General features: G+C 41.7%; 3 protein-coding genes and 1 long non-coding RNA gene across 11 annotated transcripts in view; 1 reads left to right on the top strand and 3 right to left on the bottom strand.

Moving 5' to 3' along the window:
- Positions 1 to 5338: 5338 nt before the first annotated feature.
- Positions 5339 to 108022, bottom strand: LOC140727243 (uncharacterized). The gene is made up of 14 exons (XM_073044507.1): positions 107867 to 108022; positions 101498 to 101683; positions 84875 to 84991; positions 79129 to 79242; positions 74418 to 74606; positions 65999 to 66193; positions 53676 to 53795; positions 53036 to 53272; positions 45206 to 45328; positions 30234 to 30359; positions 21294 to 21494; positions 16514 to 16597; positions 15383 to 15508; positions 5339 to 5431 (listed from the first exon to the last, which is right to left on the bottom strand). The coding sequence occupies exons 1-14, from the start codon at positions 108020 to 108022 to the stop codon at positions 5339 to 5341; spliced, it is 2067 nt and encodes a 688-aa protein (XP_072900608.1).
- A 3172-nt stretch (positions 108023 to 111194) lies between these two features.
- On the bottom strand, positions 111195 to 120569 carry LOC140727379 (uncharacterized). Its single transcript, XR_012098837.1, has 3 exons — positions 120468 to 120569; positions 118698 to 118838; positions 111195 to 111259 (listed from the first exon to the last, which is right to left on the bottom strand). It is a non-coding gene; the product is annotated as an uncharacterized lncRNA (long non-coding RNA).
- A 94415-nt stretch (positions 120570 to 214984) lies between these two features.
- LOC140727380 (alpha-aspartyl dipeptidase) lies at positions 214985 to 242818 on the top strand. Of its 6 annotated transcripts, none has more exons than XM_073044656.1 (9): positions 214985 to 215093; positions 218671 to 218801; positions 219531 to 219619; positions 225265 to 225339; positions 226591 to 226670; positions 234831 to 235004; positions 237898 to 237957; positions 240233 to 240315; positions 242448 to 242818. In XM_073044656.1, the coding sequence occupies exons 2-9, from the start codon at positions 218707 to 218709 to the stop codon at positions 242515 to 242517; spliced, it is 726 nt and encodes a 241-aa protein (XP_072900757.1). In that variant the 5' UTR covers positions 214985 to 215093; positions 218671 to 218706; the 3' UTR covers positions 242518 to 242818. The 6 variants fall into 6 exon arrangements, with proteins under 6 accessions (XP_072900757.1, XP_072900762.1, XP_072900761.1 ...); XM_073044661.1 differs by having other exon boundaries at positions 215012 to 215098; XM_073044660.1 differs by lacking the exon at positions 214985 to 215093 and adding an exon at positions 216305 to 216382.
- An 8231-nt stretch (positions 242819 to 251049) lies between these two features.
- nbeal1 (neurobeachin-like 1) overlaps positions 251050 to 288358 on the bottom strand; it is a 275988-nt gene continuing 238679 nt past the window's right edge. For all 3 annotated transcript variants that reach the window (XM_073046591.1, XM_073046590.1, XM_073046589.1), the window contains 7 exons: positions 287467 to 287639; positions 286209 to 286303; positions 281862 to 281978; positions 270040 to 270201; positions 258814 to 258962; positions 255522 to 255657; positions 251050 to 254521 (listed from right to left, as the gene is read on the bottom strand). In XM_073046591.1, coding sequence (XP_072902692.1) covers positions 254417 to 254521; positions 255522 to 255657; positions 258814 to 258962; positions 270040 to 270201; positions 281862 to 281978; positions 286209 to 286303; positions 287467 to 287639 — 937 coding nt within the window. In that variant the 3' untranslated portion in view covers positions 251050 to 254416. The remainder of the gene's footprint in view (positions 254522 to 255521; positions 255658 to 258813; positions 258963 to 270039; positions 270202 to 281861; positions 281979 to 286208; positions 286304 to 287466; positions 287640 to 288358) is intronic.

Consider the following 288358-nt stretch of genomic DNA (forward strand, 5'->3'; position numbering starts at 1 on the left):
ATGGTGCAAGACAATTCCCTCACTTCATACCTGTCACCCAAAAAAAACATGCGCAATGATACAAGTACTTAAATTTACCTTCGAACCGTAAAGGTATAGATGAGAGTGAAAAATCATGCACCAGTGCCTTAGGAATTTATTTAATATTGATGCTGAACGTTGAAAGTAAAATGAGTGGAATGATCAGCATTTCAGAAGCTGCATATTTCCCTTTTGTTGAAAGTATTTTAGTAGAATTTTAGCTATTTCAAAACTGCTAACTGAAAGAAACATCGTTGTCCAGCACAAGAACATCTTCATTTTCCTGTGGTAGGGAAGGATAAACATTTGTGAGATTTGAGATTTTGAACTTTGCTATAAATCACTTTTTGTATAAATGTATTCCTGTAAACACAATGTATAATTTCTTGTACAAAACAATAAAATAAAATTGTGGCATGTTTCTAAACCCCTGTGAAGCTGTGATTAATTATATATGTGAGAAGTATGATGTGATGCAGTCTATGTTGTAGAATGCTGAAAATCTTTCAGGGAACATCTTTCAATACCACCTACCAGTAATTTGTAGCTTAGTCACTCTTGACATCCACCTTTCATCATGCATGCACAGAAGTTTGAGAGGAACTGGAGGTCAGATATCAGTGTTATCTGTCTGTTTCACTGCTGGCTGTTGATTTCCTCCAATGAAGTCGCGGCATGAAGAGATGACGTGCAATTCACATACAACCCTCAGCTTTATGCCAGAGAAGGTTGGTGTATGCAAGTTCTTTTAAAACTGATTTTGGTGTCAGATATATTTAGAAGTCCTTGATACCCTTCAAGTTGCGGAAGAGTGTTGGGGTATTTTGGCACGGGATCTCAGGACATCATATTTACTTGCTTTGTTCCAGGATACCTTTAAGCTTCAGAAGGTCATTGTGTGTGGTGGACAGTGGACCGAGTTCAGGCCAACGTGGCACCTTTTTCTGTTTGGGATAAAATGGGGAGTCTAATTTTGTCACTTCTTTAATCTAAATGTTATGAAGAATAGGACAGATAAAGAGAATGATTTAAATGGAATATGTTTCTAAGATAACATCAATTTTACTATACTCAATATTGAATATGTTTATGGTTTGGATTGCATTGATCAAAAATATTTCTTGTTCTTTTTATCAGATCTAAAAAAACATGGCAGAGTTCCAGTGTAGATTCGGTTACTGTGCTGTGGTGAAAGTCTGTTTCAAAACTGCTAAGCTGAAAGAAACATTGTTATCCAGCACAAGAACATTAACTTTGGTGTTTATTAACTTTCATGACCTTGGGTTGTCCCAAAACACATCACTACCTTAGCAGCACCTTGAGAAGTCTCACTATTTGGACACAGCAAATAATCTGTACACTACCGATCAGTTCAACCACTTAAATGATAGGTATTGCCAAAAACAGATTATTTGGTAAAGATGTAATAACTATATGCCTTGTTCTTTTGTGATCTTTGCAGTGTTAAATAATCTATTCTGCCCACAAGGGGGCAGACTTGATCTAAACTTGTATTTGGATGACACCTTGTGTTTCTTACATTGTCAATGACTGGTGTGAGGTTTAACCCCTAAGAATGAGAAGAAAGCCAAGGATGACACATTTTGGCACCTGCAAACGTATGAGAGATGACCCAGGAAGCTGCCTTATATGGGTTGGTATTTTGGTCATTCTGCAGATAGCTATTAATAATAGCTGCGTGCTTTTCACAGCTGAGAAAAAAAATCACTCAGCTCATCTTTTTTACAGGAGCCCACAGTCTCCTTGTGTATCTCAGACAGCAAACAAAAGTAAACGTGTCAGGGCTCAGGGACGTTAAAGGAACGGATACGGAACTGGTTCATAATCATCAGCATTGTGGAACACTGAAGTAATCATTATGATAGTAGACATGAGGAGAGGAAGTTGAAATCTCTAACAACTGGCTAAGGTTACATTTTATTTCGGGTAACCAAAGCAGGCTGGAATGTGAGTGAACATAACCAACATGTATACTAATCAATTAATAGTTGAAATAATCTGTCAGATAAGCAAGTGTTGAAATCAAGAGATATCTAAATGGAATTTTATTTTTAAATCCATCTTGCATTCAAGATTCTAACTACAATGGCCTCTGAATTTGTTGCATTTATTTAGGACAAATAAGAAGCATTACATCATCAAAGCCCTGGTTATGTCAAGATATTAAATGTGCTTCAACCCCGTCCTTCAATCTAAAGCTGATCACTCTGGTTTAAATGGGCAACTATATTGAGTCAACTTGGGTTATTAGCTTTCCGATGATCGCCTATGAGGCTCTTCCTTGGGGAGTACTACTTCTACTTCGTCACTCTGCTGAACATTTTCATTGTTAGGTGCCGTGGAAGTCATTTGTTGTGGATCGGCATTCTGTGTGATTAAACTCGTCTCCCTCGACTCCTGTTGCTTCCGCGAATCCACATTCTTTCGAACATACTTGCATGTAGAATGTGACTTTGCAGATCCTGACTTTGATTTGTATTGTTTTGCAGCAACTGTTCTGTCTTGTTCTAACACATATTTGTGCATTTTGAAGCCTAGGATGCCTTTCTCTTGGTCTGCCACTACTACCTCTGGAAATAAAATAGCTTTTTTGCATCTTTCAGGGGGTTTTGGATGATGCTTCTGTATTTCAAAAAAAACAATACAACTTTATTTTTGTCTGTCTTTGGATGTTGCATCTCTGTATGATTACTACTTTCCCGCCTTTACTAATTTGAGGTGGTTTTTAAAAATTGTTGAGCTCTGAAATGTTATCAACAAATATGTTTAAAAATTACTACTCTACATCTATAAACACAACCGATTCTACAGATGCTAGAGATCTTGAGAAACACATACAAACTGCCATGAGCCAAACTCACGTTGGAGAAGCAACACCTCATATTCCATCTGGATAGCTTCCAACCTAATGCATGAACATCGATTTCTGTAACTTCCAGTAATTTCTCTCCCCTCCCTTGTCTATTCCATTTCTCTTACCCCTTCTCTACCCACACCTGTCCATCACCTCTTCTGGTTCCCTACCTCCTACCATTGTGCACTGTCCTCTCCTACTAGATTCCTTCTTTAGCTCTTTACTTCTTTCACCTAATTCCATGGGTCAGTGTTGGAACCACTTCTTTTCACATTATACTGTATGTCAAAGAGCTGAATGACAGAATTGATTACCTTGTGGCCAAGTTTTGCGGACAATATAAAGATAGATGGTGGGGAAGGTAATGTGGGAGCAGGAATCAGCAGAAGGACAGATTAGCAGAATGGACAAAGAAGAAGCAGATGGAATATGGTGTAGGGAAGTGTATGGTCATGCACTTTGGTAGAAGGAATAGAGGCATAGGCTATTTTCTAAATAGGGAGAAAATTCAAAAATCAAAGGTGCTAAGGAACTTGGGAGTCCTTGTGCAGGATTCCCTAACGATTAACTTCCAGGTTGAGTCAGTGGTAGGGAAGGCAAATGCAAAATTAGCATTCATTTTGAGAGGACTAGAATATAAAAGCAGGAATGTAATGCTGAGGCATTGGTCAGACCTCACGAAGCATTGTGAGCAACTTTGGGCCACTTATCTAAGAAAGGATATGTTGGCATTGGAGAAGAACTAGATGAGATTTCTAGAATGAAAGGGATAACGTATGAGGAGCGTTTGATAGCTCTGAGCCTGTATTTCCTGGAGTTTATAAGAATGAGTTTCTCATTAAAACTATTAAGTATTGAAAGGTGTAGATAGAGTGCTTATGAAGAGGACGTGTCCTATAGTGGGGGATCAGAGGGCACAGCCTCAGAATTTGAAAGACGTCACTTTAGAACACAGGTGCGGAGGAATTTCTTTAGCCAGAGAGTAGTGAATCTGGAATTCATTTCTACAAAAGGCTGTTGAGACCTAGTCATTGGGTATATTTAAAGAGGAGGTTGATAAAATGTTGATCAGTAAAGGTGTCAAAGGTTACAGGAAGAAGGCAGGAAAATGGGGTTGAGGGGTATAATAAATCAACCATGATGGAATGGCAGAGCAGAGGCAACATCCTAGTTCTGCTCCTATGTCATAAGGTCAAAATTCCTATCACCCGCAAACTTACCGATCAAGCCTTGTGCTTTTGCATCCAAACCATTTATGTAAATCATGAACACCAAGGGTCCCAACACTGATCCCTGCAGCACACCGTTAGGTACTGGTGTCCATTCTAAGAAACAAACTTCAGCCACTAACCTTTGCTTCCCTCCTCCCAGCCAATTTTAAATTGACCTAACTAGCTCTCCCGGGATTCCATGGCACCTGATCTACCAGATCTTCTTACTTGTAATGAATATGTCTTACATCCCCCTCACCTGCGCTTCTGCAGATCTTTGTTCCATTTCCACTTCTTTTATTGCTGATGCAATCATATTTGCCAAACTATCTTCCTTCTGGAGAGCCAGATCAGAAGTCTCAATTTGATTGCTGCTGGGCTGTGGTGGTTTCCAGGATCCTTGAGCCTCTGATGGACGTACACGTGTATATGATACTTTATTTCCTAGCTGAAAGTCAAGCATCAGGTATCAAATACAGCAGTTAAGATAGTGGTCAATTGTCAGACACTTGAACAAGAGCAATGAACAGGATTGTCAAGTCCAGTCTTCAATTACATAAATAGACAATAAAGCAACTGGAGACAAAACCTCAGGAATGATGAACAGGTAACCGCTTGGCCCAACAGTCAATTACATCATTCTTGATTGCCATGCAGAATAAGATCAGTAGATCTGTCCAAAGTTGGGCATCAAACCAGAGATTTTTATAGTCTCTATGCTTCATCCACTAACCCTTAATGACGTCCAAGGTGTTCAATTGTCTGCTATAAAGTACAGATGCACTTTTGTTAAGAAGGAGCTTGTTCCTGTACCATATGACACTTCTTCATTTTACAAAGGGCATGTAATAAATTATTTTCAACAATTATCTTAATTGTTACAGTGTCACAACCCAGATAAATTCAATTCAATCGTAAACACTGGATCAAGTAAAAGATGGGAGTTTCTTGGTAGAAAGGGTGGAAAAAGGTCATGAACGGCATGTCAAAGAACAGTAGTCTCAGTTTCTCCTTATTACATAGAATGTGGCTGTTCAGCTGTTCATGTCTACGTGGGTATCAGAACAAACCATCAGCCTAATTCCCCCACTTATTTCCCAGGAACATAGCCTTTCTCACACGCTGACTACTGCTTGCTGGTGGCTAACCTGGTGAACAAACTTTCCAGTTTGGGACAATTCTACAAGTTCCTGATCAGCCATTACTGAAGGATAAATTTGAGCAATTAAATTTATTTTACCTCAGCTATTGAACTTGAAGACAGTTCAGATGAAGACTTTTCTTCTCCCACTTCCAGACTGGAATAATTTTCTGTTAGAACTTCCTGTATTGATACAGAAATGTTTCAGCAATCAGGCCAGTGCAGTTAACGAGAGATCTTTATGCTAAATCAAAAATCATCATCCAAGTGATGGTTGGAGCAAATGTTGTACACCCCAGATTCTGAAAGAGGTAGCTGAAGAGACTGTAGAAGCACTAGTAATGATCTTTCAAGAATGGTTTCGAAGGAATATCACTCAACTCTTCAAGAAAGGAGGGAGGCAGAAGGAGGCAAATTATAGGCCAGTTAGTCTGACCCCAGTGGCTGGGAAGATGTTGGAGTTGATTATTAACAATGTGGTTTCAGGGCACTTGGAGGCTCGTGATAAAATTTCCCTCAAAGGAAATCCTTGCCTGACAAATCCACTGGAATTCTTAGAAGAAATAACAAGCAGGACAGACAAAGGAGAATTGGTTGATGTTGTGCACTTGGATTTTCAGAAGGCCTTTGACAAGGTGTCACAAATGAGGCTGCTTGACAAGTTAAGAGCCCATGATATTACAGGAAAGATACTAACATGAATAAAGCAGTGGCTGATTGGCAAGAAGCAAAGAATGGGAACAAAGGGAGCCTTTTCTGGTGTTCCACACTGGTCTGTGATGGGTCCAGTTCTTTTTACCTTTTGTGTCAATGACTTGGATGATGGAATTGATGGTGTTATTGTGAAGTTTGTGGACGATATGAAGATTGGTGGAGGAGAAATTAGTTTTGAGGAAGCCGAGAGGTTACAGAAGGACTCACACAGATTAGGAGAATGGGGAAAGAAGTGGCAGACGGAATACAGTTTTGGGAAGTGCATGGTCATGCACTTTAGAAGAAATAAAGGGTAGACTATTTCCTAAATGGAGAGAAAATTCAAAAATCAGAGACACAAAGGGACTTGGAAGTCCTTCTGCAGGATTCCCTAAAGGTTAATTTGCAGGATGAGTTGGTGGAAAGAAAGGCAAATGCGATGTTAGCATTCATTTCATGAGGACTAGAATATAAAAACAAGGATGTAATGTTAAGGCTTTATAAAGCACTGGTGAGGCCTCACTTGGAGTATTGTGAGCAGTTTTGAGCCCCTTATCTTAGAAAGGATGTGCTGATACTGCAGAGTGATCAAGGGAGGTCCACGAAAATGATTCCAGGATTGAATGATTGGTCATATGAAGAGCGTTTGATGGCTTTGGGCCTGTATTCACTGGAATTCAGAAGAATGTGGTGAGATCTAATTGAAACCCATCGAATGGTGAAAAGCCTTGATAAAACAGATGTGGAGAGGATGTTTCTTATGGCAGGAGCGTCTAGGACAAGAGGGCACAGCCTCAGAATAGAGGAGCATCCTTTTAGAATGGAGATGAGGAGGAATTTCTTTAGGGAATGGTGTATCTATGGAATTCTTGCCACAGACAGTTATGGAGGCATATATTTAAGCAGAGATTGATAGATTCTGGATTGGTCAGGACATGAAGTGATACTGGAAGAAGGCAGGAGAGGAAAAATGGATCCGTCATGGTGAAACCGTGGAGTATTGGAGAATAAAGTTGCAACGTTTGCTGTGTGGCCAGAACTATGTGACAGCCTTGTGTTTGCTATTTACTATGTGTCCAATTTATCAGCCAGAATGTAACCTCTGTATTGTCTCTGTACTATTGAACGCATCAGTGTCTTGAGAATGTAGCTAACAGTGAAAGTAAGCATGTAGAGACTAGATGAGGTGGCTCAGGGGTATCTACCCTGTTATCACGGATTGGCGGCGCTGTACTATGCGTATGAAAAGGCATCATCTGTAACACACCGCTCAGTAGCAGAATTGCTGGAAGAGGGAAATTTGTGCTGATGCCAGCCAGGATAGCAGCGTATCAGATGCTATTGACATTTCCAGACATAACCATACAGAGATGCACTACCAGTAATATAGCCGATTTTGTCCCTTTGGGCTATGAAGGAGATCCCCATGATTATGTAGGGAAGACGATGGCATTTGCCAAATTAAGAGCAGATTTACGGTCAGAACCACTAGAGGATGCAGATAAAAAGGTTCTGTTTGTAGATGGCTCTTGATATAGGGATTATGATGGAAATCATGCAGGGTTCTCAGTAGTGCAGCAGGATCAGTCGAGCTTTAAGATTATTAGGATGGAGTCCTGCCCCCAACCATGTTCCGCCTAACTAGCAGAAATCAAAGCCCTGACAGCTGCGTGTGAAATGATGGAAGGTGAGAAAGTAGACATCTATACTGATTCGGCATATGCTCATGGAGTATGCCATTTGTTTGGGGCAGTGTGGAAACAGAGAGGTTTTTAAAAAAGCAGTGGAGATCCCATACAACATTGTCAGCAAATTCTCGACTTAATAAAAGCCATAATGAAACCTAAAGCATTGGCTATAGTAAAATGCCAGGCACATAAAAAGGGAAATGATGTAATAACAAAGGGAAATCAAGCTGCGGACGAGGCAGCCAGAAAAGCATCTGGATGTACATCAGCTGTCATTGCCCCCCAGGTAAGCCTTGCTCCAGAACCTGTGGCAGAGGACCTAATTGAAATACAAAGTAAGGCAACTTTGGCAGAACAGACAATGTGGAGACGAAGGGGGGCCAAACAGAACCCGGAAGGCTTGTGGAGCATGGAAGACGATTTGCTGGTAGTGCCCACCCCTCTACTGACGATTCTGATTTCAGAAGCGCATGGAATTGACCATTGTGCAAGGGGGGAAGTGATAAAGAAAGTAAAAAAAAAAGGATGGTTTTTGGTCGCCTTATTTACAGGCTTCAGTGGACTTTGTCTTGTCACAGTGCAAGGTATGTGCACAGAATAATGTTCGGAAGGGAATTACAACCCCAATAGGTCACATTCCCAAACCTGAAGGACCATTTAAACATCCAGTGATCGATTACATAGACATGATAAATACAGTGAGAGGGAAAAGATACATGCTGGTAGTAATTGATCGATTTAGCAGATGGGTGGAGGCGGTACCTTCGAAAGATCAAGGGGCAAAGACAGTGGTAAAATTTCTGACAAGTGAAGTGATCCTAAGGTTTGGAATACCTACAGAAGTTAGCTCAGACAATGGTTCAGGTTTTATCCAGAAAGTGGTCAAATTGGTACTACAAGCGCTGAGGATAAAGCAAAGATTTGGATGTGTATACCACCCTCAGTCGCAGGGCATGGTAGAGAGAATTAATGGAACCCTGAAAGCCAAACTGAACAAAATTTGTGCAGACACTAAATTTAATTGGGTCGATGCTTTACCGTTAGCATTGATGAGTTACCGCATGCAAACTAATCGAATGACATGCCTGACACCGCATGAGATGCTAACTGGGAGGACCATGCCAGTGCCCCAGTGGAGAGGGCCATATAAGGGACCTAGTTTGGAACAATTGGAAATAGAATTGAAACAATACATGCAGCAGCTAACTATGATACATAGGTCTATTTATGCCCAGGAAAAACAGAAAGAGCCGAAGACCGTACAAGGGGAAGGACCAATCAAACCAGGAGACCAGGTTTACGTGCGAGTTTTTCGGAGAAAGTGGAACGAGCCGAGAAGGGAAGGACCCTTTACGGTGACCAAGGCATCACCCACCGCAGTTCAGGTAGAAGGACGCTCCACCGGGTACCATCTGAACCACTGCACGAGGGCAGTCCCGCAAGGACAATCAGGTGAAGTGTCCGAGGTAAGTGATGCAGAAGAGCAGTTAGCGGGAGGCAGACAGGAGGAACAAGAAGCTGACACAGGAGTTTGATCAATTAGTAAGGGAAATTTTTGGCCCTGAGGACGGGCCTGAAGACCCTCAGGATGTGGTGGTGGATAGTAGTGCTTTTTCAGATAATGGGGATGAGCTGGGAATGAGCAGTCGTGTCCCTGGGACAAAGCACCCACATACTCCAGTGCAGACTTGGAAACCATTAGTGTGGCAGATATGGAATGGGACAGTTCAGTCCCCACAGAACCTACAGAAAAGAAGTAAGTGGAGCACAACACTTACCTCCTCGCCATGGTTACAGACACGTACTAATCAGTGGTATCAATGGGCAACTTACACGGCAGGAATGATGAAGAGACAGAATTGTTACCTGTGCTCAAGGGAAAGCCCCACTCAGCATGTAGTTCCCATGCCTTATAACTCCTCCACTTGCACGCGGTGGCAAAGAGAGTATAGGGAGCAATGTGAATGACAGTGTCCAGGTTCGATTAAGGCTTGTTTCCTGAAGCTTTGTGTTATAACAGATCCCTGCTATCAAAGCTGTATGAGAAACGCACCAATGTGCCCATATTGGTGTATGTTATATCAGGCTTCCCCGCAGTTTGATCAACGCAAGCTTGCCTCTGACTGCAACTACAGCAGACCATGGGCTATAAACAAAAGAAGCCAGACACCTACACAGGAAAAGCTTATAATGCAATATCAGTTGAGCTATGAATGTTTTACGAGGCAAGGTGCTCGTCCAGTGGGTCATTTCAGAGGTAGCTGCACTCAGATGTGGGATGTAACCCCAGGCGAAAGACACATAGTAGGTTCCCATCCACCCAAAGGTGCATTGGACACCCAGACCATCTCCTTAAAAGACACCTGGTGGCTGTGTAGTGAGGAAGGAGGTCTGAGAGCCACACTTCCTCTCAATTGGGCAGGTACGTGTACACGTGTTATGCTACTTCAAGAAGTTATAGTATCCCCTGAAGTACACTTCAACATTGATATCTCTGAACAGCAGATACTATTGCGGAAAAGGAGAAAATATGAACCTGACTCAATGACTTGGATAGATAGTATAGGACAGCCGAGAGGTATACCTAACGAATTTAAGGCGAGGAATGAGATTGTTGCGGGCTTCGAAGCATTTCTACTCTTGATAGGAACTATTAAGAATGTTGAATGGATAAATTATATATATATATATATATATATATATATATTACAATCAGCAAAGATTCATCAACTACACTGATGATGCATTGGAGGCCTTGGGACAACAGTTAGATGCAACTAGCAAAATGGCGTGGCAGAATAGAAAAGCATTGGACTGGCTGTTGGCAGAACAAGGAGGAATTTGTGTGATGTTTGGAGAGCAGTGCTGTACTTTTATACCAAATAACACTAGTCCAGAAGGATCATTTACTAAGACAATGTATAAGTTGAAAAGTCTCAGAAAGGAAGTTAAACAGAATGCAGCATTCGGACATCAGTTATTTGACTGGTTAGAAAGTAGACTCGGAGGATGGGGAGTATGGCTGACTAAGATGGCAATGACTGTCAGTATTGTATTGCTGAGCTGTGCGCTTGTTCTGTGCTGTTTTCTTCCTTGTCTCAAGTCTCTTGTAGTGTGTGCTGCAACCAAACAATTTCCGATGCTCGTGGCGATTACTGAACCAAGCTTAGCGGAGAAAGAAGCACCGAAGAAGTATCGTTACAGCCTACAACACCTGCAGGATGAACAAGAGCAAAACAACAGTGTGGGAGTAGATTGTAAGGGCTTCTGAGTCTTTTTCCCTGTCTCAGATACAAAGGGACAGGTTTTTGACTCAGCGGCCTAGGGTAACAGGGAGAGAATACTTTGAGGTCTTGGTGCAGAAAATTATAGTTTAACCCGAGATTTGGGAATAAGTGCTGGACTTTATTGGGGCTTTTGTGCACGGACTCTTAGCCTTCTTTCTCTGTGTGAGACCCTGTGGGTCTCAAAGGGGGGATTATATTGGAGAATAAAGTTGCAATGTTTGCTGTGTGGCCAGAACTATGTGACCAGCCTTGTGTTTGCTGTTTACTATGTATCCAATTTATTAGCCAGAATGTAATCTCTGTATTGTCTCTGTACTATTGAACGCATCAGTGTCTTGAGAATGTAGCTAACAGTGAAAGTAAGCATGTAGAGGTAACAGTGGTAGACAGGATCATGTGATGGTGTGAGAACCAGTCAAGGCACTAGAACAAGTATATGCTAATGAAACTAAGATAAGAAATTACTATAAAGAATACTGTGAACTAGGCTCGGCAGGCAATTAGTGATACGCTCATTAATTGTCTCAGCTTTTGTTTGCAAATAAGGGCTTAAATTTCACGAAGAATCTTCTGCGTCTCCTGATTATTTCAAGAAACCACGACAGGAGCAGTCTTGATGGGCCCAAGGCCTACTTCTGCTCCTGTATCTTAAGTGATAGAAGCTGCCATCTATGGCGTACCAGAGACAAATCCAATGTAAAGTACATTTACTTATTATCAAAATACATATATGCCAACATATACTACCCTGAGATTCATTTTCTTGTGGGCATTCACAGTAGATACAAAGAAACACAAATAGAATCCATGAAAAACTATTCACGAAGATGGACAAACAACCAAAAGAATACAAACTGTACAAATACAATAGATAGATAGATACATCCATAATACTGAGAACATGAGTTGTAGAGTCCTTGAAAGTGAGTACATCCAGATCAGTTCAATGAATATTAACAGATGGAAACTCACAACCAAATGGAAGTTTTGTGAGTCTTTTATACACCTGATTTCTCTGTACGTTTTTCATTCTATTAATGGGACAAATTTTGAAGGACAGATCAATTAACATTGTTAGGTTGTAACTAGAAAAATATAGAGAGGGGAACCCACAGATTTGGGCTTACAGAAAGACTCCAATCAGATGCCACAGAAGACATCTGCAAATAAAGTTAGAGCAAATAAGACTGGGGATAATAAGCTTGTGTGGTTTGTGACCAGGTTAGAAGACATAGAGAAGGAATAAATGTGGCATTTTTGGGCTGTAGTAAATGGCCAGTGAGGTACCACAAGGATCAATCCTGGGCACTAGCTGATCACCATCTGTACTAATGATTTGGATGAGTGGACCGAACGTAATATATCCATATTTGCTGATGATACAAAGCTGAACGGCAGTTTTGGCTGTGAAGAGGATGTAGGAGCTACAAATAGACTGTGTGACTAGTGAAGGATGGAGGCACTGAGAAAGAATTCGGAAAATTGAGGTAAGGTGATAAAACATTTGAAGGCAACTTATTTTTTTAATATTGAGGGACTGAAAGCCTTCAGTGTTTGGATGGACCTGGAATGCTTGCATGCAAATCACAAAGTTTGTGTGAAGCAATTTGTAAGGCAAAAAACCTTTACTGCAAGAGGCTTGAACACAAGAGCACAGACTTCTTATTGCAATTACATCATAGGCATACCTTTGGGAATGAGCAAGAACTGCCTGTGGTTCTTGTAGGCTCTGAGGCATCCGATGTGGCCAATGTTAGAATGCAGACTCTTCCACTGATAGGACAGATGGACTCAGCATCTGGGTAGTTTTTAAGGTGGTGGGCACCTTCTACTGCTTATGTAAATTGCCATGTACTCACAAGGCATCTCCTCAAGGTTCTACATACTGCCCTGAGTGCTTCTCCTCCACTTTGAGCAGTCATAGGTCAGTAGTCAGTGGGGACATTGCATTTCCTCTTGGAGACTCTGAACACAACCTTCTCCTCTGCCCATCTTGTACTCTCTACCTATTCAAGAACTTAGAAAAGGGTATCTGTTTCAGAAGTCTGGTGTTGGGGTGTGTGAATGGTGTGGTTTTCCTGACATCACCTGCCAAGTGCAGCGAGAACACTGAGAATGGTTTGCTTATCCTTGCAGTGAATCTGGAAGACCTTACAGATCTTGCGGTGATGTCTTTGGTGGGTTTTTTTTCAGCGCCTTGAGATAATGATTGTATAAAGTACTCCAACTCTGAGCTCTGCAATTCCTTAATGAGACCCTATCCCAATAACATGAATAGGTTTAGACTCCATACTGAAGAAAGAAAGCATTTACAACAGAGGAACTACAAGCAATGTTCTCCAGACAAAATGTTCTTGGATTAAATTAGATGTGCTGTCAGATGAAATTAGGCAGATTGGGCCTATAGTCACTCAGGTTTAGAAAAATGAGGATGGTCTCACTGAAACATTAAGCTTTTTTTGCAAGGCTTGACATATTTTGCTTGCCTTAAGTGCCAGGAACCAGATGTCATGATTTCAGAACAAGGATCTAGCTGGTCAAGACAGCAATAAGAGAGAAAAAAACAATTCCTTGAGTGTGGTGAATGTTTGAATTCTCCACCCATGTATGTAGTGGAAGCTCAGTCAGTGATCAATTTTTGGATATTCAGGAAGTCACAAGTTGTAGGGGTTAGGGCCAGAATGTGCCACTGAGATAAAAGATTATTCATTATTTTACTCAATAGCAGAGCAGGTACATTTTACTTATATTTATTATGTTTGTCCATTCCCACTGTGAATCTAACATCAGGGGTAAAACCTTTGACTGTGTGCTAATAAACGCATTTAAGGGGAAAAAAATGATGTCATGCAGGTGTAAAATTAATTCTGAAAAGAACTGAACAAACCTGCCTTGTGTCTATCGTACAAAACATACATACTTAGTCTTGATGTCTAAGGAGTGACATACCAATGAATTTTTTATATTTAAAATTTTTATAGGTATAATTCTGCAATTAAAAAGGCATTGAAAACATAGGCTTGCAGTAAGGAGAATGAAATAGCTAGCTGTTAACTCGTTCATCAAGATGAGTTGCTGGAGAACAAATACAAGAATCCACTGAAAATGCGACCACTTTACTAACAAAAGAAAAGTCAGATATTTTGGAGTTCCAAAGATAGCTGAACAAGACAAATCTCAAAAAACAAAGAATCTTAACAATTAGGGAACACAAATATAGTGGGGTGCCTGAGTCAATTAAAATTGCTGTTCTCTGTGGGCGCCACAATTCCCCTGGGCACCGCCACATGTTCAATTAACTGTCTCTTTCTTCAGTGACACCAGCACTGATTGGGCAAAAGACAATGGATTGAGCCGGTTGCCATTGAATAGCATTCAGTGAAGGTGGAAATGCTGAACTCACACCCTGGAAACAAATTACCGTAGATGTCGGATTATAAGCCGCTACTTTTTTCCCACATTTTGAACAGCTTTGAACACTGCGGCCTTTACTACGGTGCAGCTAATGCATGATTTTTTTTCATGCCGCCAAAAACATTTTGCCTCGTAACAGTAGACCAATAAAATTGATGAGTAGTTCACAGAGGTCCAATGAAATTGTACGATAAATCAAGCGCACTTTCACAATTAAATTATTGTAAATCAGTCATTTGTACTCACCCTCATCAACATGGAAAACACTCGAAGAAAAGCATTGTGCTGCCTTTATGGCAGTTATTTAGTTTATAATATTTTCGCTTAGTAATTCATTTGTTAGTTAAAGTTAGAAGTGTTTTAACTATATTTGTTTTCTGTACTACATCCCGGGATGCTATGACGTCACACCCGGTTTCGCTGCGTCTTGTGGGAAATATACCGGTTTGCGATAAACGGGAAGGCGGGGGGCGAGCGGCGGAGCGGCGGAGCCAAAACGCTGCTTTTAAGTTAAAAGCGATCAATAACTTTTCCTGGTAGGCTGCAGTATATATATTTTTTACCAGTCGTTAGGAGATATTGGAATGTTGTTCAGTAAAAAAGTATACGCAACGTATATTTAAAAGTAGCCGTGTTACAGGCACGGTTCGAAAAAAAGCATTTGCAATATGTATTTGTTTATGTTACCATACGGATTTAATTAAAAGTTAAAAAATCCTCACGTGTAATATCTTTCTGTGTAAATATCTCATATTACAACGTGGGACACCTGCGGCCGAAAATCCGGTGCGGCCGAAAATCCGGTGCGGCCTAAAATCCGGTGCGGCTTGTACAAGTACAAAATTGATTTTATTTCTAAAATTAGAGCCAGCGGCTTTTAATCAGGTGCGCTCTGTAGTGCGAAATCTACGGTAACTCCATTCTCCAGTATCACTACATCTATCCCGGCGCTTCAGTTGATCTTGGAGCCCTGACTACTTCCTGATGGCTAATATCTTCAAGGATGGCTTCATTTGATATTATTCCAGTTTGGGATGTTTCTGTTAAAGTACCTGATCACCCAGAGATGACACAGAGGTTCCTGTATCTACGTCAAGTTGAACATCACTCAAAGTCTGATCCCCAGGACGATGCTCTTGTTCCACATCCTGCCTGGATTCTGCTCCTGTTGGAACTTCCTGTATTTTTAAACAGAAAGATCTCATCAACTATCAAGCAACAGCAGCAATTGTAGGGTAATGATATTCATCAAGAACGTGACAATTCAAGTGATACGTTGGATTACACCGATTACAAAGCATACAGTCGTGAGTGTACAGGGAGTAGAGTAGTGGGCTGAGGACACCATCTTGTAGAGCACCAATGCTGAGGATAATCGTGGCAGTGGTGTTGCTGCCTATCCTAACTGATTGGTCAGGAAGTCAAGGAGCCAGTTGCAAAGGGAGGTGTTGACTCCCAGGTCTAGAAGTTTGGAGATGAGTTTGCTTTTATAGTATTGAAGGTGGGGCTGTAGTTAATAAACTATGTTCTAGCAGCTCCAGAGATGAATATAGGGCCTGGTAGATGGGGTCTGCCATAGACCCATTTCAGTGGCTGGTGAATTGCAGTGGGTAAAGGTTAACTGGGGGGGGGGGGCGGGGGCTGGATAACTTAACACCCATGAACTGACTGGTTGCATCATGGTCTGATCCCCAGTGTGCAGAAACACAAGAGGCTGCAGAGACTTGTGGACTTGGCTAGTTCCATCATGTACTCCCTACCATCAATGACGTTTACAAGAGGTGATGTTTCAGGAAGGAGACATCCATCATTGGAGATCCTCACCATCCAGGCCATGTCCTGTTCTTGCTGCTGCCATCAGGCAGGAGGCATAGAAAGCTGAAAACCCACAGCTCAAGGATCAACAACAGCTTTTCCCCATGGCTATCAGGATTTTGAATGGACCTGACAAACCATAGCACCACTTCCAACTATATTTCTTTTCCTCTCACTCTCTCGACAATGCACTAGTGTTGTTATATTTACTTTGTTGTTTGCTTTTTTGTAAGTTATGTTAACTTATGTTTCTCATGTTAATAATATACTGTGCTGCCGTTGCAAACAACTAATTTGCATGCCACTTATACACGCCACAACAATAAACTTGAATGGAGCAGAAACTTTTGTAGTTAAATCAAGTGCACCTCACTCCGTGATCCTGAAGGTTGTCCTCCTGGGTGATTCTCTCCTTCCACATCCTGACTGGAACCAGTTTCTGCTGGGAGTCTCTGTATTTATAAGCAAAAGGATTTCATCAATAGGACTAGGCCAGAGCAGCAGCTACAGGTCTGTAATGTCCACTAGTAGTGGTTAAGAAGGCATATGGTGCATTGGCCTTCATCAATCATGGGAATGAGTTTAAGAGCTGAGAGGTAATGTTGCAGCTATATAGGACCCTGGTCAGACCCCACTTGGAGTACTGTGCTCAATTCTGGTCGCCTCACTACAGGAAGGATGTGGAAACCATAGAAAGGGTGCAGAGGAGATTTACAAGGATGTTGCCTGGATTGGGGAGCATGCCTTATGAGAACAGGTTGAGTTAACTCGACCTTTTCTCCTCGGAGAGATGGAGGATGAGAGGTGACCTGATAGAGGTGTACAAGATAATGAGAGGCACTGATCGTGTGGATAGTCAGAGGCTTTTTCCCAAGGCTGAAATGGCTAGCATGAGAGAGCATAGTTTTAAGCTGCTTGGAAGTAGGTACAGAGGAGATGTCAGGGGTAAGTTTTTTATGCAGAGAGTGGTGAGTGTGTGGAATGGGCTGCCGGCGGCTGTGGTGGAGGAGGAAACGATAGGGTCTATTAAGAAACTCCTGGATGGCTACATGGAGCTTAGAAAAATAGATGGCTATGGGTAGAGCCTAGGTAGTTCTAAGGTAGGGACATGTTCAGCACAGCTTTGTGGGCCGAAGGCCTGTATTGTGCCGTAGGTTTTCTATGTTTCCATGTTTCTATGTTTCTAGAACTGGGGTAGTTCCAGTTTCATGTTGAAAGAAGTGACATCTAGGGAGAGGGCAATTGGCACAACTTCTCACTGACAACATTTTTACTTTACAAAACCATCTTTTCAGACCTCTTCATCAGAGCCTTGCACATCTTTCACTCGGTCAGATTCAGATTTATGTAAAGCCGATCTCTCAGTGACACCCTGTGGCAGTTAGCTTCACGTTCTCTAGACAGAGAGACTGTTCTGAGAATCTAAAGTGTGGTGTCAGCGACAGCTGCTGAAAGAAAGCATTTCTGGCAAAAATAAATAGGAAGCTGGAAATAGTCAGAATGACTGGAATATGGCCAGACCCATCCTTCACGATGCCTGCACCATATCACCCGTAACTTCAGCACACTATGATGCTTGGTGTTCAGATACCCAGAATAGAATACAGAACAACACAGGAACAGGCCCTTTGGCCCAGAATATCTACAGCAAACACAATGCCAATTTGAACCACTACTGCTTGTACATGATTTGTGAACCATATCCTTCCATTGCCTGCATAAGCACGTAACTATCTAAAAGCCTCTTAACTATTACTGTCTTCCATTGTTTCCATCACTACCCCTGCAGTCTGTTCCAGACACCCACCACTCTCTGTGTAAAAAAACTTGTCCTGCACATCTGCTTTAAACTTGCCCCCTCTCACCTTAAATTCACATCGTCTAGCACAGGACATTTCTACCTGGGGGAAAGATTATGACTGTTCATCTCTGACGGCTCTCTCCCCTTTCTCGATCTCTTTATGTTCATTTCTGGAGACAGACTGTCTACTGATATTTGATCAGTATACTATATACGGATCATTTATAAACCCACAGACACTCTCAGCTATCTTGCCTATACTTCTTCCCATCATGTCACTTGTAAAAATGCCATTCTCTTTTCTTAGGTCTTTGGTCATTGCTGCACCTGTTCTCAGAATGAGGCTTTCCTTTCCAGAACATCTGAGATGTCCTCCTTCTTCAAAGAATAGGGTTTCTCTTCCCCTACCATCTCACATTATGTCCTTCATTTCCTCAACAAGTGTTGTTACCCAATCTTCTCCTCACCATAACAGGGGTAGAACTTCCCTTGTTCTTACAAATCACCCACGAGCCTCAACATCCAACACATCATTTTCCCTAACTTCTATTGTCATCAATGGGATCCTACCAGGAAAAACACCTTTCCCTCCCCCGCAGGGATTGGTTTCTCTGTGATACCCTCATCCATGCATCTCTGCCCATTAATCTCTCTCTTGGCACTTACCCCTACAAGTAAGACAAATGCTACACATGCCCCTTCACCTCCTCCCTCACCATTATTCAGGGCTCCAAACAGTCCTTCCAGGTGAGGCAACACTTCACCTGCAAGTCTATGGAGAAAGCTACTGTATCCAATGATCCTGGTGTGACCTCCTCAACATTGGCGAGACCTGCTGTAGATTGGGGAACTGTTTTGTCCAGCACCTTCACTCCATCTGTACAATTGGCATGATTTTCCTGGTGGCCACCCATTTTAATTCTACTTCCCATTTCCATTCAGATTCATCAGTCTATGGTCTCCTCTACTGCCACGATGAGGTCAAACTCAGATCAGAGGATTAACACCTCATATTCTGTCTGGATAGCCTCCAACTTGACAGCATGAACATTAATTTCTCTAACTTCTGGTATTTTGTCTCCCTACCCATTCTTTCTTTTACTCATTCCTGACTGTAACTCAATTGTGTCTTTGGCCGTAGTTTCCATTGCAACAGCAATATCAACTGTTATCTTAAATGTAAGTTATACTTCAGTTAGGAGCCATTTTTGAATGCTTTTGTATAATATTCCACACAGTAAATAATCTCTCAGTGCATCATTAAGCCTATCATTGAATTGACAATGCTCAGATACCTTCTTCACTTCAGCCATACACTGAAATGGACTCCCCTTATGAAACCTACAGCATTCTGAACTAAACAATATTTTTGGTTCTAACTGATCCTGTATTACTTTCATGATATCAGCATACTTTGGCTGGTTTGGTGGGAGTAAACTGCACGCCTTTAACCCAATTCACTCAGCAAAACTGACACTTGCTTCTCATTGGCTATTTCATTTGCTTCAAAATGTAGCTCAATTTGCTCAGTATGCATACTCCAGTTATGCGTCTATGCATCTATCTTTCCAACGTAGCCAGTCATTTCTGATTTTTTCAGATTTATGATTATTATCACCTGGTACTCACTGTTTATGGACCTGTGAATTTGTCTATTTTTCACCTTTTTAAAAAATTCAGCCATGTTCTCCACCTCCCTTCTGAAGAGATAGGTGCTGCACTGCTTTTTTAAAAACTCAAATGACTCATTGCGCTTCAACAAGTTGTTTTGGGTTGATTTTCAAACTTACTCATCACTACTGTTAGGTTTTCTAACTCCAAAACATAAAAACTAATGGAAAGAAACACAAGAGAGTCTGGAATGCGAGTCTAACTTTGTTTTTACTTTAAGTGATGTGTGCACATATGACATGGTGGTGTGATGACATATACCATGCACGTACTTTTACATATGACCTGCGGCACATCATGTAAATAACAAAGAATGCTTAATCAAACAATATATTACTGAAATATTAAATACACAACACTTCTCTCTGCTCTCATTAGCTCAGTGACTGGATGACAACATCAATGAATTATATCAATGACTTAACCCCAAGACAAACCTGACACAGGGTCAATTCTCTTAGGGGCCTACAGCCAAAATATTAACTGTTTATTTCACCATAGATATTACTTAACTGCTTAGTTGAGTGTTTCTACCATTTTGTTTTTTTTAAACTTTAGACTTCCAGTACAAACAGTTTTTTGATATCTCACAATTAGTTCTTATTGAGTGGTGCCCATCAATGAATATTGTAATTGTAATAACAGTTGGGAATACATAATTACATGGTGACTGAACTAATTAAAAGCAGCACACATAAGATGTGCCATCACCTCTCTGTCCAGAGCTTTCCCAGCTATTGTCTACCTTCAGTTGAGACCGACTGAATTCTCGATGACGAGTAATAGAACAGTGGGTTAAGCAAGCTTGCAGATGACACAAAGTTTGGTGGAGCTGGGGAGAGTGTAGAAGGTTATCATAACTTACAAAGGGACACTGACAGGATGCAAAGCTGGGCTGAGAAGTGGCAGACGGGATTTATCCCGGAGATGTGTGAACTGATACCATTTGGAAGGTTGAACTTAAAGGTAGAGTACAAGGTGAATGGCAGGATTGTTAGCAGTGTGGAGGAAATTGGGATTTTAGGGTTTATGCCCATGGGTTGCTGTGCAAGTTGATAAAGTGATTATGAAAGCATATTGTGTGTTGTCTTCATTAATTGGGGGATTGAGATCAAAAGCCACAATGTAATGTTGCAGCTCTATAAAACCCTGGTTAGGCCACACATGGAGTATTATGTTCAGCCCTGGTTGCTTCATTAAAGGAAGGATATAGAAGCTTTACTGAGGGTGCAGAGGAGATTTACCAGGATGTTGCCTGGATTACAGAGCGTGTCTTATGAGGATAGATTGAGCGAGCTAACATTTTTTTTTGGGCAGAAATGGATAATGCCGGGGGCATGATTTTAAGGTGATTGGAGGAAAATATAGAGGGCATTTTAGAGTTAAGTTTTTGTTTTACAGAGAGTGGTGAGTGCATGGAACACCCTGCCAGAGGTGTTGATAGAGGCAGTTACGTTAGGGGTATTTAAGAAACTCATAAATGATAGAAAAATGGAAGGTTTACCTTGGAAGGGTTAGATTGATATTAAAGTAGATTAAAAGATCAGCACAACATTGTGGGATTTAGGGCCTCTACTATGTAAAAACCTGAACTCACACTCTGGAGACAAATTAACTCCATTCTCAAAATCACTACATCCTTGTCTCTGCTCTTCTATTGATCATGAAGGACTGACCGTTTCCTGCTGGAGGTTATCTCCAAGGTTGACTTCATCTGGTGTGGTTCGAGTTTGGGTAGCTTCTGTTTGTGTCTGAACACCGACAGATGGCATGAAAGTTTCTGTAGCTACGTTAAGTTGCACATCACTCAAAAGCTGATTCCCCAGGTGATTCTCTCCTTCTGCATCCCGTCTGGAATCTGCTCTTGCTAGAACTCCCTGCATTTATAAGCAGAAACGTCTGATTGATGATGAGGAAACAGCAACAGTTGCAGGATTATTATGTTAATATTGACACAGCCAATTTACTTGGTCGGAAGAAATTATACTGTACTGTATATCGCCCATCCGAATTCCTTTCATTAGCTGAAGACAACTGTCAAGGCACCAGCTTGCCTTAATTTCCCAGAGATCCGTCCCATCATTTGTGGCAGACAAAATCTCACCAACCGGCTGGAGATTACATGAGATTCTGCAAATGCTGGAAACCTTGAGCAATGTGCCCACAATTCTGGAGGAACTCAGCAAGTAAGGCAGCATCTATGGAGGGGCTTCTCTGCACCAATTCTGAAGGCTTTACCTCCTTTCCATTATATGGAGGATAAACCTGCTTTCTACATTTCTTTCTCCACAGGCATTGTCTTTCCTGCTGAGTATCCTCAGAATTTTCAGCTTTGATTTCATATTTCCACTAGCTACAGCCTTTATTTACCCACCACTGTGTTCTGGGTACAGTTTAACCAGTTTCAAAGGGACCACATAAATTCCACGCAGACAGTCTGAAAAGCAGGATCAATCCTGAGTCCATGCACCTCTGAGGTAGCAGCAGCATCTGCTGTGCCATTGTCTCAGCCTGTAACTGTACAAGTTTTACATAACATCTCCATTTTCCTATTGCATTCCTTTACAAATTAGACTAGTTTGCTTTTAGAAACTGAATTATAGTGTACCCATCCACTATGTATTCCTAGTAAAAAATCTGATTTGCTATTTTGTGTAATCCAAACCCTTCTTTTCCCCAATGAACCCTACATTATAAACAGAGATACGTTGCTACAGAAAGTTGTTTTCTCATAAATTTGCAGATGACACTGTCACAGGCAAGAGAACCCTGGCCTTATTGTAGGCAGAAGAGAAGGGGCCGTTATTTTAATTAATTAGAAATAGATTGATAATTATCAGTGAAACAAATGGCCTTGTCGGTTTCCAAAGCAAATCTCTTAAGTGGCTAATCATAAACTCGAGAGATTCTCCAAATGCTGGAAAACTTGACTAACACAAACGAGAAACTCAACAGGTCAGACAGCACTGATGGATTGAAATGAACTGTCGATGCTTCGGGCTGAGACCCTTCATCGGGATTGGATGTGAAGGAGTAAGAGACCAGGATTTGAAAAAAAATTGTGGTGGGGCAAGGAGTACAAGATAGAAGGTGATAGATGAAATCGGGTGAGAGGATAGGTGGGAAGGTAAGAGGTGGAAGAGGTGAGGGGCTGAAGAAGGAATCTGATAAGAGAGGACAGTAGACCATTGAAGAAAGGGAAGGAGGGGTGACATTTGCACAGGATTTGAGATGAAAATCCTTGTATTTAAACCGAGACCACCATGAACCATATGGTGTGATATACCAGCACAAAGATGTAGGACTGAATGGCCTTTAATGTTGCAAATTTCTTATTATATTACTGTAATAAATAGGCACAGAAATCAAAGTAACTCAAAATATGACATATATAAACTTAGCCCTTTCTTGGCATTTATTAATGAATTAATTTACTTCTGGACTCCTGTTTTTGAGTTCTCTCTAGGCTACACGTATAAACATATTCAAAACATCTACAAGCACAGTCTCAATTTTGCATAATTCTCCAAATACCTTATCAGACACCGTAGTCTTCAACCTTGGTTTTTTTTCTGATTCGCTCTCCGACCTTTGAACCACTGATAATGATTGCACCCTTAAGGCTGAAGTCAAACCCTGGTGTTTCGACTGATACTTCTACATTTATTAACAGGAAGATACAACTGTCTGAGCAATGTTGTATGTAGTGTTCTATTCTTTGTACTTCTACAGACAGCAGAAACAATTATATACAGTCATAGTTACACAGAACGGATGCAGGTCCTCTGCCCAACTTGTCCATGCCATTAGTGCAGTCAACAGCCCGAAGTACCTCATATGATCATTATCAAATGGAGCTTGACACCAAACTACACACAGAAGTTTAAAAATGAATTAACAAAAGGCAGATTTTACAAAGAGTATTGAAGAGCTTTGTTGGGTGTGGGAACTCAAGGCCCGTGTGGTGTGGCAACAGGCCCGAATTGGTGTAGATCTTCGTGGTTGCCTAGACTAGCTGCTAGCTGCTGCTTGAAGTCAAGGAAGTATTATTACAAATGGCAGCATTTCAGAACCAGGCAGCAATGTAGGCCAATAGACACAGAGATCTTGTTAAATTAGATAGTGCAACTTACAATATGCAACAAAAATATTTAAAAGTTCATTCCTTGTTCTTTTCTGATTCAGCAGAAAGAGGTATTTGTAAACAAAGGAGGCACTGTACATGCCATAAAGTCATAGAGCAATACAGCATGAAAAGCAGGCCCTTTGGCCCATCTAATCCATGACAGTGTATTATTCTTCCTAGCCACCTCGATCTGCACCTGGACCACAGCCCCTCCATACCCCGCCCACCCACACCTTTATCCAAACTCTCCTTAAATGTTGAACTGGAACCTCCACGCACCATTTCCGCTGGCAGCTCATTCCACATTCTCTCTATCCTATGTGTGGCTAATGGTAGGTGTGTTGGGCATGTCCACCTGGTCAGGCTGTATGACTGCAGAGGGAAAAGCTGAGCTAATGCCACAAGATGACAGGAGGACAGCTCTGATATGACAGAGAGAAAGAGCAAGTTACCCCCAATGTTAGGGAATTCAATAGATTGTAGTCATCTGCCACATTCCCAGAGAGAAGATGGTGTTGCTACACACCATCCACTGGGCTTCTTTGGAGCAATCCAGGAGGCCACAGACAGATAAACAGTAGGATGGAGAATTACAGTGGCAACAATAGATTTCTGGATATAAGGAAATCAAGAGATCGTATTAGAAAGTGGGATAGGGTAGACAATTCTTACTGACTTGTGGGGATCCCTGGTGTGTGTGGATCAAAATGGAAGACACCCGTAGGACAGGCAGTCCCATTCCACGGACATACTGAGCCATACTTGCATCTGTACTTTACAATCGAAGGATCTTTACTGAAATCCCTTCATGATAAAGGCCCTTCATATCACTTCAGCAACACACACAAAACACTGGAGGAACGCAGCAGGTCAGGCAGCAACTATCGAGAGGAATAAACAGTTGATGTCCCTTCATCAGACAGCCCAATCCTGCTTGTGTTTCTGCTATTGATATTCATTAGTAATAGAATAAATTAATCTTCATCAAAAGAGGAAAAACTACATGCTTAAACCCAGAGTGCAAATAAACTCCAGTGTACTTCACAGGCTTATTCGACTTTTCAACTTTTAATGTGTCTAATAAGTAATCCCTTCCTTCTGTCACTCTCTTCAGAGTTAGCTGCATCAGAGTTTCCCCCAACTTGAGTGGCTTCGTATTAATTACCGGAAAAGCTTCGATCACTTTGATCAGAATTGTTATCGCTCTCTGATCCATTCAGTGCGTTTCTTTCCAAGGAGACTGAAGAGAGGTGGACTACCCTCATCAATACTCACAACCTTCTACAGATGTGCAGTGGGGTCATCCTAACGTGCTATATTACTGCATGGTATGGAAACTGGATGACAGCAGACCTACCCACCAGCAAGGACATATCAAAGGTACAATTTAATGTCAGAGAAATGTATACAATAATCATCCTGAAATACTGTTTCTTTGCAACCATCCATGAAAACCGAAGAATGCCCCAAAGAATGAATGAGAGTTAAATGTTAGAACCCCAAAGCACCCCCCCAGCTCCCCCTCCCATGCAGATGGCAGAAAAAGGCCAGCAATATCACGAAGGATCCCATCCACCCTGCTCATAGACTGTTTGTCCCACTCCCATCAGGGAGGAAGCTATTTAGCATCCACATCAGGACCAAACAGTTACCTTCCCCAAGCAGTAAAGCTGGTCAACACCTCCACCCATTAACCCATCCCATCACCACTACTTCCTGTCAGAGTCACCTTACATACAGACAGCCCTGTAGCTAGTGTCAGTTTATATATGTACAATCAATACATATACTTACCTGTAAGTTGCCTTATGTATTTATTGTGTTATTTTAATGATTGTGTACTTTTTCTTATTGTGTTTTTTGTGCTGCATTGGATCCAGAGTAACAACTACTTTGTTCTCATTTACATTTGTGTACTGTATAGGACAGTAAACAAACTATTGTTGTGCAACAAATTGGATGAAGGCTTCTACGTTTAAAAGAAGAAAGACACCATTATTTTAAAGCACTGCTACGTGTATTTTTCTACTGTTTTGCTGCACTGTATACAGCAGGTTGTTGAGATTAAGGGGAATGTACAAATTGCGGGTTAGGATGGCAATATTGTTACTGATTCATGTGATCCATTCAGGCGCCTCAAGGAGTGGTTCATCATTTAGTGGGCAGGAGTTACTAATTGAACCTACCTTTCATTTGGTTGCTTAACTTCTAGATCAGTAAGGGTGTCAAAAGTTATAGGGAGAAGGCAGGAGAGTGGGGTTGAGGAAGAAAATAAATCAGCCAAGCTCGAGTGGTAGAGCAGACTCTATGGGCTAAATGGCTTAATTCTCTTCCTATGTCCTGTGGTCTTAAGAGGGCACTTGTCCAGTGTCTGGAATGATATGCCATTTTTGACTCTTCATGTTATGGAAGATTTGATTCTTGGGCTGAACTAATTGAATAAGTAGGGAAATTTGTATCTACATTTCTCAAGTTTCCCTCCACTCCGACCATTTGTCACACGGAACACCAAGGATCAAGTAATGACAAAAAGATCAGGTAGAGATGGCACCTGGTGGATTCTAGGGCATAGACCCACCAGCGACTTCAACCCTCTCTGTAAGGGAGGTCTTACATTCCTCTAACTTCTCTGAGTCCTGGATATATAGTGTCATAGAGACATAGAACAATACAGCACAGACACAGGCCGTTTGGCCTATCTAGTCCATGCTGAACTATTTAAACTGACCAGTTGCTTTGACCTTCACTCGGACCATAGCCCTCCCATTCATGTACTTATCCAATTACTCTTAAACATTGAAATCAAAATCACATCCACTACTTGCGCTGGCAGCTCGTTCTACACTCTCACAACCCTCTAGGTAAAGAAGTTCCCCTCATAATGACCTTTCACCCTTAACCCATGACCTCTTTCATAGTCCCACCCAACCTCAGTGGAAAAAGCCTGCTTGCATTTACCCTATCTACACCATTCACAAATTTTGTACTCCTCTATCAAATTTCTCCTCAACCTTCTACATTCCAGGGAATAAAGCCCTAACCTATTCAATCTTTCCTTCTAATTCAGGTCCTTCTGTCCCAGCAACATTCTTGTAAATTTTCTCTGTACTCTTTCAACCTTATTTGCATATTCCATCTGCCATTTTTCAGCCCATCTTTTCAGCTGATCCAGATTCCACTGCAAGCTTTGATAGTCTTCCTCGCTGTCCACTACACCCTCAATCTTGAGGTCATCTGCAATTTTGCTGATCCAGCTAACCACATTATCATCTAGATCATTGATATAGATGACAATCAACAACTGATCCCTGCAACACTCCGCTGGTCACAGACCTCCAGTCAGAGAGGTAACCATCTACTCCAACTCTAGGGCTTCTGCTACAAAGCCAATGTCTAACCCAACTTGCTAACTTATCTTAAATGCTGAGCGACTGAACCTTCTTGACCAACTTCCCATGCGGGACATAGTTCATGTAGACAATATCCACTGCCTTGTCTTCATCAGCTTTCTTGGTAATTTCCTTGAAATACTCTATAAAATTGGTTAGACATGACCTATCACACTCAGAGCCAGAGGTCCCTAATCAGACCCTGTCTACCTAAATACTCATATATCTGATCGCTTAGAATACCTTCCAATATCTTCCTCCTCCTTTGGTTATCCATCGGAATCTGATGAAGCCATCTACTCCTTTAACGGTGAGATCTTTGATGACTATACAGTCCTAGTCCAAAACTTCCACACCACTGATATCAGGCTCACCAGCCTATAATTTCCTGATTTATTCCTACAGCCTTTCTTAAACAGCAGAAAGCATTAGCTATCCTCCAATCGTTGGGACCTCACCTGTTGCTAAGGACAATTTAATTTTCTCTGCTAGGGTCCATGCAGTTTCTGCACTTGTCTCCCACAGGGTCTGAGGGAACACCTTGTCAGGCCCTGCAAGATCTTACTATTTCTAGCCACACTAGCATGTGCCATGGGTAGCAATCCTGAGATCACGACCATGGAGGTCCTATCCTTTAACTTAGTACCTAACACACTGAGCTCCCTCTTCATCCCTCTTCCTACCTATGTCATTGATACTTATATGGACCATGAACTCTAGCTGCTCACCTTCCCACTTAAGAATGCTGAGGACTTGGACCGAGACGTCCTGGACCCAGGCACCTGTGAAGCAACATACCATCCAGGAATCTCATTCTCATCCGGAGCACCTCCTTCCTGATCCCCTAACTAAAAACCTGGGGGCACTACCTTTAGAACATACAGAGCAAGGCCCCACCTTCAAAATTATCTGAAATTTCCAGTTGCTCCAAGGTCACTGTGGCTGATACTGATGAGGTCTGGCCCACAGGACTCCTTGATAAACCTGCTGGCTATTGATGACCACTTTAAACAAGCCGGCAGCATAGCAGTTATTGTAGCGCTTTACAGCACCAGCTTACACTGATTGGGGTTCAATTCCTGCTGCTGCCTGTAAGGAGTTTGTACGTTCTTCTCATGACCACATGGGTTTCCCCCAGTTCCTCTGGTTTATTCCCACCTTCCAAAGACATACGGTTGTAGGGCTCTCAGTACCGTAAACTGTGGTGTTAACTGTTCAGGCTAACAAAATGGCTTCTCTGTATTGTTATAATGAAATGGCTTCTCTGTAATGTTACTTAATGCTGTAATGTGTTTCTGTAGCTGGAATGTTTGGGTTATGACTGCAGATAAGGGGGGAACTAACTAATGGAGAATTGTTATGCTATCTTGCATGTGTGAGCTGAGCGGGAGTTCGTGATCTTTTTTGGGAGGTGAGTGAGGAGGATGGACGTGTGAGGAGCAGACAGCGGTTCCAGGGCAGCAGATACTGGACATCGGCGGTTTGGACGGTGGCCGAAAGCTCGGAAGGTCGTTGTGGATGGAACCAGAGGCGTGAGCTCCAACGTATTAAAATATTATGTGCACAAACTGATAAACTTACTGATTTGGCACCTTTAAGTTATCTGTTTTTACTAACCCATCACTAAGAAATAACTATAAAGTTGCAATTATTTACTCGCTTTTGGTGTATTGTCTGACATTTGTGTTACAAACGTGTACTGGGGGGGGGCATTACATTGTACTTACACCAAAGCATTGCACTATTGGTGGGGTGATGGCGGTTCACCCTAGGCGAATGGGGGTAAATTGGGGGCATGGATGCTACACAGTTAAGGTCAGTAAGTTGTGGGCATGCTGTGTTGGCACCAGAAATGTGGAAACACTCGTGGGCTGTCCAGCATATCCTTGCCGATTTGAATTGATGCAAACAACTGATTTTGCTGTACGCTTCAATGTACATGAGACAAATAAAGCTAATTTCTTTCATCTCTGGTGCTGGGTTTGATCCTTCATTTCTAACAGGCTCAGTCTACACTGCAAACCTGTAACACTGAGGGGGCAGCAACAGCATCCCCGATGATGAGTGAAAGCACCTTGACTGACTACGTGACCTTCACCCATGTGCACAGAAACCCTCAGCACACACCAAGTCCATAATCAGTACTTCACACCATACAGGACATAGTACCTTGCACACTCACAGTAGCACTCGCTCACTTCACCACCAATGCAGAGTAGCAACAGTTTGCACCAATCACTCACCAAGACTCCCTGAGCACAACCTTCCAAATCCACCACCTCTGCCAGCTAAAAGACAAGGGCAGCAAAAGCATGGGACCACCGAGAAGTTGCCAAGGAACATGCTGAATAGGAAATAAATCACCATTCCTCACCATCAGTGGGTCAAAATCCTGGGACTCCCTCCCTAACCTCTCTACCCTCAACCTCAATAACTTCAGCAGCTCACCACCATCTTTGCACAGATAATTGCATTCTGGCTCAGCTTACGAAGCTCATATCCCTTGAACAAATTTTTTTAAAAAATGCTCCAACTTTAAATTTTGCTCCTCAGGTTCATTGTGTTATGGAAAAAGAAAACAATATCCAGTCTATTGTTATAACATTGTTTAAACATCCCTTTTGTGCGACTATGCTTGACTCTAGGTAGTACCATCCATGATCAAAGTCCAGTCTCACTTCAAGGCATGCAGCCAATGAGTAAACCAGTAGCATTGGTTGACTGCAACATGTGGGATAATGATCAGTATAGGATGAACGTCAGTCCTAATAGGTGAGTATAAAATGGACTCAACCCTTCTTTGCCAGTTCTCGAAACAATTAAGACATCTAGGCATTTCAGTCAGGGACTCCAATTATAGATCACTACTCACCATTATTTCTGAGACTGCAGATCTGGATAAACACAGAAAATCAACGCTTATGAAATAGGGAAAAACTCCAAAAATCACACCAGAGTAGAATAAAATCCACTCTCTGAATATCTAAAACAAAACTCTGAACATCTTCGTGTGCTAAATTGCACTGATTCCTGACCCTTTTCAGTCTTCACAATGAACTTCACCATGGGGGTATCCCAGTGCTGGTCGGTTGGTTAATTACCTTTTGACTTTTGCTTGACTGGTTTAATTTGGAGCCTCTTTCAGATTTATGTTGCTTTTTAACATTTGTTGGAACCTTAAGCAATGCTGCACGTACAACTTTCTGGTCATGTTTTGATGACTGTGCCTGTATTAGAAAAAGGAAAAATATGATTATTTTCAACAATCGAGTACATATTCTTCCATCATTCTGCCCCTTTCTTAAGCTTCTGGTGTGCATCCTTATTGAAGCAGGGTTGCTTCCTGGGCTTGACAGTCACAGAGGATGGACATGCTGGCCAATAGTTTATAGATTGTGGCGATATACTGTACATTTACACCACCGTTGTCTGCCTTACTAACTTCTCCACACACCATCCTGGGTGCTCAAATCTAACTTGTTCTGCTCTTCAGTGGTTCTGGCGAAGTGTCTTCAACCCGAATTGTTCACACAAACACTGTCTGGATGTTTCCAGCACTTTCTGTATCTGCTTTGGTTTTAAATACTTCCCTATTTTCTTAAAAGAGAATTCCAAATGACTGAAACCGCTATTAGGCTGGGATTGGAATTCTAGCCTCTAAAGTGTTGGCCCTGGCATCTTAATGTAATCAAAGCACCATTACCATACATGCTCTGAATGGCATAAAAGACCTCGGAGATAAACAATCTATTTCAATTTCTGCCTTTGCAAAGAGCCACAGAGAAATACAGCCTGGAAACAGCCAACCCAGGAGTCATTTACCAATGGTGCATGCAATAGGCACTCTATCCATTTTGAAGTTCAATCCTCTTAATATGCTTTCCTTAATTGGTGATGACAGCGTTAAGATTGCCCGACAATCCATACAGTAAATTGACAGATCCAGAGTATACAGTGTTGGTTGTCACTAATGGAACCAAGGCTTCAAAATTAAGCTCAGGATACAGGTTACCTCCATCATGCTGTGTGAGGCAAACGCTGGTAACTCCTGCACCAACTCTTCAGTATCCAATACAGTGTCCTCTTCCAGCTGGTTGCTTGCTTGGCTATTAACTTCTTCAGGCACGTCCTCAGTTGTGGGGAGTTCACTGACACCCCGAGGAGCTGAGAGTGCTCAGAGAATTCTATAGTTTTACTTTGCTTTGCAAAATTGCCTTAATCCCAAAGTGTTAATAATGAAACCTTGTTTCTTCGCAAATTCAAAGAGTGATACCTTGCTAACTGTATCTCGAAAAAAATGTTAGCAATGTGTTTTTTAATATATATTGCATTGCTCCACCACCTACATTGCAAATTTCAAACCACGGCATACAGGCAAGTTTCTACATTGCAAATTTCTTTTTCTTTTTAAATCTTTTTATTAATTTTTAAGCAAACATAAATGAAACATGAATACAGAGAGTTTGAGAGTACATAGTTAATAGTTTAAGTAGACATTCAAATATATGATAATCAATATATAATAACCTCCCAAACTCATAGTATTTATGAACAAAAGAAATTTTAAAAAACCAAAAAAAAGAGAGAAAAACATGGGCCATTGCATAATGTCAAATATATACAGCAGTGCCAATAACTCCGAACCTCCATCCAAATAATTAAGGATAATAAAAGTGAGGTTTAGGAAAAGACAATTTAACTCATATGAAAATGTTGAATAAATGGTCTCCAAGTTTTTTCAAATTTAACTGAAGGATCAAAGACAACACTTCTAATTTTTTCTAAGCTCAAACAAGAGATAGTTTGAGAAAACCACTGAAATATAGTTGGAGGATTAATTTCTTTCCAATTCAATAAAATAGATCTTCTAGCCATTAATGTAACAAATGCAATCATTCGTCGAGATGAGGAGGATAAACGACTATTATCCGCCATTGGTAAACCGAAAATTGCAGTAATAGGATGCGGTTGGAAATTGATATTCAGAACTATTGAAATAATACTGAAAATATCTTTCCAATAATTTTGCAAACAAGGGCAAGACCAAAACATGTGGGTCAATGAAGCAACATTAGAATGACATCTGTCACAGGTTGGATTAATATAAGAATAAAATCGAGCAAGTTTATCCTTAGACATATGAGCTCTATATACAACCTTAAATTGTATTAGGGCATGTTTAGCACAAATAGAAGAAGAATTGATTAATAGTAAAATTTTCTCCCACTGCTCAGCGGGTATAAGACAATGAAGCTCTTTTTCCCATTCCTTCTTAATTTTTTCTGATATTTCTGGCTGTATTTTCATGATCATATTATAAATGACAGTTACTAAACCCTTTTGACAAGGATTCAGAGCTAAAATTCTTTCCGTAATGTCTGATGGACATAGTTTCGGAAAAGACTGTAACTCATTATGCAAAAAATTTCTAACTTGCAAATATCTAAAAAAATGAGTTTTAGGTAAATTATATTTATTAGATAGCTGTTCAAAGGACATAAAGCTATCATCCAAAAATAGATCATGAAAACATGTTATATCTTTTGTTTTCCATAAAACAAAAGCTTGATCCATAAAAGAGGGCCGAAAAAGAAAGTTAGATATTATAGGGCTTGATAAGATGAACTTATTCAAACCAAAAAATTTACGAAATTGAAACCAAATTCGCAATGTATTTTTGACTATAGGATTAGTTATTTGTTTATTCAATTTAGATAAAGAAAAAGGAAGTGAAAATCCTAAAATTGAAAACAATGAAAAGTCTTGTACAGATTTACATTCCAAATTTACCCATTGTGGGCAAGCTGCTATAGTCAATTCTTGTGTCCAAAATATTAAATATCGTATATTAACTGCTGTTACGCCTGTGGCCCCCTCCTTTTTGAGAATCGCAGGATCGCTATTGATTCGGGTCAGGAGACCCAGGAAATGAGAGAGAGTGACACGCAGATTCCTCAATGTTTGGAATGTGTCCTGGGCCTCCGAGAGACAAAGCCACGGATAACGGCCATTATCTCTCGGAGACGGAATTGTGTATTGAGTACTGTACGATTCATTGAAGCCCCCAGGCAATGAACCGAGGGGGGTTGGTGGAGGGCTGGCATCATTCCACCCTGATTGACATCTGAGACCCTGTGAGTCAGGATAAAAGAGGGTCTGTGGGAACAGCCCCTCAGACGCACCAGAAGAAACGCTAGAACTCCTGTAACAGCGTAATAGCGAAAGCCGGTGGAAAAGCCCACGTGCATCCTTTTCCATTTGCCTCGGAATTGGTGGGTCTTGCCACGGAAGAACGGCTTTAGCTAACCACAAAGGAGAAATCAGCCCCCAACGACTCTCGAAGGATTGACATCATAAAAGGAATGGGCAAGTTTTAATCTGTCTCTCTCTCCAACCAAAAGCTGCAGCTTGAATGAACTTGAGTGACTTTTATATTTCCATCGGACCATACATTATCCCCTAGACAACGATAGAGTTATTTCTTATTGATTACTATTATACCCGCGCTTTTAGATTTAGTATTGACGACGTATATTATCTGTATGGTTGCATTGATATTATTTTTGTGTATTTTTATCAATAAATACTGTTAAAAATAGTACCATCAGACTTTAATGGACCTCTCTATCTTTGCTGGTAAGTGACCCAGTTACGGGGTATGTAACACTGCCCAATAGTAAAATCTCAAGTTTGCCAAAGCCAAACCGCCCTCCTTCTTAGGCTTCTGTAAATATTTTTTGCTTAGTCTAGGATTTTTATTCGGCCACAGATAGGAAGATATTTTGGAGTCAATAATATCAAAAAAACATTTAGGAATAAAAATTGGTAATGCTTGAAATAAATATAAGAATTTGGGTAATACCATTATCTTAATAGCATTAATTCGACCAACCAATGACAAAGATAATGGAGACCACCTGGTAGCAAGTTGCTTAATTTGGTCAATTAATGGTAAGAAATTAACTTTAAATAAATCTTTATGTTTTTTGGTAATTTTAATACCCAAATAAGTAAAATAATCTGTGACAACTTTAAATGGTAAATGTTTATAAATTGGAACTTGCATATTTAATGGAAATAATTCACTCTTATTAAAATTCAATTTATAACCAGAAAAGTTACTAAACTGAGCAAGCAAGGACGAAATAGCAGGAATAGATCTCTCAGGGTCGGATATGTATAGTAACAAATCATCAGCATATAATGATAACTTATACGTCCCTTCCCCACGAGTAATACCCAAAATATTAGGTGATTCACGAATGGCTATAGCCAAAGGTTCCAAAACAATGTCAAATAGTAAAGGACTTAAAGGACAGCCTTGCCTTGTACCATGGAATAACTGAAAAAAAGATCTTTGATTATTGGTAAAGACCGAAGTCAAGGGTTTATAGTATATTAATTTAATCTATGATATAAATTTTGAACTAAAATTAAAATGCTGCAATGTATTAAATAAATATGGCCATTCAACTCTATCAAATGCTTTTTCAGCATCTAAGGAAATGACACATTCTGGTATTTTGGGTGAAGGAGTATAAATAATATTAATTAATTTTCTAATGTTAAAAGATGAATAGCGGTTTTTAATAAATCCAGTCTGATCTTCAGAAATAATTTGAGGTAATATATTTTCTAATCTAGTAGCCAAAATTTTACTAAAAATCTTAAAATCCGTATTCAGCAAAGATATAGGCCGATAGGATGCACATTCAATAGGGTCTTTATCTTTTTTAAGAATTAAAGAAATAGAGGCTTCATAAAAAGATTGTGGCAATTTGCCTATAATTAACGCATCTTTAAAAAATTTACAAAGCCAAGGAGAAAGTATAGAGGAAAAGGATTTTAAAAATTCTACAGTATAACCATCCAGACCAGGAGCTTTACCGGAATTCATTGAAAAAATAGCCTTTTTTATTTCTGTTTCCGTAATAGGTGTTTCTAGGAATACACTATCCTCTACTGTTAATTTTGGAATATTCAATTTTCTTAAAAATTCATCTATTATAGAAGAATCCTCAACAAATTCTGATTGATATAAGGAATTATAAAAATCTTGAAAGGCTTTATTTATCTCTTTATGGTGGATCGTCAGAGTGCCATCTTGTTTACGAATCCTAGTAATCTGTCGTTTAACCGAAGCAGTTTTCAATTGATTAGCCAATAATTTGCCAGACTTATCTCCATGTACATAAAACTGGGTTCTAGATTTAATTAACTGATTTTCAATCGAAGAGGATAATAACAAACTATGCTCCATTTGAAGTTCCACTCTTTCTTTATAAAGTTCTTTGCTGGGGGTCACTGAATAAATCTTATCAATTGCTTTGATTTTATCAACTAATGTTAATATTTTAGAATTAGTTCGCTTCCTAACTCCAGCAGAGTATGAAATAATCTGTCCACGAATAAATGCTTTAAAAGTGTCCCATAAAATTCCACTAGAGATCTCTGCTGTAGAATTTGTTGAGAAAAACAAATCAATTTGTTGTTTAATAAAATTAACAAAGTCTAAGTCCTGCAATAAAATACAGTTGAACCTCCAAGATTTAGCATTAGTAGATGAGTCCGTTGTCTTAATAGATAGCTTCAAAGGTGCATGGTCAGAAATGGTAATAGAGTCATATTTACAATCGATAACATCTGTAAGTAAATGGTGATCAATGAAAAAGTAATCAATTCTTGAATAATTATGATAAACATGAGAAAAGTATGAAAACTCTGTCATTGGGGTGTAAAAAACGCCAAATTTTGGAAATCGCAGTATCAGTCATAAAGGAATTAATAAGAGAGGCCGATTTATTCGGAAGAGCTTGGGTGGGCTTAGATCTATCAGCAAATTTCAAACCAGGGCATACAGGCAAGTTTCTGCACTGCACATTACAAACTGGGGCATACAGGCAAGTTTCTGCACTGCAAATTACAAAAAGGGTATACACACAGGTTTCTGCATTGCAATTTACAAACCAGGGCATACAGTCAAGTCTTTGCACTGCAAATTGCAAACAAATACAACTTTAATTTTATGACTGCCACTCAGTCAATTTACCATTTACAGAGCAAGAAACATCAGCTATAAGGAAGTGAATCTTTCATGCTTACTTCCATTGACAAAGTTGATAAGAGTTTGTCTCGAGTGATCCATCATTGAAAATGGCCTTTTTCCACCATGTTCACCATTTGTTACTGGTGAATTGGAATAGGATACTGTTGTCATTTGGGAGGGTCTGTGCCTCCCTGACTCAGTGGTTATGCAGAATGAGCCAGCATACTGCTGGTCATAACAAACTCCACCATTCAGTGGCTACAAAACAATCAATGCTCAGATTGTCTGGCTGTGCGGCAAAGGTCCCTCGTTGTGATTTTAAAAGGATCCAACTGAAAGTTTGAACTGAGATGGGTGGAACAAAAATTACCCAGAAAAATCTCTTCTCAGTAACAATCTACAAATGCAAAATACTGCGGACAAAGGGAAGCTGAAAGAAGAGGAGAGAATCAGGCAGCAACTCTAGAGGGAGAAACTGATTCAATGCTTCAAATCAATACTGGGAAAAAGTCAATTTTAAATTGCAATGAAGGGAAGGTGCCTGATTGTCTGGAAGGCAGGAATGATGAAACATCAATAGAGGTGTCGGATCCTCGTAGTTTTGTAATCCAGAGGTTCTTTGGAAGTCAAGAATGGAATATGAAACTTGTTCCTTACGGTCATTTTATTAAGTGTTACAAGAACAAAGAATGAACGAAGAAAGACAAGCCAAAGGAACAAAGAAAAGACAAAGGAAAAAGCAGTCATGGTCGTCTCATACTCAGACTAAAGATAACAAAGTTCCAGCGTTAACCATTAGTTCAAGTTCAAGTTTAATAGTCATTCAACCATACTCCTGTATACAGCTAAATGAAACATTGTTGCTTTAGGGCGAAGGTTCACAATAGTATATACAGCCACACACAGTGCATGTAAATAGCTACAACAGCACGTGCAGTCACAAAATAAAATAATACTAGCACAATACAAACCCATAAAATGGCCAAAATCAAGTGGTGTGACACCCTGCCACTGGAAACTATGAAGCTCCTAAAAAAATACAGAAGCTACTGTACCATATTTGCTGGAAAAATTCATGTATAAAGGTGATTATTTCAAAAAACAAGTAAACATAGGAAAGTTAAACTGCAAGAAAAATACAAGATAAATAACAATTTACACCCTAATCCAACAGAGGGCAGGAATAGTATATGGAAAGAAGTCGTTTTATTACCTTTATTTAAGTACATATTCATTAGTTTAAATTAAAGGCACCTCTCTAATGTCATAAGATGTCAAATTTTTAAAAAAGAAACAAAATCCTGCTGTTTGTGCTTGGGGGTCTGTCAGCATTTATTCAATCACATTTCTGCACTATAATAACCTCCTCCAGTTTCCCAGCTCGTGCCATTGCTAGACCTAACTGGTTTGCATCTACTTGACAGAATAGGATCTGTGCTCCATGCAAAGACTGGAGGTAATGGAACTTGATTCTCAGTGATCTTGTGCAGAGACTCACTGTCCACGACCTCAGTGCACTGATCACTTCCTCCGTTGGCACCCTCAGCCCCTCAGCCACAGAGGTGGCAAACTGGTACAGTTCATAGAGATGCTGCCTGACAGCACCAGAGGCCAGGTTCAATCCTGCCTTCGGACGCTGCCGGTGCGGAGTGTGCACGCTCTCCCTTTGACTGTGAGATTATTCTGGATGTTCCGGTTTCCTCCCATATTAAAAGGTGCAGTTAATGGGCTAATTCGTTTCTGTAGATCTCCCTTGGTATGTGGAATATGGGGCAGTTGAAGAAAATATGTCTACATTGGTGGGTTGGCTTTAAATTTCTAGGTATTGACATATCGATGAACAGTACAGAGGTTGTAGCTACTTACTCAGGCTTTCAGCGGGAGAGAAGCCACGGTGGTGTAGTGATTAGCGCAACGCTATTACAGCGCTGGCTGAGTTCGATCACAGTGTCCTTTGTAAGCAGTTTGTACATCTTCCCCATGAAATACATGGGCCTCCCACAGTTCAAAGGCATACCAGTGCGTAGTTTAATTGGTCATTGTAAATTGTCCTGTGGTTCGGCAAGGGTTAATTCAGGAGTTGCTGGCAGCAGCGCAGCTTGAATGGCTGGAAGGGCCATTGTTATACTTCTAAATCTTATGACATTAGAGTGATGCCTTTAACTTAAGCTGATTAATATGTACTTAAATAAATAAACAAATAAATAAATGAGCTGACAGTTTAATTATCATTCAACCACACATGAATATAGCCAAACGAAACTGTGTTCCTCTGGGGCCAAAGTGCAAAACACATTACCAACAGCACATAGCATATTGCCCATAACACATAGCACAGGCAGCAATGTGGCTACAATTTCAGAAACACGTAGAGTCACAAAGAGAAGAAAAAAAAATAATAATAATAATAATATATCTCAAGTTGTCTTAGTTCAGCTTGACCTTCCACTGAGCGAACACCGGAAGCTGCTTTAACATTTAACAATTTGAAATGATTGTCACAGAATCTGGGTCTGGAGTTGACAACAAAAAAAAGGTAATGCAAAATGGATGTGAAAATGGTGAAGAGCTGCAGAGTTATCAATGAGTGGATTCAGAAGTCTTTAACAATAGGATAAAATCATTAAAATGCAAATACTGTGCAGAGGTTGATTTCTGAAGAACTGCTTTCACAGCACAGGAAGTGCAGCAAACCTTGGGTCCTTCCAGAAACACTGGTTGGGCTGCATTAAAATGCACTAGTAGCTCTATCCAGGTGCCCGAGCACATCTACAGTAAGTCTACAGTCTGGTCAGTCATGCAGTTAGCCAGGGGTGGGGGGAGTTCAGTGGTTCGGCTCCTGTTGAGTGTCATACTCAAGTCTGAAACAGCTATCCTTTGTTGCCTGAGGGGTCACTGATAGACAAACGGAGGGCTTATGTAAGAGGGAAGGGGTGGATTGATCTTGATTCGATTAAAAGATCGTCACAACATTGTAGGCTGAAGGTCCTGTATTCTACTGTGTAATGTTCCACATTTATGTCTTCAGTTGCTAACCACTGCCTTTTCCAGTAATGTCATCTTACATTAATTTCACTTGCCTTCAATACATTATCTCTGTCTAAATTAGTATCTGTCTTAATTCCTGCCAACCATGACCATCTGATCCTATCATCTCCTCTGGCAGAACTTAGTCCAAGGATTACCTTTAAAACTCCTCCCTTCACCTAACTTATGCCCATATGAAAAAAATAGACTTTGACTCGTTATCCTATCTACTGTAACCTTCAGTGAAATTTCCAGTTTTTACACGAAAGTTGCATTTGTAGTTTCCTAGATACTTTCTTGTTTTCAGTAGCAGGTATCACACCACTTGAATCTCACTATTTTATAGATTAACTGTCATTGCTGAAATTTTTGTAATTTTTGTATGGGACAAACATGACTACCTTTTTCTTTTGTCCTTTTCTTTGCTCTCTCAGCTCTTTTTCTTGTTTGTCCTTTGTTCTTGTAAAGCTTAATAAAATTGCTACTGGTAAGTTTTATGCATTATTCTTGACTGCAAAGAACGTCAGGATCACAAAAGCATCAGAATCCAAAACAAAACAGGCAGCAGAGTACAGGCACCTATTATGAATGTGAAGCAACTCTGAGGGGCCGAAGGGTACAAAGTCGCCCCCTCCTTTTTGAGAATCGCAAGATCGCTATTATTTCGGGTCTGAGACCCAGGAAATGAGAGAGAGATGTCCAGAATACACAAGGTTTGGAATGTGTCCTGACCTCAGCGAAACGGAACCACTGATAACGGCTATTGTCTCTTGGAGTCCGAATTGTGTATTGAGTACTGTACTATTCATTGAAACCCCTCAGGGGACAACCAGAGTGGTCTGGTTGAGGGATTGCATCATCCCAACCTGATTGACATCTGAGACCCCGTGAGTGAGGATAAAAGAGGGGTCTGGGGAACAATCCCTTTAGACGCACCAGGAGAAACGCTAGAAATCCCATGATAGCGTTTTATAGTGACCGCCAGTGAGAGCTCGTGTGCTTCCTCCCTTGCCGGGGTGGCGGGCTCATCACGGAAGAACGGCTTAGCTAAAGGAGAGGCCACAAGTGAACGGCCACACCAACAAGACTCCTGACAGATCGAAATCATAAAAGGAAAGTCGGCAAGTTTTTCTCCAAATCTCTCTCTCTCTCCAACCATTGCAACACAGCGGTCCCCAACGACTGCAGACTGCATGAACTGAGTGAACTTTATATTTCCATCGGACAATACATTATCCCCTAGACAACGATAGAGCTTATTTCTTATTATTATACCCGCACTTTCAGATTTAGTATTGATGACGTATATTACCTGTATATTTGCATTGATATTTTTTTGTGTATTTTTACTAATAAATACTGTTAAAAATAGTATCATCAGACTTCAACGGACGTCTCCATCTTTGCTGGTAAGTGACCCAGTTACGGGGTTCGTAACAATGTGGGGCCTCGTCTCGAGATTTGATACCAAATTGGAGGGCCAGTGAATCGGGCTTTTAAGTCCAAACTTGGATCTGTTTGCGCGGGTAACCAGACAGGAAACCAGCAAAGATGGACATAGACGAATTCATAGAAAACCCGACTCTGGAGGCGCTAGAGGTGGCCACAAAGTCGGACTTGATAAATATTGCGAAAGGACTAAATCTCGCAGAGGTGAGGTTGTCAATGAAAAAGCGGGAGGTGCAGAGGGCCATAACTCAGTATTATATTGTGAAGAACATGTTTTCGGCTGAGGTATTGGAAAATATCCCTGAAAAGGTTCCAGCAGTTAGAGTTGGAGAAATTAAGGTTGGAACATGAAATTAAGTTAAAACAGCTGGAAGCAGCCGAAAAGGAAAAAGAAAGAGCTGAAAAGGAGCAGGAAAGAGCTGAGATGCAAAGGGAGCATGAAATTAAGTTAAAACAGCTGGAAGCAGCTGAAAAAGAGAAGGAGAGAGCCAAAAAGGAGAGGGAGTATGAGGAGAAGGAGAAACAGAGGCAATATGAGATGGACCTGGAGAAGTTAAGGCAAGAGCAAAGAGCTCAAGGGTCAGACCGAGAGGAGAGATTTAATGTTAGTAGGGAGTTTAGGTTAGTACCTCCGTTCAAGGAGACGGATGTTGATAGTTATTTCTTGCATTTTGAAAAGGTGGTAGTGAGTCAGAGTGGTCCAGAGATCAGTGGGTGACGTTGTTACAAAGTGTATTAAAAGGGAAGGCACAACGGGCTTATGCGGCGTTGTCCATGGAGGAGGAGTCTGAGAATTATGAGAAAGTAAAGGAGGCCATTCTTTGGACCTATGAATTGGTACCTGAGGCCTATAGGCAAAAGTTCAGTAATTTAAAGAAAGGGTGGAATCAGACGTATGCAGAGTTTGCCTATGAAAAGGGTGTGCTCTTGGATCGCTGGTGTGCAGCAGAAATGGTGGAAGAAGATTTTTGGTGTCTCAGGGAGTTAATTCTGATTGAGGAATTTAAAGGTTGTGTTTCGGATGATATCTGGATGTATTTGAACGAGAAGCCGAATAAGTCCATATCCAAAGTTTTCCTCGAATAAGAGTTACCAGAAAGACCGTGGGAACGGTAGAGAAAGCCTACCGGCTGAGGCAGAGATCCAGCCGGGAGCTAGTGGTAAAAATAAGGAGGCGGAAAGGCAAGACGGCAGGAGGGTTCCTGGCTTGACCTGTTTTAAATGTGGAAAGGTGGGACATATTGCATCTAAGTGCCTTGCTCCGAGGAAGGAGACAGGAAAAGAGAAAGCAGCAGTCCCTACAGGATGTATTGTGGTGATCAGTAAATCGACGAGAAAGCCCCAGGTAGACAGAATACGAGAGGGGCCTGAGAAATTTATTTCAGAAGGAACCGTGTCTGTGAAAGAGGGAGACACACCAGTTCCAGTGCGGATCTGGAGAGACACTGGAGCTGAGCTGTCATTAATTCGCAGTACGGTACTAGATTTTGGTCCCGAGACTGGAGAGGTAGCTTTGAGAGGCATAGGAAAAGGGACAGAAGCTGTGCCTTTGCATAGGATCATTATGAATTGTGAGCTGGTATCTGGACCAGTTGAAATAGGGGTGCGATCAGAATTCCCGAGAACTGACGTAGACATCCTTCTGGGTAACGATTTAGCTGGTGGTAAGGTTTGGTCGGCCATGGAGCTGACGAGCCAGCCTGTAAGTGTTGAGGACCTGCCCCTAGATTCCAAGATCTCTCCCGCATGCACGACCACTCGCAGCATGTCGAGAAAGGCAGCTGAGAAAGAGGCCAGTATCGATTTGGCTGAGACGTTTTTACCGACCCTGTACCAAGAGGGGTTAGAGGGTGGTAAAACGGAGAATAGGGAAGTGAAAGAGAGTAAGGGAGAGGAGGTAGACCTTCCCTTAGCCAGGAGGAAAATTATAGAGGCACGGAGTAAAAATGAGAAACAGATGTGGCTGTTAGAAGGTCCAGGGTTGGACATGGATGATCTGTCTGGCTTGACAGAACTGTTTGAAGAAGTTGAAAATTTTAAAGGTGTTCCCGATAATGAAATGAGGGCAGTCCTAGATGAGAAGGATGCCATTACCTTGAAGAAGTCTGCTGGGTTGGCAGATGAGGTTGTTTCAGCCCGCAGGGTTGAGTTTACTCTGGAAGGGAGTTACCCAGAGAGTAACTGGGAGGATCAAGGGAACTTAGAATTTGAAAAGGGTGCGGGTATTGAAAGCCTGGAAGAGGCAGATTTCCCATTTGAGTGTGTTCAAGATGTGGATGCACGTGGTACTGAACCTAGTAATGGAACTCAGAAAAAGTCTGAGGTATTTGATTCAGTTGAAAAGGAATGCAGTCCTTGTGGGTCAGATGGACTTGGTTCAGTGAAGAAAGGGTACTAGTGGGAAGTGAGAATTCCCAGTTGTTTGTGTTCAAAGGTGTGTTAAAAGTTAGTGAGGAGATAAAAGGTGGTGATGTGAATCTTATTATTGAAGGAGAAGGGAAAAGTGTAGTTCCTAAATTGAATGAAGAAAATTTAAAGTCTGGATTGATGTCAGAAGCAGTAACCAGGCTGAAGGGACAATGGCTTGTTAACACGGTGCCTGCGAATCAATTACAGGTTGATTTGGAATGTAAAGGTGCCCCACACGCTATTGTTATTCAAGAGTGTGCTGTGAAGAGGCAGAATTTGAAATGCTGTTTGGACAAAGAGGGATCGCTTGCAGATTTTAAACTGAAAACCAATAGAATGAAGGGTCCTGAAGATAAAACTAACGACTTGCTTAAAAATAAAGAATTGTGTGGAAATTCAGCAAATGGGCTACGTTTGGAAAACATTGTTGATAAAATAACTCCTATGAAAGGAGCATGCAAAAGCCTATTCCACACTGGTGCACAAGCTAACCACGTGGGAGTTAACTGGAAAAGGGGTGAGGGTTGACGGGATGTCACTTTAAATAACAGGATCCGTTTTTAAGGGATTTTGACAAAGCATGTAACTAATAAAGATAACCCCATGGAAGATTGACTGTTAGGTTTGAAAGTAAAATAAAGATTAGTATTTGCATGAATTTTTGTAATATACACGTAAGGTAAGATCACAACTCTTTAGTTTTTGTTTGCTGAAGAAAAGGAATAAAAATAGGTGGTTATTAAATTGGAGTCTGATGCTACAAGAATTTATTAAGGTACAAGATGTTAAGATATTAAAGGAAGTGACAATGTAACCGCTAACTGTTTAGATGCTGAATTGAATGTATAACTGTATTACACTGTAGTGAAAAAAAACTCTTTTGTATTGTGTTAGATTCTGAAATCCTGTAAGACTCTGTACTAATTAATTTTTACCAGTGGCAAAAATCTTAGAAGGAAGGGGGTGTTACGAATGTGCCACAACGCTGAGGGGCCGAAGGGTACAAAGTCGCCCCCTCCTTTTTGAGAATCGCAAGATCGCTATTATTTCGGGTCTGAGACCCAGGAAATGAGAGAGAGACGTCCAGAATACACAAGATTTGGAATGTGTCCTGACCTCAGCGGAACGGAACCACTGATAACGGCTATTGTCTCTTGGAGACAGAATTGTGTATTGAGTACTGTACTATTCATTGAAACCCCTCAGGGGACAACCAGAGTGGTCTGGTTGAGGGATTGCATCATCCCAACCTGATTGACATCTGAGACCCCGTGAGTAAGGATAAAAGAGGGGTCTGGGGAACGACCCCTTTAGACGCACCAGGAGAAACACTAGAAATCCCGTGATAGCGTTTTATAGCGAACGCCGGTGAGAGCTCGTGTGTGTCCTCCCTTGCCGGGGTGGTGGGCTCATCACGGAAGAACGGTTTAGCTAAAGGAGAGGCCACAAGTGAAAGGCCACGACAACGAGACTCCTGACGGATCGAAATCATAAAAGGAAAGTTGGCAAGTTTTTCTCCCAAAACTCTCTCTCTCTCCAACCATTGCAACACAACGGTCCCCAATGGCTGCAGCCTGCATGAACTGAGTGAACTTTATATTTCCATAGGACAATACATTATCCCCTAGACAATGATAGAGCTTATTTCTTATTGATTATTATTATACCCGCACTTTTAGATTTAGTATTGATGACGTATATTACCTGTATATTTGCATTGATATTATTTTTGTGTATTTTTACTAATAAATACTGTTAAAAATAGTATCATCAGACTTCAACGGACGTCTCCATCTTTGCTGGTAAGTGACCCAGTTACGGGGTTCGTAACACACCAACCAAACTCTGTAAAAATCACACCCCACACATCTCCATTGAACTTGCTCTCTCTCACTTTATATGCATGGTTTCTAGTACAGTATCAGGCATTTCAACCCTAGGAAAAGAAGATATCAGCTGCCTCCTCTGTCTTGCCTCTCATAACCTTGTAAGCTTCCATAAGGTCTCCACTCTGTCTCTGCTGCTCCAGAGAAAACAACCCGTTTGTCCAGGCTGCAACACATCACTGATTATTTTCTACAGGCTGATCATTTCCCAGTGGATCTAATTCAGTAGGTCACCGTTTAGTACTGCTGCACTTACCCCACTACTTGAAGCAGGTTTGGCGATCTCTACAAGTGAATGGTATCGTGGAGAGGTATCATTTGCTTCCACCAAATAAGGAAGCCTTGGCAAGCTCACACTCACGTTTCCTCTTGTATACTCCTACAATGAGATGTAGACAAAGAGGATTATTTCAAACAACGCTACACAGGATGTTTTTTTACTCTGCCAAACTATACAGGGCTCAGTAGTGAGATCCAGGTCCTACTTACGCACTGTGGAAGCAGAAGCCACGATAGTATAAAGCTATTTCATTTTCACAACTTCCAGGATAAATAAGGAATGCTAGCTGTGAACGAGATGGTGCCAAGCCACAATCTTCATGAGGTTATGTCTCAGACTTAGTTACATTTTTAAGTTCATAGAAATAGTTCTAGGGACAGAGGGAGGAGTTAGGGGTTAAGTTGGGTATAGGGACAGGGATGTGAGGGAGTTAGATTTCAAATTAGGGTTTGGGGACAGCGATGCAGAGGAGTTAGAGGAGTGGCCAGAGTCTAGGCCTCCATCCCACATTCCAAGGCCTGGGGCATGGATGGGTGATGAAGGACATCCATGAAAGTCGGGCTGTCACGGATCACTAGGAAGCAGTGGAGGCTACCTCAGTAAATATATTTAAGACAAGGTTGGATAGATTTTTGCATAGTAAGGGAATTAGGGGTTATGGGGAAAAAGCAGTTAGGTGGAGATGAGTCCATGGGCAGATCAGCCATGATCATATTGAATGGCGGAGCAGGCTCGATGGGTCAGATGGCCAACTCCTGCTCTTAATTCTTATGTTCTTATGTCCAGGGATCAGATGTCCATGCGAGCAGGAAGCATGAGGGCCAGTGAATCTGTGAGCCTGAAGATTGGGCTCCTGTCGTTGGTTAGTCCGGGAATCAATCCCAATGATCAAAATTTGAAGCTCAATTGGAAGTCTGGAAGCTAAGGCCATTGGCCAAAGCCTGGAGACCTGAGGCCCAGACGACTGCTCTGGGGTTGGAGGATTGTCCAGGTGTGTGAGTGGGTGGGAGGGGAGAAAGGGGCCTATTCTACAGTTGTTGTTTTGTTACTTATTGTGTTCTGTGTTGTTCTGCCCAGTGTTGTGGGCTTGCTCTGTTGGCGCCAGTATGTGGCCATGTGCTGTTGACACATCCTCAGGCTGTGTTGGTTGTTAAATTAAGTTTTTCCGTAGGTTTCAATGTATATGTGATGAACAAATGAATTTGAATCTGAAAGTTGTCACTCGATTTCTTAAGAAAGGCAAAAAAGTTTTTGTTTTATGCAGAGCTGGATGTTACTATCCAACCCCAAACTTTATGTCTTTTTCCTCAAGTTTTGTGGGTTACTTGCTCCACATTTATAAGTGTGGTCGCATATTAATTTCAATGTAAGTTAAGAATATTTGTTTTGGTAGGAGGTTACAGGTGCTTAGAAAATATTTAAATGTGACAGAGAAAGAGAAGGATCCTGGATAACAGGCAGTACAGGAGGGAGCATAAAAATGCAATGGGCACACTGAGATTTATTTCTAAAGAAGAAATAAAAAACTAGAGAGCTTTGTTCAAGTTACATTGATGCCTTTCGAAGGCATGATCTTGACTCATATTACAAACAGAGAACAAAAAGGAGAAAAATAATGCCAGAAACAAACGGTCAGGGAAGTCTGGGATCTGTTTACATGCCGGAGAGGGAAGGCTGTTGCAACCTGAACGGGCGACACGGCAGCATGCTGGATAGTGTAACACAATTGCAGGCTGAATTCTGCTGCTGCCTGACCATGTGGCTCTCCTTTGGGTGCTCCGGTTTCCTCCCATAATCCAAAGGTGTATGGGCTAGTTGGTTAATTGGTCACAAGGGTGTAGTTAGGCCGCGTGGGCACACTGACCTGAAGGGCCGGTTACCGTGCTGCATCTCTAAATAATAAACAATAAAGAATGACCTTGGGGATCACGTCTCCATCTGTGGAAAATAATAATATTAGAGCCATTATCCAGTCAGCAACTCAGGAGAAATTTATTTACCCCAGGAATGGTTAGAAATTACAACTTGTTTGATGCAGATACTGGAAAATTTTTGAGGTGGCAGGAACTGAGTCTCTGCACTGAACTTCATCTCACTTCTCCGCGAGGTTTACTCATCTCTGCACTGACGCTGTGGTCCGCAAATGTTGGATTTCTGAACTAACTGAAAGTGGAACTTCAGTTCTGAATGCTATTTGCTTATTTAATTGTTTGCACGATTTGTTTTATTTCTCTCTGCACATTGGGTGTTCAATGGCCTTCTTTGGTCTTACTGGGTTCTATTGGGCTTCTTTGTTTTGTGCTGCCTGCAAGGAGACAAATCTCAAGTTCATATGAAGTGTACATTCTTTGATAAGAAATGTACTTTGAACTTTGAATTGAGCCGCTTGTCAGAGGATACTCGCCCAGTAGCCCGCTCTTGTAACCATAGGATTATTTAGTCAGACCAACTGACCAGCCCAGTCAGTTGTCACAGTGTGATGTCTTGCTGATTCTATCTGTAATACCACTGAATGTCAAAGTAGGTGGATGGACTCCCAAATACAACTCAGGGTACAATAATCACTGCTAACTCTAAAACGTAAAAACTAATTGGAAGAAAAACAAGTAATTCGAGTCTAACTTTGTTCTTACTTTAAGTGAGGCATATATGTATGATGAGGCAGCGTAATGATATATGCATTTACGCACTTTTATGTACAACCTGCAATGCATTATGTAAAAACAAAGAATGCTTAATTAAACAATATATTTACAATATTATTCAAATATTCATGAAATATTGAATACACAACACTCCTCTCAGCTTCTTCTTCGGTTGTCCATCAAAATCCAATGACGATGTCCACTCCTTTAATGGTGAGATCTCTGATGACTATACAGTCCTATCAGGGACCCACAAGTTCTATTGCAGTCTCCGTGGTCAGAGGTGGAGACCTGCGCAAGGAAGATATTAAAGTGCCACGGGGGTGCGTCACCCCCAGAGGCACGATCTTCACCATGATGAGGTAAATCCCGGTGGCAAGGGTGGACCCAGGACAACTGGTCACACATCTTGGCTTCAGGAGGCTGCCGGGTCCTTGGTCTGTTAAGGCCCACCAATTGCACGCTGCCAGCGCATTGCTTTTCTGTCAGTGTGTGCTCCCTTAGCCTCGTCTCAACAGACTTACCACAAGGCAGTGGGGCTATTTATCCATAGCTGGGACAGTGGTTGATGGGCGCCAGGGCGTATCCACACAGTGGTGGGCCCGCACGCCACGTCTCTGGGGCCCACTGCTGCTCCGAGATCCCCTGTCATTTAGCCTGGGACCATAAGATACCCAGTTTCTCCATGTGGCCTCGAGGAGGCACTGCAGGAGTCTTGGTGGTGGAGAGGCTCTGTACTGGCAGGAGGAGGCTTACACACTCAGCTCCTCTTTCACCCTCTGTTGAGAAGGCTAGCCAACGGCAATAGCTGTAAGCAGAGAGCACTATGCGGCATGCACTAACTACAAGCACCACTACACTACTTCACCACCCACACACAAAGAGTATACTATATAATACAACTACTATACAGACATCCACAGCAGAGTAAATTTTAACTTGCCCCATTCAGGCCTAAAGATTTAATTGCTGTGGATGCTATTTACTCTCATGGGATAATGTCTTTCCTGACCGGGGGTGGGGGGGGGGGGGGGTCACTTTGCTTGGCAGGTGAGGTTTATGTCTGTGAAACAATCTCAGGTTCTGGCTCCACCTCCGTGGTGGGTGTAGGAGTTGACACTGAGACTGCAGGAAGAGGCACTGACAGCTCGGGACACCTTTCTCCTCCTTTCTCTAAAATGCTCCATCAGCATTTCCTTGATTAGTTGATCTTGTAATTGTGTCCTCCGAGAAACAGAGCTCATCTCTGTATTCGTGCTTCTGCTGTTAGTGGAACATCCTTCTGAGGGTTGAAAATGGACACTGGTGGTTGATGATCAGTAATGAGGGTAAACTCTCTCCCATACAAATACTTGTTGGAGTACTTTACACTCTAAACTAGATTTAAGGCCTGTCTCTCAACCTGTGTATAACTTTTCTCTTAAGTGGTAAAAGAATGTGATGTAAAGGAAATGGGGTGTTCACTTCCATCACGTGACATGACTGCACCAATACCATAAGCCGAGGTGTCATAGACAAGCTTCACTGGATAATATGGATCATAATGTGTGACTACAGTGTCTGATGTCACCATTTCCTCTACATTTTTGAAAGGCATCTCACACTGCTTTGTCCATTGCCAGTTCTTCCTGATCTTTAGTAATGAATTCGAGGGGTGGAGCACAGTAGCCAGGTTTAGCCGGAACCTGTTATAGTAATTGACAAATCCTACAAGGGACACATCCTTTGGCCTTGGGACATCCACCACTGCTTGAGTTTTCTCAGTACACTTGCGTAATTCTTGTGCTTCAATTGTGTGACCACAGTAAGTGATGCTTGGTTTAAATAATTCACACTTGTTGCGTTGTGCTCTGAGTCTATAACCTTCCAATCTTTTTAACACAGTCTTGAGATTTTGGAGCTGTTCCTTGTTATCCTTACCCATAACAATGATGTCATCCAGGTAACACTGAGTGTTTGGGCAGCCTTGTCGTACCTGGTCCCTAGCTTTCTGCCAGAGAACAGATTCAGATGCTACTCCAAAAATAAGCCAATTGTAGCGATAAAACCCTTTGTGAGTGTCTATCATGAGAAACCATTTGGACTCTGCTTCCATCTCCATCTGTAGGTAGGCCTCAGCTAAGTGCATTTTGCTGGTGTTTTCCTCCAGAAAGGTTTGCAAAGAGATCCTCTATCTTAGGCAGAGGGTATTGATCAGCTTACAGTACTGGATTGATGGTGACCTTAAAATGATCACAGATCCTGACAGACTAAATCTTCTTGGCTACTGGGAACACTGGTGTTTCCCATGGTCTCCAACCAACATAGGAATTAATTCCTTCAGCCTCCATGTGATCTAGCTCACTGGCTACTTCTTTCACAGATGGTATAAGGAAACAGATGGGCTTTGTAAAATTTGGATGTGGCATTTTCAGTCAACAGTTGATATGTTTGAGTTTTCCAATGCCATCCTTGAATACTGCTGTGGCCTCATCCACTACCTTTCTTAATTTGCTTTCAGCTGACTCTATTGCAGGGGATGTGGCATGCAAATGGTGGATGGATCTCCAACTAAGTTGTAGTTGTCTCAGCAAATCATGTCTCCACAATGTTGGCCCTCCTGTTTTTACCATATACAAGCCGAACGTTGCTTGTTGGTTGTTGTATTTCACTGTTACAAATGGCATTCGCACAGGAGTTATCTTTCTTCCAGTATACATTCTCGGTTGAATATCTTTGAAATTCCATTCAAACTCATTTTTCTGAATGACTAAAAAAGTGGAGCCAGCGTCCAATTCCATTTTCATTAGTTTACCATTCACTTCTGGTGTAAGCCATATTGCTTGTCTCTTGTTAGTTTTCACATTTAAATCTCAAGACTACGCAGTCCTGAGTCACTCTTATCATTATCAGTTTCTCATCAACAGCATTCAGATTGAAATTGCAAATTGACTTTTTTTTTCTCTCTTCCATGTGCAATCCATTTATTTTTGACTGCCTGACATGCACTTTGTGTGTGTCCTACTGTTACGAACCCCGTAACTGGGTCACTTACCAGCAAAGATAGAGAGGTCCGTTGAAGTCTGATGGTACTAGTTTTAACAGTATTTATTGATAAAAATACACAAAAATAATATCAATGCAAACATACAGATAATATACGTCGTCAATACTAAATCTAAAGCGCGGGTATAATAATAATCAATAAGAAATAGCTCTATCGTTGTCTAGGGGATAATGTATTGTCCGATGGAAATATAAAAGTCACTTCAGTTCATTCAGGCTGCAGCTTTTGGTTGGAGAGAGAGAGACGGATTTTTAGAACTTGCCCGTTTTTCCTTTTTATGATGTCGATCCTTCGAAATGTCGTTGGTGGTGATCTCTTCTTTAGCTAAGCCGTCTTCCGTGGTAAGGCCCCAATCCCGGGCAACGGGAAAGGACACATGTGGGCCCTCCACCAGCTGCCGCTATTAAATGCTGTCACAGGATTTCTAGCGTTTCTCCTGGTGCGTCTGAAGGGGTTGTTCCCCAGACCCTCTTTTATCCTTACTCACGGGGTCTCAGATGTCAATCAGGTTGGGATGAGGCCATCCCTCCACCAGCCCCCTCAGAGTTGTTCCCTGAGGGCTTCACTGAATAGCACAGTACTCAATACACAAGTCCGTCTCCAAGAGACAATGGCCGTTATCCGTGGCTTTGTCTTGCTGAGGGCAGGACACACATTCCAAGCCCATGAGGATTCTCTCTCATTTCCTGGGTCTCCTGACCTGACTTAATATCGATCTTGCGATTCTCACAAAGGAGGGGGCTACTTTGTACCCTTCGGCCCCTCAGAGTTGGGGGGCACAGGCGTAACACTACTTTGTTCAATTTTCTGCAAATTTCACCTTTAAACGTGCATTGGTCTGGTGAATGTGAGCCCCTGTCACAATGGTAACACATCTTTTTTTCAGCCAGACAGGTTTATGTTTAAAAGTTGCAATTTTGTTCGCGCTCACATTCATTCCTGACTGCAACTCAATTGTGTCTCTGACTGCTGTTTCCATTGAAACAGCGGATTCACCTGCTCTTTTAAATGTGAGTTGTGCTTCAGTTAGGAGCCATCTTTGAATGCTTTCTTGTATGATTCCACAAATTAAACATCAGTAAGCCCACCACTGAACTGACAATTTCTTCAATTCAGCCACATAAGCTGAAATGGACTCCCCTTCCTGTTGATTCAACTTGTGAATCCTAAAGTGTTCTACAATCAACACTGGTTTTGGTTCTATTATGGTTTAGTTTCATTACTTTCAAGATATCAGTAAAGCAAATCTCGGCTGGTTTGATTGGAGCAGTCAAACTGTATATCTTTAAACCCAATGCACTCAGCAATCAGCACTCTATTTCACTGGCTGTTTCATTTGCTTCATAATTGTGGTGAGCTACATATACCTGTCTGGACACGCCCCTGATGACTGCTCCTGTGGCTCCTCCCACAGACCCCTGTATAAAGGTGATGGAGGTCTGAGCCCGGCCTCTCAGTCTCCAGGATGTAGTATGGTGGTCACTCACTGCTCGTTCCTTCTTCCAGTCAATAAAAGCCGATATCTCGCTTTTACGTCTCAGAGTGAGTTATTGATGGTGCATCAATAATACTGCTCAATTTGTCCCCTATACACATTCAAGATATATCTTATCCAATTGAATGTTGAAATCTTTCAAATGTAGCCAGCCATTTCTGCTCTTTTTTTGCTTATGATTATTATCAACCAGTACTCACTGTTTATGACCTGTGAATTTGTCCATTTTCTGGGTTTTTTTTTAAACTGTAAAGTCTTGCTGCTCTTTATTTTAAAACTCAAAAGTTTCACTGGACTTTAACAGGTAGATAGTCGTCCTGGGTCCTTTCAAAACTTACTCGTCACCACTGTTATATTATTAACTCCAAAACATAAAAATGAGTTGGAAGGAAAAAAGAGGGAGTGTGGAATGCAAGTCTAAATTTGTTTTTACTTTAAGCAAGGTGTGCACATATGACATGGCAGTGTAATGACATATGCCATTTATCCCACAATGCATTATGTAAACAACAAAGAATCCTTAATCAAACAATATATTTACAACATTACTCAAATATTAGTGAAATATTAAATATATAACAGGCACCACCGTGTTGTGCATCATTGTTAACAATACTGACCTGCCCTGACTCTTCAATATTCAATGCAGGGTCTTCTTCCTGCTGGCTGCTTGCTTGTCCAATGACTTCTTCAGAAGTGGCCTCTGTTTTGGTAAGCTCAGTGGTTTCTCGATCTGAGACTGATAAGGAGTTTTGTGTGCTTTCACCTTGGGCTGCAGAAGTGGCTTGATTACCAAGAGATAACAATGAAGGCTTGTGTTCTGTCAAATTCACAGTGTGACGTCCTGCTGATTCTATCTGCAAAACACAGAAAGCTTTCAATTTTAGTAAATATAATTTTTATTGTACTGTTCCATTTTCTACATGAAGACCACGGCATTTCTACATTGCAAATTGGAAATCAAAATAACTATTCAGCCATATCATTTTATGAGAACTACAAGTGGTTCACCATTTACTGTGCAAGGCACATTAATTATGAACATTTAGGACCAATCCTCTGATGCGAACAACACCAGGGAATTTAAAATTACCAATCCGCTCCACCTTGATTCCCTGAAGAGGACTGGTTCATGGACCTCTAGCTTCTTCCACCTCTAGTCAATGTACAGCTCTTTGGTTTTGCTGATCATGAGGGTTGCTGATCCCTGGTAAGTGGGCTTTATTAAATCTGGCCGCAGTTTAATACAGTTGTACCTACCAGACCACCAGAAGGAGATTTGGATATTTCTGTAATTGTTGAGTGCTGTGAAGACACGTTTGATTCTATGGAAGAACCAGACATTGATGGATCCACCATCAAATGCCTTCTTGTGTAATTCTGCAATAAAAATAGAAAAATATAATTATGTTAAGCACTACAACATATGTTTTGTGTTAATAACACAAGAGATTCTGCAGATGCTGGAAATTCAGAGCAACAATCCGGTGGAACTCAGCAGGTCAGGCAGCATCTATGAAGAGGAATAAACTCAACATCTTGGGCTGAGACCCTTCATCAGGACCCGTCCCTTTGTTTGTGACTTTCCCACTAAGCACTATCTCAACACCTACCCTGTCAAATCCCACTAGGGTGCTGTATGCTTGAATGAGGTCATCCTGCATTCGTTGAAACTCCAAGGAATACAAATGTCCTTCTACTGATAGGTCAAACCACTTCTACAAAATTGACAGGGAATAGCTTGAGAGCAATGACAAGTATTCAGGGATTAGATTATCAGACGGTAATATACAAAATATTCAATGTACTATAGCAACCAGAGTGATGTCAAGTATCCCATCATGCTTTTGGAGGAGACTCTGCTGCCAAGGAAGTTATGTAGAAACCACAGAAAGGGCACCATAAAGGAAGTTCACATCACTGACAACTGGTCAGTCTCAAGTAAGAGCATTACTGACTGCGGACTGCAGACTGTCCCAGGTAAACATCCCCCTGTGAGCTATCTGGAAGAGAAGAAAGTGGATAGAAATGTTGAAGACCTGACATCTTGTGGAAAAATTCTTGATGATTGATTACAAATGTCAATTAAATGCTCCTGTAATATAAGAATTGGGTTTAATATCACTGACTTATATAATGTGAAGTTTGTTGGTTTGCAGCAGTTGTACAGTGCAAAGACATAGAATTACTATAAATTGCAAAAAAAAAAAATAGTACAAAAAAGGAATAATGGGGTAGTGTTCATGGATTGTCAGAAATCTGATGCCAGAGAGAATAAACTGTTTCTGTTTCATTTAGTGTTGGTTTTAAGGCACCTGTGTCTTCTTCGTAATGGTAACAACAAGAAGAGGGCGTGAACCAGGGGTGAGGGTCTGTAGTGTTGGATGCCATTGCATTGAGTCACTAGCTCTTGCAAACGTCCTCGATGGTAGGAAGGGTTGCACCCGTGATGGAGATGGCTGAGGAATTAAATGATTAAAATAATTGGTCTCACACCAGCAGGTTCAGGAATGATGGGTTGAATTTATTCAAGCACACTACAGCCTAATAGGGCTTGACAGGGCATGTGTTGAGATACTGCTACTAGTGGGAGGGTCACAGACAAGGGGGACACCGATACAAAATAAGAGGCCAGTCATTTAAATTTGAGAGGTGCAGAAATGTTTTCTTTTAGAGGGCGGTGAATCTCTGGAATTCCATGCCCCTGAGGCCAGGTCATTAGTTACATTTAAGGTGAAGTTAGATAAGCATTTGAATGTTCGAGGAATTGAGGCTTAGGGGAACTGGCACAGAAGAGGAGTTGAAGCTGGCATTGATCAGCTGTGATCGCATTGAATGGTGGGGCAGCCTTGAAGCGCTGAGCAGCTTCATCCTGCTCTTACTTTCCCGTGTGTTCTATTGACCAGAACACGTGTTCCAAGTGCAGTTGCACCGATAAAGTGCATGGATCATCTCCCTGTTTCAACTCAAAGTAGTTTTTTAAATACCTCTCATCTTCTGATTGTTGTTATGCCAAAACTAAATGATCTCATTAGAGTGTAACTTTTCAACTAGCATGAATCAAGCTCTGCCTTTGTACCCAGAGTTGGCATCTGCTTCACCGGCTTTCTCCAACATGCTTTCAGCAATGGTCAGTCTGCAGTTGTTACTGAAGAAAGGATGGATGATGTGGCTTGATGAGTCTCAGGGGAAGAGTCACTGCCCCCTCTTTGCATTAGTGCTGAAATCCTTTCTAGTTCACTTCATTAACCACAGTTAAGGATCGGCTAATCACTGAAGCTTGCAAAAGATTTACCAGCAGCGTCAACATTACAAAGAAAAGGCTGGCCAAGAGCACTGGACAGCACTTCATCCAAACACCTACATAAACAAAGGCACATCATCAAAATTTCAGTGCTGACTGCTTCCAACTTTGCTTTTACGGGGCGATTCATAGTGTATGGGTCCAACTTATGTTAGCTACATACAAATCCAAGGAAGCTGAAGTCCCACATCATCAGTTTCAAGAACAGCGATTTCTCTTCAGCCAGTTGACACTTGAACAACCATAATCGCGACCTTAGTGTAGCAACACTATGACCACTTCATGTTGGTTTTTTTTGTTCTACCTGTGTTGTGTTTGGTAAAATTGTATATCATTGAATTTTTGAAGTTTCAGCAGTGAATGTTGTATCAGATGTTATGTGCCTGTGATGCTGCAGTAATAAGCTTTTCATACACATATAACAATGAATTTCAGTTTGACCCTGAAGACTTCCCTCACCTCAACTCTGAGCAGATTCCACAACCTATGATCCTACTTTCAAGGACTCTACAAATCATGTTTTCATTATTAGTGTTTGTTTTTGGTTTCCATTGATTCTATTGCATTTCTTTGTTCTCCTGTGAATACCTGCAAGAAAATGAATCTCAGGGTCTTCTACATAATTTGATAATAAATTTACTTTGAAGTTTTGACCCCTGATGGACTCCAGCTTCCCTGATCAGTGTCTCAATGTGGCACAATCCAGGTGAACCCTGTGCTAAGCAAACGCACATTTCTTCACCATCTGGAGAGACTCCCACCCCTGTTATCAGCCGCAAAGAACTTGCCCATGTGTACCTGATCTGGCGACGAATAATCAAGACTGGAACACTCACTGCTAGGATCCAGCTGGCAACGCAAGGTAATAACATGTAGGTAAGTCAGGTTGCTTTGCACCCCCTCTCATGATTAAAATGGACATAAATTCACTGTGGGAAGTGCCACTGCTCTCCGACCACCCTTTCCTCATACACTCAGCCTGCTCTTGTGGTTTGATGATTTTAATAGTAAGGAATTAGCAAAGTCATATGAGGCCAAAGGCATGCATCAAGTCAGCATGAACAGATGGCTTCCGTGGTTAAAACAGTAAATTACTGGAAGCACTAACAGAGGAGAGAAATCTGTATGATAGAAATGACAATATTTTACACTGGATCTTGGTGTGCAGATACATAGTTCATTTAAAATGAATTGACCTCAGTGGAAGTGAAGAACCAGAATATTTCATTAAGGGTAAAGATGAAGAATTAGCTTTACTTGTGACAGGTACGTTGAAACATACAGTGAAATGCATCAATTGAAATCAGTGAGGATTGTGCTGGGGGTGGTCCACATGCGTCACTGCACTTGCGGCACCAACACAGCAAGCACACAACTCACGAATGCTAACCGTACATCTTTGGAATGTGGCAGGAAACCGGTGCACCCAGAGGAAAGCCACGGGGTCACGCGGAGAACATACAAACCCCTGACAGACAGCGGCAGGGATCGAATCACAATCTTACCGATGGCTGCTGTAAAGCGTTGTGCTAAATGTTACTCTACCACAGCACAGCAGTTCATTGGCAACACTACACGATGAAAGACAGAATCTTGAACCTGTACACCGCTGTTTATCATAATTAGTTTATTGCACACCTGCTTACAAATGCATTGGGAAACACCCTGGGATTGTAATGCAGGACACATTTTTATTACAAAAAAAGAAAAAAAAAACCCTGCTAAAGGAAAAGAAAGTGAGAAAAAAATCCTGGAGCCATGCGTTATACAAAAAGCTTCTAAAAAAAAGATAAACAGCAAACCACCGGCAAAAAATATACAAAAATTTACAATTAGATCGTGAAGGAAATCTATCAATGAACTCAAATGATAACAGCAAGCAAATGAACCCCATCTTTTCTCAAAATCAAAAATAGGTTCAAAGTTTTGACTTCTAATTTTCTCCAAACTAAGACATAGCATCACTTGAGAGAACCACTGTGACAAAGTGGGAGCCGACACATCTTCTACTTCAACAGAATGGCCCTCCTAGCTATCAATGTGACAAATGCAACAACGTGTTGGTTAGACAAAGGGATACCGCGGATATTTTGAGGAATTATTCCAAAAAGCACAGTTAATTTGTTAAGTTGTAAATTGATTTTAAGTGCTTTAGAAATGAAAAAACTGACTTCCAGAACTGTTCCGATATAGAACAAGACCAAAACATGTGTGTCAGTGTAGCTGTCTCAGTTTTACATCTATCACAATAACTATCAACATTAGGAAATATTTTAGACAATCTCTCCTTCGTCAAATAGTAATGGTGTACAATTTTGAATTGAATCAGTGAATGACTAGCACAGATCGAAGAAGAGTTAACCAACTTCAGAATCTGTGTCCAGTCCTCTGCCACAAAAATCAAATTAAGTTCCTTTCCCCAATCTTGTTTTATTTTAAGTAAAGGGCGCTTATCCCATTGTAATAGTAAATTATAAATTCTTCCAATGGAACCCTTCATCAAAGGGTTCATACTCGTAATAATATCTAACAGGTCGGCATCCGATATGTAAGGAAAATTACTTAAATATTTTTGTAAGAAATGTCTAACTTGAAGGTATTGTAAAAAGTGTGAGTATGAAAGAGAATATTTATCAACTAATTGCTCAAAAGACATCTGTCTATTTTCTTTAAATAAATCCAAAAAAGAATTAATGCCTTTATTCTTCCAAAGTAAAAAAAATTAGATCACTCAATGAAGGTTTAAAAAAGAAATTTTGATAAATTAAACTAAATATTACCCAAATTTTTATATTTATTCCAAGCATTACCAATTTTTATTCCTAAATCTTTTTTTGATATCATTGACTCCAAAATAACCTCATATGTCTGGCAGAATAAAAATCCTAGATTAAGTAAAAAATATTTACAGAAGCCTAAGAAGGAGGGTGGTTTGGCTTTGCCAAACCTGCGATTTTACTATTGGGCAGTTAATATTCGATATTTAATATTTTGGACACAAGAATCGATTATAGCATCTTGCCCACAATGGGTAAATTTGGAATGTAAACCTGTACAAGACTTTTCATTGTTTTCTATTTTAGGATCTTCGCTTCCTTTTGCTTTATCTAAATTGAATAAACAAATAACTAATCCTATAGTTAAACATACATTACAAATATGGTTTCAATTTTGTAAATTCTTTGGCTTGAATAAGTTTATCTTATCAAGCCCTATTATATTTAACTTTTTATTTCGGCCCTCTTTTATGGATCAAGCCTTTGTGTTATGGAAAACAAAAGGTATAACATGTTTTCATGATCTATTTTTAGACAACAGTCTTATGTCCTTTGAACAGCTATCTAATAAATATAATTTGCCTAAAACTCATTTTTTTAGATACTTGCAAGTTAGAAATTTCTTGAATAATATGTTACAGTTTTTTCCGAAATTATGTCCAATGGACATTACGGAAAAATTTTTTGCTCTGAATCCTTGCCAGAAGGATTTAGTAGCCATCATTTATAATATGATCATGAAAATACAGCCAGAAGTATCAGAAAAAATTAAGAAGGAATGGGAAAAAGAACTTCATTGTCTTATACCCACGGAGCAGTGGGAGAAAATTTTACAATTAGTCAATTCTTCTTCTATTTGTGCTAAACATGCCTTAATACAATTTAAGGTTGTACATAGGGCTCATATGTCTAAGGACAAACTTGCTCAATTTTATTCTTATGTTAATCCAACCTGTGATATATGTCATTCTGAAGTTGCTTCACTGACCCGCATGTTTTGATCTTGCCCTTGCTTGCAAAATTATTGGAAAGATATTTTCGGTATTATTTCAACAGTTCTGAATATCAAATTGCAACTGCATCCTATTACTTCAATTTTCGGTTTACCACTGGTGGATAATAGTTGTTTATCCCCCTCAGCTCAGAAGATGATTGCATTTGTTACATTAATGGCTAGAAGATCTATCCTATTGAATTGGAAAGAAATTAATCCTCCAACTATATTTCTGTGGTTTTCTCAAACTATTTCTTGTTTGAGTTTAGAAAAAAATTAGAAGTGTTGTCTTTGACCCTTCAGTTAAATTTGAAGAAACTTGGAGACCATTTATTCACCATTTTCATATGAACTAAACTGACTTTTCCTAAACCTTACTTTTATTATCCTTAATTATTTGGATGGAGGTACAGAGTTATTGACGCTACTGTGTATATTTGACATAATGCAATGGCCCATGTTGGTTAGGTTTTTTTTTCTTTTTTTGGTTTTTTTTAAATATTTACTCCATTTTTCATAATTACTATGAATTTGGGAGGTTATTATATATGGATTATCATTTATTTGTATTTATACTTTAAACTATTAATTATGTACTCTCAAACTCTCTGTATTCATGGTTCATTCATGTTTGTTTAAAATTAATAAAAAGATTTTTTTTTAAATTAAACCAAAAAGTTTAAATTTTTTAAGGTTAAAAAAATTACGAAACTGGAGCCAAATTTGTACAGAATGCTTAATCACAGGATATAAATTTAAATTAGCAATTTTAGCTAATTGTACAGGTAAGGCAGCTCCCAAAAACAAAGTTAAATAAAACTATTTCACAGCTTTCAGCTCCAAGTCTACACAAATTGACCGATCGTTTTTATCAACCCAGTGTAAACAAAGGGACATATATCGCACATTAACAGCCCAGTAATACATTCTTAAATTAGGCAAAGCAAGACCTCCATCCTTTTTTAATTTTTGTAAGTGATATTTACTAATTCTTGGTCTTTTATTATTCCGAATAAAAGATGAAATAATAGAATCAAAAAACTTCTTAGTCAAAAAAACAGGGATATTCTGAAATAAATATAAAAATTTTGGTTATAACATCATTTTGACCGCATTGATGTGACCAGCGAGTGAAAATGTAAGTGGATTCCATCTACTAATTAAATACTTCATAGAATCTACCAAGGGAACAAAATCAGCTTTATAAAGATCTTTATATTTTTTAGTAATTGTAACACCTAAATATCTAAAGGAATCCGTGACTCTGAAAGGAATATTATCATATATAGAAACAGATTCATTTAAAGGGAACAGTTCACTTTTGTGAAAATTTAATTTGTATCCCAAAAAATCTCCAAATTCATTAAATAATTTTAGCAAGGCAGGGATAGATTCCTCAGGATTAGAAATATAGACCAGTAAGTCGTCAGCGTACAGAGAAATCTTATGAATGGTCTCATTCACAAGAATCCCATGAATATCTTTAGCTTCATGGAGAGCGATAGCAAGGGGTTCTAGTACTAAGTTAAATAACAAAGGGCTCAACGTGAAAGCTGAAAGAAAGGGTATCAACAGTCATTGGTAATAACAGTAGCGATAGGAGTTTTATATATCATTCTAGTCCAATTATTAAAATTAACAGCAAAACCAAATTTCTCTAAAACATTAAGTAAATATTTCCATTCGACCCAATCAAAAGCTTTTTCAGCATCCAAAGAAAGAACGCATTGTGGAGTTTTAAAAGAAGACGAGTATATAACATTAAATAAAATGGACACATTTTATCCAAGGCAAATTTCTGTGAGGGTAACTAGGTCCAACTAATGCAGCTCTTCCAACTTGAATACGTGCCCCACGTATTTCTGAGGAGAAACTCACTGGGAGTGACTATCTGCTGCAGAAAATTACAAACGTTTGTAACTACACTGGCTGATCCAGAGTTAAGTGTAGTTCAGACTAGGCAAGAGCTTTCTTCCCAGAATGATGCTAGTGAAGCAGATGATGGTTCATCTCTCTGCTCATTGCCTCTAATGCCTCTCTTCATGCTTTTATAACAGTAAGGAATTAACTAAGTTTGAATCTATTTAACTAAATTTAACTAAGTTTTAGTTATTTTTGTGATGCTGCTGATAGCTAAATTCTAACTAAATTTAAATCAATTGGAATTTAGGTCTCTAGATTGTGAGTGTGGGTTGCTTGGTTACTGACCTGGTAAGTTACCAGAACATGAGCCAAAATAGCCTATTCTGTTCCCTGTGTTCTGATGTGTCCTTTACTAATGATTGTGCTATACGCATCGCACTCTTTTTGAATTTCGTTAGAAATCCAGACCTCACAATAACTGTTTGAATCTTTGAAGACAATACCAACATACAAGCCTAGTTGTGGATGGAGAGATCCAGAATAAATAAATAATCAGTTATAATGGAAGAGTTCCAAATTATTATTCAGGAGAAAAAGAAGATCCATCATGTTGTGTATGGCTAAAGCCACCATGTACCTGCATTAATTTGCTGTCTTTCAATGTAATGTTCCCTTTCTGATTATTGTTTTCTTGATCTTGGTCTTCATCAGGCCTGGGTCTTAGTTTTGGAGAGCTTTCTGATTTCTTCATGATCCGAGGCTAGTTTGGAGATTGTGACCACATGGGTTCCTTCCTGAGATGAGTGGCTGTTAGGTTAGTTGGCTGCTGTGTAAGTGAGTGGTAGTATCTGGGGAGGAGTCAATGAGAATGTAGGGAGAAGGAAAATTGGATTAGTGCAGCATTAGGTTTGTGAATTGTGTGGACTGGGTGGGCTGAAGGGTTTGTTTCCATGCAGTAGGAATGTGTGATCTCAGGACCATGTACTACCACACAGGAAATGCTAACTGTGAGTTCTTAAGCCTTTAATGAATTCATTCATTGGAATATTTATCAAAGGAGAAAGGATTTTGCTTCATCGACAAAGTTATTCATATTGGGTCCTCAGAATTTGGAGTGTTTCTTGAGCAGTGAAGGTGTTTGAGTTAATGTGGGAGACTTCCATCTTTACCACTTTGTTCACTACCAGCAGGATCACTGAAATAACTATCAAGCAGTTTGTCACACAAAACTGGGGGCAAGGTCAGGTCACTACAACATGGTCAGTCCAGAGAAGATCTGGCATCTGCTGGTGGTGAAGGTCATGTGTGGTTTCAGAAAAATGGCATTAACAGAGATGAAGAGGGTCCGTCATCTGGAAACGGATGCCACAACAGTCACAAAAAAACCTGTTGCAAGTAACATCCTACAGCCGAAAAGGACTGTGGACAAAGGATGCAAAATTAAAAGAAGAAACTATAAGAAATACTTCACAGGTCAGGCAGCACCATTGGGGAGAGAATCGTAATTAATGTTTTGGGTCAATGGCCTTTTTTCAGAATTAGGAAAAGTTAACGGCAAGTAGGTTTTGAGAAACAGAGCAGGGTGGGATGCTGAGATCACAGTCCTTTTGTGATCCAAATGTTCTTTGGAAGTCAAGAATGAGATATTAAACTTTTTGCTAAGCAATTTTATTAAGAATTACAATGACAAAGAAAAAGACAAAGAAAAAGCCGTGAGAACAAAGGGAGGAAACATTCAGAGTTCAAAGTATGTTTATTATCAAAGTACATACATATCACCTTATATAATCCCAAGATTCATTTTCTTGTGAGCATACTCAAAAAATCCATAATAGAATAATAACCATTATAGAATCAACACAAGACTGCACCAACTTTGATGTTCAACCAGTGTTCAAAAGACAACAAATTGTGCAAATACAAAAAGAAAGAAATAATAATAATAATGATAAAAATAATAACAAATAAGCAATAAATATCAAGAACACGAGATGTAGAGTCCTTGAAAGTGAATCCATTGGTTGTAGGAACATTTCACTGATGGGGAAAGTGAAGTTGAATGAGGTTGTCCACCTTGGTTCAAGAGCCTGATGGTTGAGGGGTAATGACTCTTTCTGCACCTGGTGGTGAGAGTCCTGAGGCTCTTGTACTTTCTTCCTGATGGCACCAGTGCGAAGAGAGCATGTCCTAGGTAATGGGGGTCACTGCTGATGGACACTGCTTTCCAGCAACAGCGTTTCATGTAGATGTGCTCAATGATTGGGAGGACTTTATTCTTGATGGACTGGGGCATATCCACTACTTTGTGTGGGATTTTCCATTCAGGAGCATTGATATTTCTATATCAGGTTGTAATGCAGATAATCAATATACTCTTCACCACACATCTTTAGAAGTTTGTCAAAGTTTTAGATTTCATGCTGCATCTCTGCAAACTCTTAAGGAAGCAGAGTTGCTACTGTGGTTGCTAGGTAAAAACACTTAAGTGCTGGGCTCAGGACAGATCATCTGAAATGATAACACCAAGGAGTTTAAAGTTGCTGACCCTTTCCCCTGCTGAATCCCTGAAAAGGACTTGCCCATGGACCACTGGTTTCTTTCTCCTCAAGTCCTTGGTCTTGCTGACATTGAGTAAGAGGTTGTTGTTATGGCACCGCTCAGCCAGATTTTCAATCTCACTCCTATATACTGATTCATCACCACTTTTGATTTGGCCTATAACAGTGGTGCTGTCAGCAAATTTGAATATGGTACTGGAGCTGTGCTTAGCCACGCAGTCATAGGTGAAAAGCAAGCAGAGCAGGGGCAAAGCACACGGCCCTGTGGTAGACCTGCAATAATGGAGTTCGTGGAGGAGATGATGTTGCCAATCTGAACTGACTGGGGTCTGCAAGTGGAAAAAATAGAGGATCCAATTGCACAAGGAGGTATTGAGGCCAAGGTCTTGGAGCTTATTGACTAGTTTTGAGGTGATGAAGGTATTGAATGCCGAGCTGTAGACATAAAGAGCATCCTGATGTTCTATGTATCTTTGCTGTCCAGATGTTCCAGGGTTGAGTGAAGAGCCAATGAGGTAGCATCTACTGTGGACCTGTTGCTCCAGAACAGATCCAAGTCACATCTCAGGCAAGAATTGATATGTTTCATCACCAACCTCTCAAAACACTTCATCTCTGTGGATGTTAGTGCTGCTGGACAATAGTCATTGAGGCAGGTTACCATGCTCTTCTTGGGCACCGGTATAATTGAAGCCTACTTGAAGCAGGTGGGTATCTCAGACTGCTGAACTGAGAGGTTAAAGATTTCAGTGAACACTGCAGCCTGTTGATCAGCACAGGTCTTTAGCAGTTGACCAGGGACCACCTCTGGGCCGGATGCTTTTTGTGGTTCTCCTACATCTGTCTCGGAGACGAAATCACAGGATCATCGGGGCTGTGGGACCTTGTGATAGCTCCTTCTTGTGACAGTCAAAGCGGGCATAGAAGCATTGAGCTCATCTGGAAGCAAAACCCTGTTGTCATCTTTGTCACTTGATCTAACTTTATAAGAGGTGATAATATTCAAGCCTTGGCACAACTGTCCATCATCCTCGTTGATTTCAGTTTGGTCTGGAATTGCCACTTTGCCTGTTAGATGGTTTTCCAGAGATCGTATTTGGACCTCTTGCAACTTTCTTGGTCAGCATCATGGTTGTCTCAGACCAGAGATAACAAAAATTCTAGTGATAGCAATTAACTCATAAAATAGCTAATAGAAAACTAAGAAGCTTTAAGGAAAATATAAAAATAACCGCACCATAATTGCTGGGAAAACTCACTAAGCAATTACATGTACTTAGGTGATTATATTGAGATATAAACAAGTAATGTGAAACTACAAGAAAAATAGCAATTCTACACCCTAATCCAGCAGAGTGGAAGGAAGATCCGTGCTTTTCTAGAACTGATGAAATGTCAGTGGTGTCAGATTAGAGGGCAGTAATGCCACGAACAGGGCAACAGTTTTACTTGCTATGCTTGAAGTATCTACTCATTAATTTAATTTGTTACAGGTGAATTCCTAATATTATGGGTTGTAATCATGCTTTAAAAAGAGGGTATCTTAGTAGGTTTCACTGCTGCAATCCTGGGTATGTTTGCATTTCCTCAATCACATTCTTTTACTGTAATGACTTTATCTATTTTCCCTGGTACTGGGGGTATCTAGTCAGTGTCTATTTGACAGAATGGGCTCTACACTCTATGTAAAGCCTCGAATCATTGGAGCTAAACTCTTCAATATCTTGTGACTCTTGGGCAAGAGCTTGCTGGCTGGGTGCCCAGTGCACAAAGTGTTTCCGCGGAGTATTCGAGCAGCCTCCTTTAGTAAGCTCACCTCTCAAAAATTCAACACCAAACTCCCTCATGGGGGAGTGCAGGTTATCTCCACCTTCAGCAGAGCCTACCTGCAGTTTCAAGTTAAGCAGCATCATATGCTACATTAACAATGTTGGTCGGGCAGGTTTGGACAATAAATCGTTCACAGAATGTGATATGGTGTGCCATAGTGGGTAGCCAAAGTAATGCACTTTATTGCTGTTGGCTGGGAAAATAAAGGAGTCCTTGCCTAAGGAGGGAAACACTCAAAACCTTATTCAATCACTAACCTCTCCCTGTGGGTGACTTTGCATCTGGTTGGTTTCGTCAGATATGGTCTCAATTCTGGGAATATCAAGGGGAAACGCGTCAGCCACACGCAGTGTCCATGCAGTCCCGTCTACTCTGGCTTCCTTGCCTGAAGAAGTAGATGGACCTTTTTGCTGTTCTTCTGTTTCAGAGTCCCTCCTGGAACTGGCTTCTGCCTGTTATATTTGTAATTGAGAACAGAAAGGATTTATTAGTGATTAAAAAAAAACACTTTTGGGAGAGTTCACAAGAGATTTGAGTGCAAGAGGTCAAGAGATTAACCATTGGATCTTGGTAAAGGCTTGGAGGGGCAGAGGCAGGTTGTGGAATGGGGTGCAAATGAACAATTGTAAAGCAGCATTGAAAACATTTGGATAACGTATGTACTGTATGTAGGAATCTTATGATTCTGAGCATGTACTTGCTGGAGGTAGGAGATGTGTGTGGGGGGGGGGGAATCTCATTGAAACCTATTGAATTTTGAAAGGCCTAGATAAAGAGGGCACGAGAGGATATTTCCTATAGTGGGTGAGTCTAGGACCAGAGGGCGCAGTTTCAGAACACAAGGAGTCCCTTTAGAACACAAAGAGATCCCTTTACGATAGCTTATATGGAGGAATTTCTTTAGCCAGATGGTGGTAAATCTGTGGGTTTTATTGCCACAGATGACTGTGGAGGCCAAGTTATTGGGCATACTCAAAGTGGAGGTTGCTAGGGCGTCAAAAGTATGGGGAGAAGGATAATAAATGGCAGAGTAAACGCAATGAGCTAAGTGGCCTAATTCAGCTCCTGTTCCTCATAGTCTTAACTGTTGGTGAAGGATTGATTACAATTTCAGTTCAGCTTCTGGAAGGATGTCAAATGAACCCTATGAGATGAAGAATAGGAAATCAGCTCTTAACATGTCCTCCTGGTGATGATCGGGCAGCAAGAGGATTACACACAGCTTGCCTCACTTACGAGTGTTGAGCACACTGTGCCTCCAGCTCCCATAGATGCAAATCAGACTTTCCATCTGCTACCTCAAATGAATAGTGTTGATGCCAATACTTTGATGGTGCAAATAGTTGTGTCTGGAGAGGTATGGAAATTCTGTGGTTAAGTATCCAGGAGGCTGGCCCAATAACACAGTGACAAGACCAAATCCCCACCAGAACAGCTGGTGAACTAAAATTCAAGTAATTAAATAAATTTGTAAAAAGATGGTGTCTGCAAAGCCAACTATAAAACTACCGGACCGTCATTTACGTGAAAACAATCTGGTCTTCAATACTGTCCTTCATGAACCCATTATCTTTGACCCATGTGTGATTTCAGACCCTTCTCACCCCAGTGAGTAAGCAGGGGTGTGTAACATATACCAGTATTGCTAGCAATGATTACATCTCACAAAGTAATAAATAGAAAACAGCAAATGAATCTGCTCTTGATACTACAGCCTTCTTAATTAGTCAGATGGTTGAGTCATTCGAAAGTCTCCTTTCTGCATTTATCAGATTTGCTACACCATATAACCATATAACAATTACAGCACGGAAACAGGCCATCTCGGCCCTTCTAGTCCGTGCCGAATGCTTACCCTCACCTAGTCCCACTGACCTGCACTCAGCCCATAACCCTCCATTCCTTTCCTGTCCATATACCTATCCAATTTTACTTTACATGACAATACTGAACCTGCCTCTACCACTTCTATTGGAAGCTTGTTCCACACAGCTACCACTCTCTGAGTAAAGAAATTCCCTCTCGTGTTATCCTTAAACTTTTGCCCCCTAACTCTTAACTCATGTCCTCTTGTTTGAATCTCCCCTACTCTCAATGGAAAAAGCCTATCCACGTCAACTCTATCTATCCCCCTCATAATTAAATACCTCTATCAAGTCCCCCTTCAACCTTCTACGCTCCAAAGAATAAAGACCTAACTTGTTCAATCTTTCCCTGTAATTTAGGTGCTAAAACCCAGGTAACATTCTAGTAAATCTTCTCAGTACTCTCTCTATTTTGTTGACATCTTTCCTATAATTCGGTGACCAGAACTGTACACAATACTCCAAATTCGGCCTTACCAATGCCTTGTACAATTTTAACATTACATCCCAACTCCTATACTCAATGCTCTGATTTATAAAGGCCAGCATACCAAAAGCTTTCTTCACCACCCCATCTACATGAGATTCCATCTTCAGGGAACTATGCACCATTATTCCTAGATCACTCTGTTCTACTGAATTCCTCAATGCCCTACCATTTACCATGTATGTCCTATATGGATTATTCCTACCAAAATGTAGCACCTCACACTTATCAGCATTAAACACCATCTGCCATCGTTCAGCCCACTCTTCTAACTGGCCTAAATCTCTCTGCAAACTTTGAAAACCTACTTCATTATCCACAATGCCACCTACCTTAGTATCATCTGCATACTTACTAATCCAATTTACCACCCCATCATCCAGATCATTAATGTATATGACAAACAAATGTAATGACAGGGAGCAGGATTCCAGTTTGCACACACACAAATCAGGGGTCAAGAGATAATTAAAGAAACAGCTTTGAGAGCATTTTAAGATACTCAAAGAAAATGATGTCATGGTGGAGAAGAACTGGAAAGCCCTGAATCCGAAGTAAAAACAGAAAGCAGCTACTGCCTTTTGTGTTAGATGATTGGGAAGAAAAGCAGGAAAATGAAAAATAATAAACCCCAATAATTAAATATTTTAAGAATTTAAATTTTCATGATAAAATTAGACAAACTGAACAAATCAACCTATTATGTTAGTTTTACAAGTACATGTTAACAAGCTAGACAGAAAGAAAATATAAAATTTATCAATGAACAAAAGATAGAAGAATGATGGAGAAGTCAGCAAGTACCTGTCCACCCCCCACTCGCACCCTGATTGGATGTAATCCTGATGTTACAATCTTCTCTATTTTCTTTACCCATTTCTTTGGTACTTTCTCACCCTCTATAATTTTGCCTCATGAAGCCTTTAGTTCAGCAGTCACCTATTAGGAACACTTTCCTCTATCTTGACAATTATGTTTTTCATATTTCCTTTCAATCTGGAGGGAGACAGCTTACCCAATTAAGTCCATGCTGTCTCTCAAGGCAATCAGGTCAACCTGACTTATTTCTTTGTAACCTATTTTCTCACATGCTCATCAATTCCCCTCTAATTCTCCAAGGGGTATTTTCAAAGTTCAAAGTAAATTTTATTATCTAAGTACATCTATGTCATTTTCTTGTGGACGTACTCAACAAATCTATACAATAACAACTATAATAGAATCAATGAAAGTCTGCCCAACTAGGACGTTTAACCAGAGTGCAGAAGACAACAAACTATGCAAATACAAAAAGAAAAATAATAATAATCTATAAGCAATAAATATCGAGAACATGAGATGAAGAGTCCTTGAAAGTGAGTCTATAGGTTGTGGGAACATTTCAATGATGGGGCAAGTAAAGTTGAATGAAATTGTACCCTTTGGTTCAAGAGCCTGTGTGAGGAGTTCTGAAGCTCTGGTACCTTCTTCCTGATGGCAGCAGCAAGAAGAGAGCATGTCCAGTGTGGTGGGGGTCCCTGATGATAGATGCTGCTTTCCTACAACAGAGTTTCAAGTGGATACACTCAATGGTTGGGAGGGCTTTACCTGTGATGTACTGGGACAAATCCACTAGGATTTGTAGGATTTGTAGGATTTGTAGGATTTTCCATTCAAAGGCATTGCTGTTTCTATACCAGACTGTGATACAGCCAGTCAATATACTCTCCACCACACATCTATAGAGTTTGTCAAAGTTTTAGTGTCATGCTGAATCTTCGCAGATTCCTAAGGAAGTAGAGGTCCTCCGAAATAGTAATACCTAGGAATTTAAAGGTGCTGCCACTCTCCATCTGTGATCCCCTGATGAAGATTGGCTCATGAATTTCTGGTTCCCTTCTTAAAAGTCAAGGAGTATCAGCTCCTTGGTCTTGCTGATATAGAGTGAAGCATTGTTGTTATGACATCTCTCAGCCAGATTTTCAATCCCCCTCCTATATGATTATTCATCACCACCTTTAATTTGGCCAATGACAGTTACATCATCAGTAAACTTAAAGATGGCATTGGAGCTGTGCTTAGCTGCACAGTCATAAGTGTAAAGTGAGCAAAACGAGGCTAAGCACACAGTCTTGTCGTGCACCTGTGCTGATGGAGGTTCTGGAGGAGATATTGTTGCCAATTCAAGCTGACTGGAGTCTGCAAGTGAGGAAATCCAGGATCCAATTGCACAAGGAGGTATTGAGGCCAAGGTCTTGGAGCTTACTGATTAGATGGTAGTATTGAATGCTGAGCTATAGTTGATAAAGAACATCCTGATGTATGCATCTTTGCAGTCAAGCTGCAGTTTCATAAAAAGCACTAATCTGCATGCTATTGATGAAAAATCTGATCATGATGAGAGTGATACAGGACTGAGTAGTCTTGAGATTTATAATGTGAAAACTAAAAGGAGACAAACAATATGGCTTCTACCAGAAGTGAATGGCAAATTAATTAAAATGGAATTGGACAGTGGCTTAGCTGTTACAGTCATTCCACAAAATGAGTTTGAACGGCATCTCGAAGATACTCAGCTGAAGCCTGCAGATATCCAACTAAGAGCTTATATGAGAGAAAGATAACATTTGTGGAATGATATTTGTAACAGTGAAATACAATAGCCAACAAGCCACACTGGGTTTGTATGTGGTAAAAAAGGCGGGCCATCATTGTGAAGCCATAATTGGCTGTGACAACTACAACTTGATTAGAGATCCATCCACCACTTGCGTGCCACATCCCCTGCAATAGAGTCAACTGAAAGTGAATTAAGAAAGGTACTGGATGATACCACAGCAGTGTTCACAATGGAAAAGTCAAACATATCAAGGGTAAAATAGTATTAAATGAAAATGCCATACCCAAGTTTTTCAAAGCCCATCTGGTTCCTTATACCATCTGTCATAAACTAGTCAGTGAACTAGATGGCATGGAGGCTGAAGGAATTTGTTCCAAGGTTGAGTGAAGCCTATAGGCAACACCAGTGGTCCCAGCAGACAAGAAGGATAGGTCTGACAGGATCTGTGGTGATTTTAAGGTCACCATCAATCCAGTACTGAAAGTAGATCAATACCCTCTCCCCAGGACGAGGTATCTTTTGCAAACCTTTCTGGAGGGAAATACTTCAACAAGGTAGACTTAGCTGACACCTACCTACAGATGGAGATGGAAGAAGCCCAGATACAGCAAGGCTGCTCAGGTGCTCTGTGTTACCTGGATGACACCATTTTTACTAGTAAGGATCTCTAAAATCTTAAGCCAGTTGCAACCACCTGGCACGCCTCAGGCTCGCTCAGCTTGCTTCCATCTGGGGGAGCAGCCTTCGGCCCCGCCAAACTGGATAATCAGCCTGTGTAGATGCTGTGTGATGTCCCCATCCCGCCAAATAACAGACAGTACACCATATGCGATTAAATGATTACACTTTATAGATCTTACTGGAACTAAGTAATTAATAACGATACAGTAATAATGAAGGAAAAGGAAATAAAGAAAAGGCACCAAACTTATCAAAGTCAAAAACCACTTCATGCACAACCGTTGGAGCTCAATTACCGAAGTCTTCTGGCCACCATTCGATCCCCTCAGACCTCCTCGACTTGTAGCTCGGGACCACCCGAAGTGATCAACCAAGCACCCCTGGCACGTCCATCTTCATCTCCTCTCCTCACCGAAAATCCTGGCCTCGGACCCCTGCTCGGGGTCTGTTTCATCGCCTAGTTTACAGCATTTCATCCTCTCTCTCTCTCACCCCCTCGCGCTGACTCCCCAAATGCCCGCCAATAATAGCTTACAGACCCAGAAGAGAGAATAACATTAATCCCAATTGGTTAACAAATGAATACAATCCCCGTTATCAGCAACTCTAAACCCAAACAAACTGCGAGAGAAAGCACTTATCATAACAAAGAAGCATTCCTACTTTTAACAAAACAAAGAAGCCATTTTGATTAACATATGCAGTAACAAAGAAAAAGAAGAAACCCCCTTACACCAATAAAAAAAACCCTTACACAGTGTTAAAAATATTAAAAGATTATGGGCTCAGGGCATGACGCAATAAGTGTGAATTCTTTAAATGAAGTATCACTTACTGTGGTCACACCATTGACACACAAGCATGACACAAGTGTGCTGAGAAATTTCAAGCAGTGGTGGATGCCCCAGGGCCAAAGGTCATGTCACAGTTATGGTCCTTTTTAGGATTTGTCAATAACTAGAACAAGCTGCTGCCAAACCTGGCTACTATGTTCCAGCCTTTGAATTTATTACTACAGATCAGGAAGAAATGGCAATGGACAAAGCAGTGTGAGGTGGCTTTCCAAAAGGTAAAGGGAATGGTTGCATTAGACACTGGACTCACATGTTATGATCTACATTGTCCGCTGAAGCTTGTCTGTGACGCCTCGCGTTATGGTATAGGTGCAGTCATGTCACGTGTTATGAGTGATGCAAGTGAATGCCCCATAGCCTTTGCATCATGTTCCCCTACCATTGCTCACAGATTGACAGAGATGCCTTGAGTGTGGTTTTGCGTGAAAAGAGTTTCAGCCAGCACTTGTATGGGAGAGAGTTTACCCTCATTACTGATCATCAACCACTAGCATCCATTTTCAATCCACAGGCAGGTGTTCCTTTAACAGCAGCACGAATACAGAGATAGGTTTTGTTTCTCTGAGGGCACAATTACAAAATTTAATTCAAGAGGATGACTAATCATGGAAATGCTGATGGATTGTCCTGTTTACCCTTGGAAAAGGAAATAACTGAAGAATTTATAAAAAAGGACACTCCACTTGACATATTCTCCCAAATGCAAATTGGAAGTCTCCCTTTTATGGCAGAGCTGATCCAAAGGGAAACTAGAAAAGACCCCACACTGTCTCAAGTCTACATAGCCATTCAAAGTGGCTGGAACGTGCAGCAGAAATTCTAGTTCCTCTGTTTTCTCCAGCGCCGGGATGAACTTGCTCTTGATGGGGGTTGCCTTATATGGGGATTGAGAGTTGTACCGTCCAAGCTGAGAGCTAAAGTGTCATCTAGGTCATCTAGGCATGGTCAAAATGGAAGTGTTGGGTCAAAGCTTTGTCTGGTGGCCTGTAATAGATCACTAGCCATAGCTGCTTGCCATTCACTGCTCGGGATGCCAAAACATCCAGAAGAAAGGTGCCAGAGCTGTCAGAACAACTTACTGCAGTCCTAGAGTCAACTCCTACAGCCACCACAGAGGTGGCCCCAGAACCTGAGATTGTTTCACAGCCACAAGTCTCACTCGCCACTGGAAATGGGCACCCAGGTGATGAGTTATCCAGGCCTTTCAATCTACCACTCTTTATAGTTGGAGTCCCAGAGGAACGTAGTGGACTATAAGGTCAGCAGGAGAAGTTATTGGCTGCAGTCTACCATTTCTGCAGAACTTGTATGTGTCCGGGATAAAGAAGTAGGCAAGAAAAATCACTGCAGATACTGCCCATCCTACAAACTCCCTTCTGGGAAGCACTATAGGGCTACTAAAATAAAAACTTCTCGCCATCTTAAAAGTTTCTTATGCCAGGCAGTTTATCTGATCAACCATTTTAATTAGCAACCTCCGTCTATTTATTATTTCAGTCATTGCACTGTAAGCACTTTAAACCACTTTTTATGATACTGTTTACATTGTAAATACATGCTATGTATTATGCACATTTTATTCCATATCCGTACTTCAACCTCCATCTTATTTTTGTGTGTTTTTGTTCTTTGTAATTATTGAACGTTGTTTTTTGTTACAAGTCATGCCAACACACCACAGCAAACTCCTGATACATTTAAATGTAAATGGTGAATAAAGTTGCTCCTTGAGTAAAGTTTACACAGATTAGAGTTTGGGTCATTGGCACATTGACTCGAAGCTAATTGTTGACCACTCATTTATTTACATGAGTCATATATCAGTCTCACTTATTCTTTCACAATCTCAATATCCCCCACATTCTACCACTCATTTACCATATGTACCAGAAGTCATTTACAGTGACCTATTAGTGAAGGAAGAATGCAGAGCATTCCAGGGAAATCCACCGTCACAGGGAGAACGTGCAAACTCTATACAGCCAGAGGGTGGGATTGAGACAGCAGCTCTACTATTTGTGATACCGTGCTGTCATCATGGAGAAATTAATATTGCTTAAGGACCCAAGGCATAGATTATGAAGCTGACTTTCATCCAATCAGAAGTAAGCAGTAAGAGTTATTGTTTAAGCTCAGATCATCAAACATTTAGCATGAAGAATCAAGTTTTTATCCATCCTTATCTCTTACCCACTGGTAACTGTCTCGATGACCGACTTCAGGAGGTTTGGTTTTAACTTTGGTGTCATCTCCGAGAAGAATCTGATCCACAAATACTGTTGAGATTATTGTGTCTTTTCCTGTTGCACTGAATGAAGCCTTTACTTGTCCTGCTTGGAGATCTTCCTTTGGTATATCAAGTCTGGGATCGGTTTTCTCCTGAAACATTTATAAATGTGAACAGAATTATTTCAGTAAAATGTCACAGATTGACAGAAAATGGCCCTCAAGCCCAACTAGTCCACGTGAACAAGATGCCTTCTGAGTTAATCCCATTTTCCTGTACTTGGCCCATATCTCTCACAACTTTTCCTTTCTATGAACCTGCCAAACGGCTTTAAAATGTTATAATGGTACTCTCCTCTACCAATTCCTTTGGCAACTTTTTCCACATACCCACCAGCTTCTGTGTGAAAAATTTGCTCTGGAGGTTCCCTTTAAATCTTTTCTCCCTCACTGTAAACCCTTGCTCCGTAACCTTTGGCTCCTCTACTTTGGGTAAAACACTGATAAACAATCTTAACGAATGCCCTTAAGGATTTTCTTTATCTCTATAAGGTCACTCGTCTGCCTCCTTTGCACGATGGAAACCAGTCCCAGTCTATCCAGTCTCTCCTTATGAATCAGGACCACAATCAGTGCCTGAGCTCTGAAACCCATAGGTGCAGACAAGTGTATCTGCCATTGTTCACCATCAGTCAATCTCCCCCACCCTCTTCCCATCCCTTCTTTTCCCTTTCCCCTCTCTCTTCCTACTGACGCTACGCAGCTATTACCAATCTCTCCAAAACCCCATACCCTCCTGGCAAACACTGGATCATAGTTCCCAGCAACTTCCATCTGCCCACACAACAGGTGGGTGGCTCTGGAGATTACTGGGGCCATGGGGCACCACAGTAACATAGTAGTTTGTGTGATTGCTCCTTTGCGTCAGTGGTCACTGATCACTGACCGAGGTTTAATTCCTGCTGTTCTCTGTAAAGTGTTTGTACATTCTCCCCCAGGTGGGCTTCCTTCAGGAGCTCTGGTTTCTTCCCACATTCCAAAGTCATACGGGTTAGGGTTACTGAGTTGTGGGCACGCTTTGTTAGTACCAGAAGTGTGGTGGCACTTGGAAGCTGCCCCCAGCACAAGCCTCAAACTTGTGTTGTGTTGGTTGTCGACACAAAATGATGCTGTAGTAATCCAATCACACACAAGAGAAAATCTGCAGATGCTGGAAATCAGAGCAACACACACAAAACGCAAGGGAAACTCAGCAGGCCAGGCAGCATCTATGGAAAAGAGTACAGTCGACATTTTGGGCTGAAACCCTTCGGCAGGGCTGGAGAAAAAAAAAAGCTGAGGAGTAGATTTTAAAAGTGGGGGGAGGGGAGAGAGAAACACGAGGTGATGGGTGAAACCTGAAGGGGGAGAGTTGAAATAAAGAGCTGGGAAGTTGATTGGTGAAAGCGAAAGAAGATCATGGAAGAAAGAAAAGGGGGGAGGAGCAGCAGAGGGAAATGATGGGTGGGCAAGGAGACAAGGTGAGAGGGAGAAAAGGGGAAGGGGAATGGTGAAAGAGGGGGTCATTACCGGAAGTTCAAGAATTCAATGTTCATGCCATCAGGTTGGAGGCCACCCAAAAAGAATATAAGGTGCTGTTCCTCCAACCTGAGTGTGGCTTCATCACGACAGTGGAGGAGGCCATGGATAGACATATTGGAATGGGAATGGGAAGTGGAATTAAAATAAGTGGCCACTGGGAGATCCCGCTTTCTCTGACAGATGGAGCATAGGTGCTTGGCGAAGTGGACTCTCAATCTATGTTGGGTCTCTCCGATATACAGGAAACCTCACCAGGAGCACCGGATACAGTACAAGACTCCAACAGACACACAGGTGAAGTATCACCTCACCTGGGGGGACTGTTTGGGGTCCTGAATGGTGGTGAGGGAGGAGGTGTAGGGGCAGGTGTAGCACTTGTTCTGCTTGCAAGGATAAGTATCAGGAAGGAGATCAGCGGGGAGGGACAAATGAACAAGGGAGTCGCGTAGGAAACAATTCCTGTGGAAAGCAGAAAGTAGGGGGGAAAGATATGCTTGGTGGTGGGATCCTGTTGGAGATGACCGAAGTTTTGGAGAATTATATACTGGACGCGAAGCCTGGTGGGGTGGCAGGTGAGGACAAAAGGAACCCTATCCCTGGTACTGTGGCGGGAGGATGGGGTAAGAGCAGACATGGGGGAAATGGAAGAGATGCGGTTGAGGGCAGCATTGATGGTGGAGGAAAGGAAGCCCCTTTCTTTGAAAAAGCAGGACATCTCCTTCATTCTATAATGAAAAGCCTCATCCTGAGAAATATAGACTGAGAAGCTCATGGTCAAATGTGCTGAGCTTCCTTTTGGGGAGACGGAGCTGCCGGCTAGAGAAGGCGAGTGGCTGCCACACATCTCCAGCCAACTGTTCGTGTACAGTGGCCACAGCGGAGTCTGAAGTGTCAGCAGTAATGACTATAGGTGGCATTGGGGAGTGGGGTCAAGTTGGAAAGGGCTTGTTTGGCATCATCAAATTCCCTGGTCATATCCACTGACCAGTCAAGCATGTGATAAGGGGTATTGCCTTTAAATGCACCATATAGGGGAAGCATAAATTCAGCAGCTTGTGTAAGGAAGTGGAGATAGAAATTTACCATACATAAAATCTCTTGCAGTTTTTTAGTAGTGCAGGGTGGTGGGAAATCCATAATAACAGCTAGTTTTGATGGGAAGGGGTTCGCATGGAGATGAGGTGGCTGAGAAAGTTAATGGCTGACAACCCAAACTGGAATTTAACAGGGTTAATAATCAGCTCGAAAAATGTGCAGAGATGAAAGACATGCTCGGATTTGAATGCACTGGAAGATGATGTGTCATCATCTTCCTTCAGCTGTGCCTTTGAGGTCCTATACATCACATGTACATCAAAACCTACAGTGACACGAGTGGCTTGAGTTAATAACCAACACAACCCAAGGATGAGCTGGGTGCTGTCCACAAGTGTCACCACTCATTGCGGCGCCAACATAGCCTTCCTACAACGCACAGAAGAACAACGCAGAACACAAGCAACAAAACAACAACAGCAAAACAAGCCCCTACCCTCCCTCCTACCCGCCCACACACCCAGACAGTCCTCCAACTCCAGGACAGGCCTCTGGACTTCCAGCCTCCAGTGGAGTTACACAGAACAGGCCTCAGCTTTTCCCAGTGAATGGGCAGACTCGTAAATCTCGGGCATCAGCCACTGGGCTTCAACTTCCGATCCAGCGTCAGTCCTCGATCTTCAGTATCGGAGGTAAGATAAGTTTATGATGTGCCCTCGAGCTCTAGGCCTCGAATGTCAGACTCTCCGATGACAGGACCTCAAACGTCTTGAATGAATGATTTATCAATACAGAGATTAAGATGATATTTTCAACTAAACTGCACATTTTTCTTTGCTTTGCAACCAGTGCTAATAAGACATAGGGAAAAATCTGGGTGGTAAGAAGCCATAGTGAAAGCAAATTTCAGTGAAGTGTGGCTCAAAGAAGAAAAACAACTGGGAACTTCTGATGTAGTGGCATGCACAGCATACTGATTTTTCTATCTTTCTCTGGCCCATTACTTTTTACAATGGTTACAGCAGACAACAGAGTGGGCAAGACTTGCTAAACATAACTGAGGAAATTTTAATCCTCAAAGACAATATATTTGCCAGGTGCAAATGAGATACCAAGATAGCGCCAGCCAAGCAGTTCCATTAAATATTTCAATGACGCTACATGCTTCGGAGACTACCTCACTCCTCACTTTGAGGCTGGTAGGGATTTCTGCTGGAAGGGTTAAGGAGCCGTGAGAAAGTCCTTATGGGTCAGAAGGCTACAGTAATGATCGGGCTAACCTGCTTCTCTTGCCACAAGCAGATATCTATGGTCCCACCGGGAATGACTAGCCCTCCACATTGTCACTGTTGACACCCCCCTGGACTGTAACCACCATTTTCTCATTTCCACAGTAAGTGCTTAGCTCCATCATGGACGTTGACCTCCAGCATCACTGTACGAGGCAGGAAACGTCAAAAGCTCCTTCCCCCCCCCCCCAAACGCAAATGCTGCTCAACCAACTGAATTCCAGATTGCAGCACCTGCTGTCTCTTGTGTCTCCATTCCTGTACTCATCCACAGGACATTAATATAGTGGCCCATGCCCCATCAGTAGTCAGTGGACAGCCCCACAGTCAGGCTGCTGAATCAGCCCAACACTGATCACCAATTCCATCAACATATTTATGATTCCGTATCTTCTCCAACTCCCTCTGAAAAACAAACCCCCTCTACAGCAGCATCGCGGTAATGCAGCAGGTAGTACTGTTGTCTCACAATCCCTGTGTTCAAGCCTGGCCTTGGGTGCTGCCTCTGTGGAGTTTGCATGTTCTTTCCATGACCATGTGGGTCTCCCTGGGAAGGATTCCAGCCTCCTCCTACATTGTAGAGGAGGATAACTGGCCACAGTAAATTACCCTTTACTGTAGGTTAAAGGCGAAGAAAACATCAAGGGGGGTGGATTTGCACATCCAAAAATCACTGCATAACAATCCCAGCCCATCAATATTGATTAACATTGCTCATCGATGCTCAACATTGATTAACTCTTCACTTTCAGCAGCGGATTTGCTTTTACCTGATCGTTTGGAGATGCCGCAGGATAAGGAATGTCTTCATCTTGGTCAAGGTCGCTTCCTTCTGATGATTCAAAGGTTTTAATGGAGGAGGAAGATTTCCTTCCATCTATCTGCTTTGAAAAGAGAGGAATGATTTTTAATAATCCAGTATCTTTTCCCATATATCATTTGCCATCTCCCATTAAACAGTCTGCCATTAGGCAGTATCACGACCAGTGTGAGCAGAAACGGGGATAATGTTGACTCAGCAAGCTCACGAGACGCTGCTTGAATTCTCTCCCAACTCCCACACTGCCTGACAGTTTCTAAGAGTGATCAGCCTCCAGATCTCTCAGTTTGCTGTCTCTAATTACGACTGGCAGTGTTTGACGATCTGATTGCTCAACATAGCCACCGGTACAGATGCGGCAAAGTCACACCAGCAACCAACCCAGATCACTTTGCAAAATCCTCCCCCGGATATCTGGGCACTGGTTACTAAGCTGGGAGAGCTATCCCATAGTCTAGTAAAGCAGTAGTTTATACTCACAGACTTATACCTTACAGACAATATGCCTTTCAGCCTCTCTCTCTCTCTCTCGCTCTCTTTCTCTCTCTCCTTCTGATATCTATTTTTAAAATCCTCACAGTTCACAATGCTTGCATGTTTCGTCTCATCTACACATTTGGAAACTGTGCCCTATTCCTTCAAGTCAAAGTTATCAAGAAATATTAAGTAAACTAGTGACTCCTAGCATTGACCTCTTGGGAGTACATTACCTGTTTATATTCTGAAAAACACCCAATCCCATATTGTCACTTCAACTATTCTATACTGTTTCTATCCATTTTAACCCATGAGCTTCATTCTTGATGAAAAACCTGTCACACATCGTATTATCATACACTTTTTGAAACTCCATGTACATCACTGACCCTCATCAAAGTAAAATTCATCGATTTATCAAATCTCTGGTGACTTTCCTTATTCTGTCCATACTTGTCCAAGCAGCTGCCCAATTCCTAATGATTGTTTCTGGAAGTTTCCTGCTGTAACTGTGTAATTCTCTTTACCAGTAGGTAAGTGCCACAGCTGGTAGAGCTGCTGGCTCAACACTGCAGAGACCTGGGTTCGATCTGGGCCATTGATTCTCTCCGTGTGGAATCTGCACATTCCCCCTGTCACCACTTGGCATTCCTCCACATGATCTGGTTCCCTCCCCACCCCACCACACCTCTCACGTCCCAAAGATGTGTGGGTTGGGAGGTAAATTGCCTGCAGCAATTGCTTCTTGTGTGTAGGTGAGTGGTAGAATCTGGGGGGAAATTGGGAGAACAATAAAAAACTGTATTAACATAGCATTAGTGCAAAACCGTGTTAGGTGCAGACTCAATGCGTCCATAAGACCATAAGACATAGGAGCAGAATTAGGCCATTTGGCCCATCGAGTCTGTTCCGTCATTGAATCATGGCTGATCTGTTTTATCTTCTCCTCAACCCCATTTCCCGGCATTCTCCCCGTAACCTTTGATGCCATGTCCAATTAAGAACCAATCAAACTCCACTCTAAATACACCCAACAACCTGGCCTCCACAGCTGCACATAGCAACAAATTCACACCCTCCAGATAAAGGAATTTCTCCACATCTGTTTTGAATGGATGCCCCTCTATCCTGAGGCTGTGCCCTCTTGTCCTAGACTCCCCCATCATGGGAATCATCCTTTCCACTTCTACTCTGTTTAGTCCTCTCAACATTCAAAAGGTTTCAATGAGAAACCTCATCATTCTAAATTCCAGCGAGTACAGACCCAGAGCTATCAAGCGTTCCCCATATGATAGCCCTTTCATTCCTGGAATCAACCTTGTGAATCTCCTCTCAGCTCCCCTCCAATGCCAACATGTCTCTTCTAAGATGAGTAGTCCAAAATTGTTCACAATACTCAAGCTGAGGCCTCGTTAGTGTTCTTGTATTCTAGATTTGTTGAAATGAATGCTAACATTGCATTTGCCTTCCTCACCACCGACTCAATCTGCAAGTTAACCTTTAGGGTGTTCTGCACAAGGACTCCCAAGTCCCTTTGCATCTCAGATGTTTGGATTTTCTTTCCCTTTAGAAAATAATTCTCACATTTATTTCTATTACCAAAGTGCATGAGCATGCATTTTCCAACATTATATTTCATTTGCCACTTTCTTGCCCATTCTCCTAATCTAAGTTCTTCTGCATCCTACCTGTTTCTTCAACACTACCTGCCCCTCCGCCAATCTTCATATCCTCTGTAAACTTGGCAACAAAGCCATCTATTTCATCATCTAAATCATTTATATACAGCATTAAAAAAATGGTCCCAACACCGACCCCTGCGAACACCACTAGTCACTGGCAGCCAACCAAACAAGAATCCTTTTATTCCCACTCACTGCCTTTTTTCAATCAGCCAATGCTCCAACCATCTTAGTAAATTTCCTGTAGTACCACGGGCTCTTAATTTGGTAAGCAGCCTCATGAGTGGCACCTTGTCAAAGGCCTTCTGAAAGTCCAAATATACAACATCCACTGCATTTCCTTTATCTATCCTACTTGTAATCTCCTCAAAGAGATTAAGGAAACCATGCTGACTTTGTCCTATCTTGTCCTGTGTCACCAAGTACTCCATCACTTCATCCTTAACAATTGTCTCTAACATCTTCCCAACCACTGAGGTCAGGCTAACCGGTCTATAATTTCCTTTCTGCTGCCTTCCTCCTTTCTTAAGAGTGGAGTGACATTTGCAATTTTCCAGTCCTCTGGCACCATGCCAGAGTCCAATGATTTTTGAAAGATCATTTCTAATGCCACCACAATCTCTAACATTACCTCTTTCAGAATCCTGGAGTGCAGTTCCTCTGGTCCGGGTGACTTATGCACCTTTAGGTATTTCAACTTTTTGAGCATCTTCTCTCTTGTAATGGTAACTGCACCCACTCCTCTTCCTTCACACACTACAACATCAGACACACTGCTAGTGTCCTCCACAGTGAAGGCTGATGCAAAATACTCATTTAGTTCATCTGCCATCTCCTTGTCCCCCATTATTATTTCTCCTGCCTCGTTTTCTAACAGTCCTATATCTACTCTCATCTCTCTTTTATTTTTTTACATACTTGAAAAAGCTTTTACTTTGATATTATTTGCTAGCTTGCTTTCATATTTCATCTTTTTTCTTCTAATGATTCTTCTGGTTGCTCTCTGTAGGTTTTTAAAAACTTCCCAATCCTCTATCTGCCCACTAATTTTTGCATTGTTGTATGTCTTCTCTTTTGCTTTTACATTAGCTTTGCCTTCCCTTGTCAGCCATAGTTGTATACTATTTTGCCATTTGAGTGTTTCTTCACTTTTAGAATACACATGTCCTGCACCTTCCTCATTTTTCCCAGCAGCTCCTTCCAATTTACTTTGGCCAACTCCTCTCTCATACCACTGTAATTTCCCTTACTCCACTGAAATACTGCTGCATCAGACTTTACTTTCGCCCTATCAAAGGGTCAAAGGGCCTGTTTTTGTGCACTCTCTCTTTCAAACTGTTGCTCCAATTTTAATTGCTTTAGTGCCCTAACAGCTGGAAAGCATAAGGGAGTTTTTTGGTCTCTGAATTACTGCTGATTGTGAAGTGTGGCAAAATAAACTGTAGATTTGTGTACTCTGCTATCGATTTCTGTGTTAGTAAACCATCTGCAAACATTCTCTGATGTGAATAATTTTCTAACTGTCCTACCTAAACCAATCATAAAACTGTACTCTTGGAAATAACTAGAACACCATCTGTCATACAGAACTTCAAAAATAAAGGCCTGCAAAATTATTACATTTGGGATTAATTGGATTTTGTTGTCACTGAACTCAAAGACAGGAAAGTACAATTTTATACAAATCAAACTGAGTAATTTAAAATTTTAAAAAAACTAAGGATGTTGGGAATTTATAATAAAAATGAAAGCTAGAGCTGGATATACACAGTAGATCTTGTTACAATCGCTCATTGCATATGAGGGGGACGGATAGGGTAAATGCAAGCAGGCTTTCTCCCCTGAGGTTGTGTGAGACTAGTACTAGAGGTCATAGGTTCAGGGTGAAAGATGAAATATTTAGGAGGAATCCGAGGGGGAGCTTCCTCGCTCAGAGGGTGGAGAGAGTGTGGAATGAGCTGGTGGTGGAAGTGGTGGATGTGGGTTTGATTTTAACACTTGAGAGAAGTTTGGATAGATATGTAGATGGGTGGGAGATGTAGGACAGTGGTCCAAGTGCAGATTGATGAGACTAGGCACAATAATAGCTCGGCATAGACTAGATGGGCTGAAGGACCTGTTTCTGTGCTATATTGCTCTGTGACTCTATGAAACATTGTTCCACCGTGTATTATTCTTATTTGTTTAGCTCATTCATGCCTCCACCACCCCCATATCCTAGGTAGGTTATTTGGCTGCTGTAAATTTCTGCCCCTACTTATTTAGAAAATGTCAACAAACTAATTAGGCTAAAGCTAGTAAGTCACGTGGACCTGATGGCATGTATTCTGGGATCTTAAAGCGAGTGGCCACAGAGATAAGTGGCTGTTTTGATTGTGATCTAACAAAATTACTCAGGAACTGGTGGGATTCCAGGGGATTGGAAAACTGAAAATGTATTATTACAGGGAGAGAAAGAAAGAAAGAAATTCATCATGAGAAAATGATGGAATCCATTTTTGAGGTTATACCAGGATGTCTGGGAAATTATAATATTGGAACAATATCAAGGAAGGTCAATGTGCTTTATAAAAAACCAACCTCCTTGATTTATTTCAAGATCTATGAAGAATGGATAATGAAAACCAGTAGATTAAGATTACTTGGATTCAGTAGCCATTCCATATGGTGCCATATTCATCGACATGTAGTTGAAGTTAACTACACAAGTGGATATTGGCTGGCGATAATTTATTGACATGCATAGAGGATTAGCTAACTAAAGTTAGAGAGTTAGGATAAATAGATCCTTTGGGACGGACAATCAGTAATTATTGGATCTCTGCAGTGGCCTCAGCTACTTACAGTCAATATTAATGACTTCGATGAAGGGACCGAATATACTTTGTTCCAGTTTGACAGGTGGGTTAATAAGTTTGAGGAGGATATAAAGGGCAGCAAAAGACTAAGCGAGTAAGAGGTTGGCATGTGGAATGCTGGTGGGAAAATCTGAGCTTATCCACTTTGGAATGAAGAACGAGACAGTAAATTGTTATTTATTATAGACTGGTGTTACAGTACAAAGGGATTTGGGGATGTGACAATGTGAACCATGAGGGGTGAAATGTTGGTATAGCAGATGATTAGGCAACTAAAAGAATGTGCCCTTTACTGCAATCCATATAAAATATGTATTTTATACTAGACCCTGGAAAGCATGGAGCATCTTCCACACCTCGAAGACCACTTTTCATGTAAGGCAGATGTTCGTGGCAAAACTCATCATTAGCTTCAGTGAACCTGTGCAGGCTTTGGCTGTCAGTGGACAAGAACTTTTCAAAATCAAGAAAAAAAACCATAATGTAAAAAGAAGGGAGTTTTGCTACATCTTTATTTGGAATTCATAACCCTCCTTGCTCCTTATAGTTTTTTTCCCAAGCTACTCACGGATAATGGGTGTCTCCATCAATTACCAAACTGCTTTTTGCTCCCATTTTCCCAGAGACCTGCTCCTTTACACTCTCTCAATATTTACGACAAATAACTTTACATAATTACCTGAACAGATGAGGAGCTTCTGGGACTTAAACTGGATTTATCTAGTTCTGCGATAATGTCTGAAGATTCATGTTTTGGTGAGTGAACAGCATGTTGTCCTCCAGTAAACTGCTGTGCCTAAAAATCAAAATTGTAAGATCATTTCTCTTTCAGAATGCTGTATTCTATTTTTGATCTCTAACTTCTAAAACTGTACAAGGTGATTCAGTTAAATGCTTAATTTTTTTATTATTAATGAATTTGTTTGTGGCAAACATGAGCCACATAATTGTCACAAAGTGATGTTGCTAATGGTTCAACCTTCACAAGACATGGTATGTTCATCTTCGACAGATATGCCCTTTACAAAAACCTGTCTTTGGCCAATTCCAGATTTAGTTTTGTGAATTGGACCAAGGAAGATTGAAAGATGTTTGTGAGAGCACATATTTTGTGGTTATTATAAATCAGACAAATTTAGCACAGTTATTGAATCATAGAATTGTGCAATGCAGAAACATGCCCTTCTGCCCAACATTCCCGTGCTGACCATTTACATGAAACACATTTTCTTGGGGAACAGGACAAAGATATCACTTTTGCCACTTTCAAAATTGGGGACAAGACCAATTTCATGGACTAATATGTGACTTGAGTAGTGGTGTCTGCTGACAATGACCTGAAGATCAATCAGTCACAGAGAAATGACAGACATCCAAGCATTAGATTTAACGGGTTGAGGGTAAGCATGCTACAGCAAAGACAAAGGGTAGGACTACTACATCTATAGTCACCTGAGTAATGAAGTGCACCGAGGCTAAGATTAGAAGAAAAAAAAGGATTAATGGATCCATTTCAGGACTCTGGCAGGGGAACAAAATGGCCTCCTCTAAATGGTGCTATTGCTGCTGAACATTGAAGAGATGCTGATGTTAGTTCATTTACACTATCTGTCCACTTGTTGGGTTTTGCAGAGATGACATTCGAGTCTTTGCCTTGAGGTGTGCGCTGTAGGTCATCCGCTGTTCTGAAGCATAGAGAAGGCTGAAATCACAACTGACACTGGGGTATCAGATTAGTGCCCAGTTTGAGGTCTTGATTTTGAAAAGTTCTTGTCCACTGACGGCCAAAGCCTGCACAGGTTCACTGAAGCGAATGAGTTTTGCCACGAACAGCTGTCTTCCATGAAAAGTGGTCTTTGAGGTGTGGAAGATGCTCCATGCTTTCCAGGGTCTAGTATGATTCACCAGACACTATGATGCTGAAATGTAGCTGATTGAGCTGCCACTTCACAGCTCCAGGAACTCGGCTTCTTTCCTGACATTTGGTGCTTTCCAAGTGGTTGCACGTTTTCTCTCTAATCACAAGGATTCCCCGAGTGCTCCAGTTTCCTCCCACACAGCCCATTTGGCCCTTCGAATCTGTTCCACCATTCCAAAATGGCTAATTTATTATCCCTCTCAACACTATTCTCCTGCCTCCTCCCCATTATGTTTGACGCCCTCACTAATTAGGAACCTATCAAATTCCTCTTTAAGTATACCCACTGGCCTCCATAGCCATCTGTGGCAATGAATTCCATAGAATGACCATGTGGCTAAAGAAATTCTTCCTTATTTCTGTCCTAAAGGGACATACTTCTATTCTCAGACTGTCCCGTCTGGTCCTAGACTCTTCCTCTGCTGGAAACATCCTCTGTTTATCTAACTCCTATCAGGGCCTTTCAATATTCAAAAGGTTTTAATGAGATCCTCCCCTCATTTTTCTAAACGCTAGCAGTGCAGACCCAGAGCCACCAGGTGCCCCTCATACATTAACCCTTTCATTCCATACCTGACGACGTGTGGATAATAGAATAAGTGGCTGCAGTAAATTGCCGCTGGTGTGTAGGTGAGTGGTAGAATCCAGGAGAAGACAATGGGAACTGGGGAGAACGGGTGCTCAATTAGCTCTTGTCCAGCAGAAAATCAGCTGGATGTGATGTGTAAGACAGAGACAATTGTTGAGACAGGATTAAATGGCTTGTCAGATGAAAAGCATTTGATGGCTCTGGGCCTGTATTCACTAGAATTCAGATAATGAGGGGTGACCTCATTGAAACCTATCGAACGGTGAAAGGCCTTGACAGAGTGGATGTGGAAAGAATGTTTCCTATGGTGGGAATAGAGGGGCACCCTGTAAGAACGGAGATGAGGAGGAATTTCTTTAGTCAGGGAGTGGTGAATCTGTGGAACTCGTTGCCACAGGCGGCTGTGGAGGCCAAGTCTTTATGTATAGTAAGCCGGAGGTTGATAGATTCTTGATTGGTCAGGGCCTGAAGTGAGACTGGAGCTGAGAGGAAGAATTGATCAGCCATGATGAAATGTTAGAGCAGACTTGATGGGGCAAATGGCCTAATTCTGCTCCTATATCTTATGGTCTTAACAGAGCCTTGCTCAACATCAGACTATGCTGAGAATTGGCCCATTGTGCACCCACCCGTTAAAAACAGAGTTTGCATGTCATCACAGATGTTAGCCAGAATTGCATACTTTAGAGTGGCCAAACATAAAGATATTCTGCCACCCCCCTCCCCTTCAATGTTAAAGTTGTTTGTAAGGTCATAAAGAATACAATACAGCAGCTGAAACTGGTCTTGTTGTTGCTATGACATAGAAAATGTCCACTCTCTCTATCAATGAACAGAATTCACACCCTGATGAGGGAAGTCATACTTCATCTACTTAATCAACCCTGTGGAAATCCGCAGGAACACCATCAGTAGATACCGCAATTAGATGCATCTTTTTCCTTGAAGATTGTCACATATTATGAAGCCTTTAGTGTCCCCTGGTACTTCTTGCTCCTGTGCGATATGTGGCTGTGCATGAGTGGCTTAACTTCCACACTGCTGGGACTCAGGGCATTAATAAGGATACCTTCAGTTGCTGAAGATCATCAGATGTGTTGTTTCTAACAACTCACTTGTCTGTGGTGTGTTTGGATCAGGTAGGGCATGATGGAGGCCAGACAGAGTCACCATTGGGGACTTTTTGAAATGCTCTTCTCTGGTCCTGAGGAAAGATCTCAGCCCGAAACATTGACTGTTTATGCTTCTCCGTAGATGAAGCCTGACCTGTTGAGTTCCTCCGGCATTTTGTGTGTGCAATAAACATTCTCCTATTTTAGGCCTTCAGAAGTGTTGGCCCATGACTTGTGAACTGATGGCTCTGACATGCTAAAGAATCTGCACAGCTTGATTGCCACATAGTTGCTGGTGCTCCTATGCTCTTTCGAAACTCCAACTACCCTTTGGTGAGAGGTTCTCCATTAGACCTGATGGTCAGGAACCTGTAGAGCCACTTCCTTTCCCTTTGAGATATAGTAGATCTTTCTGTTTGAGAACGCTCTGTTTTAGCTTCTAGACCTTTTCATCAAACCAGTCTTGGTGTTTTTTGGCAAAGAAGGCAAGTCTCTTCACTCTCTAATTATGGTAGATGCTTGGGCAGCTCTGTCCAGACATTGTGGATAATACACTGGTTGAGGACCATCAGTTGTCTATGCAGCACCATCTGAGATTACTTTCCTTTGCAAGATCCCCGAGAACCTCTGCAGTGCTCTTCCTGGGGGAATATTTCTGTGACCAGCTACCCTCCAAAGCTGATGACATAACAGAGCAGATTGTGCAGTGGTTAATCGAATGGCCATTGGTACTGGTCAGGGTACAGGTGATGCGGACATGTGTATTGTCATTTCCCATGGACAATGATGTAATCTACCAGCTGCCAGTCCCTGGACTGGGGGCATTACTTGGTCTCTCTGATGAAACAGGGTGTTGTCAATGTAGATACCGTGTTCCAAGCACTGTCAAGAGGTGAACTCCATTGGAGTAAGTCTTCCCTGCTCCTTGCTTACTGATCACACCTTTCCATTTCTCTCCCTGGCAATGAAGTCACCTGGAAGGTCAAACTCCCTCTGGAGAGAGCCCAGGATTTTTCCAAGGTCAAAGGAGATAATCCTTGAGGAAGCATGTTTCCTTTCTCCTCTAACCACTCCTGTTGTAAATACCAGCCAATTCTCACTGAGTGAGCAAAAGAACCAGGTACAGGAGCGAGTCACATGCCTCCTCAAACTTGCTCTATCATTCCATATCATGCTGATCTAATCTCAGCCCCAACTCTACTTTCTTGCCTGATCCTCTTCACTGTCTTGAAATCCCCATCTAGGCCTTGAATAAGTTCAAAGACTCCACTTCCACATCTCTCTGAGAGAGCAAATTCTGATGATTCATGAGCCACAGAGAAGAAATTCTTCCTCAACTCAGTCTTAAATGGGTGATCCATTAGATTGAAACCAGGACTCACCACCCATCCATTTTAAAGTAAAATTACCACTCATTCATCTAAATATTAGAGAGTTTGGCTCATGAATTACTGCTCAAAAGACAAACTTCTCAAGTGAAAATCATGCTAAGGGCACCTTGGAACTACCCCCAGCGTAGTTCCTAGGAATGCCCCTAAACTAAGGAATGCAAAACCTGGCAATATTCCTAGTAACACAAGAGGCTGCAGATGTTGCAATTTGCAGCAAATAAACAAACCGCTCGAGCGGCTCAACAGGTCAGGCAGCAAGGTTCTGAGCACCTGTGACATGACCTCCCAAATTTTATGAACTGTATCTTTAAATACCTGCTTGTCTGTAAATAGCCAAACATTTTGAACCTCGGACATCACTGAGTGCCAAACACTAACTTCCTGCTTTAAATCTTTAACAATAAATACCATATTATCACAATGCCAAGTTACTCTTATTCAAGAGCAATCCAAAGGCCTCACAATAAAGATCAGTATCCATTTGCCTTCCTAATTGCTTGCTCTATCGACATGTAAACTTTAGATGTCTCCTAAACAAGGACACCAAAGTATCACTGCACAGCAGTGCTTGGTAGCGTTTCTCCTTTTCAACAAGACATGGCGTAGTGGCATAGCGGTTAGTGTAACACTGTTACAGCGCCAGAAGACCCAGGTTCAATCTCGCCGCTGTCTAGAAGGAGTTTGCACGTTCTTCCCCCATCACCGCATGGGTTTCCTCCCACAATCCAAAGGCGGCGGATTAGTTAATTGGTCACATGGGTGTAATTGGGCATGCAGGTTCACTAGTACGCAAGGGTGTATTACCGTGCTATATCTCTGAATAAAAAAACTAAACAAATACACCTATCACCCACGATCCAATTGTTTAGAAAAACTGATGGTTTGGCACCTGGTTCCCTGCACACCGACTTCCAGAATCCAACCTGGAGAATCTTATGCTATTGTGTAGAACTTAAGAGTATATTAAAAGTGTGTTGTGGTATTAACAGAAGAATGGTTCAACAGTCCCAAAAATTGGCCAGCTCAGGACTATCAAAGTCCTGAACATGCAGGATTATCTGAGTTTTGTTCTATTCTGTTCAGAGATTCATAGGAAAATGCAGCATGGAACCCTTGAGCCTACCACTCCCATGCTGATCTACACTAATCCCAGTGGCAGTGGCAGTGTGGTGTAGTAGTGTTGTTCTATATGTGCATGAAAGGCATTGAACTCATCTGGCAGTGAAGCATCATAGCCAATTATGCCGTTAGGTATCGCTCGATAGGAAGTAATGGCATGCAAACCCTGCCACAGCTGTCGTGTCTTGAAATTCAGATGAAGTAGGCTTTTCACGCTCATGATGGCCTTCCATAGATTGTACCTAGTCTCCTCATGGGGCTCCAGATCATCAGTCTTGAATCTCACAGATATAGCCCTCATCAGACTGAATTGCCGGCCAGGCATTTTGGTTTGGGAAATTCGGTATGTTCTCAAAGACACATACCCTTCCATGCAGTCTTTGATGAAGTCAGTGATGGCTGTGGCGTATTCATTCAGATCCGAAGATGAATCCCTGAATATGGTCCAGTCAACTGATTCAAAGCAGTCTTGTAAATGGTCCTTCACTTCTCTTGACCGTACCTCCAAGGTTCCTAGCACAGGTGCTGAGGTCTTCAGTCTCTGTCTACATACTGGGAGTATGAGTACAGCCAAGTGATCATACTTGCCGAAGTGCAGGCACGGCTTGACAGTAAGCATTCTTGATGGAGACATAACAGTGATTGAATGTGTTGATTCCTCTGGTTTCACAAGTAACATGCTGATGGTAGTTTGTCAGAGACTTCTTCAAACTGGGCCTGTTGAAGATCTCACATTGATTGGAAAGCATCAGGGCATGCTGTCTTGTGACTGTGGATCACAGTGATACCAGCTTGATTATTTGCCCAGGGGTGGATGTACATGGCAAGCAGGATGATGGCAGAGAGCTCCTTTGGCAGACAGAATGGATGGACTTGACCACCAGATGCCCCTGGTCGGAAGAACTGAGACAGAACCACCATATTTGTGCACCATGATGAATTAATCATGAAGCAAATGCCCCTGTCTCTGCCTTTACTGATGCTGCCATCCAGATCACAGTGAAGGAAAAAGCGATGAACTCAACGCCTTCTAAGCACACTTTGAAAGGGAGAACACAACTACAGCTGTGAAGATAAGAAGGCGTACAGGAGTGAGATATGCCAACTAGTGGAGTGGTGCCGCAGTAACAACCTGGCACTCAATGTCAGCAAGATGAAGGAACACATACCAATCCTCATAGAGGGATCAGAAGTGGAGAGAGTGAGCAGTTTCAAGTTCCTGGGTGTCAAGATCTCTGAGGATCTAACCTGGTCCCAACATATCGATGTAGTTATAAAGAAGGCAAGACAGCAGCTATACTTTATTAGGAGTTTGAGGTGATTTGGAATGTCAACAAATATACTCAAAAACTTCTGTAGTTGTACCGTGGAGAGCATTCTGACAGGCTGCATCACTGTCTGATATGGAGGGGCCACTGCACAGGACCGAAAGAAGCTGCAGAATGTTGTAAATCTAGTCAGCTCCATCTTGGGTACTAACCTACAAAGTACCCAGGACATCTTCAGGGAGTAGTGTCTCAGAAAGGCAGCACCCATTATTAAGGACCTCCAGCACCCAGGGCATACCCTTTCCTCACTGTTACCATCAGGTAGGAGATACAGAAGCCTGAAGGCACACACACAGTGATTCAGGAACAGCTTCTTCCCCTCTGCCATCCGATTCCTAAATGGACTTTGAAGCTTTGGACTACCTCACTTTTTTTTAATATACAGTATTTCTGTTTTTGCACATTTTTAAATAATCTATTCAATATACATAATTTATTTACTTATTTATTATTACGTTTTTTTAAAATTGTTTTTTCTCTCTCTCTCTGCTAGATTACGTATTGCATTGAACTGCTGCTGCTAAGTTAACAAATTTCATGTCACATGCCGGTGATAATAAACCTGATTCTGATTCTGGTAGAGTGCTGTCTCCAGAGTACTAGAGGGTGAGTACGTAACAGTCCCTGATGACCCTCTGGTACTGCAGCCTTGTTCTCAGGTCTTCAGTTTTAGTTTTCTGAGATTGTACAATAGCCAGGAGGGTGGTGGTGAGTGAAGATCTCAGGGCCCTGCGTTCCAGTTTTCACTCGCAGTCCTCCCCAGCAGCCCTGTTTCCTGGGGCAACGAGAGGTTCCCTGACCTTCCAGCTGCTGCATTCATTCACCTGCATGGACGGGGCTCCTGCGTCTGCCGGTTCAGAAGATCACCAGTTCTTTTTAGGGGGTTGTTTACTGCAGTGTCTGTAGCTGCAGTAGTTGTAAAGGGATTATTTAATGATTCCAATGAGAGCTGTACACAAAATATACCCATGACATTGAGCATTTTAATTTTACTTCCTACTACTATTCTGACATGTTGGTCCGTGGCCTCTTCTGATACCACACATGGAAGTGAGCTCTTCGGCTTTACCACTCCCATGCTGATCTACACTAATCCCAGTGGCAGTGAGAGTGTGGTACGGTAATGTTGTTCTAAATGTGCATGAAAGGCATTGAGCTCATCTGGGAGTGAAGCATCATGGCCAATTATGCCATTAGATATTGCTCTATAGGAAGTAATGGCCATTTGTGTCTTGTAATTCAGATGGAAAGATCCTTTAGGTTGGAGGAGCAACACATATTCTGTTTGGGTAGCATAATATCTATTTTTCCAACTTACAGTCATTTATCCCCCTTCTCCATTTCTGTTTTTCCATTCCCCACTCTGGCTTCCCTCTTACACCTTCTCTTCTCCTCACCTACCCTTCACTTCCCTTTGGGCCCTCCTCCCTCCCTTTCTTCCATGGTCCACTCTCCTCTTACATCAGGTTCCATCTTCTTCAGCTCTTCCACCTGTCACCTGCCAGCTTCCCACATCATCCCCTTGTTCCCACCTCCCCACTCACCTGATCTCACATATCACCTGCCAGCTTCCCACATCATCCCCTTGTTCCCACCTCCCCACTCACCTGATCTCACATATCACCTGCCAGCTTCCCACATCATCCCCTTATCCCCACCTCCCCACTCACCTGATCTCACATATCACCTGAAAGCATTTCACATCATCCCCTTGTTCCCACCTCCCCACTCACCTGATCTCACATATCACCTGAAAGCATTTCACATCATCCCCTTGTTCCCACCTCCCCACTCACCTGATCTCACATATCACCTACCAGCTTCCCACATCATCCCTTTATCTCCACCTCCCCACTCACCTGATCTCACATATCACCTGAAAGCATTTCACATCATCCCCTTGTTCCCACCTCCCCACTCACCTGATCTCACATATCACCTGCCAGCTTCCCACATCATCCCCTTGTTCCCACCTCCCCACTCACCTGATCTCACATATCACCTGCCAGCTTCCCACATCATCCCCTTATCCCCACCTCCCCACTCACCTGATCTCACATATCACCTGCCAGCTTCCCACATCATCCCCTTATCCCCACCTCCCCACTCACCTGATCTCACATATCACCTGAAAGCATTTCACATCATCCCCTTGTTCCCACCTCCCCACTCACCTGATCTCACATATCACCTGCCAGCTTCCCACATCATCCCTTTATCTCCACCTCCCCACTCACCTGATCTCACATATCACCTGAAAGCATTTCACATCATCCCCTTGTTCCCACCTCCCCACTCACCTGATCTCACATATCACCTGCCAGCTTCCCACATCATCCCCTTGTTCCCACCTCCCCACTCACCTGATCTCACATATCACCTGCCAGCTTCCCACATCATCCCCTTATCCCCACCTCCCCACTCACCTGATCTCACATATCACCTGCCAGCTTCCCACATCATCCCTTTATCTCCACCTCCCCACTCACCTGATCTCACATATCACCTGAAAGCATTTCACATCATCCCCTTGTTCCCACCTCCCCACTCACCTGATCTCACATATCACCTGCCAGCTTCCCACATCATCCCCTTGTTCCCACCTCCCCACTCACCTGATCTCACATATCACCTGCCAGCTTCCCACATCATCCCCTTATCCCCACCTCCCCACTCACCTGATCTCACATATCACCTGCCAGCTTCCCACATCATCCCCTTATCCCCACCTCCCCACTCACCTGATCTCACATATCACCTGAAAGCATTTCACATCATCCCCTTGTTCCCACCTCCCCACTCACCTGATCTCACATATCACCTGAAAGCATTTCACATCATCCCCTTGTTCCCACCTCCCCACTCACCTGATCTCACATATCACCTGCCAGCTTCCCACATCATCCCCTTATCCCCACCTCCCCACTCACCTGATCTCACATATCACCTGCTAGCATTTCATATCATCCCCTTGTTCCCACCTCCCCACTCATCTGATCTCACATATCACCTGCCAGCTTCCCACATCATCCCCTCGCCCTCACCTCCCCACCCACCTGGTCTCACCTATCACCTGTCGACTTGTACTCCTTCCCTTCCCCCCCCCCCCCACCTTATTCTGGCTTCTTCTCCCCTTCCTTTCCAGTCCTGATGAATGGTCTCATCCTGAAACATTTACTGCTTTTTCTCCTCCATTTGGTTCCTTAGTTCCTTCACCATTTTGTGCCTGTTGCTCCAGATTTCCAGCATCTGCAGAATCTCATGTGTTTATAAACATAATTAGATCATAATTGAATTGCATATTATTTAGACAAGCCAAGTAACTGACAGGGTGGAGATATGTCTATACCAAAGGAGGTGTAAGGTGCTCCTTCCCTCTGCTAACCAGTAGATCACCCTTGGACAAGATGTAACATCTGGTATTCCCCCCAGTCACAGTCACGCAAGGCCATGGGAGCAGGTAATGGATGGCTATATGAGCAACTGATGCATATAACAAGTCCTGGCTATGTGAGCACTGATGCCAGGTAGACAATCTCTGAAGAGTATTGATAATGGCTGGGGTCACCCGTCTTGTAAAGATACTGCCCAGAAGGCGGCAGTGGCAAACCAGTTCTTTAGAAAAATTTAACAAGAACAATCATGGTCAAAGACAGTAATCGCATGCATCAAACAACATGGCACATGATGACGATGACAAGGCCTTTCAATCATGTAGAGTCCCTCAAAAGAATGAAAGCTTTGAATCACACCCAGACCTTCATTGTCCAAAATGACTACACAGCATCCTAACCCTTTAGAGTGTAGATCACCAAACCCTCTCTGAATGATTCATCTCAGTTAAATTCATCGTGTGCGGTTCCACCTTTGGCTGACTCCGTAATTACCTTGTTAGTGTAGAATCCAGAAGTTTTGGATTGATCCACCTCAATGTCCCTAGGTGAAAACTTATAAAGGGTATTTATTGAGGCATCTTTGCTGGGAGCTGTTACTGTATACTGCTATAGAGAAAAAATATATAGAAAGATAAGCCTTAGCAATATCATATATAATTCACATTAATCATTGCCATCTTTGATATTGGTTATGCATTCAACATTCTAGGGATATTGTAATGGGGAAACAGATTTGCAGATTTGGTAAGTGGGACAGGAGGTACTGATTACAAGTAAGCACATTAACCAGTTATTAATGAACAGTGAAACACTCCACCAGGGATCTCAGTCAAACAAGTACTCATCTAAACCACCCTAAGTTTCAAAAACTATGACACTAAACATTCAGCAACACTACGAACTCAACAGGAACTTTGTTAAGTCTCCCCAAGTTACATAACTACAAAACTAAACATTCAATGAACAGGTACTTAGCAAAGTGTGCGCACGGGCCCTCCTATCTGCAGCACACTTTCCCAACGGTTCTTCAGCGACATTAGTCTGAAGTGAGCCCCTTGTGAAAGAGGCAGAGTATTTTGTACGTGTTATTCTTATAGCTCTGAGGTATCCAGAGCTGCAAGCTGGTACCATGGCACGGAAGCCCAGCGATGGGAAAGAGCTGCTACATCCCTTGATGGGCCAATCAACAACTGGCATGGCAGAGCAACTCTGCACCGTAAGAGATCGTTGGCTTGAAATTCCTCCTCGGCTAACATACTGTGTTGAACCCGCTCTGCATGAATTACCTGTACTGATTCATGGCAGTGTACTGGGATATCGCATTCAATGACAGCCATAGTTCAAGTGCGCACATACCCTTTGTACACTGGCTGGCATCAGACACCTATCTGCAAAGTTAGCCGTGATCGCTCTGTGCTAATGTTTGTCCAGGAGATGGACACCCTTGTCTGCACATTCACACCCCTTACCCCATAGTCACATAGCTGTGCAGCACAGAAACAGGCCTTTTGGCCCATCCCATTCACGCTTATCTATACCTGCACATTGCCTACACACACACCCGTGATCAAGATGGAGGAGTGGTACTCTCGTACAAGGGAGCCAAGGGAAGTCTCAGAGAGAAAGTGGTGGTCAGGCTCAGATGGCAATGAGTCGGCAAGGAGATGGGAAGAGTGCATCGGTAATTCCAGTTTCTCAAGGCTTGCTGTTCTGACCTTGCTAAATCCTGCTGACATGCAGCCTTGCGACAGTCACAAACTGCTGTCAGACCTGAGGGCAATCACAGGGACACTGGCACGCAGACCTACTATGCCCGGTACAAACAGACTACACTCCTGGCACGGAGGCCATGTCATCAGTGCCTTCACAACTCACAACACACTCGGCAAACAATATAGCAAACGCAATCATTTACTGCGCTTGCATTGGACTTTCCCCTTTGCCTTGTAGGATATGTTACCCAATGGCAGGCACTGCCCTTAGACAGTATCTTCCAGCTTCGGAGGCTTGACCCAGGGGAGGAGGAAGAAGGGGATACCAAAACTTTGTGAGGGGCAGGCCGTGCCTCACGAGCCTGATTGAATTGTTTGTGGATATGACAAGGCACATCGATGAAGGCAAAGCAATGGATGTGGTATATGTGGACTTTAGTAAGAAGTTTGATAAGACAGGCTCTTTCAGAAAGTCAAGAGGCATGAGACCCCATTCTTTACATAGAAAGTGGTAGGTGCGTGGAACAGTGGTGATAGAGGTAGATACCTTAGGGGTTATTTAAGAAACTCTTAGGTAGACACATAGATGATAGAAAATTGGAGAGTTATGCAGGAGGGAAGAATTTTTTTTTAAAACTTTTTTTATTGTTTTTAAATAGTTACAGAATAAATGTGTAAGAAAAAAGAAGTGTTACCCAGCCCCCCTCCCCTTAACCCCTCCCCCCTAACATCCCTATTAAAAAAATAAGAAAGAAAAAAAAAGGGAATGCCTGGATGTTGGAAGATCCACACATGCCCCACGGAGTTCTCATTTTTTTAATATATGTTAAAATTCTTTTTCTTTTTACTGGCCCATTAAGCCCATTAACATTAAAACTTAAAAAATTTAGTAGATTAGTCATTATTTTTTTATTATATTACTCCAATCTATAATAATACCTAATCTTTCCACTTTCGTGGTATCCTGGGAAATCTTTATAAAAATCTCCGTGTTGCTATGTGTGTCCCCACCAATCATCCAGGCAAAAAGATAGAAAAAAAATTAAAATATAAAGAAAAAAAACAAAATACCCCCCTACTAATGTTGTAGAAAAAAAACACAACATTACCCCCCTCTGCTGTACGGGTCATGGCAACCACCATGATTACACACGTGAATCCCGCAGTAACCGATCCACAGCCTCCCAGCTCCCCCGCAACATAAAAAAGTATATGTATAAGAAGAGAAAAAAAAATACTGTTCTCATTTAGTATTTCTAAAATTTTGCTTTTCTCTTCTATAATATCCATAAATGTCCATCACTTCTGTTCCTTGGGTCTATCTTCATCTTTAATCCATTACGTTTGGAAGCCTCTATGTGTAATTAGCGAATAGATGGAAGTTCTTGTACAAACTCCTCCGCTTTTCGATAATCGGAAAAAAAAAAATTTCCCTCCTCCAAAAAAATTATCAGTGTTGCTGGATGACGCATTGTAAATTTATAACCCTTTTCCCATAAGGCTTTTTTCACTGGGTTAAATTCCTTCTTTCTCTTCAACAGGTTGTAACTTATATCCGGATAAAAAAGAACTGGTTTCCCTGCTATCATCAATGGCCCGTTTCTATTTTTGGCACTTTGGGCAGCGGCCTTCAGGATCTTTTCTTTGTCTTGGTATCGTGAGCATTTTATCAAAATTGATCGTGGGTTTTGATCAGCTCGAGGTCTTGACCTTAAAGATCTATGCGCCCTTTCAATCTCAATTGGAGTTTCTCTTTCCATTTTCAATTTTTCAGGGATCCATTTTTGAAAAAAATTTATTGGATCTTCTCCTTCTATATCTTCTTTGAGTCCAACAATTTTAATATTATTTCGTCTACTGAGATTTTCAAGCTTATCAATTTTTTCCATAAATTGTTTTCTTTCTGATGTCCACATCATATTTTCCTTTTCCATTTTGTCCATTCTTTCAACCATATCTTCCATTGTAGTTTCCAAGTCCGTAATTCTTTTTTCCATTTTTTCCTGTCTCTTTGCCATTTTATCAAGCATAGTCTCCATATTGGTCATTTTTTTTCGAGTATTTTTTGATTATTTTTAATTACTTTTAATGTGTCTAATTTATGCATTATTTGCCTCAAAGTCTTTTCTATATTTCTAGAAGGACTTTTGCCTCCTTCTTCAGCTGATCCTTCCGAGAGATTTGACTCTCCCTCCGATTCGCTATCACTTTCAGTTGCAGTGGTAGCTGGGCTTTGTAGTTAGGAGGGAAGAATTTGATTGATTTTGGAGTAGGTTAAAAGGTTAGCACAACATCATGGGCTGTTATATTCTATGTTCTAAGGTTATCACACCTGTTGGATCACAGAATATCACAGATCTGGAAGACTTGGTTCTAACCAGCTCCTTTTATGTCTTCTTCCTTTGAGTTTATGTTTATCTGCAAGCTGACTGGATATTCCTCCCAAGAAAAATGTGTTCCACTTATCTTCATCACTGCCAGAAATGAGGCTCCCGGTACCCCTCATCCATTCAGGAGCTGGGAGTCGGATTTCAGGAGTTGCTGCGTATTGGAGGTTCCATGCCAGGCCACTGTCACAGTGCTTTGCACTGTACATCAGTAGAAGTTTGTTATAGTCTACTACATATTAAATTAATAAACTAGTACACTTGTTTATTATTGTCACATGTACTGAAGTACAGTGAAAAACATCTTGCGTATTCTTGATTACAATGGTGCATTGACCTAGTACAAGGTAAAACAGTAACCCTGCAGAATAGAGTGTCACAGTATAGAGAGAGTGCAGTGCAGGTGGACAGTAAGGTGCAAGGTCACAATAAGGTAGATTGTTGGGTCAGAAGTTTATCTTATCACACCAGGGAAACATTCAATATAAAACACCAGGATAGAAGCTGTCCTGTACAGTGGCACGGTCTTTCGGGCTTTTGTATCTTTGGCCCAATGGAAGGGGGAAGAAGAGAGAACGTCCAGGGTTGGTGGGGTCTTTGATGATGCTGGCTGCTTTCCTGAGGCAGCAGGAAGAGTCCGTGGAGGGGAGGCTTGTTTCCATGATGTGCTGACCTGTGTCTACTCTCCCTGCAGTTTCTTGTGGTCATGGGCAGAGCCGATGTCATACAAACTGTGATATATCTAGATAGAATGCTTTCTATGGTGCCTCAAATAAAAATTGGGCAATTCAAAGGGAACATGCCAAATTTCTTTAGCCTACTAAGGAACTAGAGGCGCTGGTGTGCTTTCTTGGCTGAAGATGGACCAGGACAGGCTATTGGTGATGTTCATTCCTAGGAATTGAAGCTCTCAGCCCTCTTAATGTCAGCACTATTGATGTGAGTATGAACATTGCTCCCCTTGCTGAAGTCAATCACCAGCTCTTTTATTTTGCTGGCTTTGAGGGGAAGGTTGTTGTCATAAAACCAAAAGAAATAGGAGCAGAATTAGACCATCTGGCCCATCGAGTCTGCTCCACCATTTCATCATGACTGATCCATTTTGCTCTCAGCCCCAATCTCCTGCTTCCTCCCTGTATTCCTTCATGACCTGACCAATCAAGAATCTATCACAACTCAAGAAGATTGTCATGACACTCTTCTTCCTGTATTCCTACTCATCATTATTTGAGACACAGTGGTTGTAGATGAAGTTAGAGCAGAATTTGACCATGTAGAAGGAGTAGAGACACAGCCTTGAGGTGTGGAGATGTTGCTGCCTATCCTTAGTGATTGCAGTCTGTTGGTCAGGAAGTCAAGGATCTAATTGCAAAGAGGGGTGTTGACTTCCAGATCTAGGACTTTGAGATGTGTTTGCTTAGTATTATAGTATTGAATGTGGAGCAGTAATCAAGAAACATTTGTCTAACACAGAAGGCTTTACTGTCCAGATGCTCCAGAGATGAGTGTAGAGCTAGAGCGGTGGCATCCACTGTAGATCTATATCATTAGTGGGTGAATTCCAGTCAAGGTGCAAGATTCAAGTTTACTTCTCACATGTACATTGAAACACACCGTGAAATATGTCATTTATGTTAACCACCAAACACACCCAAAGTTGTACTAGGGGGCAGCCCACAAGTGTTGCCATGCTTCTGATGTCAACATCGCATGCCTACAATGCTCACTGGTCACCTGGGAGGCTAGACTTAATGCATGCCATGACCAGCATTTCAATGAAAGGCCACTTCATGATAGTGGATAGCAGAGCCACCGGGCAGTAGTCATTAAGGTACGTAATCTTATTTTTACTAAATGTCTAATGTTACCTTGTTTTGTTTAGGGTGATAGTGGTCTTCACTAAGCAGGTGGGAACCTTAGACTGAAGCAGGAAGTGGTTAAAAGTGCTTTCAAATATCCTCAGCCAGCTGATACACACAGGACCCGTTCGGGCCTGATGCTTTCCACAGAGAACTTGAGTACTGATTCAGTAAGATCAAAGAGGTCCCGATTGTAACCACTTGAAGTAGTCAATCACACACTGCAGTGGCAACAGGACATCCAAACAGCAAAGATTATTTGACACTAACCCATCACCCATGTTGAGTGCACAAGGAAATGTGTAAGCCCAGATGTTTTGCCGTGACGGCTGGATAGCCTTCCGCTGGCCCCTATAAAAACTCACTATGTACATCAGCCACAAGAGGAGAGGAATTAGAGTGTGATTCGGCCCCACAAGCTTTCTGTTGTGTCTTCTATTCGAGGAGGAGGGGAGGTGATAAAAAGACTTGGACCCGGCTAAATTCTCTTACCTTGTTATTACGTGAACTGCTCTGTTCCCTGAAAGCCACCTCCGACTCTGCTGCTAAATCTTTCCATGTTTCTGGGATTAGGGTGTCTATCAGGTATATCTGATGCTTTTTTGGCGGATCAACTAAAATATTGGTGCTCGATGGGATGAGGTTGTTAGGTGAATCCTGCTTTTTTTTGGAATATTTCTGTAATTTAAAAAAAGTGTTTAGCATCCGTAGTATTCTTTTGTTAAGATCACTGTTCTGATTCAACACTAAATAGTCATTTGCAGTGAATCAAGCAGATAGGTGAGTTCTGGAGGGCAGTGCATGCCACACATTACAACCATACAATCCTAAGGTGCTGAAGGAAGCCAAAGTAAATGAAGTCAAAGTAATTTTATTATCAAAGTATGCATCACTGGTATGTTTTGAACTTCAAAATAGTAAATTAATTCAAGGGAAGACATGGGAGTCTGAAATGGGAGCCTAACTTCGGGTTTACTTGAAGTGAGGCACACTTGTATCACGTTGTAGCGTGATGATGTATGTAACTAATGTATTTATGCATATAACCTGTAATAAATTACCACAATGACAAAGAATGCCTAATCAAGCATTATATATACAAGATTACTCAAATATTGAAATATTAAATACACAACAATCACCATATACAATAGCAGCTTCAAATTCTTTTCCTTGCAGGCATTGTCAGAAAAATTAAGAAATACAATAGAATTTATGAAAAACTAGACATAAGCAAAGACTGGCAAATAACCAATGTGCAAAAGAAGACAAATAGTGCAAATAAAAATAAATAATACTGAGAATATGAGCTGTAGAGTCCTTGAAGGGTGAGTCTGTAGATTGTGGAGTAAGTTCAGAGTTGGAGGGAGTGAAATTATCCACACCAGTTCAGATGCCTTCATCATCTGAATGGTGAGAGGAAAACATGGACTGGAGAAATCTGGAGAATACCAATGTTGTCCCTTTGTTCAGGAAGGGTAACAGCAAAAAACATGGAATTATAGGCCGGGAGGCCTTATAACAATGGCAGGGAATTTATATTCCAAGGCATAGCATTTTCATATATTTGGAAAAGCATGGACTTAGTGAGAGTCAGCAAGGCCTTACACAAGTGATGTACTATCTCGCAAATTTGATGGAAGTCTTTTTGAGGGAGCAATGAAGATAATTGAGAGAGGTAAGGTAGTGGAATAACTGACACGAAAGAAAGGGCAGGAATAGACAGGTTGTTTTTGGGTTGGGAGACTATGTGGGGAAGGGAGGGTCAGGGATTGGGCAAGGGGACCCAACAAGAGAAGAGTACAGTATTTTTTTACATGTTGTGAGACTGGAAATTGTTGCTGTTCAGAAGAACTTGGCAAACCCATGGATACAATTTGCTGAATGTTGGTGTCCAGGTGCAGTGGGCCATTTGGTAGGTAAACTGTAGGTTGGAATTTTTTTGCAAAGAGATTGAAAGGAGTAAAAGAGAAAAGACATCTTATTGTAATTATGCAGGGTCCTGGTGAGATCTCAGCTTGAAAATTATGGGAATCTCCTTATCTAAAAACAATGAAATAATGATAGAAATGCTGCAAAACATCACAGATCCAAGGGTCCCACTGATTAAATGGTAGGAAATGAAAGGATTGTCCAATGAGAAGAGATTAAATAGATTGAACATTTACTCACTAGACTTTAGGAGAATGTGTGTTGGCCTCATTAAAATATTATTGGGCTTGACAGGGTAGATACAGCAAAGATATTTCACTGGCTGGAATGTCTAGAACTAATTTTTTCACCAGAAAGGCCACGTATACGAGTTAGAGACTGACAAATTTCAAAATATTAAGAAAATCAAGAGAAGTGGGTCAGGGAAAGGAAGTAGTGATAATTCAAAAGGTCACCATGATAATAAATGGCAGAACAGGCATGAAGGACAATAAGGCCTACTCCTCCTCCTGTTCCTCATGGTCTGTTCTTATTGTTCCTTACTGAAATCAATGCTGCTTTTGCTTCAGGTTTTGTTTGGTGCGAGTTCGCTGGGCAGATTTCACAGCACATGTGTAAAGGAATTGCAGGGAGTTCACACTCCTGGCGGTGTGAAGCACTGAACACGAGTCAGCAAAGCTCCCATGAAAACGTTTTTCAGAAGGTGTAGGAATTCTGTGTTCGCACATGATTACACAAGGTGCTCACACGGAAATTCTGCAGCAGTTGTGAAGACAAATACAAAACATTTGAATATTTTTTTGGGATAAATTATTAAAATAAATCCTACCAGTCAAAGAGTCAAGGATAGAAGAGTAATCAGAATTGTTAGCAAAGTTGGGCATGGAGTACTGGGATATCGAGGACTTACACAATTGCCAATATTCCTGATGCACCATCAATAACTCTAGGAGACTGGAAGTGAACGATAGGCTTTTATTAACAGCGAGAAAGGGACCACGACCATGTCGAGACTGAGGGAGGAGCAGTGCCCCCATCGGAGCCACAGGAGCAGTCAGCAGAGGGGGGGGCGTGTCCAGACAGGTATAGATAGTTTACCACATTCACCCCTCCTTTGTTTTAAAAGAGAGTCCCCACGGGGCGAAGTTTTTGACAAGTATATTTACCGAAGTTTCTGACAAGTATTTTCACAGGTCGAGTCTATCAGGCGGTCGAGTCCATCGCTGTGATCTACGTAGCACCGGTGACGGTGGTTGTGCTGGTCCCGGCCCGACTGGAGGTGCCAGCCCGTTAGGCATCAGTAACCCCTCATGTGTGTGCATGGCGCCCAGCATGGGAGTGTCCGGAGGAGTCGGTGCAGGGCTGGGCATGCGCGGTGTCTCATGGGTAGGTGTCTCATGGGCATATACATCGGTGGGTACGGGGTCTATAGTCACCATGGAGCGTTCAGGGTAGGGGTCTGGTGCTCCTGCGGGTGCCAGGTTGCGGATGGAGACAGTGTCCTCCCACCCATCAGGTAAGATCACGTAGGCATACTGGGGGTTGGCATGAAGTAGGTGAACCCTCTCGACCATTGGGGAGTATTTATTGCTCCTCACATGTTTCCGGAGCAGCACTGGCCCTGGGGACGTCAGCCAAGCTGGTAGGGTGGTCCCAGTGGCAGATTTCCTGGGAAAAGAAAAGAGTCGCTCATGAGGGGTGGTATTGGTGGACGTGCATAACAGGGAGCGGATGGAGTGGAGTTCCTCGGGGAGGACCTCCTGCCAGCGAGAGACCGGCAATCCCTTTGACCGAAGGGCTAAGAGTGGCCTTCCACACAGTGGCATTCTCCCTCTCCACCTGTCCATTCCCCCGGGGATTATAGCTCGTGGTCCTACTAGTAGCAATGCCCCTAGCTAGCAGGAACTGGCGCAGCTCGTCACTCATAAACAAGGACCCTCTATCACTGTGGATATAGCACGGGTACCCAAACAGAGTGAAGAGCTGGTGCAGGGCTTTTATGATATCGGGGCAGGGGATGGCAAAGGGGAACCGTGAGTACTCGTCGATTATGTTAGGAAAGTACACATTGCGGTCGGTGGAGGGAAGGGGGCCCTTAAAGTCGACACTCGGTCACTCAAAGGGGCGGGTGGCCTTGATAAGTTATGCCTTTGCTGGACGGTAGAAGTGCAGTTTGGACTCAGCGCAGGCTTGGCAGTCCCTGGTCATCATCCTGATGTCCTCGAGGGAGTAAGGCAGGTTCCGGGCTTTCATGAAATGGAAAAGCCGGGTGACCCCCGGGTGACAAAGATCTGCATGGAGGGCGTATAGCCGGTCGATCTACACGCTGGCACACGTTCCCCGGGATAGGGCATCGGAGGCTCATTGAGCCTTCCAGGCCGGTACAGGATGTCATAGTTGTAGGTGGAGAGTTCGATTCTCCACCTCAAAATCTTATCATTTTTGATTTTGCCCTGCTGTTGGTTGCTAAACATGAACGCAACTGAGCGCTGGTTGGTCAGCAAGGTAAACTTTTTGTCAGCGAGATAGTGCCTCCAGTGCCTAATAGCTTCCACTATGGCCTGGGCTTCTTTTTCCACCGCGGAGTGCCGAATTTCAGGGCCTTGAAGGGTACGAGAAAAGAAGGCTACCGGCCTTCCTGCCTGATCGAGGGTAGCAGTCAGCGCGAAGTCGGAGGCGTCACTCTCTACCTGGAAGGGAATGGTCTCGTCCACTGCATGCATCGTTGCTTTGGCAATGTCCCCTTTAATGCGGCTGAAGGCCGCGCGGGCCTCGGCAGAGAGGGGAAATGTGGTGGACTTGATCGGGGGCGGGCCTTGTCTGCGTAGTGAGGGACCCATTGGGCGTAATAGGAAAAGAAGCCCAGGCACCGTCTGAGGGCTCTGAGGGTGTTGGGAAGAGGGAGTTCCAACTGGGGGCGTATATGGTCGGGATCAGGGCCAATGACCCCGTTCTCCACGACATACCCAAGGATAGCAAGTCGGGTGGTTCCGAACACACACTTGTCCCTGTCATAGGTAAGGTTAAAAGCTTTGGCCGCTTGAAAAAATTGTTGGAGGTTGGTGTCGTGATCCTGCCGGTCGTGACCGCAGATGGTGATGTTATCCAGGTATGGGAACGTGGCCTTCAGTTGGCACTGGTCCACCATCCGGTCCATTTCCCGCTGGAAGACAGAGACACCATTCGTGACACCGAAGGGGACGCGCAGGAAGTGATAAAGCCTGCCGCCCGCCTCGAAGTCGGTGTAGGGGCGGTCCTCTGGGCGGATGGGGAGCTGATGGTAAGCGGATTTCAGATCTATGGTCGAGTACACCTTGTACTGAGCTATCTGGTTGACCATATCCACGATGCGGGGTAGGGGGTACGCGTCAAGCTGCGTGAACCTATTGATGGTCTGGCTATAGTCCATGACCATCCTATTTTTCTATCCTTTCCGAACAACAACCACCTGGGCCCTCCAAGGGCTTGTGCTTGGCTCAACGATCCCCTCCCTGAGCAGCCGCTGCACCTCCGACTGAATGAAGGCCCTGTCCCCTGCGCTGTACCTCCTGCTTTTAGTTGCCACAGGTTTACAGTCGGGGGTCAGGTTGGCGAATAGCAGTGGGGGAGGGATCTTGAGGGTGGAGAGGCTGCAAGTGGTGTCAGTAGCGCAGCTGTCGGCATGGTGCTGGGTGGGATGTGTGGGTTGGTGTGTGTGTGTGGTCGGTAGTGGGGTAAGTGACGAATTCCCACAGAACTGGAGATTTCTGACAGTGATTGGTGGGAGGGGCCCGTCATATTCCATTGTCACACTTTTCAGGTGGCTCTGGAAGTCGAGCCCCAATAGCACGGGGGCACACAGTTGAGGCATGACCAGTAATGTAAAGTCCCAATATTCTGTGCCCTGCACCACCAGTGTCACTACACAACCCCCCCAGATATCTGTGGAATGCGATCCAGAAGCCATGGTGACCTTCTGGCTTACCGGCTGTGTCAGCGTTGCACCGTGTCCGGGTCAATAAAACTCTCAGTGCTGCCCATGTCAAACAGGCAGCTAGTCCTGTGCCCCTCCACCAGGATGTCCATCATTGACCTTGCGAGCTGGTGGGGAGCGCTTTGGTCGAGGGTCACGGAGGCCAGAGTTGCATCGCCATCTTGGTGCCCGGTAAGCACCCATGGGTCGGAGGCAGGGCGAGGTGGCGCTGGCCAAGATGGCCGCCCCCATGCCTCGCACGCGGCGGGCAGGCAAGATGGCAGCGACCAAGATGGCGACCCCCATGCCTCGCATGCGGCACTGCTCAGCCCCGCTCACGGTTTGGACTTACAGGCCTTGGCGAAGTGGCCCTTCTTTCCGCAGCTGGAGCAGGTCGCTTCTCGGGCCGGGCAGCGTTTTTGGGGGTGCTTTTCGAGTCCGCAGAAGCAACACTGCGCAGACTTGCGACTAGCAGCAACCGAGGTCGATTCGCCGGCGGGTTGCGGGAACTTCACGGACTCGCGACTGGCAGTAGTCGAGGTCAATTCGCTGGAGGGTTGTGGGGTCTGCGGCGTCCACGGGGCCGGCGGGAGATCGCGCGCCTGGACAGTGCCAGCGTTGTGCAGAGCGGCCTCCAGCGTGTCGGCCAGCTCGATCGCCAAATGTAAGGTAAGATCAGCGTGTTCCAGCAACCGCTGGCACACGTACACTGACCTGATCCCCGTAACGAAGGCGTCTCTTACTAGCAGCTCCGCATGCTGTTCCGCCGTCAGCCCCCTGCAGTCGCAGGCCCGCACGAGTGTCTGTAGGGCCCGGACAAACTCAGCGCTCGACTCTCCGGCCCGCTGCCGCCGCGTCGCTAAGCAATGTCTTGCGTAGACGGTGTTCACTGGCCGCAGGTATTGTCTTTTGAGGGCGTCCAGTGCCCCTTGGTAGGTCGGCAGGTCCCTGATCAGGAAGTAGACCCGCGGACTGACCCTGGAGAGGAGAACTCTGTGCATTGTGGCAGCCGCGGTCACTCGAATCTTCTCCAAGTACGATTTGAAGTATGCAAGCCAGAGTTCAAAAGCGATGCCGGCTTCGGGAGATTGAGGGTCAATATCCAATCTGTCGGGTCGTAAAATTCGTTCCATGTTTTAAATTCGCTGTTAATAAAATTGATGCACCATCAATAACTCTAGGAGACTGGAAGTGAATGATAGGCTTTTATTAACAGCGAAAAAGGGAACACGACCATGTCGAGACTGAGGGAGGAGCAGTGCCCCCAAATCGCCTTTATACAGGGGTTTGTGGGAGGAGCCACAGGAGCAGAGGGGTGGGGGGGGGGGGGGCATGTCCAGACAGGTATACATAGTTTACCACAATTCCAAAGCCCTAAAGAACATAATGCAACTCCAAATAGTATTGGTTAGACATTCAAAACCTCCAGGTGAATCCATGACACTGGAAAAGCCAGTTAAAAATTATAGAAGAAATATAAATCACACGTTAGTGTGTGGAAAATTAAAGATGCTGGTAGTTTTCCACCATTCTTCCTTCCATATCTTCAAGCATTCTCCAGTTCCCTCACCACCTGCTTTTGTGTACTCTGAAAGAAATTGTCAGAAAAGCACCCTTTCGGGATTGCAGAGCCAAACCCCACTAAAAACAGAGTCCCAAGACACACAAGATCACTGAGAGGCAGAGCACCTAGGTGAATATTGTTTCACATCATTTTAGCTCAATATGATCTCAGGACACAAATCAAAATGCCTGTGAGTTAACTTACTGAACCAACTTGTTCTCTCCATTAACCAAAACGCTAAATGCTGGAAGAGTCGCTGAGCTCCTCCAGCATTTTGTGTTATGATCTAGAGCAGAAGTTTGGTCTGTAGAACTCATTGCCACATTTGGCAGTGGAGGCACAGCCTTGAATAGTAGGATATCCCTTTTAGAACAGAGATGAGGAGGAATTTCTTTAGCCAGAGCATAGTGAATCTGAGGAATTCATTGCCATATTTGGCTGTGAAGGCCAAGTCATTTGGTATATTTATAGCAGAGGTTGATAAGTTTTTGATTAGTACAGGAACAAGGCAGGAGAATGGGGATGAGAGGGAAAATAAATCAGCCGTGATTTAATGGCACAGAAGACTCAATGGGGTGAATGACTTACTTCAACTCCTATGTCTTATGGTGTTATTTCTAGCTTCTGCAGTCTCTCCATATTAATCATTTCCTTCACTGGGTTTAATTTCTTGGAAATCTGACAATAAAATAAACTGTCTGCCTAGTTATAATAAAAACATGAAAGCATCACTCTTTAGATCCATTGTTTCCAATTTCATTTGAGGGTAGTTGAATTGTGTCTGACTATTATTTATTGCACTGGTTTTATTGTGATAGATGCGTGAGTCCAACTATGTTACAGGAAAACGAATAAATCTTTATTGTGGAAGGGATTAAATGTATTAAATTCTTCATCAGATAGGAGTAGGGTAGAATTGCCTGGACAATAACAACACCTATTCTCCTATGACACAAAAGGTAGCCCACACCTCTTGGGATATCGACAACTTTGTCCTTGCCTATTATCACCACTGTCACTACTTTAACATTATCATCCCCTCAAAATTCATCAGTAAGCTCCAAGACTTGGATCTTGGTACTTCATTGTGCAACTGGATCTTTTATTTCCTCACCTGCAGACCCCAGTCAGTTCGGATTGGAAACAACATCTCCTCCTCAATCACCATCAGCACAGGTGCACCACAAGGCTGTGTGCTCAGCCCCCTGCTCTACTCGCCTTGTACCTCTGATTGTGTTGGTAGGTACAGTTCTAATGCTGTATTTAAGTTTGCTGATGACACTACCGCTGTATTCCAAATCAAAGGCTGTGACACATCGGCATAAAGGAAGAAGATTGAAAATTGGGTTGAGAGGTGATACAACAACTTTTCACTCCATGATAACATAACCAAAGAGCTGATTATTGACTACAGAAGGAAGCAACTATAGGTCCATGAGCCAGAGGTGGAGAGGGTCACCAATTTAAAATTCCTTGGCATTATTCTATCAGAGGATCTGTCCTGGGACCAACATGTACAATAAATACCATCAGAAAGAAGCACAAACAGTGCCTTTACTTTCTTAGAAGTTTGCGTAGATTTGTCATGTCACCTAAAACTTTGACAGACTTCCACAGTGAAGAGTATTCTAACTGGTTGCATCATGGCCTGGTATGGAAACACCAATGCCTAGGAATGGAAAAGCCTACAGAAAGAGGTGGATACAGCCCAGCCCATCACAAAAAAAGCCCTCCCTACCACTGAGTACATTTACATGGAGTGCTGCCACAAGAAAGCAGTATCTATTATCAAGGGTCCCCCATCATCCAAGCCATGTTCTCGCTGCTACTATCTGACAGGAGTATAGGAGCCTTAGGTCACACATCTCCAGCTTCAGGAACAATTATTACCCTACACCCATCAAGTTCCTGAACCAGCATGGTGTGGTGAACTACATATACCTGTCTGGACACGCCCCCCCCCCCCCCGGCTGACTGCTCCTGTGGCTCCTCCCACTGACTGTGGCTCCTCCCACAGACCCCGGTATAAAGGCGATTGGGGCCTGAGCCCTGCCTCTCAGTCTCCAGGATGTAGCATGGTGGTCAATTGCTGCTTGTTCTTTCTTCCAGTCAATAAAAGCCGATATCTCGCCTCACGTCTCAGAGAGTTATTGATGGTGCATCACATGGATAACTTCACTCACCACAACTCTCAACTGATTCCACAACCTGCTGACTCACCATCAGCGTCATCTATATTTTATTTGCACAATTTGTCTTTTGCATCTTGGCTGCTTGCCGGACCTGGTGTATAGTTTTTCATAAATTATATTATATTTCTTAATTTTCCTGTAAATGCCTGTGGGGTCCGAAAAGCATGTCTAACTTTGGGTTTAAGTTAAGAGAGGCATGTGCGTATCACGTGGTAGTATGATGACTTATGCAATTCATGTATTTATATATATAAAACCCATAATGAATTTTTTAAATGAATAGGAAACCTTAATCAACCAATATATTTACAAGATTACTCAAGTATTATTGAAATATTAAATACACAACAGCCTGCAAGAAAATGAATCTTAAGATAGTATATGGTGACATTGTATGCACTTTGATAATAAACTTACTTTGACATTGACTTTCCCATCAAGCCTCCTTTGCAACTTCTTTTGCATGGAGTGGCCCCATGCGAGGTCAGTTCTGTACATACCTTGTAACCCTCCCATGGTGAGGATCCTCCTGATGCTTCAGTAGATTCAGTACTAAGACTGTCTGTTTGGGAGACTGAGGTAATTTGTACCACAACATTTTTTTGTTGACTTCCCTGTATTTAAAAGAAACATAGAAAGAGTTGAGTTGCATTGACTATGCAGGAATAATAAGTGTCATCATTACAACACCCATAGATTCCACTTTCTGAACACTTGTAAGTCCTTCTACATTGACTGGAGCAGACAAGCATGAACCAGTGCATGTTATTTGAATTTTGTGCGTTACTGATTCATCAGTTCAAGGACATGTTAACGTATTAAACCTATCATATACAGTAAACATTTAAGGATCATTTAAATATTTAATAATGCAAGAGGTAAGAATGAAAACCCACTGTTAGCATCAATCACATTAAGATCAGTTAGAGAGCAGCCAGAAGAGATGCAGGCCACAACCATACTTCTCTCTTCTTTTCTGTATATAACGTGGCTCTGCCTGAAGTCAAACTATTCCATCTCCTCACACAACTTCTGCTGTGCCATTCTAAATGTAATCATCTGCCAGGCTGGGTTTAGGTATTTACAAACACAAGAAAATCTGCAGATACTAGAAATCTAAAGCAACACACTGGCGAAGAGTCTCGTCCCAAAACATTGACTGTTTACACTTTTCCATAGATGCTGCCTGGCTTACTGAGTTCCCCAAGCAGTTTGTGAGTGTGTATTGCAAGCTTAATCCAAGTGAAATTTGTACAAGCACAGAGAGCTCTGAAAACCATCAAGGATGTTTAGTAATACTTTAGGTTGTCTGCCTCAAAATATTAACACCAGTTCCCTACATGGACCATTTGGAAAATCCTTTCACTGGCTTTAGTTTTTCACAGTACGGTGAAGGAGCTTAAGCAGTGGTAGGTCTGTTTGTACAGTTCCATTAAAATGTTATTCAATGTTACAAGGTCTACCACATAAATAATAAGGCACAATAAATGCTCACCATATTATCACATAAACGTTAGCTTTTTAAGTTTACCAATGCAATACAAGTTGTATTTGAATCACATTGTTTACACCATGGGTGTCCAGGATCAGTGATTGCATGCCACGATCCTATGCTCGGTCCTGATCACCTGTATTTATCACACAGGCTCTGCTAACCTCTCACTCACTGACTAGGAGCAATAAACAGCAGCCAGTGACACTGTCACTAAAACAGCATTTTGGTATACTGTGGTAGAATCAATTTATCTAAACTCATTCCATTAATATCTCTAAATCTGGCTATCTTGTAATTTTTCTCCTTCCTTACTTCCTTAAATGTCTTGACCATTACCAAGGTTCTCCAATTTTAATGGTTTCTGATCATACAGTGATTCATAGTAAATGCATTTTAAATTTCAGCATGCCCATGGCTTCTTCCCTTTTGACCTGTTCAACTTCTTTTTCATGTCTTTTCTTCAAATTTAAGAGGAAATTCAAATTCGCGGGGAAGCTTAAAAACAAATGATCAGACTTAAATTCAAATATTTACTCCTACAAGCTACCTCTCTCTCTTTTTTTCACGTACATGGATAAACAATGGTCTTATCCTTATATTTTTGCTCCTACTCTAAAGTATCAAAGCCTTTTAATAATATTAATAAATTGTAGTGCATCACTTAATGACCATAAGATATAGCAGCAGAATTAGGCCATTTGGATCATTGGGTCTGCTCCACCATTTTATCATTGCCAATTTATTTTCCCTCTCAGTCTCCTGCCTTCCTCACCACCAACTCAACCTGCAAATTAACCTTTAGGGGATCCTGCACAAGGACTCCCAAGTTCCTTTTCACCTCAGATTTTTGAATTTTCTCACCATTTAGAAAATAGTCTATGCTTTTATTTCTTCTACAAGAGTGCATTGACCATACACTTCTGCCACTTTTTCCCCCATTCTCCAAATCTGTCCAAGTCCTTCAGTTGCCTCTCTCCTTCTTCAAAACTACCTGCCCCTCCACCTGTCTTTGTATTGTCCACAAACTTGGCCACAAACCCATCAAATTCTGTCATCCAAATCATTGACATACAGGTAAAAAGAAGCAGTACCCACACAGACACCTGTGGAACACCAGTAATCACCAATAGCCAACCAGAAAAGGGTCCCTTTATTCTCACTCTTTGCCTCCTGCCAGTCAGCCAATGCTCTATCTGTGGTAATATCTTTCCTGTAATACAATGAGCTCTTAACTTATTAAGCAATCTCTTGTGTGGCACTTTGTCAAAAGCCTTGTGAAAATCCAAGTACTCATCCACCAATTCTCCTCTATCTACTCTGCTTGGTGTTTCTTCAAAGAATTCCAACATCTGTCAGGTAAGCTTTTCCCTTGAGGAAACCATGCTGACTATGGCCTATTTTATCATATGCCTCCAGATACCCCAAGACCACATCCATAACAATCAACCCCAACAGCTTCCCAGCCACTGAGGTCAGACTAACTGGCTTATGATTTCCTTCCTCCTGCTTCTCTCCTTCTTGAAGAGGGGAGTGACATTTGCAATTTTCCATTCCTCCAGAACCATGCCAGAATCAATTGATTCTTGAAAGGTCATTGCTAATGCCTCCATAATCTTTTCAGTCACCTCTTTCAGACCCTGGGTTGTATACCACCTGGTCCAGATGACTTATCTACCATCCTCTTCTTGGGATCCTGCACCAACCTGATTTTTCCAATTTAGCTGCATATTGAAATCCCACAGGACTATCATAACATTGCCTTTTTGACAATCACTTTCTATTTCAATGTAATTTGTAGACTACATCTTTACTACTATTTGGGGGTCTGTATGTAACTCCCATCGGGGTCTTTTTACCCTTGCAGTTTCTTAGATCTACCCATAATGATTCTACACCTCCTGATTTTACGTCACCTCTTTCTATTGAATTGATTTTATTTTTTACCAACAGAGCAGTGCCACTCCCTCTGCCTTCCTGCCTGTCCTCTTGATACAATGTGTATCCTTGGACATTAAGCTCCCAGCTATCATCTTCCTTCAACCACAATTCATTGATGCCCACAATGTCATACATTTGAATTCAGTTTTAATTAACACTATTGTAGTACAAATTTTCATCACATGGTGCTTTATGATGGGAAAATAGCTAATCTACGACTTGCAATGTGATGTTGTGTCTGAGTCATGTGAAGTCAGAAATTAGACTCCACACTGCGCGTCTTGATTATCCATTTGTGGAATTTGCCATTTGTCTACATTGTGTCATGGACATAATGACATTATTCCTGGGTTTGAAATGAATAGGCTATCACTGCTAGAAAATAGTTCACAGATGCTGGTCATTCACAATGGAAGCCTGTTTCAGTGGTGCCCAGCAATTCAATTTAAATGACTCTTCACACACGTTTTTCACAAACTTCAGGTCTGTTGCAAAACATATTGTGATGTTGACTTTTGATCCTGAACTCTGCATAAAATCGACCACTTAGACTTTAGGGTTGATCCATTCCCCCATCTGCACTAAATATCTCTTCACCATTTGGGCTTCTGTGGTGGTCTTGCTGAGCCTGTTGTGAACTGAGAGTGAAGGAATTGTCAATAAAGTAAATGATGGGAAAAGATCTTTTTATGCACCATTTAAGTTCAGTTCTCACTATCACGGTGAATTGCTTGGTCTTTTATCGGGTGATATCTTCAATGCTACAATTGATGAAGGCACTGGCTAGAAGGCTGAATAACCCAAGCTCCTGAAACCAGCCAAAGTAGAACAGTTACATTTTGTGTTCATCTGAAAAATTCAACCACCTTCACATTAAACCTCCCTAAGCCTACATCAAACAACACCAATGGAACCTCTGCATATGATTACATGACTGTCTGGAAAAGAAGACAATACCAGAAGATGCATTTAGAGATTGAGTATTCAGCTTTGGTTAGCAGAAGAAGCAAGATCTTTTAGTGGGCAGGGAACCTGCCTGAAAGTGCTTCATAGAGATGGAAGAGACTGCACATGTTGAAATATAGAGCAACACACAATCTGGAAAACTCAGTAGGTCAGGAAGCATCCATGGAGGAAAATGGACAGTTGCTGTTAAGGGTTGAGTCCCAACCTAAAACATTGACTATCCATTTCCCTTCACAGATGCTGCCTGACCTTCAATGCCTTGAAAGTGTTTCATCGCGTATTTACAAATTGGGTAATATTCGTCTGATTATTACCTGTGGCAGCAATGACTGATTTTGGCATCACTTATCCACGTCAATATAATTAATAGTGATCTCTAACTTCACTTCAATCAGCAGCAGGCCAGGTGTGAGGTGTGAGGGAAGAGGATACAATCCTTCACAGTGGTATGAGATGGTCTCATATTTCTAAAGATATGAAGAATAAGAATACATTTTCCTCATTACTGGAACCTGGAGACATTTGCCACAGTGGTCTAGGTCAGTCTGACTTCCTGTGCGAGAACATGAGTTTCTGCACCCACTGATCCATTTTAGGAGAAGTTGCCTCCGTCCGTGGGTGACTGCGCCATGCCCAGGTGAGAAGCAGCATAGCTCTTCTGCGTCACCCAGACGCTCCACAGAGCCACCAAGTCTTTAAGTGGCCTCTGTCAAAATTCCCATGAGAGCACAGATTTTCCCCTCAGCTGATGATGGACAGATATGACAATGTCATCTGTCCCAGAGATGCAAAGCAGTTCAAGATCCAAAGTGAACTCTTCCTCTGTGAACTCCTGATCAAAGTTTAATACAAGAGGTGACTTGATAGAGGTGTATAAGATGTCATGAGGCATAGTGGGGAGCCAGAGACTTTTCCCTCAGGTGATTGGAGAAAAGTATACAGGGGATAGCAGAGGTAAGTTTTTTTTTAGCAGAGTGTGGTGGGTGCGTGGAACACGCTGCCGGGATGGTGTCGAGATTGGTAGCATTAAGCATAATGCTGCAATGTGCTCCTTGCCCTCTCTCACCTGCTGGCTTTCTGCCTGCCTCCTCCTGATCATGGCTGTTGTATGGGGTGGGGGGACTGTGGGAGTAGTAGAAAGACTGAAATTAAACAGACAAGAAGTGAAAAATAAAAGGAGTATTTGCTGTGTTGTGTGCAAGGGTCCATTTGAGTCGGCACCTGAGCAGACAGAAGAGTCCAAAAGGGATTTCCTGCCATTTCTCTGGCCTGAGCAACATTTCCTCAGAATTTTCCCTGTAGTACAAAGAAATAAATGTAATCTTCCTGTACTCCTACTGTATGGTTAACTCAATCATCATGGATGTATAATGTGTGTCTGAGCTACCTCCTGGGTCTGAATGTGCCAGCAGAAGGCAGCACAGGTCATATTTGAAGCACTCACCATAAAATAAGCCCCTAAGGTATAGCATTTCTTGCAACTTTGCTCAATGTTCAAGGTGTGTCAGCCTCACTGCTGCTGTAAACCTTGGTCCCTAGGGTCGCAGGATCCTGCTCCGAAAACCATCAATGTTACCTTCTCTTTTCCTTTGAGGGAATGGACAGGCTCTTTGGAGAGGGCTCTTCAATTAGTTCAAACCATGAACAAGTGCCAGCAGCTGTGGTAAGTTCACTGATGTTAACTGGATCTCCTAATATTGCATAACATTAAGTGCATTTGTTGTAAAGCTTGGATCACAATCCAAAGTTGTGCCCCTGGTATATCTAGATGCAAGTGAATTGGTGCTCCTATTAACTTCTGGATAATTTTGTTTCAGTATTCTTCAGTAATAACCAGATTCCTAAACTGGTGTCAACTCAATTTCCAATTCTGAGGTTCAAATTATATGCAAAATGGCACACAGAATTGATTGAGGAAAAAAAATGCAAATACCTGTATATTCCCCATTTTACTGCTCTTGATGTACTTTAATCTGATTTTCACTTTAGCAATTCTCCAAAGCAGTAACAGAAAGAGAAGCTGTGTGTTGGGCACTGACTATAAGATACAGGAGAAAAATTGGGCCATTCAGCCATCAAGTCTGCTTCACCATAGCTGGTTTATTTTCCCTCTCAATCCTATTCTTCTTCCTTCTCCCTGTAACCTTTGACACTGCTACCACCTCTGCTTTAATATACCCAATAACTTGGCCTCCACAAGCTATCTGTGGCAATTAATTCCACAGAGTCACCACCCCCCAGATAAAGTAAAAGGGATGTCCTTGCATTCTGAGGCAGTGCCCTCTGGTTCTGGACTCTCCCACTATTGAAAACATACTCTCCACATGCATTCCATCTCGGCCTTTCAATACAGTATTCAATATTACCATAAGAGCATAAGATGCAGGAGAAGAATTAGGCCATTTGGACCATTGAGTCTGCTTCACCATTTCATCATGGCTGATCCATTTTCCTTCTCGGCCCCAATTTGCTGTCTTCTCCCCTGGGTCCCTTCATACCCTGATTAATCAAGAATCTATCAACTTCTCCCTTAAATAGCCTACAGGCTCGAGGTGGACCATCTGACGGTGTGGTGTAAGGACAATGACCTGGTCCTTAACACTTCTAAAACAAAAGAGATGATCATTAACTTCAGGAGATCAAAGGACAGAGTACACACCCCCCTCCATATACATACATGGAGAGGTAGTGGAAAGTATGAAAAAACATAAGTTACTTGGAGTTATGTTGTCAAAACAGCTGATATGGACTACAAACACCTCGCTGCTTGTAAAAAAAAAGGCACAACAAAGACTCTTCTTCCTGAGAAAGCCGAAACAGGCCAAACTCCCACAAAAGCTGTTGCTTAACTTCAACAGAAGCACAATTGAAACCATCCTGACCAACAGCGCCACAGTGTGGTATGCCAGCTGCACAGCCGCTGAGCGACAAGACCTGCATCACGTGGTGAAGGCGGCCCAGCGAATTGTCAGGATGGAGCTCCCAAGAACTGGACACCATCTATTCCAGCAGACTCAGGAGGAAAGCAAGTAGCATAACCAGAGACACCACACATCCTGGCCACTCCCTGTTTGACCCGCTGCCGTCCAGCAAAAGGTTCAGGACACTAAAAGCCAGAACAAATAGACTGAGGAACAGCTTCTACCCCAGAGCTGTGGCCTCCATCACACCACCTTTATACCTTTTTTTTTTCCACCTACAAAGCATTTGGTCTCCTCCTGTGTTGAAATCATTCCATGATTCAACCTGACCAAAGTTTATAGAATGGCACTCAGCATTTTATCCCTTGGCTATGCCATTACTTCTTCAAATACTTCTATAAGGTTTGTTAATCAATTTCTTCCACTTGAAATCCATGTCAACTTTATTTTGTCCTTGGTTCCTATTTGTTTTCCTACTAAATCCTTTATTAAATTATGACTTCTTTTCAACAACGTTAACTTAATTCAGATAAAGTTCTGAGTTAGTTCTACTTTCCTGAGTTCGGAAATGGCATTAGCCATCCAGCAGAGCTCTGCTTCTACTCTCATGAAATTACACAGGAAGGCAAATGCAAAGTAGTCAGAAAAGAGTTTTATCCTACTTTTAGCTATTTTGTTATCTAAAAATGCCTCAACTATCATCTAGTGTTCGACAGATTGCTCCAGACTTACATTGCTTGAGTGAACACTTATTGAAGGCTTTGTGCTAAACCTCACTGGATTGGCATTCTCTGGATATCTTTGGTCCTCAGTTGCTTTTAACTTGCTGCTGTCATGTGAACCCACATCACTTGATGTAAAACCCAAAGGTACCTGAAAATACAAAGAATTAGATCATCGTCATGGGCACATTGCTAATTAATAAATGTTGATGTGATTATATAGGAGGTACGTACCCTCTGTTGGCCTAATACCTTGGCTCTACATCTCTACACCAATCTTAATCAGAGCCCTGATGAAACATTAACTGTTTATTCCTCCCTGTAGATGCTGCCTGACTTGCTGAGTTCCTCCAGCATTTTGCTCTGGATTTCCAGCATCTGCTTAATCTCTTTGTGTTTATAATCACTGGGTTATACTGTATGTGGTGGGTCATGTGCCAACAGATAGGGATCAAAAGCAGTTTTGGAGTTTTGAAGAATGATGGGGGAATCTCATTGAAATCTACTGAAAATTGAAAAGCCTAGACTAGAAGAGAAGAGGATGTTCTTAATGGTTGGACCAGGGGGTATCACCTCAAAATACAAGGAGAACCCTTCATCTGTTTATAACAGTGAAGAGCTGGAACTTCTTTCACCAGAGAGTGGTGAATCTGTGAAATTCATTGTCACAGATGGCTGTAGAGACCAAGTCATTAGGTATATTTAAAGTGGAGGTTGTGCTGGGTAGCCTGTAAGAGTTTTCACGCTTCCTGCACCAACATAGCAGGCCACAACTCACTAAGTTTAACCGGTACATCTTTGGATTGTGGAAGGAAGCCAGAACACCCAGAGGAAATTCACATTGTCATGGGAGGAAGGTACACAGTCCTTACAGATAATCAAACCACCACCTTATAGCTGGCTGCTGTAAAGCAATGAGCTAACAGTTACACTACTGATCTAACAAGGCCAAAATATCACATTATAATTCCAGTAAATTTCTCAAAGTTATCTGATTCCTCCTCCTGGAGTTCTCTCTTCTCCAAGTTTGGCAAGTTTGTTAATTAGGTCTCGAGCAAAAATACATATTGCTGGAGGAACTCAGTGGATCAAGCAACAACTGTGGAGGTACAGAAATGGCTGGCATCTGGGGTTGAAACCCTCCATCAGGACTGAGAATGCAGAGGGGAATTGGCCGGGATAAAGAGATGAGAGGGAGGGGTGAGAGACAGGCTGGCCGGTGATTGGCTGAAAAAGGTGATGTGAGGGATGATGGGCAGACAGATCCAGGTAAGGGAAGGTAGGCCAAGGAAGAAGAGACCCAGGTGGTTAGGTCCTTGGGTGATGAGAAGATGGAATCAAGGAGAGATAATAGCTTCCACCCTCTTTCTCTACCTTCCCCTCCTCATTTACCAAACCCCCTCCACCTGGCTCCATCTTATTTATCCTTATCTGGTTTCATTTATCTATCCACCCACCAGCCTCTATCTCAAAATTGCTCCCTCTCTCCCCACAGCTTCATCTGCCCATCGTCCCCCATTTCACCCGGTTCCACCCACCGTGTACCAGCCCATCTCTCACCTCACCCTCACACTTCTTTATACTGGCTATCTCCCCTCTACACTCTCATCCCTGATGCAGGCCCCCCCCCCCCCCCACAGATGTTGCCGAGTTCCTCCACCAATTTGTGTTCTGCTCTGGATCCCAGCATCTGAAGTCTCTATTGATCAGGTTTCCCCCTTCTTTCGAACTGCCCTGAAAGTTACCACGATTCCACATCTTCTGTGGGCCCTTGACTTACACGTTGTTGGAGGTTGGTTGACAGTAAGCTTCCAATAATTTCTTGTGAATCTTTACCCTCTACAAAACTGCACCGCCTTTGTGGTATCCACTTGGTCTCATGAAGAATAGCACTGCTAGGTAGGGTATCTTCCGTGGGAAAATGTAACTGCAATATAAAGGACCAAAGCTGTCACAAATGCCATTACCCCAGCACTCTCATTCATTAAATATTATTCCCATTCAGCAGAACTAAAATTCAAAGTTAATGGAATAAATTGAATAAAAGATCATCAAATGGGTGCTGTCCACACAAAATGGGACAACTAATGAAAGAATACCCATGGCAGCCTTCAATCTAATATCCTCTTTGACTGTCGTTCTATTGTTCAGATGAAGTCAGGGTTAATTTTTGAGTCCCAGTCATTCCACAATTATCTCTGGAGTTCATATCTGCCCAAGGATTTTTAACTATTTTTGAATGACGTTGAGTCATTGTGTTCCACAAATTAGTTCAATTAGCACAGAAATATTTCATGGAAATAGATGTGTTAAGTCTCATTTTAGATTAACATACACCTGTGACTTTGTGAATTTGGCCGATAGGATACTGTATTAAGAAATCTTAAATTTCATTATACTATAAAAATCAAGCAATGCTTGTTCAGGTATCAGGACCTGAAGTGAATTACTATCAAATTTTTACGAGTTAAATTCAGACCTACTTGACCTGATGCACTCTTGGACATGAAGTCATCACTACATTGGATTTTACTTACATTGCTCTTCAGTCCTTTTTTTGCTTTCTGGTTTGCTTCAGGAGGAGAAAACTATAACAGAAAGGGTCAAAATGATGCTCAATTGCAGATCCACTTTCACATTCATCAATGAATTCCTCCACACCTCTTACCTGGTAAATTACTGCCCAAACCTACAGAATATTGAAAGGTTTCAGTAGAGTAGAAGTGCTGCACTAGGTCCAAGGGGCACAGCCATAAAACAGAAGGATAAGGAGGAATTTATTTAGCCAGAGGGTGGTGAATCTGTGGAATTCATTGCCACAGACGGCTGCAGAGGCCAAGTTATTGGGTATATTTAAAGCAGCAGTTCTTGATTATTAGGGGTGTCAAAGGTTATGCGGAGAAGGCAGGAGAATGGGAATGAGAAGGAAAATCAATCAGCCGTGATTGCATAGTGGAGCAGATTCGATGGACCAGATTACCTTATTCAGCTCCTACATCTTATGGTCTAATCTCTTTGAAACACTCCATAAGATTGGTTAGACATAACCTGTCATGCACAAAGCCATGTTAACTATCCCCAAACAAACTCTATCTATCCAAATACTTATATACCCGTTTCCTTGGAATACCTTCCAGTAATTTACCTGCTACTGACGTCAGGCTCACCAGCCTATAATTTCCCGGCTTATTCTCAGAGCCACTGTTGAACAATGGAACAAGATTAGCTATCCTTCAGTCCTCTGACAACTCCCCTGTGGTTAAAATGATGTTTTAGATATCTCTGCCAGGGATCCTGCAATTTCTGAACAAGCCTCCCACGATGTCTAAAGAGACACTTTTTCTGTCCCTGGGGACTTATCCAGCCAAATTTGCCCCAAGACAGTAAGAACCTCCCCTCCTGTACATGGTCTATGATCTCATGGCTGTTTTGCTTCAGTACGTAAAACAACACACAAACTGGCCACTTAGCCCACAATGTTGTGCTGAGCCAATAGAATTAGTAATTGTGTGGTCCTCCACTGGTCGGGGTCAACTGTGGAAGTTGCAAGCCAAGGCAGTATGTTATGGAGAGCACAGGAGCCCATGTATCAGGCACAAGGCTGATTAATCCAAAAGGAATGGCAGAGACTGATGCAGTTTGGCACCAATGGCATTGCAGGAGTGGCCAGTCAGCATTGAACTCAACATAGGACTGTCTTAGGGACTTGAACTCCGGATTTCTCCTCAGGGTTTACTCCCGAAGGCTTTCCCTTGAGTGGGCGTAGCCAAAAGGCAGCGGAGGTTTGAGATCGGAGTTTTTCTTCTGCTAGAGGTGCTGCCAACCACGGCTGATGAGCCCCATCTGCCCAAAATTAGTAATCAAATGCAAGCAAATCTAATCTATTCTGCCTACACAATATCCACATCCTTTCCTCAGATTCATGTACCTACCTAAATGTCTCTTAAGTTCCTAATGTTTCTACCTCTACCACCATTCCAGGCAGTGCATTCCTCATGTAAAAGACTTTCTCCTCACATCTCCTTTACCCACCTTCTCATTTTAAATGCATGTCTTCTGATATTAGACATTTCGACCTCAGGATCTTGTCTGTTTATTCTACCTGTGCCTCTCATAATCTTACAAAAGTCTATCTGATCTCTCCTCAGCCTCCACCACTCCAGAGAAACAAAACCAAGTTTGCCCAGCTTCTTGTTATAGCAGATGCCCTCTAATCCTGGTAAACCTCTTCTGAACCCTCTCCAAAGCCTCCACATTCTTCCTACAGTGGGGCAACCAGCAATACTCCAGAGTTTCGCAAAGCTGCAACATAACTTCTCGACTTTTGAACTCAGTGCCTCAACTAATAAAGGCAAGCATGCCATATTCCTGACGAAGGGTCTCAGCCCGAAACGTCGACAGTGCTTCTCCTATAGATGCTGCCTGGCTTGCTGTGTTCCACCAGCATTTTGTGTGTGTTGCCATATTCCTTCTTAACAACAAACTATGTCCACAGATTTTGTGTCCATCTCCCAAGTACAGATGCAAATTGAATATATCCCCCATCTCTTTCAGCTCCATGCATTGATGATCACGCTGTTCCCTAAGAGCACCAATTTTGACCCTTGCTATCCTTTTGCTCTTAATATACTCATAGAAGCCCTCGGGATTATCCTTCACCTTGTCTGCCACAACGACCTCTCACCTTCTCTTAACCCTCTCTTGCATTTCTTCTTCTCCTCAAGTGCTTCATTTGTTCCTTCCTGCCTACAGCTGCTAGGCACCCCATTTTTCTTAACCAGGGCCTCAGTATCTCTCAAAACAAATGCCAAGGTACCCCAAAACTGTTAGTCTTGCCTTTTATTCTAACAGGAACATAGAAACTCAGTACTCTCAAAGTTTTACTTCTGAAGGCCTTCCAATTACCAGTCATCCCTTTGCTAGAAAACAACCTGACCCAATCCATACGTGACACACTGTTCTGAACCCATCAAACTGGCCTTTCTCCAGTTTAGAATTTCAACCCAAGGACCAGTCCTATCCTAATCACCTTTAATGGGAAAAGAAAAATCTTAGCAAATCTCAGCAAAGAATCCATCTACTGTTTAGTAGGGGAAAGGTAAGTCTTCTAAAGCAGACACAAACGCTCAGCATTTTTTCTGAGCTTCTGCCCCACACGTTATTGCTAAAGCACTCCTCGGGTTAGCTGGCAATTTGAAGTGCTTGTTGGTATGTGCAGAACAGTATGACTGCACCTTCGGAAGACACAAGGACTTCAGAAACATCCGTGGTGGAGCATAAACACGAAGAAGTCTGCAAATACTGAAACCCAAAGCTACACACATAAAATGAACTCAGCAAGTCAGGCAGCATCTATGGAAGTTAATAAGTAATCGACGTTTTGGGCCGAGATCCTTCATCAGGACTGGAAAGGAAGGGGGAAGATGCCTGAACAAAAAGGTGGGGGAAGGGGAAGGAGGATAACTAGAAGATGATAGGTGAAGCCAGGTGGGTAGAAAGGTAAAGGGCTGGAGAGGAAGGAATCTGATAGGAGAGGAGAATGGACCATGAGGGAAAGGGAAGGAGAAGGGGTCCCAGGGGGAAGATGATAGGCAGGTGACATGAGTTAAGAGGCCAGAGTGGAGAATAAAAGAAGAGGAGTAGGTGAGTGAACATTTTTTTTTACTGAAAGGACAAATCGATGTTCATGCCATCAGGTTGGAGGCTATCCAGATGGAATATAAGGTGTTGGACCTCCACCCTGAGGAATGGGAATCAGAATTAAAACGTTTGACCACCAGGAAATCCCACTTCTGATGGACGGAGTGGAGGTGCTCGACGAAGTAGTACCTCAATTTACGACTGGTCTCACCAATGTAGAGGAGGCTGCATCGGGAGCACCAGACGCAACAATTGATCCCAGTAGATTCACAGGTAAAGTGTTGCTTCTCCTGGAAGGACTGTTTGGGGCCCTAAATGGAGGTGAGGGAAGAGGTGAATGGACAGGTGTAGTACATTAGCCACTTGCAGGGATAAGTGCCGGGTAGGACAAATGGACAAGGGAATCTCGGAGGCAGTGATCACTGCAGAAAGTAGAGAGAGGGAGGAGGTAAAGATATGTTTGGAGGTGGTATCCCACTGGAAATGGTGGAAGTTACATAAGATGATGTGTTGGATGCGGAAGCTCACGGGGTGGTAGGTAAGGACAAGAGGAACTCTGACTCTGTTAGGGCAGCGGGAAGATGGGGTGAGCGTGGATGTTTGGGAAAAGGAGGAGATGTGAGTGAGGGCAACATCTATGGTGGAGGAAGGGATACCCAGTTTTTTCAAGGAAGAGGGCATCTCTGATGCCCTGGAAATGAAAGCCTCATCTTGGGAACAGATGCAGTGGAGATGAAGGAACTGAAAAAAAGGGGATGGAATTTTTACAGGAGACAGGGTGGGAAGAGCTATATTCAAGATAACTGTGGGCATCAGAAGGTTTATAAAAGATGTTGGTCGACAGCTTCTCTCCAGAGATGGAGTCAGAGAGATTGAGAAAGGGGAAAGAAGTGTCAGAAATGAACCAAGTGAATATAAGGATAGGGTGTAAGTTGGAGGCAAAGTTGATGAAATTGACGAGCTCAGCATGGCTGCAGGAAGCAGCACCAATGCGGTCATCAATGTAGTGGAGAACGTTCCTGGGAAAGGCTTGAAACATGGACTCTTTTACATAGCCAACGAAGAGGTAGGCATAGGGTGCCTGTGGGTCCCCTGGACTATGGAGAAAGTGGGAGGAGCTAAAGGAAAAATTGTTGAGGGTGAGGACCAGTTCTGTCAGACAGAGGAGAGTGGTGGTGGAAAGGGAACTGCTTAGTTCTTTTATTGAGAAAGAAATGGAGAGACTTAAGGCCTTCTTGATAGAGTATAGAGGTGTATAGTAACTGAAAATCCATGGTGAACATGAGGACGTTAGGACCAGGGAATTGAAAGTTACTGAGGAGATCAAGTGCATGAGAAATGAAGTGATGTAGGTGGGAAGGGACTGAATCCAAGGGGATAGAATGGAGTCGAGGTTTGAGGACATGAGTCCAGTGGGGCAGGAGAAGGCAGAGATGTGAAATATAGGGATCTTGTATGCACCAGAACAAGTGCTGGAGAGAATGTAAACAAATGGAGTCATTAAGACCATAAGATATAGGAGCAGAAGTAGGCCATTCGGTCCATCGAGTCTGCTCCATCATTCAATCATGGGCTGATCCAATTCTTCTAATCATCCCCACTCCCCTGCTTTCACCCCATACCCTTTAATGCTCTGACTAATCAAGAACCTACCTATCTCTGCCTTAAGTAGTGGAGATAAGAAATGTGATAGTAAGAAATAGTGGACTAAATTGTCTTAGGTCCATGCAAGAATCAACCACATACAGAATAAGACTCTTTACATATGACAGCTCAGTTTACAAGTTTACTTACTTGGGCTGGGGTGTTCCTTGACATAAAATTGATTAAAAATGGACCTGGTTCTGTTTGTTCTAACTCCTTGTCATCTTGCTTATCTTCTTGTATTGTTATTTCTGGAGAAGGAAACTGCAATAGGAAGTGCCAAATGATGACATTGAAATGTAATCAAATGTTCCAATACTTCTAGCATTCTCACAGTCTTTCACTCAGTATCACCTTCTTGATAAAACTAGTCAGCTGGAAATCAATACTCATTGGTCATGCTTTGAGTTGCTGTAGTCTCAATTAGCACAACTTTAGTTAGTGAGATATCGTGTTTGCATTGTAATCACAGACTATTCATATTGCTTATACACTCAGTGACCACTTTATTAGAAACCTCATTTTCATGATCTTCTGCTTCTGTAGCTCATCCACTCCAAGGTTCAATGTGTTGTTCATTTGGAGATGCTTTTCTGCACACAACTGGTAATGGAGTGGTTATTAGAGTTACTGTCGCCTTTCCAGTCAGCTTGAGCCAGTCTGGCCATTCTCGTTTGACCTCTCTCATTAACAAGGCATTTTCACCGCAGAACTGCCACTCGCTGAATCTGTTTTGTTTATCTCACCATTCTCTGAAAACTACGAAGGCTGTTGTTCATGAAAATCAGGGTTTCTGAGAGACTCAAACCACCCCATCTTGCACCAAAAATCATTCCACAGTCAATGTCACTTAGATCACATTTCTTCCCCATTCTGATGTTTGGTCTGGGCAACAAATGAACCTCTTGACCATGTCTGCTTTGAGTTGCTGCTACATGATTGGCCAACTAGATATTTGCATTAATAAGCAGGTGGACAGGTGAGCCTAATAAAGGGACCACTGCGTGTATGTTGTTAGAGTGGATTTTCATTTCTAGTATTTTTAAACAGCTCACTGTAGCCTAGTTATTTGAAATCAAACTGAACTTTCTTGACAATTGCTAGTTTTCAGATCGATTAGGAACTTACAAGAGTTGAGCTGATCTGATTAGGGACGTCCACTCTTCTGTGTTCTGCTGCTGCCGATAACGATTGTGGTCTCTCAGGCTCTGGTTCAGGGACGTCAGATTTTGCTTCGAATTTCACAGATGTTACATTATCTGGATTCCCGGGCATTATTCCTTGAAAAATTCTGTGCATCCATTGCTGGATAAAAGTCAGATTCAAGATTAACCATGATTGTGAGGATTGGAGACACAAAAATTCCATTTACACTGCCTCTCCAACAGCAAGCCTCATGTAGTGCCTCCTCACTGGAAACTGAACTCCTTTCAGACTCAGGCTGAACTACAGAGGACGGGGCGGGGGGGGAGGTCTGGCCCCTGTACACGTAGCACACAGGCCCACCAGTGTGTGGACATGCCCTGGTGCTCATGAGCCAGATCCCAGCTATGGGTAAATAGCCCCACTGCCTTATGGACAGCCTCGCGAGAGACGAAGGCTACGGGAGTAACCCAGACTGCAAATCTGGAGTGGAGCCACTAAGATGGTTGAATGACATTGAACATCCTTCCGGCAGCTCCTGCAGCCAAACTGGTGCCAAACGTATTCCTTATATATACACACATACACATACTGCCTAACTGGCTGAGTATTTCAAAGAATTTTCAGCTTCATTTACATGATATGAATGTTCAAACTTAAGTCAAATTGGGAATTTGATTTCAGGAAATCATCCTGTATAAAAAGTGGCTATTTGGCCCATTTTTTCCAGTTCCATACCCAATCAACTATTAATCTACTCTTATTTACCTACATTTGCCCCTTCACCCTGTAAAATATCTGCTGAGTATGTTTTCAATTCTCTTTTAAAAATTACTAATGAGTCAAGAGGCACCACTGCAGATTATTACTTTTGCAAAGAAAAGTTCTCTGCATTTTAACTTTGATCAGGATCACAGAGAATTAGTAATACTGGTGGAAGTCATCATGTCCATGATGATCAAAAAATAAAATAGCCAGATGAGCCTGCACTAAGCCTGTGATTTAAATTTGTAAATGTAAAAAAGGTTTCTGCCCTTAAGCCACTTTCAGGCAAAAAAAAGATCAAAAACCCAATCAACTTTGCATGGATATTTTTCTCCTCCCCCTTCTAATCCAAGTTCTTTAAATCTATGCCCCTCGGTTTTCAGATCCCTGCACTAAAAGAAATAGATTTCTACAACATACTCTGTCTTTGCCACTCATAATATCATGTGCCTCAATTAATCATAACTTTCGTCATCTCCATTTCAAGGTAAACAGCTCCACCCTATCCAGCCTTGGTAGCCTACCCCATGTAACAGACTTCCAACGTTACATTGTTGCACAGAATTCCATGCCTTGACTAATTAAAGGAAATCATCCTGTACACCTTTTTGAACCATTTTACTGACAGGTCCTGTTAGCTTCAAAAGTAAATGGAAGTACGCTCTGGGTCCTTATGTTTCATTACACCTTTCAATAGTCTTCCATTTATTACACAATCCTTTGCCTTGTCACACCTTGCCAAAAGAATTACTTCACACTTCGCCAAAATGAGTTTGCTGCTTTTCAAAGGTTTTAAAGGTACATTTAATGTAGAGAAATGTGTACAATATACATGCTGAAATGCTTTTTCATCTTATGTAACAAAACTTCTGTATCTTCCTCCTCGCTGTCATTACATTAACAACTTTTGAGCCATCAGCATGCTTCCTCCAGTTAAGTCCAAATCAATAAGTTATATTGATTTAAAATATAGTCTGCAAAAGCCTTAGGTACATATATACAGTATGTGTATGTATGTATCGAAGGTGCCTAAAACTTGGACGGTACTTTAGTAATTGTACGTATTGCACTGTACTGCTGCTGCACAAAACAAATTTCATGACATTTGTGAATGACGATAAAGCTGGTTCTGATATGGGTCTCTATTGTGGAACGAGAGTGGGAAGGGAGCAGGGAGAGGGGAATCATGATTGGGAAAAGGGAAGGGAGAGTGGAGGGAGTGGGAACCACCAGAGAGACATTCTTTAATGATTAATAAACCAATTCTTTAGAATCACATGAACTTAGCAGGTGTCTCAGGGCCGGGTTTGTCTGCACGCATGCCACCTCCCGACCCTGACACTCTTTCTCTGCCACCTGTCCCGCACCCCTCCCGCAGTGCTCTCCCCTTGCCATCCCCAACATCCCTTACTCCTGCCAGACTCGCTCTCCATTCCACATTGACAAAAACCATACAGTGCAGAGCTCTTAGGCACCCTAGCTACTGTATGTCTAGGGTTGGTATGATTTTGGGTTTAACCACAATGTCACACTGTTCTGATTGAAGAAGCCTCGATTTGAATGAATGCTGTGTAAATAGCGTTAAGAATTGTGAATATGACGTTATTGCTATATCTGATCATGCGCCTTTGAGTCTGTCTTTTGAATTCGATGATGTCATCCTTGCCCGCCCACCTCGGCGCCTATCCCAAACATTATTGCAAAATTCTGACTTCGTTAGTTTTATTGAAACCCAGATAAAAGAATTTTTTCTTTTTAATGACATAGGGGGTATGTCTAAATTAATCATATGGGATACATTTAAAGCATTTCTACATGGTCAGATTATTTCTTATTCAGCTAAACTTAAAAAACAGACTAAAGTAGAATTAGATAAGATTTCAAAACAAATTAAAGATTTAGATAATATTTATGTGATTAAATAATATTGACTTATTTAAACAAAGGGTGGAACTTCAATCACAATATAACTTATTATTAACTCATCCTATTGAAGGCAACTTGCTTAAGCTAAAAAGTCAATTTTATATGTTTGGAGATAAAAATAACAAACTGCTTGCATCTCAAATAAAAACGGCCAGAGCCAAAAGGCAAATTTTGAAAATCCGTAGGAAAGATGGCACCCTGGCTTGGGAATATGAAGAAATTAAGACTTTTCAATATTTTTATACTGAACTTTATAAATCTCAATTTCTAGTGGATTCTTCTAAAATGAATGCTTTTTTTTAACGAAAAATTGCTTTTCCTCAAATTTCTGTTGAGGATCAAAAAACTCTTGATGCTCAAATTACTGAAGCCAAAACTTATAAAGCTATTTTTTCAATGCAATCTGGTAAGGCCCCTGGACTTGATGGCTATCCTGTAGAATTCTATAAAAAATTCGGAGAATTGCTTTCTCCGTATATGTTGGAAATGTTTAAAGACTCTTTTGTGAAAAGTGATTTACCCTCTGCTTTTTATGAGGCTTCTATTTCTTTAATTCTTAAAAAGGATAAAGATCCTACTGATTGTGCTCCATATAGACCTATTTCATTATTGAATATTGATGCTAAGATACTGTCAAAGATGATGACCAGTCGGTTGGAAAATATTTTGGGTAAAATTATTTTTAAAGATCAAACAGGATTTATAAAGGGTTGTTATTCCTTTTCAAATGTTTGGAGATTATCTAATATTATATATTCATCTTCTTTTAAAAATCCACAATGCATCGTCACTTTGGATGCTTAAAAAGCGTTTTATCAGGTCGAATGGAAATATTTATTTAATATTTTAGAGAAATTTGGCTTTGGTATTAATATTAATAATTGGATTAGAATGATATATAAAACTCCTATTTCTACTGTTGTTACTAATAATTGTAGATCCCCTTTTTTTCTGTTTTCACGGGGAACAAGACAGGGTTGTCCATTAAGTCCTTTGCTACTTAATATTAGAAACCCTTGCTATTGCCCTTTGTGAAGCTAAAGATATTCATGGGATTCTTGTGAATGATACCATTCATAAGATTTCTCTTTATGCTGATGATTTATTGGTTTACATATCTAATCCTGAGGAATCTATTTCTGCCTTGCTAAAATCATTCAATGAATTTGGAGATTTTTCAGGATATAAAATTAATTTTAATAAAAGTGAACTGTTTCCTTTAAATGAATCTGTTTCTATATATGATAATATCCTTTCAAAGTTATGGATTCCTTTAGATATCTAGGCATTATAATCACTAAAAAATATAAGGATCTTTATAAAGCTAATTTTGCTCCCTTGGTAGATTCTATGAAGTATTTATTTAGCAGATTGAACCCACTTACGTTTTCACTTGCTGGCCACATCCATATAGCTAAAATGATGATTTTACCAAAATGTTTATATTTATTTCAGAATATTCCTGTTTTTTGACTAAGAAGTTTTTTGATCAAATTGATTCTATTATCCCATCTTTTATTTGGAATGATAAAAGACCAAGAATTGGTAAATGTCACGTACAAAAATTGAAAAAGGACAGAGGTCTTGCTTTGCCTAATTTGAGAATGTATTACTGGGCTGTTAATGTGCGATATATGTCCTTTTGGTTATACTGGGTTGATAAGAATGAGCGGCCAATTTGGGTAGATTTGGAATTGAAAGCTGTGAAACAGTTTTACTTAACCTTGTTATTGGGAGCTGCTCTAACTATACAATTAGCTAAAGTTGCTAATTTAAATTTATACCCTGTGATTAAGTATTCTTTACAAATTTGGCTCCAGTTCCGTAATTTTTTTAAATCTTAACTAGTATAAACTTTGTAGTTTAACTTATTAAAACTATTTTTAAGCCTTCTTTGAGTGATCTAACTTTTTTATTTTGGAAAAATAAAGGTATTAATTCTTTTTTGGATCTATTTAAAGAAGATAGACTGATGTCTTTGGAACAATTAGTTGATAAATACACTCTTTCATATTCACACTTCTTACAATACCTTCAAGTTAGACATTTCTTACAAAAATATTTAAGTCATTTTCCTTGCATATTAGAGGCCAACCTGTTAGATACTATTATGAGTATGAACCCTTTGATGAAGGGTTCCATTGGAAGAATCTATAATTTATTATTACAACGGGATAAACACCCTTTCTTTAAGATTAAACAAGATTGGGAACAAGGAACTTAATTTGACTTTTATAGCGGAGGACTGGATGTGGATCTTGAAGTTGGTTAACTCTTCTTCGATTTCTGCTAGCCATTCATTGATTCAATTTAAAATTGTACATCGTTATTATTTGATGAAGGAGAAATTGTCTAAAATCTTTTCTAATGTTGGTAGTTATTGTGATAGATGTAAAACCGAGACAGCTACACTGGCACACATGATTTGGTCTTGTTCTATATTGGAACGATTTTGGAAGTCAGTTTTTTCTACAATTTCTAAGGTACTTAAAATTAATTTACAACCTAACAAATAAACTGTGCTCTTTGGAATAATACCTCAAAGTATTCATGGTATTTCTTTGTCTGACCAACATGTTATTGTGTTTGTTACATTGATAGCTAGGAGGGCCATTCTGTTGAAGTGGAAGGATACATCGGCTCCCACTCTGTCACAATGGTTCTCTCAAGTGATGTTATGTCTTAGTTTGGAGAAAATTAGAAGTTGAACCTTCGAACCTATGCTTGATTTTGAGAAAAGATGGGGTTCATTTGCTCGTTATTACCATTTGAGTTAATTGATAGATTTTCTCCACGATCTAATTGTAAATTTTGGTATAATTTTATTTTGCTGGCGGTTTGATGTTTATCTTTAGAAGCTTTTTGTATGACACATGGCTCCGGGGCTGAACACCTAATGGGTTCTTTTTTTTCCTCACCTTTTTCTTGCTTTAGTAGGGTTTTTTTTTTCTTTTCTTCTCTTTTTTTTTGTGTCACCATATTTTTCAATCCTTAATATTGTTTTTTTTCTCCTTTGAGACATTGTAAGTGCTACTTACTTTGATGTACTCTTGTATTTTGGATAATAACAATAATAATAAAAAGATTTGAAAAGAAAAGAATGCTGTGTAAATACTGCCCACACACAATTGTTGGTGGACAAGAAACAACACTGCATGAAATTACGAAGTATATTTGCCAATTTCAGCTTTATCAAACGGTTAATAGGATGTAGAAAAGAAAAGGGTCCATTACAGTTAAACCAGTCCAATGTGCACATGAACATTGCTCATACTGGAGTATTTGGGGGTGTATATCGTCCTCATGCGCTGATCTGTGTGAAAACACCTGCCACATTTTCAAACTCCCCTTGGAGACCATCTTGAGCAGACTGCCTCTCTCTCCGGAGTATTGGTCCTTTCTCCTTGGAGCCATTCATCTGCACAAAAGCACTACTTGCAATGTGGACTCTCCTTCTAACAGCATTCTGCGGCATCTTCCCTACTGTCCCACTCTGCAGCTCCCACTAGAAGGCCCCAAACCAGACTATTGTCACAAAGGTCACTCCGCTCTGTGCTCTCTAGAACTTTCTCCTGATCCCACCGTTCTGTTGGGCTGACACAACATTCCTAAGTTGAACAACATGGCGTCTTATCTCTAGCCAAAACCAAAAGATTCTAGAAGCAGGAAACATTGTGTGGTGAACTACATATACCTGTCTGGACACGCACCCCCCCCCCCCCCCCCCCCCGCTGACTGCTCCTGTGGCTCCTCCCACAGACCCCAGTATAAAGGCGATTGGGGCCTGAGCCCTGCTCTCAGTCTCCAGGATGTAGCATGGTGGTCAATTACTGCTTGTTCTTTCTTCCAGTCAATAAAAGCCGATATCTCGCCTCATGTCGCAGTGAGTTATTGATGGTGCATCACATTGTTTTTACAGTAAACTGCTAACAAGAAATTCCTACAGCATAGCAGTAGAAATCTTAACCAGGGCATCGCACGCACGCACACACAGAGTCTGATGAACCACCACTGAAAATGCATTAAAATCACAAGAAAACATGAGTCAAGCATTGCTCTTGGTTTACCGGCAATATTAAGTCCAATCTGCCACTCCCCTTTGGATTCCATGGGCTTTCACTTTTTTAACAAACCTGCCATGAGACTAATTTAAAAACTTTTCTGAAAACCATGTTGCTTATATTAAGTTCACTACCTCATTGGCGCTCTTTGTTACCACCCTAAAAAAATTTGGTCAAGTTACTTTGAGCTTGTCTCACAGGTCACTGGCAACTGCTTGAATGCTTTCACTTTCTTAACAAGGATTTAAAAGGTCTCTCAGAATTTATACCAAAAGTTTTCCCACCAAAGTGGGTGCAATAGCTTTGTTGTTATTTAGTTTATCCCTTCCTCTCATGTTGCCAGTGTTCCACTCCTCTGACACCGTTGCCATAGTAAGGCAAGATGGATAAATGCCCAAAAAAATGATGGTATTAGAAACCTGAAGTAAAAACATAAAATGCTGGAAACATTTAGCAGATCAGGCAGCCTCTGTGAATGGAGATAATGTTTCATGACCAGGACCCTTCATCAGAAGATAACTGTGGTGAGCACCTCTATAATTCCCTCTCTTGCTTCCTATGCATCTTACTCAGATCTGGTGATTTATCCATTTTCAAAGATGACAAATTCCTTAATATTTCCACTTCTAATATACTTATCCTAACTGATACCTTACATTCATCAGCAGCATAATCCCCACATTTGATAAGACAGCCATGAAGTCTTCATTAGAAACTTTGACTGCACCCTCTGTCTCCATGCATAGTTTGTATTTTGCTCCCAACAGGACCTATTCCTTTAGTTATCCTCTTGCTCTTTAATTAATTGTCAAGAATCATTAGATATCCTTGATTTTACCTCAGTATTTTTCTATGCTCTCACTTTGCTTTACCAATTTCATATCTACACTTCCTACACTCCTGATAACTAATAAATTCTTTGCTTTTTTACTGCCTCATCTTACCTTCTGTGGACGTGGCATTGCAGTCCCACCCACTTTAATTGTGGGAACATTTACTCTGAACCATTTGAATTTAGTACTTAATGATTCCCATTGCTTAAAAACCTTCCTTGGTTGTAATCCACCCTAACAATCATCTCTCAGTTGAGGTAAACAGAAATTTCCCCAAGTTTAAACATTTACTCGTATCTTGACACACAAATCTAACTGAATTATTATCAGTCCTTTCACTTGCCATCTTTCATTACCCAAATATAAATTTAAACCCCAACACCTATCTCCTCCCACCACTTGTGCTACCTTCTGGGTTTGCTGCATACCAGCTAAGATATTCAGAGTTCTGTGCTCCCTACAGCTTTTGCGCTGATATATCTGAATTGATATTGGGGCAACTGAAATCTCTCAAATATTGCCCACAAATACAAGAGATTCTTCTGATGCTGAAAATCCACAGTAACACATACAAAATGTTAGAGGAACTCAGCAGATCAGGCAGCATCTATGGAAATTAATAAACAGTTGAAACCTTGGGCTGAGACCCTTCATCAGGACTGGAAAGGAAGGGGGAACATTTTGCCATTATCATTTCACTTTCATGGTTTGCCACCAAATTGTTTTTCTATTTGGAGTTCTACATTATGTTTGCAACAGTGTTATAAGACCATAAGATATAGGAGCTGAGTTAGGCCACTCAGCCCATCGAGTCTGCTGCACCATTTCTTCATGGCTGGTTATTAACCATCTCAATCCCATTCTCCTGCCTTGTTCCTGTAACCATTCATGCACTAACTAACTAAGAACCTATCAACCTCTGCTTTAAATACATTCAGTGACATGGCCTTCACAGCCACCAATGGCAATGATTCCACAGATTCACCACCTTCTGGCTAAAGAAATACCCTCTCCTTTCTGTTCCAAATGGACATTCCTCTATTCTAAGGCTGTGCCCCCTGGTCTATATGCACTCACTATAAGAAACATGCTCTCTACATCCACTCTGTCTAGGCCTTTCAAAATTCGATAGGTTTCAATATGATCCCACACCCCTCTCCCACATTCTTCTAAACTCCAGCAAGTACAGTCCCAGAATCATCAACTGTCCTCATAAATTAGCCCTTTCATTCCTGAAATAATTCTCGTGAATCTCCCCTGGAACCTCTCCAATACCAGCACTTATTTCTTAGTAAAGGGCACAACACCGCTCACAATACTTCATGTCCAGTGCCTTATAAAGCCTCAGCATCACATCCTTGCTTTTATATTCTAGTGCTCTTGAAATGAATGCTAACATTGTATTTGCCTTCCTTACCACTGACCTAACCTGCAAATTAACTGTTAGGGAACCCTGCATAAAGACTCCCAACTCCTCTTGCACCTCTCATTTTTGGATTTTCTCCCCGTTTAGAGATGCCTTTATTCCTTCTACCAAAATGTATGGCCACACACTTCCTACACTATATTCCATGTGCCACATTTTTGCCTATCCTCCCAACTATCCAAGTCCTTCTGCCAACTCCCTGCTTCCTCAGTACTACCTGCCCTTACACCGTTGTATCATCTGCAAACTAGGCCACAAAGCCATCAATTCCGTCATCCGGATCAATGGCTTATGTGAAAAAAAGCGGTCCCAATACCGACCCCTGTGGAACATCACTTGTCACCAGCAGCCAACCGGAATTGACCTCCTTTATTTCCACATTTTGCCTCGTGCCAATCAACCAATCATCTATCCATGCTAGTACTTTCCTGTTATACCATTGGCTCTTATCTTATTAAGCAGCCTCAGATACGGCACCTTGTTAAGACCTTCTGAAAATTCAAGCAAACAAAATCCACCGACTCTCCTTTGTCTATCCTGCTTGTTATTTCCTCACAGAATTCCAAAGGATTTGTCCGACAAGATTTTCCCTTAAAGAAACCATGCCGACTTTGGCCTACTTTATCATTCGCCTACAAGTAAACTGAAACCTCATCCTTAATAATGCACTCCATCTTCTCAACCACTGAAGTCAGGCTAACTGGCTGATAATTCTGTTCTTCTGCCTCCTTCCCTTCTTAAAGGGTGGAGAAACACTTATAATTTTCCAGTCCTCTGGAATCATTCCAGAATCCAGTGATTCTTGGACAATCATTACTGATGCCTCCACAACCTCTTCAGCTCATTTTTCAGAACTTTGGGGTGAGTCCATCTAGTGCAGGTGACATTTACCATCAGACCTTTCAGCTTCCCAAGCACCTTCTCCTTAGTTATAACAACTACACTCACTTCTGCCTCTGACACTCCTGATTTTCTGGCATATTTCTAGTGTCTCCCACAGTGAAGACTGACTCAAAGTACCTACTATGTTCGTCCGCCATTTCTTTATCCTCCCTTACCACCTCTCCAGCCTAATTTTTCAGCAGTCCAATATCCATTTTTGCCTCTCTTATACTTTATATAGCTGAAAAATAGCTTTTGGTATCCTCTTTGATACTTTTTTCCAGAATACCTTCATATTTTATCTTTTCTCTCCTTATGTTTTTAAAAAATCTGTTCATTGCTCTTTAGTTCAACCCACATAACCTCATTGGATGACCCTCCTAAAAATTCTCACTTCTCTAAGCAGTAATTATTTTTAATCAACATTGCCTCCTGTTTCTTTTCCAATGCCCCTCTTAAAGTCAGCTGAAGTCTCAACTCCCGACCATTTCTACTCCTTCTCAGACATATTTCAGAAAGAGCTGAAATATCTTGACATATTAATCTCCTGACCTCTGTTTACCAAACATTGCACAGTGGAAACAAAATGTTTCTAGATATTTTCTTTATGTTCAGGCTGGGAAATCATTAATCTAGTTCATGCCACCTGAAACTCTTCCCTTTCTAATGTCACCTGCTGCTTTCCTTCTCCTTCAAGTGTTTATCTGGTTTCCTCCCATTTGGCATGTCTTTGTTACACATTTTAACTGCTCTTGGTGGCAGCATTTCACATTTTATTATTCCCTAGGTAAGGAACTTTTCCCTTTTCCCTGAATTTCTCATTGGTTTATAGCACACTGAACTTTACTTTCATTAGGATAAAGGAAACATTGATTTTCCTAATTTCTCTCATTTGGGTGTTATCCTGGTAAGTATTTTTGCACTTGCAATTTTTATGAATGTGGAGAGTTGACCTATTTTTATCAAATGTTTTAAGTGTTTAATATGACTTCACCTCTTTTCAATACTATCCATCCTGAATTGTACCCCAGAATTTTGTCCCTTTGTTAATAGAATTAGTGTGAGTGCACTCAATTACATTTTCATTTCTGATTTGTGTGACTGTAGCTCAAGATCCTTAGACTCTTACTTACCAAGGAGTCAGAGAGCTCTTCTTGCATCCATACAATATTTAGAATAAAATTGGTTTGCTGTTCACATACTCAGTCCTCAAGTTTATTGATACTGCCATGTATTTTGCTGCAGTCGCCCAATTAATTACACACTTCCATGCAAATTTTATATTTTCATTTCCTTTAGCATTTATGTAACTGATGAAATAGGGCTCCCAGTAAGCAACTTACTACTTAACTAGAGTGCTATTGTTTTATATTTGTTACTTCTTCAAAGAACAATAAAGGTTAGTCAAGCATTACTTTTTGTTCGGATATCCATGTACTTTTCCTCACACCTTTGAGTAATGTTACCATAAGAACACAAGAAGATAGGAGCAGAGTAGACCACTTGATCCCTCAAGCCATCCTGTGATCATGGCTGACCTACTCCAGGTCTCAATTCCTCCTCTGTGCATGAAACCCAAAGCCCTTGATTGCCCGAACTTTCAAAAATATATTTGTAATGATCAAGCTTTCCTTCTACATTCCTACCATTAATGCTAAACAATCATTCCTCGAATAGTTCTATTTTAAACTCAATAGCATTAGCTGCTTCCTCATCCTCTGGTGCTATTTCTATTTCCCATAAGACTTTATCTAAATGTAATAACAGCTCTTCTCTAATCCTAGCTTTTAATATGGTAACTTCATCCTGTCTAAGTCTGTTAACCAATGTTAATTTTAGAAATGAGAAATACAGGGAGAACTACTTGAAGTGATAATGAGGCAAAGGACTGTCCTATCAAATTCAAAATCACCTTACAAATGTGGTCAGATGAACAAAAGGACTCCTGCATGTATGTAACTTCTTAGGATACCTCAAAAAATGCACTGCAAATTGCTTTGAGACCGCAAGATGCATTACAGATCACTTTGAATTGATATAATTGTTGTGTAGGAAAACACATGCACCAAATCAAGTCAGTAAGGTCCCTCAAATAGATGAACAACAAAATTAATGAGCTCAACTTTGTTCTCAGTGGAAATACTTGCCATCAATTATATTTAAAATTAGAACTGGTATAATCCCTCTCCACTGATGTTCCTTGACCTGTTGAGTTCTTCCAGCACTGTGTATGTGTATTACTCTGGATTTCCAGAATCTGCAGAATCTCTTGTGTTTTTCAAGAGCTCAATATCCTGTTCCTGTTTCTAGGTTCTCAGACCTCAAGTTTTCTGCTTAGAGTTAACTTTCTCTCTTGTTTCAGCATCTCATTATTCCTCACCCTCCACTTTATGCCAATTCAATTCAAAGACAATTGTTGACTTTACATCTCAGCCCAAAGAAGTGTGGGAATTTACCCTAAAAACATGCTGCCATGATTCCACAGGTTCAGCACTCCTGTGGCACCCTCACAGAAGAGGACCAAAACTGACAAGACATTGTGCTTGACTTCTGCAAGTCAAGAAATCTGCACAGGTGATTGACAGGTCTACAGAGGATAGGTTCTCCTTAAGGAGGTGCACCCTACTTAGATCCAAGCTCTCAGGATTTGAGTGAGCTGGGAAAAGCAAAAACTTTGCAACATAATCCATCCAGACAGCTTGATTTCACTATCCAAAGGCTTCATACCAGAAATTTAAGAAATGGGTTCCGTAAGTTGATAATTGAGACGATCACTGAGTTGGATGGTTGACGTTCTGACACAGACAACTTGGTTTTCATACCAGAGGACGTGGTCTGGAAAAGTAAGAGGCAACATTAGTCTCATCTGTATGGGGAAACAGAGCTTCAAAGAACTTTTCAACATCTGGACCTGAGTTTCTTGCTCTATGGCAAAGTGACGGCACATGGCAATAACATCCAAGTAAATTTCCCAAAAAGATTGAGTGATTTTTTTTTATTTGGATTTTTCCCTTCCCACCACCAGTTTTCCTCAGGCACCTTCAAAGTGCTATCAACATTGATGGCAGAGCAGACAATTACACTAAAGAATTCCCAGAATAAATTGTGATGTAGACAGCACAGACTATGATTGGAACATACTGTACACATGTAATCAAAGATGGAATATTGTAATTCATTTTGTAAAGCACAAAATTTTGAAATAATTGTGCAGATTGTATTTCCCTCAAGTAGTTTCTTTTTTTAGATTAGTTAACCAATAATCATAGCATACCATGAAAATATACTTACAACTCATGTAACAATATATGCCTTTTCCAGGATTTCTCACTATGAAGGTTGTTCAGTAATATGCAGTAGAAAAAAAGTTAATGTATTACCAAACAACTTCTATCGTAGGAAATTCTAGTGTGAGTGTAGTTTCATGGCTCAAGTTTATTAGTTAATGTGGACAAAAATGCAACAAAACACCCTCGTAGGAAAAGATCAATGAATACTAATTTCTGAATTGCCAAGTTTAAGAACACGTGTACAGTAGGTTGTCCAGGAGTAATCAATTTCACTGTGCACTGACATTAAATACCAATGGTTTTACTACTATTGCAAAGGCAAAATCCAGATCTTAATGGTTTATATGTTACTTTCATCTTTATTTAGGTAAATGGAAAAAAGTAAAGGAGTGTTTAATGTTTGTTATACCAGGCATAACATGATTAATAAATAAAACTAATTGTAAATGTAATATTGTTTGCAAACAATAATTATTGTAAACAATAAATATTGTTCTTTAAAGTAGGAATAATTATTTCTACTTTATTATTATTCCTATTTTAAAGACTGTATCACTCTACTAACTGCTCTTTGAGCAAAGCAATATTTATAATAAAAACAAAAAATACTGGAAAAACTCAGCAGGTTAGGCAGCATCCGTGCAGAGAAAAACAGTTATGTTTCATGTCCAGGTGGCTTCATCATAAATGAGAAAGAGACAAAGAAAGTTAGTCCAGGTAGCAGAGAAGGTTGGTAAGGGAGATGGGTGCAACAGGGGAACCATCTCTGAGTGTGGAAATAATAGAACAATTAAGATTCAGCTTCTTAATCTGTGCAAGGTGTTGCTAATGTTTTTAATATGTGTCATGTTGTATGGTCTAACTTTTCATTAAAACAAAGAAAATGCACACAAAAATGGCCAGTTCTCATGCAAAGTTCTTGTTCCTTTGTTTAACAGCCACTTCCTCTCTATCATTGTGTATAAAGCCACCCCATATATCTTTTTGTACATCTACGCTCACACCTTCTCATCCCAAGGCAGTGCTAAATAAAATATCTCCTGGCTCTTCATTTCCACTCCACTATCCTCCATATTTATATAGTCATGGAGTGCACAACATGGAGACTGGATGTTCAGTCAGCTCATCCATGTTGTCCGTCATGCCTCTTTACACTAGTTCCATTTGCCTACATTAGCGTCCCATCCCTCAGTGCTCTGACATCCCGCACCTGTCCAAATAAATAATTTTACTGTCTCTGTCTCTACCATCTCCTCTCACAGCTCATTCCAGAGCAATTTTGGTCAACTTCTACAAGATTCCACCACCAGACACATATTCCCTCCCTTCTCCTTGCATTATTTTAAAGGGATTGCTCCTTTCAGAGCCGCCCGGCTCACCACTTTTCCATCTCTGCCTAACAGTTCCTGTCATGTGATTCTTCCATTTGCACCATCTTTTTTTCACCATTAGGGACCCAAACAGTCTTTTCAGATGAAGCAGAAATTCACTTGAACTTCTCCCAATCTCCTGCACTGCATTCAGTACTCACAAAATGGCTTCTGTAATATTGGAGAACCAAATGCAGGCTGGATGCTACCTGCCCACGGAGTCCAGGAGTGACCCTGATGTTCCGGTTGTCTGCCACTTTAATAAACGCATGCCTGCCCTGTTCTTACTAAACGTGGCTGCCCAATCTGTTACACTGAGGGCCAATGTAAGCTTAAGGAACAACACCTCACCTTGCATCTGGGCATATTGAAACCCATAGGATTCAGTACTAGATTCTCCAACTTTAGATTATCCACTCTTTTTGAGAGCTGGTCATTGTTTCCCATTTCATGTATAGCTAGACAGCACATTCCTCAGACTATACACCATTAGTAGCACATTACACAAAGGCTTAATTTTATTTTAATTACCCATTGTTTAAACCTATCAAAGAAATTCAATTTGTTCTGTCCTATCTCCTCTTGTACCCAGACTAACTTGCTTCTCTCCTGGTTCTGATGAAGAGTCCCAGACCTGAAACATTCTTTCCACAGATGTTTCTTCACCTGCTTCATATTCAAGATAGTTTAATAACATTTCCAGCACACAGTGTAAAGGAGAACAAAATAATTGTTACTCTGGGTCCAACATAGCACAGTAGAAACACAATAAGATGAAGAACACAATAATAATATAAAAAATAAATATAAATTCATAAGATAGTTTATATTTCTAGGTTGATTATATGTCCATAAAGTGATGCTCGGTGCAGGAGAATCGGCACATAAGGTGACTGACAAGAAATTTATTTTATTTTATTTAAAGGTACCACAAGGAATAGGCCCTTCTAGTCCATCAAATCACACTGCCCAACAGCCCCCGCCACCGACAACCCCAATTTAAGCCGAAGCCAATCATGGGATCATTTACAAAGAGCAATTAACCTACCCAATATTGAGCCTGTGGGAGCAAACTGGAGGAGCTGGGGAAAATCTAAACATTCCACAGGGAAAGATGTACAGAGGACACCCGAAGTGAACTCCGAATTCTGATGTCCCGAGCCGTAACAGTGTCGTGGTAACCGCTATGCTACTGCGACGTTAATGATGAAGCAGTGGTGGTTGTGGCGGGTTAATGGGTGAAGGTGATGATAAACCTTACTGCTTGGGGGAAGAAACCATTTTGAAGTCTGGTGGTCCTGGCGTAGATGCTTCATAGCCTCCTCCTTGATGGAGTGGGACAAACAGTGCACGAGCAGAACGGGTGGGATCCTTCATGATGTTACTGGCTCTTTTCTGGGACTTTTCTATGTCCGTGACCTCGATGGTGGGTGGGCTGGTGCATTGAGCAGTTCTGATTCCTGTTGCAGAGCCTCCCTGGGAGCCCCATTGCAGCTACTCAGCTCGTTAGGATGCTCTCTACTGTAGAACGACACCGGCAAGGAAGTGCATAGACCAGCTCTCTTCAGCCTCCTCAGAAAGCAGAGGCATCGGAGAGCTTTCCTGATGGTGTAGAATGTTTATTCTGGAACCATGGGAGGTTGTGTGATATGTGCACTCCCAGGAGTTTAGAGCTGCTCACAGCTTCCACACCTGCCTGCCGATGTAAAGAGGGGCATGAGCGGTATGAGTTCTCATGAAGTCGATAACCATCTCTTTTGGGTTGTTGACAGTGAGGAAGTGGCTATTTGCTTGGAAGCTCGAGCTCTTCCACCTCCTCGTTGCAGGGCGCTTCAGTGTCGTTAGTGATGAGCCCCATCACTGTCGTGTCACCGGTGAACTTGACGATGTGATTACTCGCACTCACGTGTCAGCGGAGTGTATAGCAATGGACTCTGCACACAGCCCTGGGGGATCCCTGTGCAGAGAATGCTGGGGAGGGAGGAGTGGACGTGCATCCTGAGTATTTGAGGTCTGCTGGCTGGGTAGTCCAACACCCAATTGCACAGTGGTGTACTTAGACAGAGGAGTTGGAGTCTGCTCCCCAGGTCTGTGGGACAATAGTGTTAAATTCCAAATGGAAATCCAGAAGCAGCATTCTGACTTAAGTGTCCTTGTCCTCTAGGTGTGTAAATGGCCAGGTGCATGACAAATGCCGTGACGTCAGTCGTAGAGCAGTTCTCTCGGTGAGCATACTGATGAGCATCCGCTGTGGCAGGAATGACGTCTTCAAAGCATTTTATGATATTGGCATCAGTGCCACCAGGAGGTAGCTGTTTGGTTCTGAAGGCATAGAGTTCTTTGGTACAGGGATGATGGTGGCTGACTTGAAGCGTGTGGGGTCAGTAGCCTGAGTGAGTGAAGTATTGAAGATGTCTGTGAGGACATTGGTGAACAGTTGTGCACACTCCCTGGGTACTCAGCCTGGTATGTTACCTGCCCCGGACACCTTATGGGCAGTTGACTCTCTGCAGAGTCCTTCTCATGAAAATTGGTTTTACACTCTGTGGCTACTCACTGGGAGGTGTGTGTACCTTGTGTGGTTGGTGTTGTGTTTCACACCTCAAAGCCTGCATAAAAGTTGTTTCGAGCATCAGGGATGAAGGTGTCACTGTACAGTCAATGCTGTTCTTCCTTGCATGGTCAGTAATGCCTTTGATGCCCAGCCGCATGTGCCAGGGATCTTTCTCGGACAGATGTTCCTGAGATTTTTTTTATTGTAGGTAGTCTTTGCCTTCTTGCTGTCTAAGATGAGGTTTCCCCAGCTGCTCTGAGAGCTGTTCTGTCATCAGACTCGAAGGCAGTGCCCCGCACTTTTAGTGAAGTGTACAGCCAGGTCTTCAGGTTGGACCATGATGTCACTGTTCCTGAGGTACCAACGTCATCTACACACTGAGGTGACGGATGTGACAAATTCCTCGAGTTTTTGTGCCTTTTCCATTTGAGGTGGCCTTGAACAACTGTCAGTTAGTCCATTCACAACACTCCTGAAGCACAAAGATTGCTTCTTTAGGCCATCCATGATGGTCGTTGATTGGTTTCTTTATTTTCAGCAGCAGTCAGTATGCTGGGATTAACATCATGAAGATGTGGTCAGAGAGGTCGGGGGGGGGGGGGGGGGCTCATGGGGTGGTTTTGTAAGTACTGTGTCTGTATCAACTCGGTTGTGTTTATTTGTTCCCCTTGTGGCTATGGTGACGTGTTGGTGGAATTTGGGTAAAATGTTCTACAGGTTCGTCTCCATTGCATCTGTTCCCAGGATGAGACTTTCCTTTCCAGGTCATCAGAGTTGTCCTCCTTCAAAGAACAAGTTTTCCCTTCCTCCACCATTGATGCTGCCCTCACCTGCATCTCCTCCACTTCCTGAACATCTGTGTTCACCTCATCGTCCTGTTGCCTTTACAGTGATAGAGTTCCTCTTGTCCTTACCTACCACCCCATGAGCATCCTCATCTATCACATCATCCTCCGCAACTTCCACCAACTCCAAAGGGATCCTACCACCAAACACATCTTACCTCACCCCCCTCTCTCTGTTTTCCACAGGGATCTCTCCCTCCGTGACTCCCTTGTCCATTTGTCCCTTTCCACTAAGCTCCCTCCTGACACTTATGCCTGCAAGCGGCCATAGTGCTACACCTGCCCGTTCACTTCCTCCTTCATCTCCATTAAGATCCCAAACCATCCTTCCAGCTGAGGCAACACTTCACTTGCGAATCTGTTGGAGCTGCCTATTGGGCCTGTTGCTCCTGATGCGGCCTCATATCAGTAAGACCTGGTGTGGAGCCCCTTCATTGAGCACCTCCACTCCACATGTGAAGAGTGTAACTTCCCAATAGCCAAATATTTTAATTCTGATTCCCATTCCCTTTCTGACATGTCAGTCCATGACCTCCTCCTGTGCCAAGTTGAGGCTACGCTCATGGTGGAGGAGCAACACCTGACATTCCATCTAGGTGGTCTTCAACCAGATTGCATGAATATCAATTTCTGCTTCCGGTAAAAAAAAAATTCCTCCTCATCCCCTCTTCTTCTGTTCCACACTCCTCTCCCCAACTTTTTATTCTGGCATCTTCTCCTTTCCTTTCCAATCCTGAAGATGTGCCCTGCTTCTTCACTTCCATAGATGCTGCCTGACATGTTGAGTTCCTCCGGCATTTTGTGTGTGTTGTTGTAGGTTAACGTGATTGAAGTCTCCTGCAGTTATGAAGAGACCATCTAGATTCTTGTTTTATAGAGATCTGATGATACTGTAAAGTTCACAGTGCATCCTTGGCATTTGAGCTTGGGACGTGGGGGTGTGGACGTAAACAGCGGGGATGAACACAACAGCAAACTCCCTGAGCAGATAATGTAGCCAGCATTTACCTGTAAGACTTTCAATTGCTGCAGAACAGTGACTGCTAACTACAGATGAGTTTCCACATCAACTTTTGTTAATTTACACACACATTCCTTTGAATTTCCTTGACAGGAAGTTGCTGTCTGTGCAGAACAGAGTCATCCTATCAAGTTGAAACACTGAGTTGGGCATGTTGTTGTTTAGTCGTGTTTCAGCCAAAATCAAAATGAGGCAGTTTCTCATCTCTTTCTGTGTGTTCCTTCTTAGTCTCAGTGAGTCTATTTTATTTTCTAGCAAGCGCCCATTGGCCAGAAAAATGATGGGATCACCAGTCTGGTCTGGTTAGCTCTCAGCTTAGTTGAAGCCCTGGCTCTCTTGCCGTGTTTCCTCCCGCACCGCCTGCTTCTGCCGCTTCCCCAGCGGAGCCGTTAGGGCAAGTTGCTGGCGCTGGGTCTGGTTCCACAGAACCCCTAGTCCATTGAGCACCACTATTCACTCTGCTGCTGGTGGATTAGAAGTAATTTTGCCGAAGAATTCAGCAGTGCTGTATTTGTGGAGATTTGGTTGATTGAAATCCCTGACTAGAAACTTTGAAACACTACCTATGAATTTAAATCTAGCACCATTACTAGGAGCCAGAGATGTCACTGTATCTCTGCGCCCCTCCATTAGAACAACAAACGTGTACTAAACTAACGTGTATCCAGATGGACACTCTGAATGATGTGCTGGTATGATAGAATCACATTAGGAGGGTGTATTTAACCTTATTAACAAAACCTGATTTTTGGTACGTTGGCCTCCATAAATCAAAGTGCTAAGTACAGGGGTTATTTATGTTGAAGTCGTTTGAGACATTGGTGAGGTCTAACTTGGAGTACTGTGTGAAGTTCTGGTCACCTTCCTACAGGAAAGTTATCTACAAGATTGAAAGAGTGTGGAGAACATTTACAAGGATGTTGCTGGGACTGAGTTATAGGGAGAGGTTGAATAGGTTGGGACTTTATTCCCTGGAGCGAAGGAGAATGAGGAGTGATTTGATAGAAGTATCCAAAATTATGAGGAGTATAGATACGGTAAATACAACCAGGTTTTTTCCACTGAAGTTGGGTGGAAGTCTAGAACTAGGGATCATAGGTTAAAGTGAAAGGAGAGATATTTAAGGGAACAAGGGGGAGCTTTTTTACTCAGAGGGTAGGGAGTGTGTGGAACGAGCTACCAGCAGAAGTGGTGGATACAGGTTTGATTTCAACGGTTAAGAGAAGTTTGGATAAGTACATAGATTGGAGGGGTATGGAGGTCTATGGTTCAGGTGCAGGTCAATGGGATAGGCAGAATAATATCTCAGCATGGACTAGATGGGATGAAAGTCCTGGCTTCTGTGCTATAGTGTTCTATGACTCTGAATAATTTGGTAATGGGAACCAATCAGCAAATTCTACCTAGTTCACTGGCAAGCCAGTCCAGCTGATGCATGACAGACAATTTTAGTACCAGTTTTATGGATTGTAGTGGGGTGTATCAATCAACTGGTTGATACAAGCCACTACTAGAACTCAAATTCATGAGTTAAGGGTGAAAAGTGAAATATTTAAGGGGAACATGAGGGGGAACTTCTTCAATTAGAGGGAAAAAACTTGAATAGGTACCTGGATGGGAAGGGTACGGAGGGCTACGGTCCTGGTCCAGACGGCATAGTAGCTCAGTACAGACAAGACAGGCGAAGGCTGTTTTTGTGCAGTTGTGCTCTAAGCCTCTAAACTGAGGAGGATAACTGGTCAGAGATATCAGGATTACAAGGACATTAAACTTGTGCTAAGGGTTAACCACGATGATTATTCCTTAAACACCTAACCGATAGCACGAAACATTTCATGGGATAGAGCTTCATTATCTTCCTACCAAAAATGATTCTAACAAAAATCTTTGCAGTAAAAGTATTTAGGGACGTACAAACCAAAGTTCATGTTGCTGTTTTTAAAAAATATGTATTCAAAGAACGTGGGCTCTTCAGGCTGGAATAGCATTTAATTGCCCAATCCCTAGCTGCTCTTGAGAAGGTGGGGGGCAGAGGGGAGCTACCCTCTTTTGTTGTTATTGCTAATTTTCTCCAGAGTCATAAGAACAGGGAAACAGGCTCTTCACCCAAATGTTATCCCATCTAAGCTAGTTCTATTTGCCTGCGAGTGGTACATTTCCCTCTAAACCTATTCTATGTACCAGATCAAGTGGCTTTTTAAATATTGTTAATGTTCCTGCCTCAACCACTTCCTCTGGCAGTTCATTCTACATACAGACTGCTCTCTGGGTGGGAAAACTACCCTCCACCCCTCAGATTCCTATTAAATCTCTCCCCTGTCACATTAAAACCTATGCAACACACACAAAATGCTGGTGGAACGCAGCAGGCCAGGGATCATTTATAGGAAGAAGTACAGTCAACGTTTCGGGCCGAGACTCTGATGTCGACTGTACTTCTTCCTGTAGATGCTGCCTGGCCTGCTGTGTTCCACCAGCGTTTTGTGTGTGTTGCTTGAATTTCCAGCATCTGCAGATTTCCTCGTGTTTGCGACCTTAAAACCTATGCCCACTAAATCTTAATAAATAAGATTGGCTTTGGTTCCCCATATAGATCTAAATAAAATTCAGACATCACTTGTCAGCAAAACTGGCTTGATCAGTGTTTCATTGCCTCTAGATCTGTCTTATCTTTAGCTACTTGGAGATGCAGGGAAACTGCAGAGGCTGAGAGGAGGAGGAGGGCAGGGTAAGCTAATGGCCTTTTCATTTGATCTTTCTCTCGCAGTCTCACTCTCTAATCAACCCTCACAGCCCTTTGTCCTTTCAAGTCAGAGCTTCTCATGGAGGAAAGAGTTGGGGAGGGAAGAGGTGGCAGGGAACTGAGGTCTGCAGAACATTGTGGATATTCTGTTTGTGGGAGGTGGGGAAGTAAAGGGAAGAGGCAACCTGGGCTTAGTGATGAGAATTTCCTGAAAGTGGAGAAGGAGCTGGAGATGGTTAAGTGAACAATCACCCATTGAAAATCTAGATAATGATGGAGACTTGGAAAAAAAAAGGTCTGGGGCAAAATTTGTAGGAGATGACATTGGGGTCAATGGGGGTGACACTGGTGTCTACCTCTTATTTAACTTCTATTTCTCAGATGGAGAGGAGTATTATATTAATTAGCACTGCCAGCAGACAATGTAGAAGTTGCTGACTGGTTCCCACTGGCCAAATACATAATAAGGTTAATTCTGCTCTCCTAATGTGATCACGGATCAATGTTATTCACCACATACACCTAGTGGCCAGTTTATTAGGCATCTTCTGTCCCTAATAAGGTGGCTACTGAGTGTAGTTTAAAGGTCTTCTGCTGCTGTAACCCATCCGCTACAAGGTTCAGTGTGTAATATGCTCAGAGATACTCCTCTACACATCACTGTAGTCATTCTCCTCTGACCTCTCTTATTAACAAGGTGCTTTCGCCCACAGAACTGCTGCTCATTGGATTAAAAAAAAAATTTGCACCATTTTCTGTAAACTCTAGAGACTGGTGTGCATGAAAACCCCAGGAGAAGCAGCAGTTTCTGAGATACTCCAACCACCCAGTCTGGCACCAGCAATCATTCCACAATCAATGTTATTTACATCACATCCCTTCCCCATTCTGATGTTTGGTCTGAACAACAGCTGAACCTCTTGACCATGTCTACATGCTTTTATGCGTTGAGCTGCTGCCACATGATTGACTGATAAGATATTTGCATTAACAAACAGGTGTACAGGTATTCCTAATAAAGTGGCCACTAAGAGTATATTTACATGTATTAGGAATTTGCTGTGGTGTGTTGGTCGGGGCACAATATGCAACCATTATAAAGAATAAAGAATTATATTAAAAAATAATTTAGAGGTTAAAGTACAGATATGGAATAAAATGTGCATAAATAGCAGATTGTATTTACAATGTACTGTATATATGATGCTATCATATCAACACATCATTCTTGGCTTCAAGGATTGTTTCAATATATACTTGGCTGATTTGGGATTTCCACAAGCTCATTTTTTCTGTGCAGTTACATAGGGTGAGTTGGCTGGAGACTTAGAAATGGAAATGAGATGATAAAAGGTGGGAATTTAACCTGGATTTCTGTTTTCTGGTTTGACAAAACAGGGCGACGGTGGACCATACTACTCTGGAAAAGAAAGAGACAAATTGTTAAAGAGATCAATCATTATTAAGGGAAGTGTACACACAAAATGTCAGAGAGACTCAGCACGTCTGACAACATCTATAAAGAGGAATAAACAGTTGACATTTTGGGTTGAGACCCTTCATCAGGATTGGTATTAAGAGTAATATTATTAAGGTAATAATTTCTGCAGTGGGGGAGATATCCTGGACTGCAAGGTTAAGAAACAATACATGCAATTTCAGGAGTTCTCCACAGGCTGAAAACTAGTAGGAAAGAAATATATGAGTGACTGGAGAGCAAAAATACGATGGAATGAAGAAATTTTGTGGAAAGATACTAAGATAAGTGAGAGTGATCAGGGGACTAAAAGGTGAAACAGTAACTCAATTGAGCAGAGAATGTGACTGAGGTAAGGGTGTCTAAAATTAAAGGGCTCAGGTTTGAGGGAGAGATGGGAGGTTTAAAGGAGATCCAAGGGATACATTTTTCACACAAAGAGTAGTTAGTATCTGGAGTGAACTGCCAGGGGAGGCAGTAGAGACAAAAACAACACTTCAGAGGCATCCTGATAACTACTGGAATTAGAAACACATAAGGGATATGGAATTAATGTAGACAAATAACTTCACTTAGAGTTTTAGTATGTCAACAAAGACCAGCAAATTTCTACAGATGTACCATGGACAGTACTCTGAAAGGCTACCTCACTGCCTTGTATAGACACTCCAATGCACAGGATCAAAAGAGGTAGAGGAAAGGGGAAAGGTACATGGGGGGAGGTAAGCAGAGAAATGGGTGAGAAGGGTGAAAAGAGTATGGGGGTGAGAAGAGATGAGAGAAGAGAGAAAGGGGGAAGGAGGAAAAGAAGAGGATTAAGAGCAGGTAAAACAGAGGGGTAGAAGGGAATGAAGTGGGAAGAGGAGGAAGAAGGGAATGGTGAAGTGGGAAGAGGAGGTGCAGAGGAGCAAAATGGACTTTGGGAAAATTGGCATGGGAGGAGGAATGGTTGGGAAAATAGAGAGGAGCAAACAGAGTGTGAGAGAAAACAGAAGACAGTGTGAGTGGAAAGGCCAAGGGTAAAGACTGGCAAAGTGTTTTCTCCATATATTAAATTCTCAGGATCAATGCTGGCACAATGTCAGCATAAACACGGAGATACAAGGAGCCTGTTCTATATTGAACAAATCTATGATCATCCGAGCATCTGCAGGTAATGCCTCAGTGCAGGTGTCACACCCTCATCCAAACCAGGTTGTAGGAATAACTCCAGCAACGTCAGCTGTGGGGGCTTTGAAATATACTAATCTGAGACTGAACCACCAATCACTTGGACCAGTTTGAAGTTCTTAAGAAAGACAAGCATGGGTTTGTTTGAGGCAAATTGTAGTTAACTAACATACTAGAAATTTATTTTTAATGAGATAACAGAGAGGGTTCATGAGGGAGTATATATGAACTTTCCAAAGGCGTTGCCTGGATTAGAGAGCATATCTTATGAGGATAGTTTGAGCGAGCTGGGGCTTTTCTCCTTGGAGCGGAGAAGGATGAGAAGTGATTTGGTAGAGTTGTACAAGATAGTAAGAGGCATAAATTGAGTGGATAGCCAGAGACCTTTTCCTGGGGTGGAAATGGCTAGCACAAGGAAGCATTATTTAAAGGTGATGGAAGGAAAGCACGGGGAGAGGATATCAAAGGGAAGTTTTTTTTTCACACAGAGAATGGTGGATGTGTGGAACATACTGCTAGGTGTGCTGATAGAGGCAGCTACATTGGGGCATTTAAGAAACTCTTAGATATGCACATGGATGATAGAAAAATGAAGAGCTATGTAGGAGGGGAGGGTTAGATTGATCTTAGAGTAGGCTGGCACAGCATGGGCCAAAAGGCCTATGCTGTGTTGTAATGTTTAATGCTCTATGTTCTATAACAACCTTGTCATTAAAAGTGAAGGAGGAGGAATGCAAGGAAGCAAAATGGATTAAAAAAAATGGTGGTAGAGAGAGTCAATGTTCAAGATAGTGGTCACATGGGCTGATATGCACCATCCAATTCTTATCACCATAAGTTGGATTAATTTATACATGAGTGTTCATGCACCGTTCTTCAGAGATATATTCTGCAGCTTCTGATCAATACCTTTGCTTCATCACAAGATCCTGAGGAGGTTTCTCCTGTGAGGAAGAACAGAGGTAAAGGATGTAAGTTCATGCAACTTGAGTATCCATTGAAACAATAACACAAGAAAGTCCGCCGATGCCAGAAACCCAAAGCAACAGATACAAAGTGCTGGAGGAACCCAGCAGGCCAGGCAGCGTCCACAGAAATGAATAAAGAGTGGATGTTTCAAAACAATGTCTGATGAGGGGCACGGCAAGCTAATTGCATATATAACTGGGAGATTATGAAATACCCCTCCTCACTTCATTCATAATGTCCGTCCCAATCCCTTCCATTTTCCTATATAGATCAATACTGTTGGTCTTTAAAAATCAAAGGTTTTTGATTTACTAGAGTTGTTATTCTGCATACAAAGAGCTGAAGAAGTAACATCATAGGAGTGGAATGAAAGGACGAGGCTGAGGGAGAATTCTTCAGAATCAGAATCAGATTTAATATCACCAGCATATGTTATGAAATTTTATATATCTTGCCAAATTCTCTAAATCATCAGCACTGGCTGCTCAAACGCACCATTTTCCACTGCAGAAGAAGGACCTTCAGGATGGTAGTCTTCGTTGCTGAATGTAGTTCGAACTTCTGGACCAAATGATGCCTGCAAAATTAAGTTCAGGATTTACTGTCTACTCGAGAAAATTAACTCAGAGTTCTACTTAAAAACTGTAACTTACTACTTCATGAAACATGTCTTTCTCCTGTTGTATCTTGGATGGAGAAGCATTGCCTGAGCATGTGAGTTCTGATTCTGTGCTATGCTCAAACTCAGTGCAAAAGTAATCTCAATAATATAGCAGTACCTTGAGTATGTTGACCCCCTCCCCCAAAACTATGTCACCCAAGGCCTTCTGCAGTGAATCTGCCCAGCTGTGTTCCATTGATTGAATACATTATTACATTATTCCCTCAGCTTTAGGATGGACAACTATCAATTCAATGCCTGATATCGTATGTGCTAACTAATGCAGATAGAAGCCATTGGGCCCATCAGTTCCATACTGGCTTCCAGGAAAGAATTACTTCTTCTTCAGTCCTTTAACGCTTCCAAATATTGCCTCCCAGCTTCTTACTTCATCCTCCCTTCCCCACTCACCTTCTCCCTCACCAGGTCTTACCAGATTGTGCTCATTCCCTTCCCCTTCATCTTCTTATTCTGACACCTGCCCCCTTCCTTTCCAGTCCTGAAGAAGGGTCTTGGCTCAAAAAGTCATCTGTTTATTCCTTTCCACAGATAGAAACAGAAACATAGAAAACCTACAGCACAATACAGGTCCTTCAGCCCACAAAGCTGTGCCGAATGTGTCCTTACCTTAGAAATTACCTAGGGTTACCCATAGCCCTCTATTTTTTTTAAGCTCCATGTACCTATCCGGGAGTCTCTTAAACGACCCTATTGTATTCGCCTCCACCACCGTTGCGTCAGCCCATTCCACGCACTCACCACTGTCCATGTAAAAAACTTGCCCCGACATCTCCTCTATAACAACTTCCAAGCATCTTAAAACTATGCCCTCTCATGCTAGCCATTTCAGCCCTGGGAAAACGCCTCTGACTATCCACATGATCAATGCCTCTCATCATCTTATACACCTCTATCAGGTCACCTCTCATCCTCTGTTGCTCCAAGTAAAAAAGGCTGAATTCACCCAACCTATTCTCATAAGGCATGCTCCCCAATCTAGGAGACATCCTTGTAAATCTCCTCTGCACCCTTTCTATGGTTTCCACATCCTTCCTATAGTGAGGCGACCAGAACTGAGCACAGTCCTCCAAGTGGGGTCTGACCAGAGTCCTATATAGCTGCAACATTACCTCTCGGCTCTTAAATTCAATCCCGCGATTGATGAAGGCCAATGCTCCATATGTTTTCTAAACCACAGAGTCAACCTGTGCAGCAGTTTTGAGTGTCCTATGGACTCAGACCCCAAGATCCCTCTGATCCTCCACGCTGCCAAGAGTCTTACCATTAATACTATATTCTGCCATCACATTTGACCTACCAAAATGAACCACCTCACACTTATCTGGGTTGAACTCCATCTGCCACTTCTCAGCCCACTTTTGCATCCTATCAATGTCCCACTGTAACCTCTTTCAGCCCTCCACACTATTCACAACAACTCCAATCTTTGTGTCATCAGCAAATTTACTAACCCATCTCTCCACTTCTTCATCCAGGTCATTTATAAAAATCACAAAGAGTAGGGGTCCCAGAACAGATCCATGAGGCACACCACTGGTTACCAAACCTCCATGCAGAATATGACCCATCTACAACCACTCTTTGCCTTCTGTGGGTAACCCAGTTCTGGATCCACAATGCAAGGTCCCCTTGGATCCCATGCCTCCATACTTTCTCAATAAGCCTTGCATGGGGTACCTTATCAAATGCCTTAATGAAATCTACATCTACTGCTCTTCCTTCATCAATGTGTTTAGTCACATCCTCAAAAAATTCACTCAGTCTCATAAGGCATGACCTGCCTTTCACAAAGTCATGCTGACTATTCCTAATCATATTATGCCTCTCCAAGTGTTCATAAATCCTGCTTCTCAGGATTGTCTCCATCTACTTACCAACCACTGAAGTAAGACTCACTGGTCTATAATTTCCTGGGCTATCTCTACTCCCTTTCTTGTATAATGGAACAACATCCACAACCCTCCAATCCTCCGGAACCTCTCCCATCCCCATTGATGATGCAAAGGTAATCGCCAGAGGCTCAGCAATCTCCTCCCTCGCTTCCCACAGCAGCCTGGAGAATATCTCACCTGGTCCCAGTGACTTATCCAACTTGATGCTTTCCAAAATCTCCAGCACATCCTCTTCCTTAATATCTACATTCCCAAGCTTTTCAGTCTGCTGAAAGTCATCACTACAATCACCAAGATCCTTTTCCGTAGTGAATACTGAAGCAAAATACTCACTAATACCTCTGCTATCTCCTCCGGTTCCATACACACTTTTCCACTGTCACACTTGATGTTGCCTGACCTGCTGCATTCCTCTGGCATTTTGTATGTGTTTCTCAATCAGACTGGCACTTGATGAGAAAAAGCATAATAACTGGACTGAAAAAAAATTATTCTACAGGCTACCAGCATGGACTTGATGGGCTGAATAGTCTCCTTCAGTGTAGTAACTACTCTAGAATTTCAGGCAAGCTGGGATCTATTTAACATGCCAACATTTCAGGTCAAAGACATCAGTGACAGACCCTGACAGAAGAAGAAGAGTTACTGGAAGGCTCATTCCAGTACAACTCCAGAGGTCATGCTGAATAATTGTTCCTTGTCACCACCTAAAAGTCTTCTGCCTCTCCTGCCACAGAACTTCCTCTTTCTTTCCCAGTGCCACCCCAAAGGAGAGTCTGTCCTCTCCATGCTCTGCCAAAAGTATCACTGCCTGGCATTAGTACCACCCAATACGTTGGACATTGTTCCTGCTGGGACACAGTAAGGACTTGCTAATGAAAATTCAGCAGTTAGAATGGTGTTGGGCCTCAACACTCAGATCTCCACACAGACGGTAACAATGCTGCAGCTGCCAGCAATACTGATGGAAGTTTGACCTCCAGCATTATTCACCCCACTGCCACACAAATCCCCATCATGTGATTCATACCCATCATGAGCACATGGAGTGTGGACAGACTTTATATCCCGAACAGATGCCATTCTCCTTGTAAGCCCTTACCCTGAACTTGAGATGCAATTTATTGTATCTGAAAGATGTAAGCTACTGAACTGATTGTGCATTCAAAGGTTTATGGGTTAATTGGTTACATGGGAGTAACTGGGCAGCACAGGTTCATCGGGCCAGGAGGGCCTCTTATCTTTGATGTATCTCTAAATATTTTTTAAATGACAAGCTGTTATACAGCCAGTCATCCCCAGCAAATATTTTCTTCAATCTCAGACTCTATTTTCCTCAACCCCTTTTTATATGGGACCTCTAGTTTCTAATATGCCCCCCAATGAATTTCACAGGCGTGTAATCAAATGAAGTTTGATCCAGGAACTATGATAGATAATGAGTAAATAAATGCTCCAAGGTTACTTTCAAGCATTTTGGTTTAATCATTTTAGTCTCACCTTAGCCCTCCTCTCAGATTTCAGTATCGTTCCAGGTGTCCACATTTTCCTTAGAATCAGCTGCTCCAGGAACTCGATCCGTTGCTCTTGAGTTTTCTTCTCATTATACTCGTGCCTCAATGCTTCTAGTCTGGAACACAAGGAAAACCAGCTCACAAACTAAGCTTCACACTATTTCAAGTCCAAGTTTAAGTTCAGATAACTTCTTCCTTAAGGTCAACAAGACAAAGGAGATGGTTATTGACATCAGCTTGTGCCACCCACTTGCACTTTACCTCGGTAACACAGCAGGGAAACTGTAAGAAGTTTCAAACTCCTGGGAATACACATCACACACAACCTCTCCTGGTCCCAGAACACAGCTACACAGTAAAGAAAGCTCACCAATGCCTCTGCTTTCTGAAGAGGCTAAAGGAAGCTGGATTTTGCACATTCATACTCACATCATTCTATATATGCACAGCAGACAGCGTGCTGACAAGCTGTATCACTGCACTGCGGTGGACAGGAAGGTTTTACAACTGGTAGTCAAAACTGCCCAATGCTTCACCGACACCAACCTACCCACCATCAAGGACATAAACCTACAAAGGGTCTGGAAGAGGGCCAGTAACATCATTAAGGATCCCACCCACCCTGTTCATAGACCGTTTGTCCCACTCCCATAAGGGAGGAGGTTACTTAGCATCCACACCAGGACCATCAGACTGCTTTCCCCAAGCAGTAAGACTGTTCAACATCTCCATCCACTAATGTAATGTGTGGATCTATTTCTTTTAGAGCAAGGACAACCACCCCCCCAGCACTATGTATTGATTTGTTGTCTGCACATGCACATTGTTCTCACTCACTGCAATGTGAATACACAAGTTAAAGCCATGTCCCACATACATGCTTTCATTTAATCGATGTGTAGTTGTGCACAGACACAACAAATTGGCGACGAGTACGAACTTTAATGTCAGAGAATATCACAAACTTTACCAACAGCTATGGGACAAAACAGCAAGAATTAAACAGCATGAGAAAGCCAAAGGACATATGAGTAATAGTGAGAAACATGCTGAAATTAAAGAGAAAATAATGTTGCAATGGCTTCATTTGGGAAAGTTGATGAATTTGATAATGATAGTGAAGGTGAACAACATGAAGGAGTAAAAGAAAGCCCCTACACTTTTTAGCTTAATGGGCCCAAGAACATACAGTCTCGTATGGCACTTAGTAACCCCTGAAAAGCCAGCAGCCAGACATTTTACAAAATTATTTGAGCCCTAAACCGCTAGCAATAGCTGAGAGATTTAGATTTTACAAAAAGAACCAATCAAAAGAGGAATGCATTTCTGAATACATTGTAGAACTATGTAAACTTTCCCAGTACTGTGACGTTGGAGACGGATGCATTAAGGGATAGGCTTGCAAGTGGCACTCAAAAGAGTGTCATGCCTAGAACTGCATAGTATAACTGAAGCAGATCACAAAGTCACCTGGATCACAATAGACGTGTCCAGTGTAAAACTGAAAATGGAGCTGGATACAGGGTCGCCTTTGTCCATAATTCCAGAGGCTGACTACAACAGACTGTTTTCTGAGTTACCATTAGAGAAGACCTCAGTGATGCTAAAATGCTTTCCCCCAAAGGCAAAGTGAAAGTGAAGGTGACATATGGTGGCCAAACACAGCAGTCTGAACTTTATGTATTGGAAAGTCAAGAGCCAGCACTCTTCAGATGAGAACGGTTGAGAAAAATCCAACTAGACTGGCAATTAAAACTATCTCTGAGGCATCAACAGGAAACTACAGCCCAAATGGTAGCATTAACCAGAGGCTGTCACGCTAATGAGAAGGTGTTTGAGAAGGGAATAAACAGATCAGAGGTTATAGCAATGAAGTTAACTACCTCAGCAAAGACTGTCTCTGCTCTGAGAAATGGCTTACCAGAACAAATTATGAGTGACAACACACAACACGCATCAGAGGAATTTCAACTGTTCATGAAGAAAATTGGCATCAACATTTCAAGTCAGCTCCTCACCACCCAGGAACAAATGGGTTAGCTGGAAGGTTTATCCAAACCTTCAAGAAGTCCATTAAGGCAATGGAGAAGGAGCATATTTCTCTGTAGCGCAAGGTGAACCACTTCCTTTTCTGCTGGGAACTCTGTTCATGCAATGGCAAATCAAACACCTGCATTGCTGTTCATAAGCAGGAATCTGAGATCTCACATAGACCTCCTGAAACCAGATCTATGGAGAGAAGTACAGAATAAACAGTTCAGTCAGTTACCAAGCAAAGCAGCAAAGAGCTTTGAGATTAGACAGGAAGTCCTAGCACGTGATTACTGAGAAGACAAATGGACACCCAGTAGGATAGCTACAACAATGGGACCACTGATGTACACAGTGGATGGTGGCAATCAGAAATGGCAATGTCATGTGGACCAGATGGTCAACTGAAGAATACACCAGAGTTGACAGCATCAGACAAGACAGACATGTTACAGTCACCAAACTTACCTCTCAGTGATGATGTCACTGACAGCAACGTGACACCAGAAACTGAGAACATGGTCTTAGACAAGACACCTGCCAAACCTGATGCCACTTCACAGGTCCAGAGGTGCAACGAGAACGTTATTGTTGACAAGACACTTGCCAAACCTGATGCCACTCCACAGGTCCAGAGACACAATGCAAACATTATCATTGACAAGACACTTGCCAAACCTGATGCTACTACACAGGTCCAGAGACACAATGCAAACATTATCATTGACAAGACACTTGGCCAAACCTGATGCCACTCCACAGGCTCAGAGACACAATGCAAACATTATCATTGACAAGACACTTGCCAAACCTGATGCCACTCCACAGGCTCAGAGACACAATGCAAACATTATCATTGACAAGACACTTGGCCAAACCTGATGCCACTCCACAGGTCCAGAGACACTCTCCTGAAAGAAGCAGAGCACCACCCAAAAGACTGAACCTTTAGAACTGTGAAGTTAGTTATGGATTGTTATTGTGAGAACATCTTTATTCGGAATATGGGTTTATGAAAGAGAAATTGAATGTTTTATACATATACAGTTTATGTTGCATTAATCTAAAGGGGGATAAAGTGTAACGTATGGATCTATTTTCTTTAAAGTAATGACCCACCCCTCCTTAGCACTACTTATTGATCTGTTGTCTGTACGTGCACTGTTGTCTACACATGTACATAGTTCTCCTTCTCTCGCTGCAATGTGAATACACTGGTTAAAGCCATCTCCCATGTCTGTACTTTTATTTAATTGATAAGTAGTTGTGCACAGACACAAATAATTCCACTACTTTATTATTTCTTGTCAGTGACCTTATATACAGCCTAATGTCACTTTATGGGCATACAATCAATCTATGTTTATAAGCTATCTTATGTATTTAAATGTATTGTTTTCTTTAAATTATTACAGTTTTGCATTCTTTATCTTTTGTGCTGCATCAGATCTGGAGTGACTATTTTGTTTTCCTTTACACTTGTGTACAGGAAGTGACATAAAACAGTCTTGAATCTTGAAGTTAATTGTCATCTGACTGTGCATATATACAACCAAATGAAACAATGTTCATTCAGACTATGGTGCATCTACAGTGCGTATATCAAACACAGAACATAAAACAAACAAATTACACCAAATAAGTGACGAAGGGTCTCGGCCCGAAACGTCGACAGTGCTTCTCCCTATAGATGCTGTCTGGCCGGCTGCGTTCCACCAGCATTTCATGTGTGTTGCTTGAATTTTCAGCATCTGCAGATATCTTTGTGTTTACACCAAATAAGTTAATAAAATATAATTCAAAATGCATGTGAAATGTGCAACACAGGTATACAGTAAACAGCTCATTGTGCTAGTGACAAGACCTCAGTGGTGGCAGGGTATTCATTAGTCTCACAGCCTGGGAGAAGAAACTGGTACTCAGTCTGTCAGTCCTAGTCCTGATGCTCTTGTACCTCCTTCCTGATGGTAGTGGGTCAATGAGATTGTGGGATTCTCAACAGTGCTTCAGGCAGAAATATTATCAAATCTTTTAGGAACAGAGACGCACCTTATCATGTTAAGGAACAAAAGGTGCAGACAAGTTAGTTTGTGTTGTACATCAAAATATGAACATAACCTTCTGCGAACATTTTCCACCTAAGACACTTGATGGCTAAGGTTTTGCCTCAAATCCAATAAGAAGGGAACTAAGATTTTATCTGTATTGTGGGCAAGGTTTTCAAATCCAAGTGCAAACTTTGCTCAAAATGATGCTAGTTTGGTGAACAAATCACAAACAAGAGAAAATCTGAAGATGCTGGAAATCACAAAAAACATCCTGCTGAAGGGTCTCTCTCGGCCTGTTATAACCCCAGCCCCCTCCTTTGTGAGAATCGCAAGAGAGAGAGAGAGAGAGAGCCTTACGGTTTGGAATGAGGGCTGGCCGCTCAGCAAGACAAAAGCCTTGGACATAGCCATTGTCTTGGGAGACACCTTTGTGGAATAAGGAACTGGACTACGTGCAACCCCTCAGGGCAATGTGAGATGGGTGATGGGGGAAAGATTGCCTCACCCCCACCCTGATTGACATCTACAACCCTGCCAGTCCAGATAAAAGGTGGGCTGCCGAGGCGGGGCCTCAGACGCACCAAGGAGACACACGAAGAAGACACGATAGCGCTTCCCGTCGGAGCGGGAAGCCATTCTGAAGGAAGCCACGTGCGTTAGATTCCGGATCGGGAGTCTGTGGCTGGAACCAAAGGACAAACCGTTTTAACTAACAACAGGGAATTGCTTCGCAAAGACGACGGGCAAGTGTTCCTTCTCTCTCTATCCAACACGTGAAATGCCAGCGGTTCCCGAAACAGGGAAGCCTGCAGACTTTGAGTGACTCTTATATTCCATTGGACTCAGTATCCCCAGACAACGATAGAGCTTATTTTTGATTGATTATTACTATACCTGCGCTTTAGATTGAGTTTTGACGATGTATATGATCTGAATGTTCTGTATTAACCATACGTTTGTGCCCCTTTATAAATAAAAACATTTGAAAATAGTACCATCAGGCTTCAGCGGACCTCTCTATCTTTGCTGGCAAGTCACCCGGTTACTGGGAACGTAACAGGCCCAAAACGTCGACTGTGGGTTTTTTTCCATAGATGCTGCCTGGCCTGCTGAGTTCCTCCAGCATTTTGTGTGTTGCTAGTTTGGTGAAGTAATTTTTTGCTTTAGGCCTTACAGAAGGCAGTCTAACTGTGAGTAACCTAATTTTAAAAATTCATAAAATGACTTTTCAAAAATGATACAGAAAAAATTAAAACAGGTAGCCCTCTAACAATGACTGCTCTGAAATTCGCTTTTGCAGAATTCACAAATCTTTGCGCAAAACTTCGCCTTCACGGTATTTGAAAATAAGTAACAATATTGATTTTAGCTCATCTTCTTGTTGTAATCATAGATGATGCAGCTTCATGTTGTGTAAAATTAGAAAACTGACTCACAGCTTCCTCCCCATTAAAATGTGGGTGTTGCATGTATTTACAAAAGGTGATTAGCAAACTTAAAAAGTATTAAAAACCTTTTAAAATTTGCCCAATAGTATTCTTGCACTTAAAAAGTTCCTCATAATTAACAGCTATTGGCAGAATCTCCCAATGATGATTAAAGTTAGAGCCAACTTACATTTTGTTTTCAGTCTCAGCTTGCATTGGTTATAATTTATACTTAAATTCTGCATTTGTTTAATATTGCTGTCTTTAAAATGAATTTAGGTAAACAAATGCACTCACATAGCTCAAATTTGGTTTGCACTACATTTGTCTTGGTAACTGGAGTCAGCAATGAACTGAGCAAGAATATGATGATTTAAGTCCCACTCCAGCTGACTGACTGTCCAGTGGAATGCTAAAGGACATATTCCACCATTTACTGTATACTTCTGCCCTGCATTTTACTTCCTCAAGTGCAACACCTCACACTTGTCCAGATTAAACTCCACCTGTACTGAGTGCAGTTTTTCCAGTTGAAACAAGTTACTATCTGCCTTCCTAGGGGGACAGAATATAGCACCATTTTGAAGAAACACAGTCCGTTGAAACACAGGGCTGGAGTACAGTGTAGGCTAATTCCACTAGTTAACCACTGCACGTCACCCCTTCCAGACTTGCAGCTTTAGTGCTGTTATGAGTGCTGAACAGACCTGATGGAAAATGGGGTCCAGAGTTAACCCCCCACCCCCGCCCCCGCCCCTGGAACTATGCTGCTAATGAGAGAGAGAGTTGAAAAACAGAGGTAGAGGCATCTGCTACAGATAAGAGAGAAAGAGACGGATGATTTATATATTTTGGCTCTTCACTGATTATTTACCTTTCGCTGCAAGGATGTTTCTTTGCTCGTTAACATTCCTGAGGAGACAGCAGGAGAGGCCTAGTTTGCTGGACATAGACATGTGGAGTTGGTGGATGTCCGATACCCCGTCCATGGGGATAAAAGACAGGTGTGGGGAGACACCCCTCAGACACACCAGTGGACACTGAAAGAGTGTTGTGCACCCACAGGAAGGTGGGGGCTTCGAGGACCGGATCGGGAGATCGGTCACAAAGCTCACAGTGTGACGGCAGGACCGGTGGGGGCTTGTGTGTGTGTCCACTCACGCCAGAGTGACGAGTCCACCACAGAAGAACGGTCTAGCTGAGAACGGAGGGGTCATAACCGAATGACCACAACGGTACAACGGAATAAGAACACAACAGAAGGTTTGCCTGCTGCAGCTGCCCAGTCTCTTGCTCGGTCTCTCTCTCTCTCTCCAACATTGCATCACAACAACCAACTACCTCAGCACGAACGAACTGAACTGAACTTTATATTCTTCTATGACAACTCATTTACCCCTAGACATTGATAGAGCTTGTTTCTTATTATTGATTATTATTCCTACACTTCTGTTTTTATTATTGCTAACCTGTTTTATATGTATATTTGCATTTTTGATATTGCATTGCTTAGTTTGCTAATAAACACTTTTAGTCACAGTACCACCAGACTCCAACGTATCCTTCCATTTCTGCTGGTCTGTTAACCCGGTTACGGGGTACGTAACAGCTCCAGAGACCAGATTCAGACACCACGGATTTACTGTTTGGGATGGCTTGTAATGTGCTGAGCTGAGCTGTGGGTTACACCTCATTGCTGGCACCCCAGCTTTACACCAGCTAGTCTCTTGGGTTTATTACCCTAAAACCATCAAGCTCCTGAGCCAGCGTGGATAATTTCACTCTGAACTGATTCCACAACCTAGAGACTCACTTTCAAGGACTCCACAATTCATGTTGTCAGTATCATTCCTTCATCTGTTTTTCCCCTCTTTTCCTCCCTCATTTTCTCATTTTTTTCTTCATTTTTTTCTCTTTTTTAAATTTTCTCTAATTTTTCACTTATCTCTTTTTCTTTATTTATCTTTAATAATAATGTCTTCTTTTGCACATCAGTTATTTGTCAGTCATTAATTATATATGATTTTTCAGAAGTTTTAATTTTCCACTGTAAATTCCTGCAAGATGATGTACCTCTGTGTAGTATATGTTGACGTATACATACTTTGATAATAAATTTACTTTGAACTTCAAGTGGACTTGGTTGGGGGTGGGGGGTGGAGTTGGTGACCAAATGTGAAGAATAAGCAAGTTTAACTATGTTTTACTTGTTTTTTGTTGTTAGTTAACAGTGATTCAAATTGACTTGACTGTCTCTAATTAGAGATGTTCATTACAAATGAAACAGGCCTTTAATAACATAAGCCATTGAAGGTTTTAGACAGGACAGGAGATGGTTGAGGGAGGTGAACCCTTTAGAACAGAGGCAAGGAGGAATTTCTTTTAGCAGGAAGTGGTGAATCTGCCCTTCAGGATTTTCAAACTGCACCACCAGCAAATGACCAATTTAACCCTAGCCTAGTTACGTGATTAAAGTCTGAACTCCAGCACCCCAAGCTGTAATAGCGTCACGTTAACCGCTGTGTCACTGTGGCTCAAGTCCAGCCAATCGAAATGGGTTCAAACTGATTTCAGCCAATTCAAACCAGTTTCAGCCTGTTTAGGCTGATTCAAACTGGTTTCGGCCTGCAAACAAATTATAGGCCAGTTAGCCTGACCTCAGTGGTTGAGAAGATGAGGTACTTGGAAGCACATGATAAAATAGGTTATTGAGCATCATTTCCATAAAGATAAATTTTGCCTTACGAATCTGATGGAATTCTGTGACAGGATTGACAAAAAAAAATCTGGGGTTGCAGCTTTCTTGGATTTTCAGGCCTTTCACAAGGTGCCTCACATGAGTCTGCTAAACAAGATAAGAGCACATAGCATGACGGAAAAGATACTAGCATGGATTGACTGACTGGCAGGAGACAGAGAGAATAAAGGGGGTCTTTTATGGTTTGTTGCCAGTGACTAGTGGCGTTCGGCAGGAGTGGGGGGGTCAGTGTTGGGGCCATTTCTTTTCATGTTTTATGTCAATGATGTGGAGATGGAATTGATGGCCTTTGGCTAAGATTGTGGACAATACAAAGATAGGAGGAGGGACAGGTAATGCTGAGGATTATGCTGAGGAAATGTGTAGAAGGATTAAGAGAATGGGCAAAGAAGCGGTAGACGGAATATAGTGTCAGGGAGTGTATGGTCATCTCATGCACTTTGGTAGAAAGAATAAAGGCAAAGACTATTTTCTAAACAGGAAGCTAAGTCAGAAATCAGAGGTGCAAAGGGATCTGGATCGATATGCAGTATTCCTTAATTGTTAACTTGCAGTTTGAGTTGGTGGTAAGGAAGATAGTCATGCTCCTATAATCGGCAGGGGCCCAGGGCTTGATGATCGGTCTACCTCCTACCATTATTCAGGGTACCTGTGTATAGGTTGTACTATCAGCTTCCAGCCATATTCCGGTGGCCCAAACAGCAGCGGGAGCAGCAGAGAGAGGAGAAAATAAAAGTACAAAAGGGACAAGCCGAGCGGCCATTGTTGGGAGTGGGCCAGTGGTGAGAGTGCCAACTGTGTCAGGGGTATTTAGTGTAGTTTAATTGGCCATTGTGTTTTCTTCATGCCAGATGTTGGAGCCCTGCGAGACTCGGAGTCTCCCGGGGAACTACATCTGCATGAAGTGCATCCAGCTGCAGCTCCTTGAAGACCGTGTTAGGGATCTGGAACAGCAGCTGGATGACCTTCGGCTTGTATGGGAGAGTGAGGAGACCATCAATAGGAGTTGCAGGGAAGTAGTCACCCCTAAGGGGCAGGAGACAGAGGGCTGGGTGACTGTCAGGAGAAGGAATGGGACAGTCAATAGGCAGTTAATGCAGAGCACCCCTGTGGCCATTCCCCTAAAGAATGAGTATTCTGTTCTGGATGTTGTGGGGGTTGACCTCTTAGGGAAGTGCCACAGAGATCAGGTTACTGGCACTGAACAATGGTCCATGGTGCAGAAGAGGGGAGCGGTAGTGATAGGGGACTAAATAGTCAGAGAAACGTACAGGAGATTCTGTGGACGTGAACGGGACACCCAGATGATACATTGCCTCCCTGGTGCCAGGGTCAGGGATATCTCGGATCGTGTCCGCAGCTTTTTGAAAAGGGGGGGGGGGGACAGCCAGATGTCTTGGTAGGTATTGGTAACAGGGACATAGGAAGGAAAAGCTATGAGGTCCTGAAGAGAGAATATAGAGAGCTAGGCAGAAATCTGAGCAGCAGGACGTCCAGGGTAGTAATTTCTGGATTGCTACCTGTGCCACACGCCAGTGAGGGTAGAAACAGGATGATTTGGTAGATATATGGGTGGTTGAGAAGCTGGTGCAGGGGCCAGGGCTTCAGGTTCTTGGATCATTGGGATCTCTTCTGGGGGAGGTATGTCCTGTACAAAAGGGATGGGCTGCACCTGAACCCAAGGGTGGGGGGGCCAATATTCTCACGGGCAGGTTTGTTAGAGCTGTTGGTGAGGGTCTAAACTAATCTGGCAGGGGGTGGGAACCAGAGTGATGGGGCTCAGGATAGGATAGATGGTAAAACAACATGCAGTCAGACTGTCAAGAGGGCAGGCAGATGACAGGGCAAAATTGCAGGCAGCAGGATATATCAGATATCAGATATGCGTATATCAGTGCATTAGGGATACAGAATCAAAAAGGATAGAAAATACAATACTCAAAGTGTTTTTTCTCAATGCATGGAGTATAATAAATAAGGTGGATGAATTTGGTGCACTTTTATAGATTGTCAGGTATGATATTGTGGCCAACACTGAATGGTGTCTAAAGAATGGTTGTAGTTGGGAGTTGAAGTCCAAGCTTACACATTGTATTGGAGGAATAGGAAGGTAGACAGAGGGGTAGCATGGCTCTGCTGATAAATAATGGCATCAAATCATTAGAAAGATATGACATGGGATCAGAAAATGTTGAATCCTTGTGAATTGAGTTAAGAAACTGGAAAGGTAAAAGAACCCTGATAGCAGTTATAGTCAGGCCTCCAACCGTAGCTGGGATGTGGACTACAAAATACAATGGGAAATAGAAAAGGTCTGTCAAAAGGACAATGTTAAGATAATAATGGGAAAGTTTAACATGCTGTGAAACAGATTGTGAAAATCAGGTTGGTAATGGATCCCAAGAGTGAATTTGTTGAATGCTTACAAGATGGCTTTTTAGAGCAGTTTGTCATTGAGCCTACTAGGGAATCAGCTGTACTGGATTAGGTGTTGTAATGAACCAGAGGCAATTAGGGAGCTTAAGGTAAAGGAACGCTTAGGAGGCAGTGATCACGATATGATTGAGTTCAACTTGCAATTTAATAGGGAGAAAGTAAAGTCTGATGTAGCAGGGAGTTTCAGTGGAGTACAGGAAATTACAGTGGTATGAGAGAGGAGTTGGCCAAAGTAAATTGGAAGGAGATGCTGGCAGGGATGTCAGCAGAGCAGCAATGGCTTGAGTTTCTGGGAAAAGTGAGGAAAGTGCAAGATAGTCGCATTCCAAAAATGAAGAAATACTCAAATAGCAAAATAGTATAACTGACGAGAGAAGTCAAAGCTATTGTAAAAGCAAAAGAAAGGGCATACAACAAAGCAAAAATTAGCAGGAAGACAGAGGATTGGGAAGCTTTTAAAGACCTGCAGAGAACAACTAAAAGAATTACTAGGAGGGAAAAGATGAAATATGAAAGCAAGCCAGCAAACAATATCAGGGTGGATAGAAAAAGCTTTTTCAAGTATATAAAAAAATAAAAGAGAGATGAGAGTGGATACAGAACCGGTAGAAAATGAGGCTGGAGAAATAACAAGAGGGGTCAAGGAGATGGCAGATGAACTATTCTTCATCAGTCTGCACTGTGGAAGACACTATCAGTGTGCCACCTGTTGAAGAGTGTGAGGGAAGAGAGGTGAGTGCAATTACTATTACAAGGGAGAAGATGTTCAAAAAACTGAAAGACCTAAAGGTACATAAGTCACCCAAACTAGATGAACTGCACCCTGGGCTTCTGAAAGAGGTAGTGGTAGAGATTATGGAGACATTAGTAATGATCCTTCAAGAATCATTCGACTCTGGCTTGGTTCCAGAGGACTGAAAAACTGCAAATGTCACACCACTCTTTAAGAAAGGAGGAAGACAGCAGAAAGGAAATTATAGTTAGCCTGACCTCAGTGGTTGGGAAGATGTTATTGTCAATTGTTAAGGATGAGGTTTTGAAGTACTTGGTGACACAGGACAAGTTAGGACAGAGTCCGCATTGTCAAGGGAAAATCTTGCCTGGTGAACCTGTTGGAATTCTTTGTGGAGATTACAAGTAGGATGGATAAAGGGGATGTAGTGGATGTTGTATATTTGGACTTTCAGAAGGCCTTTGATAAGGTGCTACACATGAGGCTGCTTACCAAGTTAAGAGGCCAAAGCACTAAAGAAAAGCTGCTGACATGATTAGAGCATTGGCTGATTGGTAGGAGGCAGTGAATAGGAATAAAAGAATCCTTTTCTGGTTGGCTATTAGTGAGTCGTGGTTTTGGGACCTCTTCTTTTTATGCTGTATATCAATAATTTAGATGATGGAATACAGTATATGGCTTTGTTGCCAGATTTGCAGTTGAAACGAAGATTGGTGGAGGGGCAGGTAGTGTTGAGAACTTTGAAAGATTTGGAAAATGGATGAGGAAGTGGCAAATGAAATACGATGCTGGAAAATGCATGGTCAACACTTTGGAAGATGAAATAAATGTGCAGACTATTTTTTAAACAGGGAGAAAATCCAAAAATCTGAGATACAAAGAGATTTGGGAATCCTTGTGCAGAACACCCTAAAGGTTAACTTACAGGCTGAGTCTGTGGTGAGTAAGGCAAGTGCAATGTTAGCATTCATTTCAAGAGGTCTAGAATACAAGAGCAAGGATGTGATGCTGAGGCTTTAGAAGGCACTGGTGAAGCCTCACCATGAGTATAGAAAGCAGTTTTGGACTCCTCATCTAAGAAAAGATGTGCTGACATTGGACAGGGTTCAGAGGAGGTTCACAAGCATGATTCTGGGAATGAAAAGGTTATCATATGAGGAATCTTTGATGGCTCTGGGTCTGTACTTGCTGGAAGTTAGAAGGATGTGGGGGGATTTCAATGAAACCTTTCAAATGTTGAAAGGCCTAGACATGGTAGATGTGGAAAGGATGCATCCCATGATGGAGGAGGCTAGGACAAGAGGGCACAGCTTCAGGATAGAGGATGTCTGTCCTTGGCTGCTTAAGTCTAGGGAAGACACACTCTGGTCCTGCCAAACCTGTGAGACTGAGACGGCTCTCCCGTTCCAGACCCTGGTTTGTGTGGATGCTGTGTAATTTGCAACCTCATTACAACTCAGTGCCAAGAAACAACAGACAGCACACTGCATATGACTAAAGGAATTATATTTATGAACGTTGACTAAAGGATTAGTAAAGAAAATAATGAAAAAACAAAATCAGTCCATTATAATTAAACAGTCGAATGTGCACCAGTTGGAGCTCAATTCATTGAACCTCAGTCGAACTCGGCGCCTGGCTCCATCGAATCACAATCTCCCCATCGGGTCGTATCCTATGATTGGTTCTCTCCAGCGTGTTACCTCTCCATCTCCCGCCAAACAACAATAAACAGTTCATACTCCAAAGAACCCGGTACCGCTTAACTATAACCCAAACACAGCTTCTACAGAAAGACCATTACATTAGCAGTGAAACCTTTCCCAGGGTGTTATCATGTGATTTCCAGTGCTTTACATAAGAGGTTACTTGCCTTTTTCTTGTCTTCATAAGGTGCAGGACAGAGCGGGGAACCTTGGTGAAGTATTCAGGTGACTCAGCCAGAGTGGTTTCTCTCTCCCTCTCCTTTGCAAGGTTTCCGACCGACACTTGGAGCTCCTTGGGCAGGAATGCTGGGTATGGCATGGTCTGGTAGGTGATCACGTTGCTACAGGTAAGAGCACAACATGACATAGAACCCACTAGACCAACTTTCAGCAACCAAAGTGCAAACAGCTAGAGGGAAAAGCTCCACAAGATTGTGAATACTTCTCTTACAGTCATGCAGATTGGAAGAAAAGCCTTTCAGCCTATCAAGTCCATGCTGAACATAAACAGAACTGCTGGCAACTGCTGTGAAGTACAGTACTTTACCAACTACTTCTATTCTTTCGTGCCATTGTGCATCTGGGGTAAAGGTCAGAAAAATGAACAGAGTCATATAGTCACACAACACAGAACCAGGCTCTTTGGCACAACTTGTCCATGTTGACCAAGTTGCCTCCCTGAGCTAATCCCATTTGGCTGTGTTTGGCTTATATCCCCCTACCTTTCCTATCCATACAACTGTCAAAATGATATTTTAATTATTGTAACTGTACTTGCCTCTATCAATTCCTCTTGAAGTTTTTTTCCATACACCAACCATCCAAAATCTGCCCTCGAGTTCTCCTTTAAATCTTACCTCACTCCCTTAAAATCTATGCCCTCTAATTCAGACTCACCCACCCTGGGAAAATGATTGTCACCATTCACTTTATCTATGTCTCATCATGATTTTGTAATCCTCTAACATGGTTTGTTAATGTCAGATGTACCATGGTAGAGTTATAAAAATTTGTCTTGAAAACTGTTCATACAGATAAATTCATTACAATGCATTGAGGTAGTACAGGGTAAAACAATAACAGAATGCAGAATAAATTGTTACAATTACAGAGTAAGTCATACAGGTAGATAATAAGGTGCAAGGTTATAGTGAAGTAGATTGTGAGGTCAAGATTTCATCATACTGTACTACAGAATCATTCAATAATCTTCTAACAGTGGAATAGAAACTGTTCTTAGGCTTTCTTTTGGGCTTTTGTATCTTCTCCCCAATGGGAGAGTGGTAAAGAGTGAATGACCAGGGTGAGTGGGTTTTGATTATACTGCAAGAAGTATAGGCAGTGGTCATGGAGGGGGTTTCTGTGATGTGCAGAGGGGAAGAAGCTGTACCTAAAACATTCAGTGTGGGTCTTCATGCCCCTGTACTTCCCCTCTGATGGTATCAATGAGAAGAGGGCATGTCCCAGATGGTGAGGGTCCTTAACAATGGATGCTACCTTCTTGAGGCTCCTCTTTTGAAAGATGTCCTTGAGAGTGGAGAGGCTTGTGCCATGACGGAGCTGGTTAAGTCTGCAACCCTCTAAAGCCTCTTATGATCCTTTGTATTGAAGATCCATACCAGTCGCTAATGCAACCAGGCAGAATACTCTCTACAGTACATCTGTAGAAATTTGCTAGTTGTTGGTGACACACCAAATCTCCTCCAACTCCAAATGAAGTATAGCCACTGGGATACCTTTGTCATGATTACATCATTATGGTGGACCCTGGATAGATCTTCTGAGATGTCAACGCCCAAGAACTTGAAACCCATACTACCCGCTTTAACCGCTGCAGACTCACGTTTTTGAGGGGTTCAGCATGGTCTGCTGAGCCACTGAGGTGATGGAATACTGAAATCCCCAACTAGAGTACATTTTGATCCCTTACTTCATTCAATGGTTCTTCCAAGTGTGGTCCAATGTGGAGGAGTGCTGGTTCATCAGCTGAGGAAGAATGAATGTTGGAGTCAGCAGGAGGTTTCCTTGCTTGTGTTTGACTGTATGCCCTGAGACTTTGTGATGTCTTTAACTGATGTGTGGATTGAGGTGTGCTGTACCACCACGACACCAGCACTGGTGGGTCTGCTCTGCTAGATGTGTTCAGAATTGCAGAGGATGAATCTGCCACATTGTCTTTCAGGTACAATACCATAAAGCACAATTAGTCAGGAAGGAGGCTTGATTTGTCTATGATGTAGATATCTGCAGATCTCTGAATTTTTGAGAGCAGGCCTGAGATGTGCATGAGGAGGATTTGTAAGATTGGCTGGGTTGGGCATGGGTGCGATTTTACCACGTCACATTTTGGCATTAAGGCCAATGTCAGTGAGCCCATCCAGTTTCAATATTTTTGTTTTTCTACAAATCAGTGGCTTGCTGGCCCAGTTCAGATAACATTGACTAGTAAACAGCACAGAGTCTGGAGTCCACTGTAGGCTAGACTGGATCACGGTGACAGATCCCCTGTGAAAGTCTTTAGACAACCTGGTGGGCTCTGTGACAATGGCCTCTGGTCACCTTTACCAGCAACAGATGCTGTTTTCCCAAATTCCAGACTCTCAATTGCTAATAGCATGTGTCATATAGTTAAGGGTTGTGATTAACTGCTGAATCTACGTCATTCTCATGTGATGACACAAGCCTGGGTTGGTTGAACAAATTGAAAGACACTCTCATGTCCCCCCAGGTAATGAAAGCCATAGAATTCGGAGTTGCAGTAAAAATAGCAAGAGAGAAAAAAGGAGGGAGCTTTACACTGGACCTGTAAGTGTGAGTAAAAATTGCTTACTTTGTTTCATCCTTTCTGTTCCCTAATGGAGGGATCCGAAGGAAAAGGGAATCGTCGTTGATGCTTGTTTTTTCTTTTTCCACTTGCTTCAGCTGGTATCAAGACCAAAGGAAAAGAGAAAAGGGAGAAGTCTAGCACATGGTAAGGCTGGCAAAATGAACACATCTTAGAGGAGTAAAGGTGGATTTTTACACAGGTTATTTGTATTCACTACGGAAAAGGATCTTGGCGATTGTAGGGATGACTTACAGTGGACTGAAAAGCTTGAGCATGTAGATATTAAGAAAGAGGATGTGCAGGAGGTTGTGGAAAGCATCAAGTTGGATAAGTCACAAGGACCGGATGAGATGTGTCCAGGCAACTGTGGGAGGCAAGGGAGGAGATTGCTGAGCCTCTGGCAATGATCTTTGCATCATCAACGGGGACGGGAGTGGCCCCGGAAGACTGGAGTGTTGCAGATGTTGTTTCATTATTCAAGAAAGGGAGTAGAGATAGCTCAGGAAATTATAGACCAATGAGTCTTACTTCAGTGGTTGGTAAGTTGATGGAGAATATCCTGAGAGGCAGGATTTGTGAACATTTGGAGAGGCATAATATGATTAGGAATAGCCAGCATGGCTTTGGAAAAGGCAGGTCGTGCCTTACGAGCCTGATTGAATTTTTTGAGGATGTGACTAAACACATTGATGAAGGTAGAACCATAGATGTAGTGTATATGGATTTCAGCAAGGCATTTGATAAGGTACCCCATTGCAAGGCTTATTGAGAAAGTAAGAAGGCATGGGATCCAAGGGGATATCGCTTTGTGGATCCAGAACTGGCTTGCCCATGGAAGACAAAGAGTGGTTGTAGACGGGTCATATTCTGCATGGAGGTTGGTGACCAGTGGTGTACCTCAGGGATCTGTTCTGGGACCCCTACTCTTTGTGATTTTTGTAAATGACCTGGATGAAGAAGTGGAGGGATGGGTTAGTAAATTTGCTGATGATGACACAAAGATTGGAGGTGTTGTGAATCATGTGGAGGGCTGTCAGAGGTTACAGTGGGACATTGATAGGATGCAAACTGGGCTGAGAAGTGGCAGATGGAGTTCATCCAAGGTAAGTGTGAGGTAGTTCATTTTGGTAGGTCAAATATGATGGCAGAATGTAGTATTAATGGTAAGACTCTTGGCAGTGTGGAGGATCAGAGGGATCTTGGGGTCCGGGTACGTAGGACACTGAAAGCTGCTGTGCAGGTTGACTCTGTGGTTAAGAAAGCATATGGTGCATTGGCCTTCGTCAGTCGTGGGATTGAGTTTCGGAGCCGAGAGTAATGTTGCAGCTATATAGGACGCTGGTCAGACCCCTCTTGGAGTACTGTGCTCAGTTCTAGTCGCCTCACTATAGGAAGGATGTGGAAACTATAGAAAGGGTGCAGAGGAGATTTACAAGGAAGTTGCCTGGATTGGGGAGCATGCCTTATGAGAATAGGTTGAGTGAACTTGGCCCTTTTTTCCTTGGAGTGACAGAGGATGAGAGATGACCTGATTGAAGAGTATAAGATGATGAGAGGCATTCATCGGGTGGATAGTCAAAAGCTTTTCCCCAGGGCTGGAATGGCTAGCATGAGAGGGCATAGTTTTAAGGTGCTTGGAAGTAGGTTCAGAGGCGATGCCGGGGTAAGTTTTTTTACAGAGAGTGGTGAGTGCGTGGAATGGGCTGCTGGCAACGGCGGTAGAGGCGGACACGATAGGGTCTTTTAAGACAGGTACATGGAGCTTTGAAAAATGGAGGGCTATGGGTAACCCTAGGTAATTTCTAAGGTAAGGACATGTTTGGCACAGCTTTGTGAGCCAAAGGGCCTGTATTGTGCTGTAGGTTTCCTATGTTTCTAATCCTTTTAGCATTATTAGCAAGATTAGGATCATAAATAGAGCTTCGGTACTTTGGTCTTCATAAATCAAATACTGAGTAGATGAGTAGGGATGCTATGTTATGATGAGGCCTCATTTCCAGCACTGTGTGCAGTTCCAGTCAGCAACCTACTGGAAAGCTACCACTAAGATCCAGTTATTCACAATCACAATCAGCTTTCATATCACCAGCACATATCATGAAATTTGTTGTCTTTGTGGCAGCATTACAATGCAGTACGTAATAACAGAGAGAAAAACAACAGTGAATTACAGTAAGCATATGAAAGAGTGCAGAGAAAATTTGCAAAGATGTTGCCGGGACTTGAGGATTTAAATGATTCTGAAAAGTTGAATAGTTTATTCCCTGGAGCATAGGACAATGAGGGAAGATTTGATAGAGGTATACGCATATGAAGCGTATAGATGGGGCAAATGTAGGCAGACTTTTTCCAGTGAGGTTGGGCAAACCAGACTAGAGGGCATAGGTGTGAAATATGTAAGGGGAACGTGAGGGGGGATCTTCTTCAGTCAGAAGATGGTGTGAACGTGGAATGAGCTGTCAGCAGAGCTGGTGGATGCAGGTTGGACTTCATCACTTAAGAGAAGTTTGGATAAGTACATGTATGGGAGGGGTATGGGGGGCTATGGTGCAGGTACAGGTCAACGGGACTATGCAGAATAATAGTTTGGCACAGACTCGATGGGCCAAGTAACCTGTTTCTGTGCTGTCACGCTCTATGATATTAACCTAAAAGCAGAAAGCACTGGAATTACTCGGAGGTTCGGGCCGTAACAAATTTCACAACATATGCCAGTGATAGTAAACCTGATTCTGATATCAGGTGGGCATGTCCTCCTGCTCTGTATCACATGCCCTGCATTCTTTTGTTTAGAGAGGACAAAAGAGGCAGCTGATGCTGGTGTCTAAAGCAAAGAAAAACACAATGCTGGAAGAGCTCACTGGGCCAATGGAGGCAAAGAGTTTAAGGCAATGTCAAGGCCTTGCATCAGAACTGAGAAGGAAGAGGAGATCACCGGTGTATAGCAGGGTAAACGGGTATGAAAGCAAAGCTGGGAGGTGATAAGTGGAACCAGATGGGTAGGGCTGATGGACAGATGGAACCAGTTGGCAGAGATACCTAGGTGGAAAGGTGAGCGTGTCTGGGAGCATCTCTGAATAGTCTTATCACTTCCATCATCCCCCTTCCCCACTCACTTCCCTACAACCTACTCGCTCAGTTGCACACCAGCATGTTACCTGAAATGGAGAATTTAATGTTCATACAATTAGGTTGCAAGTTACCCAAGACGAATATGAGATATTCTTCTCCCAGTTAGAATTCCATAGCAATATCTGCCCTTGACTTACCCCCACTGCTATGGAGAGGCCTATCACAAACAGGAAAAACACCATTCTTATCCCGCTTAAGTAGCTCCCACCCTAATGTTAGAAACATTGAATATCCCATTTTCAGGAAAACCATACCCCAGTCTTGGTGCTTTCTTCCCTCACAAATCACCCGATATCCTGGTTTTCTTCTCTTTCCCATGCTCCCCCCACCCCAACCTGCTTATCATCCTTTCCCCATCTTGTTCCACCTTTCACCTACCAAACCCTATCCAACCCCTGTTGCACGGCGCTACAGTAGCAAGCTTTCCACTTACCACTCAGTCCTGGTACATGGTCTTGACCAAAAAAGATCATCTTACTCTTCGCTTCTACATATGCTGCTTGACCTACTTAGTTCTTCCAGCACACTGGAAGGAGAAGGCCAGAGGGGGTGGGATGAAGCTAAGAGCTGGAAAGGTGATTGGCGAAAGTGATACAGAGCTGGAGAAGGGAAAGGATCATGGGACGGGAGGCCTCCTATCTCCGGTCCTCTCCCATCATTTCGCATTTCCCCCTCTCCCACTACTTTCAAATCTCTTACTATCTTTCCTTTCAGTTAGTCCTGACGAAGGGTCTCGGCCCAAAACGTCGACAGTGCTTCTCCCTATAGATGCTGCCTGGCCTGCTGTGTTCCACCAGCATTTTGTGTGTGTTGCTTGATTAATACTGAGGTTTGATGGTGCTGAATGCTGAGCTGTAATTAATATACAGCAGCCTGTTGCAGATATTGATGTTGTCAAGGTAGTACCGGGCCTTGTGGAGAGCCAGTGAAATTGCATCCTCCATAGACTTATTGTGGTGGTAGACAAATGCAGTGGGTCCTGGCTCTTGCTTAGGCAATCGATTCTGGCCATGACCAACTTCTCAAAGCACTCCATCACTGTAGATGTGAGTGCAACTAGGCGATAGTCAACAAGGCAGCTCTCTCTGCTCTTCTTGGAAACTGGCATGATTGACGCCCCTTTGAAGCTGGTGGGAGCCTCCTGCTGCAGCGGTGAGAGATTGACCATGTCCTTGAACACACCTGCCAGTTGGTTAGTGTAGGTTTATGGTGCCCTACCATGTACATCATCAGGGCCTGATACTTTACGAGGGTTCACCCTCTTGAAAGATGCTCTGTTATCAGCCTCCAAGACAAATCACAGAGTTGCCAGTTGCTGCAGGGATTCACACAGGTGTAGTTTTATTCTTCCTTTCAAAGCATGCTTAAAAGGCTTGGAGCTCATCTGGGACTTAAGTATCACAGCCTGTGATGGCCTGTAAACCCTGCCAGAGCTGACATGCATCCAATTCCATCTCTAACTTCAATCAAGATTGTTTTTTTTTGCTCTTAAAATGGCCTTTCATTAGCCATACCTGGACTTGTATAGTTGTGGGTCACTGGTCTGGAACGCTACAGATCTAGCCCTCAACAGACTATCACTTTCCTGGTTCATTGACAGATTTTGATTTGGATATGTCTGGTATGTTGTCGAAGGCATGTACTCATCCACACAGGTCTTGATGAAGGTGACAACTGTGGAATATTCATTCAGATTCAAAGATTAATTCTTGAATATTGTCACCACATCCATTTCTTCCTATCGACTCTCATCTCTCATTAGGCCCATATCTCTCTAAGCCTTTCCTATCCAGGTAGCTGGTCAAAGGTCTTTTAAGCATTTTAAATGTATCTTCCTCTACCAGTTTATTCCCGATTTCCAACACTGATCAACTAACCCCTTACAATCTCCCTTCTCACTTTAAACCTGTGACCTTTAATTCTAGACTCCCATACATTGGGTAAAGATTCTGACTATCCATACTCTCTGTGCCCTGCATAATTTTATAAATCTCTTTAAGGTCACCCCTCAGCCTCCTATGTTCCAGAGAGCACAAACCGATCTTTTCTTTTATCCAGAGCCTTCCATCCCAGGCAACACCCCAGTGAATCTCTTCTCCACTCTCTTTATTGCTATGTAACAGGGTGACCATCGAATGCTACTCATTATTGTTAACAAGTGTACACAGGCATCCATCTGGGTAATGCTAGAATAGTTGTCTGTGCCTTTAAGTGGAGATGGTGATATCATTATGCACGCGCGGGATGGTGGGGAGACCATTTTGTTGTCTGCAGCCGAAGCTGATGGGGCATTGGAATCAAGTTCCCCCAGAGGTACTGGGCTGGGTGAGGAAAGGTGAGCATTAATTTACAATATCCATGTGAATTCGTTTATGCTTGTTGACGAATCGAGAATATTGGTAATTTGACATGTTTTACATGTGGATGCTTTAGATTTTCACGCTGGATAGCGTGGCTTGCAAAGTTCCTCAGCGACCGAGTAGGTCAGGCTTCCTGTAATTTAACTACTGGGCAATATCTTGTAAAAGTTGTGCCGAAGTGTATCTTCTGCCTAACTGTATTGTATCACGACTGATTGTGCACGTAACCACGTAACGTGAATGTTTAGTCTCCGTTCGGGGGTTCAGCACGTGTGTACTAAAGAGTAGTAGACATCTTAGATGAGATGTATTCACTTACATTTTTCGCTGCGATGTATAAGATTCAGGGTTGGGGGATTCTAATGTTGTTTGTATTGTGTTCTTTCAGAATTGCCACTACTGTATTAGTTCTATATAGGTTTTGTGCTATTTTCTTTGTATTTTTATACTGCATACGCAATTGGTCAATACACAAGTGTGTGGATCGAAGGTTAAACGGAGATTGTAATGGCAGGACCTGATTGTAAAGTCGTTCATTTTGTTTTAAGACCCTCTTCTGGCACTTAAACATCTAAAACAGATAAAGGAATTAAAACCCGAAAAACTATTTGTTGTCCTGAGTGTGTACGTTTCCCCAGGCTACAACAGCTACCACATTCTTTGTGCAGTGCGGTGACCAGAACTGTACACAGTACCAAAGCAATGTTTTGTACAAACTGCAACATGTTGTCCCAATTCGTATGTTCAGTGCCTTGGTCCATGAAGCCAAGAGAAACAAGTGGCTTTTTCTCTACCATATCAACACGTGCTAAGGACACACCCCAAAGTCTCCCAATATATCAACGTTCGTTAGGCCTCAGCCATTTCTAAGCAGTACATTTCTGTAATGCAAGTTTCACATGCAGACTTACCTGGTTAGAATAACCATATCCAAAGTATCCATAAGAAAAGTCTATTGACATGTCAAGATAGCAGACATGCTGGAAAATACATTTGTTTACATTAGTTTTACAAAGAAAACATAGCAAGGTATTCATTTAGATAGCAGCTCTTACATCCTCAGGACTCTCCAACATCACAATCAATATTACCAATGAAATAATGCTGATATAATCATTGTTGTAATATTGCAAACATGCTCAGAAGTACCCCATGAGCAGTAATGAGATAACTATATAGATCATGTTTAAGATGAATGTCAACTTGGCAAGCATTGGAACTTCCCTTCTCTGTCTAGCAAGGTGTCATGGACTCATTGGCATCAAGCTGTCAGATCAGGAAGGGCCTTGGATCAATCTCCCACCTGGTGAACAGTGTCTCTGATAGTGCCACATGTTTCCTCTAAAACCATTCCATATCATAGGTTCAGATCTCAGGTCTGGTTTAAACTAGTGACCTTCTGGCCCCATGACAAGGATTTCCTCACTGAACTACAGCTAACCCCACCAGGCTGAATTAACCCAGAGTCAAGGGACAGAGTTGCATTAAACTGACAATGACTTTGTGAAAGTGAAGCGTCAGCTTGTCTACATACTATCTCCTTAACACACCGAAGAAGCTTCTTCAGTTTCAAAATCAACTTAATGACAAAGAGTGTGATTTTGGTCTAAATAATTAATTAGCTATGCAAAATCTAATCAATTGATATGAAGTCAGAAAACCTTGCTTCATTGGGTTTGGTAATATTATCAGATTAAAACAATACTTCACCCCTCACCCACCCCCACCCCCGGTTTCACCCATCACCTTGTGTTTCTTCCTCCCCTCCCTCCCCCCACCTTTTAGCTCTAACTCCTCATCATTTTTTCTCCAGTCTTGCTGAAGGGTCTCGGCTCAAAACATCAACTATACTCTTTTTCATAGATGCTGCCTGACTTGTTCCTCCAGCGTTTTGTGCGTGTTGTTAGGACATCTCCCATCATCCAGAGATTATTTTACCATCTTTGTCCTTACTGCTCTACAGAACATGCAGATTTTGAACTCTGATCACCTGGTCTTTAAAGAATTCTCACATGTCAGATGTGGACATGTCGAACAGCAGCTGCTCCCATTCAGTACTCTTAGTTCCTGTCTTATTCAGCCATAATTTGCCCTCCCCCAATTTAGTACCTTACTGCAAGATCTGATTTTATCCTTCCTCAAAACTACTTCGAGACATGGGTTTTTGTTGTTCCTTTTTGCGCCTTGTGGTACATCGAGCAGCATTTTTTGCTATTTCCTTAGCATTTGTCTGTTTCTTACAAGGCTGAGTTGCTCATGTGGAAAGTGTGCAAGGAGCTGGGTGGATTCAAACCCAGGACCATTGGCCTGTAAGTCCAGTGCTGACGCCACTACACCACCAGCCAACTTCAAAAGGAAAGTAGTGGTCACTATTCCCAATATGCTCACCCACCGTCAGGCCTGTCACCTGGCCAGGCTCATTTCTCAAAACCAGGTCCAATATGTTCTCTCCTCCATTTGGACTCTCCACATACTATTTGGAGAACCCCTCTTGGATGTACTAAAGAAATCCCAGCCCATTCTATGTGTCTTATATTAAGGAAGTTGCTATCAATACTGGGGTAGTTAAAGCCCCCCACTATGACAACCCTGTGGTTTCAGCACCTGTTTACATTTCTATTCCTCCACCTCTCGGTGGCTTTGGGAGGGGGCTGTGGTGGGAGTGGCTACAATCTGATTCAATCAGTGTAATTGCACCCTCCTTATTTTGGAGCTCCACCCATAACATCTCCGTGGATGAGCCGTTCGGTACGCCCTCTCTGAGTACTGCTGTGATATTCTCCCTCAGCAGTGCAACCACTCCACCTCTTTTACCATCTGCCCCCTATCACATCTAAAACAATTAAACTCACAATGCTGAGCAGCCTGTCCCGTCCCTTACACAGCCAGATCTCTGTCATGGTAATAACATCGTAATTCAATGCAGGGTCTAAGTTCATCCTCCTTGCCCGTAATACTTCTAACATTGGATTAGCCTGTCCCATGCTGTCCTTCCTTTTGGTCTTACTTATCACTGGTAAACAACACTTAGCTTTACTTCGCTAATGTTAGAAGGGGATCTTCAGGCTTCCATTCATCCCATATTACCAGTCATCGCACTTACCAGATTCTTGATCTCTAGTTCAAAAGTTTCTGTCACTGAGCCTTGCTGAAATACAAATACACCCAGCTGTTACAATGCATTGCACAAAGGAATTCTAAGACACAGAAGTCGACACAGATCTTCAGGAGGTACTATTATATAGAATGGATGGTGATTAAGAGTCTGGCATTCTGAACAATGAGAGAGTAGAGACCAAAAGGCAGAGAGGTTTGCAGCGTAGGGCAGGGATACCTGTCTACAGTGGATAAAAGATAGAATGGACAGCCAGGACTAGGATCTATATCTTTGCCTTTTAAATAATAATAACAACGCACTTTTCCATAGTCCAGAGTTCTTTGCTTTCATGTAGTTATCTAGTTGTCAGGGGCTGGTGTAGTGCTAGACTTCAGCGCTGGACTTCGGGGCGAGAGGTCCCGAGTTCGGATCCGGCCGACTCCCTTGCACGCTCTCCATCCGTGCCTGGGTTGAGCGTTGAGCTAGCAACCCGACCTCGTAAAAAATAAACCTAGAGGGGGATGGGCTCCGCCAGGTTTCAGATGCCCAAGGCACACCGTACGATGAACAATCACCAAAACGATCGGTGCAAAAAGCTTGTCATGACGGCGCCCCGATGACTCCACTAGAAGTTAAGGGCGCGCGTGCGCGCACACACACACACACACACACACACAAACACACAGAGTTAACTATAGGATTGCTATTTCCTCCAATGTGTGGGAACATGGGCATTTAAACCCTTGAATTTCTTCCACTGGCCAAATTGATCATAGGAGATCTGTGACTATTCATAAGGCTTTTGAACTAAAATCTGCCAATCACAACATTGGAGTTAACATAAACATGAGAAATTCTGCAGATGCTGTAATCCAAAGCAGCATACACAAAATGCAAGAGGAACTCAGCAGGTCAGGCAGCAACTAGGGAAATGATGCATTATTTCGGGCTGAGACACTTCATCTGGACTAGAAAGGAAGGGGGAAGACGCCCGAATAAAAATGTGGGGGGAGGGGATGGAGGATAGGTGAAGCCAGGTGGGTAGAAAAAGCCAAGGGGCTGGAGAAGAAGGAAGCTGATAGGAGAGGAGATAGGATAGATTGTGTTGGATAGGAAAAAGGAAAGGAGGAGGGGACCCGGGGGAGGTGATAGGCAGGAGAGAAGAGGCAAGAGGCCAAAGTGGGAATAGAAGAAGAGGGAAGGAGCACAACAAACTTTTTTATTTGAAGGAGAGATCGATGTTTATGCCATCAGGTTGGAGACTACCCAGATGGAATATAAGGTGTTCCTCCTCCTTATAATATGGGTGGCCTCATTGTGGCACAAGAGGAAGCTGATGAACTGCCATTTATTAGAATTAACAGATTTGGCCACTGGGAAGTTCCGTTTTTATGGATAGAATAGAGGTATGCGATGAAGCACCCAAATTAAGATGGGTCTCATCGGTGTAGAGGAGGACGCATTGGGAGCACTGGACACAATAAAAGGCCCAGCAGATTGGCTGGTGATGTGTTGCCTCTCCTGGAAGGACTATTTGGGGCCCTGAATGCAGGTGAGGGAAGAGGTAAATGGACAGGTGTAGTACATAAGCCACTTGCAGGGATAAGTGCCGGGAAGGACGAAGGGATAAGGGAATCATGGAGGGAGTGATCACTGCAGTAACAGAGAGAGGGAGAAGGTAAAGATATATTTGGTGATAGGATCCCTTTGGAGATGGCATAAGTTGCGGAGAATGATGTGCTGGATGTGGAGGCTCATGCGGTGGTAAGTAAGGACAAGAGGAACTCTATCCCTGTTAAGTCAGCAGCGAAATGTGGTGAGCGCAGATATTCAAAAGATGGACGAGATGTGGGTGAGGGCAACATCAATGGTGGAGGGAGGAAAACCTCATTCTTTTAGGAAGGAGGACATCTGTGATGTCCTGGAATGGAAAGCCGCAACCTGAGAACAGATAGACAATAGACAATAGGTGCAGAAGTAGACCATCCGGCCCTTCGAGCCTGCACCGCTGTTTTGAGATCATGGCTGATCATCTACTATCAATACCCGGTTCCTGCCTTGTCCCCATATCCCTTGATTCCCCTATCCATAAGATACCTATCTAGCTCCTTCTTGAAAGCATCCAGAGAATTGGCCTCCACTACCTTCCGAGGCAGTGCATTCCAGACCCCCACAACTCTCTGGGAGAAGAAGTTTTTCCTTAACTCTGTCCTAAATGACCTACCCCTTATTCTCAAACCATGCCCTCTGGTACTGGACTCTCCCAGCATCTGGAACATATTTCCTGCCTCTATCTTGTCCAATCCCTTAATAATCTTATATGTTGCAATCAGATCCCCTCTCAATCTCCTTAATTCCAGCGTGTACAAGCCCAGTCTCTCTAACCCCTCTGCGTAAGACAGTCCGGACATCCCAGGAATTAACCTCGTGAATCTATGCTGCACTTCCTCTACAGCCAGGATGTCCTTCCTTAACCCTGGAGACCAAAACTGTACACAATACTCCAGGTGTGGTCTCACCAGGGCCCTGTACAAATGCAAGAGGATTTCCTTGCTCTTGTACTCAATTCCCTTTGTAATAAAGGCCAACATTCCATTAGCCTTCTTCACTGCCTGCTGCACTTGCTCATTCACCTTCAGTGACTGATGAACAAGGACTCCTAGATCTCTTTGTATTTCTCCCTTACCTAACTCTACACCATTCAGATAATAATCTGCCTTCCTGTTCTTACTCCCAAAGTGGATAACCTCACACTTATTCACATTAAACGTCATCTGCCAAGTATCTGCCCACTCACCCAGCCTATCCAAGTCTCCCTGAATTCTCCTAACATCCTCATCACATGTCACACTGCCACCCAGCTTAGTATCATCAGCAAATTTGCTGATGTTATTCTCAATGCCTTCATCTCAATGCCTTCATTTCAGGCTGAGAACCTTCATCGGGATGAGAAAGAAAGGGACAAAAGCCAGAATAAGGTGGTAGGGGAGGGGGAGGAGGACAAGTGAGTGGGGTGTGTGGTTTGTGGAGGGATGATGATGTGAGGAGCTGGGTGACAGGCAGAAAAGGCAAAGGGATGAAGAGAAAGGAATCTAATAGGAGAGAATGTCGGACCAAGGGATGACACGAAGGAGATGTGGCGGAGACGGAGGAACTGAGGAAAGGAAATTTCATTTTTACACGATACAGTGCGGGAACAAGTATAATCAAGAGAACAATGGGAATTGGTAGGCTTATAAAAGATATTGGTCAACAATTTGTCTCCAGAGATGGGATAGAGTTAACATAACTTTAATCATTGTTCGCTACGGAGTTCAAAATGTCCCCCACCCTTTGCAAGCAGGAGCATTTCCTAGCGCCACTTCTGAATCCTGGCTGAAATGCCTAAACTGTCTGCTGGCTGAAGCTGCCTGGGCCAATGAAAGTAGCTTTTATTCCTACCTGCTGTGTCAATTCCCTCGAAAAATCAAGTTAAATTGTTCTTCGACATTCTAAACATCAGCGAATATAATCCCAGTTATTCTCATAATTTAACCTTTGGAGTCCTTGTATCATTTTGGTAAATCTTTGTCAAATTATACATCTTCCTAAAGCTGTGGTGGTTATCAAATGGCCGCATCATTTTGGAGCAACATCGATAAGTACTTCTCGTTTACGTGCACCTCATCAGATGTGAGTGGCCAGAAGTCTGAGCGTAGTCTCTTCATGCTCAGGATCAATTGGCAATTGTCACTTGAGTCTTTCTACTCCTCTACAGACAGTTCAATAAAGCCAGAACAATGTCAGCTTTGAACCATCTAGGATATCAAGGGGACGTCTTCCTCATCAAATTTTAACCATTCCTTCGTCTCTTTGATTATCTTCTTCAATCATCTTCCCAGATGGGCAAAAATCCAAGGGCAAAATATTTCTTTGGGCACCTGTACAAATGGCCATTATTCATGTTCAAGTTGTTAAAGTGAGTGTTTGAATCTACCATCCTGCACAAGCACTCGATACAAGATAATACCAAAGAATGTAAACTCTATACCACCCCACTTTCACCCCTCACATCCTAATCCAATAAACCACTTGCAGAGCCACATATTTAAATTATATAATGAACATAATGTTTGTGGGGCTCAGTTACTCACCAGAACAAATTCTTGAAGGATGAAAATCCACAAACATCAACATTTTAATATATGATGGAACATCATTGGGGTTTGATCTTCTCACATTAACAAAATGAATATTATGTCAGATAAAATGAATTGACAAGGCCTAGTTGAAAGGAGAGAAGGGGGAGCTGTTGGATAATTCTAACAATGGCCACCAACAATGGGGGAACCAACATGGAGATAGACAAGAAGTCAGAGGCAGATCTTAGCATTTTGTGTGGCTGGAGGAGCTATGGACATAGTCAGAAGAAGTCATATCACAATTTGAACACAAAGACAAGTTTAAATACGGGATGTTGCAGCCAGTGAAAACTGCAGTGTTGGGAGAATTGGACAATGGAAGTTAGGAAATAGGCTGAAGCACATAGGATTGATACTCTGTATTGGGTGCACAGATCTGTGAAGCGAACCAGGTGTAAGTGTTTAGATGTTTCTTCAGCAAAGTCCTTTCTAACTTGGACATCATAAATGGGACAAATATAGGATTAATGTGAAAGGGTGGTGAGGAATTGGAGATCTGAGTGCCTGTTTCCATGCTGTTTGGCATTCAAGTCTGGTGACCAAGAAAGTTACAACAAGTCCAGGTATGATCTCCGGAAAGCCATCTCACGGGCCAAATGACAACTCTGAACCAAACACGAGTCAGTAAAGGATGCTCCAACAGTTGTGGCAAGGCTTGAATACTTCCAACTCTGATAAAGTTAAATTAGGAGAGAGCAGGGCTTCACTTCCAGATGAGCTCAATCCTTTCTATGCTTGCTTTCACAGTCAAAACATAGAAGAACCATCATAAACTTCCACATCCACTGATGATCCTATGATTTGTCTCTGAAGTTGAGGAATTATATGCAGAATTAAAAGGGCTAGAACCTCACTGACTTATTGGCAGCTTGACAAGTCATTCTGTGAGAATAATGTATGAGCGAAGAAGTGTTTGTTCCATGAGAAGCTTCTCGGTCTATCCTTCTCTGTATGTGATAACAATGTATAACAGCGGCTCCACGCAGAATTCTGGGCTCACTTGGCTGCGAATTTTCTCAAGCTCAGTGAGCAGAGACTCTGTGTTGCTGAGAATGCAAGCTTGTTAATAAACAGTATGTACTTTTAAGTAACCTGTGTTTGACAGTTATTCCCTGGGTCTGAACATAAAGGCCTCTGGTAGAGAGGCAGATAGACAAAGCCAAAGTGTGAACAGCCTTCAAGAGGGTGAACACATGAAAAGCATCCAGCTCAGATTGGGTACCTGGCCAAGGACTAAAGACCTGTGCTGATCAGCTGGCTGGAATGTTCACTGAGATCTTTAACCTCTTGATTTGCCAGTCTGAGGTACCTATCTGCTTCAAGCAGGCTTCAATTAGACCAGTGCCCAAGAAGACTGTAGTGACCGGCTTCAGTGACTATCACCCAATAAACTTACATCCGCAGTGATGAAATGCTTTGAGAGGATGGTGATGAAACATATCAACTCCTGCCTGAGAAGTGACTTAGATCCACTCCAATTTGCCCACCGGAGCGACAGATCCAGAGCAGATGGCATCTCATTGATTCTTCACAACCCTGGGACACTGGACAATCAATTCAGATTGGCAACAACATCTTCTCCACAATCTCCATCAGCATAGGTGCACCACAAGGCTGTGTGCTTAGCCCTCTCTGCTCTACTACTTTACACTTATGACAGTGCAGCTAAGTACAGCTCCAATACTAATAATGCTGGCCGAATTGAAGTTGGTGATAAATTAGCATATGGGAGGGAGATTGAGTGATGCCATAACAACAACCTCTCACTCAAGTGCCGAGAGACTTCAGATGAAGGAAACCACAGGTCCATGAGACAAGTCTCATCGGGGATCGGGAGATGGAGAGAATTCATTCATCATTCATCATGCCCTTAACTCCAGGTGGAGTCATCGGGGCGCTGTCATGACAAGCTTTTTGCACCGATCTTATCATGTGGCATTTCTGTAGCATTCTCCAGTTTGTTTTTTACGAGGTTCGATGTTCAGCACGAATGGAAAGCATGCAAGGGAGCTTGCTGGATTCGAACTAGGGACCACTCGCTCCAGAGTCCAGCGCTGATGCCACTACGCCACCAGCCGGCCGATGGAGAGGATTAACAACTTTAAATCCCTCAGTGTTATCATTTCAGAGGAACTGTCTTGGGTCCAGCGCAAGTGCAATTACAAAAGAAAACACAGCAGCACCTCTGCTTCCTTAGGAGTTTGCAGTGATCCACTATGACATTTAAAACTTTGACAAACTTCTGAAGATATGTGGTGGAGAGTACATTGACTGGCAGCATCACAGCCTGGTATGGAATCACCAGTACCCTAGACCATAAGACCACAATAAAACCATAAAATATAGGAGCAGAAGCAGTCTATTTGGCCCATCGAGTCTGCTCTGCCATTCAATCATGGGCTGATCCAATTCTTCCAGTCATCCCCACTCCCCTGCCTTCTCCCCATACCCTTTGATGCCTTGGTTAATCAAGAACCTATCTATCTTTGTCTTAAATACACTCCATGACTTGGCCTCCACAGCTGCTCGTGGCAACAAATTCCACAGATTTACCACCCTCTGACTAAAGCAATATCTCCACATCTCTGGCCTAAATGGATGTCCTTCAACCCCGAAATCATGTCCTCTTGTCCTAGACTCCCCTACCACGGGAAATACCTTTGCCACATCTAATCTGTTCAGGCCTTTTAACATTTAGAATGTTTCTATGAGATCCTCCCTCATTCTCCTGAACTCCAGGGAATACAGCCCAAGAGCTGCCAGATGTTCTTCATATGGTAACCCTTTCATTCCTGGAATCATTCTCATGAATCTTCTCTGAACCTTTTCCAATGTCTGTATATCCTTTCTAAAATAAGGAGCCTAAAACCACACATAATACTCCAAGTGTGGTCTCACGAGTGGTTTATACAGCCTAAGCATCACATCCCTGCTCTTATATTCTGTACCTCTAGAAATTAATGCCAACATTGCATTCACCGCCTTCACCACCGACTCAACCTGGAGGTTAACCTTTAGGGTATCTTGCACAGGGACTCCCAAGTCCCTTTGCATCTCTGCATTTTGAATTCTCTCCCTACTTAAATAATAGTCTGCCCATTTACTTCTTCCACCAAAGTGCATGACCATACACTTTCCACCATTGTATTTCATTTGCCACTTTTTTGCCCATTTCCCTAACCGATCTAAGTCTCTCTGCAGGCTCTCTGTTTCCTCAACACTACCCGCTCCTCCACCTATCTTTGTATCGTCAGCAAATTTAGCCACAAATCCATTAATCCCATAGTCCAAATCATTGACTATACATCGTAAAAAGCAGCAGTCCCAACACCAACCCTTGTGGAACTCCACTGGTAACTGGCAGCCAGCCAGAATAGGATCCCTTTATTTCCATTCTGTTTTCTGCCTATCAACCAATGCTTGACCCATGCTAGTAACTTCCCTGTAATTCCATGGGCTCTTATCTTGCTAAGCAGCCTCATGTGCGGCACCTTGTCAAAGGCCTTCTGAAAATCCAAGTACACAATACCTACTGCATCTCCTTAGTCTACCCTGCTTGTAATTTCCTCAAAAAATTGCAGTAGGTTAGTCAGGCAGGATTTTCCTTTCAGGAAACCATTCTGGCTTTGGCCTATCTTGTCATGTGCCTCCAGGTACTCCATATTCTTACCTCTAACAATTGATTCCAACAACTTCCCAACCACTGATGTCAGGCTAACAGGTCTATAGTTCCCTTTCTGCTGCCTCCTATCTTTCTTAAATAGCAGAATAACATTTGCAATTTTCCAGTCATCCGGTACAATGCCAGAATCTATCAGTTCTTGAAAGATCATTGTTAATGCCTCCACAATCTCTCCAGCTACTTCCTTCAGAACCTGAGGGTGCATTCCATCAGGTCCAGGAGATTTATCCACTCTGAGACCATTAAGCTTCCTGAGCAACTTCTCAGTCATAAGTTTCACTGCACAAACTTCACTTCCCCGACACTCTTGAATGTCTGGTGTACTGCAGATGTAAAATCTTACAAAAAGTAGTGGTTACTGCCCAGTCCATCATGGGTAAAGGCCTCCCAGCCTTTGAGCACATCTATATGAAACATTATCACAGGAAAGCAGCATCCATCACCAGAGACCCCCACTACCCAGGACATGCTCTCTTCTTGCTGCTGCCATCTGAAAGAAGGTTCAGGAGCCTCAGGACTCACACCACTAGGTTCAGGAGCAGTTATTACCCCTCAGTCATCAGGTTCTTGAACCAAAGGGGAAAACCTCACTCAATTTCACTTGCCCCATCATTAACATGTCGAATGACTGGCATACTGTTGCACTCACCTCAATAATAAGCAAATGCTTTGAGAGGCTGGTCAAGGATTACTTCTGCAGCATGCTACCACCCACAGTGGTCCCCCTACAATTCACCTACTGACACAACTGATCGACAAATGACGCAATAACCATAGCTCGACACACCATCTTCACACATCTAGAGAAGGATGTTTATGTGAGAATGCTGTTCTTGGACTACAAGTTCAACATTCAACACCACAATTCTCTCCAGGCTTGACAAGAAGCTCAGAGACCTCAGCCTTCACCCTCCCTTGTGCAGCTGGATCCTGGACTTCCTGTCAGATCGCTGGCAGGTGGTAAGAGTGGGATCCTTCACCTCTGCCCCCAACCCTCAACAAAGGTGCCCCTCAGGGCTGCGTCCTAAGCTCCCTCCTTTGTATACTAGTGGAGCTGTGGGTGGTGACAGTCAATTTGCTAATTAAATTTGCTGACAACACATTGATTGGCCTTATTACAAATTGCTATAAATTGCACATTGCTCATTTAGATGGAGACGTAACGTAAAGATTCTTACTCCTCACATATGTGAAGGATGTAAGAAGTCAAGTCAATTCAATTCATCTCAAATATTCCCACAACCAATTGTCAAGAAACAACCTCACCCTCAATGTCACAAAACAAAGGAGTTGGTTGTGGATTACAGGAGAAATGGAGGCAGGCTAACCCCTATAGACATCAATGGATCTGGGGTTGAGAGGGTGAACAGCTTTAAGTTCCTCGGCATGAACATCACCAAGGATCTCATGTGGTCTGTACATACCAGCTGTGTGGTGACAAAAGCACAATAGTACCTACTTCACCTCAGACAGTTGAAGAAGTTTGGCATGAGTCTCCAAATCCTAAAGACTTTCCACAGGGGCACAATTGAGAGCATCCTAATTGACTGCATTACTGCCTGGTATGGGAACTGCTCTCCTCTCAATCGCAGGACTCTGCAGAGAGTGGTGCGGACAGCCCAGCGCATCTGTAGATGCGAACCTCCCACTATTGAGGATATTTACAGAGACAGGTGTGTAAAAAGGGCCTGAAGGGTCATTGGAGACCCGAGTTATCCCAATCACAAACTGTTCCAGCTGCTACCATCCGGGAAACAGTACCGCAGCATAAAAGCCAGGACCAACAGGCTCCGGAACAGCTTCTTCCACCAGGCCATCAGACTGATTAATTCACACTGATACAATTGTATTTCTGTGTTATATTGACCGTCCTGTTGGACAAACTGTTTATTACAAATTACTATAAATTGCACATTGCTCATTTAGATGGAGACGTAACGTAAAGATTCTTACTCCTCATGTATGTGAAGGATATAAGAAATAATGTCAATTAAATTCATTTCAAATATTCCCACAAACTATTGTCTCACTTTCAAGGACTCTTCATCTCATGTTGTGGATATTTATTGCTTGCTTATTTATTATCATTATTATTATTTGTTCTTTTGTATTTGCAGTTTGTTGTCTTCTGTGCTTGGGTTGAATGCTCTGTTTGGGTGGTCTTTCATTGATTTGTTATGGTTATCACTCTATGGATTTATTGAGTATGCCCTCAAGAAAAAGAATCTCAGGGTTGTATATAGTGACATACGTGCATTCTAATAATAAAGAATTACTTTGAGGTTATTTAACAGATTTACCTTCACAATGTCAATGAGATGGAAGTGGGTTTGGCCCAGAAGTCTCTGCGCTTCAATGGACTGTTCAAATCCCAAGAGCTCAACTGCAATTGTGTTCCTCTCATCTTTCTTATGCTTTGGAATCTGCCGGACAGGGAACGTTACAACAGGGGGATAGAAAAGGAAACTGATTTTTCCCTAAATTCCCTTCCCTCCAGCCTGGCAGCTCACTGTGATACCTGAGCAATGAAGTACTTGACCTCCTCAAAGGGAATAAAAACTTGTGACTTCATCTTGCTGAGTTTCCTTATGTAGTGTGGCTCAGTGCACTTCATGATGCGACCCACTGTGATTCGGATCATCAGCTGCATGCTCTTCTTCAAAACCACTGCAGGTGAAGCTACTTAAGGAAAACCAAACCACTTCCATAACTGGCGCTGTCCATCACCTGGTCACTAGTTTTGAATTTTCCAGTTTGAGGGGATAGCATGGTAGCGTAATGCTATTACAGTGCCAGCTGTAAGATCGGGGTTCAATTCCACTTCCATGCACTCATGACTATGTGGGTTTCCTCCGGGTGCTCCGGTTTCTTCCCACATTTGAAAGATGTACGGTCAGGATTAGTGAGTTCTGGACATGCTACGTTGGCGCCAGAAGGGTGCAGACATTTCAGGCTTTCTCCAGCACATCCTCGAACTATGTTGACACGAATGACACATTGCACTGTATGTTTTGACGTACATGTAACCAATAAAGCTAATCATTAATCTTTTTTCTTCTTTCTGCTTCTCTGCTTTCACTGATCACCCTCTTTTCTCTGCCTCACAATGCTGTCTCCTGGCTCCTTCTGCTAATCATCCTTTAACCCATCTCTGCCTCCCACTTCCCTCTTTATGCTGGCTGTCTTCACTCTGCACTCTTTCTGATGCAGGGCTTCAGCTTGAAGCTCCAACAGTTCCTTCATCTCCACAGATGCTGCCTGACTGCTGAGTTCTTCCAGCAGTTTGGTCTTTGCTGCAGATTCCAGCATCTGCAGTCTCCTACATTTGCACCAAGTCACACTAACCACTCTTGCCCAAGAGCAGAAGTGGTATCAGAAATACGCAATTAATAATTTTTATGTGATGGGAGAATCAAGGCAAATTTAACTAGTATAAAATTATAGACGAATGAGCACATTTTGCAAAGATGGCAAAAAGTTAACAGAAGTAGAAAATATAAACACAGTGAAGATATTTTGACTTCTATAAAAACCTAGTTAGACTCCAGCTAGAGTCCTATGGCCAGTTGACTGGGATTGAGGAACAGATGTGCAGGCTGATTAGAGTTATCACGGGTGACTTCAACTTCCTTAATAAAGACTGGGACCTCCTATGGCAAGAGGTTGAGATAGAGGAGAATTTGTTAGGTGCATCGTGGAGGGTCAGTACGAGAGGAAGAGCCAGACTGTCCCAGTGTTGAGAAATGAGTCTGACCAGATGATTGACTTTTCAATTGGAAAACAGTTAAGGGTTAGTGATTGCAACTACTTAAGTTTTAAGATAACCATAAATAAGGATAAATATGGACTTTGCAGCATTAAACTGGGGAAATTATTAGGAAGGGACTAGGGAGTGTTAATTAGGAAGAGCCGGTTTTGAGCAAGTCCACATCTGACATGTGGATGGTGTTTAAAGTTCAACTGCACAGAGTACAGACAGGTACACTCCAGTAGAAAGGTAGGACCTGGATTGTGAGGTAAGGGAATCTTGGATGTCGAGAGAGATGGTGAAATTTAGTCAAAAAGGAAAAGGAAGCCTAAGTGAGGTTTAGGAAGCTAAAATCAAATGAAGCCCTTGAGGATTATAAAGCAGCCAGAAAAGGACTCAAGAAGGGAAATAAAGGAGCCAGGAGGGGCTATGAAAAGTCATTGGCAAGTAGAATTAACGAGTTTCATAAGGCAATTTATACATACATCAAGAGCAAGTGGATAACTAGGGAAAAGCTAGAACCACAAGGATAAAATGGAAACGAGCCGAGGATATAGGTCAAGTCCTGAACCTTGCAATGGCACTTACTGAGAAGGACATGGAGGGTAGTGTGTAGCCTGTTAAATGTTGGGGCATTTTGGGATACAAGAGTGCGTACTGTTGTATCTCTTAAAGGGCACTAAGGGTGCACAAGTCCCCAGGGTTTGATGGGATATACAAGTTATTGAAAGAGGCAAAACATGAGACCGTTTGAGGCCTTGGCCAAGATCTTTACCCACAGGTGAGATTCCAGAGGAATGGCAAGTAGCTAATGATGTTCCATCGTCTAAGATGGGAAATAGTGATAATGCTGAAAGCTATTGTCTACATAGATTTTAGTGAGGCTTCATCACATCAATACACTTGACTCCATTGGCTGCCCACCTTCCTACCACAAGAAACATCATTCCTCCCTCTGAATATAAAATATGTCAGCTCCATCGCTGTACCACATATCAGCCCCATTTCAGACCACTCATATTGAAGCCAAGGAAGAAACTACGTATCTTCATTTCATAAGCTGTATGTAAACCAAAGTTTCCAGAGATGAGAGGAGATAGTCTAACTCACTGGATGTTCCATCAGAAAGGAGAGATCTTTAAAAATAAAAGGAGTTCCAGCCGATGAAAAGGATACAGGTATTTGTAAAGTCCTTGCAGTGTTTAATATGAAAGGCTAAGCAACCAACCTGCAACAAAATTTAAAAGTTATTAAGATGAGGTTTTGCAGTAGTGATTTGAGGAAAATATCCAGTTCATATATCTGGAAAATTTACAGGTTAACTCTGCACAGAATTACATTGAGCCAATTCTAATATACCAGTCTTTAGGCACTGCAAGTGTGGGGCAACAACATAAGGGCCACATGGTAACATAGCAGTTAACTCAATTGCTCTACAGTGCCATCAATCATTAATTGGAATTCAATTCCCACCATTTGTAGGTTCTCCCCTTAACCACATGGGTTTCCTCCAGCTGTTCCAGTTTCCTTCCACATTCCAAAGGTGTATGGTTAGGGTTAGTGAGCTGTGGGCATGCACTGTTGGTCCCAGAAACATGCTAATACTTGCAGACTGCCTGCAGCACTATCCTTGGACCGTGTTGGCCACTGGCACAGAAAGGCACATTTCACTGTATGTTTCAATGCTTCAATGCATACATAACAAATAATGCTAACTTTTCTCTTTATCTTTCTCCTACTTCCTTCAAAGCTCCAGTAATTTTAAGCTTCCCTTTAAAGGCATTGGGCTGTGGCATTAATATATTTCAGGGATTGCTTCAGTCGGAAGTTTTTCTCTGTCTCACTCTCTCCAAGTGCTGCCCAACCCGAGTGTACTCAGCATTTTCTGTTTTTATTTCAGATCTCCATCATCTGTAGCACATTCGATTGTCATTTTCTGTGTTAATGTTTCTCCTTGTATTCTGCACAGCAGTGAGCTTCTGCACATACAGGTTGTTACATACGAGGGATGATTGATAAGGTAGAAGGAGATGAGTTATTAACTTCAAACTTTCTGTATAATCACTCACGTGTATGTAACGAGAGCTGTATAACTCATCTCCTCCTACCTTATCAATCATCCATCTGTGGACACTTTCTGGAGGTCCAAGATCCATATGCTCCACAACCGCTGGACTAAGTGTCTAAATGTAGGAGAGGACTATGTTGAAAAATAAATGTGCTAGTTTTTCTAAAATTGACTCCTTCTACCTTAGGCTATGAACTTATCAACCACCCCTCGTATAGCATAGTCTTTCTCAACCTTTTTGCCCTGGAGGAACCCTTGAAATCATTTTCAGGTCTCAGGGACTCCCTGCGTGAAAATTATTATATCTACAGCTCATGGTACTTTAGCCTGATCAGTAAGTTGTAGATGTAATAATCCAAAAATAATTGTCAATGCTCTTTGAATAGAGAATGAATTTTTAAACCAACCTTCCTTGAAAACACAGGCAATTAAGCTTAGCTGCCTAGAAATTAATCTCTTTTTCCTTTAATAAATTTTAAAAACTCACAAGGCAAACATAAACATAAGTTATTTCTATTAAATAGCTTGCTTAATCCAAAATAGGATTTAATTTTTCTAAAGGTAGGCCCATGGGATTTAATTTAAATAAATGTTGTTGATTGATTTTAATTAATGCTATTTACTGACAATGTTGAATAATAAAGTTACTAAAAACCAGAAGCCAAAGCGATATGAATAAAAATATAGTGTAAGACACAATTTTATACAAGACTTTGAAAAACCATTTTCTTCCTAAGTGACATGATCAGGCTCAAATATAGGCCTAGTATGTGAAACCTGTGCTTGTTTTTGCTGCATAAGTACTTAGTTCAGGGTCAAACTTGAGATAAGTACACACGGATTTCACCTTCAACTGAAATGAGACGATTTCTATCCTTGCTCTTGATGTTTGTTAAACAAGAAAAAGCTTGCTCACACATGTAAGAAGTTGAAAACTGCAGCAAAATGTTCATTGCTTTCCTATGAATGGCAGGAAAATTTCTTTCACAGAAATCCAGAAAATGTCCAGGGGCAGGTCAGTAAATCTCATCTTGAGTGCACGATCAGACTGCAGCTCACAAAGTTCTTCCTTCTGTCAAAGCACACAGCAAAATCTGGCCGACTATTTTCTTGAAAGTACTTCTGCAATTCACCTTTCAGTTCAAACACCCTATTGAGAACTCTTCCCCTGCTAAGCTACCAGATTTCTGTATTAGTGGGAGATTGGTGTGCACTTTTTCTAGCTTTTCACACTTTTTAAGACATTCTCAAGTGAATTGGTCTTTGTTAAATAAAGTTAACCGTTTTTATAGCATCATCCACAACTTTTTTCATTTCATCTCCAGGAGTTTTTGACATCAGCACCTCTCTGTGAAGAAAGCAATTGTGACAATGTTAGGATTTTCTATTTTTACAAGAGAAGCGAAACCTCTCCTGGAGCCTACCATTGATGGGGCACCATCAGTACAGATGCCAACACAGTTCCTCCAAGACAGACCTTTTGTTTCCAGGTAAAAAGGCAAAACATTCAATATATCTTGGCCCTTGCTTGGTTTGGGCAGCTCTTTGCAAGAGAAAATGTTTTCTTGAATTTCAGCATCATTTACAAATCTTACAAGTGCTAAAACATGATATTTATTGGTGAAATCTGTTGACTCATCAACTTAGATACAAAAGCTGTTGGTTTTCAGTTTATCTTACAAAACCCATTCAGCATCATGTGACATGTCATCAATACATTGACTTATCGTACTGCTTGAGAGTGAAATCTTGTTAATTTCTCATACTGCATCTTGTCCTAGCATTTTACTCATTATAATTTTATATGCTGGCATTATTAGGTTCTCACCAACTGCGTTACTTTTCTATTACACTGGTAAAGTTTGTTCGCTCCCATAAGTCAGCCAGCAGCACCTAAGGGAAAGCTGGAGGAGGTAATTCAGAGGGAAAGGCTGACATCACAGCCCAAGATGGATGAGTCCATTCAATGCTTGGAAAACGCACTTCACTTCAGTAGGTCCTCATCAGCCTCTGGTCCTCCCCTCCGTGCAATACAGTGCTCATCAACTGCCTCCCATATCTTGCATCAAAAACTGAGAATGGACTCAATTAAATAAACACAGTCCTACTGTGCACTACCAAACAGGGCTGAGAGATCTCTAACAAGATTGTTAATGGGATTGCTCGGTCACTGCCCACCACTGCGAGCATTTTGTCATGCAAAGTTCAAAAAACCATGTTTATTTTTTTAAGTCACGATCTCTTGCAGAACCCTGGTTGAAAACCCTTCTATAGCAGAACAAGCTGTAGCTGCCTTCAAAGCACAGACTAAAACAGGTTTCCCCGATCCCTCTATAACCAATGTGGCTTGCTCAGTACAGATAGTGTTCCCTAACCCATAGGATCATAATACATTGGAACAGAACTAGGCCATCCATCCCATTGAGTCTGCTCTACCATTCCATCATGGCTGCTATATTATCCTTTTCAACCCTATTTTTCTGCCTTCTCTCTGCAACCTTTGACACCCTTACTAATTAATAACTACCAACCTCTCCTTTAAATTGACTTGGCTAATATGGTTGCCTGCGGCAATGAATTCCACAGATTCACCACTCTCTGGCTAATAAAATCCCTCCTTATCTCTGTTCTGAAGGGTCATCCTTGTATTCTGGGGCTATGCCCTCTGGTCCGAGACCCCCTCCACTATTGTATCCTCTCCACAACAACTCTATCTAGGCTTTTCAATGAGATCCTTACTCATTCTTCTAAATTCTAGTGAGTGCAGGCTCAGAGCCATCAAACACTCCTCATATGTTAACCCTTCTATTCCTGGGATCATTCTCGTGAACCTCCTCGGACCCTCTCCGATGCCAGCACATAAGTGGCTCAAATTTTTTTTTTAATAGGCATCCATTAATCTCGTGAGACCATGGATTTGTGCCTTGGAAGGTTTCCAGGGCGCAGGCCTGGGCAGGGTTGTATGGGAGACTGGCAGTTGCCCAAGCTGCAAGCCTTCCCCTCTCCACGCCACCGATGTTGCCCAAGGGCACTAGGACAAGCAGCTTGGCACCGGTGTCGTCATGGAGCAATGTGTTGTTAAGTGCCTTGCTCAAGGGCACAACACACTGCCTTAGCTGAGGCTCGAACCAGTGACCTTCAGATCACTAAACCGATGCCTTATCCACTAGGCCACGCACCAACACAAGTGGCTCAAAACTGCTTAGAATGTTCCAAATACACTCTGAACAATGCCTTATAAAGCCTTAGCATGAAATCCTTGTTTTTGTATTCTCATCCTCTCAAAATGAATACTAACATTGCGTTTGCCTTCCTTACTGACTCAACCTGCATCAGTTAACATATAACCAGCTCATGTTATGGAAAAATGCATTATAGGAGAATTGCCTGTATCTGTAAAGGAAGGTAGTCATGGAACTATACTAGACAGAAAAAGGCCCTCCAGCCCACTGAGTCTGTGCTGCTCATCATACACCTATTTACACCATCCTACGCTGATCCCATTTAACTATCCCCACTTTCCAGTGAACTCCTGGATTCAACTACTCGCCTACATATTTAGAGGCTAATTAACCCACTAACCCACACAGGTTTGGGACATGGGCAGAAACCAGAACACCCGAGGTAGGGACCGATCCCAGGTCATCAAAGGCATTGACAACAAAAGGGCTGCAACAATTCAACTCACTGGCTCATCCACAGGTGTAAACGTTGTCCTGGAATCTGAACTTGTACTTGGTTCTTCAATTACTTCCTCCTCTTTCGGAAATCCCATGAAACGCTGTGGGAAGATGTCAACACTATTAATTCCTTGTACCATACTGCACTTCAGGTGCTGATGACAAATGTCCCCCATCAAAAAGAATACCCATCACTTTCTGGAGAGAGAATTGCTTGGGAAGTGGGCAGGGAAGAACAATCCTCCTAGGCTAACAGGTACCTTGTGGCTTATCACAAATTGCGTGATTAAAGCTGATACTCTGAGTGAAGATTAAGTTGCCGTTTCAGTTCATTAAGATATCTGATCAGAGCACAAGCATGTTAGCAATGAACTGCTGGGCATTTCCAGCATTTTAAAATGTTAATCCCATGTCACTGTTACCAAGTAGAATCAGGATTTCAAGTCACACAAGGTCATGAAGGAAACCTAAAAGAAAACAGGAAATTCAGTCTAGGGAGGGAACTTCAGGCCCTATGAAGTCAAAGCTGTGACCACTAGTGGGAGAGTGATGAAAATTGCAGAGTGGTGGTGACAAGATGCCTGGAGAACTGGAAGAAGATGAAGTGGAGTGATCAAAAACAATGCTATGATATTAGTTTAGACTAGGAGCCTGCATGGGTCAACAAGCCTAGGCACTACAAATTATAGTTCTACACTAAAAAAAGAGATGGAAAAAGGACATGAAACAATGAGAAAAGTGAAATCCCAAGTTTAAGGTGGTCACTTTGACAAGAAAATTACTAATTGGAAGGACAGCTACCATACTTCCCGTGCCAAGCTCCTCCCTTTCAGAGCTAGACTGTTACCTTGAGGACTCCAGTTTCCTTGTGGATATAGCTGGTAGCTGATGATGCAGGAGAATGTTGGTCTTTATTGCCTGGAGAGATCTTAGGCATGCCATGCATTATCGTGTATAATCTGCTGTCAGATATTCCTAAATGAGCTGTACTGATATCACTGCTTTGAGAAGGCTCCATTTGCAGCTTTGTAAGGCTGATCTGAGCAGAGCTCCTTGAATCTGGTAAATATAGTGCATCCATGGCTCAATTGTGAGAGACAGGTGATTTCGAGAAGTTATTTGCCCTTCTTCTCAGCACAGAGCTGGACCAGGCAATCTCCCCTCACATTTTCTGACCACTGGCTTTCTCTAGCTTGTGCACTTGTTTCTTTTGAAAGCTGGTAACCATGGCATCATTTATGACTTCACAATACACATTCCAAATCTGTTCCTGGATCTATTTTCTGATCTTTGGAGCCATAGAACCATAGAACATTACAGCACAGAAACAGGCCTTTTGGCCCTTCTTGGCTGTGCAGAACCATTTTTCTGCCTAGTCCCACTGACCTGCACCTGGACCATATCCCTCCATACACTTCTCATCCATGTACCTTCCAAGTTTTTCTTAAATGTTAAAAGTGAGCCCATATTTACCATTTCATCTGGCAGCTCATTCCACACTCCCACCACTCTGTGTGAAGAAGCCCCCCCCCCCCCCCAATGTTCCCTTTAAACTTTTCTCCCTTCACTCTTAACCCATGCCCTCCGGTTTTTTTCTCCCCTGGCCTCAGTGGAAAAAGCCTGCTTGCATTCACTCTATCTATACCCATCATAATTTTATACACCGCTATCAAATCTCCCCTCATTCTCCTACGCTCCAGGGAATAAAGTCCTAACCAATTCAACCTTTTTCTGTAACTCAGTTTCACAAGTCTCGGCAACATCCTTGTAAACCTCTGCACTCTTTCAACCTTATTAATATCCTTTCTGTAATTAGGTGACCAACACTGCACACAATACTCCAAATTCAGCCTCACCAATGCCTTATACAACTTCACCATAACATTTGAACTCTTATATTCAATACTTTGATTTATAAAGGCCAATGTACCAGAAGCTCTCTTTACTAGACTATCTACCTGTGACGCCACTTTTAGGGAATTTTGTAGCTGTTTTCCCAGATCCCTCTGTTCTACTGCACTCCTCACTGCCCTACCATTTACCTTGTATGTTATGTTCTACCTTGGATTTTCCATCCAAAGTGTAACACCTCACACTTGTCTGTATTAAACTGCATCTGCCAATTTTCAGCCATGTATCTATTTTCTGATTGTTGGAGCCATGTATCTATTTTCTGTCTGTATAGTTGTTTGTGGTGAACTTATTGTGGTAATCTGTCACATGGGTTGGGGTGTGGTAGGAGCAAATAAGTATAGTTATGTATTCATGTTTCAGTTAGTTGTTTAGTCTAGTGGAGAGTGAATAAACCACGGGTGGTGATTTTTATCTTGTTGACCATTGATTCTAATGTTATTAGATCTCTTAAATACACATTGAACACTAATTTCAGATAAAACTTAAATACACTAACTTTGCTAATTGGGAAGCTAATTTAATTTGACCACTAATTACGCTAAGTATTGCTCAGTTATATTGCTAACTTAGTTTTGTTAGATTTTTATTGCTACAAGATCATTCATCTTTGCTGGCTCCATAATATAGGTTCGAATGTACCTTTTTGATTTGGAAACTTGATATTTAGAAGCATGTCATACAATGTTGAGTACCTTAGCTTAGTCTCTCAGCAGTTTTGGTTTGTTTTCAAGGGATTGCTGCATTTTGTCAATATTAAAAGAGCTATACCAAACAAACACCAGTTTACAGAGAGGAATTGCCTTGGACCTGGAATTAGAATTACAGCAGGGTGAACAACATGTCAGAAACAGGAGCAGCTTGTGAAGATTATCAGCAACCTTCTGTGGATTCACGCTGTGTGTTTCTGGTTTGAACACGTTTTGAATGGTCATCACTGCCCGTCCATTGTGGACCTTTGCTCAATTGTGTGGTGTTTGAATGAGTGCTTTGATTTATTGAAGTGTTGAAATATTTGGTGCCAATGTTTGAATTGAATGCTGTTTGTTCAGTGTGGATGTACAGTTTGCTTGTTGACTGCGTTTGTTGAACAGAGCATCACTAGTGCTGTGGGTGAACGACGAGTTAATTGTGGGTTGTGCAACCAAAGAAAGTAAGATGTGTATTAAAGCATGGAATTGGCAGCAATGACTCTGCAGTTCGGGCTTGCAAAAGAGAAGCTAAGGCTAATCTAATCGGAAGTCATCAAAAGGAGAATGAAACAAATGTGAACAAAATTCAAGGCTTAATACCATCAATTAATGATCTTATGAAAATTAAAGTAAATACCTTACAAGTGCAATCTTGTCTTGAGGACTTGACTAACCTCTGTGAAGCTGCTGCTAAACAGCCTCGCATGCTAATCTCATTACTTCCCAAGGCTGAACATGAAAAGCAGAACCAATTTTTTCAAACATTGATTACTACTGCAGTGCCTCCATAGAGGATACAAAACAATGGTTGACCCAAACATGTTACATTGAAGGACATTTTGCTGCAACAAACCTTCCATCAGACAATGTTACTCAAATTCAAGGCATGCTTTGACTACACATAGAGCAAGTGACCCACAGGATGATGTGAAACTGAATGAGCATGTCTAATGTCAGCGCTCAAAGTTCTGTTGCAGGAAGAAAATCTTCTCTATCACTTCTGCATGTATTAAATAAGAGGTTGATTTACCTAAATTAATTGCACATCAACAATTACTAAAGGACAAACAAGCGCTGGAAGAGCAAGGGGAGTACCTATGGAAAAAGAGCAGCTGTAGAAAAGGAAGGAACAGCTTACATTGAAGGAAAAAAATTGCTGCACATATGGCTAAAATTAATGTCCTGAGAACTTCAAGTGCGGCAAGTTTTAAAAGTACTCATGGGGATATTAATTTATAGCATGAAAACAAGTTTATTATCTTGTTCTAGATGATAGATGTCAAAATAGTACTATTGATATTATGAGGAAGCAAACCTTATTGATACAACAGCAACACATTTCATCTTTGCCTAAAAGAGAGGTTCAAATCTTTGATGGAGATTCATTGCAGTATCATACATTCATGAGGACTTCTGAAAACAGAGTTGAAGGCAAGGTTGACAGCTATAGTGATTGCCTCTATTTCCTTGAACAGTACACTAGAGGTCGCCCTAGAGTACTTGTCAGAAGTTGCTAGTATGTTGACCCTAAGAAAGGATATCTAAAAGCAACATCTCGGCAATGAACAGAAATTGCATCCACTTTAATGTAAAACTCTTTCTTGGTTACCTATCAAACCTGAAGACAAGAAAGCTCCTCAACACTACAGTCTTTTTCTTAGAGGCTTTTGTAATGCCATGGAAGACATATAGTTCAGCATGAGCTGAACATGCCCATTAATATGTTAATTGTTGTAAAGAAATTGCCCTATATGCTTAGGGATAAATGGAGAATGATAGTCTGTAAACTGCAAGAAAGGCACAACCATAAGATTACTTCCATTGACATTGCTGATTTTATTGAAAGGTAAGTAAAGACTGCTACACACCCGGTGTTTGGGAATGTACAGGATGCTACATTAAGGGCAAAAAGCAAAGGTGCAAACAAAACTAAGTCACAATTTAATTCTAAGGCTTTGAAGCAGCTTTGCCACAACTGTGGCCGTTGTGAGAAATAAAGCTAAAACTGAAGCTGGACCAAATGGACGGGAGACGGTTTCATCAGCCAGTGGGGTTTGTCTGTTCTGTGAGGGTGAACATAAACTGGATTTATGCCCTCAGCTGGAGAAAAGAGCTCAATGTTGGATTGCCTTCCTAACAGAAAACGGTGTCTGCTTTGGCTGTTTGTGTACAGGACACATTAGCAAGGACTGCAGGAAGTGTCTTTCATGCAAGATGTGCAGTGGCAAGCATCTCAGCATACTTCATAATGAAAAGGGTGCAGAATCAAAACAAGCCGTAAAAGAATCAGGCACAGCAGTCTGATACCAGGTGCCCTGGTATCTAACGGCCTTACAGAGGCTGGTGATCATGATAGCAAACTTTCCATAGTTCCAGTACAAGCGAAGTCTGAGAAGGGTAACAAGACAGTGGCTACTTACGCTTTCCTAGATCAAGGAAGCACAGTGATGTTCTGCACAGTGGTTCTCATGAACAAGCTCAATCTCACGAGGAAAAGGACACACACACTCTTACACACCATGGGTCAAGAGAAGATCATGAGCTACATTGTTTCATGATTGGAAGTGGCTGGCTTAGACGGCGAAAACTATTGTGAACTACCTAACATCTAGAAGCAGGGAAGTACATTCCACAATAGAGGATCTCCGGGATGGTCTCGCATTTGCCAGAGATTGATTCAGAAATTGAGCTGCTGATAGGGACAAAAGTGCCTAAAGCATTAGAGCCATTGCAAGTGATTCGCAGTGTTAATGATGGACCCTATGCAACAGAACAACGTTGGGTTGTGTTAGAGCGAATTTTGGGTTTAGCACATTTACATTTAGCAAATGACTTCTCAGCCACCAATCTTCAATTCTGCATATAAATTGTAGATTTAATTTAAATGAACAACAGCTTCCTAAAAGCCGTGAATCACAGACGAGACAATGGTGATTAAAATTCATTTAGATATGTGATGAGGGTGCGAATCAGGAGATATGAAGTTTGTGAGTAGCTACAAAGAAATCATTGTTGATACATTGTAAATATGGAATTGTCCTTTGATGTTTAGCACATAAAATATCAAGCCCCGGGTTGGGCCAGCAGACCTTTCAACCAAAAGTGTCTCCATATGATGCCTGCCGTATCTTGTTTCGTTGAATAAAAACTGCTTTGTATCTATCGGTACTTTTCTCCGGTGACTTCATTCACACAACAGGTTAGACTGTGACTGGACCACTGACAAGAGACCATGGTGATCGGAGAAACTGTGCAAAGCCAGAGCTGACAGTTAACAGAATATCAGGTTTAAACTTGGATGAGCTTTGCAGTAGCAGTTCAAGGCAGATTTCTTTGAATGCAGTCAGGATGAACAACCTGGTATGTCAAAAGAAAATCACAAATTCATGGAGTTGGTTATAAATTCCATAAAACTGGTGAATGGCCACTACTAAATTAGTCTGTCTTTGAGAAAGAAAGAGGTTAACATGCCAACTAATAGGAAAATTGCTGAACAGAGTGCTCTAAATCTAAGGAAGAGGTTTAAGGAGGATTTGTCATTCAATACTGATGTCATGAAGGATGTCATCTCCAAATGTTATGCTGAAAGAGTGCCAGCAGAGGATCTGGAACTCAGTGATGGGAAAGCCTGGTAAATTCCACATTATGGTGTTTACCACCCAGAAAAGGGAAACCTCGTGTTGTGTCTGACTGTGGAGCCATTTTTCAAGGAATATCACTTACAGACACCAGGTCTTACTGGCTCACCGACTGGAATATTAATCAGTTTCAGAAAAGAACCAGTGGTGTTCACGGAGGATATTGAATTAATGTTTTACCATTTTGAAGTATCTGCGGAAGATGCATATTTGCTGAGAGTTCTCTGGTGGCCTGTTGGTGACCTCAGCTAAGATATGGTGGACTTTTAAACAGTGACACATCTCTTTGGGGCAACTTCATCACTAAGCTGAGCCAGTTTCGCTCTTAAGAAATGCACAGAAGATAAGGAAGAGCAGTTCAGCTGCAAGACGGTGGATAAGCTTTTGCGTTGTTTCTACATTGATGACTGTCTTGTGTCAGTGTCCTCTGAGGAAGAAGAGGTGTTTGTCTATCCTGACCTTATATCCACTTGTGCTAGAGGTGACTTTTGACTCAGAAAGTGGATAAGCAAAAGATACCAGAGGAGCAAAGAGCGAAAGACATGATGGATTTGGATTTGGATCAAAATATTCCTTCAGTGGAGAGAGTACTGGATATATAGTGGTGAATTCAGTCTGATACTTCCAAGTTTAAGATCACATTCCAAGATAGACCACTCACTAGAAAGGGGAATCCTCTCCACAGTTAATTTTGTCTCTGATCCTTTAGGAATCTTGAGTCTGGTGGTGCTATCTGCTCAGAAGATCCTACAAGACTCATGTAAGAAAGGGCTTGGTTGGGATGAGAATATACCAACAACAGTTGCTCATGAGTGGACAAGCTGGCTGGAAAAACCCAGCCAGTTGGAAGATTTCAAGGTCATTATATACTTGAAATCCATGAATTTTGCAGACATTACTGCTGCATAGACACTTTGCAGATGTAAGTGAAGATGGCTATGGGGCAGTGACCTACCCATAGTTGCACAACACATGTTCTCAGTTGCACAGTGATTTTATCATGGAAAAATCTCCATCCTCGTATGGAGCTCATCGCTGCTATGATGGAAAGCTGTGTGGATGTATTGTGGAGCAAGAAGATAGATGTACATACAGCTTTACAACTCAGTGTTTTGGCCTGATAATACTTCTATGCTGAAATATATCAAGAACAGAACTTTCAAGTACCAAACCTTTGTTGCAAGCAGAGTTTCAGAAATTCTTAAGGTCTCACAAGCATCTCAATGGAGGTATATAAACACTTCAAGCAACCTGGCATATGTGACTTCTAGAGGGCTGAAGGTGAAGGTATTCTCGAAGAATGAGACATGTGTCAGGACCCTGGTATCTTCTTCAGCCTGAAATCAAATGGCTTGTTAATCCGGATTGTTCTGATGAACTTCTGCTAAATGATTCGGAAATTGTGGAGTGTTACAATGCCATGCAGATTAAAGAGGTGTCACTGTAACGCATACAATCCATCACTTCACTCAAATGCTGTTTATAAATTTGATGATGATACAGATAGTAAAATTAATTAGCTCCATCATAGGTACTAGCCTCTGTAGCATCCATGACATCTTCAAGAAGCAGTGCGTCAGAAAGGAAGTATGCATTATTAAGGACCCCTATCACCTAGAACATGCCTTCTTCTCATTGTTACTGTCAAGGAGGAGGTATAGAAGCCTGAAGGCACACAATCTGATTCTGGAACAGCTTCTTCCCCATTGCTATCCAATTTCTAAATGGACATTGAATCTATGAACACTACCTAATTTTTTAAAAAATAGTTTCTGTTTTTGCACTATGATTTTTAATTTAACTATTTAATATACATACAGTATATACTTACTGTAATTTTTTTTCTATATTTATCATGTATTACATTCTGCCATTGCTGCAAAGTTAACAATTTTCTCAACAAATGCCAATGATATTGAACCTGATTCTTATTCTTGGAACCATTTGAGGAAGACAGTGGCCTGGATTCTTTAATTTAAGAACCTGCTCTTGTTTCCAAGTTGGAAGAGCAAGGGGACATCACTCTTGCTCAGTCTGACTTGGATGAAGACAACATTCTTTGAAGAGAGAGAATGAGAAGGCCAAAGGTCAGATTGGCTGTGATTGTCTCTCAGAGGAGGAGCTCAGAAAGGCTGAAATGGAGATCATTGGGTTTTGCCAAAGTAAGGGATTTCCAGATGAATTCCCAAGTTTGCAAACAGGAGAAAGTGTGAAAAAGAACAGCCATATTTTCAAGCTCAGTCCAGTACTTGAAGATGGTGTATGTGGGTTGGTGGATGGCTTAGTAGGGCAGCTATGCCTGAAGAGTCTAAACTTCCTGCTATACTGGCAAAGGATCTTCTTATCTCAGGTCTCATGCTGAGGAATATACATCAAGAGGTGAGAGATGGTGGCTGTTACCACGCTATCCAGGTCACACCAAAAATACAGGATTCCCAGAGCTAATACAACTCGAAGAAAAATATTGTCTAAGTGATTTGTTTGTCGATGGTTGTATGCAGCTTCAGGATGCCAGCACATGGCAGATCTACCTCTGGACAGGGTCTCTCCAGATGAACCTCTGTTTACACGTGTAGGCGTGGACTACTTTGAGTCTTCTGAGGTGAAGAACAGAAGACTACAGTGAAGAAGTATGGGGTCGTATTTACCTGTACAGATATACGAGTTGTTCACGTTGAAATACCATCTTCTTTGGACAGATTCTTTTGTTAATGCACTTCAATGCTTTATAGCAAGACAAGGACAGGCTCATGAACTTGTGACAAACTTTTTTGGAGCTGAGTATGAGTTGCAAGAAGCCATTGAGAAATTGAATCATTCACAGATCAGTGATGTGCTTCTTCAAAAGGGAATTAAGTGAATTTTTAACCCCTGACTAGTTGACATCATGGAGGAACATGGGAGATAATGATCAAGTCTGTGCAAAAGGTCCTCAATTCCACCATAAAGGTATAGAATCTTAATGAAGATGATTTCCACACAGTCCTTTGTGAAGTAGAGGCTACTATCAATGATTGTCCAATTACTAAAGCATCCTCCAATCTCAATGATTTGGAAGCACTAATACCCAACCATTTATTACATCTGAAGACCTCACCATCCTTACCACCAGGAAAGTTTCAAAAGGAATTCATTTATGCTCATCATAGATGTAAGCAGGTCCAATACATATCAAACTTGTTTTAGAAATGATGGGTCAAGGATATACAGGAACGGCCTGGTATAACACACTATTTCCTATTTAGGATATGTTGTGCTTATAGCTGATGACACAGAATCTCAAATCTCATGATTTGTGGAAGAGTCATTTAAGTCTTTCCAAATAGAAGAGGATTTGTGGAGCAGGTGCACATCAAGACCAAGACCAGCTCTTTGTTAGTAGTTGTAATTGTAATGTGATAATGAAGGGGCTATATTGTAGGGCCATGTATCTATTTTCTGTCTGTATTGTAGTTCGTGGTGTACAAATAAAAAGATAGATACACAGTGTCTATAAAAGCATTCACCCCCACCCCTTTATTAGGGCACACCAAATCATCACTGGTGCAGCCAGTTTTAGAAGTCACATAATTAGTTAAATATCTGCAATCAAGGTGTTTCAACTGATTGTAGTAAAAATACACTTGTATCTGGAAGATCCAACTGCTGGTGAGTCAGTATCCTGGCAAAAACTACACCATGAGGACAAAAGAACATTCCAAGCAACTCTGTGAAAAAGTTATTGAAAAGAACAAGTCAGGAGATGGATACAAGAAAATTTTCAAGTTACAGAATGTCCCTTAGAATACAGTTAAGTCAATCATCAAGAAATGGAAAGAATATGGCACAGCTGTAAATCTGCCTAGAGCAGGCCATCCTCAAAAACTGAGTGACCATGCAAGATGGGGACTAGTGAGGGAGGCCAACAAGAGACCTATGACAACCCTGGAAGAGTTACAAGCTTCAATGGCTGTGTTGGGAGAAGCTGCACATACAATAATTGTTGCCTGGATGCTTCTCCAGTCACAGCTTTATGGGAGAGTGGTAAAGAGAAAGCCACTATTGGAAAAAACTCACATGAAATCTTGGCTAGAGTTTGCCAGAAGGCATGTGGGAGAATCTGACGTCAGCTGGGAGAAGGTTCTATAGGCTGGTGAAACCAAGATTGAGTTTTTTGGCCATCAGAGTATGCCAAACACTGTACATCATCAAAAACACACCATCCCTACCGTGAAGCATGGTGGTGGCTGCATCATGCTGTGGGGATGCTTCACTGCAGCAGGCCCTGGAAGGCTTGTGAAGGTAAAAGGCAAAATGAATGCAGCAAAATACAATGAAATCTTGGAGGAAAACCTAATGGAGTCTGCAAGAGAGCTACAACTTTGAAGAAGATTTGTTTTCCAGCAGGACAGTGACCCCAAGCATAAAGCTGAAGCTACACAGGAAAATTAAGGGCAATGTTATGATAGTCATGGGAGATTTTAACATGCAGGCTGATTGGAAAATCAGGTTGGTAATGGATCTCAAGAGTGTGAGTTTGTCGAATGCCTGTGAGATGGTTTTTTAGAGCAGTTTGTTGTTGAGCCTACTTGGGGATCAGCTGTACTGGATTGGGAGTTATGTAATGAACCGGAGACAATTAGGGAGTTTAAGGTAAAAGAACCCTTAGGACCAGTATGATTGAGTTCAACTTGAAATTTGATAGGGAGAAAGTCAGATGTAGCAGTATTTCAGTGGAGTAAGGGAAATTATGGTGGTATGAGAGAGAAGTTGGCCAAAGTAAATTGGAAGGAGCTGCTGGCAGCAGTGACAACAGAGCAGCAATGGCATGTTTTTCTGGGAAAAATGAGAAAAGTGCAGGACATATGTATTCCAAAAATGAAGAAATACTCAAATGGCAAAATAGTACAACCGTGGCTGACAAGGGAAGTCAAAGCTATTGTAAAAACAATAGAGAGGGCATACAACAAATCAAAAAATTGTGGGAAGATAGAGGATTGGAAAGTTTTTAAAAATCTACAGAAAGCAACTAAAAGAACCATTAGAAGGGAAAAGATGAAATATGAAAGCAAGCTAGCAAATAATATCATAGTGGATAGTAAAAGTTTTTTATAAAAAATAAAAGAGAGATGAGAGTGGATATAGGACTGCAAGAAAATGAGGCTGGAGAAATAGTAATGGGGGCCAAGGAGATGGCAGATGAACTAAATGAGTATTTTGCGTCAGCCTTCACTATGGAAGACACTAGCAGTGTGCCTGATGTTGTAGTGTGAGAAGGAAGAGAAGTGGATGCCGTTACCGTTACAAGGGAGAAGGTGCTCAAAAAGCTGAAAGTCCTAAAGATGCATAAGTCACCCGGACCAGATGAACTGTACCCTAGGGTTCTGAAAGAGGTGGCATTAAAGATTGTGGTGGCATTAGAAATGACCTTTCAAAAATCATTGGACTCTGGCATGGTGCCAGAGGACTGGAAAATTGCAAATGTCACTCCACTTTTTAAGAAAGGAGGAAGGCAGCAGAAAGGAAATTATAGACCAGTTAGCCTGACCTCAGTGGTTGGGAAGATGGTAGTGTCAATTGTTAAGGATGAGTTGATGGAGTATTTGGTGACACAGGACAAGATAGGACAGAGTCAGCAAGGTTTTCTTCAGGGAAAATCCTGCTTGATGAACCTGTTGGAATTCTTTGAGGAGATTACAAGTAGGATAGATTAAGGGGATGCAGTGGATGTTGTGTATTTGGACTTTCAGAAGGCCTTTGACAAGGAGTCACATGAGGCTGCATACCAAGTTAAGAGGCCATGGTATTACAGGAAAATTACAAACATGGTTAGAGCATTGGCTGATTGGTAGGAAGCAGCAAGTGGAAATAAAAGGATCCTTTTCTGGTTGGCTGCCAGTGACTGGTGGTGTTCTGCAGGGGTTGGTGTTGGGACCACTTCTTTTTCTGCTGTACTGTATACAAATGACTTAGATGATGAAATAGATGGCTTTGTTGCCAAGTTTGCAGATAATACAAAGATTGGTGGAGGGGCAGGTGGTGTTGAGAAAACAGGTAGGATGCAGAAGGACTTAGACAGATTAGAAGAATGGGTAAGAAAGTGGCAAATGAAATATAATGTTGGAAAATGCATGGTCATGCAATTTGGTAGTAGAAATACATGTGCAGACTGTTTTCCAAATGGGGAGAAAATCCAAATATCTGAGATGCAAAGGGACTCGGGAGTCCCTATGCAGAACACCCTAAAGGTTAACTTGTAGGTAGAGTCAGTGGTCAGGAAGGCAAATGCAATGTTAGCATTCATTTCAAGAGGGCTAGAATACAAGAGCAGGGATGTGAAGCTGAAGCACTGGTGAGGCCTCACTTGGAGTATTGTGAACAGTTTTGGGCTCCTTATCACAGAAAAGATGTGCTGGCATTGGAGGGGGTTTAGAGTAGGTTCACAAGGATGATTCCAGGAATAAAAGGGTTATCATAAGAGGAACATTTGATGGCTCTGGGTTTATATTCACTGGAATTCAGAAGGATGAGGGGGGAATCTCACTGAAAACTTTTGAATGTTGAAAGGCCTAGACAGAGTAGATGTGGAAAGGATGTTTCCCATGGTGGGAGAGTCTAGGATAAGAGGGCACAGCCTCAGGATAGAGGGGCATCCATTCAAAACAGAGATGTGGAGAAATTTCTTTAGCCAGAGGTGGTGAATTTGTGGAACTCATTGCCACATGCTGCTGTGGAGGCCAGGTCATTGGGTGTATTTAAGGCAGAGATTGATTGGTTCTTGGTTGGGCATGGCATCAAACATTACAGGGAGGAGGACAGGAAATGGGGTTGTGGAGATGAAAAAAAGGATCAGCCGTGATTAAATGGCAGAGGAGATTCGATGGGCCAAATGGCCCAATTCTGTTTCCGTGTCTTATAGTCTTAATGTCCTGGAGTGGCCAAGTCAGAGTGCAGACCTTTAATCCAATTGAGAATTTGTAGCTTAGTCTTTATGTGTGATTTAGTATAATGTATTGATATATATATTTTCTTCTTGAACTCTGTATTCTTATATGTAAATTAATAAAAATATTGGAAAGAGAATTTGTGGCTGGTCTTGAAAAGGGCTGTTCACTCATGATCCCCACGCAACCTGACAGAGCTTGAGCAGTTTTGCAAGGAAGAATGGGGAAAAATTGCAGTGTCCAGATGTGCAACGCTGATAGAGAAAGGCACCAAAGATGCATCTCATAAATACTGACTTGAATGGGGTGAATAATTATGCAATCAATTATTTTGTGCTTTATATTTGTAATTAATTTAGATCACTTTGTAGAGATCTGCTTTTACTTTAACACAAGAGTCGATCAGTATCAAAAGAGCCAAATTAAATCCTTTGTGATTCAATGCTGTAAAACAATAAAACATGAAATCGTCCTTGGGGGGTGGGCAGGGGTGAATACTTTTTATAGGAACAGTAGTTACATATACACATTTTAGTTAGTTGTTTAGCCTAGACAAATCTGTTGGCCTTCTTTTGAAGAAATAACTAGAAAAAGTGGATGAGTAGGGGAATGGATATTTAACTATAGCATGGCTTGTGACTAGGTCCTGCATGGTCAACTGATTTGGAAGGCTATTGAGGGAGAGCTAATTTAATGAATTCAAAATTAGCTCAGAGGTAGGAAGCAGGGGGTGATGATTGAAGGCCATTCCTCAGAATGAAGGCTGGTGAGTAGTGGTGGGCTTGGATCCTCACTATTCATTATTTATATAAATGATTTGGATGCAAGTGCAGAAAGGTTGATTGTAAGTTTATGGATGATATGAAATTAGGTGTTGATGGTGAAGAAGTTCTTGTGGATTAAAAGGGGATGTTGACCAGTTGGGGAAGTGGGCTGAGGAGTGATAAATAGATTTCAGTACAGACAACTGTGAGCTGATGCATTTTGGGAAAGTTGAACCAGTGTAAAGCTCTATAGATGTATGTTAAATTATGAGAGCTATAGATAAGGTAGATTGTAATAGTCTTTTCCCCAGTGAAGTGAAGTCCAAACCTAGGGGAAAAAGTTTAGTGTCAGAGGGAGGGGAGGGGAGAGATTTAAAAGGGATCTGAGGGCAACTTCTCTCATGCAGAGGGTGGTGAGTATATGGAATATACTGCCAGATGAAATGGTTGAGACAAGTTCAAAAATATCATTTATGAATAGATAATAGAGGGGTGGAATTTGGAGTGATACAGGCTAATTGCAGGGAATTGAGGAATATAGGGTAGCAAGAAAGGAGCTTAAGAAGGGGGCGTGAGAAGGCCCTGGCAAGTAGGGTAAAGGAAAACCCCAAGGCATTCTTCAATTATGTGAAGAACAAAAGGATGACAGGAGTGAAGGTAGGACTGATTAGAGATAAAAGTGGGAAGATGTGCCTGGAGGCTGTGGAAGTGAGCGAGATCCTCAATGAATACTTCTCTTCGGTATTCACCACTGAGAGGGAACTTGATGACGGTGAGGACAATATGAGTGAGGTTGATGTTCTGGAGCGTGTTGATATTAAGGGAGAGGAGGTGTTGGATTTGTTAAAATACATTAGGATGGATAAGACCCTGGGGCCTGACAGAATATTCCCCAGACTGCTCCACAAGGCAAGGGAAGAGATTGCTGAACCTCTGGCTAGGATCTTTATGTCCTCGTTCACGGGAATGGTACCAGAGGACTGGAGGGAGGCGAATGTTGTCCCCTTGTTCAAAAAAGGTAGTAGGGATAGTCCAGGTTATTATAGTCCAGTGAGCCTTACATCTGTGGTGGGAAAGCTGTTGGAAAAGATTCTCAGAGATAGGATCTATGGGCATTTAGAGAATCATGGTCTGATCAGGGACAGTCAGCATGGCTTTGTAAAGGGCAGATCATGCCTAACAAGCCTGATAGAGTTCTTTGAGGAGGTGATCAGGCATATAGATGAGGGTAGTGCAGTGGATGTGATCTACATGGATTTTAGTAAGGCATTTGACAAGGTTCCACACGGTAGGCTTATTCAGAAAGTCAGAAGGCATGGGATCCAGGGAAGTTTGGCCAGGTGGATTCAGAATTGGCTTGCCTGCAGAAGGCAGAGGGTTGTAGTGGAGGGAGTACATTCAGATTGGAGGGTTGTGACTAGTGGTGTCCCACGAGGATCTGTTCTGGGACCTCTACTTCTTGTGATTTTTATTAACAACCTGGATGTGGGGGTAGAAGGGTGGTTGGCAAGTTTGCAGATGACACAAAGGTTGGTGGTGTTGTAGATAGTGTAGAGGATTGTCAAAGATTGCAGAGAGACATTAATAGGATGGAGAAGTGGGCTGAGAAGTGGCAGATGGAGTTCAACTTGAAGAAGTGTGAGGTGGTACACTTTGGAAAGACAAACTCCAAGGCAGAGTACGAAGTAAATGGCAGAATACTTGGTAGTGTGGAGGAGCAGAGGGATCTGGGGGTACATGTCCACAGATCCCTGAAAATTGACTCACAGATAGGGTAGTTAAGAAAGCTCATAGGGTTTTAGCCTTGATAAGTCAAGGGATAGAGTTTAAGAGACGCGATGTAATGATGCAGTTCTATAAAACTCTAGTTAGGCCACTACTGTGTCCAGTTCTGGTCGCCTCAGTATAGGAAGAATGTGGAAGCATTGGAAAGGGTACAGAGGAGACTTACCAGGATGCTGCCTGGTTTAGAGAGTATGGATTATGATCAGAGATTAAGGGAGCTAGGGCTTTACTCTTTGGAGAGAAGGAGGATGAGAGGAGACATGAAAGAGGTGTACAAGATATTAAGAGGAATAGACAGAGTGGACAGCCAGCGCCTCTTCCCCAGGGCACCACTGCTCAGTACAGGAGGACATGGCTTTAAGGTAAGGGGAGGGAAGTTCAAGGGGGATATTAGAGGAAGGTTTTTCACTCAGAGAGTGGTTGGTGCATGGAATGCACTGCCTGAGTCAGTGGTGGAGGCAGATACACTAGTGAAGTTTAAGAGACTACTAGACAGGTATATGGAGGAATTTAAGGTGGGGGGTTATATGGGAGGCAGGGTTTGAGGGTCTGCACAATGTTGTGGGCCGAAGGGCCTGTAATGTGCTGTACTATTCTATTTTCTATGTAATTGGGACTAGCTGAGTGTGCATCAACTTAATGGGCTGAATGGCCTGTGTCCCTGCTGTATTGCTCTCTGACTATGACCCTACTACAACTCTGGGTTTCTCCAAGAATTCTACTTCATGTGGGAATAACCTAATCATACAGTGACAAGTGAAAATGAACTGTCACTTTGGGGACAAAGTTCAGGCAGTTAGTTTACTCTCCCTAAGTCCAGTACATAGCACTGAGATAAAACATAATGACTGATCATAATCCGATCCTTTGTCTCTGCTGATTTGTCCAATGTCTTGCCCAGGCTGTTACTAGAACCACAGTGCTGTCAGCTGGTAAGGTGATCTTCAATGTTTTTTGCTCTGGGGTTTGAACTGAATTTTTCTGTTGAAGCAGGCATTATGGCACAAGTGCACCCCACACAAAATGCTGGAGGAACTTAACAGGTTGGGAAGCTCCTCTGGAAATTAATAAAGTTAACGTTTCAGGCCAAGATCCTTCATCAAGACTGGAAAACGAGGGGGAAGATACCAGAATAAGGTGGGGGGAGGGGAAGGAGGACTAGAAATTGATAGGTGGATGGGGGAGGGGGATTAAGAAAGAAGCTGGGAGGTGATAGGTGGAAAAGACAAAGAGCTGAGGAAGAAGGAATCCGACAGGAGAGGAGAGTGGACAATAGGAAAAAGGAGAGGAGGCTGTGGAAGGAAGATCTCAGGAGTTGATGAGGTTGGTGATGGTGTGCTGATGATCCAGAGTGGGATCTTCAAGGGATAGGTAAGAGGAGGTGTCTGAGAGTTGCCATTTGGCCTCGGCAAAGTAGAGGTCCCCACCAACAGCAGGTCCTTTATCTGCAGGTTTGATGGTGAGGTTGGGATCGATGTGGAGAGAGTAAATGGTAGGGCATTCAGAGGGGGTAAGGTTTGAATAGTAGAGAAGACTGCTTAAGTCAAGCCAGTTGATGTCACGTCAGCAATTAGAGCTGAAAAGATCCAGAGCAGGCAGAAACCATAGCTGGATGACCAAGAAGCAGAGTGGGTTAGCGATGGGAGAAGGGGTCATTGGTGCGGGGTGGAGAATTCTTGCCAAAGAGGACTCTGAGTCAGGAGCGATGGAAAAAGAGCTTGGCGTCACAGTGGGCATAGAGCTCAAGGGTTAAGTTTTGTATATCCAACTATAGCTGCCTTTCCTGTTTAGGCTGAATTTGTACTGTCTGAATTTGCAGTTGTATGGGTAAAGGTGTTACTAAAATGGCACTGAGAAATAAGCTCATTTTCCCTATTCTTGGGACATGGGCACCAACGCGATTGAAGCCTTTCCAAACTATTTTTGAGAAAGGAAATGGTGTGCAGCCTTTGTAAGCTGTCCATCTCGTGAAGGTACACCCACTATGCTCAATGACAGCGAGTTCTTGGATCTCGACCCAGTAAAGAAGATTCATCAAGTCAATTCCAAGTCAAGATGGTGTTAAATGGAGGGAGCAGTGGAGAGATTGTGGCCATTCCACTCTTGCTAATGAAAGCTTTAAGAGACAAGGATAGTTCTGTATCTGCACAGTTATTTTGATCTATATGCAGCTAGTCACGAAGGCGTTAAATTAGACTCCAGGTCTTGTCTCATGTATCTGGTAAGTTCTATTCCTGGAATGACTACTGATTTAATGTCTCCAAATGTACGATCAGCAAAATACATATTCATATTGTGTAAGTTGTTTGCTTTTAGTACTTCAAACCACTATATAACACACTTTATTCCTATTTAAATAATTTTTAACTGATCTGTATCTTTTGAGTTAAATATTGTAAGTATTGCTGGATACACAATGCTGGCAGAATTCAGCAGGTCCGGCAGTATCTCTAGAGAGGAATAAACAGTTAATGTTTCGGGCCGAGACCCTTTGTCAGCATTGGAAATGAAGGGAGAAGAAGCCAGCATAAGGTAGGGGGAGGGGAAGGAGTAAAAGCTGGTGGTAGGTGAAGCTAAGGGAGGGGGAATGTAGGTAGTTGTGGGGGGGGTGGAGGGAAGGAGAAATGAAGTGAGAAGTTGGAGAGGATAGATAGAAGGGGTAAAGGGCTGGAGAAGAATGAATCTAATAAGAGAGGACAGTGGACCATGGGAGAAAGGGAAGGATGGGGGAGGAGTGGGGTGTGGGGTGGGCAGCAAAGGGACGTGGAGAGCAGGTGAGGAGAAGGAGTAAGATGGGAGACAGAATGGGGGATGGAAAAGAGAGAAGGAGGGATAGAAATAATCAGAAGTTAGAGAAATCAATGTTCAAGGTTATTGTCCTTGTATTTAGCAAACTATTTAACATTACACATTCATAATTTTTCCTTAACTAAATTTGTACTTAATGTGAAACTGAAAAGGCAGGTGTTTAAGAAGTCACATGCATCCATTGTAGTCTTACTAGGATTGTTGTTGTGTGAGTGAAGTACCAGTAGATTCAAACCAGCTTCCTTTACTCAACAAGGTACTGCAGGGATCACATGGAGATGCTTTCAGTCGCAAGGTCTGCCAGTGCCCAGCACTGCACACATTTTTTGTGCTAAAGAACAAAGAAAATTCAGGACGGTTCAAACAAATCCGTATTTACAGTCTTCCCACCATCACGCCCGACATGCAATGTTCATTGTCTGCACATGCTGAGTCCAATCAGCTGAGTGCTTGTTCCCTGGTCTGTAAACCTATTCAGAGCTACATTGAAATCATATCCATGATGCATATTCAGATGGGAAGACTGGTAGCTGAAGTCATTTACCAACTGTAAATGTGCTAAAACCAAAAATAACTCTGACAAGTATTATGCTGTTGCATATGTATGTTGTGTTGAACTTCTCTACAGCTAGATTGAAAACTATAGGGTACAGTTACACCTCATCTCTGCAGCTAGGATTAAAGCTACACAGTACAGTTACACCTCATAAGTCACTTTATCAAAGATAGCAGCAGCACATCGCTAAAATTGCAAATGTTGGAATCTGAAGCAAAAGCAAATGCTGGAAGAATTCGTCTGGTGTTCTGTTGAAAGGAAGACCAGTTAGCATTTCAGAGTCATGGAATCAGAGGACCACAGCCCAGGAACAGGCCTTCACTCATCTAATCTGAACTGAACTATTATTCTGCCTAGTCCCATCAACCTGCACCTGGATCATTGTACTCTACACTCTTCCCATCCATGTACTTATCCAAACTTCTCTAAATATTGAAATTAAACCCACATCCACTATTTCCCTTGGTAGCTCATTCCACACCAGCACCCTCCTCTGAGTGAAGAAGTCCCCTCTCATGTTCCCCTTAAACATTTCATCTTTCATCCTTAATCCATGACCCCTAGTTCTAGTCTCAACTAACCAGTGGAAAAAGCTTGCTTCTATACCCCTCATAGTTTTGAATACATTGATCAAATCTCTCCTCATTCTCTTACCGGCAGTAAAACAAAATAGCAGTAGATAATTTATTGTCAGCATAATTGTTAAAAAAAATCTAAACGATTCTTATGATTGATGAACCATCAATAACTCTCGGAGACGGGAGGTAAAAGATAGGCTTTTATTAGCTGCAAACGTGACCATGACATCTTGGAGACTGAGGGAGGAGCAGTGCCTCCAATCGCCTTTATACAGGGGTCTGTGGGAGGAGCCACAGGAGCAGTCAGCAGAGGGGTGTGTCAAGACACGTATACACATTGTTTACCACAATGATTCAATTAACCATCCCATTTCAGGCATTCGTACCTATGTTACTGACCTTAAGTGAAAGTGAAAATACTGTAACTTACCACGGAACAAGCACATTTGCTTTTTATTAAATATATCAGCTTTCCCTGAAGGAACCTGTGAAATCTGTAAGTGAACATTCATATTTTGTCATTTTTAAATGGGTAAAAAAATGCTACCTACTATTTTTATTTTGCAGTGATCATAGGGAAAATATTTTCTGAGGAGACTCGAGATGAAACGCAGAGCTCTTTTGGTGTCAAACTCGACTTTGTATGGGAGTGGCTACCTTGAACATTGCCAAGAGCAGATAACTAAATTTTTTGGAGAGTAAGTATTCAAAGGCATTTGCTAACTGTGGAACCTCAGTTATGTGTGTAATGCAAGGTAAAGACAATTATCCTCTCGCATTTTCAAGCACAGACCCAAACTGGAAGTGGAGAAAAGCTGAACATTATTTTGATGCCATGTTCTAGCTTCTGATTAATGTCAGACTGGCAAAATATTACACAGGGACTGAAGTGGATAATTCTGCTTTTTGTTCCACCATTCAATAAGGTGAATGATCAGGTTTTGAAAAGTTAAAATAAACCACCAAGCTTGAGAATGTTTTTTGGAGAGGGTGTTCTCAATAGCCACTGCCATGTAAAAATAAACTAGCTCTAAATACATGGATCCTCCTAAATGAGGAAATTACTTTCAATCTTATTAATTCCTTCATTATGCATATTTGATAACCCCAGTGCCTTCAACACTCAAGTGGTTACAAGCTTAGTCTGTGTAACCTGTATTGGAAACCAAAGATAAATATTGTATACTTGAAATTTTTCATTTCACTATTGTTGGATTAATCCTACTGGGAGCCTCCTGTTTGTCATTTCATTAGTGGATTAACAACAGAAGAATCTTGTGATATATTAAATATTCTACTGATCGGACTCTACTCCATCACTTCGCAGGTTTCTCAGCCACAGTTATTAAGAACTAACCAGAGACGCTGAACCTTAACCAACTTTTCTCTTTGGGTGACTCCTAACAATGTCTTATTTCTTTCTGCAGTAAAGTGAAGAGAGTTTTATTTGTCCCATATGCCTTGCACGATAGAGATGCATACGCCAAGACAGCAAGGGAGAAATTTGAAAGCTTAGGTAAGAAAATTGTGCACCTCGTGCAAGATAATTATGCTCGTCTGTACACAAACCCATTTTCTATTACCAGGGTGGCAAAGTAGCATAGCGGTTAGCATGGCGCTTTACAGTACCAGCAATTAGGGTTCAACTCCAGCTGCTGTCCAAAAGGAGTTTGCATGTTCCGCCCGATTGCATGGGTTTCCTCTAGATACTTTGGTTTCCTCCCACATTCCAAAGATGTAAGGGTTAGTAAGCTGTTGGCATCAGGAGCATGGTGACACTTCGAAACGGCCCCTAGCAAATCCTCGTACTGTACCGGTCGATGGCACAAAATGATGCATTTCACTGAACGCTTCCACAAGACTCCCCTCTCCCACTGGACAGAGATAAAAAAGTCTAAAAGCATGTACCACCAGGCTGAAGGACATACACTTCCCCATCGTTAAGAGGAGCAGAATTAGGCCATTCCATCATGGCTGATTTATTATCCACCTCAACCCCATTCCCCTGCCTCCTCCCATAACCCATAAGGATGTATATAACAAATAAAGTTAATCTTTTACCTTTATTTTTCTGGCTGCTAGAACCAATCCGAACCAGGGCAGCATACTCAATCAAATCAGGAGATTGTAATTTCACAAAATCTAGACAGAAAAGTCCACACAGCAGCAAGGCACTGTTAAAAATGCTGCTTTTCAAACTGAGGACCTCAGGTGGGCCTACAAGATACATCAGCCTTGTTGAAAAGCAACAGGAAAAAAAAACTTGTGTGCAAATCTGAAAGGTGTGGAGGTAGGAAGAGCTGGCCCTCTCACAGGAATGCTTGACTTTGAAACTGGAATGAAGGGATGCACACTTTGAGATCATCCTCAAGAATGGAGAGTGCAACCTGGAGATTAATGGTTAGCCTGACAACCAGGTGAACTGCTCAGTTGTAGATAGAGTTAAGGTCCTTTATTACTGTTTAAAAAATATGAAAGTAGATGCCTCAGCCAAGGAAGCTCACCAACGCCTCTACTTCCTCAGGAGGATAAAGAAATTTGGCATGCTCCTTTCGACCCTTTTCAATTTTTACCACTGCCCCAAAGAAAACATCCTTTCTGGACACATCACGGCCTTGTATGGCAACTGCTCTGCATGGGCCTGAAAGAAACTACAGAGTTGTGGACGTAGCTCAGCACATCACAGGAAACAAACTCCCCTCTATGGACTCTGAGTACACTTCTCACTGCCTCAGTAAAGCCTCTTCTCCCCTGTCCCATCTGGCAGAAGATTAAAAAGCATGGTATGGTAGCACATATGTGTTGTCGCGTGGCCTAGTGGATAAGGCATCGGTCTAGTGATCTGAAGGTCACTGGTTCGAGCCTCAGCTGAGGCAGCGTGTTGTACCCTTGAGCAAGGCACTTAACAACACATTGCTCTGCGACGACACCAGTGCCAAGCTGCTTGGGTCCTAGTGCCCTTCCCTTGGACAACATCAGCGGCGTGGAGAGGGGAAGGCTTACAGCATGGACAACTGCCGGTCTCCCATACAACCCTGCCCAGGCCTGCACCCTCGAAACCTTCCAAGGTGCAAATCCATTGTCTCAAGAGACTAACGGATGCCTATAATGGTAGCACATACTACGAGCCTCGAGGATTGACACCTCCCCACTATTACTAAAACTATTAAATGGAACTTAGATGAACTCTTGACCTAACAGACTATCTTGTTAAGATCATGAACCTTATTGTTTATCTGCACTGCACTTTCTCTGTAGCTGTTGCAACTTATTCAGTATTGTCATTATTTTACCTTGTTCTACCTCTGTGTAGCACATTGGTGAAGTCTAATGTGTAGCATTGTGTGAGGTTCTGGTCATTTACCTTCAGGGAAGATTGAAAGAATGCAGAGAGAATTTACAAAGTTGTTGTCAAGACTCGAGAACCCGAGTTATAGAGATAGGTTGAATAGGTTAGGACTATGTTCCCTAGAGTGTCAGAGAATGGAGATTTGATAGAGGTATGTAAGATTGAGGGGTCTGCTGTTCCCTTTAAGCTGTGCGGGTGTGCGGCCACGCAGAAACTAAAATGCTCCTGTGCGCATGGCCTTTGTTGCCGCACAGCTGGAATTTTCTTTTATATAATGTTAATATAATTTTCAAATCTGTGTTAATACAAGTGTGAAATACCCTATAATTAATGTTAATTAACATAATAAGTAAATTTTCTAAATGATAAATGTACCACAACCTTTACTTTGAAACATTTTAGAGATTCAACTTACACTGCAAGTGTTTCAAGTTAAAACACTGTTGTGAATTATAACGATAAACACAGTTGGTAGCTCATTGTTAATAAACTGCTAGCCCATTGAACACTGCCACTGTCTGTTTAAAGCATTTTGCTTTTCCCATTGAGCCTGTCAGTCATTTTGACTGCTTGCCATCATTTACTTGTGTGTTGTGGTTTGTGTTTGCTGATGTGAAAAATTCTATATTCGGATCTTTTTTTGATAAGTAATCTTTCAAAAAAGCCATCATCTAATAAGAATTTTTGAATTAAATATTGTTGGAACAAAGTAAAAATTTGTTTCTATAAAATTACTTGCATGACAGATTATTTTAATAAAATGATACATTTTTGACCTACCTTGGTAAATTTTTCAAAAAATTATTATTTGGTAGTCTAAAATAATAGTCATTATTATTTTAGTATCCTAAGGATGTCAAAAAGAAAAGATTTAAATGCTCTGAAGATTTAAATTTAGGGTAGGATGGCTTTTGCAACTCATAGATACTGAACTATCATCTTGGCACTGAAAACAAAAATATAAGCAGGCAATATGGGAGGAGATTGGAGGGCTATGGGCCTGCTGCGGGTCAATCAGACAGACAGATTACTGCCTAGCTAGGCTGAAAAGCCTGTTTCTGTGCTATAGTGTTCTGTGACTCCATGAAAGAGATCAGCTATGACCTCACCGACAGGCAGAACGGATACAAGGGCTGAATAGTGAGCTTCATTTCTGATGTCATATGAGAACCAAATGAAAACTTGTTTACTAAATTAGGCTGCATCATGAGTGAATCTGGGGGGAAATAAAACAAAGGCTACTAAATCAATCATTTACTTCAGAAGGACAACTGAATAAAACTAATCCAATTTCAATGTGCAGAGATATCTCCAGACAAGATTGCAATAAGATTAAACCTGTAATGCCCATTCATTTCCTTATTTCTGGTAGATTTCTGAGCTCTGCTTCGGATATTTAGAGGCTCAACATGCATAATATGAAATTGATCATTTGCTGATCAGTTTAAACATTTCTGTCTCTCGTGTTTAACTCTTGCCTTAAAATCTATTCTACTTGTTCAACAACTGCATTGTGAAAAGCAAATACTGCCAGATGAAATTTGCTCACATTCATTCAAATGATGATTTTTCCCCCAAAGAGGATGGAAATGTAATGAAAAGATGACAAACGAGTGCAGCAAAAGCCACCCAGTGCAGAGCAGCGTGGCCAGCCGGGACTGTTCAAGCAAAGAGCTATTCCTTTTTTGTGTTCTAGAGCCAAACAGCACAGAAACAGGCACTCTAACTCACCACAAACCACATGACTATCAAATATCGAATTAACACAAAGTGTGCAGGCAATTAATAAAAGGGGTTATTAAAGGAATCGTCAAAATCAGTGGCCATTGACCAGCTCAGGCTCAACGTTCAGAAGGGCCATTACACTAATCCATTTTCATTCTCCACACACTCCCATCAACTACCCCAATCCTTCCACTACTCACTTTAAGTAATTACCCTCCCCAAACTGCATTTCCTTGGGTTACAGGAGGAAACGGAATCACCGGAGAAAACAGTCACGGGGCGGAGGGGCAAACAGCACCTAAGATTGCTGAAGACAGCAAGTCTATGAGTTGCAACACTGTGCCTTTTCAGCAGCTGAAATTATATCAGTTGACTTGCATTTACAGCCCAGAATTTGAACAAAATTGCAACGAATTTTGTATAATAGGCTCAGCAAATAGTGTAACAGGTACAGTGCAGGTAAACAACAAGGCTCATGATCATTACGAAATAGTCTGTGAAGTCAGGAGATCATCTTATCATAAAAGGGAACATTTAAAAGGTAAATAAATAGATAAATGCAGCCCAACAACGCCACACAAATGATGGCATTTCCGGGGCCACACTCTTTCACATAATGACGATACAAATCACACAAAATGCTGGAGGAACTCAGGTCAGGCAGCATCTATGGAGAGGAATAAACTGTTGATGTTTCGGGCCTGATGAAGGGTCTTGTGCAGGTGCCTTTCTCTGGATTTACAGTATCTGCAGGATCTCGTGTGTTTATATAGAACTATACAAGGTGCCTGTGCCCAGTAGACAAAGGGGCACTTTTTGTTATTTATTTTCATCTAACGTGATGTGAAAAATTAAATGAGGATGAGACAGAAGATGGTGAGCAATGGTCTATGTTTTCTCAGTCCATTTCCCTAGGGTTAGATAAGAGATTACTGCTATTTTTAATATCTAAATTTTAAGACCAAGAAGTGGGTTTAAAATTTTGCTGATGGCACAGAACTTGGAAAAGTGTTAAGCTGTGGGGAGGAGAGTAACAAAAGCCAGCAAAGCAGACCCTGAAATAATAAATTTAATGCACAGAGACTGGAAATAAGTAATTTTAGTAGAGAGAATGAGAGGTAAAATAATTTTTTTAAAATACTGTCTGTTTTGTATGTTTTTGAACGATGAGGGGTGAACAGTGTAACGTGCATATGGGATCCTTAACTAGCAAGGAAGTTATACCGTTATGTTTGGTGGCTTGTTCTGAACACTCCAGAACTGATGTCAAAGGGATGACAAGGGTGCAGAGGAGATTTGACGGAAGGATGCTGGAAAATGACATTATTTTATGTAGATGGGCAAAAAGGTCATACTGCACAATTTATGACTATGAGTGTGTGCTAGGACAGAATGGGCCATGCAGGTAGAGAAACTTATTTTATAAAGCAAAAGTGACATAAGACAAATTTATCTATGCAGCAAACTATTAGGATCTGGAATGTAGTACTCGGAGGAATGCTAGGAGAACTAAAGGTAACTTTTAAAAGGGAACAGTCTGCATACCACAGGCACAAAAGGAGAAAGAGCAGAAGAGTGAGATTATTTGGTTTGCTCAGTGTGACAGTACACTGTCAGGATAGCCTGAAGTGGAGTCCACACAAAACCAGCAATATGTAAGAAACCAGGATGGAGGAACTGAGAGTTGTGGTGCCACAGAACGTTCTAGATGTAGGGAGGGGCATGCCTTAGAAGGATTTGAAGACAAAGATTGTTCAGCCATCTCAGGACTGGTAGCATCAAAGATTCGTACTTAGGAAATGGCAACAAGACAGGTGAGATCTTTGAATCAATTAAGGAACAGAAAAGAGAACAAATTTCAGGGCTCTACAGTCAAGAATGCAGCACTGATATTCATATTTCATATACATTATCAACTTCTAGAAGCTGTCCCTAGTCAGTTCAATTCCTCATAGTCAGTCACAAAGTGTTCAAACAGGCAAATGCACGGATAAAATACGTAGTTTCAGTTTTGACAAGAGATTTTCGGGAAGTGGATAGTAAGTACTTTGTTTACCTCACATTTCATTGCAGCCTTTCTTTATCAGGTTATGGACTTGACAGTATCCATGAAGCACCAAATCCTGTGGAGGCAGTAAGGAAAGCTGAAGGAATCTTCATTGGTAAGGATCAGCTAAAATCCAGCTAGATAGAACTTAAACACCACCTTTCTTCTTCACGGGGAATAATGGACACATGCACTGTGAAGTATTTGATGCAGGTACACCGTTGTCACCAATGTACAGAAGATTAACTTTATTATTTGAAGTTAAAAAGGATAAACTAGTCAGACTTTGGCCCAGAATGGCTCTTTGGCACTGCCCATCAGAAGTCCACACACTTGAGCCCCCCGGCTGTATGTAGGAGATTGGGGAGGGAGGGCGGCTGTTACAAACCTGTGAGGTTAGGGTGATGCAGCAGAGGCTGGATGGTTGGGGAGAAGGGTGATTGGATGGACAGGAAGAAGGGTGATTGGACGGAGGGGAAGAAGGGTGATTGGACGGAGGGGGAGAAGGGTGATTGGACAGAGGGAGAGAAGGGTGATTGGACCAAGGGGGAGAAGGGTGATTGGACCGAGGGGGAGAAGGGTGATTGGACCGAGGGGGAGAAGGATGATTGGACCGAGGGGGAGAAGGATGATTGGACCGAGGGGGAGAAGGGTGATTGGACGAAGAGGGAGAAGGGTAATTGGACGGAGGGGGAGAAGGGTGACTGGGCGAAAAGGGAGAAGCTGGTGATTTGAAGGTTTGGGTAGTTGATTGTTGAGTCTCCAATGATAAAAATAAATGAACAGAACTCCATAAGCAGCAAAGAAAGGCAAAAACATAATCAAACTCAAACCACTCAAAAGGTTAAGTAGTGAGCTGTTACAATTTTTAAGAGTGAGTTAGAGAGAACCTATTTCTATTGGGTAGGGAGTCCAAGACTGATATTTGCCTTCCTTTCAGTCATGTATGGGAATTCAAGACGAACATGCATGTTGGTTTGTCTGTTGCACACAGTGCCGATTAATAGATCTATTTTTCTCACCAGCTGGATGAAAAGGTCCTTGCCACATAGAAAAATGCAAAAGTCGTTCCATTGGTCATGCAGTCAACAGCAGAAGACAATTGACTAACAGCCTTTTGACTGCATTGTAATGTTACTGGGAGTAGCATCTGATGTTGAAAACATGAAATTGCACTGTGAACCCCACCTGGGTTGCAGGCTATTAAATTCTTATCCCAATTTATAGCCTCATTTACACACTGAACTTCAACCATTTATTCTGTTCATCCAGTTTCTTTTAAGCAATACAGATCTGGTGATACGGGGTCTGGATTTTGTCTGTGTGTTTTGTTTCACTAATTATTTTTCTTTAATGAACACTGCAGGTGGAGGAAACACCTTTCGGCTCTTGAAAGCTTTATATGACCACAATTTGGTTTCAGAGGTACAAAGTAGAGTCTTTCAGGTACGATATTCTGCAAAATAATTTAAGTAGATGCTTTTTGTCAACTTTGTCCATACTAATTTCCCAGTAGAAGTAATATATACAAATGCCTCTTGTAGTAAACATGGTAAACACTTGCTACACCATGGATGATTGATAAGTTGGGTAAACATGCATAATATATACTGTGAAATTTTCTGTTTTCAGGAAGTGCATTTAACTCAGGAGGTTGCATTATGGTGAATTTTCACCAGTTAAATGTGAAAACAGATTTCATAAAATTATTCATAACTGTTGCTTTGCTTTCCAAAAGTTAAGTTGTTATATTATTTGTAACGACATGGATGATGTGACTACCAATCTCGGAGTTTCAAAAAAGGTTCAAAGGTTCACTTTATTGCCAAAGTATGAATGTACAATACAACTATGGCTTCTCCAGGTAGCCATGAAATACAGAAAGGAGAAAAGACATCAACCCCCTCCATGCACAAAAAGGAAAGGGAAACAAAGCTCACAAACCACAAACCCCCACCGCCTCCCTCGCACAAAAACTAATAGATCGCCCACATGGAAAACGGCAGCTGAAATAATCAACCCCAAACCCATCCCTTGCAAAAAAAGCCAGCGACAATAATATCAAACACCCAACCCCCTCTCACAAAAAATACAGGGACAATAGCATCAAACCCTCCAAACACCTCCCTCACAGACAAGAACAGTGACAAGAGGATCAAACCTCAAGCCCCCTCTCTCATACACAAAAATACAGAAAAGAGAAAAGACATCAACCCCTCCCCATACAAAAAGCAAAAAAGAAACAAAACTTGCAAAGCCCAAACCACCCCAACCCCTCCTCCGTACAAAAGATGACTGATTGTCCACACGGAAAACAGCGATTGGAACATCAAACCCAAAACCTCTCCCTCGCAGAAACAACAGCAACAATAACATAAAACCCAAACCCCCTCCCAAAAAAAGCAACAATATCAAACCCCCAACCCTCCTCCCTCACATCAAACTCCCAACCCCCCCCCACAGTAAAAACTGACAATAACATCAAACCCCCAACCCCCTGCCCCGCAGAAGAGTGACAACAGCATAAAACCCTGAACCCCTCTTTCATACACAAGAGCAGATCTCCCACAAAGACGAACCAACAAGAACATCAGATGCCAAATCCCCAAACTCTCCCCCTCACAAAAACTAACAGATTTCCCACACAGAACCCCGACCCGCCAATCGGCAACAAGGAAGAAAACACAGACAACTGAAGGGGAGCAATATAAACTTCAGTCCAATTGTCACAAAGATCTCAGAATTTCAAAAATGTCCTCCTGTCAGAATTGAACTCTGAGTTAGAGTAATCCTTTATCATGAAGTGCATTTTCCCCATTTCTTTCATCCACCCTTATTATTTATATCTGCTCCAGTGAACTATCATTATATTGAGCATGTTGTGCTGAATTAATTAAATTCTAGTAATTAAATTCTGAACTAAACTAATCCAGGCAAGTCCATTTTCTGCACATTCATGCACCTATCAAGAGTCTCTTAAATGCCTCTATTGTATTTGCCTCCCATGGCAATGCAATCCAGGCATCAACCATAAAACTTGTTCTGTGCATCTCCTTTGAACTTACGACCACTCACCTTGTATGTGTGCCTTCTAGGAATAAACATTTTGACCTAGGCAAAAAGATGACTGTCTACTCAATCTACAGTATGCCTCTCATCATTTTATAAACCTCTATCAAGTCTCCCATCAGCTTCCACTTCCAGGGAAAACCTGACCTGGACCATCTAGCAGTCAAATGCTGTTCATTTTATCTGCTGAGGGAGCTTTCCACCATCATTCTGGTACCAGTGTGCATTCCACCTCGGGCCAATGTTAAACAGGCTTTTGAGGAGCTGAGCAATGTAATCAGCGTGCATGAAACTGCGTACCTTGATGCCTTCCCCATCATTGTGGACGATCTCAACCAGGCCATCTTGAAGAAGTCTCTAAACAACTGCCACCAAATACATCACCTGTAGAAGCAGAGGAGCCAACAACCATTGTTCTACCATGATCAAGAATGGTTATCACACTTTGGGAAGTGGATGAACCAGGGAATTATTAGAATGCTGAGGGATAGATCTGTGGCATTCAAGACCAGTAATACAGACCTATAGAAGTCATCCAAATATGACCTACGGGGGGACTATTGCTGCTTAGGAGTGAAAAAACAATTCAGATTGAGGTTAGAGACTCTGGAAGAGTTTGCAGGTCATTACTTCCTACAAAGTGACACCTAACATCATGAATGGTTGTGCTGTTTCACTCCCAAATGAGCTCAGTGCCTTTTATGCACACTTTGAAAGGGAGAATAAAACTGTAACATCTATGCAAATCCCTGCAGTGTCTGGTGACCCTGCGTTCTCAGTCTCGGAGGCCAATGTCAGAACATCTTTCAGAATGGTGAATCCTTGTGAGGCATTAGTCCCTGAAAATCTGTGCAAACCAACTGCAGAATTGTTCAAGGACATCTTCAATCTCACACTGCTGCAGTTGGAGGCTCCCACCTGCTTTACAAGGGTGGCAATCATGCTAGTGGCCATGAAGAGCCGTCTCAACAATTATTACCACGTGGCGCTCACACCCTAGTGTGATGAAATGCTTGGCTATAATCTACTCCTGCCTAAGCAAGGACCTGAACCAGCTGCAGTTTGCCTATTGTCACAATAGGTTTACAACAGATGCAATCGCATTGGTTGGATCATCTGGACAATTGTAATACTTACACCAGGCTGCTGTTTATTGACTACAGCTCAGTGTTCAACATAAACATACCCTTTGCAGTTACGAAGCAGTAATATTTCATTAAGAGTTTGAGGAGCTTTGGTATGTCACCAAAGACACTCGCCAACCTTTACAAGGAGAGCATTCTGTCTGCATCACCGTCTGGTATGGAGGGGCCACTGCACAGGATTGGAAAAAAGCTGCAGGAAGTTGTAAACTCCACCATCTCCATCATGGGCACTAGCCGTCCCTGCATCCTGGACACCTTCAAAAGGCAATGCCTCAAAAAGACAGCATCCATCATTCAGGACCCATGTCACCCATGACATCCCTTATTCTCATTGCCACCATCAAGGAGGTGGTACAGGAGCCTGAAGACACACATTCAATGTTTCAGGAACAGCAGCTTCTCCTCTGTCATCAGATTTCTGAATGGACAATGAACCCATGAACACTTTCTCAGTACTTTCCCCCTCTCTTGTTGCACTAATTATTTAATTCATTTTAAAATATACATACTTATCATCATAATTTAGCAGAATCGGAATCAGGTTTATTATCACCAGCACGTGACGTGAAATTTGTTAACTTAGCAACAGCAGTTCAATGCAATACGTAATCTAGCAGAGAGAGAGAAAAATAAAATAAAACATAATAATATAAAGTATACAAGTAAATCAATTAAGTATATTGAATAGATTTTTAAAATGTGCAAAAACAGAAATACTGTATATTAAAAAAAAGTGAGGTAATGTCCAAAGCTTCAATATCTCTTTAGGAATCGGATAGCAGAGTATTGCTACCACAAAATATGTCTGTGATATTAAACCTGATTCTGATATTCCAAGTTTGCCCAACCTCTCCTTATAACACATACCCACTCATCCAAGCAGCATTTTCACCAAAGCTTCCACGTCCTTCCTTTAATGGGGTGACCAGAATTGTGGCCTGCATATCAACATTGTTAAAAGTCTTGCCATTAACTGAGTACTGTCCTTTACATTTGATCTCCCAAAGTACAACACATCACATTTGGCTGGATTAAACACCATCTACTATTTTTCTGCCCCTATGAACAAATAATCTATATCACATTTATTCCTTCGGCTATTTCTACACTTTCAACAACATCACATATCTCTGCATCATCTGCAAACCTACTAACCCTCCTATCTGCATTCCCATCTAGGTCATTTCTTGTATATCACACATAACAAAGGTCCCATTATGGATTCCTGCAGAACATCATTACTCAGAGACCTCTATCCAGAATAAGTCCCATTGGTGACCACCCTCTGTCTTCTAAAGGCAAGTCAATTCTGAATCAAAATGTTCTGGTCACCAGGGATCCCATGCATCTTAATCTTCTGATGAGTTTCCATGAGAGACTCTGTCAAATGCTTTGCTAAATTCAGGCAGACAATGTTCAGAACTCTGTTTTCATCATCTCCATCATCGCCTCTTTGAAAAACTCAATTTAGAAAGATGTAACTTGTCTTGCACGAAGTCATGTTGATTGCCCACAATTAGGCCATGGCTTTCCAATCCTCATAAAATCTATCCTTAAGAATCTTCTATAATAGCTTCCCTACTACTGATGTGAGACGCAGCAGTCTATCGTTTCCAGGATTAACGCTATTCCCCTTCTTAAACAATGGAACATTAGCTACTACCAGACCTATGGGACCTTGCCTATGACCAGAGAGGAGACAAGGATATTGGACAAGACCCCAGTAATCTCATCTCTTGCCTCTGGCAATAACCAGTGGCATATCCCATTAGGCCTGGTGGATTAACCAATTTAATGTTCTTTAGGAGACCCAGCACTATCTCCTTCTTTATCTTTAAATGCCCTAGCATATTAGCATGCTTCACACTGATCTCATTATCCTCCATATCCTACTCTTCAGCAAATACTGATTTAGGACTTTTCATACACCCTTTGCCTCCAAGCATACGTTCCCTTCCTTTATCATTACTGAGTGGATGTAGACCCCAACAATCAACACATGGGGGTAACTGATATGCACTGACATCAACCCAAAAGACTGCAGATGGTGTGAACCTTGTGTTACACAATGATCAGAGGTGGCAGGATATGGACAAGTAGTGATATTCAAACATCATAAGAACATAGCTCCACCAGTCCCGGTTTAATACAAACCTTCAGTGCCCTCTGGGTGGGTGGGTAGGTAGGTAGGTAAGTAGGTAGGTAGGTAGGTAGGTAGATAGGTAGATAGATAGATAGATAGATAGATAGATAGATAGATAGATAGATAGATAGATACTTTATTCATCCCCATGGGGAAATTCAACTTTTTTCCAATGTCCCATACACTTGTTGTAGCAAAACTAATTACATACAATACTTAACTCAGTAAGAAAATATGATATGGAGTTTGTATGTTCTCCCTGAAACTGTGTGGGCTTCCACCAGGTGCTCTTCCCACATTCAGAGGTGTGTGGGTTGGTAGGTGATTGTAAATTGCTCCTAGTGTGTGGGTGAGTGGTAGAATCTGGGGAGAGCTGATGGTGAGAATAAAATGGGAATAGTGGTAATGAATGTTAGATAGCATGGATATGGTGGGCGGAATGGTGTAGGACTAGAAAGCATAAAGTAAAGCCTCGTTCAGATTGCTTCAGGGGTCTAGAAGAATTATTATGGTGGAGCAAATAACACATTTGAAAAAAACAGCTGCCCACTCCCTTGTTATCTTCTTGCTCCCGATGTGCATATAGAATGCCTTAGCATTCACTCTAATCCTACCTGCCAAGAACTTTTCATGGTCCTTCCTGGTTCTCTTAATTCCCTTCTTGAATTCTTTCCGAACTTCTTTATAGCCCTGATTTTAGCTTCCTAAACCTTAAATCCACATCAAATGCCATAATGAAGTCTGCTGACAATATCACTGCTATTAGCCGAATCAAAGGTGGTGATGAATCAGCATATAGGAAGGAGATTAAAAATCTGGTTGAGTGGAGCCACAACAACAACAACCTCTCACTCAATGCCAGCAAGACCAAGGAGCTAATTATTGACTTCGGGAAGAGGAAACCAGAGGTCCTTGAGCAAGTCCTCATCAGGGGATCAGAGGCGGAGAGGTTCAGCAACTTTAAATTCCTTAGTGTTATTGAACCAGGACTGCTGGAGCTGTGTCCTTATGATGTTTGAATATCACTAGTTGTCCATATCCTGCCACCTCTGATCATTTTGTAACACAAAATTCACATCATCTGGCATCTGTCACGAGAAAGCAGCACCCATCTTTAAGGACCCCCCAACACCCAGGCCATGCTTTCTTCTTGCTGCTGCCATCAGGAAGAAGATACAGGAGCTTCAGGATCCTCACCACCAGGTTGAGGAACAGTTGTTTCTCCTCAGCCACCACGGCTCTTGAACCAGGTCACTGCCCCATCACTGAACTGTTCCCACAACCTATGGACTCACTTTCAAGGACTCTCCAACTCATGTTCTCAATTCTTACTGCTCATTTATAATTAGCATTTTTTCTTTTGTATTTGCACAGTTTATCTTTTGGATGTTTGTCTGTCCTGTTGGGTGAGGCCTTTCATTGATTCTATTATGTTTCTTGGATTTACTGAGTATGCCCACAAGTCAGCGAATCTCAGTATACGGTGACATACATGTACTTTGATAATAAGTTTGCTTTGAACTTTTCTCCTTGACAAATTCACATCTTCTGATATTCAAGGTTCCCTTATCATCCTTTTCACTCCTTCTCTCTGGAAAACACCTGCCCTGTCCTTTCTGCTGTTTGTCTTTAATCACCCTCTACATCAGATGCAGACTTGACCAAGAATAGCTCTTCCCAATTAATATCCCTCAATTCCTGCCCCAGCTCCAATTTAATACTCTCTTGCAAGTTCCCTGTCTATAGTAATATTAAAACTTAAGGAATTGTATCCATTATTCCCTAAATGTTCTCCCATTGTAAGGTCTGCAACTTGGTCAGGTTAATTTCCTAACCCCAGATCCAACATGTACCCACCTCCCACCATAACCACTTGTGGACTGCCTACCTACTGATCGAAGAAACCCTCTTGAATGCACCCAACAAATACCCCATGACCAGTTATGGAGTGAAATCTATTTCTGGACTTACACAGAGCATAAACCAATATGGCAAAGGAACAGGCCTTCTGGCCCACTGAACTAATCATACTAGTAATTAAATGGTTAATTAAATTAACCTCTTCTGCAGACACATCCTTCCATTAATGCTTCTCCCTAGATAACAAATTGCAATAAGACAACAAAAATGGCTTAACTTTATAGGGAGGCCCTTCATCTTCTGTACTCCATGCAGAAGGACTGTCTGATACAGAGCATTTTCCCACCCAGCTCAACAACAATTTGCATTAATATAGTACCCTGGACAGGACAAAAGAATAAAAATTCTTTGCAAGAATATCGTCAAAAGGAAATGACACCACATAAGGAGACGTTTGACAACATGGTTCAAAGCATGAGCCAAATGTTAAGAAGTACCTTAACTAGTGGAAGGTGATGATGAGATTAACCAAGATGAATGCAGAGCTATACATATCAAAGGTAGCTACACGTAGAACAATTGAGTCTTGATGAAGCACCTCAGCTCAAAATGTCAACTATTCATTTCCCTCCATAGATGCTGTTCCTCCAGCGATTTGTGTGTGTCGGACAATGAAAGCTGGTGATGCTCAAGCTGGCAGAATGAGATGAGGGAAGGGATTTGTAAGTGGTAATTGATATAGGGAGCGTCCAGCAATGGAATTTAAACATCGTGGCATTAGGTTTTGAAAGAGTTTAATCACCAGGCAAGCTTTGAACTGGACCACAAGCAAGTTAGGATACAAGGGTATGGGATGAAATCAACTTTCAGTAAAAGCCACGATTTTATTGCAATATCTGTTAGAACTCTACACAGTCCCAACATCAGCTGTGTTTTCTGATCCAGCTGGAGCTGTTCATTGGAGTTAGCATTAGCATGTCAGCTGCCTCAGATGACTTTTTATAAAAATGGAGATAACAAAAGCATAGAAGGTTTCACCATGGATGCCCTGAATGGAAGCAAAAGCTAAGTCAAAGGTAATTATAGAGGAGGGTGTGAGTAGTGGTGATGGTGGAGAAGGAACAGGATGAGAAGCTCAGCTCTGGGACACACTGAATACAGACAATGACCGGCCAGAATTCTCAGCACAAATCCCCTACCCACACGGCACTCTCCAGTTATAGCATTACATTCTAACCCAACCTAATGTCTCAAAGTTATTTTTATGAGATTACTCTGTAGGTAATTTGCAATTTAATGCAAATTATGTTCATTGGCTGCCACTGATGGTTTGTTTGATTGCAATTATTAGAAAGATTATAGATGAACAGTTTATAATTTCCATTGCAGGATGGCATACCTTACATGGGATCGAGTGCTGGAACAAACGTGGCGACTGTCAGCATCAGCACCACAAACGACATGCCGATTGTCTATCCACCATCATTTAAAGGCATTGGCTTGATTCCATTCAACATTAACCCTCATTATCTGGATGCAGACCCCAACACTCAACATATGGGGGTAGGTGATATGCACTGACATCAACCCAAAAGATGCAAGATGGTGTGTACCTTGTGTTACAAAATGCTCAGAAGTGCTAGAATATGGGCAACTAGTGATATTCAAATATCTTAAGAACACAGCTCCAGTGGCTCAGGCTCAATACAAACCTTCTGTGCCATCTGTGTAGAGTTTGCAAGTTCTCCCTGAAAGTGTGTGGGTTTCCACCAGGTGCTTCAGTTTCTTCCAACATCTCAAAGATGTGTGGTTTGGTAGATTATTTGGTTACTGTAACTTGTGCCTAGTGCGTGGGTGAGTAGTAGGATCTTGGGAGAGTTGATGGTGAGAATAAGATGGGAATAGTGGTAATGAATGTCGACAGATGCATGGATATATTGGACTGAATGGCCCATTTCCATGCTGAAAAAAACATTAAGAAAAGTCTCACCTAGGCAGCTCCAGGGGTCTAGAAGAGTTATTAAGGCAGAAGCAACCAACATATTTGAAAAGTACATTTGAGGAAATGCAATCCACTGAGCTCTGGCCGAAAGGCTGGGATGTGGGGTGGAATGGGTAAGCTTGGCAAGGATGTGATCACTTATCTTCTGTTATAAATTTCCCAGGGGTAAGCTCGATGACCAAAAGGTCACTGGAAACTCAGTGAGATGATGAAGTGAAATTACAAACCCCACTTCCAGAAAAGTTGGGTTATTTTCCAAAATGCAATAAAACAAAAATCTGTGATATGTTAGTTCACGTGAATCTTTATTTAACTGACAAAACTACAAAGAAAAGATTTTCAATAGTTTTACTGACCAACTTAATTGTATTTTGTAAATATACACAAATTTAGAATTTGATGGCTGCAACACACTCAACAAAAGTCGGGACAGAGTTAAAATAAGATTGAAAAGTGCACAGAATATTCAAGTAACAACGGTTTTGAAGACTCCACATTAAGCAGGCTAATTGGTAGCAGGTGAGGTATCATGACTGGCTATAAAAGTAGCATCCATCAAAGGCTCAGTCTTTGCAAGCAAGGATGGGTCGTGGCTCACCCCTTTGTGCCAAAATTCGTGAGAGAATTGTTAGTCAGTTCAAAAGGAACATTTCTCAATGCTAGATTGCAGAGAATTTAGGTCTTTCAACATCTACAGTGCATAATATTGTGAAAAGATTCAGAGAATTCAGAGACATCTCAGTGCGTAAAGGGCAAGGTCAGAAACCACTGTTGAATGCGCGTGATCTTTGAGCCCTCAGGCAGCACTGCCTAAGAAACCGTCATGCTACTGTGACAATTATAGCCACCTGGGCTCGGGAGTACTTCGGAAAACCATTGTCACTTAACACAGTCCGTCGCTGCATCCAGAAATGCAACTTGAAACTGTATTATGCAAGGAGAAAGCCATACATCAATTCTATGCAGAAATACCGGCGAGTTCTCTGGGCCCGAGCTCATCTCAGATGGACCGAAAGACTGTGGAACCATGTGCTGTGGTCAAATGAGTCCACATTTCAGCTAGTTTTCAGAAAAAACAGGCGTTGAGTTCTCCATGCCAAAGATGAAAACGACCATCCTGATTGTTATCAGTGAAAGGTGCAAAAGCCAGCATCTGTGATGGTATGGGGGTGCATTAGTGCATCAGTGCATGGGTGAGTTGCATTTATGTGAAGGTACCATTGACTCTGAGGCGTATATTAGGATTTTAGAGAGACATATGTTGCCATCAAGGCGACGTCTCTTCCCGGGACATCCATGCTTATTTCAGCAGGACAATGCCAGACCACATTCTGCACGGGCTACAACAGCATGGCTTTGTAAACACAGAGTGCGTGTGCTTGACTGGCCTGCTGCCAGTCCAGATCTATCTCCTATTGAAAATGTATGGCGCATCATGAAGAGGAGAATCAGACAACTGAGACCACGGACTGTTGAGCAGCTGAAGTCTTATATCAAGCAAGAATGAACAAAATTTCCAATTGCAAATCTACTACAATTAGTATCCTCAGTTCCAAAACGATTAAGAAGTGTTATTAGAAGGAAAGGTGATGTAACACAATGGTAAACATGCCTCTGCCCCAACTTTTGTTGAGTGTGTTGCAGCCATCAAATTCTAAATTTGTGTATATTTACAAAATACAATTAAGTTGGTCAGTAAAACTATTGAAAATCTTTTCTTTGTACTTTTGTCAGTTAAATAAAGGTTCACGTGAATTAACATATCACAGATTTTTGTTTTTATTGCATTTTGGAAAATATCCCAACTTTTCTGAAAATGGGGTTCGTATTTTGTTGAGTGAACTCGGCCTTTTTTCCTTGGAACGACGGAGGATGAGAGGTGATCTGATAGAGGTGTATAAGATGATGAGAGGCATTGATCGTGTGGATAGTCAGAGGCTTTTTCCCAGGGCTGAAATGGCTAGCACGAGAGGACACAGGTTTAAGGTGCTGTACCTACAGAGGAGATGTCAGGGGTAAGTTTTTACTCAGAGAATGGTGAGTGCATGGAATGGGCTGCCAGCAACGGTGGTGGAGACGGATATGATAGGGTCTTTTAAGAGGCTTTTATATAGGTACATGGAGCTTAGTAAAATAGAGGGCTATAGGTAAGCCTAGTAATTTCTGAGGGACATGTTCAGCACAACTTTATGGGCCGAAGGGCCTGTACTGTGCTGTAGGTTTTCTATGTTTCTATGAAATTATTTTCTGTAATTTGCTGCTCAATAGATTGCTGGAAGATAATTGCTTTCAAGGGAGAACTGTGTGTAGACTTTACATTTTGCTAGGCAGAGAAAGACAAATCATTGGATAGCTTTTACAGAGATGGCAGAGACACAAGGAAAAGCCTTCATGCATGTTGGAGGATCCTGGAATTAAATCAATATTAAAAAAAACTCTTTTGTTTCTCATCAGGAAACACGAGAAAAACGCATTGAGCAGTACCATGAGGAACCAGGTACACCACCTGTCCTGGTGAGTATTTTCACTTCAACAAAGAAGTGCAAAGAAAAGGATTAGGAATGAACCAGAATTGATATTGATCAAATGACTGGGTTAAACCAAATTGCTTAGCATCTGGGGAGCTTAAAAATCACTTGTCATATGACAATAGAATGGGTACAATGTGTATGAGTAACACATACAGAATGTTAGAGGAACTCAGCAGGTCAGGCAGTATCTATGGTAATTCAAGACAACGTGTTGGGCCAAGATGTTTCACCAAGACTGGAAAGGAAATGGGAAGAAGCTAGAATAAGAAGGTGAGGGAAGGAGAAAAAATACAAGCTAAAAAATGACAGATGAAGCCAGGTGGGTGGGGGAACGGTGATGAAGTGAGAGGCTGGGAGGTGGTAGGTGGTAAGGCAAAGGATTGAAGGAGGAGGAAACTGATAGGAAAGGAGAGGGAAATTGAAAGGACGAGGGACACTGGAGGCAAGTGAAAGGCAGGTGAGGAGAAAAGAAGAGGTAAGAGAGGAGCCAGAGTGCGGAATGGAGGAAGAGCAAGGAGGAGGGGGAAAATTACCAGGAGTGAGAATGTTCCAATTCCTGTCTTGGAGATCAAAAAGGGTCCATGATAATCAATTAGCACTCTCAGCCTTTTTCCCAGACAGGGGACTTAAAAATTAATGGCCATAGGTTAAGGTAAGAGGGTTAAAATTTAAAGGGGACCTGAAAGGAATGCTTTTCAGGCTGAGAGTACTTGGTACTATATATGAAAACTGCCAGAGAAGGTGTTAGAGGGAGGTATAATTAAATTTAAAAACATCTGAACATAGGCAGGCAAGGTTCAGGAAAATCAAATGCAGAGAAATAAGATTAGCTTAGATAGGAATCTTGGTCATCATGGATGAGTTGGGCTGAAGGGCTTGTTTCTGTGCTGTATAACTCTATATGCAAACAAAATTATGGAAGGTAAGCTCTCACCCTATCCTCTTGCCACCCCACTCGGGATAGGGTTCCCCTTGTCTTCACCTACCACCCCACCAGCCTCTGGGTCCAACATATAATTCTCCGTAACTTCCGCCACCTCCAATGGGATCCCACCACCAAGCACATCTTTCCCTCCCCCCCCCTTTCTGCTTTCCACAGGATCGCTCCCTACACGACTCCCTTGTCCATTCGTTCCCCCCCCATCTCTTCCCAGCACTTGTCCTTATAAGCAGAACAAGTGCTACACCTGCCCTTACACTTTCTCCCTCACCACCATTCGGGGCCCCAGACAGTCCTTCCAGATGAGGCGACACTTCACCTGTGAGTCGGCTGGTGTGATATACTGCGTCCAGTGCTCCTGGTGCGGCCTTCTATGTATTGGTGAGGCCTGATGCAGACTGGGAGACCGTTTCACTGAACACCTACGCTCTGTCTGCCAGAGAAAGCAGGATCTCCCAGTGGCCACACATTTTAATTCCACATCCCATTCTGATGTCTATCCATGGACTCCTCTACTGTCAAGATGAAGTCACACTCACGTTGGAGGAAAAACACTTTATATTCTGTCTGGGTAGCCTCCAACCTGATGGCATGAACATTGATTTCTCTAACTTTCATTAATGCCCCTCCTCCCCTTCTTACCCCACCCCTTATTTATTTATTATTCCCCACCCCTTTTCTCTCTCTGTCCCTCTCACAATCACTCTTTGCCTGTTCTCCATCTCCCTCTGGTGCTCCCCTGCCCCTTTCTTTCTCCCTAGGCCTCCCATCCCATGATCCTTTCCCTTCTTCAGCTCTGTATCCCTTTTGCCAATCACCGTTCCAGCTCTTAGCTTCATCCCTCTCCCTCCTGTCTTCTCCTATCATTTCAGATCTCCCCCTCCCACTTTCAAATCTCTTACTACCTTTTCTTTCAATTAGTCCTGACGAAGGGTCTCGGCCCGAAACGTCAACAGTGCTTCTTCCTATAGATGTGGCCTGGCCTGCTGCACTCCACCAGCATTTTGTGCGTGTTGCTTGAATTTCCAGCATCTACAGATTTCCTCGTGTTTGCATATGGAAGATAATTGTTCAGAATAACTTGCTTCAATATTCCATTAAATAAAGAAATGTATTTATCACTGAGTTCCCAGAAGATGCTATGCATTTTCTTAAATGCATATTTGGAGAGATATTCTTAAAAAGGTAAAAACAGTAGCATCTTCAATTGGTTAGAACACAATTTACCTGACTGACTGTTAATTACCGATTGCAATGTTGCAAGATTGTCAATGAGCTCAGTGCACGAGAAGTATGACATTCACTACTTCTGTGACAGGGTTTGCGGGAAGGTTCCATGCTGCTGGTTGAAGGTGACAAGGCCACACTGTTGGGAACCACTCCGGCCCGCTTGTTCATCAGGTAGGCTTCACTCCACTTACTTCCCAAAGTATTTGCTTTTAATGATTAAGCAAATGAATCATTTCATTTCAAGCATCAAGGCAGATTGTTGGAACAGTGCCAGGGAATGAGATATTGCATGTAAAGATCAGTGAGCACAAGAGAAGGGAGGATATAGGGCAGAGTAGGGACCACATCTGGAATACACTGTGCTTTACAGGTGTGTTTGTTTCAGGAAGCATGTTAAAGTAGTAAAAGCAATTCAGAAAAGGTTTAATGAAATGGGTGGTTATCATTCAAGGAAACATCAAAAAAGGCAAATGCTTGAATAGTGAGGGGCAAACTGATTGAATCAAGTAAGATTCTGGAGTCTTCAAGGTTGGATGTAGAGAGAATGTTTCTTCCTCTGGGAGAATCTACAGCAAGAGGTCACTCTTTGAAACTATAGGATCATTCATCATCAGATAGAGATAGGAGGCAGTGTCATAGGTCTTTAGGACATTGTTTCTCAAATGGCAATGGAAGCAGAATATTTTTAAGGAGAGGTGAATAGATTTTTGATAAGGGAATAAAAGATTATGACAGGCAAACAGGAATGTAGAGTTGATGTTGCAAGCATTATCAGCCATGATCTTATCAAACAGCGAAGCAGGCTCAAAGGTCTCAGTAGTCGACTCCTCCACCACATTCAAATATTTCTATAGTATATGAATTTTCACTGCACCAATTTGCAACTGATCTCATGCAAGTGCAAGAGACTTGGTAATATTTCTCTTCTGTGAAAGAAAGTATTGCAATGAGAACACAAAAACGGGCTGGCAGACCAAATGAAAAGAAAGTCAACAGTCAAAATCAGATATTAAAATCCTCCACCAATAAAATGACATTTGTTTGGTACAACAGCCCAGAACTTATGCCATACAAGAAATATCTGCATTCAGCAGGGGCAGCTTCCCCGGCTGGAGCTTGCTGAGACAAGTCAGTACCACCAGGCACCAGGCCTCCCCCTCATGAAACATGTTGGGGAGGGGGAAAAATAGAGCAAGCCCCAAAAGCAAAACATTTGACAGTATACTTCACCATTGTTCCTGGCTTAGGCATCTATTAAAGCTGTCAAAAGCGCCAGACTTCGCCGATTGAAAATTTTCAATGCTATTCAAGCTGAAAAAATACTGAAAATTTAAAATAAGACCATAAGTACTTAAAAGCATTTGAATAGGGTTATGTAGAACTATTACTGGTATTAAACCCTGTCAGCCGTTCTAATCCATAGAGCTCAGCAGAGATGCAGTCACTGTGTCTGAACCAACCTGGCTCTGATCATTTGAGTGGATTCCCCACAGCTTACAACGGGGAAATCTCTACGTGCCCCTCATGAGATTTCAGTCGAAGTCCAATGACAGGGATGTCCTTGACAAATTACTCAAACAGTGAGCAGCACCTTCAGGGTCTCTGCAACTCTGTGGAAATTCCAATATCCCCATCAGTCACATCAGGAAACATCTTCATTCACGTACTAAGAAAGGATTTGCACTCCTGTAGGGTTTCTTGTATTCTCAAAGTGCTCCAGAGCACTTCAGTGACAATCATGTACTTTTGAAATATAGCCATTGTCTTGTGGGAAATAATTTGCATATAAAAAAAATCTCACAGCTAGCCTTCTACTAACTACCGACCAAGTAAACCCAGTGAGGGATTAAAATTGGATGCATATTGACTAGGGCACAGGGTAAACCCACCCTATAGTGCATTGAGGCAATGGGACTTTTCATACCTATTGCAAGAGAAAACAGGATCCAAGTTTAATATCATAAACACAGATCAAACTCTTAAGAGTGTGGATAGGGATTTAATCCATTTGCATCCTGAGGTCATGCTGTAGAGACACACGATAAATGAATAAAAGCAAGTTAAAGGACAACATGACTATGTTAAGGTGAGACTTGGAGATTATTGTGCTGTCTGACATTTCACCCAAAAAAAAATCAAATATTTACTCACATTTCAGAATAATTTTCTCCACAGGAAACATCTGACGTAGGGTGGGGAGAGAAGAGAACAAATTAGTGATCCTGGATTAATTGAGCCTAAATTCTGATGGGAAAACATGAATGAGTTTTGGGGCCCTAACTGCAGTTGTTTTTATTTATCAGGGGGAAGAAAGCAACTGAGCATCAACCTGGAACAGATTTCAGCTTCCTTCTAACAGGAAAACTGGCTTGAAATAACCACGAATGAATAACCAATGAATAGGTTACAAATAAAATCCACTTGCATGATGAGAAATCACAGAAAAAAGTTAAAATGAAGTATACTTGCTTGAATAAAATCCAAGGTTAAAGCAAATATTCTAATTAAAATCTGAATGTTTTAAGTCAAAACCAAAACATAGTGATCATGCTCTTGATCAAGATACCAGTCGATTTCCAATTTTCCTTCTGTCTCCGACATCCTTGATTTTGTGGTCACCCGAACGTTCATGTTTCTCACAACTTTTTTGGATACTATCCAGTTTCAGTAAAGTTTATCTACACTACTGCAGTAGTCATGTTGCAAGTCATAAACATCTGCTCTGTCACAGTGTATGATCTCCTCCAAGCCTAATGGCAATCTGACTCAGTCAACCATGTCATTCCCAACCAACAGAATTCCACCATCAATTCATTATGAACTTCTTTGCTTGAATCCACAGCTCCAACTCTGTACATGGCCTTTTTCTAAACTAAAGCCCTCCACACTTTTAAGTGCCCTCAGAAAATTATTACCATCATAAGTAAAGAAGTAAGGATGTTCACTGATGATTTAACATTGACCTCAGACAACAAAGAAAGACCAGGACAACGTCCAGGCCTGGTTTGAATGGTGACAACGCTTGCGCCACACAAGTGCTGGACAATCACATTTCCAACACGAGAAAATCTAGTTAACCCCTAACATTTTGATGGCATTACAATCACAGAATCCTCCACTATCAATATCCTGAAAGGCTACCATTGACCAGAAACCAAACTGGAGTAGCTAATATATAATACATCTGCAAGAATAGGTCAGAGGCTAGGAATCCTGCAGTGGGCAACTTGCCTTCCAACTTCCCAAAGCCTCTCCACCATCCACAAGACTTAAGTCAGGAGTGTGATGGAACACTCTCCACTCGCCTGGATAAGTGCAGGTTCAACAACACTTAAGAAGCTCGACACCATACAGGTCACATCAGCCGCACTTGATCGGCACCTGTCGGATTTTAGTGTTTAAATTCAAGGTTCTTACAGAAATCAGGAACAGTCATAAAACTTGTTTCTTCATGGTTGTTTTATTAAGAATTGATAGAACAAAGGGAACTTGATGCAACCAGGGACAGAAATCTACTGTTTGAAGAAGGGAAGCTAAAGAAAGAAAGAAATATGGTGCCAAGCAAAATATAGCTTTTATGTCCAAAGATAAGAAAAATTACATCAATAACAATAATGCAGTTTGAAGATATTTATTTAATACTGTAGAAAAATTAGCCAATGAGAAAATATTCATTCAGACTTTACAATCAGGTCCTGCTGTTACAATCTCCGTTTAACCTTCGATCCACACACTTGTGTCTTGACCAATTGCGTATGCAGTATAAAAATACAAAGAAAATCGCACAAAACTAATACAGTACTAATACGATAGTAGCAATTCTGAAGGAACAAAATACAAACAACATTAGAATCCCCCAACCCTGGACCTTATACATCGCAGTGAAAAATGTAAGCGAATACATCTCATCTAAATGTCTACTACGCTTTAGTACACACATGCTGAACCCCCGAACGGAGACTAAACATTCACGTTACGTGGTTACGTGCACAATCAGTTGTGATACAATAAAGTTAGACAAAAGGTACACTCTGGCACAACTTTTACAAGATATTGCCCGGTAGTTAAATTACAGGAAGGCTGACCTACTTGGCCGGTGAGGAACTTTGCAAGCAAAGCCATCCAGCGACAAGTTCTTTACTCGTGAAAATCTAAAGCATCCACATGTAAAACATGTCAAATTACTGATATTCTCCAGTTGCCAACAAGCATACACAAATTCACATGGATATTGTAAATTAATGCTCACCTTCCCTCACCCAGCCCAGTACCTCTGGGGGTGGGGGGGTGGGGGGAGAACTTGATTCCAACACCTTATCAGCTTCGGCAGCAGAAAGCAAAATGGTCTCCCCACTATCCCGCGTGTGCATAATGACATCACCATCTCCACTTAAAGGCAGAGACAACTATTCTAACACTACCCGGACGAACACCTAAGTACACTTCTAACGATACGGAATAAGATTTGATGGTCACCTGGTTACATATATTGCAGTTATTCACCAAGATGTGTGTGTTTAATCAGTCCATAGAGAATCCAACTAGAGGGGATACAATACTACATCTCCTATTAGGAGGCTGAGCTCCCAGTCACTACTGGTTCTGTCACTCAAGAGAATGGGTGTTATATGAATCAGCTGGATAACTGATGTCTTCCACTAACATATCCCTGTTGCACAACACTTCTCCCCAACACACAAGACCTACCGTGAAACCCTGAGAGCGTGAACTCTGCTCCATGATAAAAACAGAAAATTATGCTCAGCGGGTCTAGCAGAATCTGTGAAAACAGAAACAGATCAAGCTTTACAAGATAGAAACATAGAAAACCTACAGCGCTATACAGGCCCTTCAGCCCACAAAGGTGTGCCGAACATGTCCTTACGTGAGAACTACCTAGGCTTACCCATAGCCCTCTATTTTTCTAAGCTCCATGTATCCATCCAGGAGTCTCTTAAAAGGCCCTTTTGTTTCCACCTCCGCTACTGCCGCTGGCAGCCCATTCCATGCACTCATCACTCTTTGCGTAAAAAACTTACCCCTGACATCTCCTCTGTACCTATTTCCAAGCACCTTAAAACTGTGCCCTCTCGTGATAGCCATTTCAACCCTGGGAAGAGCCTCTGACTATCCACACGATCAAAGTCTCTCATTATCTTGCACACCTCTATCAGGTCACCTCTCATCCTCCGTCACTCCAAGGAGAAAAGGCCAAGTTCACTCAACCTATTCTCATAAGGCATGCTCCCCAATCCAGGCAGCATCCTTGTAAATCTCCTCTGCACCCTTTCTATGGTTTCCACATCCTTCCAGTAGTGAGGCAACCAGAACTGAGCACAGTACTCCAAGTGGGGTCTGACCAGGGTCCTATATAGCTGCAACATTACCTCTCGGCTCTTAAACTCAATCCCATGACTGATGAAGGCTAATGCACGGTATGCTTTCTTAACCACAGAGTCAACTTGCATAGCAGCTTTGAGTGTACTATGGACTCAGACCCCAAGATCCCTCTGATCCTCCACACTGCAAAGAGTCCTGCAATTAATGTTATATCCTGTCATCATATTTGACTTACCTAAATCAGGGATCATGAACCTTTTTTGCACCGCGGACCAGTTTAATATTAACAATATTCTTGCGGACCGGCTGAAGGGGGGGGGGAGGGGTGCGGTGTGGGTGTTAATATCGACCGGAATATAGGTGATAAGTCAACAATAAGTCACTTATAAATGGCTAATACACTCAATTTCGTTTCTAAAAGGGTTTATCTAATGAATTTAATATTAAACACACAGCGGATATTTTCCTCGCATAGACATATAAGATCATTGCAACACACCAGTGAGAGGACAAGGTAAGTGCCAGAGGTCCCCATACCGGTGCCGCAGTGGTCGCAGTCCAGAGAGAGCAACCGACTGAGCGAGGAGTGCGACAGGGCGCTCCCGCCCCCCTTGTAGGATGTATTGGCCGACAAAAGTTTGGCTTGAGGGATGACTTTCAGTAGATCGCAACGAGGTAGATGCTCTGCTACTTATGAAAACCTGAGCCCAAATTAGGTCATCTGTGAATATTTTAGCATCGGGTTCCCCACGAACATTCGCTGGGCTAAACAGGTTTAGAGGCAGCGCCCAACTATCCGCGCTCCAGGCCAGTTGCAATGGCATTTCTCGCCAGGTCATCCCTGGCGCTAGAGTATCACTGTGTTTAGGCAACTGATGACCTCGCGTGCGTGACAGGGAATGAGGAAACGTGCAACTGACTCATATCGTTTCATATCGACAAATCATATCGTTTCCTCGCTGTCCTACAAGCACCACAGAGGAGATCTCAGAACAAGTTACAAGTCTCTCCGGCAAAGCAGACTGACCCCCACCTTGCCAGGAAAGACATTAATCCACAGGAGTAAGAAATCCTCCATGGCAATTTAAGTAGTTGAGATGCATTCTATATTGAGTTGGGAGTTTATAGCTAAGCAGGGAGAAGTGTTGTGTATTTAATATTGCAAGTTTCCAATTCCAAAGTTTCAAAGTACCTGTACATTTATTATCAATGTATATATACATTATACAACCTTAAGATTTGTCTCCTAACAGGCAGCCACTAAACAAAGAAACACAAAAGAACCCATATAAAAAGACACCCAATATTGCAGAGAAAAAAAACATTATGCCCATAAAAAAGAACCCATATTTAAAATAAAGACCAGCAAACACTCAATTTGCAGAGGGAAAAAAACCCACAAGCAAATAGTGTTTTGAACTGAAGATCTGCGAGAGTTCGATAGTTAAGCACAGTTCAGCGCAGAGCCGAATAAACCTCCTGGAGCAGTGATCTGAACTGGTCTGTGCGTCACCTTGGGGCCCAACACCGACCTTTCCAATCTGGCTCACCGCCTAAATCAATGTTCAAAACATTGGGTTCAATCACCTCAATACACCCTGGGGCCTGGACACTATCACCTCTATTTGGCCTGTAACCAACACTTCTGATTCGACACGGCAGTTAAATCTTCGTACAAACATCGAGTTCAGTCAAACCTGTATGCTCTGGTGCCTTGATCCAGCCTTTACTGACCTTTCGGATTTGGCATGGCACTCAAGTCTCCATCCAAACACTGAGTTCAGTTGAATTAGTGTGCTCTGCCCAAACCTCAAGAGAGTGATTTTGTTGAATGCCTACAAGATGGCTTTTTAGAGCAGATTATCATTGAGCCTACTAGGGGATCAGTTATACTGGATTGGGTGTTACGTAATGAACTAGAGGTGCTTAGAGAGCTTAAGGTAAAAGAACCTGTAGGAGGCAGTGATCACAATATGATTAAGTTCAACTTGAAATTTGATAGGGAGAAAATAAAGACTGCCGTAGCACTATTTCAGTGGAGTAAAGGAAATTACAGTGGTATGAGAGTGGAGTTGGCCAAAGTAAATAGGAAGAAACTGCCGGCAGGGATGACAGCAGAGCAGAGGGCTTTTAAAACCCTACAGAGAGCAACTAAAAGAATCATTATGAGGGAAAAGATGAAATATGAGAGCAAGCTAGAAAACAATATCGTAGTGGATAGTAAAAGCTTTTTCAAGTACAAATAAAAGAGAGATGAGAGTGGATATAGGACCGCTAGAAAATGAGGCTGGAGAAATAGTAATGGGGGCCAAGGAGATGGCAGATGAACTAAATGAGTATTTTGCATTAGTCTTCACTGTAGAAGACACTAGCAATGTGCCAGATGTTGAATGGTGTGAGGGAAGAGAAGTGAGTGCCATTACTATTACAAAGGAGAAGGTGCTCAAAAAGCTGAAAGACCCAAAGCTGAAAGACACAAGTCACCCGGACCAGATGAACTGCACCCTAGGGTTCTGAAAGAAATAGTAGTAGAGACTGTGGCGGCATTAATGATCTTTCAAAAATCATTGGACTCTGACATGGTGCCAGCGAACTGGAAAATTGCAAATGTTACTCCACTCTTTAAGAAAGAGGGAAGGCAGCAGAAAGGAAATTATAGACCAGTTAGCCTGACCTCAGTGGTTGGGAAGATGTTAGTCAACTCTTAAGGATGAGGTTATGGAGTACCTGGAGACACAGGACAAGACAGGACAATGTCAGCATGATTTCCTTAAGGGAAAATCCCGCCTGGCGAACCTGTTGGAAATCTTTGAGGAGATTACACATAGGATAGATAAAGGAGAGGCAGTGAATGTTGTCTATTTAGACTTTCAGAAGGCCTTTGACAAGGTGCCATACATGAGGCTGCTTAACAAGTTAAGAGCCCATGGTATCACAGGAGAGTTACTGGCATGGTTAGAGCTTTGGCTGATTGGGAGGAGGCAGCGAGTGGGAATAAAAGGATCCTTTTCTGGTTGGCTGCTAGTGATTAGTGGTGTTCCACAGGGGTCAGTGTTGGGACTGCTTTTTTTTTGCTGTATATCAATAATTTAGATGATGGAATAGATGGCAAGTTTGCAGATGATACGAAGATTGGTGGAGGGGCAGGTAGTGTTGAGGAAACAGCTAGGTTGCAGAAGGACTTAGCCAGATTTGGAGAAAGGGCAAGAGAATGGAAAATGAAATACAATGTTGGAAAATGCATGGTCATGCACTTTGCTGTAGAAATAAATGTGCAGACTACTTTCTAAACAGGGAGAAAATCCAAAATTCTGAGGTGCAGAAGGACTTGGGAGTCCTTGTGCAGAACCCCTAAAGGTTAACTTGTAGGTAGAGTTAACGATAAGGAAGGCAAATGCCATATTAGCATTCATTTCAAGAGATCTAGAATACAAGAGCATGGATGTAATGGTGAGGCTTTATAAAGTGCTGGTGAGGCCTCACCTTAAGTATTGTGAACAGTACACCTCCTCATCTAAGATGTGCTGGCATTGGAGAGGGTTCAGAGGAGGGTCACAAGGATGATTCTGGGAATGAAAAGGTTACTATACAAGGAACATTTGATAGCTCTGGGTCTGTACACACTGGAATTTAGGAGAATGAGGGGGAATCTCATTGAAACCTTTCAAATTTTCAAAGGCCTAGACAGAGTAGGTGTGGAAAGGATGTTTTCCATGGTGGGAGAGTCTAGGACAAGAGGGCACAGCCTCAGGATAGAGGAGAATCCATTTAAAACAGATGCACAGATATTTCTTTAGCCAGGGGGTGGTGAATTTGTGGAATTTATTACCACAGGCAGCTGTGGAGGCCAGGTCATTGGGTGTATTTAAGGCAGAGCTTGATTGTTTCTTGATTGGACATGGTATCAAAGGTTACAGGGAGAAGATCAGAGAGTGGGTCTGAGGAGGGGAAAAAGCATCAGCCATGACTGAACAGCGGAACAGACTTGATGGTTCATATGGCCTAATTCCGCTCCTGTGTCTTATGGTCTTATATTGAAGTCTGTAAAACCTCAACATACTCATATTGACAGTTACATTTCTTAAATAGTAATGATCACCCTTCTAGGTAATATATCAAATGATTTTGGAACATCCTGTCATTTATGCTAGATTTGTGTTTAATATCCTGGTTCACATCTTTACTGTTGTGCTGTAGGTATTTCATTTAGCAGTTCTGAGAGAGTAGTCTATTCTGCTTTCAGTCTGTTTGGGTTATTGTTGAAGATAAGGGATGATGAAGAACGTGTGCCATCCAATTAGGATGGTGGAACTGGGTTTCTTTGGTGAGGGACACCAAGGTTGGTCTTGGGGCTTTTGTTCGGCAGGAGATGAAGAGAGATGTGGGGGAGAACAGTCGTAGGATATGATCCGGTGGGAGACCTGTTTGTTTGAGATGGATTGTGAGCGACGTTCAGAAGGTGGTGTGTACTTTCACGCAGTCCGAGGGCCCAGTGTGTGAGTGACAGAGAAGTTCAAGATGAGCTCCAACTTGTGCACATTTGACTGTTTAATTGTAATGGGTCCTTTTTGTTTTTCCTTTCTTTTCTTTATTAACCCTTCATAAGCATAATTCCTTTAGTCATTTGCAGTGTGCTCTGTTATTTCTTGGCACTGAGTTGTAACGGGGTAGAAAATTACACAGCATCCACACAAACTGGGGTTTGGAGTGGGAGAGCCGTCTCAATCTCATGGGTTTGGCAGGACCGGAGGTCGTCTTCCCTAGATTTGCACAGCCAAAGAAACCAGCAGGGTTTTATGTGCAAATGCAGGTCTTTCTCAAACTAAAATTAATTTTCATAAATTTGTGGAATTAGAGGAAAGGTTCTGTTTAGGAGGCAGCCTTATATTCTAGAACATCATCTCTTTATGTCAAGTTTACAATCAAAATAGTAGTCAACTTTAGAGAATTGCAAATCATGACTCTTACCTCCTTGATCATCTAGATCCCACTTTAAGATGAACCATTTGACAAAATCATATTGTCTATGCATTTATCCACTGAAGAAAATGTACACAGCAATCACAAGCATTGGAGTGGTGCAGCAGAGAGGAAAGATGAGAGGAACAAACTAAGCTTCTGGCCAAGAACAAACTTATCCTGGATTACAGGAAAAGTTGATGGTGAAATAGTACAATAACATAAAAACACTTCAACTGCATTCAAATCTCAGATTTTTTTTAAACATGTAACTTAAGCTAGACTTGAACCATTCATATTAGAACATAAGTATGAGTAGTTTACCATCTGGTTTTACTGCTCCATGTTCAGGAATGGCAACTGGCCGAGATATTAGATTCAGTGCAATGTGGAGAAAGACTGATTTAGATTCTGGTCAGCACAATAGTTTGAGAAGGCTTTCAGTTATGAAGGTACCTCAACTTTAACAGTACATTTCTACATCAAAGCATTTTTCTGATGTTCCAGCTGTAGATTGTTTCACGTAGTTCAGGGCTCACATCATGTCCTTTTATCTTACATCACTGGTGAAGCAAAGGAAAATTCTCTTTTCAATAAGACACTTCATTTATTTTTAAAGACTTTATTATTCTGGTGCAAAAATGCTGCTACAATCCTTGGTATTAATATTTACACAAAACACAAACACCACACCCAGTTATCCCATCTTTATTGCCTATTGGCTCTGTATACAAAGGTAATGATAAATCTGTTATGTACAGATAATGTGTACATCAGAGCATCAAATTTTACAATCTGCACTACCTTAAAAGTGCAAATGGAAACGTTTCAACAACCACACTATAAACAAATCAACAAATATACAATCACATAAGTGTTGTTAAATTACAAAACAATCTAAAATAAAAGTTAGAATTTGTCACTCCTGGGCACTGCACAAAAGGTGGCTAGAAACAAATAACAGATGAACATTTTCCTTTAAAAAGCATTGAATAATTTCAATATTATACATAGTACACTTACACACGTCAGATTAAAAATTGACACAATCTTTAAGCTACTAAAACACCCCATTTGGCATAAAACATTCCCCAAAATGAATGGGCATGAAAAACTAGTATTTCTGCAGTAAAATGCCAAAGCAGTTATTGGAAAAATTTATAAAAATCTCAGTCTCTTTCTCATTTATATTACTTTCAATAGCTCCTTAAAATACAATTAGATGCTTATATCAATCAATTATACTTGAACATTATAATGATAGGGAATCCTAAACTGGATGCTTATTCTGGCACTGATTTAATCTTTGTACTTTCTAGTAGAAAACCTCAGAATCACATGAAACTTCGGGTTAGCTTTTTTTTACAAGCTAGGCACAAACATGGCTTAATGCTGCAACAGACCATCAGCAGATCTATACAGTCCGCACTAGCTAGTATGGTACAGTGAATCAGGTCAACAGCTAGACTGTGTGAGCCTTTATAACCCTGTGTTATTGCCATGAAACAAATTAATTCTCAAAAGAAAACTAATGGGACAGTTTTTGATCCCAACAGTTGCATAGACGAAAATGTTGCATTTGCAAACCAACAAACCCTTCACCAGGTTTCTTAGCAAGTACTTGACATGAAACTTCAACTCACTGACAGCTAAATACTTCAAAACTTTGTTAATTTCACACCACACACACGTATGAATGATGAAAATAACCAATTTGCAACTCCCTTCAAACTATTTTAGCATACACGAAATAGGGGTCAACTCTAGATTCTCACTGAAAACTTGGGGAAAAATGTCACTGGTCACATAAAAGGAAACATACAAATGTACTTCATCAAAATCATATATTTTAATGCTGTAATCTCATAACTCAAAGAATGGAGCTGGCCCCTGAGTCAATTGGAAACAAGAGTTCTGGCATGCTTGCTGTTATAATAGAGCTATGTAAATGTAACTTACTGTTTTTAAAGGAAATGACTTGTTGAAGACAATAGCAAATGCCAGCAGGGATTGGTCACACAAACTACTTTGTTATTTAAATTAAATCCAAATTATGACATGTATATCTTATCCAATATAGTTATATGTTACTAGTATCAGTAATAACTGGATTATCAGTGGAATATTGATTGAATTAGTTCTTCAGGCAAAGATGGCATCAGTCTCTTCAATTCAAGGTAACGACCAACTTTTGAAGATGAATTTAGCTACTAGTATCAGTGCTCTGCTAAGTACATGATTTTGAACAGAAATAACTTGATAAGTCAGTTATAAAACTTAATCCTCTGTAAACTGCTATTTTAAAAAAATGATTATAATTCCTACCTTCTCCTCAGAATTCCCATGACATTATTTTCATTGAAACTGTTCCCGTGGCTGCTGTCCAAATTAGAAACCTTCATGCCTACCTTACTTCATATTTGCCAAGTAAGTGGCATTATTTGCTCCCATTGTCACAGAAAATTATCTGCAATTCACATTGTTAAATTGTACCTGTGGTATGCTTTGATTTGGTGCAAATGACTTCTTTCTACAACCCAGTCTTGCTTTCCCTTCATTTCATTATTTCCTTCATAGAGCCGTTCTCAGGTTAAAATGCTATGGGAATCCCAACTAAATGCACTTTCCTCAATATCTATTACACACACTCAATACTGTCCAGCAGAAGACATCTCTCGACTTATTTTAATGATAGAAACCTAATCCTTGCCATAAAAAGTTTACAAATCTGCTTGTAAAACTTAGTCTGCTGGAGGGAAGAGTACCATCTTCTAATTAACCGGAGCCTTAATATCTAGGTAGCATTGAGGTACCCACTCAAGTAGGATGTCAGCAGAATGCACTTCCAATGCATCATTTCCCATTTATGTCCTCCCTCTCCCCACATTTATCGCTCCTGCATATTACCATCCTGTTGATCTATTACAGAAAGCAGAACTGGTGGGCTGTGGTTGGAGAGGAAAGGGAAAGGATTAGCAGATTTAAACAATATTTTAAATCCTGCATTGGTCCCCTTCTGCAAACAGCTACAAATTTGGTTTGCATTTTAAAAGAAATAGCAATTTGGAAAAAAAAAAGATTCCATAAATTATGTTTACACTGTAAAGTGCACAAAGAATACAGTACGCAAGGAAATAGAGGCAAATACATTTAGATTTGTCCAATATTACTGACCGATACAATTGGAAGTTAGCCTCTCAAATATGGAGAAAGATACAACAGCATGAAATTTTGTGCTTAATTAACATGAAACACACCCAATGATTTAAAAACAAGTTTCTGTACATTAAAAAGGTAGGACTGATGTGGCTAAGAAAGAGCAAGTCAATCTAATCATGATAGGTCATCTGCCACATCTCAGAAGGGTGCAAACAGGGCTAGTATCTCCACAATCGTGAGTTAAAAACCACCGCACTGAGCAAAAAATGAAACATTTATCTCACCAGCATTTCAAACTGGCACCAGGCAGCTACAACAGGTGACTGTCTCTGGGTTATAATTACATTCTTCAAGAAGTACAATGATAACTGGGTCATTACATCTCCTCTTCTGGAGGCCAAGACCAACAAAATAAGTTTTCTGTTTAGTGCTGTTTAACCAAGCAACCAACCACTTTCCACTGCCGTCAATTCTTCAGGTCTGTGTACAGGGTTTTGTCTTCTCAACTGGCCATTAAGGTATTGAAAATATTTTCAAAAAACCTAATGGCATTTTGATCCTTTCCCAAAAAAAAGGGTAAAAGCAAGAATAGTCCTCTTTTCACAGAAGTAATGGCAGTCTTTCTAAGTGCAAAGAAATTGCATCTCCGTCTATGATAGGACACAGAAGAATGCAAATTTTACTACACAATCGGAGTCGACCAACTTGCTGCATAGTTTCAATAAGGTGAAAATCAGGGTGGAAAGAGAAAACAGGAATGATCAGTAACTGCAAACAGGAAGCCAAGCAATGATTATTTCACCCCTCGGTCCTGTCACTTAAGCTCACTTTGAGGGTTGTACTCTGTTTCTCCAGACGAAACCTGATTCAGACGTTTGCTTGAACCCCAGAATTTTCGGGAGATCTGTCCTGATCGCATCTATTCATGAAACAAAAGCAAAGAAATAAATCTTAATGGTTAAAGAACTGATTAAATATGATTTCAGGATAAGATGGAAACGAGTGGCAGACCAGTCTCTTCATCAACCCTTGTTCAGCCTGCCATGCAGAAGGCAAATGTATAATTTTCTTTACCACCATTTGCATCACTGTTCAACAAGTGATGGAAATGAACAAGTAAAATGCCCGTGCTCGATAAGATTAGTGGACAAATGCACATCCCAAGGAGCGAGAGAGAGAAATTCTTAAATGTATAAATCTGGAAAGGTATCAATAAGCAAGATGAAACAAATATATTTAACAGCATTTGAGATTCAGAGTAATGGATGTTATAAAAGCAAAACATTTGAAGAATAAAAGGCATTCAGAGAATTTTAAGATATCGTGCTGGTGTAATGGACACTTTTAACTTGAAGGATATGCATCTCCCTAGCAGATCTATGAAAAAAAAACCTTCATCAGTCTCCTAACATTAAAGGAATCTATAAACTAAAACAAATTAATTTTTTCAGTCATTTCCATGTGTTTAGTTTCTACAATCTTACTTCACATCTCTAACCATTCAAATATTTCCTTGAAATCTCACTGAGGATTTGTTCTTAATGGATTTTCTAATTTAGATAAACATGTACGTAAGTTAATTTTTTTTAAAAATTATTAAACACTGAATAAGCTGGCTCTTTATAATCATTCAGACTCCCCTTCCTTGCTCATTCCCTCATCTATGTCCTCTTGCGCCTTGCTGTTATTCCTTTTCTTCCTGAAACAAAGCTTCATGATATAAATGGATATCTCAAAAAAGGAATTCTGTTCTCTAATTGTCCTGGCTACTCTTACTGCTGCAAGCTACTCTAATGATCCCTTGCTTGATATTGGAAATGGAAATAGTTTGTACTGCTGCAAGAGATTGAGCTCTGATAGGACAGGCAGATGAGTGCTCTCCACTGCCATATAGATATATTCATGACCATGCTCTTTACCTCTGCTGGCTTGCCTACGCCCACGATGATGAGTTTACCATCCTCCAGTCCCACAAGAATGTGGCTGTTCTCCTTGGTGATGGACACACAATAAATCGGTAGCCTCATTGACAGTGGAGCATTACTGAGCTTCAAGCTAAAATTAAACATAAAATATTTATTTCTCAACAAATTACTACAATTAAAATAGAAGAAATAGGTTTGCATTCATATAGAACATTTCAAGACATTTGTATCTACTAAAGTAAGTTTGCAGATGGTGGTATTGGAGATTTTGAGGAAGGTCAAAGAGCGTAAAAGGACATAGAGCAGTTAGAAATTTGGGAAGAGAAATTAATCCAGACAGGTGTGAGGTGTTGCATTCCGGAAGGTCAAATGCAAGAGGAAAGTAGAAAGTAAATGGCAGGACCTGAGGAGTAATGATGCACAGACGGATCTTATGTTGCAAATCCACGATTCTTTGGAAGTGGCAACGGAAGTGCATAGGATGGTAAAGAAGGCTAAAGACATATTTGCCTTTATCGATGGGACAGTGAGTATAAACGCTGGGAAAGTGCATCGCAGCGGTATAAAACAGGTAAAATCACATTTGGACAATTATGTGCAGTTCTGGTTGCCATACTAAAGGAAGGCTGTGGTGGCTTTGGATAGGGTGCAGAAGAGTCTCGCCAGAACACTGTCTAGTTTGGAGAGTATTAGCTACAAGGACAGCATGGCCAAAATGGGACTGTTTTCTCTGGTGCACCAGTGGATGAGGGGGAACCTGATGAAAGTATAAAAAATTATGACAGGCAAAGAAAGTTGAAAAAGAAGATATAGCCAGTCTTTATCCTAGGGTGAAAAATTCAAATACTACAGGGTGTAGGTTCAAGGTGAGAGAGGGGGGAAAGCATAAAAGAATTTGAAAGATAAATGCTCTTTTTACAGAGTGAAATAGGTGCCTAGAATAGTAGAAGCAGATACAATAGCTTTTTTAAGGCAGTCACGTGAACAGGCAGGGAACAGAGCAACACAGATCATGTGCAGGCAGATCGAATTTGTAAGACTGGCATTATGTTCATGGGGGCTGAAGACTCCATTCCTGTGTTGTACTGCTCAATGTCATGTAAGTTAAAGACAATTTGGGAAGTAGAGCAGTCAGTACAGAGAGAGGTGGATAGGTCCTAGAAACATCAATATTATAACAAGTAGACGGCCTTTTAAAAAAAATAGGAAGTGATGCTGGTTAAAGGATAATTTTTTGCCTGCAAAGTGGAAAGTAGTATCCTGCTTCTCTTTGAATACTGCTGCAAGAAAAATGGCATTATTTAGAGAAAAAATGGTACAGTGACACAACTATTAAGTTGTCCCCCTGCAGCGCCAGTGAGCAAGGTTCAATTCCGCTCTCAAGTGCTGTATAGGTAATACATCTCGCTGTGACCACGTAGGTTTCTTCTCACATCCCACAAGCATACAAGTTGGTGGATTAATTGGCTGCTGTAAGTTAAGCTGAGAATGTGGGTGAAGTGTAGAATCTTGGGAAGCTTATGAGAACATGGGTTGGATTTGTTTAAAAAGAGACACAAAAGTCAAATGGACTTGGTAATCTGAAAGGCCTTTTTCCATGCTGTTTCTCTCTATGACTCTGGAGAATACAAGAAAATGGAAGCTGGTGTAGAGCACCTTCTCCCTCAAGCCTGCCCTGCCATTCAATATGATCTTAGTTGATCTACCATAGACCTCAACTGTTCCTCTGTGTCAGTTTCCTCTCACCCTCAAATCTGTAATCTATCCACTTCCTTTTTGATCTAGCTTCCACAATTGCCAGGGGTAGAGAATTCCAGAGATTCGCCATCTACCTCATCCATAACTGATTGCCAAGAGATCTTTCCCTCCAGAGTAGTGCAGGCAAATTTGGTACTGGTTGAGTACCCCTTACCCAAAATGCTTGGGGCTGGAAATGTTTCAGATTTTGGAAGATATAACTGGATAGTTTGACTTCTGACTGAATTAATGTGCTCCTGGTAAGTAGTCTCTGTCTTACGCTTGTTCATCACACATGTACTTCACAGTAAAAGATATTACACACCATTAATATAATGAAAATATAATGAGTGCAGGGTAACAAAAGCAGCAGAGCAGCATCAGGAGACATACCTGAATCACTGTTGAACAACAACAAACAATGGCAGGCTTTCTGTCTCCACCTACGATGCCGTGTTTTGATTAAAAGGTTACAGTACACTATACGTATTTGTATTTTACTTTCTTTTTAGGCTTTATATAAGGTATAAAAACAATCAGCATTGTAAATGCGATCTGCTGTTAAAAGATTTTCATCAGTGACGATCTTCGCAAACAGCTTTGTGATCAAGAGACACTTTATCTTCAAAATGATTAAAATCACAGAACTGCCTGGGGTGCACAGAGACCTGCTCATCACCTGGGAACTTCCCGGTGCCTTGTGGAATTTTCTTTTTGTAACGTCACGTCAGCATTCAAATAATTTTTGGATTTCGGAGGTTTGCAGATTTTGGCATTTCAGTTTGAGCTACTCAATCTGTTCTGTGATATTTGATACAATTAATTTGATATAAAAGACAGGGCTAAAACTGGAAACAGAGACCGATTTTAAAATATATGACTTGACTTGGTTTCCTCCAGGTGCAAGTTTCCTCCCACATCCAAAAACATGTGTCGATTGTTAAGCTAATGGACATTCCAAATTGCTCTTGATGTATAGGTGAATGGTAGAATCTTGGGGCAATGAAATCGGTTAGAGTAAAAATTAGTGTAAAGGAAAAGAGGTGGCATGATGGCTTGCATGGGCTTGGTGGGCTAAAGCATCTAGTTCCATGCTGCATCTTTCCAGGAAACCATTTGTGTAATAAATGTTGTATTGTTTCACAATTATATGAATTAAAAGAAAGTTGAAGGAAATAGGTGATAGAAAAAGGAACAGAATGGTGCTGGCAAAATTTAAATTGTAAAGGCTAAGCATGGGAAAAGAACTAAAATGCTGAAGATAAGCAAATCTAATCATAATCAGAACAATAATTATTACAACCTCTGAACTATACATGAATGAATGCTTCTTTATAGGCTGAATTAAGTTCCAGCCTTCAACAATTCAAACTCAAGCTAATCATTTTCTAATCAGCCAAAAGATTAAGATAGAACAGACTGTTTAGGAATGTTCCATCATACTGATTAAAGACAAAATTTAGCGATAGCGCTTAGCTATGAAAGTGTCAAATAATGTTTGGCATTGATTTTGTTCCACAATCACAATGATTATCAGAATCACCCTCACCTGTACAAATCTCTCACACACAGAAATCCCTCCACACTGCCCAGCACAATATGTTCTCCACTGACACACATGTCAGATAAATGTTCCATGATGATTTCGCTTGTCAAGTGCTTCCCATTCACAGAGTACAGATGCAGAGCATTCTTGTCCTGCAGAAAAGGAATCAAAAATAGTTATGAGAGAAAGCAAGCCAGTATAAAAGTTAAAACAATGAAACATTTCCACTATATACTGGATTTCAGATTTTGCTACTCTGTTCGAATGTTAGACACAGAAATATGGAAACAAAAGACAGGGATTGAAACAGGAATATTGATTCAAGTTTGTTTAATGTCATTTCCAGTACACAAATGTAAAGCAGAACGAAATAATTGTTACTCTGGATCTGGCACAGCAAAAAAAACACAGCAAGATAAATAACATAATTTTTAAAAAACAATATATGATAAATACATAAGATACCTTATATACATGGATTGATTGTATGCATATATAGTCATGCTAGGTATAGGAGTGACTGCACATAAGATGACTCGGATAGGAAATCAAAGCACTGGTGGTGGGTTAGTGGGTGGAGATGCTGATCAGCTTGGGGTAAGTACTGTTTTTGAGTGTGGTGGTCCTGCCATGGATGTGGTAGCCTCCTCACTGATGGGTGTGGGACAAACAGCCCGTGAGAAGGGTGATGGGATCCTTCATGACATTACTGGCTTTTTACCAGCACCTTTCTGTATATACACTGCCTATAAAAAATATTCACCCATTGGAAGTTTTCATTTTTTATTGTATTACAACATTGAATCAGTGGTTTTAATTTCCCCTTCGTGTCAAAGTGGAAACAAATTTCTACAAATTGGTCTAAATTTATTACAATTATTAAACACAAGATAATTGATTGCACGATCACTCATCCCCTTCATTAGTATTTAGTAGATGCACCTTTGACAACAATTACAGTCTTGACTCTGTGTGGATAGGTCTTTATCAGTTTTACACATCTGGAAACCACAGTTTTTCCCCATTCTTCTTTACACAACTGCTCAAGCTCTGTCTGATTGCATGGAGATCCTGAGTGAACAGGTTGTTAAAACGTCCAGCCACAAATTCTCAATTCAATTCAAATCTGGAGTCTGACTTCGCCACTCCAGGACATTAACTTTGTTCTTTTTAAGCCACTCCTGTTTAGCTTTGGTTTTATGCTTGGGGTCATTGTCTTGCTGGAAAACAAATCTTCTCCCAAGTCACAGTTCTCTTGTAGATGGCATCAGGTTTACCTCCAGGACTTCGCCGCATTTTGCTGCATTAATTTTACCCTCTACCTTCACAAGCTTTTCAGGACCTGCTGCAGTGAAGCATTCCCACAGCTTGATGCAGCCACTTCCATGATTTACACTAGGGATGGTGTGTTTTGGATGATGTATGGTGTTTGGCTTATGCCAAACATAGCGTTTAGTCTGATGGCCAAAAGCTCAAGTTTGGTCTCAGCAGATCATAGAACCTTCTTCCAGCTGTCTAGAGTCTCCCACATGCCTTCCAGCAAACTTTAGCTGAGATTTCATGAGAGTTTTTTTCAACAGTGGCTTTTTCTTTCCCACTCTCCCATAAAGCTGTGACTGGTGAAGCACCCGGGCAACAGTTGTTGTATACACAGTCTCTCCCATCTTAGCCACAGAAGCTTGTAACTCCTTCAGGGCCTCCCTCATTAGTCCCTTCCTGCACGGTCAATCAGTTTTTGAGGACGGCCTGCTCTAGGCAGATTTACAGCTGTGCCATATTCTTTCCATTTCTTGATGATTGACTTAACTGTACTCCAAAGGATATTCAGTGACTTAGAAATTTTCTTGTATCAATCTCCTGACTTCCATTTTTCAACAACCTTTTTCATGGAGTTGCTTGGAGTTTTCTTTTGTCTTCATAGTGTAGTTTTGCCAGGATACTGACTCACCAACAGTTGGACCTTCCAGATACAGGTGTATTTTTACTACAATCAGTTGAAACACCTCGACTGCACACAGATCTCAATTTAACTAATTATATCACTTCTAAAGCCAATTGGCTGCACCAGTAATGATTTGGTGAGTCACTTTTTAAGAAAGGAGGGAGGGAGAAAACAGAGAACTATCATCCTGTCAGCCTGACATTAGTAGTGGGGAAGATGCTAGAGTCCATTATTAAAGATGAAATAGTGGCATATCTAGATAGCAGTAATAGGATTGGGCCGAGCCAGCATGGATTTACCAAGGGCAAATCATGCTTGACTAATCTATTGGAGTTTTTCGAGGACGTAACCAGGAAGTTAAACAAGGGAGATCCAGTGGATGTAGTGTACCTCAATTTTCAGAAGGCATTTGATAAGGTCCCACATAGGAGATTGCTGGGTAAAATCAGAGCTCATGGCATTGGGGGGGAAGATATTCACATGGATAGAAAACTGGTTGGCAGATAGAAAGCAAAGGGTAACGGTGAATGGGTGTTTCTCGGAATGGCAGGTGGTGACTAGTGGGGTGCCACAGGGCTCGGTATTGGGACCACAGCTGTTTACAATTTACATCAACGATTTAGATGAAGGCATTGAGAATAACATCAGCAAGTTTGCTGATGATACTAAGCTGGGTGGCAGTGTGACATGTGATGAGGATGTTAGGAGAATTCAGGGTGACTTGGATAGGCTGAGTGAGTGGGCAGATACTTGGCAGATGACGTTTAATGTGAATAAGTGTGAGGTTATCCACTTTGGGAGTAAGAACAGGAAGGCAGATTATTATCTGAATGGTGTAGAGTTAGGTAAGGGAGAAATACAAAGAGATCTAGGAGTCCTTGTTCATCAGTCACTGAAGGTGAATGAGCAAGTGCAGCAGGCAGTGAAGAAGGCTAATGGAATGTTGGCCTTTATTACAAAGGGAATTGAGTACAAGAGCAAGGAAATCCTCTTGCATTTGTACAGGGCCCTGGTGAGACCACACCTGGAGTATTGTGTACAGTTTTGGTCTCCAGGGTTAAGGAAGGACATCCTGGCTGTAGAGGAAGTGCAGCGTAGATTCCTGGGATGTCCGGACTGTCTTACGCAGAGAGGTTAGAGAGACTGGGCTTGTACACGCTGGAATTAAGGAGATTGAGAGGGGATCTGATTGCAACTTATAAGATTATTAAGGGATTGGACAAGATAGAGGCAGGAAATACGTTCCAGATGCTGGGAGAGTCCAGTACCAGAGGGCATGGTTTGAGAATAAGGGGTAGGTCATTTAGGACAGAGTTAAGGAAAAACTTCTTCTCCCAGAGAGTTGTGGGGGTCTGGAATGCACTGTCTCGGAAGGTAGTGGAGGCCAATTCGCTGGATGCTTTCAAGAAGGAGCTAGATAGGTATCTTATGGATAGGGGAATCAAGGGATATGGGGACAAGGCAGGAACCGGGTATTGATAGTAGATGATCAGCCATGATCTCAGAATGGCGGTGCAGGCTCGTAGGGCCGAATGGTCTACTTCTGCACCTATTGTCTATTAAAGGGGGTGAATAATTATGCAATATATTATTTTGTGTTTTATATTTGTAATTAATTTATTTCACCTTGTAGAGATCTGTTTTCACTTTTATACAAGAGTCTTTTTCTATTGATAAGAGTCAAAAAAACAAATTAAATTCACTGTGATTCAATGTTGTGAAAAAAACCATGAAAACTTCCAAGGGGTGGGAGGTGGTGAATACTTCATGTAGGTACTGTATGTCTTTGGTGGTGGTTAGGCTGGTGCCAGTGATGCATCGGGTAGTTTTGACTACCTGTTGTGGAGCCTTCCTGTCCAGTGCATTGCTGTTTCCATATCATGCTGTGATACAATATGTTAAGATGCTCTCTCGCCTTGAAACCAAATGACCAGTCAAATCTAGTCAGCCTCATGAACTGCCTTGAGGATATAAAGTGCTGGATGGCACAAAACTTGCTACAGCTGAATGAAGGCAAGTCTGAAGTCATCCTATTTGGCCCTGCAACTCCATCAAAGTGATTACCAACAGTCTTGGTAACCTGTCCACCCTTGTCAAACCCCATGTCAAAAACCTTGGTGTGATATTTGATTCCACCTAAGTTTGACAAGCAAGTTAATGCAGTAGTAAAAGCCAGTTTTTTCCAGCTTCATACAATTGCCAAAATCAAGCAGTTTCTCTCTTTCAAAGATCTTGAGAAAGTCATCCACGCCCTTATATCCTCCCACTTGGACTACTCCAACTCCCTGTATACTGGGATTAGTCAGTCATCCCTGTCCTGCCTGCAACTGGTCCAGAACATTGCAGCCAGGCTCCTGACAGGTGCCTGGAAGAGGGACCATATAACTTCTATCCTGGCCTCCCTCCACTGGCTACCAGTATGGTTTAGAATTGATTTTAAGGTTCTCCTGTTTGTTTATAAAGCCCTAAATGGCAGGCCCCCTCCTATATCGCAGATCTTCTAACCCCTTATTCTACTTCCAGGTCCCTCAGGTCAGTTGACTTGGGGCTCCTGGCTGTCCCGCGATCTAAATTTAAGCTCAGGGTCGACCGCGCTTTTGTTGTTGCAGCCCCTACACTGTGAAACAGCATTTCCCTCCCTATCAGATCTGCCCCCTCCATTGACTCTAAGTCCAGGCTCAAAACTTACTTTTATTCACTAGCGTTTGAATCTTCCTGATGTGGCTGATTTTTGGCTTGTGCCTAGGCCCGTGTGTTGTTTATTTTGTGCCTATAAGCTGAGTGCCTTGTTGTTTATATCTATGTTTCTTGTATTTGTGATTTTAGCTATCTGTTATGGTTTGTACAGCACTTTGGTCAACATGGGCTGTTTTTAAATGTGCTTTATAAATAAATTTGACTTGACTCTCTGAAAGATCATGAGTATTGATATGCATAGTCCAGCTCTCTTCAGCCTCCTCAGAAAGTAGAGATGTTGGTGAGCTTTCCTGATTGTGGAGGATGTGTTCTGGAACCATGCATTCCCAGGAGCTTGAAACTGCTCACAGTTTCAACTGATGCCTCCGATGTAAAGAGGAGCGTGAATGGTTTGAGTTCTCCTGAAGTTGATAACCGTCGCCTTAGTCTTGTTGACAGTGAGGAAGAAGTTTTTGCTTGACCAGGCCTCGAGCTCTTCAACTTCTTCTCTGTAAGCCCTCTCATCATAATTGGTGATGAGCTGCACCAATTACTTGCTTCCAGCCTGCACCACAAATATACCACACGTTTCTAAAACGTCTGGCTGAACAAGCAACAGAAAGTGCCTGACTTCTACCCCTACTAAGACACTGCAACAGATTAACAGAGCAACAAACATTCTGCTGGAGGAACTCAGTGGATTGAGCAGCATCTGTGGAAGTAAAGGAACTGTTGACACCTCAGTTGGAAACCGTGCAGCAGGAGCTGAAGCAAAGTTTCCTTTCCTTCCATGGATGCTGCTCAAGCCACTGAGTCCCTCCAGTGGATTATTTCTTACTTCATATTCCAGCATCTACAATCTCAAATTCAAAAAATTAGTTTGTAAAACTCTTTTGGGATGAAAAGATTGTGTAGGGGCCATGGGTGGGTGGGTGGGGGAACAAAGAATTTCACAAGAAATATTAATACTACACTCTAAGTTAGCTAGTGGTTTGAAACAGACTATAACTTGATTTATTTTTGTTTAATTAAGACAAACTCTAAGACTTTAAGACTATGCAGGTCATAAAGAGGTTGAATATCGCACTAAAATAGATTAAGTTATTTTCAGATGCAAGATCATTAATCTTAAACATCAACTCTGTTCCGCTCTTCACTCAGTCTGTGTAAGCTATTAAATATTCCCAGAATTTACTACTTTTACTTCTGATTCCCAGCACTCACAGTAATTGCTTTGATTTTAAACTTTTGATCTCCAGTTTCACCTTTTATTTCTTTGCTGGTACTTGGGTATAATGCTAAACTGTGGCCTTTTTCGTGTCTCTTCGGCTATACAGGGAAATAACAGAATTCTCACCCACCTCAGCAAATTGTAGGAACTTAGCAATGCGTGAACTTCTACTGCTCTTTTACACACATCTAAGTAGTGAATGCTTGATTAATGTTTGTGAGAATTCAAAATAAATAATATTATTCTGCTATCTCAACATTATCACTTTTTAAATAGATTTCCACTGTGCTTTCTTCAATGACTTAACTAAAGGGAAACCTTAAAAAAAATCATTGATTCATTCAACACAAAGCACAGATAATTTTAAAGCATACTGAAATTGCTTACAATTAATATTGCTTATCACAACTTGTGTGAAGTTAAAAGTTCTAAATATATATTAGAACTCTTCAGTATATTATACTGACTGAATTAGTCCCAGCTAATAATTTCCACCACACACACAAAACACTAAAGCAATGTAGAGATCTGTATATATATTAAGAGTGCGTGGTAGGTCATGTTTAACCAATCTATTAAGAGTTTTTTGAGGAGGTTACCAGGAAAATGGATGAAGGGAAGGCAGTGGATGTTGTCTACATGGACTTCAGTAAGGCCTTTGACAAGGTCCTGCATGGGAGGTTAGTTAGGAAGATTCAGTCGCTAGGTATACATGGTGAGGTAGTAAATTGGATTAGACATTGGCTCAATGGGAGAAGTCAGAGAGTGGTAGTGGAGGATTGCTTCTCTGAGTGGAGGCCTGTGACTAGTGGTGTGCCACAGGGATCAGTGCTGGGTCCATTGTTATTTGTCATCTATATCAATGATCTGGATGATAATGTGGTAAATTGGATCAGCAAATTTGCTGATGATCCAAAGATTGGAGGTGTAGTGGAAAGTGAGGAAGGTTTTCAAAGTTTGTAGAGGGATTTGGACGAGCTGGAAAAATGGGCTGAAAAATGGCAGATGGAGTTTAATACAGACATGTGCGAGGTATTGCACTTTGAAAGGAAAAACCAAGGTAGAACATACAAGGTAAATGGTAGGACACTGAGGAGTGCAGTGGAACAGAGGGAATCTGGGAGTACAGATACATAATTCCCTAAAAGTGGCATCACAGGTAGATAGGGTAGTAAAGAGAGCTTTTGGTACATTGGCCTTTATAAATCAAAGTATTGAGTATAAGAGTCGGAATGTTATGGTGAGGTTGTATAAGACATTAGTGAGGCCGAAGTTGGAGTATTGTGTGCAATTTTGGTCAGCTAATTACAGGAAGAATATTAATAAGGTTGAAAGAGTGCAGAGAAGGTTTACAAGAATGTTGCCGGGACTTGTGAAACTGAGGTACAGAGAAAGGTTGAATAGGTTAGGACTTCATTCCCTGGAGTGTAGAAAAATAAGGGGAGATTTGATAGAGGTATATAAAATTATGATGGGTATAGATAGAGTGAATGCAAATAGGCTTTTTCCACTGAGGCTAGGGGAGAAAAATACCAGAGGACATGGGTTAAGGGTGAAGGGGGGAAAGTTTAAAGGGAACATTAGTGGGGCTTCTTCACACAGAGAGTGATGGGAGTGTGGAATGAGCTGCCAGATGAAGTGGTAAATTCGGGCTCACTTTTAACTTTTAAGAAAAACTTGGACAGGTACATGGATGAGAGGGGTATGGAGGGATATGGTTCAGGTGCAGGTTAGTGGGACTAGGCAGAAAAATGGTTTGGCACAGCCAAGAAGGGCCAAAGGGCCTGTTTCTGTGCTGTAATGCTCTATGGTTCTATCATACAAGATAAACATCTATTCGATCAATTTCCACCTTTCAGAAAACAGTCAATCTCATGGATTGACTGTTATCAAGTGCATATAAAAATCAGCACACAGTTTTATATGCACTTCATGTTCCTGTCATTTTACCAGTCTATTTAGTTACCAGTTTTTCAGGGGTCTGTCATCATTGCGATCATTAAGGCATTCAGGAGGGTACAATAAAAAGAAGTGAGATATGAGTGGAGTGGCTATTGTTGGAGTGGGTCAGTGTTAGAGTAGTTAGACTTGGGTGAGAATAGGTGGAGGCTAGAATTTAACCTTGAGAAGTTGGAGGTGTAACAAGTGTAGGCAGGATGGTTATTCAAGCAGTGGAATGCTCCTCCTGTGAGGTGTGGGATATCAGGGTAGCTAACACTCTCCCTGATAACAACATCTGCAGGAATTTCACCCAATTTCAACTTCTGACTGACAAGATTCAGGAACTACAACTGTAGTTGGATATACTCAAGACCATCCTGGAGGCTGAAAACCTCATGGATGAAACTTTTACTGAGGTGTGCAGGCCTCAGATACTAGATAGATGACCACCAGGAGAAGTAAGGGCAGTAAGCACTTAGTGCAAGATTCCCCATGGCCATTCCAGTCTGCTGGGAGGGTTGGTGCATGTGGGAAAGAACTATCAGGGCCAGCAGCAGCAGAGGCATTGTGGCTGGCTCTGAGGCTCAGCAAGGAAGGATAAAGTCAGAGCCATAGTGATAGGAGACTCTGTAGTTTGGGGGATGGACAGCAGATTCTGTGGCCGCAAAAGAGAAGCCAGGATAGTATGTTGCCTCCCAGTTGCTACTAGGGTCCAGGATATCTCAAGAGTAGCTGTAGAAGATTCTCAAGTGGGAGGGTGAGTAGCCAGAGATCAAGGTGCACATTGGCACCAATGACACAGATAGGAAGGAGGAAGAGATCGTGCACAGTGTTCGAGTTAGGGCAGAGGCTGAAATGTAGGACCTACAAGGTAGTAATCACTGGATAACTACCAGCATCAAATACCAGTCAGGGCAGGGATAGGATGATAGTGCAAATGAATGAGTGGCTGAGGGAGTGATGCAAGGGGCAGGTTTCAGATTTCCGAATCACTGGGATCTCTTCTGGGGAAGTTATGACCTGTACAAAAAGGACTGGCTATATCTGAACCAGAGAAGGGACCAATATCCTTGCAGAGATATTTGCTAGAGCTGTTGGAGAGGATTTAAACTAATTTGGCAGGGGGATGGGAACTGGAGTGATTGGGCTGAGAATGGGACAATTGGTATACAGGTTGAGGCATTGTGCAGTGACACTGTGAGGAAGAACAAGCAGGTGATAGGGCAAAATTGCAGTCAGTAGGATGAGTTGAGGGGCAAAATAGAAATGTTGATAAATGCAGGAGTGAGGGTGTTATACTTGAATGCATGCAGTATACAAAATAAGGTAGATGATTTTGTAGCTCAGTTAGAGATTGGCAGGTATGATGTTGCAGGCAATATTGAGTTGTGGCTGAAAGAAGATCATAGTTGGGAGCTTAACATCCAAGGATACACCTTGTATCAAAAGGATAGGCAGGTAGGCAAAGAGGGTGGGATAGTTCTGTTAGTAAAAACTTAAACCAAATTCTTAGAAAGAGGTGACATAGGATCAGAAGATTTTGGTTAGAGTTGAGAAACTGCAAGGGTAAAAAGACTCTGATGGGAGTTATGTACAGGCCCCAAAGAGTAGACAGGACGTGGGCTATAAATTACAATGGAAGTTAGAAAAGTCATGTAATAAGGGCAATGCTATGATAGCCATGGGAGATTTCAATATGCAGGTAGATTGGGAAAACCAGATATTTTATAGCAGCTTCTGGTTGAACCCACTAGGCAATTCTGGATTCAGTGTTCTGTAATGAATCAGATTTGATTAGAGAGCTTAAGGTAAAGGAACCCTTAGGAGACAGTGATCATAACATGTTAGAATTCATCCCGCAGTTTAGAAAGAAAAGCTAAAGTCAGATGTATCAGCTTTACAGTGGAGTATATGGAATTACAGAGGCATGACAGAGGAGCTGGCCAAATCTGACTGGAAGGGGACACCATCATGGATGATGGCAGAAAAGCATTGCTGGAGTTTCTGTGGGCAATTTGGAAGACGCAGGATAGATACATCCCAAACATTAAGTAGTATTTTAAAGGGAGGATCAAGCAACTGTGGCTGACAAGGGAAGTCAAAAGACAGCATAAAAGCAAAAGGTGGTATATTATATAGCAAAATAGTAGGAATTTAGAGGATTGGGAAGTTTTAAAAAACCGATAGAAGGCAACTAAAAAAAACACACAAGGAGAGAAAGGATGAAATATGAAGGTAAGCAAGCTAATAATCTAAAAAAGGATATCAAAATATCAAAATATTTTTCAGATCTATAAAGAATAAAAGAGAGGCAAGAGTCAATATTGGACTGCTGGAAAATGATGCTGGAGAGGTAGTAATAGGGGACAAAGAAATGGCGGATGAACTTAATAAGTATTTTGCATTAGTCTTTACTGTAACAGACACTAGCAGTATTGCAGAAATTTGAGAGTGCCAGGGGGCAGAAGTAAGTGTAGTCAGTATTACTAAGGATGTAGTTGGGAAGCTGAAAGGTCTGAAGGTAAATAAGTCACCTGGACCAGATTGACTACACCCTAGGGGAGCAACTGATAGAATATAGTGCAGGAAGTGTTATGATCATGCATTTTGGTAGAAGGAATAAAAGCATAAACTATTTTCTAAACAGGGTGAAAATTCAAAAATCAGAGATGCAAACAGACTTAGGAATCCTCATGCAGGATTCACTAAACACTAACTTACACATTGAGTCGGTGATAAGGAAGGCAAATGCAATGTAGCACTCATTCCAAGAGGGCAAGAATATAAAAGCAAGGATGTTATGCTGAGGCTTAATAAGGCATTGGCCAGACCACACTTGGAGTATTGTGAGCAGTTTTGGGCCCCTTATCTAAGAAAGGATGTGCTGACACTGGAGAGGATAAAAAGTAAGTTCACAAGAATTATTCCAGTAATGAAAGGGTTAACATATGGTGGCACTGGGCCTGTATTTACTGAAGTTTAGAAGAATGTGGGCAGATCTCATTGAAACTGCAGGCTTGAAGGGCCAAACGGTCTACTTCTGCACCTATTGTCTATTGAAACCTATCGAATATTGAAAGGCTTAAATAGACTTGATGTGGAGCACAAAGTGGGGAGTCTAGAACCAGAGAACACAGCCTCAGAATAGAGGGGTCCATTCAGAACAGAGATAAGGAAGAAGCCCTTTAGTCAGAGGATGGTGAATCTGTGAAATTCATTGCCATGGATGGCTGCGCAGTCCAAGTCACTAAGTATGTTTAAAGTGGAAGTTGATATGTTCTTGATTAGTCAGGGTGTCAAAGGTTACGGGGAGAAGGCAGGTGAATGGGGTTTAGAGGGATAATAAATCAGCTATGTCTTGTGGTCTATTCAGACAGCTGATTAGGAGTTGTGTTGTATCATTTCAGACAACGAAACATGAGAAAGATCTTTCAGTTACCTTAAAATTAGACTTCCCTTCTATCATGGTGTTGACGATGATGTGTCCATCCCATGAAATAGACAGGTTGGGAATGGTGAGAGGAAGGGAGCTCTCACATGGAGGTCGAAGAGTTCTCATATACTGCCCCCGTCGAATTGTGTGAATGATTACTGTTCCATCCTGCAGACAAAAGACCATTTGCAGTTTTGGAGTCACTTATATTTCAACAACTGTCACATTACGCATTTGCAAATATGGGGGGTGGAATTTGATTAATTGTTCCAAAAAAAGTGATAAGATGTGCATCTGATAAAATAAGCATAAATCAGCTTTCCACCTTTCTGAGAAATACAATCTGCATTAAATTCAAAACAGGGTTAAGTTGCCTATTGCAGACATTGGCTTATTGATTATCCATGACTGAAGAGTGAATACATAGTACTGTACGTAGCAAATCAGTTATGAATAATGACTTGGACTACAGTTGTACAAAAAGTGATGGGACATCAAAACATGCATTCGTATAACAGGCAATGCATTACAACAGTTACATAAATCACTACCATACTAATACTAACTACTCTCATGTTTGTTGCAAGTATAATGCACCCTCAGCCACCTGACATCCAGGGGAAAAAACTATGCTAGCTGCAAGAGAATTGTTCAGGTAAAAGATTATTACACACTGGTATTCCATGCATAAATCATTAATTGTTAAACTCAACTTCTCAAAGACCTCTTAAGTTTTATATATTGTGAGTTAACATTACAAAATGTTGAGGAACTAACGTTAGATCCTTTCATAAGGACATGACAATTTTCACCTTTTTCCCCTCGAACTTTTACACATTTCCATTTTATGTTTCAATGTTAAAACATGTTTCTGCTTTGTACCCTGATAGGAGTATTCTTATCCGATTCAGCTGAGAGATGGGAGATCTCTCAACTGAATTGGATAATTCCAACTACTTTTCATTAACTTCTACCGTTAATGAAAAGCAGTTGGAATTACAACCACTTGTAAACACACGTGAGGGCAGACTTCTGTGTTGAGGGTGATGAGATTCAGCGCATGGAAAAATCGTATCAGAACCCAGCGGACCAAATTTAAATTTCCATTTTTGAAAAGTTACTGAAATTGTTTGACATTCTTAGAAATTTTTGTCTAGTTGCATGAGAATTCTGGTTGCATAAATACCACATAAATGGAGAGTTTACCGTGATTAGATTTTTTATAAGTCAAAGTTATTGTAGTTTCTTGGAGACACAAGGGATGGCAAGTACCAGAATCTGAAGCAAAAAAGATTGCTGGAGGAACTCAGCGGGTTAAGCAGCAACAGCAGAGACAATGAGATGGTCGATGTTTCTGCTCAGGATCCTGCATCAGGGCTGAATGTTGAAGGAAGAAAACTAGTACACAAAGGTGAGAGGCAGCAGTGAGGAAGGAGTTATGAATAAAGAGAGAAGTATTAATTCGGTTATGGTAGGGTGTTTTTCATATAGAGAGGGCATGGTATAGGGTTGCTGTTCATACAAAGAGTGCACGGTACTAGTGCGTTATTTGTGTAAAGAGCTCACGGTACTGGTCCAGTCACAAACAAGAAAAAACCTGCAGATGCTGGAAATCCAAGCAACACACACACACAGACACAATGCTGAAGGAACTCAACAGGCCAGGCAGCATCTATGGAAAAGATTACAGTCGATGTTTTGGGCTGAGACCCTTGATCGGGACTCATGATGACGGGTCTCAGCCCGAAATATCGACTGTACTCTTTTGCATAGATGCTGCCTGGCCTGCTGAGTTTCTCCAGCATTGCTGTGTTTTACATGGTACTGGGGTGTTGATCATGTGGAGAGTGCATGGTACTGGGATACTGCTTATGTTGGCAATTCAAGCTGGTGGGGTGTTGTTCATGAAGAGCACATGATACTGGTGTGCTGTTCATATAGACAGCGAATGATACTAGGGTGTGGTTCATGTAAAGTGCACATGGTACCGAGGGGTTATTCATGTAGAGAGTATGTTTTACTGAGGGTGTTGTTCACACAGAAAGTGTATGGTACTGGGGTATAATTCTGGAAAGAGGACATGGTACCAGGGCGCTATTCATGTAGAGGATGCATGGTAATAGGGTGCTGTTCATGTAAAGAATACTTGGTACTGCACTGTTCTTTTAGAGAGTGAATTTTACTTGGGTGTTGTTCATGTAGAGAGAGCAGGGTACTGGGGTGCTAATCAGAAAGAGCAGAGCTTCCCAACCTGGAGTCGACAGACCCAACAGTAAATGGTAGGGGTCCAAGGCATAAAAAAGGTTGGGAACCTGATCTGGAGAATGTATGGAAATGGGTGTTGATCATGTGGAGAGCACACGGTACAGGTGCTGTTCATATAGAGAGTGCATGGCACACGGGTGTACAAAATGAGCTCCTGTAAGCAAACCATACCTAACAATTGAAAAAAGTTTTAATCTAAATGTGAAAGGAGCCCTGAACATCTAAAAATATATAATCAGGAGAATTTAGTTGTGTAATATTTAGTTACTAAATTAGCCATACAGTGCAGAATGGGCCCACCTGGCCCTTTCAGCTTCAACGGCCACCTGATTTAACCCTAGCCTAATGACAGGAAAATTTAAAATGATCAATTAACCTATGAACCAGTATGTCTTTGGACTATGGGGGGAAGCCAGAGGACCTGGAGAAAACCCATGCAGTCCATGGGAAGAATGTACAGACTCCCTATGGATGACGTTGGAATTGAATGCCGAACTCCAATGCCCCAAGCTGTAAAAGGGTCGCACTAACCGCTATGCTACTGTGGTACTACTTTTCTATATATAAAGGGCAAATGCACTCAGAACCAGAGCAACAGGTCTTGTATCCACCCATCTCTGGTTACCAGCTGCAGCTATTGAGATTACAGAATGACATTGGGAAGCAAGGCCAACTGACTTTTACCAAAAAATGCTACCATAAACATCATCTATCAGCAAACAAATCTTGGAAGCAGCACTGATTAGAAGCTTGACTACAGCGTGGAAAGAACTTGGAGAGGAAACATTATAGTAGCAAAGCAAATGAAAACTGTTTATTGATCCACTGTATATCAAGACCTTAAGATATCCCAAAGCCTTTTACAGCCAATGATCAATACACACTGCAGAGGGAAATGAATGCTGTTAATTAAACCATTGTTAACTCCATTCTCTTCTTTGAAGAAACTGAATTCAACTGCACATTTTTCCATGATGGAATTTGAAATTTCAATCTTTCTTACTTATCTGTTAAACATCCAGTGACCAAAGTGTTTTAACTCCTGACATTTTATCCAAAACTGGACCAGATATACTGAAGTGCCCATTATCATGTTAGGCTTGCGTGTGGTGCAGCTGGTAGAGCCTCGCAACACCAGTGATTCTACTTCAATCCTGGCCCCCATTGCTCTCTATGTGGAATTTACTGTGACTGCACTGGTTTCTTCCAGGCATTCCTACTTTATCTCACATCCCATCGACACACAGGCTGGTAAGTTAATAGGTCGCAGTAAATTGCCCCCAGTGTGTAGGTAAGTGGTAGGATATAGGGGGAGTTGTGAGTTGAGAATGTGGGAGAATAAAAATGGGATTACTCTAGGATTTGTCGACATGGGGAATAGATCTCCAATTCTTCCTCTCCTCACTCTCTATCTGCCCACTGGCATTGCTTCTCTCTATGATTTTATGACCAGCGTACTTCAAGGTACTTAATGACTGTAAGACATGTTCTCACACCAATGCCTGATGATGTTTAGTCAGTTTGAGTATCATTTAAAGCATGGTGCTGGGCACTTTGCCCAAAGACCATATGACATTATGGTTTCAGTTTTGAAAGGAATGCCCTAAATTTTAAATTAGGTGATCATCCTCTGAATCATGGTTTGCATTTGCTGGTCTCCTGTTTTCCCAACTGCCAGGGTAGAGAGAGCTCAGTATTGTGGCCAAGGCATGATGGAATCAGCAGACAGAAAGCTTACCTAAACTGCAATGTTGGTCGACCAGCAGCCATACACACAACCCTTGCATCATGTGGAATTTGTCTCAGAATTATCGCAGGTTCACTCCCTCACCATTTTTTAGTGATAAGTGAGTCAGGACTTCCGGTAAGGTGGTGAAAGTTTAGTCGCTTAAAACTTTCGCTCCGTTTCATTTTTTACCTCCGCACTCTTTATCTCCTTTTTTTAAAACTCTAGTTTGTTAATTTTTTTTTGTTTTCTTACCTGCCTGCGAATGTGCCTATCCTACACTGGCTGCAAAGTTTCCTAAATCTGGGACAAAAGAAGTCTCTACGTCTGCGACTGCCGAGATTGTCTCCGTTTTGGAACAGCATCGACAAGATATTGTATCTGAACTTAAGTCTTCTTTCAGTTCGTTGGAGTCAAAATTGGATCAAATTAACGCTACAGCGGACGGCTATCTCATATCGAGTTAACTTCCGAAGATTTAAAATGCTGCGTTCAGCAGCTGGAAGCCATCTGTTCCAACTTGACTGAGCAAAACACCAAGTTAACTTCCAAGGTAACTGATCTCGAAAACTGGAGAAGGCATCATAATCTACGAATTCTTGGTTTGCCAGAGGCTATCGAAAGGGGATTTCCTGTTGAATTTTTGTCAACTTTACTCTGTGAGGTTTTTGGGAAGGAAATCCTTTCGACCCCACCCATATTAGACAGAGCGCACCATACATATCTACCCAAGCCCGAGCTGGGCTCTATGCCACGTCCAGTAATTCTCTGCTTTTATCGATATCAGGTGAAAGACCTTCGGATTATGGAAGCACACCGGAAGGGAAAACTGGATTTCCGGGGTCACTCCATCTATATTGTTTAAGATTATATTCCTCAAGTTTTGAAGATGCGCGCCAAGTATAAAGATGTTATGAAAGAGTTTTACAATCGTGGATTCAGACCCTCTCTGCGCAACCCAGCCCATCTCCGAATAACTCCTAATACTGGGGACAAAAAATGGTTGAAGTCAGTTACAGAGGCTCAGAAATTTATTGAAGGTCTCCCAGCCATTTCGACTCCATCAGACTCGGTCTGATTATTTAAAACGGTCGTAAGTGCTTTTTTTTAAAAAAAAAATGATCTTCTTTCTGTTTTTTCCCTCTGTTTTCTTTTAAAATTACTGTATTTTTTTCATAGTTTCTCATGGGTAGACTATTCTGGATTATTATTTTGAATTAAGTCTAATATTTTTTGATGACATTGTTTCTTTTCATTTATAACTTTGATTCGTAGTGCTTAACCATATAACCATATAACAATTACAGCACAGAAACAGGCCATCTTGGCCCTTCTAGACTGTGCCGAATGCTTACTCTCACCTAGTTCCACCTACCCTACCTGCACTCAGCCCATAACCCTCCATTCCTTTCCTGTCCTATACCTATCCAATTTTTTTTTTTTTAATGACAAAATCGAACCTGCCTCTACCACTTCTACTGGAAGCTCGTTCCACACAGCTACCACTCTCTGAGTAAAGAAGTTCCCCCTCATGTTACCCCTAAACTTTTGCCCCCTAATTCTCAACTCATGTCCTCTTGTTTGAATCTCCCCTACTCTCAATGGAAAAAGCCTATCCATGTCAACTCTATCTATCCCCCTCATAATTTTAAATACCTCTATCAAGACCCCCCTCAACTTTCTACACTCTGAAGAATAAAGACCTAACTTGTTCAACCTCTCTCTGTAACTTAGGTGCTGAAACCCAGGTAACATTCTAGTAAATCTCCTCTGTACTCTCTCTATTTTGTTGACATCTTTCCTATAATTCGGTGACCAGAACTGTACACATTACTCCAAATCTGGCCTCACCAATGCCTTGTACAATTTTAACATTACATCGCAACTCCTATACTCAATGCTCTGATTTATAAAGGTCAGCATACCAAAAGCTTTCTTCACCACCCTATCCACATGAGATTCCACCTTCAGGGAACTATGCACCATTATTCCTAGATCATTCTGTTCTACTGCATTCCTCAATGCCCGACCATTTACCACGTATGTCCTATTTTGATTAGTCCTACCAAAATGTAGCACCTCACACTTATCAGCATTAAACTCCATCTGCCATCATTCAGCCCACTTTTCTAACTGGCCTAAATCTCTCTGCAAGCTTTGAAAACCTACTTCATTATCCACACCACCACCTATCTTAGTATCATCTGCATACTTACTAATCCAATTTACCACCCATCATCCAGATCATTAATGTATATGACAAACAACACTGGTCCCAGTAAAGATCCCTGAGGCACACCACTAGTCACCGGCTTCCAACTTGACAGTTATCCACCACTACTCTCTGGCATCTCCCATCCAGCCACAGTTGAATCCATTTTACTACTTCAATATTAATACCTAACGATTGAACCTTCCTAACTAACCTTCCGTGTGGAACCTTGTCAAAGGCCTTACTGAAGTCCGTAAGTTTTTCTAGTTTCTGTAGACGGAGCTTATGATAATGTTACAAAACTGGAAGTTGGATTTTAGGGTGTCTTTTTTTTGAAGAGCTTGCTGCTTTTTTTGGTAGCTATCTTGTTTTGGGATTTGAGGGAGGAGTGGTTTCTCTAGTGCCAACATTATTCATTGTATTTTTTGTTATTCTTTGTTATTTAGGACATTTTCCTGTCCTGATTCTCTTGACTTATACTTTTGCTGCATGACTGTTATCTGAATGTTTGATCTTGTTTATGCTACCACTCTTTATGTTCTCTTAAATGACAATGGTTAGTTCGTTGAATTTTATAAGCTGGAATGTAAAGGGAGTGAACCATCCTGTTAAAAGAAGGAAGGTGTTTACACATCTTAAGTAACTCAAAGCCAACATTACTTTTTTGCAAGAAAATCATGTTCGAAGTTTTGACAATTCTCGTCTTATGTCAAGGTGGGTAGGTCAGCACTTCCATTCTTCCTTCCCAGCTAAAGCCGGGGGGGGGGGGTTTCTATCCTCGTTAATCAAAATGTTCCTTTCGAGCTCCACAATAAGGTGTCTGATAAAATGGTTATTTTATTATTGTCTCTGGGAAATTGTATAATACTAGGGTAGTATTGGCTAACCTGTATGTTATCCTAATTCGGATGATGTGAACTTTTTTGAACATTTTTTCTCTTTATTGCCTGATTTGAATTTATATTCTCTTATATTGGGCGGTGACTTTATTTGTAAATTAGATCCAGTTTTGGATCGATCATCCTCTGTTCCTAGATTACCTTGTAAATCTGCTTTATCTATTCATTCTTTCCTTTTTAACTAAGGTATCTCTGATGTGTGGTGTTTTTTCCATCCTACTGAGAGAGATTACTCCTTTTTTTCACATGTCCACCATACTTTTACTAGAATTGATTATTTTTTAATGAATGACCAGCTGATTCCATCTGTTCACTCTTGTGATTATCACAGTATATTGATTTCGGATCATGCTACAGTTACCTTGTCTATAAATTTTCCTGGTCTTATTCAAACGAATAAACATTGGCGTTTTAATCTGACCTTGTTATCGGATAATGATGTTGTAAAATTTATGAAGGACCAGATAACTTTTTTCTTAAACACTAATACGTCATCTGAAATCTCATCCCAGATTGTCTGGGATGCTATGAAAGCATATTTGAGGGGTCAAATAATTTCATATACTGCGAATCTCAAAAGAAAGACCCATTTAGAGCGACTAGATTTGATCAGTCAGATTAAACAGACCAACTATATGCCCAGACTAAAAGTCCTGAACTGTATAAGAAGCGAGTAGAACTTCAAACTAAGTTTGACCTTATCGCCACTCAAATAGTTGAACGTCAACTTCTTGAAAGCAAGAGCTGATTTTATATTCATGGTGATAAATCCGGCAAGTTTTTAGTTAATCAATTAAGACGCTCTAAAGCTAAACAACATATTACAAAAATTCGAATGGGAAATAGGAACATTACTTTGAATTATTCTGAAATTAATGATACATTTAAGAATTATTATTCTCGACTTTATACCTCCGAATCATTAAATGATAATATTTCTGTTGACCATTTTTTAAGTAGTTTGAATATTCCTTCGTTCTCCTCTGATTTTAAAGTAAAACTCAATGAGCCCATTATCATTAGAAGAAATATCCTCTGCCATTTCTGCACTGCAGTTGGGCAAATCTCCTGGACCTGATGGGTTTTCTGCAGGATTTTATAAATCATTTTCCTCACTATTTTCATCTCAGCTATTTTTAGTTCTATCTGATTCGTTTAAACATGCTAAATTGCCACCATCATTTAATGAGGCATGTATTATTCTTTTAGCCAAAAAAGATAAAGATCCAACAGAGTGTTCTTCGTATAGGCCGATTTCTTTGTTAAATACTGATGTTAAAATTTTGGCTAAAGTTTTGGCTCATAGATGGGAGAACATTATACCTTCTATTATTTCTGAAGACCAAACCAGTTTTATTGAAAATCATCTTCCCTTTTTTAATATACAGCGTTTATTTAATATCTTATATTCACCCTCAATTGGGATTCCTGAATGTGTTATTTCTCTTGGTGTGGAGAAAGCGTTTGATTGTGTGGAGTGGAATTACTTTTTTGCAGTTTTAGAAAAATTTGATCTTGGACAAAGTTTTATTTCATGGATTAAATTGTTATACTTATGTCCCACTGCTTCTGTTTTGACTCAGCAATCCCAGTCTTTTAGCCTTAAACGTGGCACCCGATAAGGATGCCCTTTTTTCCCTTACTTTTTGATTTGGCTATAGAGCCACTGGTTATTTTGTTTCAAAGTTGTCCTAAATTGACGGGGATTTGGAGGGGAGGCGTTGAGCATAAAGTTTCTCTTTATGTCGACGATCTTTTACTTTTTGTATCAAATCCATCCACTTCCCTTCCCCCTAATGTTTTTACTTCTTAATCAATTCAGCCAGCTTTCCGGTTATACACTTATTTTACATAAGAGCGAACTCTTCCCAATTAATAGAGAAGCACAAGCATTAGTATTTCATGACCTCCCTTTTAAAGTAGTTAATAATCAATTTAATTACCTTGGTATTACAGTAACAAGGAACTTCAAGAATCATTTTCGAGAAAATTTTGCCAATCTTTTAAATTCTACAAAACAGAGTTTGACACAATGGTCACCCTTATTTATGTCTTTTGTCCTATGTCTATCATTTTGCCCTATCTATGGAAAGGCAAACGTTCTAGACTTAATAAAGCTTACTTTCAAAAATCTAAAAAAGGTGGTATGGCTTTGCTTAACTTCCATTTATATTATTGGGCAGCCAATATTCGCTGTCTTATTTTTTGGTCCTTTTTTTTATAATCAGTCTTACTGTCCAAAATGGGTGGCAATGGGGGATTAAGGATCCTACTAAGGATCTCTCTATTTCTGCACTTCTTGGATCTGCACTTCCCAGTCACTTGCCTAGACTAATTGTTAATCCTCTTATTAGGCATACTCTGAGAATATGGGCTACGTTTAGAAAATTTAATGGCCTTCATGGTTTTTCTCTCTCTCTCTAGCCCTATCTTACATAATCATTTTTTCCTACCTTCTATGCAAGACTCAACATTTCATGATCGGTATACAAAGGGCATTAAGCGCTTTGAAGATCTTTTCATAGATAATTGTTTTGCAACTTTTCAACAACTGTCTGTAAAGTTTAATCTACTTAATACCCATTTCTTCAGATATTTTCAAATTAGACATTTCATTAACCTTTATTATCTAATTTTCCTGAGATGCCCGAGAAAAACATTGTGGACCTGTTTCCTTGTATTAATCCATTAGGTAAAGGCTTAATATCTTTTATTCGTGATAAATCAGTGACCTTGAGCCGTGCCCCCTTTGATAAAATTAGAACTGCTTGGGAGCATGGTTTAAATATTTCTTTATCTGATGCAGTCTGGGATTCAATTCTTAAGTCAGTTAATTCAATCTCTTTATGCGCTCGCCACTGTCTTTTACAGTTTAAGGTTGTACAAAGGGCTCACATGTCTAAAACTAAATTGTCGCAGTTTTATCCTGACATTAGTCCTGTTTGTGACGAGTGTAAAGGGGGGCAAGGCTTCTCTTATCCATATGTACTGGGCTTGTCCTAGTCTAAAGAAATTCTGGAGAGAAGTCTTTTTATTTTTTTCCCATATTCTTAATTGTCACTTAGAACCTAACCCTTTGATTGCTCTTTTTGGTACCTTGGGTGAGGCAGACGTGCATTTGAGTCCGACTAAACGTCAAACACTATTTTTTTGCCTCTCTTTTGGTTAGAAGCTTAGTTCTCCTTAGGTGGAGTGATGTTGCCCCACCCACTCATGCTCAATGGCTTAACGATATTATGTCCTGTTTAGACCTTGAAAAAATTCATTATTCACTTCTCAATTTGGACATAAATTTTAAAAAAGGTGTGGGGACCCTTTCTTGAATACTTTCATAACTCCCCTTTAGATTAAGATTAAGTTTATTCTTTTTAATCCCTTACTTTCAGCTTTTTTTCTCTCTGTAATTTTTATGGTTTCTTTTTGATGGAAATTACATTATAGTTTTGGTAGTTGGCATTATTATTCTTTTTTTTTAATTTATATTTACAGCTCTGTGGGTTCGAACGCTCCAATCAATTTTTTTTTTAACATATTGTAATGGTTGGCCTGGAGTTTCATAGTGGGAGGGTGGGGAGGATACTAACTTTATATGATTTTATTCTGGGTGCTGTTTCCTTATTGTTATGAATTATATAATTGATATGCTTATTTTGCACTGTATTAATCTTCACTTCGTTGTTGGGTTTTTTGTCTGTAGTTGGTTTGTAGAAATGCATTAAAAAAAATTTAAAAAGGTGATTCAAATCTAATTCCTGGTCTTGCCCCAAACAGGTCAATTCCCTCAAAATGGCCTTCAATTACTCTCTCATCTTCATATGATTAATCTCCAATTCTTCCTCACGCCAGTAGCTATCTGCCTTTTCTGGATATACCATTAACCAAAAGACCATCAACAAAGCAGTCTAACCATTTAATCTATATGTAATCATGGAATTATCATTGTCAAGTCACTCAAAATCAATAGATTAACATTAAAGGTAAACTTTATTTGTCACATGTGCATCAAAACATAGTAAAATCACATAAAATCAAATCAGTGATGATTACGTCACTATGCATCGGGCACCAACATAGCACTTGTCCTGACAAATAAGTTTAAAAAAAAATTATGATCACTTTTCCATTACCTCCAATATTACTTCTTTCTGAATGAAATTCCTTTCTCCTTTGCAGCACCCAGGACACCGAACACTGCTTCCAGAAATATCAGCAAAATATCTGTACCTCTTTCAGTTTAGAGCCCTTTATTTCATAAGTCTCTAAGCTACACAATAAACCTTGCTGAATAACTCCATTCAGCACACAAATCCTGTTCATTTCTGCTCCATCTTCCGTCTACGTTGTCCTTTCTATCCTCAATTTCTGGTACCGTTTCAGTGAAATGCAATGGAAGCTGGAAGAATTGTAACTCACCTTCTAGGTTTGCTCAATGAACCTTCTGTATTCTACACTAACTTCAACAACTTCAGATCCCAGCTACGGTCCCATTTCTTTGGAAGTGACTGCTGGCAATGATTCTACTATCACTTCTACAACACATCTTCCTTTTATTTAAAAAAAACCAACGCACATAAACCCTTGCCTAAGCACATGTACTTGCTCAGACCTGCTATACCTGTATCATCTTGCAATTCCGATTAAAAAGATTGCTAATTGCTTCCCGGATCAGAAAGCCTGCTGAGTGCATTATATTTTCATTTCCAGTTATTTGACTTTTGAAATCTACCTTGGAGCCTGAAACAGCCATATCCAGCTCAGTACTGATGGCAATGCTGGTTATTTCTTCGGTGTGCCCATATAGGATCTGCATTGGTTTCAATGTCAGGCCAACAGAGATTCCTCCCTGAAACAAAATATAAACAAATGTAACCATGAAGATTAACCACAGCAAATACAGTGCCATCGTAGGAAGGAAGATATGCATTTATATATCACTTTCACCAGTTCAGAAGGTCCCAAAGAACTTTAGAGGACAAAGCAAGCTTCCAACAAATAGTGATGTGTGAATCACAAAATAATCACTTTTGGTAAAAACATCTGAGCAGGCCTTGAACCAACAGCCTTCAGATTCAGGAGCATGAAGGAGACTGCATAGCTCCATGATGAATATGTATCTCAGGGAACTAGTGCTTGATTCACACAGGGTGTGTATGCAGATAAGTTAAAAGTAATTGGGACAGTCAACAGAATATCGTCTATTTAAACAGCAGTTCCCAAACTTTTTTGGGTTACCGTCCCTGTGGTTCCCAAACTACATCCCTGGCTACCTCTCTCCCTTTCTGGTTATTACATTAAAAATATAAAGAATTTTAATTTATGATGCTCTGTTAAAGAAAATAGGAACTTCAAATTCAAAGCAGTGACAAATAATTGCAAAAATTATTCATATCTACTTAAAGCTAGAAAATTAATTTCTTTAATTAATGTAAAACTAATATTTAATCAACAGTTTTAGAGCACGTGTTAATCTGAATATCCACTAACTACATTGGTTTTTCAACTTTCAATAAGATGGACGGGCTTGGTGCAATGATATCAGCTTCTCAACAGCAGGCTGAATATCACTCAGAAGGAGACTCAGATTACCATGTTCAGTAATTTGTTGCTTTGAAAGAAGTTGGGCCACTGCACTGAAACCGTGCTCCACTAAATATGATGTTGGTAAGGCAATAAAGAATGTCTTGACATTTTTCCCCCACAGTGCAAGATAGCATTCAGAGATTTATTTCTGCAACCAAAACTTTTGCTATGATTTCTTGAACCTTGGCTTCAGCTCAAAGTTCTGAAGAGACCAGTTCTTCCTCCATGCTTCCTGTTAATTCCTCATTACAAGGGTTCAGGAATGGATTTATTATCCAATTTGGAATTTGGACTGACAGAAGATCCTGAAATCTCTCTGGTACGTAGAAAACCTACAGCACAATACAGGCCCTTTGGCCCACAAAGCTGTGCCGAGAAAAGCTGTTCGGATTCTCCTTTATATTATATTCCAAAGTTATTTCATGGCCCCCTTTTGCCTTCCTGATTTCCTTATTAATACCTAGCAGGGACCGTCTTACAAGGAACGGTTGAACAAATGTGGTAAATTGAAATTTTAAAAATGCTAAAAATACTGAGCAGGTCAGGCAACATCTTTAGGGAGAGAAATCAAGTCAATGGCCTGTCAGCAGTATATGACAACCAGCATTCACTTTTTATATTAATCGACTAAAGACATGGTCACTTGTCAGGAGTGCGTGGGTTGCACAAACGTATGGATGGAGCAGTGAATTGAGGAAGGTTATTTAGTTTATCTTGGAAATCTGAAGCCTTGTGCATTCTTTGGATCAAATTTTAATTGCATGCACTACATACTGGAAATCGGACACCATTCTTGTCCTTTTAGTGACTCTAGGACAACTGGATCACTTACAGGGCCAGATTTACTGAACATTTCCTGTTCCTGAGAAGGTAGCATTAAGTTGCCTATTTGACCTGCTCCAGAACTTAGCCAAACAGAGAAAGGAATGGTGATATTTCAAAAGCATAAGCAGTTAGCATGACGCTACTATGGCTGGGGGCGTTCCAGAGTTTGGAGTTCAATTCTGGCTCCATTCAGTAAGGAGTCTTTGTACATCCTACCTGTGGAATGCATGAGTTTTCCCCAGGTGCCCGTTTCCTCCCACAGTCCAAAGACGTACCAGGTAGGTTAACTTGGTCATTATAAATTGTCCCACTATTAGGTCGGGGTAAAATTGGGGTTGAGAAGTTGTGGGGCAGCAGGGATCAAAGGGTCAGAAGAGCCTACTCTGAGCTGTGTTGCTAAATAAATAAATATAAACATGCTAAGCAAGTCTGAGAGAAACACAAACATAATGCTGTTTCAGTACACCAACTGCTTTCTCTATCAAGATGGCAGAAGTTCTTCTCCACAATAAATGTTGCTAATCGAGAACATTAACCAGTCAGAAGGTGCTGCAAATGCTAGTTTTGCTAGCAAAGCACTTTTCTCCAAATAATTTTCCTTTCAGCATGTACGCATCGGTGGGAAGAACAGCACTGATTGTCTATCCCTAGCCAGTGTAAAGAAGTTGCCAGTGAGTGACCACTTGAACTGCTGTAGATCACCTGATGAAAGCAAACCCCCAATGCTATTGTGGAGGGACTTCCAGAATTTGGTTCTAATGATAACAACAAAATATTTACAAACTAGGGTGGTGTGTCACCTTGAGGAAATGGCAAGTGATGCTGCCTAAATGCCCCTGAAACCCTCATTGACCTAAAGCTTGGAGTTTTGGGAGTGCGACTGCAATCATCCTGTTTGTAACGTAACACACTCCACCCACTGTTATGGCAACTTGTAATGGAAATTCACCTTCGTGGAATTCGCAAATCATTAAATTTTCACAGCATTTTTATTTTTCTCTTGTTTTTGGGAAATAGAATAAAATTCTGTGAAAATTTACTGATATAGCCCCACTATCTAGGCATTTCCAGAATTTCCGTGATTCTCAAGTAAACGTGCCTTGGATGAATTGTAAATCGCTTAACCCATCATTAAAACCAACCCAATTTAGAAGGTTACTATGTAATCCAGTGGCCACTTTATTAGATTTGATTAGATTAGATTCAACTTTATTGTCATTGTGCTGAGTACAGATACAAAGCCAAATGAAATGCAGTTAGCATCTAACCAGAAATGCAAAGAATAGTGTAATTTACAAAATAACTGCGAATAAAAAGTGCTACAGCACACAAATATAAAAGTACTGAGACAGTACAATATGGGTGCAATACTGCTTAGTGCTGTGATGTGAGGTTCAGCAGGGTCACAGCCTCAGGGAAGAAGCTCTTCCTGTGCCTGCTGGTGGGGATCGGAGGATCCTGTAGCACCTACCAGATGAGAGGAGAGTAAAAAGTCCATGGTTAGGGTGAGATGCATCCTTGATAATGCTTTTCGCCCTGCCTAGGCAGCGTTTATGGTAGATGTTCTCAATGGGTACAGATAATCTGCTGGGCAGTTTTCGCCACACACTGGAGTGCTTTGCAGTCTGATATGGGACAACTGCCATTCCACACTGAGATACAGTCGGTGAGTATGCTCTCAATGGTACAGCCGTAAAAGTCCGTCAGTATCCTGGGACAGAGGTGAGCCTTCTTGATACTCTGCAGGAAATAAAGGCGCTATTGCGCCTTTTTGATCAGGATGGAGGAGTTCAGGGACCAGATGAGATCCTCCGAAATGTGGACACCATGGAATTTGAAGCTTGATACACGCTCCACTACAGCTCCACTGATGTAGATGGGGACGTGAGTGTGGCTCCTAGCATGCCTGAAGTCCACAATGATCTCCTTGGTCTTTGGATGTTAAGGGCCAGATTGTTGTCAGCACACCATACGGCCAGGTGCTGGACCTCATCCCTCTCGGTCTCTCGTCATCTCTGATTAGGTACCTCCTTAACGTAATAAAGTGGTCACAGAGTGATTGTTCGTGGTCTTCTGCCCATCCACTTCAAGGTTTGATGTGTTGTCTGTTCAGAGATGCTCTTCTGCACACCACCGTTGTAATACGCAGTTACTTGTGTTACTGTTGCCTTCCTGTCAAGTTTGAATCAATCTGGCCATTCTCTTCCGACCTCTCTTATTAACAGGTCATTTTCGCCCACAGAACTGCCACTCACTAGATGTTTATTGTTTTTTTCTACCATTCCCTGTAAACTCTAGAGACTGTTGTGCATGAAAACCCCAGGAGATCAGCAGTTACTGAGTGCCTAATGACTCTGTTCGGCATTAACAATCATTCCATGGTCAAAGTAACTTAGATCATATTTTTCCCCCATTCTGATGAACAACAACTGAACCTCTTCAGCATATCTGCATGCTTTTAATCATTGAGTTCTGCCACGATTGGCTGATTAGATATTTGCGTTAACAACCAGGTGTATCTAATAAACTGGCCATTGAGTGTATATCTTAATTTTTTGTTGTAAATACCGGTGTGTAAATTTTCTGACATGTGTAAACAGATTCAGGTTGGTTAACTTCCTTGAGATGACTACCTTCACACTATCAGTTTGTTATAGATTACACATACTTGTTGCAGAATTTGCCAGATCATGCACGTTGTGTCACGAGAGCCCGATATCAAATGGATCCCACAGTAATCTGTTGCTAGGCAGGTCACAATGTCTAAAAAAGAAGCAAGATATTGGGATTAAAAATTATTTTGGTCCAACATCATAAACCATGATAATGCTGGAAATGTAAGATGCAGGTATTTGTCAAATCCAACAGATTTTAGATTACATTAAAACTCTGGTAATCCAGCACAGCCAGGACTTTATCGGTGCTGGATGAACAAATTCTCTAGAATATTAGATATTTTTTTAAATACAACAGTGTAATTTTAATTGAATTTTATTTTTAGTGTTATACAGTATTATAAATTTTCCAGTGGACAAGGTCAATTGAAAGGGAGCATGGAAACTGGGACCCTAGTGAGTAAGAAGGGAGTGAGTGCAAGAACCAACACTGCAGTGCTGGAATGAAAGCAGGGAAGTTGGGGTCCTGGTGAGTTGGAAAAGGAGAATGGCCAACATTATCTGGTGACCCAGATGCCAAACCATGTCAGATAGCGGACTGACAGAACTTTACTGTATTCTGCTCTGGAATGTCAATTGTCCCTGGCAATGGTGCATATAGCTATCACCAGATCTGCTTTGGCTTTGTTCATAGCACAATTCACTGAGAAAAATAATTCTATCCATGGGAGAGATGTAGTTGCTTCATTCACTAGTTCCATTTACTGCAAGTCATAGAAAAATTCTGTTTACTGGAAACAGACTTAGCCATGAATCCTATTGGAAATTCTGCTTTGATCTAACTCATTGATGATAGAGCAGTGTCAATCTTCTCTTCATAATAGGGATTCTATCAAAGTATGATGGAGAGACTATTACGGGAAATGACTGGTACTGGAAATGCAATACCATCACCAATTAATTGATCAGTGAAATAATGCAGTAGGACATACTTTGCTGACTGTGCCATTTTATAACTTCATCACCTATTTCGTGCTGTGAACTGCTACAAATAAACAAATGTGAAATGCAGAACTTGCTTTTAACAATAGCACTAAAGACAAATTGAGACATTTAACCAGATTGTGCCACCACGTTAAACTGAATGAGAATGTACTATTACAAACTGCACAGTTCTGTTACAATCTGCATTCCTATTACAATCCTTTCGGCTTCTTAATTTTCATTTTAATTTACATGTCCACAACCATTCAGTGGGTATACAGAGCTATCTTAACTTGTTTTGTTGCAGACTGCCCGGAAACAACTTACCCATGTGTCTGATATGTTGTCCCACAAGCTTGCCCTTTGCAACTGAAGTCACACGAATGCTATTATCCCAGTGCCCTGCACTGAAGATCAGTTTCCCGTCATGCGACACAACAAACAGCTTAGAGCTCACTTCCAGCCCTGGAGTAAAGGGGCCATTGACATAACGATGGGCTCTGTAAGTACACACAAAATGATAAGCTGCTCGAGTACGTTTTGCTAAATTAACAAATAACAACACCATTAGACTATTTCAGTTAATAAACCTTCACTATTAAAATCAATACTATTCACTTAATCCGATTTATTAAGGTAATGATGACAGAAGCATAGCATTGAGTTTAGTCCTTCTTGTTTACTTTTTATGAGCAGTGGTCACGCCATTTACACTTTGTCTTTCCATCTCTTTGCTTCAATTCTTAAACATTGATAACTGTAGCTTAATTCACTAAAAATGATTGTACGTTCCCTTGCATCTAAACTCCAAAAGATGGTTTTTTTTCTCCTTTGTCCTAAATCTTTTGGAATTAATTGTATTCTGTTTCCACCTAATCATGGAAACAGCCTGCTTCCTTTCCCCCTGATTTCAAGTCCTTTGTCATTTGGTTTCCCAATCCAGCCTGCACCCTAGTGAGCTTATGCCCTGGCTCCTCTGTACCCTAGAGATTTTCCTCAAAGTCAGAATACAAAAAGGCATTGAGGAGACTGCACCTGGACCACAGCACAGTTTTGGTTTCCTTATTTAAGAAGAAATATACATGCTTTGGAGATGGTAAAGAGAATGTTCACAGGTTGATGCCTGAGATGAACCTGTGATAGCTTCTGGTATTTAGAAGAATGATAGGAGAGCTTATCGAGGCATCTAGTAATTTGAGGGCATTAACAAGGAATTAGA

Source organism: Hemitrygon akajei, chromosome 5 (genome assembly GCF_048418815.1).
Source record: "Hemitrygon akajei chromosome 5, sHemAka1.3, whole genome shotgun sequence".
Lineage (NCBI taxonomy): Eukaryota > Metazoa > Chordata > Chondrichthyes > Myliobatiformes > Dasyatidae > Hemitrygon > Hemitrygon akajei.

What these genes read in the sequence shown, in the direction of transcription:
- LOC140727243 (XM_073044507.1), bottom strand. Translation starts at nt 108,022, where the DNA reads ATGGAACGAATTTTACGACCCGACAGATTGGATATTGACCCTCAATCT. An exon ending in GAAGCTCCTCATCTGTTCAG is followed by an intron (nt 79,243 to 84,874) that starts GTAATTATGTAA and finishes CTCTTTTCAAAG; the next exon opens with CAGATAGATGGAAGGAAATC. An exon ending in AATCTCCTTCTGGTGGTCTG is followed by an intron (nt 53,273 to 53,675) that starts GTAGGTACAACT and finishes TGTGTTTTGCAG; the next exon opens with ATAGAATCAGCAGGACGTCA.
- LOC140727380 (XM_073044656.1), top strand. Translation starts at nt 218,707, where the DNA reads ATGAAACGCAGAGCTCTTTTGGTGTCAAACTCGACTTTGTATGGGAGT. An exon ending in ATAACTAAATTTTTTGGAGA is followed by an intron (nt 218,802 to 219,530) that starts GTAAGTATTCAA and finishes TTCTTTCTGCAG; the next exon opens with TAAAGTGAAGAGAGTTTTAT. An exon ending in AGCTGAAGGAATCTTCATTG is followed by an intron (nt 225,340 to 226,590) that starts GTAAGGATCAGC and finishes TGAACACTGCAG; the next exon opens with GTGGAGGAAACACCTTTCGG.